The sequence below is a fragment of the Vulpes vulpes genome, chromosome 1 (genome assembly GCF_048418805.1).
Source record: "Vulpes vulpes isolate BD-2025 chromosome 1, VulVul3, whole genome shotgun sequence".
Classification (NCBI taxonomy): domain Eukaryota; kingdom Metazoa; phylum Chordata; class Mammalia; order Carnivora; family Canidae; genus Vulpes; species Vulpes vulpes.
The window spans coordinates 94,349,563-94,621,045 of record NC_132780.1 but is presented as its reverse complement, the minus strand read 5'-3'; the positions used below and the strand labels follow the sequence as shown (position 1 = coordinate 94,621,045).

Below are 271,483 nucleotides of genomic sequence, written 5' to 3'. Positions count from 1 at the left end.
GCTTCTCCCTCTGCCTGTGTCTTTGCCTCTCTCTCTCTCTCTCTGTCTCTCATGAATAAATAAATAAAATATTTTAAAAAAATAAAAATAAATTACACTGTCTTATTGATTAGTCTAGCCTACATCTGCTTTGGTCCTGCTTAGCTATATAAATAAGCACCCTTCTTCATTCAATCAACTATTTTTCCATATAAATTATTTCTAATTTTTAAATCTTCCTCAGTACTCTTACACGGTCTTTGGATGGAGGCATCCACAAACTTTATTCAATGACTAAGCCTTTCCTTTAGGTTATTCTTCCATTCATATCACGATGTCAGAAAAAGTTGCTCAATCCTGTGTGACAACCGCAGCCTTTATCGGGTTGAAAGTTCTGGTCTGCCTACATCACAGTTCTCCTCATTTGCTGGTCACTGAGGAGGGCATTGAAGAGAAAATCAACTGCCTCGCACATAGAAGCTAGGAAGGCCCCTTTTCACATAGGGTCCTTTACACAGAAGGCCAGGCTCTGCCGAGCCCATCACACACTTTGGATTTTCCTTCAGGAGCTGGTGGCAAGAAGTAATTAATAAGTGTCTCAGGCCCCATTCAGGCAATAATGGTGATGACAGCTGTGACTGCCAGGGCCAGTGTTTAGGGTTATTAGATACTAGGCTGGAGGTATGTGCCTAGGGTCAGCTGAATCAGCTCTGAGCAGGACTTTGGTACTTATTTTTGACTACAGAGTCTCAAGGTGGAATTGGTTCCTGAATTCCCTTAGTGGAGTCCATCTTCATGTGTGCAGAGGCAGACTGACAACAAAGCTAACAAAATTTAGGCTTCAGCGCCTCTCACTCCCATTGGCCCTTCCAGCAATGCATTCATATGATCAGACATTTTTTGTTTTTTTTAAGATTTTATTTATTTATTCATGAGAGACAGAAAGAGAGAGAGAGAGAGAGAGAGAGAGAGAGAGAGGCAGAGACACAGGCAGAGAGAGAAACAGGTTTCCTGCAGGGAGCCCAATGTCGGTCTAGATCCCAGGACTCCAGGATCATGACCTGGGTCAAAGGCAGACGCTCCACTGCTGAGCAATCCAGGTGTCCCTGATTATTTTTCACATTCTTGTAAAATTTGCAAAAGTAAAATATTTAATTTCAATGAATTGAGACGACTGACTCTTTGCACCATGACACTGGCCTCCCTCCTCTTTGTCACATTTTCTTTGTGTCAGGTGACATAGTGGCCCTGGAATATTTGGGATCCAGCTTAGGGGCAGTTACTCTGGAAAGATACTTGGTTTGGGTTTCATTTAGATGGTTCACACCCACTTTGGTGTAGAGTTACGCTCTTGCTAGCTCTCCTTGTCAAAGAAGGACTTCTAGGAATTCTCTTGCTACCCATTATGACAATTCATGTTGCACATATTCCACATTGTCACTCGTGTGGCACAATGATGAAAGGGACAGAACCTGAGGTTGTCTCTCAATGTGAACCTGTTCTATAGCTCCAGGCACCAGGAGTGTGTGGGCCGTGGAGGGCCGCCACTCTGGAGGACACACTAGATTCTTTCCATTCTCCCTCTAGAAAATAATGTCACCAAAAAAATGTGGATGAAGAGGAGATGGGGGAAAAGCATTGTGAGATGTATCAGGCAGTTCTTGGATTGTGTGATGTCTGTAACGCTTGGCAGCTTTTTAGTATTCATAACTTAGCTAAATAAATATCCACTTTCGTACTTCATTTTGTATTCTTATTTTTTTAACATAAGAGCCCCCCAATTTTTAAAAACTTCAGGCCCCACAAAACTTGCACCTGACCTCATGAATATATTTGGGAATAGAATTCCTTCCAGATGAACACACTTAATAGCCATCTCTCAGATCCCTTCCCTTCTCCCTTTCTCTGCTAAATCCAGGCCACTTGACTGCCTGTGCCATGCAGGGTGGGGGCCAGAATCTCCAGCGGGTTCCCCGAGACCATTTCTATATAGCTCCAAGATTTCTTTTATAACTTCTAGACCCTTAGGTGGATTCCAGTTATTTTATACCTTTCAGCAGCTTCAGTGTTCTTAGCATTGGTCTAAGTTTCTTTTTTTTTTTTTTAATATTTTATTTATTTATTCATGACAGACACAGTGAGAGAGGCAGAGACACAGACAGAGGGAGAAACAGGCTCCCTGTGGGGAGCCCGATGCAGGACTCTATCCTAAGACTCAGGAATCATGACCCGAGCCAAAAGCAGACACTCAACCGCTAAGTGCCCTTGGTCTAAGTTTCTTAAATGAGACTTGAGATACCCTGCACAGTCTGGCTCAAGCTGACATCTCCAGACCCATCTCCTCCCCATGCTGGACTTGAACTCTGTAATCTCCACCTATCTCAGACTCTACAGTGGGCCAGCCAGTCATGTCTCCTTGACTTGATCCCCTCTTGGATGGTCTTGTTGCACCCCCCTCTGTGGTTGTTCCAATCCTACCTCAGCACAAATAACTAAGCCAGGAACAGATTGGTCTTGCCCAGGGAGCCAACAGGATGGGCCAGGATCCTCTCTTTCTCATCTTCTTTCTCTGAATTAAGTTAGGGACTGGTCATATTAGTCAGAGTTCAGTGTAGGAACTTTTTCTTAAAAGATTTTTATTTATTTATTTATTCATAGAGACACAGAGAGAGAAAGAGAGAGAGAGAGAGAGAGAGAGAGAGGCAGAGACACAGGCAGAGGGAGAAGCAGGCTCCATGCAGAGAGCCTGACATGGGACTCGATCCAGGGTCTCCAGGATCACATCCTCAGCTGCAGGCGGCACTAATTGCTGCGCCACCGGGACTGCCCTCAGTGTAGGAATTTTAAGCAGGAACGAACTTAACACAGGGAAATGAAGCTTATAAAATCATAAGTAGGCCTGAGAAATCAGACTCTAAGCACGCAGAAGCTAACATAGCCATGAGTTCAAGAATGTGTTGCTTAAATCCATGGGTCAGATCCTAACCTTCCCCCTCACTGCATTCTTCAGGATATTATCAGTGCTGGAGTGCTGCCTCAGGGAAGTCTCATATATGCCTCATCCCATAGGCTAGCAGAAACTCCCCGAAGAGGCAGAAAAAATAGCCTCCCCATCATATCTGCCTTCATCCAGAGGCATATAACTGATATCTAGAGCTTGATTGCAAGGAAGACTGGGAACTGAGACTGTTTCCTCATCTCTAGAATGGGATAATAGCACCTATCTCCTAAGATTTCTGTAAAGGTGAAATGAATTAATATACAGAAAGTATTTAGAACCATATTTGAATGCAGTGGTCCTTAATGAGTCATAATAAATCATAATATTAAGTCCACTCAGTAGCAGTTGTCACTTTTTACTTCCAAGGGACCCCATAGAAATATAGGACAATAATAGAAAAAATACTAGAGTAAGATAATATACATTTTAATGTTGGATTTTTTGTTTATTATCCACATGACTGTGGGCAGTTCACATCATCCTTCTAGATTGTTTCCTTCTTCTTCTTCTTTTTTTTAAGATTTTATTTATTTATTTGACAGAGAAACAGTGAGAGCAGGAGCGGGAAAGGGAGAAGCAGACTCTCCCCTGAGCAGGGAGCCCAATGTGGGGCTTGATCCCAGGATCCTGTGATCATGACTTAAGAGGAAGGCAGATGCTTAATGACTGAGCCACCCAGGCACCCTCAGTTTCTTTATCTTGAAGACAGGGAGACATATACTTACTTTGCCAGAGTTGCTTCTGCCAGCAACCAAACTCCCTTCTTTTGGCAATATTTTTGTAATTTTCTTTTGTGAAAATTACACACTGCTTTGATGGACCTGCCAACTACTGCACACCACACTTCAGCCAAGGGGTAGGCTTGTAACTGTCTGCCATGGCAATGAGATATTCTGCCTTTGGAATGTGTGTCTCGAGAGGTGACACAAGGACTATACTCCTGGATGGAGTAGTCATCATTCCTGATGGCAGAACTTAGAAAAGGCCATTCACTAATTCATTTTACCCATTTCTCTAGAACTTTCCTGGTTCTTCTCAAGACTTTGTCCTCTCCATTGCCTCCCTTAGTTCTATAAACCACTCCAAAACTAAGCGACATTTTGGGCTAATGTTGGCCAGAGTCCAAGATTTCTAACAGAAACTCTCTAAAAGGATTTTAGTTCAGACAAAGTCAGATAAAGTATTTCAAAGTGCCTTTAAAACCATTAAGTGCTATATAAATATAATTTATCCACCAATGCAACAGTGATAGTAACTGTGGAAGAAAATCTATTTGTTTATCCAACACAATCATGCACTCCATTTCTAAATAAGGACAGAAACAGCATATGACAGTAGACTGGCAATGGATACAGTGGAAATAAACCAGAAACGTCTACGAATCTCCAGCCTTTACAATAGCATGACCTGACTCAACATTTCATAGAGCCACATACCCAACTGGAGGCCCCTGGTGAGATCTTTAACTTTCACATGAAAATCTGGGGGCTGGCCTAAATTCCCAGGAGAGAAGGTGAGAAGGGAAGGGGCTGAGTATAAAGGATTGAGGGTGTGTCTACATTTTTCAAGCTCCATCTTTAGATAGTTTACTCATCAAAATAGCAAAAGGGCAGCATTGTAGTCCTTCCTTTCTCTTCTGCCAAATAAAGATTTTTCTCACCGTTAAGGCTGAGAAAATCAACCTGGGCATCAAGACAACAGATTTGCCAGTACAGCACTTCTTAATTTGTTTTCTACAGAGTTTTGGTGTCCCTTGAGATGTTAATAAGTATTCTTAGGAATTAAAAAATGAGGGGGCTCTTTCATGATCCAGAAAGTTTGAGAAATTGTTCACAGGGTATGCTGTTCTTGGAACACCAAAACTCTTAAGAAAATTTTCCATATAGACATTAAATACTTTTAATGCAGATTTCTGCCAACTTCTTTAATTTCAGATCTGTAATTTCTCTGCAAAACAAAAGCATCACCTTTTAGAAGGACATAGCTTGGTAAATCTGCATTGAGACCCTTGAGGGAATGGGGTGAGCTTTGCTTAGAGGCCTCAGCCTGACTTTGCTCTTCTCTGCTGCCCCCTCCTGATAGATAGAGGGAAGAGCAGGTTTCCCTCTGCATGGGGCTGAGGAACCGGCAACAAGATGCCGCCAGGATCTACTGAGAAAAGAGAGAGCTCCTCACTAATTTTTTTTTAAAGTTTATTTATTTGTTCATGAGAGACAGAGATAGAGAGAGGCAGAGACACAGGCAGAGGGAGCAGCAGGCTCCTGCAGGGAGCCCGACGCGGGACTCGATCCCGGCACCCCGGGACCACGATCTGAGCCGAAGGCAGATGCTCAACCACTGAGCCACCCAGGTGCCCGAGCTCCTCACTAATTGTGGGACTGTTGGTGTCATCTGCTGTGTGTGGTTTTTGTGGCTCCGGGTAGCAGTTTGTTCGTGCTGCATCTATGCCTGCCCAGGTGTCTTTGGGCCCTGGAGTGACTGGAATATGGGCAGTCATTCAAAAGCTCATTCATCCATCCATACAAATATTTATTGTGTGCTTATTAATACAGCAGTGATAAGCCAGTACAAAGCGATGGGGCTAGAAACATGAATGAGGCAACTCTCCTTTTGTCTCACACCTAGCAAAGGACTGGCAAAGAGGGAGTCTTATCCAAGGTCAAGAGGCAGGTGAGGAACAGGACAAAGATTCACATCAAGCCCTAGTAAATATAACTTTCCCTGTCCTTATTCTCTCAGGTGTTTCTTTTCAATTTCCTTCTCTACATTTCAAAACATTTGAATACCACGGAAGGCAATTAGAAATCTAAAAAGGCACACTGGGTCGGCGTGGTTGGTTGAGCATCCAACTCCTGGTTTGGGTTCAGGTCATGATCTAAGGGCTCTGGGTCTGCTTGGCAGGGGGTCTGCTTGTGATTTTCTGCCTCTTCCTTGGCCCCTCCCCAAGCTTGTGCACTCGCATGCTCTCTCTCTTTCCCAAATAAATAAAATCTTTAAAAAAATCTAAAAATGGCCAAATTTGAAGTGGCTAGCCAATTAGATGAATGAAGTTTTTGATGAGCATTCTGAGAGACATTTCACTTGAATCATCATCCTGATATGCATTACATACTTCCCTGCTTTAGCTGACATAGGGTAGGAACCAGATGGAATGTTTCCTGGGTTATTCTGGGTAGTCACTGTATTCAGTTGTCATGCAATGATGTCCTGAAGAGTAACTGATGTGAGAAATATGAAGCTACCATTGCTCCTTCATGCAGTTGCTTCTAGCTGGTGACCCTCAAACATCTTTGTTCAAGTACATCATAAAAGAATTTGAAAAACTCTTGAGAAATTCTGTACCTCTTCATACATTTCTAAGCTGACATCGAAATATTTTACTATGAATTTATTTATTTATTTATTAATAAGAGACAGAGAGAGAGAGAGAGAGAGAGAGAGGCAGAGACACAGGCAGTGGCAGAAGCAGGCTCCCTGCAGGGAGCCCGATGTGGGACTCAATCTCAGGATCCTCAGATCACGCCCTAAGCCAAAGGCAGGTGCTCAACCACTGAGCTACGCAGGCGTCCCTATATGAATTTAAACAGTTGTAAAGTCTGTATTTTCCAGGACACTGCATAATATATATATACTCTTGGAATATATTCATTAAACGCAGGGAACCATGTGGATTCAATCAGTGGATAACACCTGTCACCTATCATGATAGGCCTCAGTGTCAAACAAAACAGTCAAATAATATTTATTTTTCACTATAAAACATTTAAACTCATTTTTGAGTTCAAATAACCACATTGGTGTGCATTTTTCTATGACGGTCTTCTCATTTCTGAATTCTTGTTCTAAAATAGATTGATGAAAGATGGAAAGAAAAAGAGATTTGCCGCAAGTTGAGACTTGAGACCTGAAGTTTGCATGAGGAGGAGGAAGGCCCAACATCCATCTCATAATAAAGAAATTGTTAAACAGCAACTAGAGCTGTCAAGTAATGACAAGACATGGAAGAACTCTAAATACTTGTCACTAAGTGAAAGAAGCCACATAAAATGGCTTCATTCTGTATGATTCCAACTATAGGACACTCTGGAAAAGGCAATATGGTGCAGATCAGTGGTTGCCAGGGGCTAGGGGGAGGGAGATATGAACAGGTAGAGCAAAGAGGAATTTTAAGGCAGTGAAACTGCTCTGTGTGATAATGTAATGTTAGATACATGTCTTTATACATTTGTCAAAATATATAGAATATATGACACCAAGAATGAAGGCTAATGTAAATTATGGACTTTGGGTGGTAATGATGGGTCACTGTAGGTTTATCAGTTATTCTGGTGGGGGATGGTGATTGTAGGGCCAAGGGGAATATAGGAAATCTTCGTATCTCTGCTCAATTTTGCTGTGAAAAGTAAAATCTTAAAAAATCCCCAACTGGACTAGATTTGACCAAGCTCAGTGTGAATTGATATGTGAGTGTCTGGCGGGTGCTGTGGTACCAGGCTAAATTACTCTGGCCTGGAGAACTGTGGCAACGTTGGTCGGCTGTGTCTGGATACTCTTACCTTGCCAGGCCCAAAGAGGAAGGTCAACCCCTCTGAACGGGGGATGCAATTCCAGGCAGCAAAAGTGGAAATTTCCACTCATTCTACAAGGGGCAGATCTAGAATCCAAAAGTGAAAACTTTGAGGTCTGGGGTGAGATTGGGTGGGTGGGAAGGGAAATATCTTTCTCTGGGGCTTTACAGATTAAGGATTCAGGAATTAAAGGCAAGGATGTATCCAGGAAAGCCCTGCTAGAGGTCCAGCAGGGGCAGAGTTGGCTTCTGAATCTGGAGGCAGGCAGGTGTACAACAGCAAAGTTAACAGCAAGCCAGCCCCGAGCCCTTAAGCTGTTGTTCTTTGTGTCTACACTGTTTACAGATATGGCAAACGGTGGTAACCAGTCTCAGCTACTTTGTGAGATCTCTTGAGTAGCTGAAGCCATTTTTTGGGTGCTTGTTTCTGAGTTTGAGCCCTTATAAGTGGGTGATGACACCAGATATGTGGGATTCATATATATCTGGAGATATAAAAATACACATCTAAAGATTCATCCAAGAGCATATTTTCCCCCACCAACTTTTGAATATTGTATGAATCCTAAGAACACCCCAGTGTATCCCAACCTGGCCATGCCACCTGAGTTACAGGCTAAACTGTTAGGATTTGGGTGGATTTGATGGAAACAATCAGAAGGAAGTGGCTGTAGCTACCAGTCTGACAGAAGTGAGGATATTAAATAAAGTGACAGGTGTCCAAGGCCAGAAAGGATATCACCCACGAATACCCCAGCTGTATTAGTTTGCTAGGATTGCCATAATAAAGTGCCATAAACTGAGGGGCTTAAATAATAAAGATTTATTTTCTCACAGTTCAAGAGGCTAAAAGGCTAAGAAGAAGGCATCAGTATGGCCACGTTCTCTTTGAGGTACCAAAGAAGGCTCTGTTTAGACCTTTCTGCCTACTTCTGAAAATTCCTTGGCTGTGGCTTCAGTAATTCAAATCTTCATCTGGTGTTGCCCGTGTGTGTGTCTGTCTCCTTATAAAAAGAGCACATCAGCCGTAATGGATTAGGAACCCACTCTACTCCAATATGACCTCTTCTTAACTAATTACATCCATGAGGACTCTGTTTCCAATAAAGTCACATTCTGGGATGCCTGCGTGGCTCAGTGGCTGAGCATCTGCCTTTGGCTCAGGTTGTGATCTCAGGATCCTGGGATTAAGTCCTGTATCAGGCTCCCCCCAGGGAGCCTGCTTCTCCTTCTGCCTGTGTCTCTGCCTCTCTCTCTCTCTCTCTCTCTCTCTCTCATGAGTAAATAAATATAATCTTTTTAAGTTATTTATTTATTTATTTATTTATTTATTTATTTATTTATTCACGAGAGACAGAGAGAGAGAGAGAGAGAGAGAGAGAGGCAGAGACACAGGCAGAGGGAGAAGCAGGCTCCATGCAGGGAGCCTGACACAGGACTCGATCCCAGGACTCCAGGATCACACCCTCCGCCAAAGGCAGGTGCCAAACCACTGAGCCACCCAGGGATTCCCGAGTAAATAAATATAATCTTAAAAAAAATAATGAATGTCACATTCTGAGGTCCTGGGGGTTAGGGTTTCAATATGTTAATTGGGGAAGAGGCACAACAAGAACTCTTCTCAGCAACCTTTCTTTTAGACACTGCATTAAAATGTCTATGAACTTTAGAAGAGGATTTAGAATTCACTGAAAACCGGAGGAGACTGCAGGTCAGTTTCCTGAACACCCATCTGAAGGCTGTCAAAAAGGCCGGGGTCTATATTTGTACTGAGATTAGAGTTTCTGGTGCAGAAAGTGGCCCAGGAGAGTTAGACACCTGTAGCTCAGAATTTGCTCATTTAAAACAGGGTATGTGCAAAACAGAGTGTCTTACCTTGCTCAGTCTCACCCTTACTAGACATTGTATACCCCATCTTGGCCCCAAGTGCTCTCCTACCACTGAAATGGGTGAAGGAAAGGGTGGAGGTAAGGAGTGAGGAAACTATTGCTACTCACCTGAAGGCAAGAGCAAGGCTTCAGTGGCCCATATCTTGCCTCCTGTGGTAGATGGAAAATTAGCACAGCAACGAAAAGCCCTGACTTCCCTGACAGACTTTGGGGAACTTGGTGTGGGCACCCTTTCAGGGAGCCCAGTGCTGAGGCACCCTATAGAGTATCCTCTGATCTGGTACCCCAACAAATGGCTCTGACTTGGTCCTTGATGGAGTGGCCCAGAACCCAAGCAGAGCCACAGAAACATGCAGTAGGCCCCCAGTGGCTCCAGCGGAGACAAGGAGCCCTGCTTGGTCCCATGGTAGGAAGATCCAAAGCAAGCCATTGAGGGTTTAGGGAAGCACAATGGGCTTGTATTTGCTTTTCTTATGGTGGACTGTACCCAGGAATGAATGTACAGCTAAATAGAGGAAATCAGGGTGTGTTGAAAGCAATTGTAGAGAATCAGGTAGGCAGCAAGGAGTGGAGACACTACAAACAACAAGAAATTAGGCTTAGCTGGCTTCTTCAGTTTTCCTTTTTACTCCACACTACAGAGGTCCTAAAAATGGGGGAAAGAATAGTGAGGAAGAAGAGAGCACAACCCCGTTAGGATATTTGATCTGGTTTTATCAAAAATTGACTCTCTTCCTCTCCAGCTATCTTTGAGCCAAATGTTGCTCCCCAAACTTGAGGTTTACTAGGGGCTTCAGAGCCTAAGAAAATTATGTGCATCGGGCACATAATGAGTTGGGGAATTGCCTTTTGATCCACTTGCTGGGGACCCAGATGCCCCTGCCTAGTAGTCCAGAGAACAGGAGGAAGATCCCTCACCAACTGATAAACTGCTTCAAGTTGGGGAGCCAATATCCTGGGGAGCCTAGATCTGGTCCTCTTGGAGGGACCACAGGATAGGGAAATGTTTTCTTTTCCGAGACTCCAAGGTTATGTGAGGAGATGGGAGGTAGAGAAGAATGTTATGAGATCATTCTTTGAAAAGGTCAGTTTGTGTTTTGGGCTTGCTGGTAGGTCGTGTTTATTCCCCCATCCCAGAGGATCGCCAGGCCTTTGTGTCCCAAACCAGACCAGAGCCTTTGTGCGGCGCTGCAGGAAGTAGCGGTTGCCAGGCGCCCAGAAGACATCCCCCTCCGGGCTTTTGTTCTGCCTGGTCCTCGGCCGCTGGAGGGGAATTAGGTTGTTTAAGAGGGAGATCAAGAGGAGTGAGTGCTCAGGGTTCAAAAGACCCAAGCACCTACAAGGGAGGGATGTTTCTCCAGAGCTCTCCTCCAGAACCGGGAAGGACATGGGGCTTTTGCGATTGCACGCACTGAAGCAACCCTTCTCGGTCCCAACATATCCACGCGCTCTTGAGCGCTTTGGAGCAGGGCTGTCCGGAGCTCAGGGCGGATTCCAGGTTCACCAGGAGGCTCCTCCTCTCCGCCCCAGTCCTTGTGGAAATTAGGCCCCAGCTGGCCCTCTCACACACAGGGGCTGATGGACAGAGCACAGAGTGGATTCTCAGACAACCTTGTCAATCTCAAACTGTGTTACCAGTTCATTAAGGTCGTTTTAATTCTTCAATTGGATTTTTCCACATGTGTCCAATTCTCACCATAGTAGCTTCCAACTTCTAAAACTAATTCTTACATTCTTAATATTTATAGCATTTATGTTTGCAGTGTCTTCAGCTCTAATTAATTTATTCATACTTTGCCTATAGATTGTTTTTAAAAACTGGTATTCGTCACACCACATTTACAATAGGATACTTATAAATGCATTATTCACTATCGAACTAATTGAAGTAATGTGGTGAGATACATACAGAAATATACTCGTGTCACTAAAAGCTGTAATAGAAAAAATATGTCCAGATTTTAAAATCAAATAATTTGTTTTCTTATACGCTACCAATTACTTAAAGTTATGTATGCCACAAAAGTGACATACACTTTTTATTGCTTCATATTTGAACTTTGATTTTCTTATGGATGTTTGTTTTACTTTTTGTTTCTAATTGCTCTCATATTTTCCTAAAAAAAGCAAATACATATTTTTCACTAAGATCATCTAACTTTTTTTTTTTTTTTTTAAGATTTATTTATCTATGATAGACTTAGAGAGAAAGAGAGGCAGAGACACAGGAGGAGGTAGAAGCAGGCTCCATGCCGGGAGCCGGACATGGGACTCAATCCCGGGACTCCAGGATCACACCCTGGGCCAAAGGCAGGCGAGAAACCGCTGAGCCACCCAGGGACCCCTTGGTCATCTGACTTCTTAAAGATACTTGTGGAGGCAAATTAACTGACCTGCTTGGATTTCTTGCTTTAATTTGAACAGGTTGCTTTTCAAATTATGAATTATGCTCTGCTGCATAATCTTCATCATGGGTTAGTCTCCTCTCTATTGACCTCATTTTTTTTTCTTGGATTCATTTTAAGTTTTTCTGAAGTAAATCCTCATCTTTCCTCAAAGAGTAAATAGTAGAAAACCTTTTGAGCTATGCATATTTTAGAACACCTTTGTTTTCCCTTCATGTTGGAGTAGAGGTGTAGATTGATATATGACTCTAGGTTATAATAATTCTTCCTCAGAACTCTGAAGACATCAAGCAATAGGCTGCGCACCTAATTTTCATTCCTCTTAAAGAAACTGGTATTCTTTTCCCTCTCTCAAAATCTCTTAAACTCTTTTATTTACTCCTGGAATTTTGGAATTTCATATCTTGGTATAAATCTTTTCCCCCTCGCATCTATAAATCTCTCTACAGTTTTGAATCAGAGTTGTTAATTTTTTTTAAAAAAATTTCATTTATTCATGAGAGACACCCAGAGAGAGAGAGAGAAAGAGAGAGAGAGAGAGAGGCAGAGACACAGAGGGAGGAGCAGGCTCCATGCAGAGAGCCCAACATGGGACTCCATCCCAGGTCTCCAGGATCACACCCTGGGCTGAAGGTGGCACTAAACTGCTGGGCCATGGGGGCTGCCCTGTTAATTTTTTTATATTTTAGAAATTCTTGGATTGCATAACTTGTTATTTCCTTACCTTTATTTTCTCTATTTTTTATTTCTAGAACTCCCCTTAACCACACTTTGGGTTCATTTCTCATGTATTGGTTATCTATTACTCTATAGCAAAGTGCCACAAGCTCAGCAGCTTAAAACAAAACACATTTACTATCTCATGGTTTCCATGGGTCAGGAGTTAAGGCACAGTCCAGCTGAGTCCTTTGCTGGGGGGTCTCAAAAGACTGCAATCAAGTTGTAAACTGGGTTTTAGTCTCATCTGCAGGCTTGACTGGGGGAGAATCTGCTTCCAAGCCTGGCACAATTCATTTCCTTATAGCTATAGGACTGAGGGCCCCAGCTTATTGGGGTTTTTGCCTCAAGACTCCCCTCCACTCCCCAAGGCCGCCCTCAGATACTTGCCACATAGGCATCCCAACATGGCTGGCTATTCTCTTCTTCAAAGTTAGCTGGGGAGAGAGAATCCCTAGCACCAGTCTTTGAGTAAGAAAAGATCTTGTATAAGGTAGTGTAGCCACAAAAGTGACATACATCACCTTTGCCATAGTCAAGTCACTAAGAGAAACTTATAGATCCACCCACACTCAAGGGGAGAGGACTATACCAGAGTGTAAATACCAGGAGGTGGGGATCATGGAAGAGCCACCTACCATTAGTCCACTGCATCCCATGTGCATCACCCTTCATCTGCCTTTTCTTCCCCCTGCAGTTTTTATTTTTAATACTTTTCATCTCTTAATTTATACTCTGGAAGATTTCATTTTTTTCTTTTTTATTTGCCTGTTCTTCCTGCAAATACTTCCCATGAAGTAGGGGGAAAAATTACAATAGCATGATGTCTTGGCTGTCTAGTAAAGGATATGATTCAAAGGAGGGAGTGATCAACAATGTTAAAACTATGTTTTATTTGCTAATGAGTCAAGAAAAATGATAACTTCCCTATTGAACTTAGCAACATGTCATCATTGTGAGCTTGGCAAGAACAATTTTGGTGTAATGATAAAGATAGGAGCCATTTGCAATGGGTTCAAAAGAGAATGGGAGGGAAAGAACTACAGTAGGATCTAGACCACTCTATAGAGTAGTTTTGTTTTTTTTGATTTTAAGTTTTTTCCCAATTTGATTGATAAATAATTGATATACTGGAGACAAACAATTGAAATTGTTTTTCTATTTTTTTTTTAAGATTTATTTATTTATTTTAGAGAGGAAAAGAGAGAGAGAGAGAGCAAACAAATGGAGGGAGGGGCAGAGGAAGAGAGAATTCTAAAGCAGACTCCCTGCTGAGCTCAAAGCCCTACTCCACTAGGGGCTCAATACAAGGACCCTGAGATCATCACCTAAGCTAAAATCAGGTCAACCAGCCAACTGACTAAGCCACCCAGAAGTCCTGAGAGGAGTTTTTCTATTAAGATAAACTGAGAAAATGAGGCAGGAGTTGGACAAGGATGCAAGATTGAGAGAGATTATTTAACATGTGAGAAGTTATTGCATGCTTACATGCTCATGGCAGTGATCTAGAAGAACAGAGAAAAAATATAAAGGGATACAGGAGAGGAAGGGAACAGCAGCAAGGCAATAGTTTTTAATAGATAAAGGACAGCAGGATCTGATGCACGAGTGGGAAGTTTGGTCCTAGTGTAGACAGTACAGTAAAAGGCAGTACAGTACAGTACAGTAAAAGGCAGGATGAGAATTGGGAAGGGAAATGTTACCGAGAATGTGACCTCCTCCTACTGAGGGAACATGGCAGGTGGATAGTTGATCTTGACCAGACCTCCTATAAATATGTTAATGAATTTTACTATTAGATGGAGACACACACACACACACACACATGCACACACACATACAGAAAGAGAGCTGCCAGATGTCAAGGTGGTCAATTAAGATAGCCTAGAATGATATAACAATGCACACTATTACTTCAACATCAAGGCAGAATAAAGGCATTGGTATCTCGGCATATTTTCTGCCATTTACCCTTCTGAGAAAAGAACATTGAAGCTATAATTCAGCAGAACTTATAATGAATCCAAGAAAGAAACAAGAATCAGGTCAAAATGGCTTATTGTAAAGAAGCCTGGGACTTAACAGAGTTATGCAGCAGCATGGCAGGCTGGGGAGCAGACTGTATTCTGTACCACAAACATTGTTCGGAAAACAATTGTTGATCTGAAAACAAAATGCATTCTAATGAAGGAGAAAGAGACATATTTTAAAAAGCTGAGTCTGACAGATTTGGGCTCCTCCTCCTGAAAGAAATGCCACATGTGTACCTAGTTCTTGCCCATAGTCTTCAAATTATCAGTGAAGTTTGATGCTGGGTGAGCTGTTATTCAAGTGAGTTTGCTCTGACAATTCAACCCTTCTACTCTGAAGGCAGGTAGGTGGGCAGATTATATTGTGGGAATGTGGTGGGTACAATATCTTCTTTATTTTTTTTCTTTTGGGTTTCTTGGGTAAACTTTGATTTCTCCAGTATTAGTCATTCTGTTTATTCCTCTTGGTCCTTCTCTTGATGACTAATTTTGGGAAATTGTTCTTGGTTACTTGGCAACAAGCTAGTAACCGATGGCTCATGCCTCTCAGGGGCAGAGTCTGAAATTTCCTATATAATCAAGGGCCTTCACAAGGAGGACTGGTACCCAAATTGAACTTTTCACAGTAATGGGCACCCTCAAAATCTCTAGATGTGAATAACTGGCATTTTCCAGGTTGTTCTTAAATAATTGACACCCAAGCTCAAACTTTATACCCCAAGCCAGAATGTTTATTTTTCTCATACAAGATGATTGTCATACTCACTTTATACAAAGCAAGAGGAATCAGGGTCTTCCTGCCACAAGCCCCACTATATGTTCAGCTGCTCCCAGATCAAGCATGCCTCCCAAGTGGGTGCCAGAGACCAGAATCCTCTGAACTTCCACCATGAATAGCCTTTGGTGTTTGCCTAGATCTCTGTGGCAATGGTCTGATGATCCTTGGCTGTCCTTTCCTATTTTTGCATGAAGGGCTAGACTGATTAATGGAAGAGATTGGCATGGTTTCCAGAGTAACTGCATAAGTCTGTTCTCCCAATGAGAATGTCCCCCAAACCAGCATATTGTCAGGGGGAGGTGTGTGTATGTGCGTGTGTGTCTGTGTCTTGCCCGCATACACATGCACTGAATGGCAGGGTTTACTTCTGGGTGGAAGCCCTACATGGAACACATGGGCTGATTTTGTCAACAAAAAGGCTAAGGCTTTATTTTGGTTTGCTTTGTCTACTCTTGGATCCTTAAACTCTGTGTAATAGATCACTCCCTTTCTTTACCTACCACATCTCTGTGGCATTTTCCCCCCTTGGGCTAAAGACAGCAGCCAATTACTTAAGTGTGGGGTGAGGGATGATAGATGGGAAGACAGCCACTAACATAACCATTCCAGAGAAGGCCTTCCAATAAATGAAGGCCTCCCACTCCTACTTGGAGACTGCCAATGCTAAGTGTAGGACCCCCTCCTGGAGCTTGCAAATGGGAACAGCTGCTATCTCTACTGCAGTCTTCTTTCCATTTTCCAGAAATCAGTAAAAAACACTATCCACTCATTGCCTGTTGTGGTTGTTTTTCCCTCTGTTTCTTATGTATAATACATATATTCACCGAAACTTTTGAACCAAAAACCCAGCCCTTTATTTTAAAGAATCTGGGTATGAAATAACAAGCTACTATGAACCCTGCCTTTCGTGTTTGTATAAGATGTTAAAATAGGACACTTTTGCCCTCAATTTCGCTACAGCTTCAAAGGGTTGAGTAGAGGGTAATAGGTGGCAAATGCTCCCACGTTCCCAAGTGAGGTATTGTACCTCCTATGCAGGGCTTGCAAAGCTGGTGAACGAAAGCTGTTTCCGTGAGCCTCCCATCCTAACATCCACCAAAGAGTATTAGAGGTGGAGATTGAAGAGGGAGTTTCTTTGAAAAAATGCTGGCAAAATAAGACTTTTTCCCTTCCCAACCCTACTTCTGGGTCATTGTACTGCTCTCCTCCCACCTATCTCTGACCAGCATTGGTCCTTTGTTAAATGGTCAGGTACAGATTCTCATTTGCTGGCTGGACAAAAAAGATGGAAATATATTTGTATACCGCTACTGATATGAAAACACAGCGTTCTGGATTTTTTTGAGCAATAAGTATTTTTTAGAGTTGTAGCTGTAAAGGATATCTGGGTGACATTTAAACTAATTACTTGTATTCATTCAGACACATCTTTTTATTCTGATGGTAGTGGCACCACTGATCTTGAATATTCATTTATACTTTGGGAGAAAAAATTTTAGGTTGATTTTTTTAATACATTTATTTTTTATTGGTGTTCAATTTACCAACATACAGAATAACACCCAGTGCTCATCCCGTCAAGTGCCCCTCCCAGTGCCCGTCACCCATTCACCCCCACCCCCCGCCCTCCTCCCCTTCCACCACCCCTAGTTCGTTTCCCAGAGTTAGGAGTCTTTATGTTCTGTCTCCCTTTCTGATATTTCCCCACACATTTCTTCTCCCTTCCCTTATATTCCCTTTCACTATTATTTATATTCCTCAAATGAATGATTTTTGTAATTCCTCATGTCTGCACAATTGCTTTTAAAGGTGTACATAAAGCTTCCAATGTTAATATTTATTTTGATACATTCAAAAAAAAGGGGGGGGAAGGGAGAGGGCAGCCTCTTTTTTACTGAAGCTGGTGACAATGGTTTCAGAGACACACTTGGAAAGCTTGATGGGTGTTTCTGAATTTAGGAATCAATTTGAGCCATTCTTATGAAACAAAGCTAAAAGGCTAAGCTGAAGCCACTTACGGAGATGGGAAAAGAAAGTGGGCTATGTTGGGCAGGTGGTACACTTAAGGATGCTTGGGTGTACTGTGGACCAAGTGGATAGTAGGGTCTGATCCTGGATGCATCTGGAAGGAGCCCTACACAGAACTACCGAGTGAGGTAATTCCATCAGTATCAGGTCAAGGGGATACACTGGCTCTGGTGGCAAGTGTAGGGGTTGTCACAACACATCAGTTAGAGATTGCATCACCCATGTCAGGGGACTGTGCAATATGTGGTCTCATAGGGGCCTCTGAAGACCCCACAGAAACACTAAGATGAAAAGGCCAACTTGGAAAATGGAACATCCATAACTCATCATCCTAAGTTAGAGTCCCAAATTGGTTGGTGGAAAGGAGAAAGAAGCTCAAGGAAATGAAAAGGAAATTGACCATGTCCCTCTTTCTCACTGCAGGTTTCCAGCCCAAAGACAACCTGGGCTGGCTAAGGAGGAAGCATTTACTCGATAAAGTTTGGAATTTTTATAGCACATGGAACTAGATATATTGATGATTGAAATAAAGCTGTTACTAATAGAAGTAATAGTCACTGGAAGATCTTTATTATTTTCTGAAAGTTATTATCAGATTCTTGAGGCCTGCCTCAGATTTTATCCAACAGGCAGAGAAGAAATCCCTTTATAGGGCAGGTTGGTAAGAGAAATGAGGAGAAAGAATAAAATAGTTTTTTCTGCTTGCACCCCACAGAAATAACATTTCCATTCTTCTCACTTAGATCCAACTTTCAAATGTACCTTTTGAGGAAAAATGAAACTGGAATCAGAGGGAGCAGTTTAGATGACATATGTCATCAAAATGTCTAAGTGTGAAAACATTCATTCATTATTAATTCATTAAAACTAAATGGATCACCTGCTGTCCGCCATGACCTGAGCTAGGCACGTAGGATACAGATGTGAATAAGAACGAGCCTGCACAGTTCTTACTCTAGTGAGAGTCAGACGTGTAAACAAATTATGGCACAATGTGACGTCATGCTGCAGACATAGACGTGTAATTGTATGGAAGCCTCTTCATATCTCATTCTGCTCATATGCCACGAATCCTAAATGTAGAATTTCTTAGCAGAGAAATCGGGAGGCCACAACGGAATCCCAGACCATAGAAAGGTTGAACTGGATGGGCCTAAAGAGGTTTTGCCCACTTCATGACTTTGCTGAAAGCCAGAGCTCCTTGCCAGGGAACAAGTTTTGTGACAGCTATTATGCAAATTAAACCCAGCTTTCCGTGATTAGAGTATTGTGGGAATTGGCACAGTGATGTATCTTTTTTCTTCCTCTTATTAAAAAAAAATCTTAAAAAAGCTAGAGCTATTTCTCACTTGCCACTTTTGGATTTGGCAAACATGGTGAACGAGGAGAAAATGGAAAAATTTTAAAAGCTTGTGGCATTTAGCCCGCATCAAAAACAAGAATTAAAAGTGAGAATAATAATAATTGTTAGCATTTCAGTCTTCAAATCTTTTTCCCTCGGGATTCTGAAATGAACAAGTTACAAGGATTACAATGTTTTTTTTTGAAGGTCATAAGGATAATTTTTTCCGTTATTATTCTGTCACATTAAATAATATTCACCCCTCAGAGATATATTTTGGCCATCCAGCTATTTACAGATTACATTAAATTGCAAAACCATTGGATTGACATATTTGGATTTCTCTGTACAATAATTTGAACAATTTTTTTCTTTGCATGGAGAGAACAGAAAACTACATTTAGCCTTTTATTTACTTATTATTATTTTTTAATTTTTAAATTTCTCTCTTTGAAACTAATTTACTTGAAGTTTAGGACTTTTTCCCCCCAAGCAATAGAGCAGCTTTGTGCAAAAGGATGATCAACTATTTTTTTAAAGATTTTATTTATTTATTCATGGAGACAGAGAGATAGAGAGGCAAAGACACAGGCAGAGGGAGAAGCAGACTCCTCGCAGGAGCCTGATGTGGGACTCGATCCCGGGATCCTGGGATCATTACCTGAGACATAGGCAGATGCTCAACCACTGAGCCACCCAAGCGTCCCAAGACAGTCAACTTTTACATTGTCCATATAGCTGCCATACAGCTTGAGGGAAGGCCCTATCTTTTCCCTTCCCATCCTACCCTCCGAATGTCTCAATAACTACCCTTTCAAAAATGAATTTAAATTATTAGTAGTGGTTATGAACGTGGTCTACAGTACCTATGTATGAGAAAGGTTGTATTATTTATTCTAAATTAAATATGCCAGTTATATTTTGGGGATGGCTTTAAGGATCTGAAGACTCACATGGGACCCTCAAACTAGAAAAGGTCTTCACAACATCATTGCCATGGCTGAGACACCCAGCTGCCATATTTCCCTCCATTAGAATGAGACCAGCATATCAAGGAAAGTTTGATCAGTAGGTGAATGAATGCTTGAAGGCTATTTAAAGTCAGCAGGAGACTCTATAACTTCAGCATCCAAGGCCCTGATTCTTAGTTGTTGGTATCTGAAGGGGGCAATACATAGGACCCCCTTTTCTCCCCACTTGAGTTCAAGACCAACTGAGAGATGCAGGAATTGTGCAAAAGGAGATCAAATACCACTTCAGATATGGATAAAGCTCCTCAGAGAGAGTGGCCAAATGGTTTGCTTATACTAAACTCCAGAGCTTGGCTAGTTCACCCACCCAACTAGACAGGCTCACTCACATAGCCAAGGCTGCTCTGGGCAGTTGTAGTCCTCTTCCATCAGAGGCAGGGTCTGGAAGCCAGACAGCAAGGCAGAGCAGAAAAAAAAATTGAGAAGAGTTGGGATGTGCAGGCTCATCTTTCTCCCATCTCATTCACCAAAACAGTTGTTTCTCCTCCCCTGGGAAGACTGGGAGGTATTGTGGGAGAGAGACCAGGTGCTTGACTTCCATGGAGGTCTCTCCACAGGGAGGAAACATTAAGAAAGGGAATAAGTGCACTTCCCTTGACATCAGTATTTCAGTTCCTCTATCAGTTATGAGCCACATCATAAGGGATGTCTAATGTCTCCTTGGGGCATAAGTGCCCACCCATTGCAAACCCCAACTACTTGTTCCTCCTCAGGCTCTGGAAGCAACACTTCTGCATCCTCCTCTGGCCAGCCCTGGCTCTCCACCCACAGTAGCTACCTCCCTCCGTGGACCATTTTCCCAGAACAAAAGGGTTGGTGGGGCAGAGAAAGGAGAACTCTAAGTGCCTCCTACCATCTGTTTGCCATATAAGTATCACTGAAGCTATGGGGCCCACAAGAGAATCTAGTTTCTTAGGATGAAGGAGGGGAAAAATAATTATCCTCCTTCACTTTTCCTGTGAATTAAGAATAAGATGCAAGAAATTGACCTAAAAATTTATTCTTGTCACCTTTTAAAAATTGCATTTGCTATATAAATAATAGGCATTTTGGGCAGTTTGGCTTAAAATCCAGCACTGATAAGAGGGATGAAAGATAGCAAAGTTTAACTCTTCCTCCCTCTCAGGCACCATTGAGGATTTAGCACCAGGACCCAGTAATTGTATGTTGACAGAAAGAAATCTTTTTTAGAAGTATGGAGCTCTGGCTGGTTTCAAAATAGTCAATTCTGAATGTTCCCCCTTCAAAGTGGGCCTTCTGGTGGTCAAGGCAGCTGCTTGCAGAAAGATATGCATGAGTCAATATGTCATTCAAAACGGATGGAAGGCCAGCATCAAAATAGAACTACAAATAAAGTATGGACAGGCTTTCTCCCTGGACAAGGATGAAGAAACTGGGTGACCTGTTTTTGCCACCATCTTGTCACCACAAAGCAGAGCCAGATGTATGTAGTTAAGATAATTAAAAGGAGAGATGCTGGCTTCTTTTTTATTAATTAATTAATTAATTAATTAATTAATTTATGATAGTCACAGAGAGAGAGAGAGAGGCAGAGACACAGGCAGAGGGAGAAGCAGGCTCCATGCAGGGAGCCTAATGTGGGATTTGATCCCGGGTCTCCAGGATGGCGCCCTGGGCCAAAAGCAGGCACCAAATCGCTGTGCCACCCAGGGATCCCGTGAGATGCTGGCTTCTTAATAGCATCTTTGAACATATAAATCAAACCAATCCTACCCTACCTTTGAAATTTTGAGCTACATGAAACCGTGAAATATATTATTTGAGCTAATAAGTAGAAAGAGAGAAAAAACTTTAAAGGAGTAGTAACATCTCTTTCCACTATGAATTTGGTTGTTTATATTAATTCCTGTCACTAGACCGACTTTCAAGAAATAGAGCACAAGGCAGTTATGTTTTGGTAAGAGGGAAGAGAAAGAAAAAAGTAGAGAGAGGAAAAGGAAGAGGGGAAGAACCATGGACTTTCTTCAGAGAGTTAGAACAAATTATTTTAAGATTTGTGTGGAATCAGAAAAGACCCCGAATAGCCAGGGTAATTTTAAAAAGGAAAACCAGAGCTGGGGGCATCACAATGCCAGATCTCAGGTTGTACTACAAAGCTGTGGTCATCAAGACAGTGTGGTACTGGCACAAAAACAGACACATAGATCAATGGAACAGAAGAGAGAACCCAGAAGTGGACCCTGAACTTTATGGTCAACTCATATTCGATAAAGGAGGAAAGACTATCCATTGGAAGGAAGACAGTCTCTTCAATAAATGGTGCTGGGAAAATTGGACATCCACATGCAGAAGAATGAAACTAGACCACTCTCTTTCACCATACACAAAGATAAACTCAAAATGGATGAAAGATCTAAATGTGAGACAAGATTCCATCAAAGTCCTAGAGGAGAACACAGGCGACACCCTTTTTGAACTCAGCCACAGTAACTTCTTGCAAGATACATCCACGAAGGCAAAAGAAACAAAAGCCAAAATGAACTATTGGGACGTCATCAAGATAAGAAGCTTTTGCACAGCAAAGGATACAGTCAACAAAACTAAAAGACAACCTACAGAATGGGAGAAGATATTTGCAAATGACGTGTCAGATAAAGGGCTAGTTTCCAAGATCTATAAAGAACTTATTAAACTCAACACCAAAGAAACAAACAATCCGATCATGAAATGGGCAAAAGACATGAAGAGAAATCTCACAGAGGAAGACATGGACATGGCCAACACGCACATGAGAAAATGCTCCGCATCACTTGCCATCAGGGAAATACAATCAAAACCACAATGAGATACCACCTGACACCAGTGAGAATGGGGAAAATTAACAAGGAAGAAACCACAAATGTTGGAGAGGATGTGGAGAAAAGGGAACCCTCTGACACTGTTGGTGGGAATGTGAACTGGTGCAGCCACTCTGGAAAACTATGTGGAGGTTCCTCAAAGAGTTAAAAATAGACCTGCCCTACGACCCAGCAATTGCACTGCTGGGGATTTACCCCAAAGATTCAGATGCAATGAAACGCCGGACACCTGCACCCCGATGTTTCTAGCAGCAATGGCCACAATAGCCAAACTGTGGAAGGAGCCTCGGTGTCCATCGAAAGATGATGGATAAAGAAGATGTGGTTTATGTATACAATGGAATATTAGTCAGTATAAATGACAAACACCCACCATTTGCTTCAACGTGGATGGAACTGGAGGGTATTATGCTGAGTGAAGTAAGTCAATCGGAGAAGGACAAACATTGTATGTTCTCATTCATTTGGGGAATATAAATAATAGTGAAAGGGAATATAAGGGAAGGGAGAAGAAATGTGTTAGAAATATCAGAGAGGGAGACAGAACATGAAGACTCCTAACTCTGGGAAACTAACTAGGGGTGGTGGAAGGGGAGGAGGGTGGGGGGTGGGGGTGAATGGGTGATGGGCACTGAGGGGGACACTTGACGGGATGAGCACTGGGTGTTATTCTGTATGTTGGCAAATTGAACACCAATAAAAAATAAATTTATTATTAAAAGAAAGGAGGAGGGGAAGAAAGAAAAGGAAGTAATTTTCATAGCAAGCCTTCTGAAATCCATATATTAGACATCAGTATTTAAATTTTTTGGAATTTAAATTAATTAGCCACCGAAGTATATTTGAGAAGATTAAAAAGCAGTTTGGCTTCTCTAAACTCACAGAACTTCCTTGGAGGGATGGGGGGCAGTGGGATTAACAGACAAGACATTATTTTACATTTTACTAAAGTCGTACTGGGTTCTTAATAAGCAATAATGGGAAAAGAATACAATATAAGTGAAAGCCTGGGAACTGATTTTTAGAGTTTCATGAAGTTCACTGAACGTGCACACACACACACAAGGAATATTAAGTACAACTCAACAAACAATGAAGTTTACTCCATAAACCTTGTCTTGGTTATGAACATTCTTTAATGCTATACTTGGCTATTATTCATAAAATGTTCCATGTTGATAAATCTCATGATAAAACTAGAGACTTTTGTCAGGAATTATATTTTTGTCCAATCTACAGCTGAAATGTGATGAGGCAGCTGGTTTAGCACTTAGTAATAAAATAAAACTCATTCTCCCAATTCTGATCCAGAAGAGATTTAGCTACTGATAAATCTGGAGCTTTTCACAGCTTCAATTTAAAAGTTTCTCAACAACGACCAAACCTAGCATCTCTCCCTTCACGCTTGCTGAAACACTAGAAAGAAACAATTCTCACTGTCACAGTAATTCAGAACTTCTTTAATGAAACAAAAATATATGGAGCTCTTGAAAGCTCCATATATCCAAGGGATGTAAGCACAGCTCTCTGCCCCTGACTGTCCCTGGAGTGGAATCTTTACATATAAAACACAGGGATTGACTACTTCATATATTCTGAAAGTACGTTTTCTAGTTTGTCTTTCTACTGCAATTTTTCACCTAGAGTAAAGTTGGCTTTTGGGAGAGGAATGAAAAAGGACTCCACACTGCTCAAAGGAGAGTTATATAAGAGCTGACTTTGAAGTCTTAAATAGTTCAATAGGAAATAGGCACTAGGTTCTCAGGAAAACCTCTAATCAGCAAAATTTTGGCCACAGTGAAGATTTGGAAAACATAAGTTTATGTCCTATGACCTCATTTCATCTACCCTTGATCAAAATAGTATTATGCTGAGTGAAATAAGTCAATCGGAGAAGGACAAGCAGTGTATGTTCTCATTCATTTGGGGAATATAAATAATAGTGAAAGGGAATATAAAGAAAGGGAGAAGAAATGTTGGGAAATATCAGGAAGGGAGACAGAACATAAAGACTCCTAACTCGGGGAAACAAACTAGGGGTGGTGGAAGGGGGGAGGAGGGCGGGTGTTGGAGGGGAATGGGTGACGGGCACTGAGGTGGACACTTGACGGGATGAGCACTGGGTGTTTTTCTGTATGTTGGTAAATTGAACACCAATAAAAATTAATTAAAAAAAATAAAAAAATAAAAATAAAATAAAATAAAATAAAAATTCAAGCATAAAAAAAAAAAAATAGTAGAGTGGAAATAAGGAAAACAGCCCCTGGTAGCAGGGAGCTGGCCTGGTGCTTACCAATGAGATAGATCTTGGTTTTGCTAGCCCTCCCAGCTGGGACTTCCAGCTGTTTTGTCCCTTTCCTTGAACAGTTTCACAGAACATCAACACCAGGCAAGGCCAACTGGGATGGTGATGGATCAGGAGAAAAACAAGTTTGCTCTGTACTCATGCCTAAGCACAGAGAAAAACTAACATTCTCCAAACCATAAAAATGACCAAACATCCCCCTAGCCTGACCAGTAAAAGTGGCTGCTGCTTCTTTACCAGGTACAGTCAGCCTCGTTCTGTTCTGTCTTTCAAGGGAAGAGTCACTAAGATACCACTTACGGATGCAGTTGTGCCACCACTTCCTATACTGAAGCTCAAGCCCCCAGCACCTCAGAATGTAACCTTGTTTGGAAATAAGGTTGCAGGGCAGCCCGGGTGGCTCAGTGGTTTATTGCTGCCTTCAGCCCAGGGCCTGATCCTGGAGACCTGGGATCGAGACCCATGTCGGGCTCCCTGCAGGGAGCCTGCTTCTCCCTTTGCCTGTTTCTCTGCCTCTCTCTCTCTCTGTCTCTCAAGAATAAATAAATAAAATCTTAAAAAAAAAAAAAGGAAATAAGGTTGCAGCATGTGGAAGTAAGTTGAAATGGGGTCACGCTGAGCCCCTAATCCAGTATGACTGGTATCCTTGTAGGAGGAGAAGTTTGGACACATGCACGTAAGGGAGAACATCACGTGAAGATCGGTATTATGTTGTCACAAGACAAGGAACTGTCTAGACTCCAGGAAAGAACTCTGAACAGAGTCTTCCCTAGAGCCCTTGGAGGGAGCCTAGCCCTACTGACACCTTAATCTTGGACTTTTTAGCTTCCTGGACTCTGAGACAATACATTTTTTTTGTTTGTTTGTTTAAGACACCCGGTCTGTAGGACTTTGTTATGGCAGCACTAAGAAACTAATGAATATATAATTATAGAATAACCTACCTTTTCCTCCCCCAGAATCAAATCCAGAGTGAAACTTCACTTCCTTGAATTAGCCTCAAAATCACCTAACACAAGTCTGGATCCTCTAAGTTTTTTGTTTTGTTTTGTGTTATTTACATCCTTTTACCACAGTTCCCCACCAAGTGTGCTCTCTCCTGCAACCAACAAATCACAGCTTGTTTAACTGCAAGTGAGTTCTGGTGGCCTTCGACTGAGGGGCATTGACACACCTCAGGAAACTTTTCAAAGTGTGGGTAATTACTGCTTGTTTCAATTGCTTGAGTTTCTTCTTCAGGGAATTCTAAAATTCATATTGCGAATGTCTATTTTCTACCACCTTCTCTGTATTATAAAAAGGCTCCTACACATTATTAGTTGGATTTTACCTGGTATCAAGTCTGCTCTGTAATGCTTTAAATGTGGACTTTAATAATTTCTTCATTTCTAAGCTCATTTAAAATGTTTCACTCTTTTTCTGCTTTCATTATCTTAGCATACTTCTTCTAAAAATTTCAGATTTTTCCCTCCTTATAACTTTCTGTCTGAAATTTTCAGTAAGATTCAAAATGACATGGCCTATATCAAATAGGACCAGATTATAAGTTTCTTGATGGTAGAGCTTTTTTTTTTTTTTTTTTTGATGGTAGAGCTTTAACAGTTTTCTTCAACCCCATAGTCTGAGCATCTAGGTGCTTGATATACATTTACTGAATGAATGAAAGAACGAACTAGTGAATGAACTAATTAAGTCACACCCACCCAGACTTAAGTTCCCTGCCATCCTCTTTGGAAGATTAATCACTGGTTACTATTATCTGTATTAGAAACTGATGAGTTACTCCACAAGTTTGCCATTTGGTAGCACCAACACAGGTAATGAAAACCACAGAATGATTAAGCTCAAAATAAGTACAATCCGCTAAAAAGAAATTTTTCCTAAATCAAAGCAAATATTCGCTGTGTAAACTTGTTCATGATTTAAAAAATCATGACAAGCATTAACAGCAGATAATTCCATTTAAATTAGTACTTGAGCCCTGAAACAAAGCCGCTTAGAGAGGTTTCCTTTAATTTTGGTGAAGTGACTCTGAAGAAGTCAGCATTTATGGAATTGTTGACCTGTGTTCATTACAAAGTATTTTTAACTACTGTTAGTGGAAAATATACGTTGGACAATAAAATCAAGTCCATTGGGACAATCAGCCAAGTAGCTATTTACAAACAATAATTACATAAGACCAATGATTTACGGGATTTTCTATTCTCGCTGATAAAGCAAATCCAACCAAAGTGTTACTTTAGAAATCTTGTGAATTTAAAGTTTATAGAATATTCCTTTGCTCCAAGTCTAAATTTAATGTTTGAAGTTTACAAAGAAATCATTAAGTAATAAAACAGCAGAGCCTCTATATAAACAAAAGCAAAAATCCTCTTTGAAAAAGTCGTGAAAAGCTCCTTTTTGCTTCAGCACCAGAATTTTCTGAGTCCTTTGTAGTGCACTGGTCAGGCTTTTCCGAGCCAATACTGCCACCTATTGGTGAGGGTACTGCGGTAGGTTACAAAATGTAATTTTGGTTGATAAATGGTGAAGGCTTTGTTTTTGCTTTTGGTTTGGTTTGGGTTTTTTTGAATTTAATTCAATCTCGTATAGAAAGGGAAGGGAACCTTTTCTTTCTCAAAGAATTTCACAATTTGGTTTAGTGACTAAGGACTCTGGATGTGTTATTTCCCACCTGCGTGAACAAGGCAAGTTACTTGAAGCTCCCTGGGTTTTTCTCATCCATAAAGTGGACATACTTAGCACAGTGCCTGGCACTTACTTGTGCTCAATGAACATTTGCTATTATCATTACTTATTTCTTAAGGCAAACCCGACTGAAAGCTTCTTGATTGCTTTCTAGGAATACTCCTGATTTCTAAGATATTTCTTATTTGTTTGTTCTTCTGTTTCAATAGCTCCACAACAGCAGAACATAATAGAAAGTCTCAAATGTTAGTGAAGTTTTTATTTTCATTTCTTAAAATTACTCAAGCCCTTAAAATATACCTAATTGAGAGACGTTATAGGTTACAGCCTCTTTTTTTGGGAAGCAGTAGTTTAATTTTGACTTTTCACTTTTTTCTATAAACTCAATTTATTATGGTGACAAAACTTGAAAAAGATAACTATAAACAAATAAAAAATGAGTCATGCTTTTGGAAATGCAGCATAGACTTACTAAAGACAACTAGAATATGGATATTATTACAGAAGGCAAGCAGTCAATCATTCACTACTGTCTCAGATGGGAAATTTACTGCAGGCCACTGTGACATTCCCACATTGCTTCTTTTCTGCCATCAGGTATCTTGTCCCCTTTTTTCTGCTTTAAGATTTGTTCTATAGGCTCATGCTCTTTCCAATGTAAATTTGCCTCTCTTTTCTCAGCTCCTGCCAAATCTCCTCTTCATTGATTACCCTGAGAAAAGGCCCAAAGAGCAGACCCCTGAAGAATTCTCCTCAGAAGGTCACAGGAGGAGTGTTGGGGATGCTTCCTTGCTAATTTCTGTGACCCAGTCATATACATACTTTTTAAATCACAGCTAACACATATTGCAGTTTAATAACTCATGTTTCTCGTCATCAGAGACTTGGAAAAACTGCTGCCAGATATTTGTGCCTTTGTCCTGTTAGGATCCAATGCTCTGGTCATTTGACTCTCCTATTGTCTCCTTTTCTGACTCTTTTTTTTTTTAAAGGTTTTATTTATTTATCCATGAGAGACACAGAGAGATGCAGAGAAAGAGGCAGAGACACAGGCAGAGGGAGAAGCAGGCTCCATGCAGGGAGCCCGACATGGGACTCGATTCCAGGTCTCCAGGATCACGACCTGGGCTGAAGGCAGGTGCTAAACCACTGAGCCACCCGGGCTGCCCAAGGAAGCATTTTTAAAAGTATGTTAAATTCAGGAGCACCTGGGTGGCTCAGTTGGTTAAGCATCTGCCTTCAGCTCGGGTCATGATCTCAGGGTACTGGGATGGAGCCCCACATTAGGCTCTCTGCTTAGCAGAGAGTCTACTTCTCCTTCTCGCTCTGCCCCTGCCTCTTACTTGTGCTTGCTTTTTCTCTCTCAAATAAATAAAATGTGTTAATTGTGTTATGTTTTTAAAATGTGTTAAATTCATGTAAGAATTATTGAGTAAATGAAATTTCAGGGTCTCTGTTCACTATTTCTCAGACATCACTTGATTATTACATAATGAAATAATGACCACTCAGAGAACCTACCAAGTGACAGGTGCTACACTAAGCCCTTAATGCATACTCTGATTTAATCCTCACAGTAATGTTACAAGAAATCGATGTGTTTTCCTCAATTGCCTGATAACCTTGTTTTTCTACTAATTTTCATAAATTAAGAAAACTATTGGTCATTTGATAGATGGAATAGATTTTCTCAGACATGGTGTAGATAATGGTCTAAAACAATCCTTTCCCCCTGATCTAAGCTTATCTGTCCGCTTGAGATGGGTTCTTTTGGGGATGTGTCAGTAATCTTTAGTGATGAGATAGAAGAGAGACGTAGGGGATCACTATACAACCTTGCCATCCGAATATGTTAGCATGAAAGCAAGATTCAGGTTGAATTATGCTATGCAAATAGCTTGTAGCAAGCTGGCACAATAATAGTCATGCAACCTGTTTTTAAGAGCTCTGTGACTACCTTGCATGATAGATTCACGGGAGGTGATGCTATTCTGGCAGCAGGATTTAGCTGATCTGGTCAGGTCGGATGATTTTGGGAATTGGTGTCACCAGGTCTTATTTGGAGCCCTAGAATAAGAGTTTTACAGGGTATACAGGCTGTTGTCGTGCTCCTCTGATTCTTGTATTCCAGTTTATGGGGGAGCAGAGCAAAGGTTCCTGTGCAAATAGGTCTAAGCAAATCACCTAACTTGAACACCATTCATCTCAACAATACAAAACTAATTCTAAGGACTCTTATGCTGATGAACAATCCTTACAGGGCAGATGGAAATAGTTGAAGCCCAGAGCAGTAGGCGCTGGAGTGAAGTCTGTTGATTAGAGTTTTTCAAATGCTAACTAAGTACTTCTGGAATGCTTATTCTTTTTATTTATTTATTTATTTATTTATTTATTTATTTATTTATTTATTTTATTATTTATTTTTTGGGGAGTACTTATTCTTGATTAGAGAAGATGCACTTCAAATGTCAAGTAACCCATCCTCAAGCATTCACACTTTGTTCCAATATCACACTTTCCAAGATGAAGTATTGAAAAGGAAATGACCAATGATGGAGCAGTCTTAGTGAGATGGCCAGCTCCAAGGCCACGCAGGTGCGTGGACAAGTTGAGCAGAGGGCTGGAAGCACTTTCACGATGCCTTCACGGACAGCGAGTTGGCAAGATGAAGCCCTCAGTGGCCAAAGGGAGACGTCTCTGAAGTGGAGGTTGTACTGCATCCAGTTTTGGGTGGAGCTGTCTTTACCTTTATTCCCACAGAACCCTTGGTAGAGTTGAAAGTTCACATAGGCTTTCATCCACATCTCTCAGCCCCCACGTGTGAGCTCTCTGAAACAGGTGCCCACTTTTCTTCAAAAGCTGTTTTGGGGTTGTGAAATTAAATGAAGACCAACCAAACTAGAAAAGCAAACGCTATTTATTCAGAGCTTCATGGGAGTCAGCTACCAGCACATGTGTTTTGGTGGAGACTCAAGGCAGAGGAGTGGGAAAACTTTGTGTTAAAAAGAGACAGAGGGAAATCTTAAAATGTGCCCTGAATGGTGTTGGTTGGACTGAGGAAACTGTAAGCAGGCTAACTAGAAGGGGAGCATCCTATATGATTGGTTGGGGGCACAAATTTGGCTCTCTCTGCTTGACCCTAAATTGGAAATGGAACAAAAATTAGTGAAGTGGTCAATTATTATTCAAGTCCCAGCCATTTTGAGCTAATTGGTTTAGAAATTATTATTCCACTTCCTGCATTGTTACTAAACATAGCAGTCTAACTTCCTCCAAGTCTGACTTCTAGTAGGCTGGCTACCTGGGCTGGTTACTGTAGATAAGGGGGTTGGTTTTCTGGGCAGATTGTTGCAAGTTGCTGATGAGAATTCTATATTTAAATATGATCTGGCCATTGTCTATTTGTATATTCAGTATGTACTGGTAGTGGGCAAGTGGATTAAGGAGACTACCCAGTGGAGGTTTCTTCAATGACCTTGGCTGTTCCTAAGCCTGTTTCTAGAGGCTAGAAGCTGTGGGTTTCCTCAGGGTACTGTTAGGAAAAACAGCCCCGGACTGTGAATGGCCCCTCTTACAGCTTACATCTATTTTGCTCCTGGCTTCTTTTGACTAAGTGCCTCAACAAATTAGCCCATCTGGGTTCTATCTTGCAGGGATTCTTCAAAATTTGTTTCATTGATGGTATCTTTCCTTTTTTTTTTTTTTTTTTAAGATTTTATTTATTTATTCGTGAGAGAGAGGGAGGGAGAGAGAGAGAGAATGACAGATACACAGGCAGAAGGAGAAGCAGGCTCCATGTAGGGAGCCCGATGCGGACTCGATCTAGGGTCTCCAGGATCCCACCCTGGGCCGAAGGCGGCACTAAACCACTGAGCCACCTGGGCTGCCCGATGGTATCTTTCCTTATTCACCACATTTTTATATTCTGTCTGCTGTTTTGATGGCATTTTGGTAGTGAGAGGAGCTAAATATTCTGGCCTTGGGAGGACCTATACCAGAATAAAAAGAAGAAACACTACTTTTCCACCCCCACTGCTACTTTTTTGGAAGAGAGTCAAGGCTCAGCTTTCTAGGGGATCTGATCTTCTGCACTGACCCCCAGGCAGTAACAAACACAAAACTACTCTTGAGCTTCTTTATTTTCTAAGAATTCTGCTGAAGAAAACCCTATCCTATTTTGTTTGGAAGATTAAATCTATTGAAGAATTAAGTTGAAATTGTCAAGGATATGGGCCTAGAGGGTGGGGCTGGCAGTGTGGAGGAAGAGATGATAATAATTAATGAAAAAATGAAGTTATTCTGTATATCTTAAGCAAATGAAATCAATGAACATAACCTCTGAGTTTTATTTACAGTAATGAGGGACTCAACATCATTAGAATATAATGATTTGTCATAAAAGTATTATACTTGTTCCTTTCATAGAAAGGGAAATTTTTTTTTATAGTTTCAACATTGATTTGCTCTAATATTTTTTTTCCTAAGGAAATAGTTACTAGATTGGACATTCATAGGACACTGGAGACATTATGTCATTTTTGATAAATTTTCATTTTGAGGAGCCACATTCTCCACTGCTGACCAATTTTGGCAAAATTACACATATTCTGTAATATTAAAAGGAGGTTTTCAGGAATATATCCAGGAAATTATCTCTCAAAATTTTTCTGTATTAGGCAATCAAATATATCAAATCAATACATTGTATGCCTTAAATTTACATAATGTTTTTTATAAATTCAGTTATCAAACATAACTGAATTAAATCAATTTTCCTGTATTTTACTAGGACTTAAAATAGATTTTGGGAAAAAATTTACATGTTGCTGTCCATCAAGATCACCTTCCTTACTATGATCAGTATTCTATTGATTGATTGATTGATTTTATTTATTTATTCGTGAGAGACACAGACACAGGCAGAGGGAGAAGCAGGCTCCATGCAGGGCACTCAATGTGGGACTCAATCCCAGGTCTCCAGGATCACGCTCTGGGCTGAAGGCGGCACTAAACCGCTGGGCCACCCGGGCTGCCCCAGTATTCTGTTTAAATTTGAAATGTTTACACAGTTACGTGATTCTGCAAATTACTTCAGTAATCTGGCACTGAAAAAACCATGATGTTCTTTTGACGTAGTGACGTTTTCTTTTAATACTAGTGCCTTTATAAATTCAAAATAGGAAAATAATTGATTTTGAAATTAAGTTTTGGGTCATAGCTGGGACAAACCTTGTGATTTAGAGTTGAGATAAATCTTAATATTTCTAGTGTTTTCTATGTTGAGAAGTTGGTGTTAATATCAATGTACTCTGTCCTTTATTTAATACCAATTATATGTTTTTCATAAACACATTTTTTTCTTCAAAGACTTTCCTAGTGTCTTTGATGATTTCGAAGGCTTTGTTAACCTAAATTCTGTTTCCTGCCCTTTTTCTTATAACATTAATTTCACTTAAAATATCATGTCAGATTAATATGGATAATTAATATGGATAACCAGTTCTGGTTCAAGTAAAGTTTTTAAATGTATGTTTGTTAGAAGTATTTTCATACACTATATTGTTTCATTGTGGTCTATTAATACTTTTTTAAGATCTATTGAAATCTGTTTTTTCCATTCACACTTTCCAGCGCTATATGACATATATATTATATGATGTATATATAACTATGTATAAGGAAAGAGTTAACAGAGATCTGGTTGCTTACTCTGCAGCCTTCAATCATGTTTTCTTTTTTAAGATTTTATTTATTTATTCATGAGAGACACAGAGAGAGGCAGAGACACAGGCAGAGGGAGAAGCAGGCTCCACACAGGGAGCCCGATGTGGGACTCGATCCTGGCACTCCAGGATTACGCCCTGGGCCAAAGGCAGGCGCCAAACCGCTGAGCCACCCAGGGATCCCCTAGAATCATGTTTGACCTTTGGCCAACACTGTTGTTTACATCTGGAGCAGTGGATCATACTGAATCAGCTTATCAGGCTGGTTTGCACTAACAGCAAGATTGATAAGCTTTGCCTATTTTTATTGTTGGAGTTTTGATTTTCAGTTACTATGGCTGGTTGAATAGCAAGATGTACCTATGTGTTCACCATCCCATGAAAGCCTCAGACCCTGGGGCTCGAATGCGCTTTCATGGGCAGAAATAATCCACTCATGACACTGTAGCTCTCCGCCAGGGAGATCGCACATCGGATGTGGCCTCAGATGAGGAAAGACTCAAGAGCCCTTCCTGGCCTACCTGCATTCCACCAGTGCATCTTTTCTCTGCTATTTTTGCTCTGTATTTATTGCTGTAATAAATCTTAGCCACAAGTACAACCCTTTATTGCATCTTGTGTTTCTAGTGAATCAACAAATTTGAGGCAATTATAGGAATACCAAAACATCATGTTATTAATCATATTATCTATGAGATGCAATTCCCTAAATATTCAAATATAGAAAATTTTATACTTTAGGAGTTCACAAATCCAAACATAATTATCTAGATTAACTCCTTCATACATTAGTGGTTTTATCTAAAACAATTAAGCAATATTGCAATATTGCTTAGCATGTATTGCCCATATTCAAAATTATTTTATTCATCACATCTACTATAATTCTACTTGCTTGGTTTTGCATTTCATCTTTTGAGCCATATGTAGCAATATTTGACCTTAATCTTTATTTTCTGTGTAAATGTTCCGCTGTACTGTTAGTAAATTTGTTATGGTTTCTTCCAAAGGAATAAAATTCCCAGTATCACACTCAAGAGATTTCTCGGATAATCCTCTGTGCTGGACTTTTTTTTTTTTTTTTTTTGCCAAAATCTGCATTATGTGTATGTACATGGCAATAGCCAAATATTGTACCTCATACTCTCTGCAGCCTTCATGTGTTTTCAAATCAAATTTTAATTTCAAATACATACCACTATTATTGAAGGCTTGTGAAAACTAATTGTTGAATGGATTTTCCACACTGCATAACAAATTACCACACACTGAGTGGCTTAAAACAATACTCATTTATTAGCTCAGTTCTGTAGGCAGGCATTCAATTATGGCACACCTGGCTTGTTTGCCTGGTTGTCCTTAAGGTGTTTATCTTGCCAAACTGAAACTTCATGCCCATTAAGTACTAACTCCCCATTTCCCCCTTCTAATAATTTATCAATTTTAAATAATGTTAAATAATTCTAATTAATTCTTATTTTTATGAAATTTCTATGGCAACAAAAACCAATGTCTATAATTAGCATATCATATTATAGTCTTTATGCCTATTTAATTCTCATTTATTATTATTAATAGTTATTACATCACAATTCACATCACTCACAATGGAAATACTTGTAGATTTAAGTTGGGAATTCAGCAATAGAAATCTGGCAAAGGGCAGCCCAGGTGGCTCAGTGGTTTAGTGCCGCCTTCGGCCCAGGGCATGATCCTGGAGACCCGAGATCGAGTCCTGCATCGGGCTCCCTGCATGGAGCTTGCTTCTCCCTCTGCCTGTGTCTCTGCCTCTTATTCTCTCTGTGCCTCTCATGAATAAATAAATAAAATCTTAAAAAAAAAAAAAGAAATCTGGCATAGTAAACAAGTAGCAGATCCCATGAATTAGGAAATCTCATGACATTAGGAAATGTCAAATTTTGCTTAGGCACTAATAGTAATAACAAATTTTCTTTAAAGATACATATCAGGGACACCTGGGTGGCTCAGTCAGTTAAGCGTCTGCCTTCAGTTCAGGTCGTGATCCTGGGTTCCTGGGATTGAGTCCCTGCATTGGGCTCTTTGCTCCGTGGGGAGCCTGCTTCTCCCTCTGCCTGCTGCTCCCCCTGCTCGTGCTCTCTCTGACAAATAAATAAATAAAATATTTAAAAAAATATATCAGTCTATCCGTTGGAAAAGCATCTTCTTATTTAGATGCACAGGTCATTGCAATATTTTTAGTCCAAAAAAGGTCTTTCAAGGATCAGACTGGCTCCTCTGAAACCAGTTTCAAAGTTCCACCAGTCATACATCAACATTGTCAGCTGCACTCTCTCCTCTTAGCCCTCATTATCTAACTTTGTTCTACTCCATTAGTCTCCTATCTGTCCTTTCCCAGAAACTTCTTTGGGCTTCAATCTACCCTATATATTGTTGCCAAATTAATTTCCCTAAAGGCAAGTTCGGATCTTATGAACCACAACTGAAAAATACTTAATGAATTTCTATGGCTTAAAATGGCGGTTCTCAAATGTTGCTGAACATTAGAAGCAATGGAGAGCTTTTAGATATTCTGATACCCAAGACATACTCCAATCTAATTAAATCAGAATCTTGCAGCAGTGGAGTGGGGTGAGAATGAGACCCAGGCATTAGTGGTTTTACAACACTCCAGGTGATTCCAATGCAGTCAAGGTTGAGACTGAGGCTTAGAAGAGTGGTTAATTAGGGGTAACATTAGCCCCATATGTGAAGCTTTAACTACTGATGTCTGCTTCCTCTCTTTCTTCTTGCCTAAGAGATAACAAATCGTAAGAATGAACTTGGGCATTTTGTCTTTTTTAAAAGTCCACATAGGACTCTGTCTCTTTGTTAAGAACCACTAGCCTAGACTAATTAAAGACAACCTAATCAGATAAAAAAATTTAAAAAGTATTGCTTGATTATAGTGGTATAACTAGGTGGGGACAAAGAATGCAAACTCCTTGCTCCATCTATAAATGAGAAATGGTGAACATTACAGTTAACATCGATGGCTTTACTTTTAGAAATCATGAGGCAAATACAAATGTGAATTAGGCTTCCTAGATTATTACAATGCTCTTGGCTCATCACCTACATGGAGCTGAAGGGACCATGTAACACATGGCCTACTTCACAACTTACTGGGGAAATGGAGTCTCATCTCTTAAGCATCGCCAGAACAGAAACCTCATTGATGCTATCCTGAGCCACATTCTCATAACCTAGAACAGTGTTTGGTTCATAGGAGATATTAAAAAAAATATTTTGATGGCCAACAAAAAAACTCGGACTCTTAAATACAGAAAACTAAGTGGTGGTTGCCAGAGGAGAGGTAGGTAGGGAGATGGGTGAAATGGATAAAGGGAATTAAAATATGTTAATTATGCTTCAATAATAAACAAACAAACAAACATGTTGATAAGGAAATGCAATTTTCCAAGTAATATAATCTTATATAGTCACCTCACCTCAATACCTTCTGCTTAATTGTAGAAGAAGTCATCCACCTTTCAAACACCAGATGTTCAGCCCACAGGTACCATAGATTCTCTTACTGTCACATGGTGTACCTGTTAAGCACTGATTGTACATAGATCAGAGGACTTTTATCCCCGATGCAGTGATGTAGTGATAGCCGCTGGTTCTAAATCTCAGTCTCTCACAGGTCACAGAAGGGCCTCAACTTTGGCCTCAGTATTAGTTTCCTAGAACTGCTAAAAGAAAGGACCATAGACTGGGTGCCTTAGGATAGCAGAAATGTATTGTTTCACAGTTCTGAGGTCAGAAGTCTGAATTCAAGGTGTTGGCAGGACCATGCTCCCTCTGCAGGTCCTCAGAGTCTGTTCCAGGCATGGTAGTTCTTTGGTTTGTGACTGCATAACTCCAGTCTTCACAATGGCGGTCTCCCTATGTGTGTATCCATTTCCAGATCTCTTAATTCTATGTGATACCAGAATGTGATACCAGACTGTGATACCAGTCATATTGGATTAGAGGCTCACCCTATTCCAGTATGACCTCATCTTAACTAATTATGTTTGTAATGACCCGTTTATAAGTAAAGTTGCATTCTGAGATATGGGGGGAGGTGTGTTAGGATTTGAACATATAAAATTTTGGGGGGAACACAATTCCACTCATTACAAGCTCTAAGGCCAATGATTAGCTCATAACCCCTGGCTCAGCCACTATTCCCAAAGCATTCTGAAAGTCCAGAGGAACTTCCAAAGCTTAGCCACCAACCTCCACATTCTACTGTTGAGCCCAAGTCAAACTTTCTCCTCAAGAATTGTTCCCAGGTGGGTCCCATGGTGGCCTTTCTGTACACAGGCCATCTGCCCACCTTGAGAGCAAACCTTCCCTGAGTATTTCAAAGAGAGATTACAGCATTCTTCCCCGCCCCCCACTTTCAGAAAGCACCTAGTTTCCTTTTTCCTATTGCTCCCCTTTAAATGTCCAGCAAACCAAGTAGCAAGGCACAGAGAAGTGCCAGCATAAGCCCATCAAATTATCCCAATCCTCAGGGACACCTAGGTGGCTCAGTGGTTGAGTGCCTTTGGCTCAGGGTGTCATCCCAGGGTCCTGGGATGAGTCCCACATCCGGCTCCCCACAGGGAGCCTGCTTCTCCCTCTGCCTATGTCTCTGCCTCTCTCTGTGTCTCTCATGAATAAATAAATAAAATCTTAAACAAGGGCACCCCCGGTGGTTCAGCGGTTTAGCGCCGCCTTCAGTCCGGGGTGTGATCCTGGAGACCTGGGATCGAGTCCTGCGTCGGGATCCCTGCATGGAGCCTGCTTCTCCCTCTGCCTGTGTCTCTGCCTCTCTCTCTCTCTCTCTCTCTCTCTCTCTCTCATGAATAAATAAATAAAATCTTAAAAAAAAATCTTAAACAAAAATATCCCAGTCCTCTGACTGCAGCAATTTGCTCACTAATACACAAGTAATACAAACCTATCAGGACAAGGCATTTGTTAGAATTTTGGAGAAGTTCTCTCCTTCTTTGGAATCTGGAGCACAAAGCATCTAACTCTAGATCTCCCTCACACAGGGAGATACTTTGCATAAGAGTAAAAGCCCTCACAGCCAGAAGCAGAGAACAGAGTTAGAGAGTTCTTAGGACATTCTTTAAGCTTCTGGTTCAAGCTCTATCTGATGACCTTTAATTGCATAAGTTATGAAACTCTTCGTTCTCCCCCCCCCCCAAGTCAGTTTGGGTTAGGTTTCTAAAGATGTTCAAAAGAATGATGACCAATGAATACTGGTCAATTGGGGAGCCCACTTCTTACCTTAAAACTTTCCTATATCCTACCTTAGCAACTCCTGAAAGGATGATAAAATGTGGTATCAGGATGACCTTTGCGGGGTAAAATGAGAGCTTCCTCTTATTACCTCTCGACCAGGCCTGGTCATGTAGTAATCCTACCAAAATTACAAGAACTTGAAAGGTATCCAGAAATTCCAAAGATTCTTACAGCCTTATAGATACTAAAGGTGAAGGGAAAACCATAGTTAGTAGAGTTTAGAGCTAGAGATGATTATGTACATGCCACCAGCAAAATTCAAACAATTTTTTCCTGGAAGCATTCACTCAGCTGTACCTAGAGGGTTAAGAGGAAGTAGGTTAAAAGCTGAGGTGGAGGAGGAGATAAGATAGATAATGAATTAATATTTTTGCACAAAATTTCAATTAAGAAATAAAACACCAAAAATATCTGTTAACTATTATTACAGTAAGTTGGGGTCTCAGAAACTCTCTATATAATTATAGCATTGCTATTCACGACTCTGAGATCATGTTCTGAGCTGGAATTAAGTGCCAGAGGCTCACTGACTGAGCCACCCAGGGCCTCTGTTTACTTTAAGACTCACTTTCTTTGCCTGAAAAATGAATTTTATCAACGTGTATTTAGGTTGTGATCATTAAATGAGAGCTAAATATATATATAAAATGTGTGGTATGGTAGGAACTGAATTATAACTATCTTTGTTCTTGTTTTATAAAGTGTTCATAAAGATGACACATTTGATTACTGCAGGTGTTGTGAATTATGTGGGGAGTATGTGATTACTAAGACCTAAAACTATCAAATCCGGAGACGTGTGGAATAAATGAGATAAAGTAATACAGCTGAGGTCTTAAAGGAATATGAATTAATACAACATGAAATGGCCTGGTTTAGGGACCCACGGAACAGGACCACCCTCAGGGCAGAGAGCTGGAAGTGGCTTCACACACAAGGCCAAGGCGGTCCCTGGGACAGTGTCAGCCTCGGACCCAAAGCCCCTGTCACCCAGCCCACGGCCTCGGAAGTGACTGGCCCCACAGCCGTGGCCGGCGGGAGTGGTCCAAGAGGTGGTGGCACGCTCGGCCCAGCAGGGCCCCTCCTCGGGGGCCACGGTACGAAGCACCCCAAGGGCCCCGGCGGCACGGGGCGGGGTAAGGTGGCCTGGTGGGCTGTGGCCCAGGACGCGTAACCCGGCGGGCAGGACAGCGCGGAGGACGAGCTGCGGGCACGCGGCGGGGCTGCCCGGCTTCTGGGCCCCTGCGGGGCTGGCTCTGAGGCCACCTGCTGTGCCCGAGAGCGCGGATCCGAGAGACCCCCGAGGAGCCGACCCCGATGCAGACACACGAGGGTTGATTACCAGCTCGAGCCTGGGTCCAAGCGCGCCCGACACAGCGGAGCAGGGACTCGGACCGAGACCTAGAGGCGCAGCTTTATGGGGCCGGTGGCCCGGGGGATACGCAGAAAGTCGCCCAGGCGTGTCGGTGCACTCGCAGGTGGCCGATGGAATCACACCTCGCCCTGCAGTACCCACCTGAGCTGGCCGGGTACTGTGTCAGAAGCGGTGCACAGTTTTGGGGGCACAGCGCAGGGTCACGTTGTTAGGAGCCCATTTCCGATTAGGGTGCGCCCCGCGGCCCGACTAGGGCGGGGCAGCGCCTTAAGCCATAAGCAGGTGATGTGGGGTCATAGGGGAGGTGGTGGGGGCAGCCCAAAATGGAATCGGTCCTGCTCTGCCTGTCCAGGGGTGGGGGGTTTTGTTGGATTTCCCGGGCCCACACCACCCTCCCCGGTGCTCGCGGCAGCCCCGCCAACCAGCCGCCGGAATGTGCTCACCGTGGAGGGGTGTGATTGGCACCGCGGAGGACCTCGGCCCGGAGCGCAGGGAGGCTCCCCCCGTCACCCCCAACTCGGGCTGGACCCGCCTCTCCCCAACGGCAGCTCCAAACCCAGACCTGCCGGGGCCAGCCGGACTCCGGCTGCCTCTGCTCTTCCTTCGCGGAGCCTCTGTATTCCTGCAATACTCTGTGGTTTTCAAACACTGATGCCCAGGATCTCATTTAATTCTGGTGAGATCTATATACACATACATGCATGTATACATTGCACTGCTGCCTCAAAAAATATACATATACATGTATATGTATTGTTTTTAACTTTGAATCAGTTCTGCTTTATTAAGTTAATTCTTAATCAGTATCAGTACTTTGTAACAGCAACTCATTTGATAAAGTTGAGAACCTCCAGGCGAAAATATACATGTATATTTTTTGAGGCAGCAGTGCAATTAGCAGACAGGCCTTCTACAGTTGACTTGGAGACGTCCCCAAGGTCAAATGGCTAGCTTGAGATTTTCTGAACTCAGGAAGCCGTTTGTGACAGCAGGCCTTCAAAGGTGGAGGAAAACAGAACACCAGGCTAAACTGTACAGAAGGAGAGACAAAGCAAGGGAGGATGGGATGTGCAAATGGCACTTTATGATGAATGGAGGAGTCTCTGGTGAACCCACTCATGATAACAGCATACCCACAGTTTTGATGGGCATACATCCCCACTGTCCACAGATCTGAGGACCCCGCAGTCCATCCAGTCTAGCTTGTCCCGTCTCTTTTTGCTCCCAAATTTGTCCCAATTTGAACAATGGGTTACATGGAACACTCTATTATGAACCTGAGGTGTTATTAGTTAATAAATTGAAAAGATAAGAAATTCTTCACTTTATGACCAGGACAGAAAAGCAGATTTAGAGAAAGTTTCCCTGGGAAAATTGTCAATGACATAAGCTTTAAAATTAGGAGGTTTGATCCCTTCTTAAGCAGACTATTGAATCAACAGAAACAACTATGCTCTTTGAGCATTTCCATCCATAGTTTCTGCAGACTTGAGTTAATGTGTTCATTGCATTTGTGGTATGAAGGTCAAAATTCTGTTCTAACCTTGTCTTCCACATGAGATCAGAAACTACACACTCACTAGTTGTGAAACATTTAATCGCAATATTTTGAACTCATTCCCAATTCAGAAGAACAATTTTTCAATAACTAGAGATAAATGTACTTAAAGATGTGATTTCACAATAGCCTCAGTTATACATAAAGGAGTGACTGAGATTGCCTGACTGTAGGGGCACATGCTGGTTATATGCACACATCCTCATTTGTCCAATTTTATAGAAACATATAATTTCTTTATGTATCACAAAGTAGAAGTCTGGTAGAATCACTTTTGTCAAGATGACTGTTGAGTAAACCTACTTTGGAATCAAGATCAGTTTAGATCGTTATCACCCTAGCTGTTAATTATTATAGCACCCCAATCATTCTCTGTCCTCCTCCAACCAGTCCATCCTACACGGCACCGGAACGCTACTTTTCCTAGAATACTACTTTATCATCACTTCTCTGCTCAAGAGATCCAGAGCTCCCCCTGCCCTGTGTCATTAAAAGAAAGCCCAGATTCTCCTCTTTGAATGACTTTCTAAGTGTCCATTACTTGGTCTCCTCCTCTTTTTCCCAATACCCCTATGGCTCTTATATCGATAGTTTTCATTTTAGCATTTCAAAACATACCAACCATGTATTTAATTTAATTTGTTTTTCTTGGTGATAGATCTCATTTTCTGCACAGAATTTAAAGGTCCATGGGGACTGTGTCCTTTATTGATTTATTTTTTGCCTTGTCAGACACAGGCAGTTTAGAGTTGAGCTGCTAGACTCTAAACTTTTTGAGAATGGGAATTATTTTCCTTGCACAGAATCTAGCAAAGCATCTAATGCTAAATTTATGCTTGGTAAATTATTGATTTGAATGCAGTAGGATGGGCGCTTAGTAATGGACTTGACTAATTCACCCTTTTCCCAGCAGATGTCGCTAAATTTAAGGTGTTTAAACCTTAGTTTGGCTGTTCAAAGGATACTTCTTTCACTGTAAATTTCTGGAATTCCTTTTTCACTATTTTTAGGGGTAGTTCTTTGGCTAGTCCCATATTTCCCATTTCCTCATTGTTTTCCACACATAGGTTTTTGTTCACTGTCCTTACAGACCATAAGCAGGGGCTGACATTTATAGAGGGGTTGCCCCATGCAACATGTAGGACTGAGCACCTCACATCCAGTATCTCATTTGAGATTCCTGACACCTCTATGAGGAAGGAGCTGTGAGCATCCCCAGTTTCCTATGGAGGAAACCAAGGGAGGTTAAGCACAAAAATCTCACAACATCAAAGTGACAGAACCAGAATCTAAACCCAAGCATGTAGACAATTTTAGTATGATGTCATTAAGGTTTTTTGTGTGTCAGGATATGGTTTTTGTAAATATAGTTTTACTAGACTTTTAACCTGAATGCCAATTTGCCAATTTGTTTGTTTACCACAAATAGTATATGTTTTGCAACAGAGTGGGTTCATGTTCTCTAACTTTTCTGATAAGCATTTTCTACACTTATTAGATTGCCACAGTTTTTAAAAAAGATTTTATTTATTTATTCATGAGAGACACAGAGAGAGAGAGGCAGAGACACAGGCAGAGGGAGAAGCAGTCTCCATGCAGGGAGCCCGATGTGGGACTCCATCCTGGGTCTCCAGGATCAGGCCCTGGGATAAAGGCGGCACTAAACCGCTGAGCCACTTGGGCTGCCCAACCACATTTTTCAAACTAGAAAAAAAAAAAAAAGATTGAACTGTAAGGCTTTATTTATTTATTTTTTCATCAGCGTTAACCAGACAGTATTTTAACAACTGATCTATAATCACAAATGCCCTGGCTGCACATTATAATCACCTGGAGAGTTTTACTTATTTATTTTTGGTTTTGTTTGTTTGTTTGTTTTATAACAATTGTAAATATTTTAAATTTTTTTTGAATTTTTTTTCAAATTTTTATTTGAATTATAGTTAGTTAACCTACATACAGGGAAATATTGGTTTCAGGAGTAGAATTCAGTGCTTCATCACTTACATTCAACACCCAGTGGTCATCATAACATGTGCCCTCCTTAATACTTATTATCCATCTATCTGACCCCCCCTCCCCCACCCTCCTCCCTCCATCAACCCTCAGTTTGTTCTCTATTGTTAAGAATCTCTTAACAAGAGGTTGTTTCCCTCTTCCTTCTTTTCCCCTGCCATATGTTTGTCTGTTTTGTGTCTTAAATTCCACATATGAATGAAATCATATGGTATTTGTCTTTTTCTGACTTACTTTGCTTGGCATAGTATACTCTAGATCCATCCATGTCATTGCAAAAGACAAGATTTCATTCTTTTTGGTGGCTGAGTAATATTATATATATATATATAATATATATTATATATATGTGTGTGTGTAATATTATATATATATAACATATATATAATATATATATACACACACACACACACACACATATATACACACATACCACATCTTCTTTATCTGTTCCTCAGTTGATAGACATTTTGGCTCTCTCCATAATTTGGCTATTGTAGATAATGATGCTATAGTGCTATAAACATCAGCATGCATTTACCCCTTTGAATCTGTGTTTTTGTATCCTTTGGGTAAATACCTAGTAGTGCAATTGCTAGGTTGCAAGGTAGTTCTATTTTTAACTTTTTGAGGAACCTCCATACTGTCTTTCAGAGTGGCCGCACCAGTTTGCATTCCCACCAATAGTGCAAGAGGGTTCCCCTTTCTCTGCATCCTCACCAACACGTTTTTTGTGTGTGTTTTTAATTTTAGCCATTCTGATAGGTGTGAAGTGGTATCTCATTGTGGTTTTGATTTGTATGTCCATGATGATGGGCAATGTTGAGCATCTTTTCATGTATCTGTTAGCCATATGGATGTCTTCTTTGGAAAAATGTCTATTCATGTCTTTTGCCCATTTCTTAATTGGATTATTTGTTTTTTGGGGCATTGCATTTGATAAGTTCTTTTTTTTTTTTTTAAAGATTTCATCTATTCATTTATGAGAGACACACAGAGAGAGAGGGAGAGGCAGAGACACAGGCAGAGGAAGAAGCAGGCTCCACACAGAAGCACGATGTGGACTCAATCCCCAGACTCCAGGATTATGCCCCGGGCCACAGGCAGGCACTAAACCGCTGAGCCACCCAGGGATCCCCTCTGTATATATTTTTATTAGAGTTCGATTTGCCAACATATAGCATAACACCCAGTGTTCATCCAGTCAAGTGCCCCCCTCAATGCCTGTCACCCAGTCACCCCATCCCCCGCCTGCTCCCCATCCACTACCCCTTGTTAGTTTCCCAGAGTTAGGAGTCTCTCATGGTTTGTTACCCTCCCTGATATTTCCCACTCATTTTCTCTCCTTTCCCCTTATTCCCTTTCACTATTTTTTATATTCCCCAAATGAATGAGACCATATAATGTTTGTCCTTCTCCAATTGACTTACTTCACTCAGCATCATACCCTCCAGTTCTATCCACATTGAAGGAAATGGTGGGTATTTGTCATTTCTAATGGCTGAGTAATATTCCATTGTATACATAAACCACATCTTCTTTATCCATTCATCTGTCGATGGACACCGAGGCTCCTTCCACAGTTTGGCTATTGTGGACATTGCTGCTAGAAACATCGGGGTGCAGGTGTTCTGGTGTTTCACTGCATCTGTATTTTTGGGGTAAATCCTCAACAGTGCAATTGCTGGGTTGTAGGGCAGGTCTATTTTTAACTCTTTGAGGAACCTCCACACAGTTTTCCGGAGTGGCTGCACCAGTTCACATTCCCACCAACAGTGCAAGAGTGTTCCCCTTTCTCCACATCCTCTCCAATATTTGTTGTTTCCTGTCTTGTTAATGTTCAGCATTCTCAGTGGTAGTACTACTGGTGAGGTGGTACCTCATTGTGGTTTTGATTTGTATTTTCCTGATTGCAAGTGATGCGGAGTATTTTCTCATGTGCTTGTTGGCCATGTGTAGGTCTTTTTTTGTGAAATTTCTATTCATGTCCTTTGCCCATTTCATGCTTGGATTGTTTGTTTCTTTGCTGTTGAGTTTAATAAGTTCTTTATAGATCTTGGATACTAGCTCTTTATCTGATACATCATTTGCAAATATCTTCTCCCATTCTGTAGGTTGTCTTTTAGTTTTGTTGACTGTTTCTTTTGCCATGCAGAAGCTTTTGATATTGATTAAGTCCCAATAATTCATTTTTCCTTTTGTTTCCATTGCCTTCCTAGATGTATCTTGCAAGAAGTTGCTGTGGCCAAGTTCAAAAAGGGTGTTGCCTGTGTTCTCTAGGATTTTGATGGATTCTTGTCTCACACTTAGATCTTTCATCCATTTTGAGTTTATCTTTGTGTATGGCGCAAGAGAGTGGTCTAGTTTCATTCTTCTGCACATGGCTGTCCAATTTTCTCAGCACCATTTATTGAAGAGTCTGTCCTTTTCCCAGTGGATAGTCTTCCTGCTTTGTCGAATATTAGTTGACCATAGAGTTGAGGGCTCATTTAATGCAATCCCTATCAAAATACCATGGACTTTCTTCAGAGAGTTGGATTTGTGTGTAATCAGAAAAGATCCCGAATAGCCAGGGGAATACTGAAAAAGAAAACCAGAGCCGGGGGCATCACAATGCTAGATTTCAAGTTGTACAACAAAGCTGTGATCAAGACAGTGTGGTACTGGCACGGAAACAGACACATAGATCAATAGAACAGAAGAGAACCCAGAAATAGTCCCTCAACTCTATATTCCATGGTATTTTGATTGGGATTGCATTAAATGTGTAAATTGCCCTGGGTACTATTGACATTTTCACTATATTAATTCTTCCAATCCATGAGCATGGAATACTTTTCCATCTCTTTGTCTTCCTCAATTTCTTTCAGAAGTGTTCTGTAGTTTTTAGGGTATAGATCCTTTACCTCTTTGGTTAGGTTTATTCCTAGGTATCTTATGCTTTTGGGTGCAATTGTAAATGAGACTGATTCCTTAATTTCTCTTTCTTCAGTCTCATTGTTACTGTATAGAAATGCCACTGATTTCTGGGCATTGATTTTGTATCCTGCCACACTGCCAAATTGCTGTATGAGTTCTAGCAATCTTGGGGTGGAGTATTTTGGTTTTTCTATGCACAGTATCATGTCATCTGCAAAGAGGGAGAGTTTGACTTCTTCTTTGCCAATTTGAATGCCTTTTATTTATTTTTGTTGCCTGATTGCTGAGGCTAGGACTTCCAGTACTATGTTGAATAGCAGTGGTGAGAGTGGACATCCCTGTCGTGTTCCTGATCTTAGGGGAAAGGCTCTCAGTGTTTCCCCATTGAGAATGATATTTGCTGTGGGCTTTTTGTAGATGGCTTTTAAGATGCTGAGGAATGTTCCCTCTATGCCTACACTCTGAAGAGTTTTGATCAGGAATGGATGCTGCATTTTGTCAAATGCTTTCTCTGCATCTATTGAGAGGATCATAAGGTTCTTGTTTTTTCTCTTGTTGATATGATCTATCACGTTGATTGCTTTATGAGTGTTGAACCAGCCTTGCATCCCAGGGATAAATCCCATCTGATCATGGTGAGTAATCTTCTTAATGTACTGTTGGATCCTATTGGCTAGTATCTGGTTGAGAATTTTTGCATCTGTGTTCATCAGGGATATTGGTCTATAATTCTCCTTTTTGGTGGGGTCTTTGTCTGATTTTGGAATTAAGATGATGCTGGCCTCATAAAGTGAGTTTGGAAGTACTCCATCCCTTTCTATGTTTCGGAACAGCTTAGTAGAAAAGGTATGGTTTCTTCTTTAAACGTTTGATAGAATTTCCTGGGAAGCCGTCTGGCTCTGCACTTTTGTGTCTTGGGAGGTTTGTGATGACTGCTTCAATTTCCTCCCTGGTTATCAGCCTGCTCAGGTTTTCTATTTCTTCTGTTCCAGTTTGGTAGTTTGTGGTTTCGCAGAAATGCGTCCATTTCTTCTAGATTGCCTAATTTATTGGCATAAAACTGCTCATAATAAGTTTTTAAGATCGTTTGTATTTCCTTGGTATTGGTGGTGATCTCTCCTTTTTCATTCATGATTTTACTGTTTGAGTCTTTTCTCTTTTGTTTTTAATAAGGCTGGCTAATGGTTTATCTAACTTATTAATTCTTTCAAAGAACCAACTCCTGGTTTTGTTGATCTGATCTACAGATCTTCTGGTCTCTATTTCATTGGGTTCTGCTTGAATCTTTATTAACTCTCCTCTGCTTTGTGTAGGTTTTATTTGCTGTTCTTTCTCTAGTTCCTTTAGGTGCAAGGTTAGCTTGAGTATTTGAGTTTTTTACAATTTTTTGAGGGATGCTTGTGTTGCAATGTATTTCCTTCTTAGGATTGCATTTGCTGTATCCCAAAGATTTTGAACAGTTGTATCTTCATTCTCATTAGTTTCCATGAATCTTTTTAACTCTTCTCTAATTTCCTGGTTGACCCTTTCATCTTTTAGCAGGATGGTCTTTAACCTCCATGTGTCTGAGTGTCTTCTAAATTTCTTGTGATTGAGTTCAAGTTTCAAAGCATTATGGTCTGAAAATATGCAGGGGACAATCCCAATCTTTTGGTATCAGTTAAGACCTGATTTGTGACCCAGTATGTGGTCTATTCAGGAGAAAGTTCCATGTGCACTTGAGAAGAATGTGTATCCTGTTGCATTTGGATGTAAAGTTCTGTAAATATCTGTGAAATCCATCTGGTCCAGTGTATCATTTAAAGCTCTTGTTTCTTTGGAGATATTGTGCTTAGAAGATTTGTCATTTGCAGAATGTGTCATGTTGAAGTCTCCCAGTATTAGTGTAGTATTATCTAAGCATATCTTTACTTTGGTTATTAATTGATTGATACACTTGGCAGTGCCCACATTAGGGGCATAAATATTCATGATTGTTAGGTCCTCTTGTTGGATAGATCCTTTAAGTATGATATAGTGTCCCTCTTCATCTCTTAGTATAGTCTTTGGGATAAAATTTAATTTATCTGATATGAGGATTGCTATCCCTACTTTCTTCTGAGGACCATTTGAATGGTAAATGGTTCTCCAACCTTTCATTTTCAGGCTGTAGGTGTCCTTAGGTCTAAAATGAGTCTCTTGTAGACAGCAAATAGATGGGTCTTGCTTTTTTATCCAGTCTGAAACCCTGCACCTTTTGATGGGATCATTAAACCCATTCATGTTCAGAGTTACTATTGAAAGATATGAATTTAGTGTCATCACAATAGCTATTCAGTAGCTGTTTTTGTGGATTATTTCTTTGGGCATCCTCCTTTTACAAAGTCCCCCTTAATATTTCTTGCAGAGCTGGTTTGGTGGTCACATATTCTTTCAGTTTCTGCCTATCTTGGAAGCTCTTTATCTCTCTGTCTATTCTGAATGAGAGCCTTGCTGGATAAAGTATTTTTGGCTGCATGTTCTTCTCATTTAAGACCCTGAATGTATCCTGCCAGCCCTTTCTGGCCTGTCACATCTCTGGGGAGAGGTCTGCTGTTAATCTAATATTTTCCCCATATAAGTTAGGGATCTCTTCTCTCTTGCTGCTTTAAGGATTTTCTCTTTATCTTTGGAATTTGCAAGTTTCACTATTAAATGTCAAGATGTTGAAAGGTTTATATTGATTTTAGGGGGGGGACCTCTCTTATCTCCTGGATCTGAATGCTTGTTTCCCTCCCCAAATTAAGGAAGTTCTCAGCTATGATTTGTTCAAATATGCTTTCTTGTCCTCTGTCCCTCTCAGTGCCCTCTGGAACCCCAATTAAACATAGATTTTTCCTTCTGAGGTTGTCATTTATTTCCATTAACCTTTTCTCATGGTCTTTTGTTTTTCTCTTTTTTCCTCAGCTTCTTTCCTTGTCATCAACTTGTCTTCTATGTCACTCACTCTTTCTTCTACCTCATTAACCTCATCATTAGGACCTCCAGTTTGGATTGTATCTCATTTAATTGATTTTTAATTTTGGCCTGATTAGATCTAAATTCTACAGTAATGAAGTCTCTTGAATCCTTTATGCTTTTTTCCAGAGCCACCAGTAGCGTTATAATTGTGCTTCTGAATTGGCTTTCTGACACTGAATTGTAATCCAAATTCTGTAACTCTGTGGGAGAGAGGACTGTTTCTGATTCTTTCTTTTGTGGTGAGTTCTTCTTTCCAGTCATTTTGCTCAGTGCAGAGTGGCCAAAAACAAGTTGTACTGGTTAGAAGCGCAAACTCTTCTCTCTGCAGCATTCCAGCTGTTCTCTCTTTAAATCTCAGGTTGAATTCGTAGGTTTTCAGGATGATTTGAAAGTTATCTAGGTAAGTTGGTGGGGACAGGTGACTTGGGGACCCTACTCCTCTGCCATCTTGCCTTGCCCTCCATTTGATAAGTTCTTTATATATTTTGAATACTAACTCTTTATCAGATATGTCATTTACAAATATCTTCTCCCATTCTGTAGGCTGCCTTTTAGTTTTGCTGATTGTTTCCTTTGCTGTGCAGAAGCTTTTTATGTTGATGAAGTCCCAACTGTTCACTTTTGCTTTTGTTTCCTGAACTTTAAAGCTAAAGCCCAGGCTTCTCTCTCAGCTCCAAACTACACAGAATCCTTGATGAAGTTTTCTTCAATCAAAGAGGTATCTTTAAAAGGAACTCTGGTGAAGCACATAGCACAGCCCTGCACAGAAAAGTGTTCCACATATTATTGTGATTATATTACCATCTTCTATACAGAAGCAGCCCAAAAGATCAGAAAGAAACACACCAAAAGGATAAAAGAGATTGTCTAGGTCTATGGTAGACATCTATCATTTTATCTGTCCAGCTTTTCTGCCTCTTCAACTCTGGAACTAGCATTCTTTCTTCTTTTGAGATCTTCTCCCAAACACTCAACCCATGTGACTGAGGACACTGTCAATCAGAGCATGTGTGGAACGTGGTGCCAGCCAGGTAGGGCCCACTGCTTCCCTGAGATGTATTTTTTTTTTAAGATTTTATTTATTTATTCCTAAGGAACACACACAGAGAGGCAGAGACACAGGCAGAAGGAGAAGCAGGCTCCATGCAGGGAGCCCGATGTGGGACTCCATCTGGGACTCCAGGATCACACCCTGGGCCGAAGGCAGTCGCTAAACTGCTGAGCCACCTAGGGATCCCCGAAGCAAAATGAAGTTAAATGAATTGTCTAAAATCACATTTGCCTCCATTTGAGTAAAAATTAAGTTATATCTCTATCTTATATCATACACAAAATCAAAGGCTTAAAGTTCTAAAAGTACTAAAAGAAAAAAAGGAGAATATAATTTTTAGGGAAGGCCTTCTTAAATATTATAAAAAATGGAAAATCTGTAAAGAAAAATGATAGGTACATTTAATTTTATCCAAAATTTAAACTTTTATGTACCAAACATAATTATAAATGAAGTTTAAGGCCAACCAGTAGATTGCAGGGAAATATTTGTAATGTATCTAATCAACAGCTCAATATCCAAAATTTTACAAAGCACTCATAATCCATAAGTAGAAGACAAACAATAAGAACAGACAATTCACAGAAGAGGTAATACAAATCATCCCAAGTTCTTCACTTTGACTCGTATTCTCCAGTCTTCTAAGCCTCATCAAAGCTTACTCATCTTTTGATCCATTTCTTTGGGTGGTTACCTAACTACTATGATAGATTAATTTCCTGTAGGGGAACTGTAGTTGGCAGTTTAGTGTATTATCTCTCATGGATAAACAGTGTACTGTAATAGGGTTGGGGGGGCATTATCTTAAAGAATAGATTAATGGTGATAATTTTAGGAAGTCTAAGTGAAAGATATTTGGGAGAAAAAAGAATCCCCTTCATTAAATTGTAGAGCCTGCCTTCCATTCTATTAAATGACTTTCATTTTATTGACTATCGATGTTGTTTCAGACTGATTCATATGGTAAATTATAAAATCTGCAAAGATATCCTTGCATTATTTATGATCAGTATAAATAAATAAAATTTATTTTGTAAAGTATATATATTAGTTTTTGCAGTCTTCAAAATATGGATGGTTTTTAATAAGCTATACAATTTATATTTAGCCATTCAGTGTGGATAAGTTTTCCCTGGAGATTAAAGCAGTTTCATTTTATAATAAATATAGCTGATATTTACTACATTTTTCAAATGCTTCCTATGTACCTTCTGACATGCTAACACATCAGTATGCCCTAGAAAAATTTGGAAAGGTTTGAAGTAAAGTTTATATTTTGAAGAAATGGTTTGCTGGACTAATATTTACTACAGTAATTGCCAATATACACATACTAGTATCACTTAATTTTCTAAAAAGCTATACTTACTCAGTGTAAATAATTCAAATGTACGGGAAAAACACAAAGAAAAAAAATAAATATCCTCAAAATCTTATAATCCAGAACCTATCGTATCTTTTTTTTTTCCTTAAAGATTTATTTATTTATTCAGAAAGAGAGAGAGAGAGAGAGAGAGAGAGGCAGAGGGAGAAGCAGGCTCCATGCAGGGAGCACCACGTGGGACTCGATCCCGGGCCTCCAGGATCACACCCCGGGCTGCAGGCAGCGCTAAACCGCTGCGCCACCGGGGCTGCCCCAGAACCTATCGTATCTTAAGGAAAAATAAATCAATCTTTTTTACCCTGAAGAGAAGCAGGATAAATCTTTTATCATAATATTAACTTAAATGATGTTACATGAATTTGGGGATTAACCCAGCCTAGGCGGCCTGCAACAGCTTCACAGAGGACACGGGCCGAGGTTCCTAAAGCAATGGGATGTGTGTGTCAGGCAAGAGCCTAGGGCTCAGATAACTTTGCAAGTGGAGGTTTGAATTATCCCCTAATCCTTAACAGCAACTTCCTGAGCTGTAATGTCGATATGGCAACCCCTCAAATCTGCAGTGTTAAGTGATGGCAGGAAGTTCAGTTTCTGAGTTTCCTTTCCGAGCAAGTTCTCTCTAAGAGTCTCGAGGGATGCATCCGTGTTTGTCCAGTAGACCTATGGCACTGGCACTCGCTATCTGCCTCCACCGCTGCTGTCCCTGCCCAACCTCTCAGGCACACCTCTCTCCCAGCTGCCCCCTTAGCAGGTGTGGATGCAGCCCTGGACTAAGTCCCCACAGGGCAGCCAGCACCACCCTCTGACATTTTACGAAACTTTGCTCAAGGTTGGGAACTCACGGCAGAAAGTGACAGATGAGAGAAAGGCCCCGGGAAGCTAGCTGAGCCTACTCAGAGTCTGAGGCCGGGCTCCCCTGTGCAGGGGCTAGGGGGGCTGGGGAGGTAACCTATGACTGGCTGCCCTGTGGTCGGGGGGGACTTTATCCCCTTCCTCCACCCTTTGGGAGAGTTAGAGAACAAGCTTTTTCCATGGAGGAAAAGTAAAAAGCATAAGGAAACAAGTTCTGTGAAGTAGCAGTACCCAAGGAACAGTTTCGATATTAATATATTGAACAGTTTCTCATCCTCTCAAGCTTCTGGTTTCAGAAGCAAATATTTTCTTTACATTTGCATAACCAACAACTCTCTTCGGTTGTTTCTTTTTCCTAAAAAATAAGTAAATAAATAAGATGAAAAAAGAAAAAAGCAAAAACAAAAATTGGAGCAGTAAATTCAAGCTTCTATGCATAGATAAACAGGAAAACTCTGAGCAGGTTTTAAATGTTTCTTTCTGGGATCCCTGGGTGGCGCAGCGGTTTGGCGCCTGCCTTTGGCCGAGGGCGTGATCCTGGAGACCCGGGATCGAGTCCCACGTCGGGCTCCCGGTGCATGGAGCCTGCTTCTCCCTCTGCCTATGTCTCTGCCTCTCTCTCTCTCTCTCTCTCTGTGACTATCATAAATAAATAAAAATTAAAAAAATAAATGTTTCTTTCTGCTTATAAGGTATCAAGAACTGTCAGTGTCTTGTCTCAGAAAGATGTTTTGGGGTCTTGGCTGTCATTGGCAAGTTGATGTGAGATTGTGTCACCTTCCAGCCATCTACCTTTGTCTACAACTTAATATAGGAATCTCGTCCTGAAAAAGAGATAGAAACTTAATGCTTTTTGAAGGTTAGGTTTAACCTACATGATTTATGGACCAGGAGCCCTTGATTACAGTAAAAGAACTACAGAGCTCTTAAAAGGGAACAAGGAACCTGATGCAATAAATCGGACCCAGAACCAAGGCTAGTTGTTGAAACCAGGATTGCAGGGCTAGCATGGAGGCTGAGATTAAAATCCAGCTTAGCTCTCTCACTCTAGAAGGAAATAGCTATGTTTGTGTGAATTAAAAGAACCCAAATATGAGGCACCTGGGTGGCTCATTAGGTTAAGAATCTGACTCTTGATTTTGGCTCAGGTCATGATCTCAGGGTTCGCACCCTGCATTGGGCTCGGTGCTTGGTAGGGAGTCTACTTGAGATTCTCTCTCTCTTTCTTCTGCCCTTCCCCTCTACTCTCTCTTTCTCTGAAAAATAAATAAATTAATAAATCTTAAAAAAAAGAACCCAAATATGCAGGATCAGGCAGTTTTGCCACAGGCCCCTTGCCTTATTATAATACAGAGGTATGGTATATTATTCTCTGTTCGCTTTGAAAGGGATAGTTTGAATGTCTAGCATCTGAAAAGTGGTGGTGGTATCAATCAGCTGTGCCACTAAGACCAGCTGAGGACTCTCATGCAAATTCATACAATCACTTTAGAGACTGGCAGTATCTACCAAAATGAAACAAATATAAACCTTATGTTCCAGCAATTAATTGATCAACCAATCAATATTTATATATAGTTATATGTAAATATGTAATACATTCCCAATATATGCAGCAATTTCACTGTTAAATATATAACTGAGAGAAATGAGTGTATAGGTACAAAAAGAACTTGCATAAGAATATGCAGAGAAGCTTAACTCTTGAGCTGGTATAGTAGAATGGAATGGAATACTGTTCAGCAATTTAAGAAAGAACAAAATCATATTAAGTACAATACTGGTGAATCTCACAGAGATAGTGTCGAGTGAAAGAAACCAGACAAGAGATGAGCTTCTGTGTGGTTCCCTATAAATGAAGACCAAATACAGAAAAAAAACCCCAAATCTCTAGGGATAGAAAGTCATTGTTGCAGTGATTATCTTTGAGAAATTGAATGAGGAAAGCTCAGAGAGGCTTCAGGGGCGATGAAAACATGGCATGTCTTGATCTTGGTTGTGGTTTTATACATATACATGTGTGCACGTGTGCATTTATTAATTGGTATGCTTACAAACTATGCAATTACTGCATGTATGTTTAAAATTATTTTAATGAACTGAAGACAATGAGAAATCCCCACAACTAGCATCTTGCCTTAAAGGAGTCTGACCTTAAGAGTAAATTGTGATTGTCCATTTCCCCAGTAGGAGGCAAAGGAAACTGATTCACAGACACACATAAGACCCAGGGACTCTTCAAATGTTTAGGGGGGCAAACCCTAAGAAAAGACTAGATTTCTAACTAATTAAGCAGCTGGGGACTTAGAGTATCAATATTTGCTCTAAATTTTCATATAAAGTAATCTCCTGGGCAGCCCGGGTGGCTCAGCAGTTTAGCCTGCCTTCGGCCCAGGGTGGGATCCTGGAGACCCAGGATCAAGTCCCACATCGGGCTCCCTGCGTGGAGCCTGCTTCTCCCTCTACCTGTGTCTCTACCTCTCTCTGTGTCTCTCATGAATAAATAAATAAAATCTTTAAAAAAAAAAAGTAATCTCATTGTAACAACTGGCCAAACAGAATCTCTCAGAGTCAGCTACACATGAGAGCCACGTTTGACCACATCTAGTTTGGCAATAAAGTTAGCACAGCACATTTCTGATTTGTAAAAGGCATTACTAAGGTGATTCATCAACCAAATTATTTCCCAAGAATGAACAACTGTTAAAAAGAAATAGCTTGGTTGCTTTGTGCTTCTTCATTTACAGGTTTTCAAAATAGCCCTTTCTGTCAAACATCTCTCTTTGATTTTTGTCTTTCACATGTACTTGATGTTGCTGTAGTGCCTAACAATTCATTAAAGAATATCAGATTTGAAGCCAATGAACCCAGTCAAAAATAAATGGCAAAGGCCTACATGGTAATCTTTGATATAAGGTTTCTGCATTTTCCAATAACTTATGCTGGTGTTTAGAAATGTCGGGGATTTTTTTAATGTGTAGAGAGGCAGAGCATCTGGCCTACACCAAGTTCCTCAGTGTAGATTATATACGTGGTAAGAACAATGACAACAACAACAACACAGCAGGAGCTTTAGCAGCCAATTCTGTCACAGTAGTGTCATAGTAGTGTCATTTAAGAAGAGAAGAGTTGCTTTGGAGTACCTTGTTTCTGCCTGGGAGGGGCACAATTTCTTCGATCTAAATATTTCTGAGTTCCAATCTTGGATCAACCACACATTTATTAGTTATATGAACCTTGGGCAAGTTAAACCTCACTGAACCTAAGTTTTTTCTGTCTAAAAAAAAATGGAGAAAACAGGGCATCTGGGTGGCTCAGTTGGTAAAGTATATGACTCTTGATCAGCTCAGGTCATGATCTCAGGTTGTGGGATTGAGCCCTAGGTCAGGCTCTGCCCTCAGTGGGAAGATTTTCTCTCTTCCTCTCTCTCTGCTCCTCTCCCCTCTTGTGTACCCTCTCTCTCTCAAATAAATAGATAAATCTTTTAAAAATGGGGAAAATAATATCCCTCCAGGTTTTATGAAGTCTTAACACTGTAGAAGTGTCTCTTGGGGGCAGTCATCAAGAAGAAATGACTGCCTGTTGACTGGTGAGATGTATCTGAGCAATTGGAAGCCCCTCACCCTCTCCCTTGTCCTTGGAATGGGTGTTCTGCTTGCCTTCCCTGTTCCCAGAAGCTGCCCCAAGAAGATAGCCTTGAGATAGAAAATATAGTGTTGAGAGCATCTGGATGGTAACCTAATTAAGGCCTTTCTGTATAAACTTTTAAGATTTGGTGGGTGACTGTGGAAAACTACTCATCTTATGCCCAAGACAAATCTTGTAAGGCAGTTCTGTGCTTATTAGTAAAACTTCCATCTACCCATCTAGAGTGATTTTTCTTTCTTTGGTCTCTTCTGGCCCTCTATGTTGTATAGGGGTGGATTTCAGATTATACCTGGGAATCTCCCAAGGAGGTTACAAACCAATAATGTCTAGTACATAAAAGGCAACAAATGTGCTTTCTTTCTCTTCTCCCAGCTGCATCCTGATACATTTTTCTATAAAGGCAACATCCAACTCTTCCTTAATCCGCACATGGTAGTGCTGCTTTTAGACTCATAGATTTAGTGGAGCAACAAATGTTTTGAGCTCTTGCATGGGTCACTATCTGACAGCCAATGGGTAGGTTTGAATTCCTTGCAAACTGTGTGTGCAGGAGGGTGGATGAAAATGTTCAAAAATATTTTATTGTATCAGAATTTATTGTTTTATAAATTAGTTATAAGATTAAAATATGAAAGTTGGGAAGCTGGTTGATAAACAAAAAAGGATAGATTTTATAAAAATACATTTGAAACAAAGGTGTAACCCATTTTCAAAGCTGGAAATCTCTAGTTTTGATCAGATATTAACTGGCCTATGGTAGTTTATTCAGGAATGAAAAGAAACTAAAGAACATTTATGATGTGCTGGAGCTACATCATTTTGTCCAAAGGCAAGGTATGAGTAAGATTTCTATACAATTGTTAGGTTTTGGGGGACAGCCTTGTATGTAAAGTTAAAGGGCCTACTATACTGATTTCATTCACCATATATTTAATTATGGGGTCAAAGTTTCCTCACTTTTACATTAGGTCCAATTTAAAGATTGGATTCCTCAGTAAATAAACTAAAAATTTTTACTGAGGACTTCCTATGTATAAAATACTCAGCAACATTTCTCAAAAGGAGGGAAACACCATTATCGGAGCCATCTTGGTAGCAGAATTTTCTACTTCAATCTCTTGCTACTCCTCTCCTGCAGACACAGGCTGCTTCCTTTCTTGCCAGGTATAACAGCAGGCATGGCCTAAAAGGGAAATATAAGAGGATTTGCATGAATCATGTGGACTTCTCAAAACACAAGCAGCTTAATTCTCTTAGAACACTTATCATCTTGAGCGATTGGTTTCCCATTTTGTTACTGCAGTAATACTAAAGACTTGTCAAAGAGAATGAAGGAAAGTTCTCAGAAGCTGCAAGCTGAGGAATAATCATGAAAATGCACTGGCCAATTACAGAAACGCAAGGAATCCATGGGGAACAGGTACTCAGGAAGCAATGGAAGGACTGCATTTAGCTGAATTCTCCTTGAGGTGAAGAGGCCAATTTAAGTTAGAGTAGTGATTTTAGCTCCAAGGCCCTGTGACTGTTCTCATGTGGTGGCACAAAATTACCCTCAGGACGTCCTGAGGGTGAGGCACTTTCTCACATTTCCTTTATCTTTTCCTGGCCTGATTTGGTCTCTCTTCTTTCAGTGTTCCTTCTTCTTGCTTCCCTCCAAACACAGAAATACATATTCAGTCCCATTCCCTTATAGAAAAACAATGGCTAATCTCAATAAATGTTTCCAAAGTGTATGTTCTACAGAAGGTCATCCTCCTCTTGGATGTCCTGAGTTTTCCAGAACAACCCAGCGCACCTTGTTACCATTTCCCAGTCTTATCTCCTGGCCCTCCAAAGCAAAGTCGTCACAGAACTGCACAGCTTCCTCATGTCTGGATGCAATGTGTTCACAGTTTTTATATGTTCCAGTTATTTTCCTTTGAATTATTCTCTTTCTGAGCACTTTGCATTTAAAAAAAGCGTAGTAAGTTATTTCAAAATATTTGTGATGCTGCCCTATTTAGTGTTCCCTGCAGAAAATAGTCTCTCCATTGTAGAAGAAAAAATGTTAATTCTATCTTTGCAGCAGAAACTGGCCATCAGAGTAATAATCTAAGAGTTCACAAGTGACTATCAGCATAACTCAAAATAACGTCAAATTCTTCCAAGCAGAACATTCAATTACTGAAGACTGGTGGTCGTAATTCTATCCTAATGGCTTTTCATAGATATGGCACCGATGCAAATTATTGGATATTCTTGATTGGAATTTCTTTTTTTTTTTTTTTTTTTGCCATTGGAAGACTATGAGGACATTATGTTGGGAATGGCGAGCTGTTGGGCCACACTGTCCTCTGAGATGCAATCACTACTCCAGGGAGGCCAGAGAATGTTGTTACAAACTGGTTTTAGTTAATAAAATGGCAAAAAAGCAAAAGCAAAAGGGCAACCAATATGTAATAGATTGTCTCTCTAGCTTATAAACAGTGAATACCTGACTTTCCCCAGGGAATCATGGAATGGATTGACCTACTTTTCTCAGACACGCCATAGACCATTGATGCTGTACTTTCTGAAATACATAGCTTTGCAAGAATATTTATACACTGGGATACAAAAGCAGAATTCTGGAAAAGAGCTGGGGAAGGTACCCAGAAATGCTTGGATAGGAATATAGTCTGGGAGATGTTAGGAACAGAGCAGTTACCTCCATGAGAAAACAAAAATGTTTGGGATATAGACACCAGGAAGCAAGATCCTAAAAACTCACACTGATACAAATAGACCGAATTCTGGATTGCCTGGACGGCCTGGAACTATTGTTCTTACTACTGTTTTAGAAAGTCCATGAGTCCAAAAAGGATGATAGAATTAATATAATTAAGTTAATGCAAAATGTCAGAAATCATTTGTAGCTATAGATAACTGGCACACAACTTTTCTCACACAACCAAAACAGAGAAAGAAAAAAGAAAAACATAAAATAGGCAAACCAAAAGTTATTCTTAGGGGTGCCTGGGTGGTGGCTTAGTTGGTTAAGCCTCAGACTCATTTAGAATGGGGAGCAAACTTGTGGTCATGCAGGATTAAAGCTCAGACCTTGTTGTGTTTGTAGGGTGCTCCTTTGGCAGGTTTTGCACCAGGAGCAAGAGAACATTTATAGCAAGGAAAGGGCAATGTCCTTGTTGGTAAAATGGAGATGGGGAGCCAATAGCAATGGCCTCAAATTCTGGCTTGGGAGATGACTTGTGCTTTTAGCTCTAGGATATTTAACCTCTCACTTTTCCCACTTGTAAAGTAGGAATGATAATAACACCAACAAATGTAATCTGATGCTGCATTTACACAGCACTTATAAGTCTTGGATAAAAAATAGCTTTAGAAAATGTCTTTGCATTACTCATTGGGATAATGGACCAGGGATATGCTTCCTTTGAAAAGTTAAACTAGTAACACTTTTACTGGTTATTTGATCTCAATATTTGTGCCAAATGCAATGGAGATAATACAATTTCTTATGCTGCTTACATTTTTATGACTAAGCCATAGAAAGTTCAAATCAAACATTTGCCTATTTTTGGAAATGGAGAAAAGCAAAATAAAGCAATTGCTCATATATCCATGGTAAAATTAAAAGTTTCAACTTCAAAGAAAATACAATACTTACATCCATCAAGGCAATCAAATGCCTTAAAATAAGTCTGATTGAAAGGACATGAAATTAAGGAGTTGGCAAAAATTAGAGACAACTGGGATGCCAGATTTCTTGATGCAGTCCAGGGAGAAAATGAGATAGAGAAGCCAGAGAAACCACAGGCTTCAGGGTCAAGCAGAAATAATCCATCCACACTAGATCTCAGAAAAGCTGAGCTTGAGGGACACTGGCTAGTCTCTTCAGTAGGTCTAGAACCTATGCTATTCTGGATTGCCTTGATGGCAGAACATCTGTTAGCTCTGCCCTTCCTCCACCCTAGGAATTATTCTAGATTCCTGGATGTTTTCTCATGGAAAATTAGGTCCAGGTTTGGATGTGGAAGTTGTTTCTCATCCATTGAGGATTACTAACAGTTTGTTTTATTTTTTATACCTAGAATTTGGATGCAACTCAGTGCAATTGGTCTGTAATTTTAGGCAAGCACAAGAGCTGGCATGATTACCTCCAGAAAAAATGTCATGAACTGACCATGTACTTATATGCTAGCACTTGGGGAGGATTTACTCCCCACCTGAGCCCAGTAACTATACCACATTGGCATCAACACAGAACTGCATCCACAGTGACTTATCCTCTCCTATCAGAATGATCCTGGTTTGGGTGACTCTTACCTAAGCAACCTCCAGGTAGGTACTTGTAGTGGGTGTGTCCTGGGGGCTTGGGGTGGCACAGAAGTTATCCTACCCTCAATGACTACTTTAAATCACCCCTGACAAAAGATAGTGTATCCTATTCATTTTAACTATCACTTCTAAGGAAGGATTTTATGTTTAGCCATTCCCCAGAATGCACTTCAGAGTTTATTAACTCACAACTCACACTGTTAGAAAATCTGTCTGTGTAAAGAGACTCATGCCCTCTCACATGTGAATTTGGATGGGTTTGGAGGAAGATGGGGTGAGGAAGGTCAGGGAAATGTCTATTTCTAGAATGTGCCCCAGGCCAATCTGACAGCTGTTACAATACTGGTTTAAAATAAATGTTCTGGGGCTTTTCCCAGAGAAGTCCTTAATCTCAATTTCCCTGAGGATTCTACTGTGAAACATTGGTGACTGACATCAACAGAGCTCTTACCAAGCCTCTAAAAGAATGGGGTTTGGTCTCCTTGTTTCCCCTGGAAGTAGCCTTTCCAAGCCAGTGAACTACAAACATGACACTTCTATATCACAATTATTGAAAACAGTCAACTGAATGATTTTTTCCATTTTCTTATTATAATCTCATTCTAGAACTCTTAGTTCTTTCTTTTTTTTCTAACATTTTATTTATTTATTCCTGAGAGACACAGAGAGAGAGGCAGAGACATAGGCAGAGAGAGAAGCAGGCTCCCTGCTGGGAGCCCCATGTGGGACTCAATTTCAGGACCCTGGGATCATGACCTGAGCCAAAGACAGATGCTCAACCACTGAGCCACCAGGCTTCCCTTTCTTAGTTATTTCAAGGAACTCCAATAAGCGTGGGTTTAAATAATAATATTTAGGCAGAAAATTTTAATGGTAGATAAAAATAATAGGCTATGACAATAGAGTACTTATATACACTTCTCAATGGTTTTGTTTTATTCCCTACATCTCAGAGAGACCATGAGAAGTATAAAATGTTTAGAGCTGAAAGAAAGTGTGGGGGTTACCTGTCCAGGTCCCTCTCTGACCCAGTACAACCTGCCCCCAAAGTAGTTATAGTTACAGAGTGTGATGGGTAATTTTCTGTGTCAACCTAACTGGGTGAAGGAATGCCCAGATAGCCGGTGAAACATTATTTGACTTGTTTTGTTTGTTTGTTTGTTTGTTTTGACTAATTGACCAATTGACATTGACCCAAGTACTATCACCTCTGCCTTTCTAGCAGAGATTTTTTTTAATGCTCTAAAATATCACACAGGTGAATTATTCATTGTTCATCCAACAAACATGTATTGAGTGAGCACTCACTATATGCTAGGCATATAGGTGCTAGAATTTTTTTTAAAGATTTTATTTACTTATTTATTCCTGAGAGACACAGACAGAGAGAGAGAGGCCGAGACAAAGGCAGAGTGAGAAGCAGGCGCCATGCAGGGAACCTGATGTGGGACTCGATTCTGAGACTCCAGGATCACACCCTGGGCTGAAGGCGGCTCTAAACTGCTGATCCACCTGGGCTGTCCAGGTGCTAGAATTTTAATAGATATCAGATAGATAAAGTCTCTGTCCTCTGGGAACTTATATTCTAAGAAGAGACACAAATGAATAATCACAGAGTGTGGTGTGCTAAAGGAAATAGACATGCTAGGGAGGCAGACTATAGAGGAGATGCTTTAGATAGGGTGGAGGAAGCACATCTTCACCAAAATGTAGAATAGGTGAGGTAGCCTTTCAGAAGGAAGGAAGGGTGGCTCAGCCGGTTAAGCATCTGTCTTCAGCTCAGGTCATGATACCAGAGTTCCAGGTCTAGCCTTACATGGAGCCCAGCATGGAACCCCACAGCTTTGGGCTCCCTGCACAGCAGGGAGTCTGCTTCACCCTCTCCCTCTGCCCCTCCCCCTGCTTGTGCTCTGTCTCTCTCTCAAATAAATAAATAAAAATTAAAAACAAAAAAGGAAGGAAAGAAAGAGGGAAGAAAGGAAGGAAGAGCAAACGGAATGCCCTGAGACAAGTAAGAGCCTGGGCACGGTGTCTGGGTCCCGAGATGCATGATCTAGTCTGGTTCTCACTCCAACCTTGGCTCCCAGGACAGGACTTCTTGGGTTTGCTTATGGCTTCATATACCAGTGCACAGTGAGATGTCTTTTTCCAGAGCACAGACCTGAGTGCGGCAGCCTGGCTGCTCAGCCCAGCCCTCGGCCCTCACCAACCCTCACCTGGCAAATGCTAGATTCCTCTCTTATGCCTGTTTCATGGGGGAATTTTCATCTGAAACAAAGAGCACATGAAATCAGGAATTCCCGTCTGAGCTGCCACAGAAATGACGTGAAGTAGTCCTTTTTGAAATGTCCCTGTTGCTTTTAGAAACCAGTATGTGTATGTGATGAGTGCAAACACTTGTGTGCTTTTCCTGCCTGATGGGATACAGTACGTGGTCGCAGGCATAGGCCTTCCATTAACCTTATTACCTACTTTCAATCTTCTAATGTCACAAAGTAATGCCAACTCAGCTGCAAAGCCATCTGGAAAATTAATATCAAGGTCTAGTGACACCAGTCTCTTTCCTAGATTAGTTCTGACTTCCAATTTTCATTCTTCCCATATCATATTAAATAATAAGCACACGAGCCAAGGAGGAGCCACCCAGTGGGCCCTTCTCAGAAGTCCATAATGCAGAGAGAAAAATTATAAAAATGTTGTCGGGAGCTCCAGGATAAAGAACTATTAATAAAAGCTTAGTAAACATGTATTTCCCCAAAGCAGAAAATGCAAAGTAATAGGCACTTATTTTGACAGATCTGTTTTGATTCTAGTAATGTCCAGGAAAGATCTGAGCCTCCATTTCTCTTTAAAAACGAAGAAGTTGACATTAGCAGTCTTCAATTTCCTGATGTCACATAATATGACTGCCAGTTGATTGGGCATCATACCCAGTGAAAGATCAGAGGGTCAGAGAGGAGCCTGTTTCCATAGGTCACTCTCCTGACTGGGAAGCGATCAAAATGTGAGGACCTTTGGGGTCAGCAAGACCTGACTTGAATTCTGTCTTTGCCACTCACTAGCTGCATGGAAAAATAATTTCTCGTTGCTATTTTCAGTATCTCTTCTATCACCCTGGGATGACAAACCTGATAAATAAGATAATGCATCTACAGTGTCTAACATACATGTAGGGTTCAACAAATGTTAGCTCTTTAATCTTTCTTCTTTTCTAAGATAGTCTGAGTTGTGTGTAGAAATGTGTATGTGTTCTGATAACTGAAACATTTGATACACTTCCTTTGCTCATACATATGATAAAGGGGTTACCTGAAAAACCTGCATGGTGGGGCTCCTGGGTGGCTCAGTGGTTGAACGCCTGCCTTCAGCTCAGGTGAGATCCCGGGGTCCTGGGATTGAGTCTTGCATCGGGCTCCCCATGGGGAGCCTGCTTCTCCCTCTGCCTGTGTCTCTGCTTCTCTCTCTGTATCTCTCACGAATAAGTAAATAAAATCTTAAAAAAAAAACTTGCATGTCAAGGCTTATAGCAATATTGAGAAGTCTTTTTTGTTAATATTGTCCAGCAATTCAGAAGTATCCAGTCTTTTCAATGGTATTTAAAGAGATACAACCCGGAGAGTTAGAGCCATAGATTTTAGTACCATTTCCCTTTTAACTAGTCGCGAGACCCACGCTAGCTAATTGAGCTCTTTTATCTGACCAGTTGGATTTAGAACACCTGCTTTACCCCAATTCTTGGGGCTAGTAAATGAGAATTTAGATATCATCACTGAATGTCTTTGAAAAATAAATAGCGTGTATTTGCATTTCCACATCACAATGCTATACACTAATATCTCAAAATTACTAATTTTCTCTTATTTTTAGAATGTAAAGATTTTTTCTCTTTGCTTTCAGTTTTATATACCATTTTAGGGGTCAGTGAATGAGTCGATGCATTAAAAATCATGTGACCTTTGATCACATGATGCTATAAGCAAAGTACTAATTAGCCACCTATTATATACCCTGTGCTATAATAGTCACAGCTTTCCCCTTTCAGGGTAGGTAGTACTATTATCTTAATTTTATCGGGGCGATAAAATCATTTGTTGAATGCCAAAGAATAGTAAGAGATCACAGGACTTAAACCCTTAAACTTAAACCCTTGTCACTCCAAATTCCACTATTTCACACGGTTATGCTATAACATGGAGAAAACTCTTTTCTTCTTCCTATGATTGTCAGACTTAAACAAAAGATCATGCTCGTCCACTGTAAGCCCGCTACACCTCAAACACCTGGATATTCATGAAAACAAATTAGACTTCTGCTGTTTTGGAAAAAAACAAAGCAAAACAAATATTCTCATATTTTTATTGAGATAAAACATTTTGTTTTCTCATTTTGTTTGCGGCTGTGTGGTTATTTAATTATTGTGTATTTCTCTCTCTAGATTTGCAAACTCCTTGAAGGCAGGGGCCACATTCCTTTTTGTTCATCATTGTATCCCCAGCAGTGGGCATGACGCCTAACATTAAAAATATGCAATGGATTTTTATTAAGGCAAAGACAGGTGTACACATGAGTGAACTATAGCAAGAAAAATTTCAGGTGTGGACTCAGCAACTTTAAGTACGACTTACATCAAGAGGGAAACAGACCTCTCCAACAACATTCCCAGGTTTTCCTCCTGTGTTAATTAATAGCTGGTTTATCCGACAACCACCTGGGTTGCAATTCTGACAAGAATAGCCGTATGGGGTAAAGCATTGCGAGTAAAATATAGGTTTTGCTCTGAACTTTGGCTTTTTTTTTTTATTGGTCATGACTCATGAAAATAAAATACAGGGACGCCTGGAGGGCTTAGCAGTTAAGCGGCTGCCTTGGGCTCAGTGCCTGATCCCAGGGATCCTTGATCCCTGCAGGGAGCCTGCCTTTCTCCCTCTGCCTGTGTCTCTGCCTTTCTTTCTGTGTCTCTCATGAATAAATAAATAAAATCTTAAAAAAAAAATCTTAAAAAAAAAATAGTGGCAAAACCTTCCATAAACAGTTTTTATAAATCAAATATATGAAAGCAATATACTGAATGTGAGCCAAGGCCTGAGTGACAGACCTGTGACACAGGCCGTTTACCACCTGAGAACAGGTAAAAATAGCGAGCATTGTTTTATCCACCAGGTGGCGCTGCAGACTGGTGTTGATATCTCACGCTCTCAGGACAATCAGGGGATTTAAAAAGGACAGTGATTCCTTATTCGTAAAAACTCTCATTTGGTTCTTACAACAGTTCTAGGAGGAATGTGGAGTATGTATTACTGTCTCTTAAACACAGACCTTAGACACCATTAAGCAGAAGAAACTGCCTCTTGGGAGATTTGTAACACATTTTAAAGGAGACACTTTTAAAAAAAATGGCCCATTTGAACTTGAACTGCATATTCCAAAGTTATTTACTGGCGACCTTTGGTTCCTTTCACCAGTTTCAAGTGTCTGTCTCAAAAGCTGGCGGTCTTTATGGAAGGGAGCCTGAAATGGGTGGCCTGTCCATTGCAGGTGGTAGCTCTCCCTCCTGCTGGGCTCGCTGCTGGGTGCATAGGCCCGCAGGCTCAGAACAGGCTTTGCAGAGAGAAAGGCTCAGCTGTCAGAGGCAGCGGGTTCCAGTGTGACTCTTCCATGGACTCCTTCCTTGGGTGTCGACTCATGTCAACTTTTCCGAACTTCAACTTCAGCATATGTAAAAAGGGGATAGAAATATTTTGCCTTGTTTGCCTCTCCTGTCTGGTGAGACAAAACTAGTCAGCCTGTGAGTGTAAAGTGCTCTGTGGATGTAGGTTGTTCTCACTTTTTCTGGAAGTTTACTTAGCATTCATTAAAATCCTTCCCATTCTCCTAATCCTGCTTAAATTGTGATCCCCAAGCTCCATACAGAAGACTGTCTCAGCTTCACAGACCAAAAGGTCTCTCTCAACTTGATGTACCTGTCGCTAATTAGCTAATCAATGACTTGATAGTCTTTGATTTTTTTCTATTAGATTTATGACTTTATCTTTCATATTTAGGTCTTCAATTCATTTGATGTTTAATATTAAATGTCATGGGAAGTAGAGATCCAACTTTTTTTCTTCATACAATAAGCTCAATTTCCCAACATTATTTGCTGAATAATCCATGGTTTCTTCATTGATTCGTGGTTGCGCTAATCTCATGTTTTTTATGCCATCTACTCTGGCCCATTTGTCCATATGCCAACTGCATGCTGTTTTAATACTGTGTTGATGGATTTGTAGTACGTTTTAAGACCTGTAGATCCCCTCTCCCCTCTTTACCCTCCATTTCCCTTTTAGTAGATTGCCCCTTCCATGTATATTTCATATGAAATATTAGTGGATGGTAAGCTGTAATCTTTCATATACATTTCACAACTGACTATTCAGTTCCCCTCCAAACAATCCTTTTGGAATTTTCATCAGAAATTTGCTGAAACCAATACATAGATTTGAGGACAATCGATACCTTTGCAAAATTATGACATCCTATCCATGAACATGATATTTCTTGTCATGTAGTCAGTCCTTTTAATAATTTTTCCTCTACACAATTTTTGCACATTCTGTTGGGTTACTTAATTCCTAAGTACTTTATAATTTTTGCTATAGATATAAACAAGATATTTATTTCTGTTATATTATTACCAAGCAGAGGAACATTATTGAATTGATTCTATATGAGATGACCTTGCTGACCTCCCCAAGGAGGTCTGTAGTTTGTTGATCTTTTTGATATTTCTGTAAAATCACATCATCTGCATCATTGGCAATTTTGCCTTTTCTTTCCTGATACTTATACCTCTTATTTCTTTTCCTGGTCTTTTTATGTTGCTGGATCCTGTAAAACTATGTTAGATATGTTGAATAGCAACAAGGATCGCTCTCTCTCTTTCTCTCCAATGTGTGACTTAAATAAAACTTTAAGTTTTAAGTGAAATAATGATTTGGGTGTTCTTTATTTAGTACTATCTTTTATAACTATTTATTTATTTATTTATTGAGGCAGAGAGAGCGTGAGAGGAGTGGCAGAGGGAGAGAGAGAATCTTAAGCAGGATTCACCATGCCCAGCCCAGAGCCAGACCCAGGCCTTCTTTCATGACCCTGAGATCATGACTGGAGCCAAAATCGAGTTGGATGCTTAACAGACTGAGCCAGCCAGTTGCCCTTATACCTTATATTTTAAATTGTTTGTTCACATATAAGATTTCATAATGTTAAGCGTTAGCAAAATGAAGAATAATTCTTTATCTCTGAATTTGGGGATTTAATTCCTTGAAAAATCTTCTTGTTTTTAATGGGGAAGAATTTTTTTCTTTTCTTTTTTTTAAGGATTTTATTTATGAGAAACACAGAGAGAGAGGCAGAGACACAGGCAAAGGGAGAAGCAGGCTCCTTGCGGGGAGCCGAATGAGGGACTGGATCCCAGGACCCTGGGATTATGCTCTGAGGTGAAGGCAGACGCTCAACCCCTGAGCTACCCAGGTGCCCCTGGGGAAGAATTTTTAAAGGCAATTCCAATAAACATATGTACTAGATGTGCTTAAAAACCAACTTCTAAGTAACAAAACTCTCAGTAGGACAATCTATTATGAAAGTCTTAATGGACTCCTCGAGGCCTCAAAGATTAAAATAAATAATCATGTAAATTGGTACCGTTCAAGGGAGGCTGCCTCCCGAAAAGCATCTGAAACTAACTGGTCACTTCCTGGTCGGTGAAGGCCATTCTCATACAGCGTCTCTCTTGGTGGATCTTTGCCCTGACCTCTGAGGAAAGCAGAACAGTTAGTTCCCAGTATATTCCATTTTGTGGAAAAGGAGATTTACCAAGAAAGACAGTGAAGGCAGAACCTGAACCCAAATCTCCTGGCTTATATCCCCAGATATGCCCCAGCAAGCCTGGGTTTCTTCCATAGATTTGACCCTACAAGTCAGCAATCATGAAAAATAAGAACAGAGCTTTTGCGAGTGTGTGACTCATCTCTTCAGTCTCTAAAGAAAAGGTTGACATGGTGTCATGTCAGCCAGTTGAGCACTGCGCCACTGTTTGTGTTGGTGACTAATGTGGCACAGTTCACACTGTGTGTATGCTTAAGAAACAAAAGAAATTCAGTTTGAAAACCTTTTTTTTAACATTTTTATTTATTTATGATGAGAGAGAGAGAGAGAGAGAGAGAGAGAGAGAGCAGAGACACAGGCAGAGGGAGAAGCAGGCTCCATGCACCGGGAGCCCGACGTGGGATTCCATCCCGGGTCTCCAGGATCGCGCCCTGGGCCAGAGGCAGGCGCTAAACCGCTGCGCCACCCAGGGATCCCAATTTGAAAAGCTTAATAATCTTCTGGGACTGTTAGAACTTTTTGAACTCCATATAACTGGGACATGGGATTATTTATTTACATATATATATGTATATATATATATATTCTTTTTACTTACATATTATATTGTCATCCTTCACGATCTGCCTGTTGCAGCTGAAATCAGATCTGGGGATCTGAGGGCATGTAATCATTCTCTTTTCTTTTAAAGATGCACAGTTGGAGGAGTTCACTGGAAACAACACTGTTACGAAGCATACAGAAGATCAGAGTGGTCCCAGCTCCTCAACTCCCCAATCAAGTGCCAAGAGCACTGGTACTTGCTTATTTGTTAAATTACATTTTTCTGTATCCTGACGCATGTTATCTTGGATCCTCTAATAGTAGTGCAAAAGAAGTCTTTTAGTCCCAATTTGGGAAAGAAGGAAACAAGACTCAGGGAGACCAAGAAGTGGAGGTAGGTTTTAAAAATCAGATATTTTTCCTAGTTTACTATGCTGCCTCCCTCGACATAGCTTTATTGGCATCCTGTCCATTAGAACTCAGGGTAGCTTAGCCAAGCTGGTTCCTTATCCTTTTATGGAAGACAGAAAACTCTTTAGATTGTTATAAAACTATATGTGATCCATTTTCCCTTGTAAGTGGTCTGTTAAAAAGGGGCTCTCTTAAAAGCTCCAAGATCATACACTAAAAAGCCTGCTAGCTTCCTTTCCAAAACTGGTTATGGAATTCTGACGAAAGTTGGGGCCCACAGATGCATGAATATGATTGGGAGCTGGGGACAGTCTCTATCAACTGGGAGGGATGGATTCTGTGTCATCTAATGCCAGATTCCTGTCCTTGTAGGCCCATTTTTTCCCTCACTGTTGTGTAGTGAAGAGAAGCAGAACTTTAACCTCCAGCGTTTGGCGTTTTGTTTTTTGTTATGTTGCTCATAGTTAAGGAATGACAAGAATGCAAAAGAGAGGGTGGCTCATTGAATTTTACATAATTGCATATGAGATTAGACTAGAAATTTGCAGATGTTTCTGACCAGAGACTCATTTCACTTGGCCAACACAATTATATTTTTCATCCTAATTATTATTTTAATTTCAAGGCTTTTAAGAGAACATGCATTGTTCGTGACACCTTTTGTCTTGTTCTAATGTGATTTACTAGTCTGGTTCCTAAACACACTTAGTTGATGACCCCAGGACCTAGTAATCTTTCCCTCTCTGACATTTTTATGATTCTGTGGAATTGGAAAGGACAGGATAGTTGTTAGGGTGAACGACTTAAAGAAATGTGGGAATGGTTGGAAGGGAAAGTATTATCCCCTAATCAGGTAACATGTGTGAAAATATTCAGGTATGCCTTAGACATGAAACAGCTCTTTCATGACTGGAAAACCAAGATGGTTTCCTGCTGTTTTAGAAGAGGGTAACTAGAGCCAAGTTGCTGAGCTGTTAGGTTCCAAAGACTGTGGGCAAGGCAAAAATTGCACATAGTTGCAAAGGGCAACCTTGAAAGCCAAGTCTTGTGTCTCAGTGAGTCTATCACTTTGTTTTCTCTGCAACATGAAACCAGATTGCTGTGTTTTCATTCAGCACGAAATGAAAAAGTCCACACGCAGTGTTAAGAGTTCTGTTGCACCAACATTTTTTAGACACTAGAATCCCACAAGTGAGATGTTGAACTTCTTAAAAAATACAATTAAGATAACTTAAAAAAGAAATCAACCAGCGATCAAGACACCTCCTCTGCTCCCTCTTTTAAAATTCTAATTCTGTGTTTTTGGAAGGAAGCCTTTATGCTTATACATGCATACCACGTTTCTGAAAAGATATACCAAAAGCTTACTATTGGTTATTTCCATTGAGGGAAAATTGGGGAAGGAATGCCTGGGAGAGGCAATTGGGAAATTATTACTCATTTCAACCCATCATGTTTTTATTTATTTGTTTTACCATGAGCATTTTATCTAATTTATAAATAAAAGAAAGTATCATTTCTCTCACATTCTTTCCTCATCCCTACTCATTTCATTTTTATTTTGCTCTGTTTTTACAGGAGTTGTCACATTTTTGTTTGATTTGAAAAATTAATTTTTCTCCCGGTTTATCCCACAGTGTCCTTTATTTTAGGTATTACACAACTTAATTCGAGGATCAGATCATCACAGTATGGTTCTTTTCCATGATCTTTCAGGGGAAAATGTAATCACTGTTTTTAATTTGGATTCCAAATCCTTTCCAGCCTAGCTTTAATTAATTTGATTAAATAAACTTTAATTAATTATTGCCCAAACAAAGAGATCTACACTGCACTTTGCTAGCAACATAGCAACACATTTAGAATCAAACAGTTTAGGTCTAGTGGGGGAGGGCAATGAAGTTGGCCTCTGGAATGCTATATTAAGAGTGGATGACTATCCAAAGTGGCAGTAAAATAAGACTCAGCAGAAGTGTGTTAGAATTACCTGTATATCATGAACAAATTGGCCACCACTCATCTGTTTTATATATGTGTTATGTAAAGTGACACTATGTCTTTATGCTTTTGACCCTTGGTCTACTGTTCAAAAGTAGTGATTGTCTGTATTTATACTCTATCTGAAACAGTCTGTACCTTGTATATTGTTGTTATAGTATCATCATCATGCTTAGTATGATATGCTAGGTGGAGCACAGAACAGACAACACAGAAAAGAGGAAACCAAGAACTCTGTCCTTTGGAGTCCATGGTTTCCAAGGTATCCAAATACACAAACTTATCTGTCTTGACATAATGTTATAGATAAACACTAAGTAAACATCAAGGATTACTCCTAGGCTTGCAGCTTTTTACAGAAACGATGTAGAAAGCAGAAAAAAAAATATAAATCAAACATGTTCTTATATAGTAATTATGTAGGCCAAAGGCCTACAAAGGCCAAAGTAGACCAGAAAAGATCACTCACATCTAAGCACAAGTGAGGTCTAAACAATAGTTATTAATTATTGGCTTTGGTGACTGGGTAACAATTTTCATGCAATAAGATGAAAACATTTAATTTCTCAAATTGGGCTTAATTCATTTAGATGAGTATATTTTTCTTAATAGAAGTGGTGTTCTGATGAACACCAGGTCAAGTTCAACATCGTTATGCTCTTAAGGCTTGAGGCATATGGAAACGGATTTTAGAGGCTTTTTGATGAATGAGGCAAGAAATTTCTTAACAGGATGGGGTAGAGATTGACTACAGTGTGTAACATCTTGCCTTGCTAATTATGCTGATTGATAATTGATCATCTCTGATTCCTTATGTCTTGGGGATGTTGAAGTAACTGGTGGGTGGCCTTTGTAGACGCTATTATTGCAGCTATGACAACCACTTCAATAAGTCAACTACATTAATGAAACTACATTAAATGTGCCTTGTTTTGATCAACCCTTCTTCGTCCATTCCCAGTGACTCACTAAACTCCATTGATTGTTGCTCTTTTTATTTATTTTATTTTATTTATTCATAGTAGACATAGAGAGAGAGAGAGAGGCGGAGACACAGGCAGAGGGAGAAGCAGTCTCCATACCGGGAGCCTGACACGGGACTGGATCCCGGGTGTCCAGGATGTCCCCCTGGGCCAAAGGCAGGTGCCAAACCGCTGAGCCACCCAGGGATCCCCTGATTGGGGTTTTCAAAACCTCTCTTTATCCTTTCCTCACCACCACCAATGGGATGACTGTCAGAAGTCTCCTAGGTGGCTTTCTTTTTTCTTCTTTTAATTGTGAAGCCCTCCCCACACCCACAGCTCTTGGCAGCGGTCACCAGAGAGCTCCTAATCACCCCACTTTCCTCATGGAGAGCCTCCAAATGCTTCTTGTTGCTACTTTAGGAATTCTAAATTTCTCCATGAGAATTTCAGGAACAGCAATGACAGGGTCCCTCTTTCTTTTTATTTTATTTTTTATCTATTCATGAGAGAGTGAGAGAGAGAGAGAGAGAGAGAAAGAGAGAGAGAGGCAGAGACATAGGCAGAGGGAGAAGCAGGCTCCACGTAGGGAGCCCGACATGGGACTCGATCCCAGGTCTCCAGGATCACGTCGGGGCTGAAGGCAGCGCCAAGCCGCTGAGCCACCCGGGCTGCCCGTCCCTCTTTCTATTCAAAATTATTTCTCACCGCTTTTTAATATACTCTTCTTCTATAATTTAGTAAAGATGAGGGGAAATTGAGAAATGCAATGAGTTGGGAAAGAAGAAGTTAATTTGCAGTCTTTGAAGTCCAATTCCTTCTGACCTCGTCTCACAGATAACTGTGAAGAGTTAGGTTAGGAGAGAGTTACTACTTGCCCAAAGCTAGAAAGCTGATCAGTGGAGCTGGGATTTTGACCTAGGTCTGTCTGACACCTTTCCTTTTCCCAATATTCCATCCACTGTGCTTATGCAAGCTGCCCCCTCACTCCCTGGCCTCTACCAGCTGCACCTGAAATGCCCCTCTTTCTGCCTCACTTCCAAGATTCAGTTCCCAACACAGCCTATCTGACCACTCCAGATCTCCCTAAGCATCTCTGGCTGAAACTACCTGAGAACTTAGCCCCTGACCCCCAAACTAGGTAAGGTGCCCCTCCTCTGTGTTTCCATGACATCCTGCTTTCATTATATTACATATATTTTAAAAATATGTTATTTATTTATTCATGAGAGACACAGAGAGAGGCAGAGACACAGGCAGAGGGAGAAGCAGGCTCCCTGCAGGGACCCTGATGCAGGACTTGATTCCAGGACCCAGGATCATGACCTGAGCCAAAGGCAGATGCTCAACCCCTGAGCCACCCAGGTGCCCTATACTACATATTTTTTAATAAATGTTTTTATTGATACATCACAGAAAAGTGTATATATCATAAGCATAAAACTTGATGAAATATCAAAAAGCAAAACCTCTCCCTGAAATCACCAATCAGATCAAGGAATCACCAGCAGGCAGAAGACCACCTCTTCCCTGTACCCTCTTGATCATTATCTCCACTCCCCTTCACTCCCCAAAATCATACCCTGACTTCTATAGAGATTCATCTTGTTTGCTTGCTTTCCAATTTTATATAAATTAAATCATACAGTCTGGTTTCTACATTTTTTTGAGATTTATTCCCTGTTGTTTTATGTAGAGATTATTCATTCATTTTCACTGTAGTATAGTATTCCATTATATGAAGGCACACTGCCTTATTTTACTATTGGTGGACATTTTCAATCTTTCCCATTTGGGGATAATATGAATAGTATTACTATGAACATTATTGCAAAATTTTTATTGAATATATGTTCCTTCTTTGGGGTATAAACCATGGAGTGGAACTGCTAGGTCATAAGCTATCCATATGATCATCTTTAGTAAATAGTGCCATAGAGTTTTCCAAAATGGTTGTGCTAATTTATGCTCCCAGTGCAAGATCCTGTATTTCCAGCTGCTCTTCATCTTCATCAACAACTGATAGTGTCTACCTTATAATTGCAAATCCCATCCCCTTTCTCCCTCTCTGCATAGCATGACACCTACAAGGTATCTTAGTAAAAGTCTGATGAAATAATAATAATAATAAGGTAACACACAATTGCCTGCTCCTATACCTGTTGTCATCTGTTAGAATAGCATAATGGTTACAAGCACAGGCTTTGGGGACAGGCCATCACGATTTGCCTTCTAACTTCACTACTTACTAATCAGCAAGTTACCTGTCTGTGCCAGTCTGTTCACTTTGACATCGTGGGGTTGTTCTGAAGACTTAAAGAGACTAGACTGCACACTTAGAATAATGTCTGGTATATAATAAGAGCTATTTGTGTTCTTATCTAATGCTAAAGGTCTGCACTCAGACTTCCTACAAATAGAATCAGTTGGTATAAGAATCTTTGGCATGCCCTCTGTGAAGCCTGCTCCAGGCAGCTGACCCCACAGAAGCCTCTGCACTTCTGAAGTTCTCTTTATCCCCATTCAGCACCTGCCATACACCAGGAGTAGGTACCATGTCTCCCCAAGTAGATGGCAAATTCCCTAAGTACAGTGACTGAGTCTTCATGGTAGCAGTGGTTTCAAAGTCCCATTTTAACTTGTGGGGATGATAGCTGAATACCTTCCCCCAAACCTATTGTTGAACAGATCCATAGGGAGAGAGCAATGGAGCAAGTGTACCGTCCCCTTTTGCCAACACCATGCTCAAATGTTCAAATGCGAGCAGGGATATACTTTACTCTCATAAAGATACCGCTGCATGTATGTGACTTGATATCACAGTACTTAGTAAATATTTGTTCTTTTTTTAAAACATTGATCCCTTGTTCTTTCTTGACTTCCTTGTCCTTGCCTTGTTCCCATCCCACCCACTTGTGTTTGATCTAATCTCCCATTTGTGTGACAACGTTTGGGATTCCTCTGCTCTTATCAATTCCTAAGGAACACAATGAGATCTTCTACAGTGATGGACCCAATAAACCAAATTTCTACCCTTAAAAAAGCAAAAAGCTCTGTAACCCATGACTAGCCCCTCTGACTCATCTATAATTAGATTGGAGACTCCCAGCCTGCAAGAACTGTCTTCAGATAAAAATGTGATTTAAGTTCTCTTTGTTCAAGAAGGAATTAGTAACTGTTATTGATAATGAGGATGAGGAGATTAGCAGAAAGCCTCCCCATTGGAGCTGGTATCAGTCTTTATTAGGAAAATGCAGGCTATAGATTCTCTTTGTCATTATAGCTGACTTTGGCATCTGGGTTTGGTAGAGGATTCAATGTGTAGCTAGTGCCCATAGGTCCAATAGCATCTCACATGCACAGCTGGAGCCCACCCTCAGCAAGAAGTCATTAACTCACTTTGATCCCCTTCCTTCAGTGGATGACAAGGAAAGAATGAAGTCATCTCCAAATACCTGTTCAGCCCTTCGAAGTCTTGGGAGGAAGGGGGCTGTGGTGGTGGTGGAGGTGAGGGAGTGAATGTGCAGAGTGAGATGTAAGAACCATGATAAAAGGGAAAAAGATCACAGCTTTCCTGGGGAAATCCCTGTGAAAATGGAGAGGCTGTGGAGAGTGCAGTGGGCTTAGAATTAAGGCAGCAGCCCATCAGCTGTTGGAGGACTCCCTATTTGCCGGGAATTTGTGTGAAAGGCCTAGCAAAGTGGAAAAGTACAATTTGGTTTCAAAATGATGATCTCTTAATATCCTAATATCCTCCCTTCTACGTTAGATATTCCAGTGGCCTCTGTACACCAGACCCAGGGTGGTCAGGGCTAGCCAGTGCTGGGTGCATGCCAGCTCAAGAGGCTTCTTCTAGTCTAAGCCGGGGACTGGCTCCTCGGGGGTCCTTCTGTGAGCTGGCACCAGCTTCCATTCAGCTCTGGGTACCCTCAGACACAAGTCCTGCCAGCTCAGCTTCTCAGGAACCTACTCATTTACGACAAACACCTCCACCCTCTTTAGTGGCATTCTACTCACAGGCAATTGTCTTGACTTCCATTTCAACATTTATGGAAAAAGTCTCCCTTTTCCATTAGGCTCTTTAAGGGCAGAGATAAGGGCAGAGATGTGTCAGCTTTGCCCACTGCTATATCCCCAGCATTCAGGGCAGAGCTCAGCCCAGAGTAGGCACTCAAATTAGTTGTTGAAGGAATTACCTGTTACTTTAGGCAAGCCAAATGTCAGGACACACAGCCAACTTCAGAGGGTAGGCAATAAATAGAAGGAACACTGCTCCATGGCCATCCTTGTGAAATGGATTTATTTGTACATTGAAAAGGGATTCTTTGGATGGATTTGTGAATGACTCACATAAAATACTAAGACCTCGAATATAAAGTGGCTTTAAGACCACTCTATACCCACCCACCCCAAATTCTGAAGCTGCTACTATTGGAGGCAAATCACTGACCTGCAAATTACAGCAGGATTTCCCAGGTTTTAAATTTTTAAATGGACCCATCATTACCTTTCCCCACCCCAACCGAGATATACAAAATTACACACATGACACAATTTATGTAAATATTTTTCAAGGTTTTATTGCAAACCAAAGTTGGTTTATCACACACAAGAAAAGTTGTGTGGTGGGGTGGAAGGGGCGGGAAGAATTGTACATATTATAACCATGTTAATTACAGTACATTAAAATGTTGGTTTACATTACAAATAAGCCTGTAAGTTTAAATATACTAGTGTTATAACCCAATGTACAGACTTTCTTTATACAATACATACACTTATCAGGAATGCAAAAAAAAAAAAAAAAAACATAAATAATGCCCATTTTACAGGTGACATTTTAAACAATGAAATACCAGGCTTTGACCGACAACTGGGGCATTGGTCCATAAAAACCCTTTCTAAAAATAGAAATATTTGTAGCAGCAATGCTTTCTTTAAGCATCTGGATACAAGTCATTGCAAGACCATTTTCAATAAATTTTAGTTATTAACTGTATCTTACAAAAAAAACGGTCTACACATAAATTTATCTTCCAAATATGGAAGAAACAAACAATGTCCCACATTGTAGTGTCCTGCAAGTGTCACATTGATGCTTATAACTAAATCCATCTGTGATCAAGCATACCACACTCATACTACTGTTCACACAGTAAATCCACAAGGAAAAATAAAGAACTGAAACGCTCTGCAATAGGAAAAGCTTTGGAGCTAACACGATCTCATCAGAAAAGGCACATTTCATAAGATTCGTTATCACGGCCCAGACAGACCTTCAGAAAATCCTTCAGAACTGCGTCATCCTACTACGACTACTGCATCTGTCTATGGCGGCACTCAAATGCTCATTTCAGAGATAGCACCATGTTGGAAGGAAGAATAGAAATGAAAACCTCATGAGCTCACTGAGAGGAGGATGTGCTCTTCGAAAAGCTTCCAGCAAACAGTGTGCAATAAGATTGCCAAGATGTGCAAGCTTCCAGAGATGTGCAAATTCTCTTTATGTCCTGTCAGCTGGCAGCTCCGCCAAAAGGCTAACTAAAACACTTAAAAACACACATAAAATCCTTCAAGACCAACCCTCGGACTATTCAGAGGAAAGAGTCCATAGGAGGTGCATAGGAAAAGCCTAGGAAGGCCTCGGCCGCTTCCTTGACGCTGGCTGTGAGGAGGATGCTGTCGGGGGACCTGCCAATGGAGTTGGGGACTGGCTCTTCAGTAAACTCAGGGTCAAAGTGCCGCAGGTCACTAGGTCCACTCTATTGGGGAAGGAAACAAAACAAAACCAGACCACTTAGTGTTAAGAATTCAGGCGGCAGACAGGACGGGGAAATCCTCTCTTGGGCTTTCAAAGCTGGAGCTCAGGTTTCGAGGGGATGCCAGGGAAACCCCCATTGGACCATCCACTTCAAGCATGGAACCCACAGGCCACAGCAAGTTTAAATAACGAGGATAGTGTTCACTTTCTCTCTTTCAGTACTTTTAATTGAGAAACGTGTAGAAAAGTCATGTTAGTCTCGTTGGGACAAAAATTTGACTTTTCATCTAGATAAAATAATGGTTTGTGAATAAAAGTTGTGCCAATTCAGTCCCTGAGGGTCCCCAACCTGCCCCCCCCCCCCCCCGACACCGCCAGCCCCAGCTCTGACCTAGGGGAGTGCCCTTCGCACCTTCCTATACTCAGAAGAAAGAGATACTCACCACATTTGGGTTGAAAGGGGGAGTAATCTTCTTATTAATGAGATCATCCCAGTTAATTAGGGAGAAGAAGACATGATTCTTAATCTCCATCTGTTGAGGAGAAACAGGAGATTGCTTCAGACACAAGAGATTCAGGGAGGGCAGTGGGGTCTAGCACATTTCCCGGAAGCCCAGGACAGGAGGGGAAGTCACTCACAAAGTCATCCTTGGCGCCCAGCCTCTTTGTCCGGTCTTTCTGCAGGAGGCCCTCCAGGAGGTGTCTGGCGGAATTGGTGATATTTGGCTTCAGCTGGAGCGGCTTGTTCAGAATGTTATCATACATCTCAGCTGTATTGCGGCTGTAAAAAGGAGGCTGAAAGGAGGAGGGACATTGCTGGTTAGCTTTAAGTTCCTACAGCACGCATTACCAACAAAGTCTTGCACCACGTTAAGCTAGCTGTGACAAAGTCTTTTCCTTAACAGGCTTTCTTTGCCCCAGATTTTTTAAGTGTCTATCTCACAACTCCTATCAGGAATGGATCCTAATAAGCCACATTTTTTCCTCACACAGGTGCAGGGGGTCCTATCTAGTAAAATGTGAATTTACAAGAAAGAAAAATTCACTAACAGCTTTCTCTAGAACACTTACAAAATAACCACTGGCCCTCTCTTACCAGCATTTGATCAGCTTATTTATAGAGCGCAAGACACAATGACCAGTAAGTCCGGATTTTAAGACAATGACATTCTAGGGAGCATTATTAAACTGGGCGTAAGATTCCATGACTCTCCATGTGCTACTCACCAGGCCATAGAGCATCTCATATAAGACGGCCCCCAGGCACCACCAGTCCACGGTCCTGTCATAAGGCTGCTTATGAAGCACCTCAGGTGCGAGATACTGAAACACAAAGCAGGAAAACAGAGCGTTTAGAAGACTGTGAAACCAGGCAATCCCAGGAGTGCACCACACCAGGAGTGCATTTTGAAAGCGTTGAGACCCCGGGGTCACCTGCAGGATGGGTTTCTTTACATTACTTGCTGATAAAAATTGCTGGACTTGGGGAGGCTGACTGGCCAGGTATCGTTCTGATATTTAGGAAGCTGCTGGGCACCCAGCACATAGCTTACTTGAGAATTTACAACCTTTTATGACATGGCTTTTGCAAACAGCTGGTCCTAATTAAAGCCACATGAGGCCTCAGGATTTCTCATGCTGCATCAAACAGCAAATATGTTTTCCTTGCTCTGAATTGGACTGAAAAATCTCCGAGAACAATTTACCCTTTTGGTAATTTCAGTAGAATTGTGCTTGGCTCTCCCGGGAAGGGGCAGACCAGGCAGCAAATGCAGAATGCTCCTACCTCGGGCGTGCCGCAGAAGGTGGACGTTGTGCCATTGTGTTCGATGTTCTCCTTGCAGAGGCCAAAGTCAGTAAGGACAATGTGTCCCTGTGAATCCAGCAAAATATTCTCTGGTTTTAAGTCTCTGCAGAAAAAAAAAAAAAAAAAAAAAAAAAAGTTGTGTAGGTGAATTTCACTTCATAAGAAAGCCTCTGTGAAAATAATAGCTTGGGGTATTAGAAGCATTTTCAATTCACTGCAGCTGTACAGTGAATAAAAAGGGAGTCCTTGTTCTGCTAATCTATTCTGGCTTTGGCACAATCCTAGCTGGCTAGTTCCCTGGAGGCATGGGGTCAAGACAGTTCACATGCTGGGGGGTCCAGCTATAGGTGACCAAGCTGTACCAAATACAAATGATTTTAAGGCTCTGTCAGAGGCGGGGCTCTGTCTCCTTCACACCTGGGAAGGTAACCTTGAGTGCTCTCCGGCGGCTCACCTATAAACGATGTTCAGAGAGTGCAGGTAACCCAAGGCACTGGCTATTTCAGCAGCATAGAAACGAGCCCGTGGTTCCAGGAAGCAACGCTCCCTCTGGAGATGGTAGAACAACTGCAGGAGACGGGACAAAGTTAGTCTGGGTTGCCAGGGCCTGATAACAATGCATTTAATTAGTCTTGACATATATAGCTAAAGAGGACAATTGCAGGAAGTGGCCTTAAATAGTCTATTAACTATTTGAAAACTTCAGGTTAAAGGAAAGGCTAATTCTGGTAACTCCCCCCTGCCCCCCAAACACCATTTAAAAACTTTCCTCTCAAACTAAACCAAAAATTCCATATGCAGACACCCAAAGGTCAGTTCATATTCCCACTGCTCACCTCTCCACCGTTGATGTAGTCGAGGACAAAGTACAATTTGTCAGCGGTCTGGAAAGAGAAGTGAAGGCCCACCAGGAAAGGGTGTTTCACATTCTTCAGTAGAACATTCCGTTCCGACATAATATGCTTTTCCTAGAAAAAGGACAATTAAGATTTAGTGGCAAATTTCAACTTGGTACCAAAATTCCAAGGTAAAACCACGCAATGAATGTCTATCCCCAGCTGCAATCCATCAAGCACACTTCGTACCTCCTTCTTTTTCAGGATCGCTTTCTTCTGTAAAACTTTGACTGCATAGAATGCCTCCTCTGCCTTGTGTCTTGCTAGAAGAACCTGTAATTCCAATAAAAAAAAAAATCATTTTGCTATCTACAGGGAGAATATAAAATGAACACATGAGAGACTATAAATAATGAGGCCTTTAAATCTGAAATTACCTTCCCAAAACTGCCTTTCCCAATCACTTTCAAGAAGTGAAAGTCAGATGGTTTAGCATGAGGATTGGATGATGGTCCCAAGTTGATTTGCTGAGAAGGACTTGGCTGGAAAAGAAGGTATTTTCTTTTAATATCCTTGCTTCAAAGGAAGACAACAATAAAGGACAGGCCATGTAAAAAGATGCTATATTTGCAAATGGCTGAGGCAAGTCAGCACACAGCACAGAATCCCAACCAAGACTATTTTTCATCCGAACACATTTCTATTTCATATGGGTGCATGGAAATCGTACACAACCGTGTTGTGTGTCTGGATAAAACTTTTAGGCAACAGGCCTTTTAAAATACCTCACTGACTCAATAGTTAAGTAAGTGCTTATGTCACTTGTTATGCCACATTAACTAGGCATTCCTGCCTTGACACTAATTTGTAGAAATGCTATTGTAATCCATCAACGTAGGAATACTGACTCATTTACGAGATTCCTCTACAGAAGCATCACAGAGGGAGAATACTTACCGGGGGGGAAGGGTTGGCATTCATAAGCTCAGGCTCCTGAGGTTGGGAGATTTTCAAAATGGACTGAACTTCAGGGCTGCAGAGGAAGAAATAACTTAGAATCTCCAGAACTCGTCACCAGGGGGCACACCAACACCGGTAGGAAGTTTCTGGCTCAACTACCCCTCCCCCCCCAGTACATACAGTTCGAGTGTTTAAAAACACCCAAAGAGATTACTGAGTTAAAGAAAATATTAGCCAAAGAAAAGAATAAATCCTGTTAAATACAGGGATGAGGGCTGTTCTTCATGAAAACAGGGGCGAATTAGGCAAACACGAAACTTTTATCTTACAGCTCTAGGACAGGTCCAATCAGCAAATTAGCTTTTATGTTTAAGAGGTTTCCAATTGGGACTTAAAAAAGGGCTCCCACCCTCCGGGAAGCCCCCGGCTTTCTCATCAGGGGCCCAGGAGAGAATGTGTCTTCACTTCTGGCAAACAAGCTCTGCAACTTCTGTTTATTTCTCCCAATCCTCCCCCCAAAACTTACTGTTTGCATGCATAGGAGTTATTGGCGATCTTCTGAATAAAGTCGTTCAGGCCCATCCTCCTCTGTTTCATGAAAGCTGTGAAATAAAGGAGAAATGAGCGTCTGGAGGGCCGCGTGACGTCGGGAACAAGGTCTGCACCCCGCAGAGCCTGGAGCTCGGTGCGCCCCGGCACTCACCGATGAGGACCGCCACCAGCCCCCTCATCCCGGAGTAGGTCAGGGCGCCCCGGGCAGCCTCGGCCTTCACCGTCATCCCCGCGGAGAGCGCGCAGCGAGGGCTCAGCGGCGGGACCGGCTCGGCCGACACTGACCGCGCGCAGCCGCCGCCCGCCTTATGAGCCCGCCCGGGACGCGGCCCCGCCCCGCCCCGCCCCTCGCCCCGCCCCGCCCCGCCCCTCCCGGCTGCACAGCGGAGGGCGGCGGCGGGCGGTTGGGCCCCGGCCCCGGCCCCGGGGCGAGCCCGAGGCGGGGGCGGGGGGCTCGGGACTGCCCGGGAGGCCCGGCGCGGGATCGGGATCTGCGTCTCTGCGCTCCCGGGCGGGCGGGGCGGGGAGGTACAGTCCGCGGTAATTTTCCACCTTCCTCAATTGTTCCGCCCGATTGAGGAAATCAGAGTCGCGGCACTGGGGCGCTTTCCGCCCGGCGGCTCTGCCCCTTCCCTCCCGGGCCCGGGCGGCCGGCACCCGGCACCCGACAGCCCGCACCCCGCACCCGGCACCCGGCACCCGACAGCCCGCACCCCGCACCCGGCACCCGGCACCCGACAGCCCGCACCCCGCAGCCCGCACCCGGCACCCCGCACCCCGCAGCCCCGCAGCCCGCACCCGGCACCCCGCAGCCCCGCAGCCCGCACCCGGCACCCCGCACCCCGCAGCCCCGCAGCCCCGCACCCCGCAGCCCGCACCCGGCACCCGGCACCCCGCACCCGGCACCCCGCAGCCCCGCAGCCCGCCCCCGGCACCCCGCAGCCCCGCACCCCGCAGCCCGCACCCGGCACCCCGCACCCGGCAGCCCCGCCCCCGGCACCCCGCAGCCCCCCAGCCCGCACCCCCGCCCCCGCCCCCCCGCGGTGCCCCCCTCTGCGGGCCTCCCCCCGCCCCCCCGCGGTCCCCGAGCCGGCGGCGGCCGCGGCGCTCACCCAGGCCGGCCAGTGGGACCGACTCGCTGCGCTCCTGCGCCTCCGCCCTCTTCTTGCGGCGGGGCCGGAGCAGGGACTCGAGCCGGGCTGGGGCCAGCGCGCCCTGCATCTCCCCGGGCCGCGGCCGGGCGACACTGGCGTTTCCTTGCAGGAGCCGCCGTGACTCAGGCCCGGCGAGATTTCCTGCCCCGAGACCCAACACCAACGAGCGGCCCCTGTGCCGGCCGAACCGCTTCCGAAAACGCCTTTTTTGTGCTTGCGGCCCCGGCCGGGAGGCCGCGGAACCCCAGGACTTGGAGCGGAGGGAGGAAGGAAAGAGGAGGGGGGAGGGGAGGGGGGAGGGGTGAGGGGAGGGGGGCAGGAGCGCGCGGGGAGGGGGCGGGAGGGGCTCGCGTCCGCGCCACGGGGCGGAGGACGGTCCGCACCCGCCGCCCCGCCCCGCCCCGCCCCGGGGCACCGGCCGCTCCGCGCGTCGTCTCCCCCTCGGGCACCTTTAATCTCCGCCACGCCGGGGACACGTGAGGAAGTCGCGGTCCGGGAGCGCTGGCTCCGCGCCCGGCGCAGCTCCCCGACCCCCCGGCGCCCTCACCTGAGAACCCCGCCAGGTCTCCGAGCCCCGCCGTGTCCTCGCCCGCCCCGCCCCGCCCCTCCTCCGGTCAACTCCGGGCGCTCCCCGGCCCCTGCTGAACTGGGACCCGAGGCCTCGGGAAGGAGCGGCCGAGCCTGCGCCCCAGCGCGCCGAGGACCGAGGGCAGCGCGGCCCGGACCCCGCCGGGGGTCAAGCCCGAGCGGAGCAGGCGCCGGGGCCGCAGAGGGAGCCGCCTGGCCGCGAGGCACCAAGGTTAGCGGGGCCAAGCGCCGGGCGCTTGCGGGCGCTGCCAGCGGAGCCTGCCCTGCCGTGACCCCTCTACGGGCAGCGGCCCTGCCGTTTCCGAGTTGCACACTGGGTCCGACACACTCCGAAACACCAGCTGTCAAGCCGAGAAGAGCATGCGACGCGGCTTTCCTTTCGTCCCGGGCAGGGACTTGTTTTGCAGGCACAAACCCCTCGTTTGCCCTAATAGGATCTGTAGCCTCAGCTGCTTCTTGGTTTGCTCAGTTGCAACAGCCCCAAACTCGGAGAGGGCAGCACACACACATCCTCTCCCCGGAGAGGGGCTGGAAAATTTTGCTCAGCTTCCACTCTCAAAAAAAAAAAAAAAAAAAAAAAAGCACTTTTCAAGGCCTGAAATTGACGTTCCAAACTCAAGCAAGGTCTAGAATACTCCAAATCACAGTAACTGGCCCATTACTGTTTCCTCTTCCATGGCACTGCCAATGCCCCCTGTACCCTATGTTCCATTCCATTCTAGCCCAGCCAGGCCCTGCTCTCCCACCATTCTGCCCCCTTATAAGACAGCAAATTTGGCAAAGGCCGCCCAGAAACACCAACCTGCACCGAGATTTCCGCTTGTTTGTTCTTAAAATATGAAACTGAGAAACCTTCATCAGACACCCTCCCCTGCATCCCCACCTCCTGTGCCTTCTCCAGGCCAAGGAGCCTCAGGTCCTCTAAAGCATCTTCGTTTTAGCCATCCTCTCCAAATTATAGTAATAAAAGTACACAAACCTTTCAAAGGGGATTTTATAGCTTCCTCTTTCATTCTTCAGGTTGCCTAAGACATGAAGGTTGGGGATTACTTTCTGGAGGCAGGAGGCAGAGCTCAGTTATGGCCGGAATAGCCTCTCTGCTAATGTGCCTGATAAGGCTGGAAGCTGAGATGTCAGGGAGCAGAGTCAGAGGCAACTGTCCTGCTCTGTTATGCACCCCACTTTATATAAAGGCAATTTACATACAGGAAGGGAGCAAGCTGCAAAGTTCAACACTGGGCCATTTATTCTCTCCATTGCAACATCACTCAGAAAATTACAGTCATCAGCGTCCTGAGTTTATTACACCCCCAGCAAGACACACACGAAATGTAACTTGACTGATTATCATCACAAACCAGTCCAGAAAAAATTCAAAACACATGCACAGTGTTCATTTTTTCAAAGAAGCTCTGCCACATGCATTCCAGGAGGAACGTGGAATTCAAGTTAGAGGGCTCTAAGTGGGATAGAGAAGAGGCACAACCGTATGATTTGTGGTTGGAACAGAAAAGGAACGTCTGATGTTCTTCTTCCTCCCCCTACCCTAATGTTCAGCAGTTGGAGACGGACGGTCTGTTAAACTTATCATTTAACGTGGAGAATCAAGTTGTTGAGACTGGCTTTTCTTCCAACCGGATACCTGAAGGGTGGAGCAGGCGCCCCCAGTTCTGTCCCAGCAACCTACTAAGACTTCCGAACAGGAAGGTGACACACAGCAGTGGCGGGTGGATGGGGTGGGTGGGTGGGTGGGGGGAGACGGGGCCGCGGGAGTGGGGGGGATGGTGTGTGACGCGCTCCAGTTCACTCTGCCCAGGCTTTGGGTTACCCTGTGGCCACTATTCAAACGCTTGATCTGTTCTTCCTTCCCGTCGCCAGCCTGCTTCTTTGGTCCAGAGTCTTCCTACCGGGAGGAATCCGGCCGGCCTCTTTCCTCTTACTCCCAAGTAGCAAAGTGGCCAGAGTTGCGTCACCAAATTCTGCTTGTAAATGCAGCCCAGAGGGCGATCGTGTTCTCTGGCAGAAGCACTCTGGAACGCACAATTGCCCCTACTTCTCCTGAGGTTTAATCAGTTCCAGGTAATTTCTCTACAGCACCTTGTGCAGTCACAGAAAATATAGACCGCTTGATAGGAGATAGGGTAATTACTTCCCCACTCCCCCAAGCCAGTAATCTCATTTATGCCTCAGAGTGGGGAAACTGCAATCAAAACACTCAAATGGCAGTGATTCACCAAGATGTAAAGTTTGCACTGAAACAAATCATTTTCCAATGTATGTGTATTTTAATGCTTCAGAAAATCATTTAGTTCTTCTACTCTAATTTTCCTTAATGGTGGACTGTAAATATGGAAACTTGAAAGCTTTATTAAGATATGACCTTTTTTCATTTAATACAAGGCCCAGTAAATAAATTCCTGGTATTTCTCAGCATATTAAAGGAGGTGCTTTGAAAAATATTTTTAAAAGAAGTATTTATTTATTTTAGAGAGAGAGGGAGAGAGAGAGAGAGAGCAGGGAGACGGGTGCAGAGAGAGAGAGGAAGAGAGTATCCTCAGGCCAACTCCCTGCTGAGCACGGAGCCCAAAGCTGGGCTCAATCCCATGACCCTGAGATCATGACCTGAGCAGAAACCAAGAGGCAGACGCATCACTAGTTGACTGAGCCACCCAGGCACCTCTAAAAATATTTTTATAAGGACTTAGCTCTTTGACTACTTAAGTGTGTCAGCTGCGTGTACCTTCTTTCCCTAGATACAATATCTTCCATTGATAACGGCAATTTACTTGTTCTGTATTGCCCAAAGTGCCAAAAATTATAGAACAATTATGTGCACAGTTCAGGTTCCCATGCTTATTGATTCATTCGTTGATGCTTATAGAATCCTTTTTCTGAAGCATCACCAAAAAAAGTACATAGAAACACCAAAAAACACCAAAAAACATAATTATTACTCTAGAGAGCATGGATCAGTTTTCGTTAAAGGTTGTCATTGAGTGCATGCCCCCCCGTTTTTTTTTACAGTATTCATCAACAAAAAATGATGACAGCAGATGAGTTTATTCATGAGAGCTGTTATAGATAAGTAAACGGCAATGGTGGTTAAATAACTGTCTGTAGATCACAGATTCTATAGTGATTATTACGTTCCGGACTCCTTAACTATCAAAAGTAACATGCGTAAAGAGGGAAAGAATGTGCTTGAATAGATAACTAAGAGAAGAACACATTACTTCGAATAACGGTGTTCAATGCTATTAAAATGCACAAAACTACACACTTTATTTATGCAGGGCTTATTTCTTTTCCAAGACAGTGGTTTTGAATAAGAACGAACCCTGGAATAGAGTTTTGTTAAATAATATACACATGGCTGTCTAGTGTGGAGGCCTTAGGTTGTTTTCTCCAACACACTTTTCAGCTATTGAGGATTAAGCAATTATTGTTATTTTTCTTCTGAGTTGCAGGTGATAGGCAAAACTTGCTTTTGAAACCAAATTTATCTCCTTCCTATAACCCTTCTCTGTCCCTGAAATTCATTGCCATACCTCTCCCCACATCCCTGCCCCCTAGCACTGGTTTGCTCTGTGGTCCTGCAAACTCTGAAATGTTGCCTTCCACCCTCCACCCCACTAATGCCAGCTGCCTCAAAGCCCTGCTCTCAGCTAATCTCCACAGGAGGTATTGACCTGATTCTCCTTCCCTTACTCCCTCCTTCCTTCCATGCCTCTCTTTCTCCCTCTCTTCCACCCTCCCTTGCCTTTGTTCATGGAAGCATTTTTTTTAAAAGATTTATTTATTCAGAGAGAGAGAGAGACAGAGACAGAGACACAGGCAGAGGGAGAAGCAAGCTCCACGTAGGAAGCCCAACGCAGGACCGGATCCCGGGTCTCCAGGACCACACCACGGGCTGCAGGCGGCGCTAAACCAATTTAACTAGCACTTATTAGGTATAAATATTAAGCTCAAGGGATACAAATATGAATAATCTCTTTATTTGAAGTTCACAGAAGCGGTCATTCTGAATGGGGGGCACATGCATAAATCATGATACGATAGGATGAATGTTCAAACAGAGGTCCCAGCAATCTGCCGTAGTAAACAGAGGAATATTCTACTGGGGAGAAGCAGCAGACATGTAGTTGTTGGGGAAAGTCTCCCACAAAGAAATGATATTTGGGCTGATCCTGGAAAGGTCAGCTAGGGACAAGAGAGGAAAGTCATTCTAGGCAGAAGAAAGCACGAGTACCAAACTCTGAGGTGCTATGTAGCACCTCTGGAGTGATTTGGAAATATGTCCCTTACTCAGACTTCACACACAAGCAAGACATACAGGACTGTGGCTGCTTCTGCTGCAGTGGCAAAACAGCACACTCAGGTGAAATTAAAAAAAAAAAAAAAGACCCTAGTGGCATAAATCTGCCTCTCCCTCTCACTGCCTCCCCTTCTCCAACCCCAATACCTATGGAATTAATAATGTCTTAAAAATGTATGTATTTAAAGAACTGCCAAGTATTTGACTGCACAGGACAGTCAGCTCTAGGCATGGCTGGAGTTCCTTCATCCATCAACAGATTGTTCTAGAATTATGCTTCAGACATTCTAGCTGCAGGAGGTACAGTGATGCACATGAGCTCACAGAGGGAGGGGTCGGGTGGGAAGTCACCTACAAAGTACACTGAGCCCTACTGAGAAGGGATTAAAAGACACAAGGAAAATTATTCCACCAAGGCTCTTATTTTTTAGTTTATTATTTTTTCCTCAAGGCTTTTAAAGTGACACGTTCCAATGTGTTTTGGAAAGCTCATTCAAACCAAAATGTGATTGATAACTATTACCCTTTCAAAGGATATTTGTTTTTTTAAAAATAGCCCTAAGTCATTAAAAATGAACAAATTTACACACAAAGAAATATAAGGGAACGTTGGAATTTGGAATGGGAAATTCACGTAGTTGGAAGAGTATGAACATTTAGGCAAGCATAGCTGTAATCCCGCATAGGGAGTGGCAGTCTCACAGCGGCAGTGAATGACCTCAGTGTTCCATACCTGTCTCTTCTGAAAGTCGGCGCACAGGAACGCTGGTGGGGGATAGGGACATGGTTTGGTAGTAAGTTTTTTAATTTCAATCAGGCAAAGCGGCCCGTGGTAGCTCTTGACATGGGAGGAATGGTAATCTAGCTAGCAACAAACCTACAGGTCTATAACAGGCTGAAAACTCATCTTATCCTATTTATTTATTTATTTATTTATTTATTTATTTATTTATTTATTTATTTATTTATTTATAAGATTTTTGTTTATTTGAGAGAGAGAGATAGTGAGAGAGAGAGAGAGCACAAGCATGGGGCAGGGAAAGGGAGAAGCAGAATCCCTGCTGAGCAGGGAGACGGATGCATGCGGGGCTCAATCCCAGGACAAGAGCCAAAGGGCCGACAGCAGACACTTGACCGACCGAGCCACCCAGGCACCCCACCTTATCCCCATCTTTGGGATGTTGTCAATGTCTGATGTAGCATGATCCAATGAGCAATAAATAAAAATAAAAACTAATTATCAACCAGAATACAGCATGCAGGGCGAGGAAGAGCACATATTTGACAGCTTAATATTTGGCTCTCAGGATTGACCTGAAAAATGACTTCCAGGGAATTTTCTAGATGAGTATGAAAAATAACACAAGAGTAAATTGGAAAAACTTTTAAAGTAAAAATTCAATATTATCTGCAATTTTCCAAACACAAGACAACTATGGCCTTACTGAAAGCCTTATGTTAAACATTTGTATTTCAAAAGGCCTCTGTCAACTCAAATATTGATTTGTAATGGTAAAATGGCAGGTATCGAGGCAAGGAAGTCCAGAGAGCTGTGGCCTGCACAGCCTCTCCCTTCACCCTTCCAGGACGATCGCACACCTGTGCTTACTTTCCCTGCAAGTCCGCAGCGCAGCCTAACATTCGGGCAGCACGGGGGTTGAACTTTCCTTACAAGACGCATCCTTCCCGGGACACACATATTAAAGTCGTAACCTACATGAAGATAGCAGAAAGGGTTCTCTTTCGCCCCTGCTCTATTTGCAGAGTGCCAAGAGTCAATGAGGAGCCTGGATTTCTGGCACACAGCTTTTGCCAAACTGCAGTGAGACCTGAAAGCTTTAATTTGCTCACTATAAATCTCTCCCCAAATCCTTCCCATTTCTGGCCCTGTAATTTATCTAGCAAGAAGCAACAGAAACTCCTCCCTCCAGAATTGTTTCCTATAAACCCTGCCTATAAATTGCAGCAACAAAATAAGATAAATGTAACAGTAACCAACAGGGGAAAACCAGGGGTAGGATGGCTGGCGGAAGGTTGATGGGGCATCATTTTAACATAAAGCAGTTTAGTGAACTTTCTTTTCATTTCAACCCTGAATGTAAGCTCCATAAACATTTTTGCCATTTTGCTCAGCAAGCTCTGGAGTGTCGGCAAGTTACTGAAGAGGGGGCTCCTCGTGGTCCACATCAGTCAGCTACACCTGAGGCTCATTATCTGTGAGCTTCTAGACAAGGTATTCTCTAAACCTTAATAATCTGTATAATGGGGATACTAACTTAATATAAATTGCAAAAGTAACTGAAATAGAGAATTTAATAAGTGCCTCACTTAACTTGGGACCCCACATAGAAAATATGACATGTCTAGGTGCTTTACCCCTACCCTACACATATCACAACTACAAACAGAACATATCAAGCAACACAAATCACACAAATGGCTCCTACAACTCAGGAAGGTAATGGGTATGTACTGTAAGTAGATGAACTGCACGGGCCACCTAATCTGCTAGGCCAAGGACAGGGGTGTGTGATGGGAATTCCATCAGAGGCCTGAAAAGATAATCCATTTTGTTCTTCAACTTATCCACTCCTTTGGTCTCCCCGTGGACAATGCTCCAGAAAGGGTTGTATCAAAGAACTAAATACCATGATAACAGAATAAATATTTATATATCAAGTAAGGCTAAAGTTTAAGTTGAAAAGAGCAGAGAATCAGCTAAAAGTTAACCCAAAGGAGGTTTTAATTGTTTGGGGTGGGATGGTAACAACAGAATGTACATTTGGGCCTATTGAGAGGGTGAGGTCATTTAAAGCAGGTCAGAGAAGGCTAGCTAGCACAGAAGATGCTTTTCTGTGGTTACTCAGCTTATCCTCAGGGAAAGAAGAACAAGCTCCAACTGATTGCATGGGGCCTGTTATTTGTACTCATTCAGACACTATGGAGCAGCACTTTTGTGCCAGGCAGTATGTGTCCTGGATGTGACAGTTATCCAAGATGCACAGCATTGCCACATTAGAGGAGGTCATGGTCCATATTTATTTGGCTAAATTGCCTAGTGCTTTCCCCAAAGCAAAGGCAAGCTGACAGATATTTCTACTTTCTCTAAGGCCTAGCTACACTTAAATGCCATTAAAATATAGCTTTGGGCAGGTTTAACCATTTGGAATACTTACTTTTTCAAATGAGGAATATGCTGGAAGTTCTCCTGTTGCTGTAATATTGTGCTGTGATATCTGGGAAAAGATAAATCTAAAAGGAACTTCCTGGATGCCCAGAACTACCTCATGTGGCTAATCCTTTGGAATCCTCCCCTTCTCCACACCTTCCTCCCTACCCCACCCCACACTGCCCCATCATAGTCTTTAGTCAGGCATTTTGTGGCTCATTTATTTACATCTTAAGTGCCTCTCTGGATTGTTGAGTTCCTTGAAGATTAGACCACAGGATCACAAAATGCCTGCCTACCATTCTTTAATCAGGCCCTAGTGTCGTTCCCTCTTTCCACTCTTCCCTTTGATTTCCAGGCTGGTGCCATCTTGGCTCTGTTCCTTTTGCGAGGCCAACCTTGAGTCTGCCTTCAGGACTTTGTCTATGCCATGCCCTCCAACTGGGATGATTTCCTCCTGGTGCTCACATGGCTGGATCCTTCTTGCTATTCAGATCTCAGGGTAAACGTCACTTACACAGTGAACCTAAACTAACCAGATGGCTATCCTTTGTCACTCACTCTATTTCAATTATCTGCATATTAGTTTTATTATCTGACATTTTTCTTGGGTTCATTGTTTGTCTCTTTGCACTAGAAAATAGTCTCTGTAAGATACGGATCTTTGTTTTATCCTCCGTAGTATTCCTGGTACTCAGAAGAGTGTGTGGCCCATAGGAAGTGCTTAATAAATGAAATAATTTAATAATATGCACCTTATATATTGCTAGGCACATAGTAGATTTTCAACCAAATTTTGTTTTCCTCCAAACAGCTAATAGTCAAGGGTACATTTTCTTAGCAATCTCTTTCCAACTGACTATGAAGACCAAAATCAAACCGAAGTTTAGATATTCTGTTACATATCACATATTATGCAGTTGCTTCAGAAAACTGAGGAACTAAATTTTATGAATGATGTACAGTGAAGATTTTGAAATCAAGGCTGTTCTTTTGGTCCAATGAGGTCATTAAGCAATCATATTGAATAACCATTTTCCAAGAAAACTGAAGTACTCTTTTTTTATAGACAATATCCAATGGATACTTTGTCAAGTTCAGAGAATCAAACCATTGGGAGGGTAGCCATCTAGGCTTTCGTCTGCCCAGATTGGTAAAAATGCCAATTTAGCCTCTTATCCCAAGGACCACAGATAATCTTCCAACAAGTCAGAAAACTGTATCCTCTTTTTTTTTTCTCCTTTTAAACTTGCTCCCTAAGTTCTCCATTGCTCTCACTCCCCAATTCTTTGCTATCTATTAAGATAGAATTTTAAGGTGAGAATCCATTAAATTCCATACTTCTGCTTTCAGCTGAAGGCCCTCTGGTTTGTTCCCTTCATGAACCTCCTCAATTTTACAGTGGAGTAGATCACATTCACAAGATGATGGTAGTTGACTAAGGAGAATTGCCCTTTTTTAAGTTTAAGAAAATAGCAAACTAACTTTCCCAGAGTGATGGACTTTAGACAGAGAGTCAGCCTGGTGCTCCAGTGGTCTCTTCTCAGCAGAATTTGATTGCTCTGCAGGATCTGTAAAAGCAGATGTGCCCTCCCTAGGTAATAGTAGCAAGATGTCACACTGTATTTCTACATGCATAGGAATAAAGGGAGGGAAATCCCTCTTCATTAATGGCTCCATATGAATTTGGTCTATAGGAAAGCATGCTGTCATAACCTTTTTGACTTCTGTCATTTAACCAACTTTGCCTCAAGAACTTCAGAACCTGCTTTTTCGCAACGGGTTTGCCGCCAGAACACAGGTGTCGTGAAAACCACCACTAAACCTAAACCAAAATGGGAAAGGAGAAGACTCACATCAACATCGTCGTCATTGGACACGTAGATTCGGGCAAGTCTACCACTACTGGCCATCTGATCTACAAATGTGGTGGGATCGACAAAAGAACTATCGAGAAATTTGAGAAGGAGGCTGCTGAGATGGGAAAAGGCTCCTTCAAGTATGCCTGGGTCTTGGATAAACTGAAAGCTGAACGTGAACGTGGTATCACCATTGATATCTCCCTGTGGAAATTCGAGACCAGCAAGTATTATGTGACCATCATTGATGCCCCAGGACACAGAGACTTTATTAAAAACATGATTACAGGCACATCTCAGGCTGACTGTGCTGTCCTGATTGTTGCTGCTGGTGTTGGTGAATTTGAAGCCGATATCTCCAAGAATGGGCAGACCCGCGAGCATGCCCTTCTGGCTTACACACTGGGTGTAAAACAACTAATTGTTGGTGTTAACAAAACGGATTCCACTGAACCACCCTACAGCCAGAAGAGATATGAGGAAATCGTTAAGGAAGTCAGCACCTACATTAAGAAAATTGGCTACAACCCCGACACAGTAGCATGTGTGCCAATTTCTGGTTGGAATGGTGACAACATGCTGGAGCCAAGTGCTAACATGCCTTGGTTCAAGGGCTGGAAAGTCACCCGTAAAGATGGGAATGCCAGCGGAACCACACTGCTTGAGGCTCTGGATTGCATTCTGCCACCAACTCGTCCAACTGATAAGCCCTTGCGTCTGCCTCTCCAAGACGTCTACCAAATTGGTGGTATTGGTACTGTCCCAGTGGGTCGAGTGGAGACTGGTGTTCTTAAGCCTGGCATGGTGGTCACTTTTGCTCCAGTCAATGTTACAACTGAAGTAAAGTCTGTTGAAATGCACCATGAAGCTTTGAGTGAGGCTCTTCCTGGGGACAATGTGGGCTTCAATGTCAAGAACGTATCTGTCAAAGATGTTCGTCGTGGCAACGTGGCTGGTGACAGCAAAAATGACCCACCAATGGAAGCAGCTGGCTTCACAGCTCAGGTGATTATCTTGAACCATCCAGGCCAAATCAGTGCTGGATACGCACCTGTGCTGGATTGTCACACAGCTCACATTGCTTGCAAGTTTGCTGAGCTGAAGGAAAAGATAGATCGTCGTTCTGGAAAGAAGCTGGAAGATGGTCCCAAGTTCTTGAAATCTGGGGATGCTGCCATTGTTGATATGGTTCCTGGCAAACCTATGTGTGTTGAGAGCTTCTCTGACTATCCTCCTCTGGGTCGTTTTGCTGTTCGTGACATGAGACAGACGGTTGCTGTGGGTGTCATCAAAGCAGTGGACAAGAAGGCAGCTGGAGCTGGCAAAGTCACCAAGTCTGCCCAGAAAGCTCAGAAGGCTAAATGAATATTATCCCCAATACCTGCCACCCCAGTCTTAATCAGTGGTGGAAGAACGGTCTCAGAACTGTTTGTGTCAATTGGCCATTTAAGTTTAATAGTAAAAGACTGGTTAATGATAACAATGCATCGTAAAACCTTCAGAAGGAAAGGAGAATGTTTTGTGGACCATTTGTTTTTTTTGTGTGTGTGTGCGTGTGTGGCAGTTTTAAGTTATTAGTTTTTAAAATCAGTAATGGAAACAACTTGACCAAAAATTTGTCACAGAATTTTGAGACCCATTAAAACAAAAGTTTAATGAGAAAAAAAAAAAAAAAAAAGAACTTCAGAACCTCTCATCCAGCCTGAGGACACACAGGATAACATGGCCATCTCACAGAGGATTTCCTCTCTTGCAATACTAAAGGCCTTCCATACTTTTCATATTGCCTGAAAACCTGAATGAAAATTTATTACAAAACACTCCTACTTTATTTTCTTTTAAATTATCCTTCTCTACACAATGGTAGGGCCTGGATAAAAGGATCCCTATTGTGCAGGGCCTAGTGTGTCGTTTTAAAGCCATTGCAGAACGACCATTAGGCAGAACCGGCAAGGCACATGCGCAAATACCAAGTTGATAAGTAACTGCATTTTCTTTTTTATCTTTTATTGGAGTTCAATTTGCCAACATATAGTATAACACCCAGTGCTCATCCCGTCAAGTGCCTCACCCTGAGGCACCTCAGTGCCTGTCACCCAGTCAACCCCATCGCTCCGTCCACCTCCTCTTCCACTACCTCTTGTTCGTTTCCCAGAGTTAAGAGTCCCTTATGTTCTGTCTCCCTCTCTGATATTTTCCACTCATTTTCTCTTCTTTCCCATTTAATCCTCTCCACTATTTTTTATATTCCCCGAATGAATGAAACCATATGATTGTCCTTCTCCAATTGACTTACTTCACTCAGCAAGTGTACTTTACTACCCTCCAGTTCTATCCACGAGTAACTATATTTTCATATCTCTGTGATGACATATACACACATGTATGTTAGCCAGGGTTCCCCAGAGAAGCAGAACTAATAGTGTATATACATATGTATATACATGTACAGACATACATATATGCATATTCACATGTATATGTTTGTGCACATGTACACACAGAGAGAGTTTTTATTTTTTAAAAATTGGCTCATATGACTTTGGAGTCCAAAGTCAAAAATCTATAGGGTGGGCTGGTAGGCTCCAGACCCAGAAAAAAACTAATGTTGTAGCTCAAGCCTGAAGTTCATCTGCTGATAGAATTCCTTCTTACTCAAAGGAGTTCAGTTTTTGTTCTTTTAAGGCCTTCAACTGTTTAGCTGTTGAGATAAAGCTTACCCACATCATGGAGAACATTCTGCTTTACTCAAAGTTCACTGATTTAAAATGCTGATCTCATACAAAAAATACTCTTGTAAAAACATCTAAGACAATGTTTCACCAAATATCTAAGCATTGTGGCCCAGCAAAGTTGATATGCAAAATTAACTAACACAAGCCCACTGCTTGTCAATTTGGCATTCATATGCATCTTCTTAAATGATATTTAATCTCCATATAAAGACATTAATAAGGTCAACACTTCCACCTAACATGATGTGACTGTCCTGAATATAACTGAAAATTTAATAACCTTTTCCCCAGAAGAGGATGTAAAGTCTTTGTGGTATGTTTATTCTTCTTGATTTCCTATAACTTAAATACTGTGAAATAGAGTTCATAATTCTTAAATGCTGTGGTATAAAGTCAATGCATCTTATGTGACATCACAAAGGGATAAGAGAGGGAAGAAAACAAAGAGATTTACATACACGCACACAAACATATTCATAACAAATAAAGAAGAAATACTCATGACAATCACAGTCTTTGTTTCTATAATTGGTCATGTGGTCATAGCTGGTATTTATAACTATTTTATTCCACTACCTATTTGTCTTCAACAAGCACCTCAGCTGGTTGTAGTTCTTTACCTAATAGGATGATGCAAACCTTCCTTCCCAACAGGGGCTGGGCCATTAGTAGTCCTGTCTGGATTGGGTTGTTGTAATTTTCTACTGGGTTTAATCACAGGGCATGGTACTCGTAAGAGACTCCCTGAGGGATCTCCTATATTCCAGACACACTCTTCTTTACCTCCATTGAGGACTAGCAGTCCAGCTTCTCCTTGGTCATCAGGACCAATCATCCCAGCCAGCATAGTACCTCCCTTTTTTGCCTGTTGATTGAGGGTTGCAAAGAGCCCAAAGGACACTGAGAGGCAGTCTTACTGAAATCATTGCTGTGTCTCCCAGTGGAAGCATGCCTCCCTTTGGAACCAAGACTTTAGGCCAGCAGAGCATAAAGTTGGGAAGACAGAAAGCAAAAATGTTGCCAGTAGGTCACTAGGGCTAATAGTGAGTGGTGCCATACCCATTTTTACTCTGTGATTTCTGGACCTGTGAATCCCAGCTATGGGAGAAGCAGCACATATATTGGATGCTGATTAAGAACATATATATAGCATCCTAGAAAACTTGGCTCCAGCCCTGCAAAGTATGGCTATCTGGCTGGCACTGTAACTGAGTCTTCCAGTATTCTATCAAAAGTTGCCTCAGAGTATTGAGGAATATGGTAAGACCAGTGAATTCCATGGACACGGGGCCCATTGCCATACTTTATGTGCTGTGAAGCTCGTTCCTTGATCAGAAGCAATGCTGCATAGAATACCAGGATAATGGATAAGGCATTCTGTAAGTCTAGGGATGATTGTTCTTGTAGAAGCATTGTGTTTAGGAAGGGCAAATCTGTATCTAGAGTAAGTGTATACTCAGGTAAGAACAAGAGGCTGTCCCTTCCATGATGGGAGGGTTGGATGCAATCTACCTGCCAGATAATTCGCTGATCACTCTGGGGGATGGTGTGACACCAGAGGCTCAGGATTGGTCTTGGCTGCTGGCAGATTCGGTACTCAGCCATGGCTGTAGTTAGGTTGGCCTTGGTGAAAGGAAGTCCATGTTGCTGAGCCCATGTACAACCTTCATTTTCATCACCATGGCCCATTCAGTGATGATATGGGTGGCTGGGAGATAAAGTAGGAACTTTATTTTCCACACAGCTTATTCTGAAGTTTTGAAGCTCGATTCCAGCCCTTAAGACCCCAATAACCTCATGGTCTCATCTCCACTAGTAGTGACCCCCTTGGCTAAGGAGGGATTATAGGAATCTGCGCACATCTTTACACTTTTCCAGTTATTAGAGACACAGAAAAAGCAGGATTATTTTGTGTACTTGTCTTTCCTCACTTCCTAACATATGTATTGTACATTATCAATGTTCTGTAAATATTGGATATGTTTAATGAGTAAGTCTTTCTGCTGGGGCCACCATAATGACCTTTGGAAGTCATTCACATGGAACACAAATATCTTCACATTTTTTTGCTTATTCAGAGAAGTTTACCTACATTTCCCTTCCCCAGACTTCACTGTCAACCATTTTGCAATCATTTTTTTTCACGCACAATTGCCTGACTGTCCAGCCAAATTATTAGCCACCTCCCATGAATGGGTATATGGTCACATGTCTGCCAGTTCTCCTTCCAAACAAAATGAGCAACCAGGTGAACTGCTCTTCAGTTCTACCCACTGAGAGGATCTCATTCACTACTGTCCTTGAGCAGTGTTCTAGAAAGGGGCTAGAGTATTGCAGCTGTCTGCTCCCACAGTTGTGTATATAGGTGTCAGTATCTCAGTGGTGTCATTCATACCCTGAGGGGGTTACATGCAAGCTTAATCTCACACAGAGATATGGAAATGCACTAATCCATTGACTTGATACTTAGCACTTGGATTTTTATTTCCTGAGGATTCTACATCATTTGCTGCTTTCTTAGTGCTTAGTAGATTTGAGTGTATTTCACTATTTTTAAAACATTCCTGGCTAGCTTTCATATTTGAGTTTTGTTGTTTTTCTTGTCCTTCTACTCTTCATTTAGCTAATAATTTACAATATTCTTTGTAACCCTGTGAAAATTGGGCACTGCATCAGTTTACCAAGCAAAAATTCAAAGAAATGTTGATGATGCCCTGACTATACTACGTGACCACCCACTTAATGTACTTGAAAAATAATGAATAAAAGTATAGGAGGCATTATCTTAGCACTGACAAATTTTTGTGGAAAATTCTGAGGATCCCCTAAAACGTACTTTATGTTTTACAGAACAGAACCACAACTTGGCGACTTAAAGTTGCTGAACACTCCATGTGCCAAGATATGGCACCTTAGTCCTTCTGATGTCTCAAAAAGCCCCAGGAAAATGTGACTTTTTGATATCTGTTACTTTGGGAAGTGTCCATCATGCCTCCATGATTGGTTATTCCTAGAATTTCAGGATATAAAGTAGGAACTTTATTTTCCACACAGCTTATTCTGAAGTTTTGAAGCTCGATTCCAGCCCTTAAGACCCCAATAACCTCATGGTCTCATCTCCACTAGTAGTGACCCCCTTGGCTAAGGAGGGATTATAGGAATCTGCGCACATCTTTACACTTTTCCAGTTATTAGAGACACAGAAAAAGCAGGATTATTTTGTGTACTTGTCTTTCCTCACTTCCTAACATATGTATTGCACATTATCAATGTTCTGTAAATATTGGATATGTTTAATGAGTAAGTCTTTCTGCTGGGGCCACCATAATTTCTCCTACTTACCATTCCTCAGCTTTAAAACCCTGAGATGAACATTAAAAGCCACGATGCTTTGGTCAGGTGACACATTGCAAGTAGGAGATGTTTAATCTGGACTAGTTACTCGGCATAAATTTGTTTTTGTTTTTTATTATTATATCCTGGATCAGAACTATGATTAGCTGTCATTGCCAAATTTTCTAAGAGCATATGGTCATACCATCAGACACATTTTTATAGTACTATTTGTTTTTGAATTGTGATTACAGAATCCTTTTAACAAAATTGGTTGTCTCAAAAGAACTGTAGTTTGACTAAGAGTTTCAGATGTATTAATTACTTCTGGCCTGAATAACACCAAACTTGTTTCATAATCATGACTACACAAAAGATATAAATAAAATCTAAAAAGAAGAAAAAGAAAGAAAATAAGCTTTGTATAAGACCACAGGAAAATCACAGAGAAAAAATTAAACAGATGTGAGCAAAAGATAGGAATCATGAAGAATGTCTCACTTTCTAGACTGAATCAATATGGTCACTTAAAGAAGTTGCTGTAATGTTATTTGTTTATAAAACTTTATGTTAAAAAAAAAACTTTATGTTTAAAATTCCACTCTACCCTCTTTTAGAGCAAATGATTATTCTAAAGATACAAGACTATTACTGTCTGTGTGTACAATGGTTCTATTTCACAATTCATAAAATATTGTTTAAAAACTAAAGCCTTAGAACACAGGCAGAGATCATCATGATAGACTTGTTTGGAATTCATTCTTCAAATCATATTGTTTATATACCTATTTATATACCAACACAAATCTAGTTTGGCAAGTTCTGTTTCATAAGCCTTAAATTTGCCTTTTAAGAGGAAAAACATGTGTTTTTTTTTTCCCCCCTCTTTGCCACATTGTAAATACCTTTATGTCCATAAACTGCTCTCGGAAGCATTACTGATGGCCCACTGCTTTCTGACTTTTCCTTTGATAACAAAAGGGCAGAGATGAACTGAACATGCATGTTGTCTCAGTCCCATTTGCCACCCTCCTCTGCCTCCTTCTTATTTCTTTCCACTTCCCATGTACTTTTCTTTGGATTTTAATTTTTCTTAGGATTATCGATTTCTGTAAGGTTAATGGGGATATTGTAAGGTCCATCAGGACTGCTACTTTTTTTTCCATATCTTTTCTTAAAACAGTTATAAAGGATTGGAATTAATATTACACACAATATATTATATGTATGTATATGGGATATATAGTATACATTATATATGACATTAATGTTATTAAACTATTAAACTTTTAATATTTCAAAAATGTTTGAAAACACATTTACATAAAGATATCAAAGAAGAACACACACACCTAGGTAGGTTACCTTTAGGAATAAAAGTATCTAACACTTTTATTGTTAGAACATGAACTGCTGGATCTAACATGTTATCTTTCCCAGCCAATTATTTTTGTTACAGAACCATCCTTTCTGATTTGACTGCTTTCTGGTAATTTGTCTCACAAAGAGATGGGGTGAAGGCATATGGCTGGATCACTGGAGACTCACTGGCATTTCTAAAAATAACCCAACCACTACTCACCTTAGCTCTATTGTACTCATGTGCTCATGTGTATGAAGGACAGTTCATAGCCCACACAATAAATTCTCTTTTTCTCTTTGTTTTAAAGTTTGAAACTATTGTATATATTCAAAGTTAGAGCTTTCATTTGACCAGCACCACTGTTCTCACTTCAAGGTACTTATAGAACTGTGAAAAGATTCTATCAGTGTTAAGAGGCCCTTAGGAGCTCTGAACCTCCCTACAATAATCCTACTAACCCATTTCTTGAGCTATTTCTTGTTTCTTTATTTTTTCCACTAGAATCACCACTACTTCCAATGCTATCTCTACCATGGTCAACTAGCATCAATTAATAAAGTTATTCTGTAGAACAGGTTCAAATACTCTCATGAAAGTTTTTTAATGACTGACTCTTCTGTGCATTCTAAAGCTGGTACATGTGGTGGTGCCAGGAGCGTACTGATAAGCTGAAACGAACATGTTCCTCTCTGTAACTTCTACAGTACATTTGTTACAATAGCACACATTGAATGATTAGACTAAGTGGCAGGTACTATGCATTAGTGTTTTTTATGCAATGTCTCATTTAATCCTCATAGTAACCATATGAAGAACTTATCATCCCCCATTCATTCTTAAGATCTGAAGCTTAAAGGGGTAAGCATTAGTTGTGTGATGCAACAAAGCTAGAAGTGGTAAAACCAGAATGCAAATCTAGGATTTTCTGACACCAAAAGCTCTGCTTTAAATTAGAGAAATAATGTGGGTCTCTATGTGTTCCAAATGACAGTCCTTCACATATCTGTAGGCAGCTGTAATTATTTTAACTTGGATTTACGTTATTCTGTTCATAGCCTACCTGTATCTGTCCAGTTTATCTACCTGAACTTTCAAGGGGAAAACTGTTGCCCCTCTCCCTACAGAACCCAGTAGAGCACTGGGCAGGTAATGATACATTCTATCTCCCTCCTGTAAAACAAACCCTGCATTTACCTTAATTTCCCCCTTTCCCCAGCTCGCCCTGCCCCATGGCCAGGCCACATCTCAGTTTGAATCTCATTCTTGACTTTCTGTCCTTTCCCTTTCCTTGACTTGAATGTGACTTGAATGTGTCCACATTCAAGTGACTCTCATTACAAAACATCCCTCTTACCTTTGTGAAGTTGTAGCCAAAGACCTGGTGGACTTTCCAGATCTGATTTCAATTCTGTATTTTAGTATTTATGACTCAATATTTAGCTCTGGGCAAAACACTTAACTTCTTCAAATATCCTCTGGGTTATCATCCAGTAGGTTAATTCCACAGGGCAATTGGAAAGATCAGATGAGGTGAGGTATGAGGTGAAGCACAATTTAAAAACTCAAGTGTTTTACATAATGTAATACCTACAAGAACAGTGCAGCTGAACTACTAATATAAAATTTTCCTCTAAGAGCCAAAATTTTAGTTAGTGGAAGAACTGATTGCAATGTATTTCTTTCCTTTTTTTTTTTTTTTATTTAAATTTTAGTCAGGTAACATAGAGTGCAATATTGGTTTCAGGAGCAGAATTCAGTGATTCATCACTTACATACAACACCCAGTGCCACATATTTCTGAGAGAAAGATGGGCCCCGGAGCTATGCTGCTCAATGAAATCTATGCCAAAGGCCCCAACCCACACAGAGCTAATATTTTTTTTCTATATCTGTTTGCATTTTCTTTTTTGCTATCAATTTGCATCTTTGTCGAAAAAGAGTTTATGAGTAAGAAAGACTCTTAGGGTTGATTTCCTTCTAGTTCCTCTCCATTTTACAAATGAGCTGTCTGGAGGCTCCTTGCCCTAAATTCCAATTCTGTGTTCATTTCGAGCATCCCAGATTATACTTCTCCATATCCCCATGGTCCTCCTCCCCCCAATGCATCTCACCCCTCCATTCCCAATATCTTCTTCTCTGTCCCACACCTGCCCATTTTTGTGGGCCATTTCATCTTTGTGAAAGCCTGTTTTCATTATCAGTCATTGACCTATTCTTTTTATGATGTAAAATTTTAAAATCGAAAAGTATCTTTCTTCAAATTTTCAAAACTATGTTTATATTTGACTAAATAAAATTCTTCTGTTATTAAGACAACACTCCCAAGCCCTTTTTTTATTGTTTTTTCCTATGATGACATATGACCTCCTGAAATATTATTATCTCATGCATTATGCATCATGTGTTATGGGGCACTCTTCTTGGGCAAAAAGAAAGCTGTCAGGGGCAGAATATTTCAGCATGTTTAAAATAATAAAATACATTAGGAAATTTTCAGATCAGCAGCAAACAAAATCCACTACATTTTAAAAATATGTCTGATTAGTCTGACACACCTGATTAGTCTGACGCAAACTAGTAAAACAAAATGCCCATTAAAATGTGAGAAAAAGGGCAGCCCAGGTGGCTCAGCGGTTTAGAGCAGCCTTCAGCCCAGGGCGTGATCCTGGAGACCTGGGATCGAGTCCCATGTCCGGCTCCTTGCATGGAGCCTGCTTCTCCCTCTGCCTGTGTCTCTGCCTCTCTCTCTGTGTCTCTCATGAATAAATAAATAAAATCTTTTAAAAAATGTGAGAAAAATATGTGGAATATAAAAAATAGTGAAAAGGACTTTAAAGGAAAGGAGGTGAACTAAGTGAGGGAAAATTAGAGAGGGAGACAAACCATGAGAGACTCCTAACTCTGGGAAACAAACAAAGGGTTGTGGAAGGGGAGGTGAGTGGGGGCTTGGGGTAACTGGGTGACAGGCACTGAGAAGGGCATTTGATGGGATGAGCATTGGGTGTTATACTAGATGTTGGCAAATGGAATTTAAATAAAATATTTTTTTAATTGTGAGAAAACGATCTTTTCCAAAACTGTGAAGTTGCATTTAATCTACTTTCCTTGCATTTGCTAAAGGAGAAAATTTTCTGGTACCATTTTAGCTATAATGAAATGCCCTTTAATACTATGAAAATCAAAGATCTTTGACATGAATGATCTGAATAAAATGGGCACCAAGAAATACTGTGTGAAAACATTTAGAAAAAAAAAAAAACATTTAGAAAGAGTTCTGGGGAATCAGAAAAATCAGCCATTGTGAAACTCAGTTCAGCCTTGTGTAAAACAGCAGCAATAGCAAGTAATTTTGGTCATCACACAGAGGAAGAAACAACTGTGAGTTCAACAAAGGTGGAAACAAATTTTGCTCCAACGTAAAGCTTTAGAAAGCTAAACTCTTAATTTCCATGATCTGAGGCAGAGGGAAGGGGGCTTCCCTGTGTTGAGCTGAACTGAGTCTGCAGTCACATATGCACACATTTGGCAGCAGGATAATCGGGGGGGATTGAATTTGACAAACTTTTGCCATCAAACATAACTTAAATGCTACTGTCTTTAAATGGAGGAGTTTTGAGATGATATTTTGCTACTCACTGGGATAAAGAATTCATCCTTGAACTTGGAACCCTCTATACCACTGTAAAAGGTTAAAGTCATGTAAAAATGACTTCAGTTGCTTTATAGATCTTTGCTGAAGAAGGTGATATTTTATCTAAATGACTAGGTCATGTCTAAGGCTCTTTCCAGCTTGAGGATTTTATGTCCAGCCATATGTCTATTTTCAGGAAACTTATCAGTCTTGTGTCTGGGGAACCAGATAACAGTTGACAGTGAATAATGAGCTTTGTGGTTCAGGCAGCTATAGGTCCAGTAAAGCAGGAGATAGTAACATCAATGACAAAAATAAAATACATTCTTTCAACCCATGGTTTGTAATCCCTAAATAGAGCAGGGGTATCTGTGTTCAGATTTGTATATGTGACATAATTCTATCTACAAGTAAGAAGAGCTAACATAAATTGAGCCCAAGCTATATACTGGATATACTTCCGAGTACCTTTACCTGCATTGTTTCCTTTGACTTTCACAAAACTCTATGACCTATTATAAATATTACATTTTTTGCAGGTGAAAAAAAAGGGAAGTGTAGAAGAGTGAAACCGTTTGTCCAAGTCCCACGGATAATAAGCAATGAGGTTGGTGGCCAACTCAGCTGGCCCTTCTCAGGAGTTCACAGCCTAACCACAGAGGAAGGTGAACTGCTGAGCCATTTTCTGTTGCTTCACACATGCTCACTGGTGAGCCTGGCCAAATGGCTTGCTGGTCAACTCTAACGTGAGTGAGTTGAGTCCAGCTGACTGAGAGATGTGGTTCAGGAAACCAAGGGTGATTATGGCTACTTGATCTATGATGGTGGAAACTAATACCAAGTTTGATTTTGAAAAGATTGAGTTGGAGAAATAGGGTCATTCAGAAATGCATCAAGTGCAGAGTCTTTATGATTGTATCCCTGTTCCTTGCAAAGCCTACCTCTACTGCTGCTGCCATTGGTGGCATTGGTGAACTCTGGGATTCCTCACTCTGGGTGAGATGACCTTACTAATGAGATGACTCCCTTTCTGTAGTTAGAACCTGAGTAAATGAGGTCAATCCACTTAAAAGATTTTTACATGTCCATAGATTTTTATTCAATGGTTTTATCTTTAATAGCAAGAGGCAAAGTCTACACTGGCCAGCATGTATCAGATGGAAAGTTTCTGTGTAAGCAGATCTTATTTAATTTGTTTCATGTTTTTCTTTTTTGTTAGATAATGCCATACTTTGAGGGAAGAAGCAACTGTTTTCTGGATATAAATATGAGAGTACTTGCTTTTTAAGAAAAAAAAATCTAGAAATCATGTTTCTTTGCTTTTTAAAACCTATATAATGAAGTCCTCCCTCTCCTTATATTAATTCAATGATCTAATTTTATATATTCTCTGAAATATTTCTGTAGTCCATATGTTTTTAAACTATGAATCATTTTGTTTCTACATTTGGCACATAAGCTATTACTACTCTTGAATAAATATGAATATACCACTTTATAGTGATTTCCACATCCCCAGAAATTTGGGTTGAATTTTAAAATGTGATGACTCATTAGAAAATATAAAGAAACAATGCATAATCCTGAAAAACATAAGAGAAAATTCATTTCTTTATCCCTCTGGAAAAAAAATTGCACAACAGTGATTCTTGCTCTTTAACTTTTGCTTGAAAGAAATATAGACATTCTGAAAATCCCAACGGTAGAATTACATTTCCTCGTTAAAAGGTGGCTTTAAATCAAAGCCCAAAGAGAACATCAGAGGGTAATATTCTCCTACCTGGCAAATCAAGCACGCAGTTAAAATCATACCATTTGCAAAAGAAACCTTATTGTTTAACCACTTCATTATCTGACTTCCTCTAAGCAAAGAGCATTATCTGTGTAGACAGTATGAGGAGTACTGGAAAAAATGCACATTTTGAAAGTGTGGAGAAACTCAAATCTACCTTGAAATTCAAATTTAAGAGACTGTTACAGGCCACTACAGGACCAGCAATTGAAAAGCAAAGGTGTGAAAAAACAAGCAACTCAGGTTTCAAAGCCTAAAAATAAAGAAAATAGGAAAGAGCCTAAACTTGTGTAGCCTGTTTGCTCAGTGTCAGAACAAATGCTGGGAATGTGCGAGAGTCTAGTCCAATGAAAACAAGTGTGGGTGGTAGGATTATGGGTGATTAATTTTCTTCCTTTCTGTATTTTCCATTTCTTCCCTATGATGAAATGCTACTTCTATATTATGTTTTTTTTTAAACTTTTAAAAATTACTTTTGTTTCTCTAACTACCATATCTACACATGGCAACTGAGCAAGCCAGTTCTCTCACTCCCTCAGACAGTGAGTATGAGTATCTAGACAATCTCACCAGATTCAGGGTGTGCTCATCCTCAGTTAGTCTTTATTTTGAAATAATATAATTTTAAAATTTAGCATCTCTTTCTATCAGCGTGGACTAATTACCCCTACTATTTAACTCTACTTAAAAACTATATATCAAGAGACTATATGTTAGGTTAAATAAGTAAAATACTCTTATGATGGTTGGCTTTGAATGGAAATGTGCCATTCACTGAAATATATCTGCTGTAGGAAATGATAGAATAATTATATCACAATTATTTCAGGAGTTGGTAAATGTTCACATAATCAAATTCATACTGTGACTAGAATATTGCCTTTGTAAAGAATCCACTTACAGGCTCAAGTGTTTGCATGTTGCAGAAGGATGGCTCTAAAGTTGCTTTAGCTTGTGTTTACATTTAACAGAATTGAAGACATTTAGGAAAAGTTGTAGTTGGAGTGCTAATATGCTGAAGAACAAAGGACACACAGCAGTGTAGAAACCACAGCAGAAATAATTTCATCCCTCAGATTCAAATTCTAAGAAAACTACTAATATACTAGAAAGACCTTTAAATTCCTAAGCCTGAGGGGTGTACATCTTAAAGAACACAGATTCTAGTTAAGACATATCATAGTCAAACTGACAAAAACCAAAGATTAAAAAAATTAAAGCAGCCAGTTAAAGATGACATATTGTATTCAGATATTTTGTGCTTATGGATTAGAAGAATTAATGTTGTCAAAATGTCCATACTACACCAAACAATCTATAGATTCAATGCAGTCCCTATCAAAATATAAACAATATTTTTCACAGAACTAGGACAAATAATCCTAAAATGTATATATGCAATCACAAATGACTTGAATAGCCAAAGCAACTTTGAGAATAAATATCAAAGGTAAAGATATCACTATGCACTGTGATGTTTATAGTAGCATTACCTATAATAGCCAAACTAAGGGAGCAGCCCATTTGACCATCAATAGATGGATAAAGAAAATAGGATAAATCTATATCTATATATATCTATATAAAATGGAATATTATTCAGCCATAAAAAATGAAATCTTATCATTTGCAGTAACACAGATGGAGGTAGAGAGTATAATGCTAAGAGAAATAAGTCAGTCAGAAGAAGACACAATAGCATATGATTTCATCATATGTGGAATTTAGCCAACAAAACAAATGAACAAAGGAAAAGAAAAGATAGAGACAAATCAAGAAATATACTCTTAATTATAGGAGAACAAAATAGTGGTTACCTGAGGAGGGAGTAATGGGAAAATGGGTTAAATAGGTGATGGGGATTAAGTGTCCTTGCTGTGCTGAGCACTAGGTGGTGTGTGGAAGTGTTGAATCACTACATTGTACACCTGAAACTAATATAACACACTGTATATTAACTAACTGGAAATAAAATAAAAACTTAATAATAAAGGAGATGGATGTATTACAATCCTAGATTTCAAGATATACTATAAAGCTATAGCAATCTAAATAGTGTGGTACTAGCACAAAAATAGACATATAGATCAAAAGAACAGAACAGACAACCCAGAAATAAAATCACATTTATATGGTCAATTAATCTACAGCAAAGGAGGCAGGAATAGACAATGGGGGAAGACAGTCTCTTCAACAAATGGTGTTGGGAAAAATGGACCACTACATGCAAAAGAATAAACCTAGACCACTATACACACTACATACAAAAAAATAAAAATAAAATGAATCAAAGATAAATGTGAGACCTGAAGCTATAAAACTCCATAAAGAAAACATAGGCAGGATTTCTTGGACATTAGTCTTAGCAACATTTTCTAGCTATGACTCCTGAGGCAAGGGGAACAAAAGAAAATAAACTACTAGGACTACACCAAAATAAAAAAGCTTTTGCCCAGCATAGGACACCATCAACAAAACAAAAAGGCGACTTAATAAATGGGAGAAGATATTTGCAAATGACATATCTGATAAAAGGTTAATATCCAAGATATATAGAAGACTTACCATGACTCAACACAAAAAAACCCCAAATAATCTGATTTAAAAATGGGTGGAGAACCTCAATAGACATTTTTCCAAAGAAGACATACAGATGGCCAACAGACACTTGAAAAGATGTTCAATGTCACTAATCATCATGTGAAAATGCAAATCAAAACCACAATCACCTTACACCTATCAGAGTGGCTAAAATATAAAACACAAGAAATAACAAGTGTTGGTGAGGATGTACAGAAAAAGGAACTCCTTTTCACTGTTAGTGGGAATGCAAACTGGTACAGCCACTGTGGAGAACAGTATGAAGATTCCTAAAAAATTAAAAATAGAAATACCATTTGATTCAGTAATTCTACTACTGGCTATTTAACCAAAGAAAACAAAAACACTAATTTGAAGAGATATATGCAGCCTTATTAGGGTAACCAAGATATGGAAGCAATCTAAGTGTCCATCCATAAATGGATGAATAGAAGAGATGCGGTGTGCACATTCTTTTTTATGACTGAATAATATTCCATTATATATACATAGATACCTATGTATAGATATAAACATTCCAAAAAAAAAAAAAAAAACAAAGATTTTCCAGTAGGATTTAAAAGGACAACCTAACTATAAGAGATCTGTATGAGAAGCATTTTAAGTGTAAGATAGATAAGTTGAAAGTAAACGGATAGAAAAGATATAGAACTTTGGGATGCAGCAAAAGCAGTCCTGAGGGGGGAATACATTGCAATACAAGCATCCATTCAAAAACTGGAAAGAACTCAAATACAAAAGCTAACCTTACACATAAGGGAGCTAGAGAAAAAACAGCAAATGGACCCTACGCCCAGCAGAAGAAGAGAGTTAATTAAAATTCGAGCAGAACTCAATGAAATCGAGACCAGAACTGTGGAACAGATCAACAGAACCAGGAGTTGGTTCTTTGAAAGAATTAATAAGATAGATAAACCATTAGCCAACCTTATTAAAAAGAAGAGAGAGAAGACTCAAATTAGTAAAATCATGAATGAGAAAGGAGAGATCACTACCAACACCTAGGAAATACAAACGATTTTAAAAACATATTATGAATATGTTTTTCATATTCTACGCCAATAAATTAGGCAATCTAGAAGAAATGGACGCATTCCTGGAAAGCCACAAAGTACCAAAACTGGAGCAGGAAGAAATAGAAAACCTGAACAGGCCAATAACCAGGGAGGAAATTGAAGCAGTCATCAAAAACCTCCCAAGACACAAGAGTCCAAGGCCAGATGGCTTCCCAGGGGAATGCTATCAAACCTTTAAAGAAGAAATCATACCTATTCTACTAAAGCTGTTTGGAAAGATAGAAAGAGATGGAGTACTTCCAAATTCGTTCTATGAGGCCAGCATCACCTTAATTCCGAAACCAGACAAAGACCCCACCCAAAAGGAGAATTACAGACCAATATCCCTGATGAACACAGATGCAAAAATTCTCAACAAGATACTAGCCAATAGGATCCAACAGTACATTAAGAAAATTATTCACCATGACCAAGTAGGATTTATCCCCGGGACACAAGGCTGGTTCAACACTCGTAAAACAATCAGTGTGATTCATCATATCAGCAAGAGAAAAACCAAGAACCATATGATCCTCTCATTAGATGCAGAGAAAGCATTTGACAAAATACAGCATCGATTCCTGATCAAAACTCTTCAGACTGTAGGCATAGAGGGAACTTTCCTCGACATCTTAAAAGCCATCTATGAAAAGCCCACAGCAAATATCATTCTCAATGTGGAAGCACTGGGAGCCTTTCCCCTAAGATCAGGAACAAGACAGGGATGTCCACTCTCACCACTGCTATTCAACATAGTACTGGAAGTCCTCGCCTCAGCAATCAGGCAACAAAAAGACCTTAAAGGCATTCAAATCGGCAAAGAAGAAGTCAAACTCTCCCTCTTCGCCGATGGCCTGATACTCTACATAGAAAACCCAAAAGCCTCCACCCCAAGATTGCTAGAACTCATACAGCAATTTGGCAGTGTGGCAGGATACAAAATCAATGCCCAAAAATCAGTGGCATTTCTATACACTAACAATGAGACTGAAGAAAGAGAAATTAAGGAGTCAATCCCAGTTACAATTTCACCCAAAAGCATAAGATACCTAGGAATAAACCTAACCAGAGAGGTAAAGGATCTATGCCCTAAAAACTATAGAACACTTCTGAAAGAAATTGAGGAAGACACAAAGAGATGGAAAAATATTCCATGCTCATGAATTGGCAGAATTAATATTGTGAAAATGTCAATGTTACCCAGGGCAATTTACACGTTTAATGCAATCCCTATCAAAATACCATGGACTTTCTTCAGAGAGTTAGGACAAATATTTTTAAGATTTGTGTGGAATCACAAAAGACCCCGAATAGCCAGGGGAATTTTAAAAAAGAAAACCATATCTGGGGGTATCACAATGCCAGATTTCAGGTTGTACTACAAAGCTGTGGTCATCAAGACAGTGTGGTGCTGGCACAAAAACAGACACATAGATCAATGGAACAGAAGAGAGAACCCAGAAGTGGACCCTGAACTTTATGGTCAACTAATATTTGATAAAGGAGGAAAGACTATCCGCTGGAAGAAAAACAGTCTCTTCAATAAATGGTGCTGGGAAAATTGGACATCCACATGCAGAAGAATGAAACTAGACCACTCTTTCACCATATACAAAGATAAACTCAAAATGGATGAAAGATCTAAATGTGAGATAAGATTCCATCAAAATCCTAGAGGAGAACACAGGCAACACCCTTTTTGAACTCAGCCACAGTCACTTCTTGCAAGATACATCTCGAAGGCAAAAGAAACAAAAGCAAAAATGAACTATTGGGACTTCATCAAGATAAGAAGCTTTTGCACAGCAAAGGATACAGTCAACAAAACTAAAAGACAACCTACAGAATGGGAGAGGATATTTGCAAATGACGTATCAGATAAAGGGCTAGTCTCCAAGATCTATAAAGAACTTATTAAACTCAACACCAAAGAAACAAACAATCCGATCATGAAATGGGCAAAAGACATGAAGAGAAATCTCACAGAGGAAGACACAGACATGGCCAACAGGCACATGAGAAAATGCTCTGCATCACTGGCCATCAGGGAAATACAAATCAAAACCACAATGAGATACCACCTGACACCAGTGAGAATGGGGAAAATTAACAAGGCAGGAAACCACAAATGTTGGAGAGGATGTGGAGAAAAGGGAACCCTCTTACACTGTTGGTGGGAATGTGAACTGGTGCAGCCACTCTGGAAAACTGTGTGCAGGTTCCTCAAAGAGTTAAAAATAGACCTGCCCTACGACCCAGCAATTGTACTGTTGGGGATTTACTCCAAAGATACAGATTCAATGAAACGCTGGGACACCTGCACTCCGATATTTCTAGCAGCAATGTCCACAATAGCCAAACTGTGGAAGGAGCCTCAGCATCCATCGAAAGATGATGGATAAAGAAGATGTGGTTTATGTATACAATGGAATATTACTCAGTCAGTATAAATGACAAACACCCACCATTTGCTTCCACGTGGATGGAACTGGAGGGTATTATGCTGAGTGAAGTAAGTCAATCGGAGAAGGACAAACATTGTATGTTCTCATTCATTTGGGGAATATAAATAATAGTGAAAGGGAATATAAGGGAAGGGAGAAGAAATGTGTGGGAAATATCAGAAAGGGAGACAGAACATAAAGACTCCTAACTCTGGGAAACGAACTAGGGGTGGTGGAGGGGGAGGAGGGCCGGGGGTGGGGGTGAATGGGTGACGGGCACTGAGGGGGACACTTGACGGGATGAGCACTGGGTGTTATTCTGTATGTTGGTAAATTAAACACCAATAAAAAATTAATTTATTAAAAAAAAAAGAAAAGATATAGAAGACTAGGCATGAGAAGGGTGGTGTGACTGTATTAATATCAGAAAAAAAAACAAACTTGAAGCAAAGCCTTCATGAGAGATAAAGTAAGACATGATCAATTCATTGGAAAATTATAACTTATAAAAATGTATGTGCTTAATATCAGACCTTTGAAATATAGGAAACAATTAAAAGAAGCCAAAGATAATTCCACCAGCATAGGTAGGGATTTTCCTGTGTCTCAGGAATTGACTGAACAACGAGCCTCTTTTTCCTTCCCTCCCAAAATCATTGACATAGACCCTAGTCTGAGACTTAGTTACTGGGGAAGCTCTTTGCTAGATGAGCCACTGCAGAGGGAACACTGTATCTTTGTAATCTCACCAATGACACAAAAGTAATTTTTAAAAAAGTTTTTTAAATGAGTAGACCTGAAGTATTTCTATTATTTGTCTACATGTTCTACATTAGTTTTTTTTTTTTTAGATTTTATTTATTTATTTGAGAGGAGAGAGAGAGGGAGAGCACAAGCATGGGGAGCAGCAGGCAGAGGGAGAAGCAGGCTCCTCACTGAGCCCACATGGGGTTTGATCCCAGGACCCCGAGATCATGACCTGAGCTGAAGGCAAACACTTAATTGAACCTCCCAGGTACCTCTGCTTTCATTTTTCTTGTAACATAATTTTTCTAGCTCTAGAAAGTGCCTGAACACTATTTTCTGGGCCTGTCCTGCATAGATTCCCTTCCCATTCCAGTCTCTCTACAGAATTTTAGGAACCATTTTTATTTTTCAATTGTGATGTTTTGTTCGACGCAGCTTCTTCACAACAAATGTGCTGTGAGTCTTTTTTTTTTTTTTTTTTTTTTTTTTAAATTTTTTTATTTATTTATGATAGGCACACAGTGAGAGAGAGAGAGGCAGAGACACAGGCAGAGGGAGAAGCAGGCTCCATGCACGGGGAGCCTGATGTGGGATTCGATCCCGGGTCTCCAGGATCGCGCCCTGGGCCAAAGGCAGGCGCTAAACCGCTGCGCCACCCAGGGATCCCCTGTGCTGTGAGTCTTAATAGTGCTATTAGCCAGTGGATGGCTTGTTTTAATTTTGGTTGTACTACTAATGGACCAAAAGGATAGCATAAATAGGCCAATTTACTTCCATGTTTTTCATCTCTGTTCAAAAAGCAGAAAACAAGACAGAATACTTTTTTTGACAGAGGAAATTGATAGAAAGTTTAGACTATCAGCCTGGCCTTTGAAAAAAAAAGGCATGAGAGGGTTTTGTACTCCTCTACTCAGCCCCCCTGCTTCTGCCAATGGGCATAGTCTCTGACTCTCTTTTATAGAAGAAAGATGAAAGCAGGGACTTAGCCCACATTGGTTCTTACAAGACAGCTTCTTCTAAGGAAGCATGTTCTAGAACTGGGCGAGCAGGCTCTCCGACCTACTCCCAGCTCTGGTATTTTCTGGTCATAAGCTTTGGGTCTGTCAGCTAACCTCTTTCAGGGTCTGATTTTATCTCTTAAACAGGGAAGGTGAGAATAGGTTGCCCCTCCTGTTTCACAGGGTTGCCACAAACACTAAATTAGATTCTGATGAACACACTCCATAAAGCTGTGAGGCCTCATCCAAATATGAGGTATCATCTCTACTACTCTACTACTGCTTTCTACTGAATTAGATCTGGGCAGCTCGGGTGGCTCAGTGGTTTAGTGCCGCCTTTGGCCCAGGGCCTGATCCTGGAGACCAGGGATTGAAGCCCACGTCGGGCTCCCTGCATGGAGCCTGCTTCTCCCTCTGCCTGTGTCTCTGCCCTTCTCCCTTTCTCTGTGTCTCTCATTAGCAAATAAATAATAAAAATCTTAAAAAAAAAAAGAATCTACTGAATTACATCCTACTTAATTAGAAAAGGTGAAAGCTCTAGTAACACTCTCTTAGGTATTTTAGCTACTTTGGCTTAACCTTCTCTTTTTATTTCTAGTGGGTCTTTACCTCATGTAATTAGGTTTCACGTTTCAACACTGAAAAAAAAAAAAAGGAAAAAAATCTTCCATGTCCACACCATACTCTTTGTCCGAGGGTAATTTTTAATTACACAACCTGAAGCATATTCTCTATGATCTCAGAAAGTGAGATTCCTCTGATTCTGACTAGATTCATACTCCTGGATAGAAATCATGCCTGCCCTCCACTATGCATTCTCAAGTATGACTCACCTTGGGTTTTTAAATCCACTTCCTCTGGAAGACAAACTGGGGCCAGTGTATTTGCCCACCTTATCCTCTGTCCTCCACCCCAGGAAATAGACTCATTCCTCTGTTGCCCCCAATGCTTGAAGATATTTCATACTCCATAAAGCTACACCTGATCATATATGAGGTTTAGATACTAAAAAATAAGATAAAATAAAAGGACTTGCATTATATATATATATATATAACATATAAATACATATATAAAATTGATTGTGAAGTATATAGTCAAGTGTTGGTTGGACTAGGCATAGGCAAACAAAGAAGCGAAACACAATTCCACCGCCCCCCCAACCTTGCCTTTGTGTGGAGCTTTACTACATAATGCTTCCTGGACATCACAGGGCCAGAGTGTATTTTTCCAATAATACCTGAATCATCATTAGTCCAGAAGGTTCTTGGGTCAGGCTTGGTCAGGATGCTGGCATGATTACATGGCTCTTTCGCCTTGAAAACATAAGGAGAAAACAAGTGATGTGAAAATAGATTCACTGTTTCAGCTGTTTCCAACCTACAGTCCTATAGGCAAAATTCCAAGGCTGAAGCTCTCACATGCAGCACATCCCTTCAGTCTTGGGCAAATTGGGATCATTGGTGACCCTTGATCTGATGCAGTTTCACTGCCAGAGCTTGTGGCTGGATAAGCACATGGCTGCTGGAGCTCAGCTTCCATTACCTCCCTTGCCCTGTGCTTTTTGCAGTGTGCAAACTTGTACAGCTCTGCACAGAGGCCTTGTAGCACCAGCAACATATTAATGTAATTAATTCTCCCTTATCACATGAAATGTGTTTTGGACTCATACATAACAGAAATGGTACCTTTAGTATATATACTTGGGAAAACACATGATAAGGGAGAGCAATTTTTAATTCAGTAGCACTAGGGATGCCTGGGTGGCTCAGTGGTTGAGTGTCTGCCTTTGGCTCAGGTCCTGATCCCAGGATCCTGGGATCGAGTCCCCCATCGGGCTCCCCACAGGGAGCCTGCTTCTCCCTCTGCCTGTGTCTCTGCCTCTCCCTCTCTGTGTCTTTCATGAATAGATAAATAAATAAATCTTTAAAAAAAATAATGCAGTAGCACTTTAAAATGAATTCTTCTGAAACTAATACCACACTAGATGTTAACTAATGAGAATTAAATAAAACCTTGAAACAAAAAAAACTAAATGAATTCTTATTTTATAATTAAAACAATCTATATTTTAAAAATAGTAGCATGTGCACATATGCAATATGTATATTATGCATCTAACCTAATGGCTCTGCCTAGCACGTATCCAAATAATAGATTCTTCACAATAATTTCCAGGGAACAGCAATAACCCTTTTTGGGGGTGTAACTTTATACTAATGTGATGTGTGGCTTTCAACTATATTTTAAATTGGGGAAATATAAATCTTAGTGTTAAGGACATTCCATTTATGGATGTTTTGTATCTATAATTTGATTACTGTGAAAGTCTCTATGACTATTTAATGGATAATTCCCTCCATTGCAGCAACAATCAAAATACTCAAGAATGTCATGTAATGCCTTGTTTAGTTCTGCTGACCTCTTCTTTCCATAGCAGGTCTTTACTGATGGAAGAAGCAGTGCATCAATTTACAATCTGGCACAAGCTCCTTCGCTTGTGAACTACTATCAAAGAACGTGTAGAAATCAGGGTCTCAGAGAGTTATTTCCTCCCTTATATTCATTGCAGCATCATTCACAACAGCCAAGACATAGAAACAATCTAAATGTCTCTAGACAGTTGAATGGATCAAGAAAATGTGATATATACAGACAATGAAGTACTATTTTGCCTTAAAGAGAGAAGGAAATCCTATCATCTGCAACAACATGGATAAACCTTGAGGACTTTAGGCTAAGGGAAATAAGCCAAACACAAAGGGACAAATATGCATGATACTACTTTTCTGAAGTAGTCGAACACATAAAATCAGAGAGTAGAATGGTGGTTACCAGGGGCTGGGGAAGTAGGAAGCAGAGGAAGTGGATATAAAGTTTCAGTTACGCAAAGTGATTAATTTCTAGAGATCTGCTGAACAATGTTGTGTCCAGAGTTAATATAACTGTAATGTACACTGAAAATATCTGTTAGTAGAGAAGATCTCATGGTCATCATTCTTACTACACACAAAAAAATCTAGGGATCAGTCACCTTCCTCCACCTGTTAATATAATAGATGGGCACATAAACTATTTGATAAATAAAAATGCAAATAGTCTACATTTTATTAATGGAATTTTCTGGTAATGTGAAGTGTTTTTAATTGATGGGAAACATGATTTTGGAAGTAAAATTGTGGTAAAAAAAATCATGAAAATATAAATATCAAGGGAAAAAAAAAAAAAGAATGTATGGACTAGCACCATTCCCTGGCTGACATTTTGAGCAGCAATTCAAAAATCTCTCAAACTTCACTAAGTGGCCTCAGTATGAATGCCTTCAAAGGAATAACATATTCCACTAAAATACTGCCCTAATTGTTAGTTGAATTACAGGCTGGATCCTTGAAACTTTGCTCACCAGTTCTAGTTCTCTCTTGAGTTGATAGAACAGATTTGCTCTCTTTGAAAAATAATTCCTCAAATATTTGAGAGGAGCCATCCTGTCTCACCTTAGCCTTCCATTTCTAGATTGGCAGGCCTCTCTCCTTCCTCTGTTCCTCATGAAATGGTTTTAAGTCTCTTTACTGAGGTAAAAATTTCAGGCACACACAAAAGTCAACCTTTTGTGTTTATGTACCTATCCTCAGCTTTTAACAGTTTTCAACACTTTACCATTTTGCCAATCTTAGTTCATCCATTCCCTTCTTTTTTAGGCTGGACTATTGTGAAGCAAATACCAGACATCATGACACTTCATCTATAATTTCTTTAGAATGTTTTTAACCAATGACTTTTTTTTTTCCATAACCACATGCCATTAGCACAACCAACAATTTCAACAATACTTAGATTTATTAAAGTTCAATGAAGGCTATTAAGGTTTATTTATTTAATAAATGACAGCATAAACATTCTGAAGAACAGAATGAGCCCTTGCACTATTTTGTGTACAGTGCGCTTTGGAACTGATGATTTAAAAAGAGATCCTTTAAAATTGTGAGTTCAACAAAGTCAACAGAATTTAGCCTTACTTATTTAAATCCTTACAGGATTTGGGGGGGGGGGTTACCTTAAAAAATATTTTTCTAATAGAAGTGGTACTTTCAATTTATTTCTAACATGTCCCTGAGGGAAAGGAGGGTAAATCTCCTTGCCTAATAGAATTGAAAGTTTTAGAGTGCAAGGGTGAAGGAAAGATTACTTCTAGAAGGTCATTGCTAAATGCTTATTCCTTAGAGTTTTGAGATCTAGAAGTACTTTCATAAGTTACTATAACATTAGAACATTAGAAAGATAAGGGCATTTGAACAAGGATAAAAGTAGTTTAATATAAGAAGGTAAGGTACATAAGAATATCACATTTAGAGAGATGTCAGATGTTCAGAAATTTTGGACAAGCTCTGGGAAATAAACCTGGGAATAAGTCGTTAGAGACTCCACCGACATGAAAAATGAGCCAGATCATAATTCTATAAAATGCCTTCAATTAATGACAAATTGTAATATTTGCAGGATTGCTGGAAAGGAAATAGTTATGGTCACCTTCTTTCACTTTATCTTATCTTGATTTCAAGAACATTGGCCCACAATAAATAAATATACATGCATATATTAATAATTTAAAATCACATGTGGTGATGATACAGGAAAAATAAACCAGAACATATGGGTTTGTCCCTGATTTACTTTTGACTTATTTATAATTTGCACATGACTTTTTATGACTTTGGTAGTATGCTACTAATAGAATACTGTTAAACTCATGTTATTCCTAAAATACAATAGGGACTCTCAAAATGCTGGTCTCTTCTTAACCAGGGAAGTTGATGCTCTCCCATCTCAGGTTACACAATATTCAAAAGTCAGCAAGAACATTTTATATCTAGGGAAGTAAGATTTTGCTTCTCAAACTGCTTTAGTGAGGCTTTTGAAAATGCCCTCTAGATGCTATCACAGGATATAAAGCCATCCTGCAAATATTAAGCTTAAATTCAGTTCTGTTTATCCAGGGGAAGAAAAGTCTTCCTTGATTTTTTTTTTCTCTTGTATGGCTTTATTATATCTGCAAGTATCTATTAAGCTTTTTTTGAAGGCCAAGATGCTCTTCTGGTTTTTATAAGGGTGCAACAGAAACACATTGATCACTAGGACCCTACTTTCTGATTTGAAAGTAGGATATAGTCATCCACAAAGATGTCTATGGAACCTCATATTAAGTACCTCTAAATCCAAGATGAGGAATGTTATATAACTATTACATCTTGTCCATGTTTTAAAAAGGAGCAGGGACTCCTGGGTGGCTCAGCGGTTGAGTATCTGCCTTTGGCTCAGGGTGTGATCCTCGGGTCTGGGATCAAGTCCACACTGGGCTCCCTGCGAGGAACCTACTTCTCCCTCTGCCTATGTCTCTGCCTCTCTCTCTGTGTGTCTCTTATGAATAAATAAATAACATTTTTTAAAAAAGGAAGCAATAGTGTGTGCAAAGTTATTGAGTAAGGCTTTAAGGAAAAGGGGGAAACTAGAGCAGGTTTGGAGAATATTGGCAATATTTGAATTGGTGGACAGGTGGTAGAAAAGCACCCAAAGTGGGAGGGCCAATACAAACAAAGGTGTAGGAGCAGAACTTTTTCTTTTTTAAAGATTTTATTTATTTATTCATGAGAGACACACAGAGAGAGGCAGAGACATAGGCAGAGGGAGAAGCAGGCTCCATGTAGGAAGCCTGATGCAGGATGCAATCTCAGGACCCTGGGATCACGCCCTGAGCCAAAGGCAGACACTCAACTGCTGGGCCACCCAGACAACCCAGGAGCAGAACTTAATAAGTCCTGGTCAGGCAATTGTTGGTGGAACAGTCTCATGGGAATAGAAGGCTCATGGGAGAAATGATTGGAGACTGGTAGAAGCCAGATGGTGAAAGGCTTTGAATGTCAATGAATCCTTCACTCTGAGGGAATTCAAGAGTGAATTGGCAGTTTGCATGAAAGACCAGAGTGACAAAGGATCAAAGCTAAGGAGATGAGGAGGCTGCTGTACCATCAGAGAAACATTGATGAGAGCATGATGAGCAAGGGCACTGTGAAAATAGAAAAAGAGGGATGGCTGTGAAGGGCAGCTGCAATGATTTCATACGATTTGATGGATGACTGAAAATGAGGGAAGATGGAGGAGTCCAAAACACTTCAGAGCTTTGGAACCTGGGGACCAGGAAGGATGGTCAAATGTGGTCAAGACTGTCCACCGTCCTTTGCAGCTAAAGGAACCACTCCACACTGGGCCTAATTTAATGTGGTGGGCTTATGGAGGACATATGGGCCCTGGTTCGTGTACTGCACCTGTAGTCCTTCTGGCAGCACCTGCTCCATCACTGACCTATCCCGACCATATCATCCTTGGGTGCTTAGTGGTGATGCTTGCACAGTTGTGGGTGGGTGGGTTTCTTCAGCCTCTACTCTAGGTTAATCCTCCATTTTTCTCATGGCAGGATGAGAATCCATCCACACTATTTCACTACAACAAACATCCCACAGTCTGTATATCTGGTATCACCAACCTCCTGACAGTGTACACAAGGATAATAGGAGTCTCGTCAAGAGATTCATCAAAGAATCTCCTCAGAGATCGTAAGTCTTATAGTTCTCAGTGAACTAATGATTTATCATCATTCAGTTGCTTAACGTTAATTACATCCATGTGACATGGAGCATAGAGAATATTCTTGGCCTCCGAAGAGATTGTAATTCCAAGTAAGTAGACGAATGTTCTTTTGGAGGCTTTCTTTCACTTGCATTCTTGTTGTTTTTTTATATTTTTTGGTTTGGTCTTTGTGACTATGAATTGCTTAAGACAATTTACCATCCAACCCACTTTGCTTATTTATGTTTCCTGCCAGCCCAGCAAACATTCCAGTTCCAACCTCTGGTCTACATAAAATTAAGATGTTCACGTTAAACCTCTATTAAATCAGATGTTAGCAGAGTTGAAAGGATCAGAGATTTGGGGAGCTGGAAGAGATCTTTTGTCACCTCCCTCTTTACTTCATAGATGAGGATCCTGAGGACTAACAGGTAACGTAGCTTCAGTGAGTGACTTATTGAGGAATAGAGTCCAAGTCTTGACATTTCAAGATGCCTGTTGAGAACTGACTTTGGTTTCTAGAATTTGGATTTATCCTCAATTTTGGAATTAATTCAATTATACATTTCATCAAATGAGTATTTGTGGATAACATATTGAAGAATAGGGACAATGCTAAGTAGAATAAATGGGAACCATGCTAGTGAAATAGACAGATGCATCCCTATTTTCTAGTGCCAGCAGTTGAGACAAGCACTTATGGGGGCAATAAATAGGATGACATGAGTAGGGAGTCAAGCAGTTGAGACAAGCACTTATGGGGGCAATAAATAGGATGACATGAGTAGGGAGTCATGAGTAGGCAATATGTGGTCATTTTATTTTTTACTTTTAGTTTTTAGTGATTTATATATTAGTTAGAGAGCGAGAGAGTGCAGGGAGGAGGGGTGAGGGAGAGGGAGAGAATCTCAAGCAGACTCCCCACTGAGCACAGAGCCTGAGGCCAGGCTGTATCCCATGACCCTGAGATCATGACCTGAGCTTAGATCAAGAGTCAGGTGCTCAACTGATTGAGCCACCCAAGCACCCCAATATGTGGTTATTTAGAAACTTTAAGGGAGCACATCTTCATACATATTTTTCAGTAATAGCATCAGAACCAGCAATCACACATTTTCATTTGTAAGTTAAAATACGAAACAAAGATGACACCGAGAGTTGGTTTGACTGGAATCCAGGTCAAACCTTTATATATTCTATACCAAAGCATATAATTAAATTCTTAAATGGAAATTACTTGGGGGCATGGTATTTGTAGATTGTGCCTGGCTGAGAAAACGCAATCACTGCATATTCACTGACTACGTCATTGGTTTGGTAGGATTTAAAAGATGGTAAAGGGGCCAGAGTTAGTTAATGTATCACAGAATAATAGTATTTTGTGGGTAGAATGGATTTAACACATGACTTAGTTTAGTCTCTTTATTTAATGGATAGGAAAACAAATTCTGAAAGAGGTAAAGTGACTTACAGAAGGTCACACCGATAGCCAGAAGTTATTTATGTTGTTTGCAATACCTCCACTGTGGTTAAGAGAAGCTTCCTTGCATTTATTTAAGATCAAAGTTGGTAGAAATAACTAGATATGGCTGTATAGAGCATGGGCTTTGGAGTCAGAATGATGTGTAATAAAATATGGCAGCCCCAGACTTGGCTATATGTATGACCCTGGAAAAGTTACATAATCTCTCTTAGCCTTGAAGAATAATCTTCAGAACTCTGCATAGATTCCGGCTCAATTCAATACATTATTTGGATTAGTCTCCTTATTAGAAAAGTTGGCAAAGTTAAAGTGAGGATTAGGTGTAGGCTTAGGCGTAGCTCCCTGTAGGGCTCAATAATTGACAGGGGTTATTAGCCATGGTCATAAAATCAAACATGGTAATAGGAGAATCATGACAGATTGCAGGCTAGAAGAGATAGAATCTTTTGATAGAAAAAGTTCGCTCTATTAACTGAATTATCTATATACAGATAGCAGTATCAAAAAAAAAAAAAAAAAAAAAAGACTTCTTTCCAGGCATTGTGCTTGCTGAGCACTCAGACTAGAACTTTCTTTGTTCAGATATTTGCATAATTCTCACCTCTTCCAGCTCTTTGCTCCAATGTCATCCTCACAGTGAAGCCCTTCCTGACACCTTATTTAAAATGGAAATGTCTTTCCCTTTCTGCTTTTATTTCCCTGGGGCACTTCTTCTATAATTGTCTCATTCATTTTTTTATGGTCTCTTATAAATTTCACGAGTCCAGAAGGTTTCTTGGCATGCAACAGACATTCAGTAAACCTGTGCTAAATGACTGAATTATTAATCTCTAAACAATTAAAAATGAAGTCTTTAAGTCCCCCTCAATTTAAGCTATTAGAAATTAAAGGTGATAATCATTATGCCAAAATGTCTTAACACATGTCTTCATTTCTTATAGGGTGTTAACCCTCCTGACTTTTTGATGTTGGAGTCCTGAAGTCATGAAGATTGAAAGTTGGGTTAACTCAGTCAGTATACACACTTCCAGAAATGCATAATGATGGAAGAAACTGCCGCCCTGCCTAACAGTAAGGCTGGGCCCTGGCCTGATGTTTAACTCCTGACATTCCATTCAAACCATTTATTTTTCTTTGCATAAAGATGTAGAAAATTGTTTAGGCTATCCTGTACTACCAAATACATTCATTGGAAAAGTTGTTAATGATTGGCTCTTTTCATCTTTCAGACTACTATCTATGACTATAACACAACAGGTGGCTGGGAAGAATAATCTCCAAAACTGTGCATAGATTCAAACTCAATTCAATATGTTATTTGGATTTGTCCATGACTAGTCCATGTCTAGCCCACAACTAGATTTTTCTTTCCTCCACTCAATGTGTTTTACATTGCTTTCTAGTGGTCTTCAATTAAGGCTACACATTGCAATGAGAAACTTAAGAAATCAATACCGATACCGGGACCCCATGTGAGGGGAGAGGGAACTGGAGTACCAGCATAATTTTAAACTCCTCAGGAATCTCTGCCATGCTTAAGCCAGCTAACTGCCAAACAGAGGTAACATGGGTTAAGCTGTATTTATCCACTGGTATAGGGGAGAAACTAAGTATGGCGATTTCAGGGTCATTGTACCATAAGGGTAACATACGGGCTGACTTCCACGCCCAAGATAAATGATGAACAAACACATATTCCTAGGCATGATGGGGAAAGGAGAAATGTTTTGAGTATCTTTCAGTGCAAATGACAACTTTCCTTAGTATTTTTCCTTTGAGCTTACCTCCAGAAAGGTATTTGACAAGGGAGAGAAAAAATAGGAATCTGGATCTGGATTTTATGTGGGGTTCTAGGAAAAAATGTTCCTAATGCTTTCCTATACAGAAGCTATGTCAGATTCAAGGCCACTATGATTAAAATGTGCTCTTTGCTATAATTCTTAATGTTTAATTTTCTTTTAATAAAAAAGTCTGATATTCAATCTTCTAATAACACTTTAGCCAGAGTCTAAACTGTCAAATGCAATTGCCAACAAATGCATGGTTTCTTTTTCCCTTGTGAATGGAACTAGACACCTCCATTTAACTACCTGCTGTTTTTCTCATGCAGTGGGCTAACTATACAGTATTTAATGGTCTACAGGTCTAAAAATATTTCTTATATGCCTTGGCTTTCACAGAGTGCTTCTGAAAAACCAGTTAATAATCTGGCCATCCCAAGAGTCCAGAATGTTGAGTTAATTTTTTACAGAGGTTCCCAGATGTGCTGGAAGACTCACTTATAGCAGATGCAGCCAACATTTTTTTTAAAAAAGATTTCATTTGACCTTTCTTGTATCTGATATGAAACACATGTTGAAAACAATACCTGACAATTATGAAATGCATTTTTTTTGCATAAGCAAAAGCACCATGAATACATCTTTTACAAAGTTTTGAACGGCAGAGATGGAAGGTTTTCATTGTAAAACTGTGTTAGTGTTTAAGCCAAGTTAATCATACATCTTGACAATGATTCTTTATCCAACATGTCTTTGGTATTCAGTGGGTAGGTCATTAGGCCCAGGGAAGATGTCCAGGGAATGAAAAACATCTATATAACATGTGGAGAAGTGGATAGCTTTACTAAGTACTGAATTTCAGCTCTAAGAGGTATAAGTTCTGATCCCAGACGGAACACTTGAGGGAAGTAACTTCTGGGAAATAAAGCAGAATAACAACGTGAGCCTGTGAGTGTTCCAAAGAGATCTTGCATTAGCTGTTTCCCCTGGCCGGTATTTTCCATATGCAGCTTACTTTTGTCTTTTCTTTCTGTCTCTCTATATTTTTTCTATATATTTTTCAGTAGGCTTCGAAAGTCCTTCAGTGACTTGAGTTTGTATTTTATCATTCCATATAGAGAGCATACAATATTCATGAAGCGTAATTGTGGATTCAGAGTTTGGTCAAGGATCAAACAGACATTCCAGATATTTAAAGGCATATAGGACTGTTACTGAGGACTGAATGATGGTACCTTTAGCTTTTTTTCTTAAAAGCAAGCAAATGCCACTGCAATCTGGCAGTGGACTTTTCCCTAGACCTAGAATATCAAGCATTTAAAGTTACACTACATTTCAGAAAGTAATTACTAATCATATTTTTATGAAGTGGTTACAATGGGCTGCAAATTTATTAGCTCATTACTCAGTGAACCCTCTGAACAAATGCTGGTCATTTTTTTTGTCCCTTCTTTGGAGGAGGGGAAGTATGGACAAGTTAACCTTTGAAATCTTATCCAGGGAGGTGACATCAGCAAAATGGCAGAGTAGGTACCTCCAACTCCGGTCTTTGGACAGAAACATCAAAAAGCAAGCAGGAATTGTCAGAACCAAATTTGTTAAAACTCTGGAAAACAAAGGTTTATAGTGACCGAATAAAGGCTGTATTAAAAAGGTGAGTGAGCAATGTAAAAACGGTAGGAAAGCTTTGCATTTACTTGCCCCCTCACCGCAGCATCTCCCCAGCTCAGTGGCAGTCTTGAAGAGTCATCACTCCCACCTGCTACTTGTTTTCAGTCCCCTGCTCTGAGCGCGGGTCTCTTTGAACCTGTCCAGTAACTACAAGGGGACTGCTGCAAGGGACCCAGCACTTGGCCAGGCCAGAAAAGCATGTGCTAGAAAACTTCACAGGGTTAAACACAAGTGTCAGTCTTCTAGGGCAAAAGACTACACCTCAAGTCTAGAGGGAAAAGCATACTGTTCTAGTGCTTTGCATTAACTAACTCACTTTGTGCTCACAACATCCCTATCAGAAAAGTATTATCATCATTATGCCCATTTTACAGATGCCAAAATAATGTAACTTTGAAAAAGGAAAATGGAGCTAGCAAGCCCAGGCTTAAAATCACTACACCAGAATGCCTCCAACTATATAGACACTTAAAGCCAAATGACTTAGATTGTAAATACTAGTCATGAGTATTCATTGTGGGAAAATAAAGATGATAAAAGGATACTTTTTCATGAAGCAATGACTAAAAATTAATTGGGCAAAAAGTCTTCATTTCAAGGAAATAGAAATTAAAAAGTGAAGAGGGAGCAGAAAATATACAAAAACATACACTTCCTGGAAAAACAAAGACTTTTTATTGCCCGTTATTTATAATTTAGATATTTCTAGACGTCAGCTCTGCAGCAAAAGGGACTGTGTCCTGACTTCTTTACCAAATTTCAGGGCCTTAGAATGCTAGCTCACTAGGACTAGCCTTAGTAGCTGTTACATAGCCAAGTGACAATAGATACTTATTAAAAGAATGAATGATAAACTATGGCTTTACGTTTTTTTTTTTTTTTTTTTTTTTGGCTTTACGTTTATGTGTATGTACCTTACTACTCAGTTCTGCTCAAAATCAGAAGAGTGTCCTTTAGGACACATACAGGTTACTGCTTGTGTCACCTCATTTTCAATGTATCCCAAAGTCCCTGATAGGGGTTCCAAATGATGTTTATAAAGGAAATGAAGATTTAGGTCTCATACCTGCTGTGCCTAGTTGCACCACTGGGGCTACAGAAGAGAGATACCGGCTGGGGATGTGGGAATGGTAAGATGGGTGGTAAGGCTTTGTCTCACGTAGGCTGTGCTGGTTAATGCCTCGACTTGGTCTCTAAACCTGAGTTTTTTTCACTGAGTATTTTAACCTAATGAGAGCAAGCCCTGAAGCACCCAAGTGCATAAAAGAAAATGAATTTGAGCCGTCCATTACTTACACATCTGCTAAAATTACTCCATCCTGTTACTATTTACTCTATAGCCATACAAAAGTGCCAGTTCCATTTATATTGGTCACATATGCTTCACTTCATAAAGAAAACAGAAGAATATCTTTTTAGAACATTCACAGGTGTGGTTGTTTTTTCACTAAATTGGTTTTTGAAGGGAAGAAAGAAGATCTGTCTCTAGCTCCACAACCACTACCAGGAGTCTCCAGGAACTACCACCAACAGTTTATTGTGGGTTCTTCCAGGAACCTCCCATGCATACATACTCCAACATATACCTGCCATAATTTCTCCATAATTTCTCTGTGCATGCTCATGTGTGCGTGTGTGTGCTGCTCACACGCACATCTCTGGGCTTTGTCTCTGTGGCGAATAATAGCAAGGATGAGGCCTCGAGGTCAGGAATGGGGAAGTCAATTAAAAAGGAAAGGAAAAGACTTGCTTAGAATCTTTGTAGTTTCTTTTCTGAACATAACACCACTTTTATCAACACCTTGTTCCCCAGTTAAAACCACTAAAAGGTCTGCACAGGAGGACTTAAAATTTGGCTGTGATAATTAACAGGACTTGACCTTGCAGTACAGCTGCTGAGTAAGGCTGGAGGGCGATGGCTCAGAACACAACAGTTTATATAACTCCTCCAAAGGAGTTAGACTTTAGCACTTGATGCTATGGAAAATCTGCCTCAAAGGTTACTGAGATGGGTTATAACCGAAGACAGTCTACTGGCTTATCACCACACTCCTTAAGTAATCCAAGCTACTAAATGAAAACCTCAGTGGAAAAAGCCTTACCACTGTTTTAAATAATACATATTTCTCTTTTCCCCACGTAAAGGGATAGGATTATTAATAATGATGCTTGATTAGAATATTTATGTTTTAAAAGAAAATGATATTCATAGTAATACACAGAACTAATTTTTAAATGACAACATTCAGTGCTGGCAAGGGTTTTGTAACATTAGTATTTTCATAACATTCTCATATTCTCTCCTTGTATTTTAATTTTAAATGTTTTCTGAAAGTTGTTATATTTTAAGTTTTAAGATGTTCAATACTTTGATCTTGTTTATCTCATCTTAGATCATTTATCCTAATAAATAATTCATAAATTTGTGTGCACAAAGCCGTCTTAATGTTATTCATAATTACAGCACACTGGAAGCAACCTAATTACAATGAGAGAATGATAAACTAAAGAACAGTGTAGCCACTGTGCATATGGTGCCTTTTAAATGTTTTCAATGGTATGGGGAAATGTTATCCATTGATATGTTAAATAAAATAAATCATTATATAAAACTGTATTTCAATTTCTGTGTACAGAAGGACAGTGAAATCCATGCATAAAGCAATGCTTATTGCTTTACTGTTAGTAGGATTAGGGATGCTTTCCTTTTGTCTCCCATTTCCTGAAATGTTAATATTTTTATATTATTTTCATAAGGTAAAAATTGTCTAGCATAGATATTTATAAATCTACCTATCTATCTATTATCTATCTATCTATCTATCTATCTATCTATCTATCTATCATCTATCTATCATTTCAATGGAAACAGAACAGTTTTTTCCATATCTAGGAAATGGAGTGGAGGGATGAATGTTCTAATGATTGGAAAAGGCCCAGATGTAAAGTGTTACTATAAGAATACACACACACACACACACACACACACACTATATAATATATATATGCATTTTGAGGCTATAGTCTCATGCATCTTTCAGGATAGGATTATTGATGATCTTGGTGCATGTATACCCCGCTGTAGTCTTAAATTCTAGTTTAGTGTTCTTGAGTTTCTCTGGACATGTGGGCAGATAATACTCTCTAATATTAATCCATGACATTTCCTTTTGTGTCACTGGGAAACAGGGAACAGGGAGTGTCAAAGCTCCCCATGAAGATTTCCTTTTAGTTCTATAGGCCTCAATCATTTTTGTCCATTGTCCATTTTTCCATGGACTTGGTTCTCTCCCAAAGTAAATAAAAATGCACATGCCAAGGAGGTACTTTGTTAAACTTCCCAAAGACCAATATTGAATAGGTCAGATGAGGTTACCATTTCAGGAGGCCTAAACCTTCAGAGGTATTAATCAGATTAATGAACTATAAATTGCATAATTGAGTATGTTGTAATCATTTTCAGGCTGCTTTAAAAAAATAGAAAAACAATAAACTTGAGATTCAAATATAATTCATGCAGAAATAGCCCATTTTTTTCTAAAGGCCCTAAATTTGTTCATAATCACACTGATGCCAAACTATATTGGCATAGTTGTTGTACTGGTCTTATGCAGCTAATTTTTTATCCTGTCTCTCTCTCTCTCTCTCTTTCTTTCTTTTTTGGTTAGAAACTTGCTGGAAAAACATAGAGTTGGAAAATTCATCCAAGATTAATTAGAGGAAAAATATTAGAAAAAGAATTAAATAGAAATACAATAGCTTTTTTTTTAGCTGTGGTTATAATTTCTATAAATGTTTCTTGGAGAAATTTTACTTATGTATCAGTGTTGCATGAAAATACCTACTCTATATAGACTCTCTATACAATGTCTCCTCTACAAAATCTCTACCAAATCAGCTGCATTAAAAATAAAGCTGGACCAAAGAATGTTTTTAATAATAAAATACTTAAAAAGACCAATATAAAAATAAATATACATAGAATGAGAGTATGATGTACAGGAGCTTTCAGATAACCCAACCGAGTATTGTTCTGAACTCTGGGAATCCATATTTAAAGATTGAAGAACTTGGAAATTATTTAGAAAACAACCACAAAGATGGCAAAATGATTCAAGTGTTGGAAAATAAGACCAATGAAGAGAGGTAAATGGGGCTGTTACTCATTTTCTTGAAGAAAAACCAGATGGCAACTAAATATATTCTTTGACTATAATTGAGAGTTTTTTTATAAGGAAATGGTTAGCTATCAGCATTGACTACAAAACAAGGAAAAACAGGCTGGATGTGAAGTGTGAAGGCTTTGTTTAGATAGGACAAAAAGTGTTTAAATGCCAAAATGACATACAGGTGGACTTTATGCAATCTTCTCTAGAGCTATTAGAAATAATCTTTGTGTAGCATCTTCTTTGGGTGGCCCTGCCTAAAGATGAAGGATATACTCATGCCCCTTCTAGATCTATGATTAAAGTCTCTGGAAAGAATTGTCTTAAAGTCAAGAAAGTATTGTAAACTCTGAAACAAAATGAGTTGAACATTGTAAACTAAAGGAGGAGAAGCAATTAAGATCAAGATGAAAATAGAGCTCCAAGCTCTTTAGAAAAAAGATGATAAAGGAGTTACTTAACAATGATAAAATTCATTATAAAAGACTTAGAGAAATCTTAGAAGTGGAAAAAAAAAAAGGATATTTTAAAATAGAGAACAAGAGCAAGCATCTCACCTGAACTATGATCTAGTTATTTCTAAGTTCATTTTTCCAGACACCACCTTAGGAAACATAGCTTCAAAACTAGAGAGTTCAGGTTGGCCTCAACTTGAAAGCCATATGCTTAGTGTTCAGCAGAGGGGTGCATGGGTGCAAGGTGCCTTGGTCAGTATTACCTGATTATTCCATTAGTCTCTGACTTTTCTGTATGAATTTTAATCTATCATGAAAGGGTTGTAGTACTGCCAGGTTTGTTTCAAAATAGACTGTGAGTCAATTATGAAGAAGGGATTCCAGGAACTAGAATTTAAGAGTAAAGACGTTAAAAAATTTTACAGATGACTCAGTTCTAGCACATTTTGCATAGTATTAGGTACTTTCTCTTCCTATAATTGCTTCTGTGCTTCATCCCCAGAATTTGTTATTTTCATCAATAGCCTAAGATAAGTGATTTTTAAGACATCATTAAGAGATGACTGTTTTGGGGTGGTTTGCCAGCAACTCAAATATCTGAAATAGACTTGTTCTGAGCAGTGAATGTTCAAGGTTTTTGAGATGATTCTACTAATTGCAGAATGGAATGGTTTACTACCTGTTAAGGTACAATTCTCCCCTTCTCAAAAATTGGAAGACTGTTAACTTCAAAGGCTATTAACTCCAAAGCATTGCTGCTATTTTCATTTCCTTACACATCCTACCAGCATTTTCATTTGTCTTATTTTAATAAAATCAGCTCAATTTCATTACATGTTTAGGAAGAAGTTTTTCTACTGTTTTGTTTTTTCTTAGCCTTTTGGTTTTTTCTATACTATTATATAGTCTGACTCCACTGAACTAGCTTGCCACCAAAATATGCTCTTCTCTCAAGCAAAGGTATACTGAAGAGAGTAAATAAGTTATGTCTGCAGACCCAGAGGATTTAAATTAGAATATACTTGCCATGGAGAAAAATATACTGTAAATAATTCACATAACACAAAATTTTACAGCACTAAAAGTGTGAATAGAAATCTTATTTCCCAGTATGATGGTTCCTTCAATTTATGTGACCTAATAATTCTTTTTTTTTTTAGAGTATAATTGTTCTGGTGTCTAGAAACTTTTCAAAGAGATTATCTGTATCTCTGGGAAAGGACTGCCTTCCATCTGGAAAGATAATCTTTCTTCCATTCTTCCACCTTCTTCATAGAAAAATAAATAACTAACTTCCTGCCTAAGCACACCTGGGTTATTTCTCATGAGAGTAAGAAATGGATTGATTTATGAATTAGGAAAGTGACCATAAGGTTTTAGAGAATCACTGACTTTGGATGCAGGGAGGGTCCTGGGAATCTGGTTTATTAATTCCTTCATAAATGACAAGAATTAGATATGAAAACTGCTTTTGAGAAGCTTATTAATACCAGGAGTGAGGTAAGTCCCCTTTAAGCTTTAATTACACTAACTGCTATATAAAGAAAGGGGACTCTGGCAACTATTTCCCATATGACAGAAATCCAGGACAGATCTGAAACTAAAGAAGTAGGAACTAAAGTCAAATGAATTGACATAAAAACTTTTTTTTTTTAAATTGAGACTAAAGATATTAAGTTTCTCACATGGTTCCCAAAATCAGTTTTTTAATTCCCTCAAACTTTTATGCATCAAAAGATGCTCTTGAGATACTGATACGGAAATAATTAGTGCTTTTAATTAGCACAGCTGGGAAATAAGGCAGACCAGCCTTAATAAGGGTCTCCAATCTGGAGCACATTAAAATAAAATCACTTTTCCCCCCAATATCCAAGTATATTCTACTGTCAAATACTCAAAATGAGTTATTTTGCAAAATGCAAAGAGTATAATTGGATTCAGAACAAGTTCAATGCATTAAGAAAAGAGACGCCTGGGAACCCTGGAGTCTGGAAATTAGATGGTCTCAGATGTTCACCAATATAGTTCTAGAATACAATATTCATATGGCAAGCTTTTAAACTACTTAAACCCTAAATATCTTTACTGGATAATGCCTATTTGGAGGATCAAAATTAAACATGAAAATTTTCAAACATATTAGAAGCATGTCGACCAACATTTCTGAATTCAGTCTAACAGCTGAATACATACTTGGCAGGAAGAGAAGTGCAGTCACATCACCTCAGATCAACAGTAGCAAGCACATCTGGAATCCTAATGATCCCAGGAGTTTTGGGGCCTTTGTGGGACAACCATCTGGTGCAAAGGAAATCAGAACCACCCAACAGAAAGAACCTCATTGTGCTGCTATGAAAAGCAGTCGGGCCTATTTTTCTCTGACAACGCATCAGCCTATCAATTAGTGAATGATCAAGAGAAATATATATGCACAGGGTGTTTACTAACAGACTTGGATCTATAACCATGACAACCTGGCAGATAAGAAATAGCCAAGGATATATTCAACAAAATAAATCCCTTTTTGAAAAGGAATAAGCACATTTGATTATCTTTATCTAATCTTTAGCCAATTTTTGATGGTAATGTCAGTTTATAGGCTTCTCCAGGCCTCAGTTCTTTATCAGTAAGATGCGGGGAGAGGCTGGGCCATGTGAATTTTATGGTCCCTTCTAATCTTAACATTGCATCAGCTTGTGATTTTATGGAATATATGCCCGGGCACAGAGAGAAAGGACGACTGAGAAAGGATGGCAGCCAACATTTGAAGCTGCCTCTAGGAGAGAGAGCATGTTGCTTGATAACATCAGATCATTGGGAAGAAGTGTGCATCCAAAGATGACCTCTCAAATGATTATATTTTATTTTATTTTAAATTTTTTAAAAATTTATATATGATAGTCACACAGAGAGAGAGAGAGAGAGGCAGAGACACAGGCAGAGGGAGAAGCAGGCTCCATGCACCAGGAGCCCAATGTGGGATTCGATCCCGGGTCTCCAGGATCGTGCCCTGGGCCAAAGGCAGGCGCCAAACCGCTGCGCCACTCAGGGATCCCTCAAATGATTATAAATGTGTCTTATAAACCTGCCAGCAAATTAAGCCAGTGTCACCCCTGCTCTGAGCTACACAAACTGTGCATAGCTTGGTGGGTCCATCCTGCAGTAAGCACACCATAGGAATGTCTGGTAGATGTGCAGCTTCAGCAAAGAATGATGATGTCTGCATGACGAGGAGCAGCCATGCAAGGCAATGCCTAGAAGGGCATGATAAAGGAGTATGGTATGGCAGTGTCAGCCAGAGGAGATGGCTGGAGAGATTAAATGAGATAATGTATGTCAAGTGTTAATATACTTTGCTTATAGTAGATATAAAAAAATGACATATTAGTTATCATTAGTGTCATTGTTGGCACCATCAGCTGAATCGTGAGTGTTAATATTGGATTTGCTCAGCATGATTGTTCATGAAAGGGTAGGAGCAAAATTGTTACATCAGGCACCAAAGTGATTAAAGAAGAGGAAGAAGCGTCTTGGAGGTTAGTAGATGATCAGCGTCATGGCTCAGTAGAGCTGGTGAAGTTCTTGAAGGCTAAGTTAGAGTCTTGGCCCCCAGACAGAGGAGCTGGAGAAAGAAGCTGTTTATGCTTGAGGGTGGTGGAGAAGATGTGCCACCTTTAGTACAAAGCCAAATTTCAACCAAGGTGACATTTTCCTGAAGATGTTTCTTTAAAAAAATGGTCTTGGTCCAATGTATTCGGGGAAGCTCAGGCTCTTTCCTCCTGGGGATTCAGAGCACGTCGCCCAAATGAAGTCTCAGAGGAATGCGAACCTGGCTTTTTCAAAACACACTTGTAATATGAGGTACTTGTAATATCCTGATCTTACAGAACAGGATGAGAGGACAGAGGGAGGCTTTTGAGGAAAAGTTTAATGATGTAATGGAGTTTACTGATAGCAGTCCCAGAGGACGCTGTAGAACAGAGAAGCCAAGGGGCTCCTGGTGTCATTGGTTGAGAAAAAGGATAAACCAGAGAAGGGCCTGAGCGAGTGGCAGTGATTTTCCAGTGCTGGTACTCAGGACTCCCAGAGTTTAAGCAGGAGGATGGTTTGAGGAATGTGGTGGCAAGCAGATGGACTGCTGATGTTGAAATGAGCTTTTGCAATAAGGAATGAGAGTGAGGGATATGTGGACTGGGCCAGTGGTGGAGCTGTTTTGAACACGTGAAATGTACCTAATGTTGCATTATGATCCTTCAAACATTTAGAATTTTTTTGTATGTTCAAAATAGTAATCTGTCGTCAGCTGTGAACGAGATTATACAGTGGCAGTCTGAGCAGATATTTCAACTAGGGAGGAAAAACCTCAAAAAGATTCTCAAGCCTTCTAAATAAAAAATGCTGAAAAGCATTGTCATCAATACATTTCCCTATTTAGCTTCTGCCTTCTGAAGTAGGAAACAGAGAATCAATTCTAATGAATTAATCGGAGAATACTCAAGAATATACGGCATCTTTAATACACTAATGATTAAGTCTTACTTCTAAATTGCCTGAATGGAGGCATATTAAAAGTAAATTAAGGAAGTATAACTGGGGCAATTCATTACATAGCAATTTTCAGCCTTGCTATTTTCATAGTAATTTACAGTTTTAAAGTACAGTTCTTGAAGAAACTCAATTGCTGGTGGTTTTTTAATCTATATTATTCACTAATCTGGCACAAAGGAATTGTACTCTGGTGTACTCTCAGAAAGCTCAAGATGTTGCTCATCGATGTATAGATAATTCTTACTTATGTTTTCCATACTATATTTCATTTTTTATCTTTATAAGTGAAAAAAATTGTCTTGATATCAATAAGTTTTCAAATAATAAAATCAAATTTGAGAAAATTCTAAACAACAATACAAAACCTTAGGAGATGTTCTTTTATTTATATTTAGGTTTTGTCTTCCAGGCAGCAATTAACTCCTACAATTAAAGTCACACCTGCTTGAAATGCCTTTCTACAGAGAATCTGATCTTCCAGGGAGGACTGAAGTTCCATGGGATAAAATGTCAATGGAATTATTTTTCTGTGAGAACCTTTCATGTCACAGTGTGGACTGGGCAAATAATCTGTGTGGTTTTGTCAATAATAGGTCTTTAGGGGAGATGTAACCTTCAGAATAGGGGGTGGGAATCCTAAAAATTTTGCCCTAGAGAAAAAGTGCCCTTGAAGATCTTTCCTCCAGTTTTCTCCCTAATGTAGCTCAAGAGAGCTTTCCAAAAAGCAGACATAACTGAAACTGGAAATAAGTTGACCTAACACCTTCACTAATAAAAAGCTCACTTGATCTTTAGAAGTTTCACTGACAGGAGCTCTTTCAGTCATGTTCTTGCTTTGTGATCTCTACTTCCTCTTTTAATTGTCTTTCTGCTGAACAAAAAGGTATAGGACATAAACTAAAGATTAATAAATATAGTATCCAATGGATACAAATGTTAAGGTGAAGAGAAGTAGTAGATTGGCACATTACATGTCATTTGGAATCATAATTTCATTGCATGGGCCTGTTTGATTTCTTTCAGGCTTGGGAAACTAAGATGGAGTTTGAGTGAGGATGGAGGTAGAGAGAAATGAAGTAAATGCCCATCTATTCTCTCACTGAAACCTCACAGCAACCCTGTTCGGTTTGCACTATTATCCATTTTACAGACAGGAAAACTTTAAGACACAGATGGTGTTAGAGCTGGAGTTTGAAGGGAGATCTAACTCCAAAATGATGCTTGATGCGTATGTGGGCCAGGGATCATTTCGTTTTAGTATTGGATAATATCAAGTAGCCAGCCCAGAGGCATGATGGGCTGACCAGAGTGTTTCATAGGTTTGTTCTTACTGTCCCTTTCAAACCTCAGAGCTTAAACTACTCCCCATTCTCTAGTCCCACCCATCCCATCCTCCAATGTGGTCGCCTATAACAGGGCAAATTGTTAGCTGGTTGGAGAATATTTTTGTACTGCAGAATTAAGGAAGAGGAGGGAAGCAATGTGTCCCAGAGCAGAGGGGGAAAATCCCTCTTTTGATGAAACATCCTGTGTGGCCACTTAGAAGCTTGGATTTCCCCAAAGTGAGGTTAGGCAGCATGCTGTTGCTTTCACATGGCTTCAGTTCAAAATCACACCTGCTGTGGCCTTTTGTAAAATTTACCTATATATGGCCCACACAAAGCCACAAACAGAACTCAAAATAGCATTGACCTCTGAGATGTTCAACAAAGAGACATAGCACTGTTTTTATGAATTAAGTGCATGGGATATGCCACAAGGAGGAAGTGAACCCTATTAGCTTAAACATGCATATCCTTTCCATACTGAAAGATTAATTTTGATGACTGACATTAATAATATGGTTATTTGTGTTCAGATATGAAATGTAACTTGACAAATTGGGAAAGCAGGTGCTTGATTGATGCACCATGCCTGAGATCCATGAGTCATGTCACTGATTTACAAGCTGTGCTTACCACGAAAATGAAAGCCAGAGCCAACTGTATGTCATACAATTTATGCCATTCACTGAAATTATAGATAATTTCAGTCTGTGCATTTGTGAAATGGTTTATGCCATTTTTGCTTTAAACATCTTTTGAACTTGGTATTTCTAACTTGTCTAAATAATATTATCATCCATAATAACCATTACCAATCCATTATGAGCCTTCATGAAAGTACATACGGCTTTTAGACTTAATCCATGAAACAAAGTCGTCTAACTTCTGCTTACATCTTTGATAAACAGTCGAGTTCTTACAGATATTAGTATTTCAGCTATGAAGGAAATAGGAACTTTTGCATTCTTCAAGGGCTAGAAATTACTCAAGAAAGCATTTCTTCAAATTCTGTTATTTCTTCCCCCATTGCTTCCATTCAACACCATGGGTCTGATTAATGTAGTCTGTGAGAGCATTGTGCTAAAGGCCCAGGGGACATCAGTCAGACTAATCCTTTCAGTGTATTGAGAATTTGTTCTATTAGACTGTGGTGAGATTAGGTGAGAGAATATAAACAGATCAGTACAAATTCAGTCTTTAATGCTAGGAAATGTAGCTCAGACCACACTCAACATTGATACAAGGTCAACAATGTCATCTCCCCATACAAAGACTGGTGATACCCATGCAAAAACACCTTAGGGATACCTGTTCTCTTCCATCATTTACAGCTTTTTGCTTACTCATGGACAAGTAATCCTACCAGACAGAACTCCCTGACTCTGGTTTCCATAGGCTCTGCCTCTCCAAGAGGCTGTGGGATTTCTCAAGTCAAATACCAAATGGAGTATAGCCTGTGATAGTTGGTAGCACACCCAAAATATTTCCTCTTGCTCTGTATTTCCCTCTCTCCCCCAAACTGCCATCCTCTTTGAAGCTTTTCAATTATACATCCTAATTTTACATTTTCTCTTTAGTCACTAAACAATGACAAATGTAGTGAACAACAAATTTTGTTCATGGGTTTAGACCCTCTTTTTAAATCATTTCCCCCCATTTCAGTAATGAGAGCCCCTTAGTTATTATCACTCACCTTTTGCCAATCTGAAATCCTTTTTTTTTGTTTGTTTGTTTTTTTGTTTGTTTGGTTTTTTTTTTTTTTTTTTTTTACAAAACAAGAACCAAACTTTTTGTATTAAATCTCAAGCTCATTTGTCCTTAACAGGGTCAGAGCCATAAACCTTAATCCTAGGCCATAAATCTCCAAAGGAAGAATTTCTGGAATCTGACTCTCTCCTATCCATTCTTTATGCCTAATGATAACACTGTTGTGATTGAAACATTTAAATGGATCTTTGTTTCCTGAGGATAGTATATACATTTTTTTTAAATGCCTTGTGAAAAGCCTTAATGACCTGGATTCTTGCTTTCCAGTTCAGCTTTATTTTCCCTGTTTTAATTTTACTTAAAAAAAAATTTACTTAAAAAAAATTTAATGTTACTTCAGTCCTCCAGATATTGGATTATTTGTCTCATTGGCCTAGGCTTCTTATCCCCATCTTTCCCTAACTCACTAATTTACTCATCCTTTACCTCTTATAATTGAGATTACTCTTCTACTGGGAAGCCTTCACCGATCCCCTGTAGTCAGCTATGGGACCCTCTTATGTGCAGTCTATACCTTCACCTATGTATAGACTGTATACATGTATACATGTATCCCAGTGATTAGGACTGCCTGGTGACTTGTCAATATTCCTTCCTCTCCTGAAAGCACTGCATCGGATACTGTCTGGTCTGTAATAGAAACTCTCAATGAACGCTAGTCAAGAGAACAAACCAAGGCTCTGTCGTGGACTGGGAGGGGATACGGGATTCTTCTTCTTCTTCTTCTTTTTTTTTTTTTTTAAAGATTTTATTTATTTATTCATAGAGATGCAGAGAGAGAGAGAGAGAGAGAGAGAGAGAGGCAGAGACACAGGCAGAGGGAGAAGCAAGCTCCATGCAGAGAGCCTGACGTGGGACTCGACCCAGAGTCTCTAGGATCACGCCCTGGGCTGCAGGCAGCGCTAAACCGCTGTGCCACTGGGGCTGCCTGGGATACGGGATTCTGATGTCCCTGTCACCATTTTGCATAGATGGTTGCTACCTGAAAGTTCTGTCTTCATGCTGGTATCAGATTGATTGTTTTAAAAATAATTCAGTGTTGCTGATACATGCAATTTTAAGCCAAAAACAGCACTTTAAGAGTCATTAATTTCTTTTTTTTTTTTTGGTACCACCAAGTTAATGCATTTAGCATTTTCTAATCTATAAAGACTTATAACCCCTGCTCCTTATTACTTAAATAGGGAGTCACCTGTCTGCTACTTGTCTAACCCAGACAGTTGTTGAATTCTTGCATTTTTCCCTCAAATAGAAACCTAGACGAATCTCCTTTATTTTACAATCAAGCTAAAGGGAAAACACCTACCAGAGTAAGAGAGAAGAGTGATTTGAGAATAGAATTATGTATTTACAGTTATCAAGGCTTATGGACGCTGGAAGAGTAAACTAAAATTATAGATAGCAAGCTCTGGAGTTTGGCCTGACTTCACAGGGAGTTTTAATATGTTCTTATGCCAATGTCTGCTACTCAAGGTCGATAAGAAAAGTTTAATCTTCTTACAGAATAGAGCTGAGTCACTTACAGAATATTGGTGTACTCGGCTGGGTGTGATGATTCTCTCAAGAGATGATGTTACCCAAATTGAGCTTTGCTAGAGTCTTGCCTAGAAATAGACTGATTTATTTACTGGCTCACAAAGACAAGGGGCTCTAACATCAGTGACATGTGAAAATAAAATGATTTATTTATCCTAATACCACTGGTGAATGTGTCTCAGCACATTTAAGTATTCATCTGAGGCTCTCTGTAAGCAGAATGAATGAGGAGCAATTTACTTTATGTGAAAAGGAAATATCAAGGTGATATTGATCGCTTTTTTACTTCCTTTTTTCTTTAGAAGGTTTATAAGAAGGATCTTTTCAGGTTCCCAAAGGTAATTTTTAGAATTGTTACACTTTTTAAAGAAATCTTTCCCCAAATTATTATTTCTTAATTTATTCTTTATGGAGTAGTTTACACTATAGGGATGCTACTTAATAGATAGAATTCTAACATTTCAATAAGTAATCCAGGAAAAATGTAGCATAAACTTTGAGAAAAAGAGAAATAATGGCAAAAAAATCATGTGGCATACAGTTAAACTTTGTTCCCTTAAATTTTGGTCTTGCTTGTAGACTTTTAGTAGTATATGAAACATCTTTTAAAATTTTCAGAATCTCAAAACTACTAAGAAGGGATATCATTTTAGTGGAAAAGAGCCATATGGTTCTGGGAAGGACTATACTGAAAGGAGTAAGTTTAATTAGAAGCAGGAAAGATTTGGTTACATACAGTGAGAGCCAACACAATATGCTCCAACCCAAGGGTTGGAGAGTTCCAGGAGAAGGCAAGGAGGAACTTTCCTGGAATATTTTATGTCCTAAATAGCCTGGATGGATTCCCTTGTCCCCTTCCAGACCTATCACCTGGGAAGGACGCATACGAGTAGGATGTAATTCATAGGAGAGCTTGGGTCATAAGAATGAAGTGAGCTATGAGTGCAGGCATAGACCTATTTTACCCCAGAGTTTCATCTCTAAAATTTAATTTTTTGTCCTTGAACCATGTCTTTACACACAGCAGAAGCGTGTGCCAAGTTGTGAATAAACAGTCCTTTGGTCAGGACCCAAAGGGGAGAGTGGGAGGCCTGGAGGCCCCACTGCCTCCTCCTCTGCCCTGGATGCTGGCAGAACTCTCCTCCAGGGCCCCAGGCCTCACTTCTGGGAGAGAAAGGCAGACCCGAAGTGGGTAGAGGTGGCCCCCTGGCTCTGAGAACCCTGGAAACATGCACTGGAAACACAGAAGTACTCTTGGAAGAGGAGGAGCCAGCTCCCTCCTTGGTTATCAAGCTGTCCGGCCAGATACGAACTGTGCACACGGCGCAGGCAGGAAGCCATACTCACCCAGGACCTGGCGTTTTTTCACATGCAACCCTTCCGTGGGCAACAGGGCCCTACTCAGTACTTTTTCTGAAGGAAGAAGGTGTGCCTATTTTAGCTTTAAGCTAACATAGGCATTTCCTCTCATATTACAAAAAGCAGACCTGGTTCATTTTTGAGAATGTAATAATCAAGACTCAGACTGGGGAAAAAAATCTGCCTCAGCTAGGATTAAAAGAGAATTTTAAATCTACATAGAAATAATTCATTTAGGGACACCTGAGTGCCTCAGTCAGTTAAGCATCTGTCTTTGGCTCAGGTCATAATCCTGGGGTCCTGGGATGGAGCTCTGCATTGGGGGAGGCCTGCTTCTCTCACCCACTCTCTCTCTCAAGTAAATAAATAAAATCTTTAAAAAAGAGAAAGAATTCATTTAAATTGATGAACATGAACACAAAATTGCAACAGATAAAGAGGCAAGGATAGAATGAAATAATTCCCATGACGAATTACAAGTCATAAATCTAAAAATGGAAAAGAATTCCTTAAATTTTTGGTAATCAAAGAAATGCATATCACATCACTGAAGTATCATTTAATTAAAGTAACAAAAATTAAAACATGCCACTACTTTCAAGAGATGATGTGCTAATGGAGGAACTTTGTTCATATAATGCTGGATTGACTCAACTCTTTTTAAATTGGTCTCAGAAGTATTTTGACAAGCACCATAATTATCTTCAAACTCTATTACTAGGGACTTAGACTAAAGTTTGATTTATCTCAAGGTTATTCAAATTGAGGGGAAAAATCACTTGCAGCCTTATCAAAAAGAGAAAAAAATAATAAAAATGAAAGTACTACAGTAGGTAGATGGTTACATAGAATGACATCAATTTGATATGATGTTAACCATAATGATAGTTATTAAACTTATGTTACAACATATACATATTTCCAATGAATGCTAAGTGAGAAAAAGGCAGCTTCACTGTCACAGATTCATTATAATACCAATCGGGTACAAGATAAGTGCACATGGGAAAAAACTGAGAGAGAACATGTACCAAAACATAGTTGGTATATAAAGAAAATGGAGTTATTTTTATTTACTTATTTTACAATTTCATTTATTTATTCATGAAAGACGGAGAGAGAGAGAGAGAGAGAGGCAGAGACAGGCAGAGAAAGAGGCAGGCTCCCTGTGGGGAGCCTGATGTGGGACTTGATCCCAGTACTCCTGGATCACACCCTGAGCCGAAGGCAAACGCTCAACCGCTGAGCCACCCAGGCATCCCTGGAATTATTATTATTTTTAAAGATCTTATTTATTTATTCATGAGAGATACACAGAGAGAGGCAGAGACACAGGCAGAGGGACAAGCAGGCTCCATGCAGGGAGCCTGATGTGGGAATCTATCCCAAGACTCTGGGATCACGCCCTGAGCTGAAGGCAGACGCTCAACCACTGAGCCACCCAGGTGCTCATGTAATTATTTTTAAACATCTCAGTAGTGCTGCTGCAATAATTCTTACCTGAATTTTGAAAATCATGAGGAAAAGTTAGAAAAGATGTGGACTGATATTAAAAGGCATAAAATCTAAAAATGGGTATTTTGGCCAGGCAATAGCTCTTAGTAGAAGTTATAGGATGACGAGGCAATCTTCCCTCTGGATCTTAGCCAAAGAGAATTACTTGAATTGGAAGTCACTTAGGACATTTCAAATTACTGTAGGACAAAAGGAAAAAAATACTGAAAGCTTCAAAGTGAAACCAATAGCATTTCCTCTCTTTTATATACCCCTGCCTGAAATAAACATTTTTAAGAATGCTGCCTTTTTAGTGAAAAGAATTCCAAGGTTTTTTTGGGAGGTAAAACTATCTTCTAATTCTGCCTCAGTATTAGAATAATAATTTCAGATATATAATGGAAATAGTATTTAGGGATTTTTCACTACCCTAAGAGGGCAACTTACTGAGTCATTTTTAATGTTTTCCAAGACATATTATTATTTATTATTATTATTTTAATGAGGAAAACTTGGAAGTGTGATGAATGTTTTGCTTAAAACTGATTAACTTGTTTAAAAGTCTTTTCAGCTTTTATTACAATTGCCAATTCATAATATTTCAAATGCTTTTTATGTTTTGTTTTCTAAAGATTTACTTTACTTTGAGAAAGAGGGAGAGAGTGCACAGTGGGAGGGACAGAGGGAGAAGGAGAGAGAATCTGAGGCAGACTCCCCTGGGAGAGCAGAGCCCCATGCGGGGCTCTATCTCAGGACTCTGAGATTGCAATGTGAGCTCAAACCAAGAGTCCAGCACTTAAACATGTGCTCCTGTTTGTGTATTTGTTTGTTTTTTAAGAGCTCCACGTGTTTTCTCATTTGCTCCCCATCCTCTCATCAGTCCTGTGAGTTGAGCAGCACTATTTCCTTCTTCGCGGCTTGCAGGTGAGCCTCAAATGGGGAAAAAAAAAAAAAAACAAAAAACAACCATGCAAGCATATCTAAGGTCATGTGACCTGCCAGAGGCAGAGATGGATGGAGAACCCAGGATTTCTGGATAGAAAGAATGTCATCTATTCCATCAGATTCTAAATATACAGACAAAAAAAAGGGGGTGGGGTGGGAGGCATTTTTTTGTCCCCTCTGCCCCGTAGTAGTCTCATCTTTTGTTTTATGGGATGAGTGCTTTCCCAAGGATTACATGGCTTAACATCTGGTGCAGAACAAGGACCGTTATGAGTGTTAAGCCTAGAAATCACCACACATCCTTCAGAGACCATGTCATGCCAAGAGCAGAAAACTGGGGGAAGAGGGCAATAGAAGCACTATTTTATTCTCTATAAGCCTTCATAAAAAATATTTTTACTATGTAAATTGAAAGAAACCAGAAATATATAAAGCCATCTGGATAATTTAAGTATATTTTCTATAGCCTCCTCTTAAGAGGGATCAGGAAAACTCAAGGAGATATGAAAGTAAGTCAGCATGGAAACTATTGCTCAGCTGACCACTTTATTATACCCAGCTTCCTGGGCTTCAAAGAAACTGCTCAACAATTTTGAGAGGAAATATCATGGTAACGGTGCACCTCCTTGGGCTGCGGTAGCCTACAGATGGAGGTAAGCTACCTCAACCACTGAACAAGCCTCCTGGGGCAGACTCTCTCCCCAGTAGAACTGTGTAAAGTCTACTTAATTAAAAGTGCTTTCTATTTCTGTCTTTGGTGAGTTTCTGAGGAAGAAGAAGAGGCAATGACATTCTATTTCCTCACAGCACAGACTCAGTGTTAATTCTTGTGTTTGTAGTAATTTGTTAATAACTTCTCCAAGTCTGATGGCTCCTTTTGGAGGATTGACTTCACTAGGGCCTTAAAAACAGGCCATGGTGCCCTGGCTTCAGCTTTTGATCGCTGACTGGGCACCTTATGAGCTGCCTTCAGTTGGAAGACAGAGGAGGCTGAGGAAATCCTCACTCCACCAAATGTATCCCATATGAGAGGGCAAGCTTAATGAGTCTCAGCTGTGAGCCCTGGCCATGTAGTACCTCTGGAATGCACGGGATTTCCAGCCAGCATGGGCTGCAGAGTTTTTTGTCCTTACTCTCTCTTTTTCATGTTTAAAAAACTTGCATGAACAAAATTTCAATTTTAGCTAATAAAGGCAAAGAGAAAAAAAGAACACATTAACTTTACAGCATGTACACAGGCCTGGAGGAGATAGGAAACTGAACATACGTTAGATCTGATGACTGTGGGGACCATAGAGAATAAGTGGACACACATAAAGACATCACACAGGGCAGGGCAACATAATGGACAGGAGTATAAGCAAGGGGCTGTGGAAGCAAAAAAATCATGCATTTTCCATTTTCCTCCAGGAGCCTTTCTTTGTGGTGATAGAATGGTCTTACGATGTGAAACCACCTTTGTGACAGTGCCTGACTTTCAACCCATAGGATTGAGTTGTAACTGTATACTTTCTACAAGTGTGTCTTCTGGTAGGCATGGTATTTTCCCTAAACCCATGGGTAATATATTAATATGGTCTTGAAAAACTCAACCAGTATAGACAAAGCTGAAGTCCTTTTTGACTACTTTTCTCCCACTGATTCTAATCCTCGGAAGGGGGTAATCACCATTTCAGTTCAGTGAATATACTTTCAGATCTTTTCACTTGCATTTATATACAAACATGTGTGCACACAAACATTCATGGATACATACACATACATTGAAAGAAAAATATGAAGTTAAAAAATAAATGTGACAATGCTAATGCTACATGCATATGTATATTCACCTTCAACTTGGTTTTCTAACTTAAAATAACTTCAGATAGATCAGTACCTATGGAGATCATTTTTAACTGCTGCATACTGTTCTACAACATGGAGGTACCATAATCAATAATGAGTTTACAGTTTTATTACTCATAGGTATTCCCTCCATCCCCTCCATTTTTTTTTTTACCATCTCCAATATCACAATGGATGTCATTGTACCCATCCTTAGTATAACATAAGCAAGTATGTAGTGAGCGAAGATGGGGATACATAGATTTGCTAAATTAAAAGGTATGAGATTTAAACATTTTTAATAGAGGTACATTGCCAAAAAACTTCTACTAGCAGCATTTTGGCCCATGTTTTTACCAATATCAATCTTTTAACCCTTTGACAATCTGATGGATTCAAAGCAAATACAATTTCATTGTTTCATTTTGCATTTTCTTGGTGGTGACATAAGCGCTTAAAAGTTTTTGATTTCCATCTTTCATTTTCTATGTAAACCCAGAGTTAATAGTAGGGTGTTTGTGGAGTCCAGGTGAAAGGATTGGCCAGGGATGGCAATTGGCTCTCATGTTGCTGTTAGTTTCTAATTTTACCAAATTGTAATCAGCTCATGTGGCCTGTGTGATTCCTGCTTTTTGGAATTTGATGAGATATGCTTCATGATCTAATTCTTGGTCCATTTATGTAATTGTTCCATGTATGTGTAAAATAATGTGTTTTCTTTGTTTATTAGATACAAATTTCTACATAAATCATATTTGGTTAATTGTTTTATTAAAATCCTCTACCCTTACATATTTTTAGTCTTCTCAAAAGATTTTAGAAGTATAATAAAAATTTTCCTCTATGACATGAATCAACTAATTTTCTTTGTATTCTATTAGTGGTAATTTTAAAGACCCCTACGTTGCGTTGTTAAGTACAAAAAGGTTTGTGATTATTTTTTTAAAGATTTATTTATTAATTGTTTGTGAGACAGCGAGAGAGAGCAAGTGGAGGTAGGGGCAGAGGGAGAGGGAGAATCTCAAGCAGACTCCCCACCAAGCACAGAGCCTGATGTGGGGCTTGATCTCACAACTCTGAGATCAGGACCCTGAGACCCTGAGATCATGACCTGAGTAGAAATCAAGAATCACATGCTTAACCACCTAAGCCACCTGGGTGCCCCTGAAATGTATTGTTTTTTAAAGTCAGAACTCACCCCCTCCTATATTCTTAAAGGACTAGCACTCTATTTGCTCTCTTATTTTATTTAAAACATTCTTACCTCATTTCTACGTTTTATCTTTTCAGGTCAGGTACAGAGTTTATTTTCATTTATAGGTGATCAAACTCCCACTGTAGGATTTCAGACTAAAAAGAGCTTTGGAGTTGATTGGCCTCATCATATGTTTGAGAGGTTCTGTGACTTGCTCAAGTTCATATGTTGACTTTGTGGCAGAGCTGGCATCAGAATGAGGTTGCCTGACTCCAGCACACTATTTATACATAAGTTTACATTTACAAAATGTTTTAAAATCCCATCTCATCCTCAAATTACTAAAAAACCTCAGGAAAGACTAGATGGCAAACATGAATAATCTCAATTTTCATAGGAGGGAACACTGAAAGAGAAGGATGAATTAACGATTTGCTTAAAATTATCCACATTAGGAGTTGTCAGAGGAAAAACTTTGAGTCTTTACTACTAGGCCTGTGTATCTAACAGCCTCTGCATCTTCTCATCACAAAAGGCTACTTCCTGAAAGGACAGAGGTGCCTTTGTCACAGAACTATCTCATGATTTAATCCCAGTAGGAATACAAAATATAGATTCATTGTTAAATGGCTAACATATTAAGTGTCTTCTTGATTTGTGGTGACCTTAAGAAAAAACTCAGCAAAGTCAGATCCAGTTATCCATTGTAAATTATAGAATGATTCACCTATTATTCCAGATAAAGTAAAAGGATGAATCACAGTGTTGCTTTAAATTCCTCCCAGCTCTTTGTTTATTGTTTCCTCTTATATAAAATTCCATTTATTCATTAATCTATCCCTAGCTCTTAACAAATGGGGCATATACCAGGCCCTCAAGTAAACATTTAGTACTAGGCCTTTGTGCTCTGTGTAGGATTTCTAGAGCCCTCTTTCTACCTCTAAGTTATGAATAGTCCTTTAGACGTTAAGGATTTGGCAAATTCGTTTACACTCTTAGAGTTTAAGAGTCTGCAAACTAAGGCTGGCAGACCAGCCACATGTTTTTGTAAATAAAAACTTTTATTTGAGCACAGTCGGGCCCATTCATTATATATTATCTATGGCTGCTTTCCCTACAGGGCAGAGCTGAACAGAAATGACAGAGACTTAATGGCCTACAAAGCCTAAGACATTTACTAACTGGCCCTTTGCAGAAAAAGTTTGCCAATCCTTGCATTTAGAATCTATTTACTGCCTTTTATGATCAGCCTGGAGTTGAGCCAGTGTCTAGCTAAACAGCAAATGGCACCATGACAAATGTTCATAGATCAGCCAAGTGCTAACCTAGTCAAGGAAGTCTAATTTAGTGTTACAGATCCACAGGCTTAGCTAATATGTAAATCAGCAAGCATAAGTAATAATGATGTCTATTTGCATGGCACTTTCTGGATTATGAAATAGTTTATATGTGTTATCTCATTTGACCTTTCTAGGAAACTTAGAAAGTAGGCAGGAAACAGATTCTAAGACATTGCATATCCTAGAGTTGAACTCAGATTCAAGCATTTTTAGCAGCTACAATGATTCCTTGATCTTTGGAAAACATTTCCTTCAGGAAAAAAAAAAAAAAAAGCAGGGAAGAGTTATTAACACTTATCATCTTATAAAGCACTGTTCTAAAATAATGTATTGGTAGATCATTTGCAATTAATTGTACTTTGTAATAACATGTTCTGTCTTCCTAATTTGTGGTTTTGTGTCAATAGAATGATAATAAAAGTAACATAAGCATTTAATTTAATGGTTTAAAAAGTCAAAATAAATATAAGCCTAATTGAGTTATAAGTGAAAAATACAATCTTAAATTTTTGAAATTTTAGAACCTGCAAGATAAATCATTTATCTGGCTTTCTCGATTAACAAAATTAAAAACAAAAACAAAACTCTTGGTAGAACAGAGAAAAATAAGTCTTAAAAAATATGAGTATATATAAAAATATGAGTATTACATATGAAAATTAGTGAAATATGGTTTGGCATAGTGCTCTGTTGTGGGTCAAATCATATTGAGATAAGTATTTCAGTGAAGGCTACAAATCCATCAATGGCGGTTATGATATCTTTTTTTTTGCATTATATAAGAACTGGTCACTGTGTGATCGAACACCTTATGAGGGATTCCTAGTTGATCAATATATGGCTGGATCCACATTGGAATAGCATTAAAATCAGTACAACATACTGTATGATTCCAACTATATTCCAACTCTAGAAAAGGCAAAGCTGTGAAGACTAAAAAGATCAATGGTTGCCAGGGTGTAGGAGGGGGGAGGGATGAATAGAAGGAGTACAGAGGATTTTCAGGGCAGTGAAAGTGTTCTATATGATACTCTATTAATGGATACATGTCATTATAAGTTTGTCCAAACTTAACACCAACAGCAAACCCTAATGTAAACTGTGGTCTTTGGGTGATGATGCGTCAACGTAGGTTCATCAGTTGTAACAAATGCACCACTTTGGTGAGAATCGGGGAGGCTCTACATGTGTGGGGGCAGGGAATACATGGGAAATCTCTATACCTTCCATTCAATTTTGCTATGAAGCAAAAACATTTCTAATAAATAAAGGCTATTAAAAAAATAGTGCTAGGGTGGCTGGGTGGCTCAATCAGTTGAGCAACTGACTCTTAATTTCAACTAAGATCATGATTTCAGAGTTGTGGGATTAAGCCCCGTGGTGGGCTCCATGCTGAGCATTGGAGCCTGCTTGAGGTTCTCCCTCTACCTCGGCTCCCCCTCCTCCTAAAAAATTTAGTACTGTGGGCTAGCAAAAGTCACATTCTATATCTTCCTCGGAAGCTTTATACATATGTATTAAATATGTTTGGGTTTTTTGGGGGGGAGGGGTTTGGCATACTGTGGCAGGAATATAAGAAAAACAAAGGCCAAGAATCCTTTTGGGGAAATGGATCCAGAGCAAAAGTGAACTTACTTCACACCCGGATTGAGTTTCCCATGAACACGATTCCTTCTCCTGAGGGAGAACACCTCTTTGGAAAGTGTGGTCTCCCAGGCACGTTGGACACAAGGAAGACTCAAAATCTGGCTCCCCTGGAGGGATGTGCATGACCGAGGGGCCTGTGTACTTCAGGCTGGGACTCTGATGCTTGTCCACACTGACCATTGGGCTCTTGATCCATCTTCGTACCTACAGCATGCAGAAGAAGAAAATGCATTTTACCTCCTGTGATGTTTAATGAAACTTCAATGGGAAATTTGGTGGATGGATACTCATGAAAGGAGAATTCAGTCTCGTGACTTCTTCATCTCAATACAATTCAAATGGGTCAATTCTGACCACTTTTTAGGCGTGTGTGCTTTTGGTTGGTCGTTTCATCTTGCTGAGTCTGTCTCCCCATTTGGGGATGATTGGGATAATATTATTTCCTCCCAGGTTGTCATGAAAATTTTACAATATTTTTAAATGTCCAATTGTTTTGCCTGGCACATAGTGTTCAGTAGATGGTGACTATTTTACTTTTACTCTTACTATTATGATTATGCTGACAGAATGATTCACAAATGTCTAAGATGAGTTATTCTTACTGGAAGAAATACTGATTTGAGATTGCTAGCTTAGGACCCAATTGCTGCTAAAAGAATTGATATGTATTTTGCTACTGCAAAAACTTGATAATAAAAGAAATTATTTCTGGTTAAGAAATAATTCACAGTTGTTCACAGAAATTCACAGAATTCACAGAAATTTCACAGTTGTTTTTAAAGTTTGAAAACTTACCACTTGTCTTGCTTGCAGGTAGAATTCCTGTAAGGCACAGAGAGTATATAAAGCTATTCTAATATTAAAAGGGATGCTCTTTCTGCAGCAACTTAAATAGAAATTTCAAGCATTGTTGTAAATGTTTGATATCCATTGTCTTGTTTAATTCTTTGAACAATTTTACTATTACTAATCCCATTTTACAGATGGGAAAACAAAGTCACAGATAAGCTGAGACAAATTTCCCCAAGACACCTGCTGGTATTGAGCAAAGACAGGACCCAGGCACCTTGAATCCAGAGTCTATTCCTTTATGAGAATGGAACTTTAATAAGTGTTGCAGTGTTTTAAGACTTGTGGTCACTGAATGCTTGAAATGTGTCTTGGTTTCATATGTGTCTTCCATGCTCTTTGAAACTCCTGAGGATTTAACCCAGTTAGTGAAATCAGCATATACCAAAAGAACAAAGAAATTAAATGACAGCATTGAATTATAGTTAGTAATGTTACAATTAAATATTTTAAGGATACACTGAGAAGAAACTAAAATTGCAATAGCAAAGGAATGATTGAGCAATTTGATGGAAAATTATGCTATCACTAAAAATAAATATTATGAAGACTCCGGCAATACGGAAAATGTTTAGAACATAATTACATGAGAAAAAGCCAAATACAGAATTGTTCAATCACTAGAATTACAAATGTGAAAATATATGCACTACCTAAAAACAGGGAAAATAAAAACTATTATATTCACTGTAATATTCATTGCCTAGGGGTATTTTAGTTTCCTTCTTTCTACAGTGTAATATTTCAAAGATCAATTTCTTTTAAAGTTTATAGGAATCTCAAGCAGCTAAAATCATTTCTTTCTTCTGTTTCATAAGTGTGTTTTAATTGCTTTATTTATACGTACTCTTTTCAGTAGCCATTTAAAATATCTTTTTGAGTTTACCATCCTGCTGTTAATATTTGGGAGGTTTCTTTCAGTATTTCTTGCACTCCAGGGTACTATTAGCATGTTAGAAGGTACATTCAAAGTGTTTATTTGATTCACTAATGAAAGTCTAAATGAAAATCTAAAAGTTTGAGACTACAATAGAATCTCTCTTCCTATGTTAGGACTAAATGTGTTTTTGATCAATCTAAAAAGTATTAAATTTTATTAGAGATGGAAAATGTTTTTTATTACTCTTATTCAGAGAGTTTTGAGCTTGAAGTCTGGTGGCCAATCTTGGTTAGTTGCCAACCTTGTATTTTAAATTCAATGTTTTATTCTGGCTTACTTTTAATGTCTCTTTTGCCAAGTTGATTTAACTCAACTATTGGAGTTCCTATAAATAGTATTTTAAAGAGATTTATCTGCAAATGAATTTACATGGCCTGATAAGAATCTTTGGTATATTGAAATGTAAATCTTATATTTATGGACCACTTTATTTAAAGTAAATCTTATGCAGTATTGTCTTAGAATTATTCAATTATTCAATTATTCAATTTTTAGTGGAAGAATGTCCATGTGACTGAATTTAAGCTTTCATTATATTATATTATTTATATATTATATTATTTATTATATATATATTATATTATATATTATATATATAATTATATATATTATATAATTATATAATAATATAATAATTATATTATATTATAATAATTATATTATATAATTATATAATATATATATTATATATATTATATATATTATTTATATATCATATTATATATTATATTATATTATTTTTTTAAGCTTTCATTACATTATAGAGAAAACAAACTGGTTTTATCAAAGGATGAGAATTTAGAGACATTATATCTCAATTCAAAGTTTACATTGATCTATAAACTTAAGTGATCTATTGCATATTAGAGATCATTGGGACTAAGGATCACATAAAGAAATGTCATTTCACTTGATATCCAGCTAAGAATTACCCAAAATAGTTCAGATGACCTTAGCATATACTGTCAAACAACCAATAGATATCTTTATAGAATTTCATGGTTAGAAGAGACTTTTAGTAATTTGCCCAAAGACACACTGTAAATTATTATGTGGTCAAAATTATACAATGGTTTAAGCAATTCAATGAACCAATTTCTATGAGGGTAGAAGCTAGCAAACTCACTATCTTTAGAGGCTGGAGGGAATAGGAAATGTGTAAAACCCTAGGACCAGGGAATGAACGTAGGGAGTGGTAGGGACTGGCAAATTGGAAGTGCATGCTTATTAAGGACATTTAAATTTAAATTTAAAAATAAAACAAACAAAAATCCCCAAGCAAACAAACAAGTCAAATCGACCTCACATCTTTAAGGGTCACTACTTGAACCTTGAAGTTATTCCTTCTTTTTTTTTTTTTTAGATTTTATTTATTTATTTTGAGAGGGAGAGAGAGAGAGTGCTCATGACCAGGAGTAGGGCAGGGGCGGGGGCACAGGGAGAGAGAATCTCAAGCAGACTCGGTGCTAAGCCTAGAGTCTGATGTTGGGCTCTGTCCCACAACTGGGAGACCAGGACTCAAGCCAAAATCAAGAGGTGGATGCTCAACCAACTGAGCCACCCTGGCGCCCCCTGTTGAGGTTAATTCTACCAGGTAGAATTAAGAATTGAATGAAGTAGAAATAAAATGATTTGATATCTTCTAACTTTTTCAAAAAACAATCTAATGATCTGAACATTTTAACTTTCATTCATTCATCATTTTTTTTTTCCGATTTCACTTATTTAAAGAGAGAGTGAACCCACACCAGTGTGGGGGAGGGTCCAGAGGGAGAGGAAGAGGGAGAGCATCTCCTGCAGAGTCCACGACCAGCACAGGGCCTGATGCGGGGCTTGATCTCATGACCCTGAGATCACGACCTGAGCTGACCTGAGAATTGGATGCTTAACTCTCTGAGCCACACGGGTGTGCCTCATTCATCATTCATTACTGAAGACCAACTGTATGTGAGGCAGAGCCTAGCCATTCTTGAAACCTTCCTTTATGGAGTTGGAGTTATGTATGGCTGAAGGAATAAATTTATTTATTAAGGGAATAAATTATTTATTTAATAAAATGAATAAATGAATTATACTATGTAAGCGGGTCAATAAATCAGAGAGGATTACTCAGGATTATTGAAGTGGAAGGGCTGTACTGTAATTGTCTGAGAAAGGAGGGCCTCCCTGAGAAGGCAGGTAGGTTTTCAGTAAGGACTCCAGAAGTAATCAGGCTCTAGGCCATCAAAGTGAGCTATCAAATAGGCAATACTGAGGAAGATGACGCCCCTGAGGGAGATCCAGCCACAACTGGCCTATTGTGTCCCTCGGGCTCTGCGGCTCTGCGAGAGGGAGTAGCTGCCTGTGAGTGGCTTTGGGAGGTCCTCAGAGGCCAGTCACAATGGCTCTGGGAATGCTATGGCAGCTGTGTGTGTAAGAAAAGTGAATGCCCGCATAGGAGCCGCGGCCCTGGCTCCTTGGCCACCTGGGCCCTGGTTTTCCTCAGAGCTATGCGGCACCCATTTGTGGAGAGTGTTGTAAACAAACGTAGACCAGGGTGAGACACCCTTCTTACCCTGAACAAATCAAGAATTCTCTCTCTTGGGCTTTACAGGAGCCTGTTCTCCAAACTGCCTCAGATATATATATATATATATATATATATATATATATATATATATTTATTTATTTATTTATTATTATTTTTTAGAAGCAATTGCTTCTCTAGACATCGGGATGAAAGCATAAGGCCCTTCATTGAACCATCCAGCTACTCTTACTGAACAGGGTTTACACAAAATCTTAATCCAATTTCTTTGTTAAATCCAGTCTGCCCTGGTTTTATTAATTTCTTTATTTGAAAAAAAACTGATATCCAAAAGCAATAATCCCTCAGACTAGAAAATTGCCAGATGCGGTTAAAGAGATTGGCCAGTTTCTAGGGATTTTCCACTTGTGGTTTTTTCCTATTATGTAATGGTAAACAGATATTAGTCTTAATTTAAAATGGTTTAGCTGATTATGATACCAAATGATGCAGAAAACTTATAGAGTGTTCAGGTACTTCTCTGTGAACTCCTAAAGAAGTGCCTACTTGTCTCATCATTCTTTTTGTTTTCTGGGAGTGAAGAGCTGTCTTTTCCTTCAAATCCAGTGAACCTGATATTGGACACAATACTGCAGTCTCTAGGGGGCATGTGTTTTTATTCCCAAAAACTGACTTTGTTTATATGATGCCACAATTACTGTCTTTTTTTTTTTTTAAAGATTTTATTTATTCATGAGAGACAGAGAGAGAGAAAGAGGCAGAGACACAGGCAGAGGGAGAAGCAGGCTCCACGCAAGGAGCCCAACGTGGGACTCGATCCCACGTCTCCAGGATCACGCCCTGGGCCGAAGGTGGTGCTATACTGCTGAGCCACCAAGGCTGCCCTACTTTCAATTGAGATACAGGCCATCGAGTTTTCTAGTGTGAATTATTCGGATAATTCAATTGGTTATGAAAAGGGACCTCCTTTTCTAGAAGGTGTCTGCCAGTGGGCTGGTTATGACATTAATGCAAGTCAGGAGAAGGTACCCGGAAGCAAATGCCTCTCACATTGGTTCCTGAGGGGGCTTCACAGCCTGGCTCTTAAATGTAGCAGTGATATAAAAAAAGATCAGTGGTAGCAATCTGGTTTATTCACCCTAGCTATATGGGTCATCACAGAGCTTTCTTTCCTCTGAGTATCTGTAGTGTTTATTATTTACTTATGTGAAACCTTGGAACTTTAAAAAAAAATTATTTATCTGAGAGAGAGAACAGGAGGGGGAAGGGGCAAAGGGAGAGGGAGAAGTAGATTCCCTGCAGAGCAGGGAGCCTGACAATGAGGGGAGGGCCTCGAGGGGTTATTCCCAGGACCCCAGGATCATAACCTGAGCCTAAGGCAGAGGCTCAACCTATGGAGCTGCCCAGGCGCCCCAAACCTTGGAACTTTTATGCTCACTGGTTGTTATTATGCCTATGTCATCTTTCCAACTGGACCATAAGGATGAGAACAGTTTCTTAGGCTTTTTAAAATTCTCCAGAGGCTGGCATATGGTCTTAAAAATAGTAGGCAATAAAAATAGGAATTGCTTGATTATTTTTGACAACCATATTCATTTATAGTTCTTAACGTGCTTTGCTACCATCCTCTATCAAGGTGATAAATATGGTCTGTGTAACTGTTTCCCTCACACAGCAGTACCTCCCCAGACCTGAGAGGACCCAGTGGCTTTTGGAATTCCCCTTCGTCCTATGCCATTTGCCCTTGGGATTTCCCAGTCCTCTCCTGTCAGCATTGACCAACGCTCTTACATCCTGTTCTAGGTTCTCGGTGTCTAACCTGGTGCTTCCCCAGGGCGAGTCTGGGGGATGGGTGGCCAGGAGGACTGGGAGAAGAGGAAGGAAAGAGAGGACACACAAAGCCCCATCCTTCTCTGTGACACTGCTCACAGTGGCCAGCACCCAGAGCTCCTTCTCTTCATACAGCTGCCTGTGGGTTCACCTCCCACCCAACAAGTTCTCGGAGAGTTCAACACCAAATACAGTCCTTGCCGTCTACTTCCAGTGCCATAAATATAAAATCCCCTGCCTCTTCTTCCTCATTGAGACCCTCACCAGACCCCACCCCATCAAGTTTTAAATAGAAAGAGCTCAGGCATTCAGTGACAGAAATCTTCCTTTGGAAATAGAAGAAACATTTTCTTCAGTCCCTTAATAGAGGGGACTGATCCTCTTGGTTTGATTGGCCTTCCCTGGATTTAGAAAGCTTAAAAAAAAAAAAAGGAGAGGAAAGAAGAAGGAGAAGGAGAAGAAGAAGAAGAAGAAGAAGAAGAAGAAGAAGAAGAAGAGGAGGAGGAGGAGGAGGAGGAAGAAGAAGAAGAAGAAAGATGAATCAGGAAAAAGTTTTTTCAGGTCATATATCTAAGGGATGGTATGTGTTACTTCCTTTGCAAATGAAAATGGAGGCTTGTTAAGGCAGCTTAACACACAGTGATGTTAAGCTGACCCCTGGAGAAGGACCTGCTACTGTCTGTTCACAGCTCATTCACCAGAGCTTTGGAAACTTGCCCTCTTGGTTCCTGCAAGAAATCCTCTTTTCTAATATTTTTTACCTCTCCCTCTCTTGGCTACTGTCTCTTAGTGTCATTCAACATGTTCTCACAACATCTCTAAAAAGCTAGCAAACCAAACATAGAACACTCTTTTTTTACCCACAAACTTTCTTGTTCCAGTAACTCTTTCACCACCACTACCTTTCCTTCTTAGCCACGTTTCATGAAGAAAGCCACCTCACATTACTCCTCAGTCCACTGCAATTTATTCCTTAAACAATATTTATGGATGACCTAATATTTGCAGGGACTAAAGTGAAGAGCATGATAAAGAGACTCATCCCATCAAAAGAAGTTTTCACCAAGACTCCAATAAACTTCATTGCCAGATCCAAACAGCTCTCCTGAGTACCTACCCAGGTTGCCTTCTATATAGTATTTAAAGGATTCAGCACAAGCTCAGCTATCTGCTGGGCATTCTGCTGGGTACTGGGGACACAAAGAAATGTGATTGCTTGAGTGATCTTTGAGCAAGGGGTTGTCATTTCAGAGACTTACCCAAGAGCCCATGGTTTTTCATAGTGTAGTCAGTGTATAATATAGAGAACAGTTGAAAGCATGAGCTCTAGAACAACACTGGTTGGCTGAAAACACTGCAACTATTGCTGCACCTTCCCAGGGCAATATACCTACCTCGTCAGGGTTTTGTGAAGACTAAATGAAATGATGCAAGTAAGCCCAGCGCCTGGCACTGGGTGAACATTTGGTTAATATTTGCTATCTAGTATGGCTCCATGTAATGAGAGAGCTTTATACAAAATGCCATGGGAGAGAAAGATGGGGGTGGGGGGTGGGGGTAATTTGGCCCAGCTGAGAGAAATCAAAGAAAGCTGTCTGGAAGAAGTAAGGTTAAACTGAATCTCGAAGGTCGAGTTCGAGGAAGCCAAGTGAGTTAAAATGGAAAAGACATTTCTAGCAGAGAGGATGACAGAAACCAATACATGAAGGCAAGGATCTGCATGGAACATGTAGAAAGTGAGCCCAAAGAGGAGAGGCAGGAACTGAAGCTGGACAGAAAGATTGGGGCCTCGAACAATAAGTGGTAGTGGTCTCTGAAGTCTTGTAAGCAGGAGAGGGAGATTTTCAGATGTGTCTTTCAATTTGGTGTGAAGGATGGATATAAGATGGTCAAGAACACAAGTAGCTAGATGAGTCAGGAACTGGTTACAAAGGAAATGATGAGGGCCAAGCCAAAATAGTAGCAATGAGAATGGGGAGAAGAGATGAATCGTCAAGTATATATATCTATCATTTAGTTCTCTAGTCTATATTCTTGTTCTGGATTCCTAAAGCCATCTCCTAAGTGGCCTTGCCCTTTAAGTCTGTTCTTACTGGAACCACAGCATCTTTCTAAATGCAAAAGTTGATCTTGTCTCTGCTTTAAATTCTTCAGTGATTCCCCATCACCAGCAGCAGTGACTTTCAAACTATTTGGTCAAGATTGATGTACTGTAAGAAATCCCTGAACTGATATGCATTTATAATAAATATTGAGAGATATGCAACTGAGACAACTGGTACCACCCCCCCCCAGATTTACAATTTTTTCAGGAAATGCACTCACATTTTCTATTCCAGTCTAGTACTTCAAAATGTTGATTACAACCTACTGAGCTGATTTCATGACCCACTAATAAGTGCCACACAAACTGAAAAACATCTAAATGGTAAAATCTGTATTCCTTGGCCTTTGATACCAAGTCACCTAGAGTCTGAATTCTCATCTCCCATGTGTCCTCCATGCATCCAGACCTTCCACCATATAATTTGATTTACAGATGTCTTAAAGACTGCTCTCCTAAATCTTTGATCATGTGCAGACTCTTCCCTCTGACCCACCTTGTCCATATGGGTAGTCCTGCTAAGAGTCACATACTTGGGACACTTTTCCATTGTCTGACTTCTCACTGCTTCTTGACCCATTTTGGTATTTATTTGTTTAAATGGGAACACACGCACATTTACTCTGCTTTACTTATCCATTTCCCCTTATTAGAATGTGAGTTTCACAATGACCAAAACACTATTTTCTCTCCTATATTCATGACTAGGACATTCACCAAATTTAATTTGTGTGTTCTCTCTTCCTAGTCTATCTCCTCTGCATTTCTCATCTGCCTTCACTTTGAGTTGAGACTTCCAAGAAAAGAGGCTCACTATTATACCCCTAGAGTTTAGCACAGTTCCCAGCATATAGTGAGTGATGAAGAAATATTTATTGATTGATTTCAAGCCAGGTACTATTCAAGGCACAGGGAATAAAAAATAAGAAGCAGTTGTATTTAGGAATCAATAGTTGTAAAACAGTGTTAAAGCTAGAGTGAGGGGGACAAGCAGGATAGGGCTGTGATGGGGATGGGTTTGAGATAAGAACAGCATGTTTAAAGGCAAGCTCATGAGAGGGCTTGATTGGAGCCAACCTTGTTGGTAAGTACATGTGTCAAGATAGAAAGCCAGGAGGTAAGGGGAGCAGCTATCAAAGGGACATAAATACTCGAATGTTGAAATGTTATCTTTAACTCACCATACGTAAAAACTTAAGAATTTTAAACTTTAGAGTGATCTGATCAGATTGCTGTACTCTGAATGAATTAGAGTAGGTCCAGAGGCAGGCAGGCTAGACTAGAAGAATGAGCACTGTGTACGGATGTGTCTCAGGAAGGCATTTGCAAACACAGGAGAGCTTTAAAAAATGGCTGAAAAGGGCTGTTAAATTTTTAAAATTTTATTTTCAAGCTCTATGTGACCTGGATAAGGGTCAGGGAAGGGTGAATGCAGCATGAAAAGCATAAGGGCTTGGAGGTCTGGGTTCAGGTAGGATGAATACCAGGAGGGTGCACTGGGAGGGGGTTATCCTTGTGTATAATACAGAATGGAAGGGCCATGCATCCCTCTTGGCGTTCTAGTGTTGTCCTTTAAAGACCATCTCTTTCCTTTCTTCCATTCTCCCCACTCCATCCCCCTCAATCTAATCTAGTGTCAGAGGTTTATTATTTCATACAACTGTTAGGTTCCTTAATACTCTGGCTTTATTATGAAGTTAATATATTTTTGCGGTTATGGGTAGGATCAGGTGTGGCACATGAAAGGTTCCTAAACAACAAGTATAATATTGTTTTCATGTTATTCTGAGGTTGAGTAGTCAGTTTACAAGTGATTTGGATTTCCCCACAATTTCCTGAACAAAGATAGATTTAAGATATAAAAATGACTTTCTACAGGAATGAACAATAAACTAGATTAAGAGAACTGGATTCTAGTTCTGGATTTGTGACTACTTTGAGCAAGTCACACAGACCATTAACCTCCCCTACCTTCAGCTGTAAAATGTGGGCTGGGAAGAGGAAAGCCTTGTCGTCTTTTCTAACCATGTCACAGGTTTAAGGCTATTTACTCACTGGAGTTCTGCTAATGTGATGTGGAGCCTTTGCTGCTAGAATGTGCAGTGTTCAGCTCAGGTTTGTTGAATGAACCAATGATCAAGTAATATTGCTTTACTCAGGACATTTTCTTCTTGCTTGGCATTCCTGTCGCTTTCTACTGCAACTTTGTGTTTCCTCCATTAGAGAAACCGAAAAAAAAAAAAAAAAACCCATAAGGCTTTTAAAATAATCTTAAGTCTTAAGGGCAGTTGCTAGAAAACCCATTTAAATTGCAATAATAAAGATTGAATAAAGCCTCATTATTTGAATTGTATACATTACTTAATTAAATTCGAAGTGCTAAATGAAAGAGGAGATGGTTCACAACATCCAAAATGGGAACTCATTACTACTCCCTGCTCTTTCTGTTCCTTTGTTGAGTCCTCTTTTAAGAGAAACACACGGCACACTCAGTTTCATTTTTATGCAAAAACGATTTTCCTCTAAGTGGTGCATGTGCTGAGTTGGTAATGGTTTCTATTTTGGTATTCTGCTTTTTTCTCACTTCATGTTTTATAAAGAAAATGGTAAGATTTCATTGTTCCCTAAAAACAAGAAGAAAGCCAGCTAATAAATAGGTATTTAGTAAGGACCTACTAGGTCCAAAAATTATGTGAGGTTCTGAAAAAGTGGAGAATGAATTGCAGATGTTTGACGATCTCATGGAAATTGCTAAAACTGGGAAACTCACTGTGACCTCAGGACAACTGAGACAGAAGAAAGGCATTGTGAATAGGAGTCCATGTAAGTGGAAAAGGAAAAAGATATTTTTCAGGACATGCATTTTTGTGATGTATAAATATTAGTAGTAATAATTATAAAAAGACTCATAATAGAGCTAAAGGGTTAGAATCAAAGAAAAATCTCAGCAGCATTAGCCCTGGTGATCCCACCCCCTTCCTGAAATGGTTTCATCTGTCGATGGATATCAATATTGAGTGGTGTGAGCTGACCTGTTAAAGGAAAAAAAAAATGGAAATGGAACGTATAATCCAAGAATATGCATTTAAGGCACTGCATTCATATGGTCCACATTAAACTTCAAAAGAAAAGAGCAAATCCTTGTCTTTATGGGGAGCTTTATATACAACATTTTACATGTTCATATACATTTACATGGTTGATAGAAACTTCTGATCATCATGTTGTGCCAGTCTTTTACTATAAAACCAACACTCAAACAAGTCAAATATTGAGGTTATATACTAATTTGGAATCAACAGATGTTCAGTAAGCAATATGCTGCCATCTTATAAGCAAAACTGCAAACACCCAACTTTGCTTAGAAAGACTAGTGTTGGGTACATTCATTGTATCATCCTGGTGACCTTTTTCCCTTTTTATGGTAAAAGCATCTCCACTCCCATCTCCACCTTTACTTTCTTATTTGGGAGCTACTCATCTCAAAGATTATGATTTTGGGGACCTGTCAAGGACAGTTTATGGATGCCTGAACAGGATAGATTTGTGATTCAGGCAGACGGCGATAAAATCCCATGCCTCTGGTCATGGTAATTGGTCCAAGGGTTGGCATGTGACTCAAACAGAGCCAATCAGAATCTTTCTCTACAGCCCCCCACCCCCCATACTGAACCTGGAAGGTAGAGTCTTTTCTTCTCTTTTGGATTTCAAGTTCTAGGGATGCTCCTTGAGGAAGTACCAGCAACACATCTCTTGTTATGTGGAGATAGAAGCCTGAGATAACAGTCCACCTGGTGAGAGGTGGAGACACATTGCACCCAGATTCCAGAAAATGTGCCTTTTTTAAATGGAGGCCACACTGTAGTTAGATGCAAGGAATGGAATTACACAGGAGAAAAAGTTGCTTTTAGGTAGATATATTCATTCAAAACATTTCACAAGCTGAATAGAGAACAAATGTTGGTTGTAGGACCTAGACAGCTCCTGTAGGGCTCCTACTGTCTCAAGCTTCACCTCTTTGCTGGCTGGATGGTAGGAGTGTTTGAAGAGTCCTGGGCCAGGAGAGAACAGCTGGATTGGTTGGAAGGAGGGGACACTCAGAGGGCACTGGACACTGGCTACTTACTAACCCTTATAGAAATAGTCCAATATTTCAAAATCAGTATGGCTTACTGTGCATTCCAGTTGAACATTAGCCCTGGTTTGGGGAAAGAAGAGATGGTATTGGGGCTGCTTCTTGTGGAAACGGAAGGGTAGACTATGTGAGATAGATTTCACATGGCTATAAAAACCATTAAGTTACTTGAACTCAAACTGTTCTTAGAGTTTGGGATCCTGTGGTCTCCATTTATATCCTAAATTGATGATGACCAAGATTTCATTTCTTTCCCCAATTCAACTGTCCCTGAGCACGCTACCAAGTGCCAGTAGGTATAAAAAAATCATTTGTCCATGTCCAGGGTGAAATAAAAGAAGCAGCTAATGTTTCATTTAAAAAAAGTGTGGGGAGGGGCAAATATTCTAAGCATAAGGGAAACTAATCCAAACTAATAAAAAAATAGGGAAGAATTTTCCTTAAACATGGAATAAAATTTCTTGAATGGGTTTTAGTGGGTACTTTGGTTGACAAATCCACTAAAACAAAACAAAAACAGAGTATTAATGAAAATGAGGGATTTGAACTCCAGGTCTGTCTTTCTCTAGTGAACCGAATATTAAGGAAATACTATTGTTTGAAAGAAGAACTGGTCAGCAGACAACTAGCTCACAGGTACATTTTTCTTGCCCCATAGGGAAAATTTTTTGGAGCCCAAGAGTCACAGTCAAGTGGTCATTAAACACTAGTAGAAAACCTACTCATTTCCATTCTTTGTTTTGTCTCTTTTTAATCCACCCTACACTTTGCTGCTCCATCCATTTCCCCCCGTGCCAGTTTTTGGTTATGTTACTTCTTTGCTTAGTACCCTCAAGGGCTCTTCATTGTCTACTGAATATGGTATAAGCCCCTTTGTGTAGCATTTTCCCTGGACTCACCACATGCTCTGGCCCTAGCACAATTTATAATCCTATTCCTCACAACTCATCTACTTTTGTGCCAGATGCTAGCCAAACAGATTATTTGGTCTTTTCCTAACAAATACTACATTTTTTTGTCTTTTGAGCTTCTGGCTGTTTGTGTGTTCTTGTCAACAGAGATGCCTTTTATTCTTTTGTTCATCTCAGTTTTGAGGCCAAATCTTACCCAAACTTGAAATCTTAGCTCTAAAAACATCTTCACAAATGCTCATTACAACTCCATGAAGTTATCTATCTCCATGAAATCTCATTCCAATTCAAACTTTCCATGTGAATCTATCATGTTATATGGCACCATGATTCACGCACTCTTTAATGACTCCAGCCAGTATTTATTTTCATGGATGATTACCATGAGGTATATTCTCCTCCTGGGGTCATGGGAAATACAGAATAATTTTTTTGTCATAATGTCATGCTAGAAGGGTTAGGAGGAAATAACTCATAATGCATACATGAAATAGGAAGTCTTCATTTATACCCTGAAAATTCCCTTGAGGGTTCAGTCATAAAATTAATTCCTTGCCACCATTGCTGCTATTCCTTTTTCTCAGGGAGGGTATGAGGCCTTAAGAGCTGCAGTAAAATTCCTAACATGTCCTTGGACCAACACTTTCCAGAGCACTCATTTGCTTTTGACATTTATTTGACTTGGGAAGTGGCCAATGATTCACTTACGATTTCATCTCCAGGTGCTTTTTGCCTTTCCATCCATTGGCATTAGTTTTGCCTCTCTGATTATCTCAAGCTTTAATATTTTTGCTTGTCACCTTCTTGAAAAATCGCTGGACTCCTTATCGTTGTTGCCTGCTTAGTCACTTTTCCCTGAAAACACACGAAGGCCAGTATAAGAATGTTTGGGGGTAGGAGTTGTGGGACCATTTTACTGGGAGCCCTCAACTTGACTTTTCATCACATTCCTCTTTTCAATAACCAGTTTCTTCTAATCTCAATCTTCCCAGTGGCCTTTCCTTGTAGAAAGATGTCTCTAACCTGTAAAGTATACTTCCTATTACCATTTCATTACCAACATCTTAATCATGACTGTCTTGAGGACACATAGAAATTCCTAAGTATTTGTTGAATTAATAGATATGTAAAGGAATGGAGAGATGCCTTGTAGTGATGATTCAGTTTCTTAAGTTGTGCCCCTTACTAGATTGTAAATGCTTTATAGATAAAGATTTCACTTTAGACATCTTTGTGTCACTTGTCACTCCAAGCAGTATCTTGCATGGATCGAGTTCAGCAAATAATTTATGGTATCAGTTGCTAAGTGTGCACTTCTCACCCCGAGGGGTCCATATGAACTAGCAGACCCGATTTTTGGAGATTTCATAGCTAATTTTCTGTTCCAGTTTCCTTCAATCTAGATCAGATACCACATTTTTAAGGCCCTGATCCAATGCTTTCATTTACCTACTTGTTCATAGTTTTAGCTTTTGTCCACTTTGGTGTTTATCTCAGTATCTTAGCACTGTTAAAAGATGTGATTTCAAGTGTTGTTTCTACGACTTATTAGATGAGTGACTTTGGGCAAGTAACTTAACCTCTGAGTGTTTTCTCATCCATTGAGAGGTAACGATCATACCTATCTAATAAGCGGTGAGGATTGGAAGATGATTCACTGGTAGTAACAGGAAGCACGTGAGTTCTAAATATGTAAAATGAATATATATGTACAGGTACACCTCAGAGATTTTGTGGCTTCATTCTACACCACAGCAATACAGGAAATGTCACAAAAAATGAGTCAAATGAATTTTTTTGTTTGACCAGTGCATATAAAAATTATGTTTACACTACCCCATAGCTTAAGTGTGAATGAAGTAGCATTGTCTAAGGAAATGTATATACCTTTTTTCAAGTATACTTTGTTTCTAAAACATACTAATCATTTATCTGAGCTTTTAGCCAGTTGTAATCATGGACTATAGATCACCATAACAAGTATAACAATAAAAAAGAAGTTTGAAATATTGAGAGAATTACCAAAATGTGACACAGAGACACCAAGTGAGCAAATGCTGTTGGAAAAATGGCACCCATAGGCTTGTTCAACACAGGGCTGCCACACCACAAACCTTCAATTTATAGAAAATGCTGTATCCGAGAAGTGCAATAACACAGCATATTAGAATGAGGAGTGTCTATCATAAGGGTAATTAATTTTGGGGCAGCCCCCGTGATGCAGCGGTTTAGCGCTGCCTGCAGCCCAGGGCGTGATCCTGGAGGCCCTGGATCGAGTCCCATGTCAGGCTCTCTGTATGATGCCTGCTTCTCCCTCTGCCTGTGTCTCTGCCTCTCTCTCTCTCTCTCTCTCTCTGTCTCTATAAATAAATAAATAAATAAATAAATAAATAAATAAATAATCTTAAAAAAATAAAGGTAATTAATTTTGTAATTATTCACAGTTTCCTTTTCATAAATGAAATTGGCTATCAGAAAAGACAAGAAGCTTTTAATCACTTACGTTAGAGAAAGTTGTAGGCTCTTGGCAAGTATGGGTAGAAGGAAATCAAGATCTTTATGATCTTGTTCAGTTCTGACATACTGTAATCCCACATATAACTTGTACACACACTAATAAGGTTTAACTATGTATTTGAGCTTCTTGCACTTGAGCTATGACAGGTCAACTCACTAATTACTTTCCTCCTGATTGAGGAATAAGAGACACTGGCTTGTAAGCAGTTCGAGTAGGAAAAGTCCCAGGGCTTTCAGTTTACTGTAAGCCTTATAGGAATAGTATAATTTGTTTATTTGTTTTTTTCTGTACTACTACAAGGAGGCTCTATCATTAGAAACATTGAGGCCAGAGCAAGACAGGTGATACGCTGTCCTTTGTCCTGTTAAATCAATCCTGATTCTAGACTTGTTCTTTTGATTTTAACAGGGGTATTGATAAATGAGGGAACACCCAAATAAGAGCAGATAGAATGGGGAAAGAGATAATGATGGTCACTTCTAGGTATCAATTTGACTACACTATTTTACCTGGTTATTAAACTGAACACTGGTTCATGTGCTGCTATGAAGGAATTTCATAGATGTGATCAAGATCTACAATCAGTTGGCTTTAACTGGAAGAGTTTATGTTTGATAATGTTTAATTGACCTCATCCTTTCAGTTGAAAGGCTTTAAGAACAGAACTGAGGTTTCCTCTAGAAAGAAGAAATTCTGCCTGTATTAGTCTCTTGGGCTGCCCTATACATTTCTGACTTGTCATTTCCACAATCACATGAGCCATAGCATTTAAGTAACTATATATATGTCTCCTACTGGTTCTGTTTCTCTGGAGAACCTTGACTGAAGTAGAGATCAAATAGGAAGGTGGAAATGAAAACTCAGAAAGGCCATGATAACAATTTTCTGGTATCTGGATATCTATTATGTGAAAGATGAACCAATGGATGAAGGTGACAACAGGGCACATTTGGACTTCCCATATACTAAAAGTTAAATGGGGCCTTCTTTTAAAGAAAGCAGCTGCCTTTCAGCAGACACATCAAAGAGAAATCTGACCAGTCTTTCACTTCCTAAAATGAAGTGCCAAAATAATGCATTTTTAAATATTAGGCATTAAATAAGTCCCTTCCTTATAGCTCTTTTATAGCTCTTTAAAATGTTATTTGCTCTTATAACATTTCTTCCCAGAACTTCACTCTGGCTCATATACACAATATTTCCACTTTGTGGATCATTGTACTAAGCCTGAAGCTCCCTAGATGCATATTCATTCACTGAGTGAAGCTGCTCACATGGTTCTCATCTTGTAGAAGATAAAACTGATGCTTTTTTGAAGTCATCCAAGCAGAGCAAGACTTGGATGAGGCTAGAGAGTTTATAAACTTTGAGCCAGTGTTTTCCTTACCAAACTAGGCACCATCTCTCAGCCAAATGGCTTTAGCATTGTCCAATTTTCACCAATTTTTCTGTATGATTTTAGCCAGCAAAACAAATTCTATGCTGGTATAGACTATGCTAAGCATAGACTCAAGAACTGAGTTCTTAAAAAAGGCAAACTTTTTTTTTTAATTTTTTTTAAAATTTATTTATGATAGTCACAGAGAGAGAGAGAGAGAGAGAGAGGCAGAGACACAGGCGGAGGAAGAAGCAGGCTCCATGCACCGGGAGCCTGATGTGGAATTCGATCCGGGGTCTCCAGGATCGCGCCCTGGGCCAAAGGCAGGCGCCAAACCGCTGCGCCACCCAGGGATCCCAAAAGGCAAACTTTGTAATGCACAAATGGCATTATCATTTTGTGATGCGAATGCTACTCTCTCCATCTCTCAAACCTAGTGAGTGAATCTTTTAAAAATAACATCGAAGCTGGGAGGTGACTTAAAAATCAGCCTTTGAAATATATACTTCAGGTGTGTCCTATGCACCCAACTCTGGATGCCATCATGCAAGTATATACTTATGGAGGGCTTCTCCCTTGAATTTTACTTTTCCCAATGTACACTTGATGTGATTGCATGCTGTAATTACTTTTTCCACTCTTCAGCAACTTTAGCTGAAATATAGAACCAATATAAGATATAATAACAATATAATAATCATCCCTTGCAACGAGAGATGAAAATAATGGATTTCCTCATTTAAAATGAGGCACCTTTTAACTCTAATCATTAGTTTAGATGGAGATTATGCCTGTTTTAAGTCCCTCTGTCTGGTTATCTTGAAGGATATTGAATGTTGTTCTGGTACCAGTTAACATAATCTTGTTTCTGCTTTCTTTTACCTAATAAATTGCATACAATTATATTAATACAATAGGACATACACTTTGAAATGTTTTTAAAATGTATTTCTAAAAAGGGAAAGGTATTGTTTCATATCAATCCGAACAGAACTAATAAACCCTAGAATGGAATAGATTTTTCCAGGTCCTAAAAGCTCCATGGTGCTCTTAATTATTTGCTCTTTCTCATTTTCCTAGAAATGGAGAAATTAAAAAAAAAAAAAAAACTTATTTATTTATTTATTTATTTATTTATTTATTTATTTATTTATTTTAAAGATTTATGTATTTATTCATGACAGACACAGAGAGAGAGGCAGAGGGAGAAGCAAGCTCCATGCAAGGAACCTGATGCGGTACTCGATCCCTGAACTCCAGGATCATGCCCTGAGCCGAAGGCAGACGCTTAACCCTTGAGCTACCCAGTGTCCCTGGAGAAATTTTTAACAAACATTTTTAAGAATTTCCACAGCTGGCATGTGGTAAAAAAATTTTTTTTAGTTCTTGATCAGAAGTAAAGTTAATTCATTTGGAATTTAAAGTTAGCTTAAAATTCAAGTTCAATTGATATGAATTTTCTAGTTAACCTAGCTTTTCAGAACTCATTTCAGAATTCTACATATAATAGCCTGGTTAAAAAAAAAAAAAAAAGGCCTATCTCAGCATGGTGATTAAATGATCAATTTAGGTTACAGAATATAAATAAGCAAGCAGAAAAATATTAACTGTTTTTTCAAAAGTACACCCAAGGCAATTTTCATAGAATTTCTTGATTTTGTCTCAACGACTATAAGATTTCTGAGGGGAAACAAAAAAGTAATGAATGGTCTTATTTCTTTTCACAGATCAGTAATGGGAACTGGGGTCAGTTGTATTGCCCCTAGATAAAACTGTGAATCAGCAATTTGTCTTGGACACATGTGTAGATATCTGGGCTATACATTTGTACAGGAAACCTCAGGTGAGACCTGGGAGCAGGGTCTGAAGGGGACATGATATAAAGGGGGGGAAGTACTCTGGTTGGCATGGGGCTGGGCTCCACACAGTTTTCTTCCAGCAAGGACAGAAGGCCGGTGGCAGAGGCAGAGGCATTTCATAAATGGGGCCCAGAGGGCTCCTCTTGCCCCTGTCCTAGGGTCAGTATCATTGCCAGGGCCCCCTCCCACCCCATAGGTGGCCTTCCACTAGGCAGTGGTTCTTATACTTAAGCTTGCATGTAAATCACATGGAGGGCTCTTTAAAACACAGATTTCTGGACCCCATCTCCTGAGTTCTAGGATGGGGACCAAGATTTGCTTTGATTTCAAGTATCCAGGTGAAGCTGATATCACTATTCTAGGGACCCCACTTGGAGAACCACTGCTCCAGGCCTTGTACATTCTTGCTTTTCCCTCCTTAGTGTCCTTTCCCTCCTCCTTCAAATCAAGGATAGGATTTTAAAACCCTGATGTCCTCACCAGGAAAACCACATTTGATGTCTTTCCCACAGGGCCAGGGTGTTAGCATTTTCTAAAGTGACCATTTACTCATGAAAAATGATTTGCTCATTTGAATGTGTTCCAGCCCTCAAGGAGCCTTTTGGTGCAATTGAGGTTAGGTGAGAGGTAAATAGCCAAATTATACCTCAGTGGCAGTCTCCCCTCAGACTGTCCCCAGAAAAAGATCCAGTTGTGTGTATGTGTTTGTGCGCACGCGTGCACGTGTGTGTGTGTGTGTGTGTGTGTGTGTGTGGTCTTTAACCTTATCTGGCCTCCAGCCTGGTTGTATTTTGCTGGCTCTGCCTAGCCACCTTTGCTGTTAGTCTGGCATCCTTGGGATGCATTAGCCACCATGTGTTGATGTTGACATGAGAGGATAATGAAGGGCGGATGGCTAGGGGCTGGAAAACACCCCTCCGCTCTGCTCTCTGTCCCATTCGGCAATCATCAGGGGCATGATTCCTGCTGAGTTTCAAAGCCACTGGAGAATACTGCCCTTCAGCATCTTGTCCTTACATTCCCTTCTCCACCACTGTGCAAATCCATCCAGGGAAACAAATACTGTGCAATCTTTCCAAACTTCACCTTCTGCACTCTCAAGGGACTATGGCCCCCAACCACTCTCTTGTCCTTGTATAGTGCCTTCTTCTCCCTTCATTCCACACCCAAAAGCACACATGCATTTCATTTAACGTAAAGGAATACTTGCTGGGCACTCCTCCTCCAGCTGTAGAGATGGATGGAGGTTTCCAGGTTGGGGTTCATCTGAACATGGGGCTATGCTGTCAATGCAAACCCATTCCTTTATAGGTCTGAACATTTGTGAAGGCTATTACTTGTTAGGTGCTTGTGGAGGCACAAAACAAGAATGTACAACTGAAATGGGAGACAATGAACTTTACTAAAGGCCAGTGATGTTTTAAAAGTGATATAAAGACAACATTTCCTGGGAAGCAAGTATCAGAAGCAATGGATTTAGGATCAGCTGAGAGAAAGGAGCTGCTAAAGCATTTGACTTCCAAGCAGACTGCCCATTTCACCAGCAATGTTTTACAATGAGGATGCCATCAACTTTACCTGATCCAGGATTGACTCTAACATATAAAATGGTATGGAAGGTGAAGCAAGACAAGAGGTTTTTTGGGAGTGTCTTCAGATCACAGAGGCTTAATACTAACTGCCAAGAGACAACATCTGACCCCTACTAGAAGGTCAGAGGTTAACAGGGCTCAAAGGATCATTTATACCCTTCTGACAGCTGGGGAAAATGAACACTGATTAAGTTAAATAGACTGCCCAAATTAAAACAGGTGCATCCTGGTTGTAGTGAAATGATGGTTGGCATTTGACAGGCTGGGATTTGGGTTCCAGCTGGAATACTCCTTGTGACCTTAGTCATGAGCTTCCTGGGCTTCAACATCCTCCTTTACCAACAGGGAATATCCTCTAATTGAGCAATTGCAAGGACCAAATAAAATGTATGACAGTTAATATGCACCTAATCTTAGTTTCTTACTTTCATTCTTTCATCCAGATGGCTTGTGTCTTCTTATATGTGATATTATTATGATCTTTTCCCTAACCATCATCATCATTATCACCACTATCAGATGCCTACTTGCAGGACAGAAAAGTTACTGTGAGGCTTAATAAAGATAATGTTTGTGAAAACACTCTATTTATACAAATGTATATTATTATTAAAGGCTACACTGATTTGTCACAAGACCGTCATATTGGCTATCAAATACACTAAAATCCAAATGATAGGTGGAGAGGTTGTTTTGTTTTGCTTGGATTTTCTGTTTGCTTTTGGATTTTGGTGCCACATATCATCAAAGACTATGTCAAAGGTGATAACTTATGAGTGATGTAATATCCAAGGTACATTATCTGAGTTTCATGTTTCTACACTATTCTAGATTCACAAATGTTTCACAAATGAGTACTCAATAAAGCAAGGACTCTTTTCAGTAAAAATGAAGTCAAGTTTCTGCCACTGATTCCAATAGCAATGTCCCAACACACTAGAAACAGCTTTCTGTAATTGAAGGCCTATTGTGTCCCAGGCACTGTGTAATTATCACCCTTTACACCTAATACTCCACAAGGTCAGTATTATCATATTACAGACGAAAAATATGGAGGCTCAAAAAAGTTGCTTGCCTTGTGTAAAGTCATACGGCAAGTAAGATGTGGAATCGAGGTTTGACTCCTATCACCTCTCCACAGAATGTGCTAGACCTCAACCACAAATATACAAACACATTTTTATCCTAGCATCCATAACTGCACTTGACATAATGAAATAAGTTATTTCTAACAAAAGATTTTTGAGCTTAGGAATAAGTAGAAACAACATTCACATAAATAAGTACAACACATGGCATATTAGAGAGGAGCTTATTAGTCCTAGGTATCTGCCATCCCTCTGCTCCTTCTGAGAAAAAAAAAAAGCAACAAAGTGACTTGGTCATATTGGCCACAATCCATTGAACAAGGCACCTGGCAGGGAGGTAGCCTGCCATAGGCTGCTGTTGTCATAAGAGAGGGGCTACAGGAGTCTATCCATACTTAATCTTCATTAGCAATCTGAAAACCTTTGGAGAAGAGTTACATGGTAAGATACGTGGAAAGACTCTGTGGTATCAGGGTGAACGTTGAGATGAATATGGATGAATGGCAGGCATTTCAAGAGACAAGGTGGAGATGAGTTTGGTTGAAGCCAAAGGTTCCTATGGCAGCAAGACAGAAAATTAGCTTCCAGAGAAGAAGTATAAAACTAAACATCTTTTCCAGGTGTAAAATATAATTTCCACGAAGTCAGTTTTTTCATTGGCAAAGAAGTATTTCCAACCATTTTATGATGAAAAATATGTTTGTTTATCCTCAAAAGTCCCTTAACCAAAAGGTAAATGTATATGTAAGGTTGCCTTGGGGAGCTTCTAGGAACCATAAGAAGAATTGCTCTAAACCAGAAGGAAGGCAAAACAAAGTAATTCATAAGATTATAGATGTGGCATTAGGAAGTCCTAAATACCTTCTCTCATACCAGAATTACTTGGTTTCCTAATAATTTTTTTCTCTGTGTTATGTTTTCTAGACTTTTAATAATTTTCCTCCATCTATGTCTCATAATTAAGAAAGACCAAGTTAACACTAGAAAGTGTTCATAAGCAGGAAACCACATTTTATTCCATCACTCAGAATAATCAGTGTCAGTTTAGTTATAGCAACAGATGTTAAAACACACATAGCAACTACAAAGGCTCTTTATAATGTCAGTTTAATTTAAACCCTAACCTCAGATTTTTTCCACAGATACAGTGAGAAACCACAAGGATCCTCTGTCTGAATGTTCCTTCCATACACTGCAATAAAAGTTCTTGTTTTGGAAATAGAGAAACCTTTTGAATCAGCAGTCATGGCCTACTGTGTCTGCCATGGTCCTGCCACATGTTTAGTACGTTAGCCTTCTTAGGGTCCAGGGGAAAATATGCCCCCCTCCCCCACCCATTATTTTCACTGTGGAGTTTTGGCTATACATTTCAGATGGAAAGTAGGTAGTGTACTAAAGTGGCAAACCACTTTTTAAAAAACTCTTGTTTTTTAAAGAGAATGGCAAAGAATTTAAACAATATTTACTGAGTCTTCACTGTGGACAAGCTAATGTGCTTCTTAGGGGAATAAGCAGATGTATAATTGAACAAACCATTCACTATGCAGGAAGTGTATAGTCTAAAAGAGTATCGTTCAATAGAAATAAAATGTGAACCACATATGTAATTTTAATGTTCCACTAACCTCATTAAATGAAATAAAAAGAAAGATAGAATTACTTACAAATATAACTTATTTAACCCAAAATATTCCAAATACTGTTCTTTCAAAATTTAATCAACACAAAATTATCAATGAGGTATTTCATATTTTTTTATACTATGCTGAGCCTTTAAATCTGGTATGTACTCTAGACTTAGAACACATCTCAACTTAGAATAGTCACATTTCAGATGCTCAACTGCCACATGTAGCTAGTGGCTACTGTGTTAGACTCCATAGGTCTAGTATTTGAAAGGCATAAAGGTATAAATGACTGCAGTACAAGCTCTAGTTGATTTAGGGAGAGAAGAAAATTTTCTATGGAAAAGATGGTATTTGAAATTGGTGTTCTAGATAAAAGTTATAAGTTGGAAAGATGAGTGTAGTTCATGCTGAAAGATCTGTAGAACAATAGTTTAGGGGAGGAACATGGCAGGGAATCACTACTTTGTTCAGCAGAGTTTCTCATTGTGCTTGGGATAAGGAAACAAATCCTTAAGGAGGTCCATGAGATCCTATAGAAGGTTGTGTGTGTGTGTGTGTGTGTGTGTCTGTGGTTTTTTTTTTCACTTTACTCTCCCTAGTTATGCCCTACACTCAGACTCTCTGCTCCAGTCTCAGTCTATATACTATGTCTCATAAAACCCCTACTTCTTCCCATCCCAGTCTTTATATAAGCAGAGCTTTGCCTGGAACTTCTCTGTTTTGGCTCATCATTACTTCTAGCACATAGCATAGTGCTCAACTGATAGTCCTCAGTAAGTACATTTGAATGAACAAATCAATGATTACAGAGAACATGCAGGGAAGAAGATGGGAAGGTCAGAAAGGTCAAACTGAGGTACTAGCTTAGAATTGTAATCAATTCTGTGAGCAAACCAGTTCCACCTGTCAAACTGCATATTAAATGTTTATCTGCAGCTCAAGCCATATGTGGGATGTTTTGGAGTGAGGAGAGACAGGCAGTGGAGAGCCCTGTTAGGAACCTTTTGAAGGAGTCCAGATAAGAATCCATCGGATCCTATACTGTAGGAGAGTGGTGGTGGATGTACGCATTAGTTATAAATCACACTGAGAGCAAATCATTTTGCAGAAATTGTACATTCTTAGAGGCAAAAAGAACTTTTGCCATTTTACAGATGGGACAAGTGAGACTCAGATAAGATAAATTACTTTCCTTTAATTAAACTTTAGAGCTCTTCACTCTGCACAAATGGATTTTGTTATGAAAAGTAAGGTCCCATAGAGATTGTATAAGAGAAAGGATCATTTTACAAACATTAAATTAAGCAGCTACAGAAAAGTGGGGTGGGAGGGAGATGAAAAGGATCCAGAATGCATTGAAATTATGAAAGAAATGGTTTTAAAAAGTTTCTAACACCAGATAAAACTGATCTGAAATGTGAAGCTGGTCGAATATTCATTCAGTGAAGGGTTCCGATTTAGCAAGTCACTTAAATATTTTCATTTTCTAAGAATGTTAGAAGTACTACCAATACATCCTCATAATGATCAAAATGTCAAAGGCTGCCCATCTGACAAAATACAAAAAGACCGAAAAAGGAAAATTAAATGGCAGTACCACGGCCAAAGCTTATTCTGTGACTCATATGCTGTCTTCCAAATTAGATAACTTGTGTTTTTCTAGGCTGTGTTTTCAGCTGAACTTCATGTTTTCTGTCTGAATGTCTCAGAAGAAGGTGAGAAGAAGGAGAGAATATTTTTAATTTTAGAAGAATTAAGCTCTGGCAATTTATACTTAGGATCCAGACAATTTAAAATGGCTTATAATTTGCCAGTTTCTAAAAAGCTGTAAAAGTCTATTTCATTGGGAAACATTTGTAAATTTTTAAAAATCTTAAATAGTTACAATGAACTAAGATAACATTATAAAGGGGAACTAAGTATATCATGAGGTTTTGCTGGTTATGTGTCCCTAAATGGTGGAATCTTTAGGTTAGAGGCAAACAAAAATATTCGAAGACGTATGTTTATTTAGTGGTCAAATTACAATTAAAGAAAAGAACAATCAGGTAGGCTGTACAGTAGACATCACAAAGTCAAAACAGCCTAGATTGGATAGAAATTTCACTTTAAACCAGTTAGTTTTTATAATATGGAGATCAAACTTTGATTTAATCCTCAAGATTTGATGACATGTACTTTAATAAAAACTTGCATTTTAATGTCAAAAAACCCAGAAGTCAGATCGCTTAGTACAAGATTATGATTAGACTTGGAATCCACATGGATTATTTTTGTGAGTTAAGAAAAGTAAATAATATAAAACCAAACTCAAGGAAGCATGGATATTAAGGTGATTTATTGAGACATTGGAGACATAAATCAGACGTAATTATCTGCTTTTCAAAATCTAGTCATCTTTACCTCCTCAAATGGTCTCATAATTCTTTGATGATGCACAGCAGAGAAGCGGTTATGTCAAACTGAAACATGGACAAGGAAAGATAAATGGTAGGTCTGACTAGCAGTTTGAGATGCTAATATTCCTTTTGAGGATTGCACTTATTGACTACACTTGGGAAATAAAGGGCATCCAATACTTGGGAATTTAGCAGCACACATTTCCAAAGCTTTGCTTTTGTACCCACCAGTAATCAGAAGGAATCTGCTTCAAAACTTGTGGTTGTGCATGGTAACTCAGGTCCTGAGCAAAAACAAGCAAGATATTCTGTAGCAGTGAAGCCTATCTTGCCTCCTACCTCACAGTCCTCCCTATGCCTCTTCTCATCTTTAATTTTCTTTAGCCATTCCCCACCTAATGAAGTGTGTTTTACTTTTTTTTATTGTGAGAAAACATGCATGATGTTGTACATACATAATGTACAATATAATATACATAATAATATACATTTACTATTGTAATCATTGTGTGTAATTCCGTACATTCACATGGCTGTACAACCATCATCATCATCTGTATCCAGAACCTTTGCATCTTTCCAGACACAAACTCTTACTCATTAAGCAGTAGCTCTTCGTTCCCCTCTCCCTTGGTCCCAGCTCCTGGAAACCACCATTCTACTATCTGTCTCTATGAATCTGATTAGTCAAGGTACAGTATGCAAGTGGAATTAGGACCTTCTTTGGAGAGCTATCATGAAGCATTGCAATACAGCAAGCACAGGCATATCATGCTCCAACTGATGTTTTAGAAAGCTCTTGTAGACTGAAGTTTAGAGGGTTCTGTGGGACAAGATTGGCAACAGAAAGCCAGTTAGGAGGTGGTGGCAGTTCTTCAGGGCAGAATGAAGACGACTTGGGCTAGGGAAATGGCAATGCAGACTGTCAGTAAGTAAATGGAAGTGGGAGCCAAAAGCTGTTTAGAAGGTCAGATTGACAAGAGTGGATTCCCTTCTACTCCTAGACCAAAGAACCTGAGAATGCTAGCATGAAAACAAAAACTCCAGTCTTAGTTTCTGCAGTTCCTATGGTAACAGACAGTGAGCATGGACTGTCCAGTGAAAAATCGTAACAGTTTCTAGAGAAGTGATGTGATGAAGTAAGGGAAAGAGAGTCTTAAATGTTGTCAACTGACATGGGCCTTCTTATCTGTGTGACCATGGGAAGTTACTTAACCTTTCTGATGCTCAGTATCCTTGTTGGTGAATCAAGGTTAAGGATACCGCATTCCTGAGTTGTGAGACACAAGGAAGAAAAAAACATCATTGAATGTGCTCCGAGTTAAGTGCTATGAAAACACTACCTGTGAGAGTATATTATAACCAATCAGTGAAGGGTAATTATTACTCTAAGTCAGTATTTACTGAGAGTTAAAGAGACATTTGAAGAAAGAAATCTGTGCAATTTATAGCAGCTAGATAAACTCCATGGATCCTTTGGAAACTACAGCTAGCTACAGAAAACTATGTAGAATTTAGTGAAGTGTGGGGTAAGGCTGAGGAGTGAACAAAGGAGGAATGAGCAGGTAGAGGAATAGTAAAAAGGATGCGATGGAGACCAAGTTCATTCCTGAGCTACACAGATGTGGAGGGTTATGCCAAGGAACATAGGGCATAAGGTAAAATATGCTGACTGTATCCAGAATAAGGAAAACTTTCAAAAGCCATCCAAAGAGGTCAGTGGACAAAGAGTAAAGTTCATAAAAAGTATCGTCCCTAACATTGTTATTATACTCTGTTTTAGCAAATCACTTTAAAAAAAGATTCCCAATCTGGAAATACTCAATGTTTGAATATGTCTGTTTATTCTAATTTCAAAGAAAGAATTAGGCCACTTCCTTCTAGACTGGGTTTTGGGGCCTCTGGTAAACTCTCCCAATCTCTGTGAGGTTTTTTTTTTTTTTCTTTTCCCCTGAGATAGGTGAGGATGAATAATGTAACTTAAACTAAAGCATTTGGCATCCGTTTTTTCAAGACAGCCCCAAATACCATTATTCTTCACAAAATAAAATGCTTCAATTAAGAAAAAAAGAAAGGAAATCAAGAAGAGGAGAAACACAAAACAGTAGATGTCTGAGAGTAAAAGAGTATATTGCCACAAAGAAGAAACTTGGCTTCTAATATCAAGTTTGCCACTTCTCTCTCTGACTCTGGGGAGGTTCTTTCTTCTTTTACTGCCTTGTTTCCTCGGGAATACTTACTACTATGGGAAAGCTGTTAATCTGCCTAAAAGTGCTGTGATTTCTTCATGGGAAAGTTAAGGAAGAGAAAGACAGGGAAAAGTAGATGTGGAGGAAAGAGTAAAAAAGCTTTATTAAAGAATCCAAAAAATGGTCATGGCTTGCACGAAAGGCCATGAAGATAAAAAAAAAAAAAAAAAAAAAAAAAGACGATTTAAAAAAAAATCTATTTTTGAAGTTAACTAAGTAAGAAGTGTCAACGAATTGCATTGATGTTGGAAGAAATGAGGGACGAATAATTGCCAGGTTTCTGGCTCTAACAGATTAGTGGATGGTAGTTTCATTTACTGAGATGGGGAAAATAAGGAAAGGAATCAAATTAGGTGGGAATTAGTTCAAACTTTAGATGGGATTAGTTTAAGGTGTCCATGATACATTTCAATGGGAACATCAAGTGGACAACTGGGAATAAAGATTTGACATTCAGCTAACTGATAAATTTAAGAAAGCTACAGATTGGATGTAAAGCCTGAATGAATGAACTTGTGTGTTGCTGGGGAGGGGAAAGGAAAGAATGCATGGGAAAGTGAGAAAGATGGAGAAGTGGAGTGAGAGGGAAAACAAAGAAAATGATGATAAGAGGAGAGAGGCCAGTGAGCCAAGGTTGGAGGTTGAGCCACTCCCATATTAGAAGTAGGATAGAATGGGAGGAGGCTGGAAGGAAATGAAGAAGTAGCTCAGAGGTAAGAGAAGAATCTGGACAGTGCTGAGCCACAAAAGCCACAGCTGAGTTTTCATGAAGGGAGTGGTCCCTGGGGAGGCCTGCTGAGACAGGGAAAGGTAAGGAAAGGATAGATAAGTGTCCATGGGACAAAGGAAACACAAATGAAACAACTTGATCTTAGAGTTAAAAAGAAGGATGGAATGCCCTGCAATATAAGTTTTGAGACTTTAATAGGAAATATTTTCATGAAAGTGGAGCAGCAAGAGGATTTTAAAGAGTATTTCAGAGTGTTGATAAGTTATAAGGCCATGCTTTTGAATATGCAAATGAATTCCAAGTCTTGACTTGATAGAGCATGGCAGATTAGAAAACAAGACTTGGCTTTAAATTCAGATAGAAAAAATAAATAATAAATTCAGATAGAATCTCAATAAGTGATCATATGTTGGACATAAGGGTTTGGGTATCTGTTTCTCCCTCTCCCTTCTTCTCCAAAAAAGTAGAGTAATTTGGCATCCTTTGATTTAATGAGATCCTGTACAAATGAAGTACTATTTCAGCAATGAAGCCAGACCACTGCAGTTGCTCTAGGGACAAGTATCTATAGAAGAGAAATTAATTATGGTCACTAGTTCCTAAGCCTCTGGGAACTGCTAAATGACTCAATAAAAGTGTAAACCTGCTGACCATGAAGAAGTCTTTTGAGAAATGACATTTAAACAATAAAATCCAAAAGCAAAGAGGTTCAACAGCACCATGTCTATAAGTAGCCTTATGAGTAAAATCACAACTTATACCATAACAAAAAGTGTAGAATGGTAAGCTAAAAGGACAAGCCATAATTTTAAGGTTGTCTTGATATATCTTACATTTTTGGGTCCTAAATATGTCCCAAACATGAGAGCTAAACACTTTACATGCTTTCTTTCATTTAAACCTCTCAATGGTTCTATGAGTTATGTGATGTTATTAAACCCATTTTATAGCCAATACATCTAAAGCATTTAATAGCTGGCCCAATGTTACAAAGCTTGTGAGTAATGTAGGTAAGAGTCCACCTGGGTTTGTCTGTTCCCATATTAGGAGTCCTTAGTATCTTTCTCCTATGGGGGTTTGTGTGTCTCTACTTAATGAATGTAACTGAAAATGCTTTGATTATAAAAGTTTATAGATTAATTCAGTATGGCTGGAAACAATTGGGAAAATTATGCTATATTTTAGTGAAACAATAGAAAAATCCAATAATTTCACTTTGTACTCTTCTCATTGAGAGGTGGAGTTTATTACTTCTCTTGGATGTGAGCTGGACCTGTGACTCTTTTGATGATTCAAATGCATTGAAAACAACACTAGAACCTCCAAGGCAGAGCCTTAAGAGATGGGCAGCTTGCACCATTCTCCTGAAACACATCGTCCAGAAGCCAGACGACTTCTACATCCAACCACCTTAAGGTGTGATGCTGTGAAGGAGCTCAAGCTACATAGAGAAAGAAAGAGGCCAGAAGAGGAGCAATGAGGCTCCAGATAGGAGAGTGAAGCTTTCGGGGACTAGACCCGTAAGGGTAGAGGAATGACACAGTAGAGGAATGACCCAGCCCATGACATGGAGCAGGACCATCCTAATGAGTCAACCTGAACTCCTAATTTATAGAATCGTGAGAAAAATAAATTGATTGTTTTTGATCACTAAGTTTGGGTTATTTTGTAATGTAATAATAGATAACAAATTTAGTACCATTCGACTGGATTTGGAGTATTATAATATATTTTAAGGAGACAAGCCAAAAATATTCTGATAGTTTTACTTTGAGAGCAAATGGCTTACATTTCACATCTGAGATAAAAAACCTACAGTTTAAAAATTAGCTCTGGTCCAGTGGTTAATTTCTTCTAGTCTGAGTCAAGTATTTTCAAGAAGAAAAGCTAGTAGAGAAGCACGTTACATTTTAGAACTAGATTTCTTCTGTGTTTGCTGTTTTATCACTATAGCAATGCATTAGTATAATATGCTATCTTACTTTTGAAAACATCTGAGGCAGTTTACAACAAGATACGTACAACAAGAGAGTTAAAATAAAAATACAAGTCTAAAACCAAATTTAGCAACTGAGAAGTTGTTTCTACAGATTTGTCTAAATTGTTCACTGAAATCTACCTTTATTTTTTATTTTTATTTTTTTTTTTGAAATCTACCTTTAAATTTTGCTTTGGGTTTCCTGGCAACTGAGGCAAACCTGTGGGATTATATCATGCTAAATGTGATTTCTTCCAGAAAAGAAAAATTTGGGGATGCCTAGGTGGCTCAGAGGTTCAGCATCTGCTTTCAGCTCAGGGCATGATCCTGGAGTCCCAAATCAGGCTCCCTGAACGGAGCCTGCCTCTCCTCCCTCTGCCTATGTCTCTGCCTCTGTGTGTGTGTATCTTGTGAATAAATGAATAAAATCTTAAAAAAAAAGAAAAATCTTTAACCTACTGCTAAATTATGAGAGCAATTTATTATGTGCATCTCCTCACAGGAAACAGTAAATGATAGAAGAGACAATGACTTCAAAAGCAATGCCATTTGGAATATAACGTGTCTCAGACTTGAAGTCTTAGCATCTGTCTCTGTTTAAGACAAAATAAAATTTAAAAAACAATAAAATTGAAAAAACTTCTTCTCTCCCCCTTAAATCACCATTTCATAATTTCTTATCTTTTTGTTTCCATAGATTTCCATAGGTTTTATTCATAATGCTTCAGGAGAGAAGCTCTCAGGATATCACTGTAAGCAAGAGAGTGCACAAGCCCCAGCCCTTCAAGAGATCAGAGTCTAGGAGGATATTAATTAATATTAAGGAAATTTATTAAATAGCTATACCAATATGTGATTAAATATTGGCAGATGCCATAAAAAAAGAAGTACAGGAAGCTACAAAGAGTATACAACAGGGAGATGTGATCAAAATTCCTGGGGTTAGGGTAGGATGGGAACAGTGAAGGAAAACATACTATCTTATATTCACATTTCTATCATAATGCCCGACACATGCAAGTGTTAAATTAATATTGGTTATTGATGATGAGAAACCTCCATGCACCCCTCTCCACCGAAAAGAGTTTCAACACTAAGGCTGAACCTGCTTTTTGGAAGATAATGACTTTAGGAAGGAAAGCATTGTTAGAAATGTTAATTGCTCTGATTTTTGGAAAAGAATAAAATGTATAATGCAAGAGCTAATTGTCAAGATATGGGATGGAAAAATAATTACATATTCTGGAATTCTGTCTGATTGAGATTAAGTCTGAAGAGTTACTCTCAAATGCCTGATTCATTTCATGCTAGAAGACTAATTATTAGCAATGGCTTCACCACCTCCTCACCAGCAATGTGAGAATGTGTGGGCCCTTTCATGGAAAAGTTGACTATAATATGACCAGAGCTGATAACGAAGGCCTTGTGCATAGGGCCGGGTCCTAGTTCTTATGCAACACTTAATCTTTAAGTTCAAGTGGCTGATAGAGGAACAAGTTATATTGATATTCTTTGGAGATATTCATTTACACATGGTTATTATTTACTTGTAAGTTCTTAAGTGGTAGACATTCCACCAGCCATCTAGCTCCTCAAGCTTTATTGCATAAAAACTTAACAGCAATATTTTTCCCGTTATTATTTCTCTCCCCGCTTCTACCACATTACCATCTTTAAGACAATTAAGATATTTTTGCCTTTTAAACCTCTGTCTCGCCTGATATTTTCCAGTATTAGAGATTTTCTGCAGTATTTTGTTTCCCAGAACTTAGTAATACTAATTTTGACAAAGCAAAACTTTCTACTTGAGAGCCCATTCTATTGGGGATGTTCCATTGCAGATATAAGTGAAACTATGATGGTAAGAGAAAACTTCTCTTATAAGTTGGATTATGTTCCCCCCTGCCAATTTGTATATTAAAGTCCTAACCCCAGAAACTCAGAATGTATTTGGAGATAGGATCTTTATGGAGGTAATCAAGTTAATAGAAGTTGGCTGCTAATGAGGTGTGCCTGGTGTTTTTATAAAGGTCCCTTACAAGTTGTCCATATAAGAAGGGGAAATTTGGACTGATACCTACAGAGGGTGGAGGATATGAAAATGCAGAAGGAAGGGATGCCTGAGTTGTGCAGTCTGCTAAGCATTGACTCCTGGTTTTGGCTCAGGTCATGATCTTGGGGTTCTGGGATCGAGCCCTCCACACTCAGAGGGGAGCCTGCTTGAGATTCTCTCTCCCTCTCCTTCTGCCCCTTCCCCCACTCACTCATGCTCTCTCTCTCTCTCTCTCTCTCTCTCTTTCTAACCTTTTTCTAACTCTCTCCCTCTCTTTTTCTAACATAAATAAGCCTTAAGCCTTAAGGAAAAAAAAAAAAAAAAAGATGCAGGGAGAAGATATCCATCCACAAATCCAGGAGAGATGGCTGGAAGGAAATCCTTCTCTCCTGGCCTCAGAAGGAATCAACACTGCTGACACTTTGATCTCAGACTTTTAGCCTCCAGAACTGTGAGACGATCAATTTCTGTGGTTCAAGCCCCTCAGTCTGTCATTTTGTTATGGCAGGCTTACCAAACTGGCACAGCTCTTATTTCCCAGTGAGAATCAAAGATAGTTTTTAGACACTTTCTTACTTCTCACCTGAAGATGGATTCGAGATTCTATAATTTCCCTCCATGAATGCAGTGCCATAGACCTCTTTGATATCTTTTAACTCCTTAAGCTTTATCATTCCATTAAATATATTACTGAGTAAGTCACTAATATTTCCACTCACCTGTTCTTGTTAATCAGTACAATTGAAGTAAAAGACCTGAGTATTCCTAAATCAAGCCCTTCAAGTTGTTACAAATTTTTTAGAAATTATTTACATCTAATATTATAAAAATGCCAAACTAATCATCAAAATAGAAGCCAGTTTAGAGGTTATTGCTCAAATCTAGTTTTTTGCAAAGTCTAACTAAACAAAAATGTCACTGCATTACCTGCTTTAAGAGTACATTCATTCATTAATGCATAATTCTTTCACACTTTTATTTATTGGAATGCAAATGGCACTACTTAGAAGCAGTGGAAATCATGACAAGATTTTCTTTAATTCTTACTTCCTCTCTTTATCAAAACCCTTTTTACTTAAAAAGGTAACTATATCATAATTACACATGACACCTCCTCCCCAAACCCCGTGATTAATTTCTCTTTATTGATTCATTAAACATATCTTGTTGAGTGGCTACTAAGTACCAGACAGAGCTGTGAACAAAACAGACATGATCTCTCCCCTCAGGGAGTTAATATTCCTAGTTTCAGAGAAACTCTATGAGACTAGAAAGTTCATTTTTTTAAAAAAAGATTTTATTTATTTATTCATGAGAGACACACAGAGAGAGGCAAAGACACAGGCAGGGGGAGAAGCAGGCTTCATGCCGGGAGCCCAACGTGGGACTCGATCCAGGGACTCCAGGACCAAGCCCTGGGCTGAAGGTGGTGCTTAAACCGCTAAGCCACCCGGGGCTGCCCCTAGAAAGTTCATTTTTAATGTGTTCACTTCTCGGCCACATCTCCACTGCTGTGCTACTTGGCCTTACCTCAATCTTTTTAATCACCCTAAAAGCTATATACTCATAGTTTTCTTTCTCATAATTTTTTTTTTCTGTGATATAACCCAAATTAATCCTGATCCAGAGAGATTCAGGATTCAAAGGAAATTTGGTCACTTTTCAGAAAGATCATTCTATGGAAAAGAGTATAGTTGTGACTAACAAACACTGAAAATATATATTCTTCTTTATTTTTAATTCTCAAACTATTAACTTTAATATTTTTCCTCAGTATATTTTAATGTTAGGCCTACATAGACTTGATATCAAAATTTTCTAACTATTTGGGGACCCATTTCACCTTGCTGTTTCCAAAAATCTTGATGTGTGGTGGTCTTTCATCCTGGCTGAGCTCACTGTAACAGAAATGGAAAGATTTTCTTATAGCCACTGGGTTAGAGGAACAAGAGTTCTTGGCTTTCTACAGGACACAAATCTAGGAATATTTCACTTCAGGCTTTTGCATCTTTTACCTTGGTGTGAACTTATCCTTTAGAGTTGAGAGAGAGAGAGGGAAAAAGAAGAGGAGGAAGAGGTGGAGGAGGAGGAGGAGAAGAAGAAAAAGAAGAAAGAAGTAGAAGAAAGAAGAAGAAAAGAAGAAGAAGAAGAAGAAGAAGAAGAAGAAGAAGAAGAAGAAGAGGAGGAGGAGGAGGAGGAGGAGGAGGAGGAGGTATGGGAGGGAAGGAAGAGGAGAGGAAGGGGAGAGGGGAGAGAAGAGGAGGAGAAGAACGAAATGGTCAGTCATTTCTCCAAGCAAATGGCATTTTGGGTGAATATCCTGACCTAGGAAGGGAAAATAGATCAAGGTGATCCCAATGCTATAAAAATAGCTAAGTGGATTCTTCCCAGAAAAATATCACAGCAGGCTCCGTAAAGCAATTAGAGTAATATTTTGGCATCTTGCACTACCAAGGGGAAGATTCTCCTACCGCCCTAGTCACAGCCTCGATTTTCATCTCCCTTTGTTGTAAATACTTATGAAATCATTTTAGAAGGCTGCAAAGCAATAGATGTGAGAGTAAAAAAAAAACTGTAATAGTAATCTTGTCTTCACATGCTGGAGCAGCTACACAAGGAAGCCAGAGCAGCAACTTGTCTGGTCTGATTTTCCTATTGTCTTCTTCCCACCTCATTCTCCACTTCCTCCCACATATAATCTTTTAAAATCTGCAGCCTAACTCTACAGTCTGCCAGGGAAATCTGGCCACTTGCCGGCGAGGCCGGCCCATAGACCAAGGACCGGGTTACATCACTGCAACTGCCTTTTCCTTGCTGGGCCAAGAGGATACCCTGGGAATGAGGGCCAGAGCAGATTTCCCAACAGGAGGAATGTGGACCTCCAGGGACATTGTGCATATTCCTTCAGTTAAAGCTCTTTGGGGAAACCGTGTGCCCTGTGAATTTAACTTTCTTAAACCCTATGGAAAGATTAAAGGTCCTTCTTGTCGTGTTGATGAGAAGCCAATGAGTCTACACTCAGACAAGCTAATAAGTTGGGATCTGAGGCTCTGGTTAGCCAGCAAGTGACTGGTAAGTCAGGAGTTTCCTCCTTATCTGCCAATGTCAAGAATGTTAGTATTTACTATTTAACTGTTTGGACTTACTGCTGAAACTTAAAACTGGTGCACTTAAAAAAAAAAAAAAAAAAAAAGACACTTTAAAAATCTGCCTCCACAGTATTTCTTCTAGTGAACTATCTTTAGCTTGACCTAAATTACTAATTAAATTTTTCTATAGATCCAATTCTCATACAGTTCTTCGCTTTATGTTTTTATAATCCAACATCTTCAGATGGGGACATGTGTTTCAATGGCTCCCCACCCCCATTTTGGTTTTGCTCTATCTGGTGAAGCATTTACAGATCATCAAATATGGGCAAGCTCAGAATATTTCTTACTCCAGTGTTATATATGGCACTAGCACGTTAGCACTAATTCTTCAAAAAACAAAACTTTCAAGGAACTCTGCTACACTTTCCACTCAAAATATTTCCCAAGCGCTGTTGCAGAGTGAGAGCCTAACTAGCACAGGGCTTTCTCGAGAATCGCTAGGGTGCCAAAACATGGACTACATGAGGATGGCACCTCTCCTGCATTCTGCAGTATTGGAGACCAATTCCCTGGCATAGCTATACCCAGCCAGCCAAACCTGTGCCTGCTCCAGGTCAAACCCCGAAGGACTTAGTGGTCAAAGTGGAAAAAAGCATCTTGGGTTCAAATTCACCTTCACCTTCCGTGGCTCCTAAACCACATTGGAAAATGAGAAACAATAATAATTGGAAGGATTTTTTAAAAATTCTGGGTGGGAAAAAAAAATAACACAAGTACTATATAATATTGAAGTCATAATTGTATTAGAGATTAGTCAGTCTTACTACATCTGTCTCGATTGACCCAACAGGAAAAGCATTACAGAAAAGAGGTTGTGGAGTAGACATTGCAGCAGCAAACAAGAAGAGATCAAGGTTCCCTAAGGACCTGTCAACTATTAAGCTAGTACCAACTTGTTCTTGAACCAGATTTAAGTTATTTTTCAAAGTCTTCATTTATTTATAATCTATATCCAAACAGAGAGGAAATTAGAATACATTAGACTTCTAAGTCATGAATCTGTTTCAAGGAAGAAGAATGCGGAGGAAGAGGACAAGATGATGACTTTGGTACAGGTTAACAGAAGGATTCATTCATTCATTTTGTATATACTTTCATTTAACAAATTTGCTTTGACAAGTTAGAAACATAGTGAACAAGGTAATGGGTTCTCTGTCCTTAAGGACCTTCCTGCCCTGTGGGGCTGCAGGTGAATAAACAGTCCTGATGTTATAGTGTAGGGTGAGTAGGACCATGTACTATGCTGTTGGAGCTCACACAAGAGGGACTCACCAAATCAGATTTTAGCAATCTCTGAAGAAAGCACAGTAGAAGCCAGTAGAGTCTCCATCATGGTTCCAGGAAGTATGATCAAATATATCTTGGAGACCAGATTTGTTGGAAAACATTCCTCCTACCCTCAGGAGTCACTTGGAAAATGTTAACTCTCCATAGCTATGGCCAAAAACTCCCCACAAAATCCTCTCTAGATCATCCTCACAGTAGTTTCCAATGGGGAGAGTCAACCCTGAAACAGCGTTAGCAATCATGGCAGTGTGTGCCAGAGATGTAGGTGTAAAGATTGGTGGGACTGCAGCTGACCTCCTGAGTTTGAATTCTGCTACCCCTCTTAATAGCACCATGACCTTGAACCAGTTACTCAACCTCTCTGAAGCTCAGTGTCCTTGGCTGTAAGACGGGCATTGGCTGTAAAATGGGCATAATCAAGTGATTCTGAGGATTACACTAATAAAGTGCTTTGAACAGTGCCTGATCCTTAGTAAAAGCTCAGTAAATGTTAGCCCTCTGGGAAGACATGAAGCATTTCACATAGGAAGAGGATATTTGCTATCATTCCAATTCAACTCTTTAGGCAGACATAATAGAACAGTAAAGAGAAATACACGTAAAGGAATGCTGTTAATGGAACTGTGGTGGAGAATAACCACTTCAGAGGAGCTAAATTTCACCCCTCAGCTCTGCCAGGGTAAACATCATAACCAGGCTGAAAACCTTTGCTTTGTTCCCTGACATTTTTACAGGGAGGAGGAGGCTAGGGCAGTCATACCTCTTCACTTCTCCTCTGACCACTCTGGATTGGTTAACACCAACAGACAGGGTGGGCAATGGTTAAGGCTATGGGCTCTGGAGCCAAGTGCTTTGATCCAAACTCTGATTCTGCCACTAACTGGCAGTGTGCCTTAGGACTACTTCCTCCATCCCCATGCCCCTTAGTTTCTTCATCTGTGAAATCGGGGTAACAATAGCAACTACCCTGGGATTTTTGTGAGAATTTACATATGTAATGTACTTAAGCCTCTTAGAACAGTGCCCAGCAAAGCTAGTGTTGTATAAGTGGTGGTGATTCTAAAATCTCTTATGATTAAAGAACAATACAACATATGGAATTGTTCAAATGCACAAAATCATGAAATACTGCATCAAAACAATAGTATCTTGTCAAAGTTGGTCACTAGGCAGTTAATTCTATGAAAACAAGAGCTAGATTTTGTTCCTACTTTATTTGTTTAGAAAACAAATGGACATGGGGATCCCTGGGTGGCTCAGCAGTTTGGCGCCTGCCTTTGGCCCAGGGCGCGATCCTGGAGTCCCGGGATCGAGTCCTGCGTCGGGCTCCTAGCATGGAGCCTGCTTCTCCCTCTGCCTGTGTCTCTGCCTCTCTCTCTCTCTATGTCTATCATGAATAAATAAATCAATCAATCAATCAATCAATCAATCAATCAATCTTTAAAAAAAAAGAAAACAAATGGAAAAGGCATGAAGCACTGAACCAGTTAGAGGTCATGATGAGGAGGAAAGTACACTAGATCTAAAAGTGAAAACCCTGCAAGTGAGCAGTGCTTAGCCCCATTCTAATCTGAGCAGGTGTCTTCACCTTCCTGATACTGTCTCCTCATCATTAAAACAGGGAGGTCAATGTGAGCCTTTCTCCAAAATTTTATATGGCTAGATATTCTTTGAAATTTTACAGAAGACAATATAATTATGGCTATAGAAGTCTTTTATACATACCTAATAATGTATTTCCAGAAAAGATTATCAAGTTGAAGACAATGCCATTTGTTTGTGTTTTCTGAGTCATAATGTAAGAATCTAAATTATGAACGGGTCTTTGAATCCATGAAAATGGATTATCGTTGGCACAACTGATAACTTTTAAAGCTCTTGGATTGTGCAAATAGAACTGATAAGGACATTTCCCCATTCATTTTAAGTGAATTTTTACAGACTCTGAGAATACAACATAATCCAGAGGCATCTAATGCGAACTTATCATTAACATGGAGACATTGAAAGTAGAACTCTTATGGAGTTTAGCTTAGCAAGTCTCAACTAAATGAAATTAAGCTGATTTAGTTGAGCTTTTAAGACATGAGAGTGGAAAGCATAAGTCCGAAGGATTTGGGGGAATAGCTCCAAGACTGCTTGTCTTCAGACTGTGCGCTGAAAAGGAACTTCCAGAAGCTTGTCTGCTGAGGATCGGCTGCCTCTATTGGTTTGATACCTTACACAGAGATATAAAATTTCACTTGGGAAAAAAAAAAAGATTTTATGGTGGAAAATTTAAAAAAAGGTAGGGAGGATGATTTGCAATCAGAAGTCTGGACTAAGAACACAGGTTTTTGGGTTAAACAAAGTTTAAATTTTAGCTCTGCTACTTTTTTAGCTACGTGACCTTGGGTTGGTTGTTTAATCTCCCTGAGCCACACTCTGCACATTTAATAATTTCTCTTACTTCATAGGGTTTCTGTGAGGATTCAATGAGATTGTATATGTAAAGTACTTGGCCCTCAACTTCCAGAATGTAGGAAGCAGTGGCAGCTACACTTACTCTTCTAAATGAATGATGGGGTAAGTCATTGGTATTTCCCTCTGGTGAGTTTCTTGGTGCTCCCTTTGGAATGTTTCACAGGTGGCAGGAGCACCCCCTCAAGCCTTCTGCAATCATAGTTTGGGTCCAAGCCTCAGTCTTTCTTGTGAGCCCTAAAATACCTGTGGGTAATTTTTTTTTTTCCAAGATCTATTCATGGTTTTATGTGGGCACTGAACAAAGCCTCACTTTGTAAGACTGTCCATCTAGGTTAAAAATAAATATGCAGCAATGTGTGGAACTTCAACAATAGAAGAAAGGGAAAATAGATTATTCTTAGCTAAAAACGAAGACATTCTAGGATATGAATGTGTATGTAGATGCATAGAAAAAAGCTAGAAGTTATGAACACCGACATGGTAGCAGCAGTTATGTCTGGGGGAGATTGGGGAGGAGGTGGGACTTACTTTGGCATTGTCCTGATGTTTTACACATTTATTTAATATTGATGGTATAATGAAACACCAAAAAACCTCCCTAAAACCGAACAAACAAAAGAGCAAAGCCTAAAGCAAAAGTCCTGGTACAAAATGAAATGAGCTTTTAAAACAGAATTTGTATACTAGTAGACAAGAATCAAGGAATTTATCTTTGGGGCTATCCATGACTTCTTACAAAGTCACATTCTGCTGATTCTGCCGTCCTTGAGGAGCAAGGAGACCAGACCAGTAGGGGGATTTCTGATTCTATCTCCAGCAACTGATAAACCCAGGCTCTAAAAGGTAGATGAAGCTGCTGGCCAGAAAATCTTGGTATAGACCTCCTACTCCCTGCCAAATACTCAGATAAAACCTCAGCTTTTTTCTTTGCAAAACTGAAGGTCAACAGAGGTGCCAGCTGAAGACGATGGGTAAATTATGCTTTTAAGCAAAAAGAAACCAGATGGTAAGTCATGTATCTATTAGTGCATTTTGATAGCAAAGAAAATAAGTAACACTTAAAAAAAAAATTCTACCTGACAGCTAATTGGTTGATTAAAAATAAATAAATAAATAACCTAACTGATGAGTTTTATTTATTTATTTTTTTAAAGATTTTATTTATTTATGAGAGAGAGAGAGATAGGCAGAGACACAAGCAGAGGGAGAAGCAGGCTCCATGCAGGGAGCCCGACGTGGGACTCATCCCGGGTCTCCAGGATCAGGCCCTGGGTGGAAGGCGGCGTCAAACCGCTGAGCCACCCAGGCTGCCCTGACGAGTTTTAAAATACCATCCTCATCCCACTCCCACCAATACCACTAAATAAATTAATTAATTAATTAAAACAGAGTTAAGGGTTTAAGCACTGAATTATGGGCTATGACATTTTAAGAAATTATTATTAGCAGCAAAACATTTGTTTGCTGTTGGAGATTAGTTTTCAGAGTGGGGCCCATTCCTTGGAAGAAGCATTTTGACTACAGGGAAAACCAAGAAATACTGCATAGCTCTCGGAAGTTGCACGGACTTGATTGCTTCAGCCTGCAATCTTCAGTAGTGAGGGATCTCCAGGAGCAGCAGGAAGGACAGGGTGGTCTTGCTTTGGTTTTAATGCATATGTTTTGGCCCATGGAGTTGGGGGAAGGCTGTGCCTTATCAATGAGACAGTCAAGGGGAGCCAGTGCTGGACCTGGAGCTGGGCCTGACTTACTGCTGCCAGCCCGGCTTTCCCAGCTTGCCCATTTGGTGCAGGAAGGTAGCCTGGCCCAGTATGGAATTCACTGTTCTGCTGATGGGTTAAACGGAGGACCCTGTGTCAGGCACAGCACAGAGAGGATCTGAATGAAGGATGGGAAGAATGAATGGAGAGAGCCATTTTGATGGAATTGCCCTAGAGGATTAAATAGGACAGGGCATTTGGGGGTGGAAGGAAGGTTCTGTTGCTCACGAAACTCTCCACAAGAGTGTCAGTCATCGGTCCCTTGACAATCATTCATTTCTTACCTCCCACTTGTGTATAAATCTGTCGGTTTATACAGACCAGAGCGTGACCATTACAATGTATCGGGTTTATCATGAAACACACAAAAAAGACCCCCCCCCCTTTTTTTTTTTTTTTTGCTCATTTGTAAGCAAAGTGATGTTAACACTACGAATGGAAGGAGGGGGAATCGGAGGGATGAACGCACACAGCAGCATAACCGCATCCTGTCACCTGGATTCGGACCATCCACTGTTCTCGCTAAAGGAAAGGCGGTCGCGGCGAGCAGCAGCGAGGCAACTCGAAATAGAGGATTTAAAACGCTGGATTCCATCATTTCTGCAAAAGGTCACTGTCGTCCTTTGCTATTTCTACCATCGACAGAGACCCTGCAAGTGAGCGGCTGAACGTTTTTGGAAAGCTGGACGCTGCCGCTTCCAGGGAAGACGGCAAAATACTGGTGGAAACGGGGTCCGTGAAAGGTGCGGGGAAAGTCGCAGCCTCCCACGGGAGGGCGGGGAGCCACGAAGCCGCCCGACGCGAGCCCGGCCGCAGCGGCACCGGGGCCGGTTCTCCGGGAAGCCGCCCGTCCCGCGCTTTGAGACTTGCCCCTCCGCGCTCGCCGCGTCCGCAGGTGTGCCCCGGGGCAGGTGCCTCTCCCGGCTGGGCCCGCACCCGCAGGTGTGCCTCGGGGCAGGTGCCTCTCCCGGCTGGGCCCGCACCCGCAGGTGTGCCCCGGGGCAGGTGCCTCTCCCGGCTGGGCCCGCACCCGCAGGTGTGCCTCGGGGCAGGTGCCTCTCCCGGCTGGGCCCGCAGCCGCAGGTGTGCCCCGGGGCAGGTGCCTCTCCCGGCTGGGCCCGCACCCGCAGGTGTGCCCCGGGGCAGGCGCCCGCAGCCGCAGGTGTGCCCCGGGGCAGGTGCCTCTCCCGGCTGGGCCCCGCACCCGCGGCCCGCCCTTCCCCCCGGCGCCGCACGGAACCCGCGGGCTCGCCCGGGCCAGCGGCCGCAGCGGTCGGAGAAGAGCAGAAAACAAAAGAGGCGAAACCCGACCTTACCCGCTTCTTGAAGAATTGGAAGGCTGAGCATTTCTTGCCCGGGAACCCATTCATGTCTTTGTTTACCATTTTCCACGGCAGGGCGCTCGCCGTGGCAGAGCCAGGGTGGGTGCCGCGGGCCCCGGCCGCCCGGGACCCTCGGCGAGGGCGCAGCGGGGCGCGGGCCCGGGTCTTCGCTCGCAGGCGCCGCCGCGCCCTACTGCGGCAACCTCTGCCCGCTCTCGGCGGCCGCGGCCGGCGGCTCGGCTCTTCCCATCGCGGCGGCGACCCGCGGGCGGCGGCGGCCGGCGGCCCCGGGGGATGCTCTGCGGCTGGCGGGCCCGGAGAGGGGCTCCCCGTGCGCGTCCCCGCTACCTGGCGGCCCGGAGCAGGGCTGCTGCGGCCGCGCCGGTTTTAGGGGGAGCGCAGCGAAGCAGCCGGGAGAGGAGTGAGGAGGAGCAGGAGCCTCAGGGAGGGAGGAGGGAGGGAGGGAGGGAGGGAGCGGGGGAGGGGGAGGGGGAGCCGGAGAGGCGGGTGGGGGGGCGCGCTGCGGAGCCGCCGCGGATCCCGAATGCCTGAGCCGCCCGGGGGGGGGGGTGGGGAGGCCTGGGCTGGGACGCACCGAGAGCCGTCGACACCCCTCGGGAGGGCTACTAACAGTGTATTTCTTTACTTTTGTTGTTGGGACCGTTTGGGTCAGGGTGGCCCACGGAACGCAGACCGTTTTCGTTGCATGCTCACTGGCGCTCTTCGGATACGTGTCCCTGAGCGCAGCGAGTCTCTCAATGGGAATGTGATCACAGTCGATCCCGATCTGTCCGAATGTGGAGGAAAATGAAATACGGTGCAAGCGTAGGTAGGACAATGGGGGATCTCACACCAGCTATACGTGTAGAACCCCCTCCAGTGTCCTCTCCCCACTCGTCATCATCTAGTGGGCAATAGTGAGAGTGACTGTCTTTTTCACTAAAGAAGGCCGTTTAAAAAGAACACAATGGACATATACAAAGTGTCTTATGGTTAAAACACAAACAAACAAAAACACAAAGAGCATCACCAAAAAGTATTACTGAATCCATGTGATGGAGAGGAAGTCCTGATGAATAAGAAAGCCGTTTCCTATCAAGTGGAAAGCTACCCCTCTCATTCTTTGCACACTACCCATGTCATTCTTTGCACATTAAATTCATTTTTAAGACACCACTTAATTTGTGTGTGGCCTGTTTTTCCATGTTTAGTCTTTAATGTTGATATTTTATGGAGACTTTAAAAAATGAGAGTTGATGGGCAAATGGAGACAGCAAAGAAAATAAGCTTGGCATCTAATCTGGCACTGCCAGCCTATCAATGTATGGCTTTTTGCCAGTCACCTGACCTCATGGTGTCTCTCAGACAGTGCCTCATCCATGAAATGGAGGCAACTGCTCATTCCTTACTTGTTTATTTACTCATTCACTTGTTTGCTGTGTCATTCCATTTATCCATCAAATCAAATCCAAATGTACCAAGTGTCCCCAGGATGCAGAGCCTTTTCATAGTCACAAAGGAGTGTAATTGATAAGTAAGGGGAAGGCACATGCCGACTTGATAAAAAAAAAAAAAAAAAAAAAAAAAAAAAAGCCAACTCATTAAAAACAATATACCTAGAAGAGAAACATACAGGTCAAATGGGAAGAGATGTGTTCATTTCATTGAATTGGAGTATAAACCTCTAGAGCTGGACCAAGTTTCTTTGGGAAATGACAGTCACTCTTATTTGCTAAATGCTTTGAGATTTCTAAACACAACTAAATGATGGCATTATGAGTGATGGAAAAAAAATCGACCATTCATTTTGGAGATGTACATTAAATTGTCCAAGATGCAAGGATACACTATTTAATCCATGACAGTATTCGGTTTTGTGGTTCTTCTGAAGAGTTCATTTAAAACTCTGGTAGCTCGGAGAGAATCTTTGAGGATTGTAGAAATGTTCCCACCATGATCATGATGGTGGTTTTATGACTATGCGTTTGTCAAAAGTCATCAAACTTTTATATGAAAAGAGGAAGAACATTTTGCTGTATGTGAGTTATAGTGCTGTAAACTTGATTTTTAAAAATCATGACCATTCAAATTCTTTCCTGTTCTTCAACTTTCTTCTCTCCGGAAGGCATTTGAACAGATATTTATTGAGTTTGAGGGATATGTAGAAGTTGCTCCCTGAGCATCCTGTAGGCAAGGGATGCTAGGGGCCTTGCCTTGGTTCTACACTGACCTAGCAGGCATACTGGTTTTAAGTATACTGTATGTTTATTTGGGGTAAAGAGGGTTGGCTAATAGAAATTATAGGGGAAGAGGTAGAGGTAAAAAAATCCTCTCCCTCTGTCCCAGTATATGTCATCCCTTGGAGATGTTGTCACTGTCTCTGAGTCTATGGTGATCCTAGGGAAGATTCTGTGAATACAAGTATCAATAGATTCTGTCTCTAAGGAAGTTACAGCCTAGTGGAGAAATATACACTGTGGCAAGACTGATATCTGCCCTGGCATTATCCCCACTGCAGTTGGAGGGCTGGCAAGGTGGTTTAGAGTAGGCAGAGGAGGCCTGGGAAGTGTTTTTGCAAGGGATAATGTTAGTGCAAAGCATTAAAGAAAGAGTAGAAGTTGGCCAGATGAAGGAGAAGTATAGGGCAGGGATTCTGGCCAGGTCAGGGTATTACTTTGGACTCTATTTTGGTCACTGCAATAATAGCGAAATGTGCTAGATCTGGTAAGCCAACACTGTGTTGGCTACTCAGAGAAAACAAGGCATCTCTCATATCACTCTTACCTCTATTTTTATAAAACTACCTGCAGGTAGGCCCAGAGTGACTACCAGGTACTCACTGTCTCCTTTGCCAGGGTTCTTGGTACTTATGAAGGAGCATAGACTGCTGCTTATGGCAAAAAGGAAAGTAGGGTTTCTTCAACCATCCTGCTTGTACATTAAACTTGCTTTATTAGTTGAATTAATTTCTTTACTTACCTGCTTTTCTCATTAAACATGTTTATTCTGGGATCCCTGGGTGGCTCAGTGGTTTGGCGCCTGCCTTCAGCCCAGGGCGTGATTCTGGAGTCTGGGGATGGAGTCCCACGTCAGGCTCCCTGTATGGAGCCTGCTTCTCCTTCTACCACTGTCTCTGCCTCTCTGTGTCTCTCATGAATAAATAAAATCTTTAAAAAAATGCTTATTCATTTTTGTGGCCCCTGCCTACTGTGGAGTGCCTGGACCATGCTTGGCATTCAATAAACGGTTTTCTAAGAAATCAAATAAAAAACTATGAAAAGCTAACATCAATGACTCTGGCATAGACCATTTGTGTGAATCATTAAATACCTTTGAGATTCTGAAACAATTCAGTGAATCCCATCATAACCAATGTACTGAGCTCTAGTAAGACCAAAGGATCCGCAGTTGTCACCATTTCTTCTTTAAGCCTCAGTGGCATTGCAACCCTGGGATGACACATCTCTTTTTTTTTTTTTTTTTTTTGACAAATCTTTTTATGGAAAACTCTAATGTTGAAAAGAATCCCTGGAAACTCTATTTGTTTCTGTGTAAAATATTCACTGTTTTTCTCTCAACAGTATCATTTGACCTATAACACAAAAAATAAAGTAGCTGGGTAGAACTGATGACTCATCTATACAGGAGGTGGAGAGAATACTTAGTTGATATGGAAGCTATGGTGACCTCCATGTGACCTTGAACAAGTCCCTTCAGGTCAGTGAGCCTCAGTATTCTCATCTGTAAAATGCTACACTCAAACTCATCCCATTTACCTCGTAGAGAAATTGTCAGTGCCAAATTATATGTGAAAAGGCATTGCAAAACAATAAACTTTACATTTTTTATTTGATTAAAACAAGAAACAAATACTACTGTAATACTTTTTTGGAAAGCTTATCTTTCCATAGATTAAAGTGTTTTTGTGTGATTCATTTAGTTGTCAAATGGAATATGGTTTTTGTTTTCTGCAGCAACCTGAAAAACACAAAAGATAATAAACAATAAAATATCTGTCTAGTGACAAATGTCTCTAAGGAGAAAGGAACATAAATAGACCATATCATGAGAAATGTTTTACATTCCTCTGTGGCCTGGATGACTTGATCATACGCTTAAAACTCCAGCCTAAAAGGTAGTGATGTATGTAATTAGGAATTAGGAAAGGCCATTGGGCCACTGGGGATTCTGGTTTCTGGTATTGTTTTTAAAAATATGAAAAGCTTTTAAAAAAATTAGAATACTTTGGTTTAATCAAACTAGATTTCATTTAATTCATGCATTAGATCAAAGGAAAAGTTAAAGAGAAAAACCAGACCTGAAATATCAGTTCGTTGCATTTTTTCTTTGTGAAGATTATGTACAAACAAAAAGAATCAACACCAGAGTGGATTCATGGCCTTTTGAGGGAAAGATGTGAGTAGAAAGGAGTTGTCCTTCCTTTTATACATAAAAGATGGAGTAAGGATAAAGTGCTTCATACTTACAGTTTGTTTTCATTCTCATTATGCTAAAAAAAAAATAGGCAATTTATAAATATAACAGCTTCCTGATAAAGTCAGTATTAATCAACTATGTTTTTCTAATTGGTAAAAAGTTAAAAAAAATATGTAGTGCTAACTGACTGGATACTCTTTATAGAATGTCAAGTATGTGCTAGTCACTATACTGATGAGAAAGAGATCAATAAAAAAGACCTGCATTTGTCCTGGCACATCACATCAAATAGTGGTATTTAATTCATCTTTAAAGCATTTGATGTTTTTCCAGGGATATATGGTTTTAGCTAGATCACCAAATAAACTGGCCTTTAAATAAAAGGCTCTGCTACCTAAAATATTTTTAGATAGAATTACAAAATTTAGTTTCTTAGTTTAAGAGAAGCAACTAATTAAAAATTCATATTGCCTCTCTCTCTGTCTCTCTGTCTGTCTCTTACTTGCTTTTTACCTGGGCTTGCTCTTCCATGCAGGCAGCTACACACAACCCTCTCTGTTTTTTTCTCTCACTGATCCTATATAATAAAATGGTACCAAACATATTTATGATATAGCCTCCATTGACACAAAGGCATAAAGAAATCTTCTTTCTGTGTCAATGTGACAACATGTAGCCCAAGGGGACAAATCAATTTGTTTCTAATTGCTCATTTGAATATTAGTGATAATTCATTGAATAGAAACAGTGAATTTTATAGCTCTCCCAGATTTCACATTTACGCATTTATTTCTATTCCTTTGTTAAAATCATACAAAGGATTTGGAGGTAATCATTCTATTTTAAAGAAAATATATTTCTTTGAGCTTTGAGCTCCCTTTTAAGGGCCTGACCAATCTTATTATAGTCATCTTCTGTCTCAGCAGTCAGGGTATTTTCAGTGTTGTAGCAAGACTTTGTCATTGTATATGTCTCATTGATAGATACCTGGCAAATATATAGATACACACTTTGTACAAAAACATACACATGTTCACGGTCAGTGAGAACGAATAGAGCAGGTCAGCAGAGCATTCTGCAAAGGTTATTAAAATCTGTGAATTGGATTGCTTGCTGAATGACCAAGAAATGAAGCAGAGACTCTAGATGATAATGAATTTTATAGCCTTTTTATAAGATGTAATTTTGTATATGTGTGTATTTTTAGTGATTATTCTCTGTTTTCTCTCAACGCTCAACCTCTGAGGTTGCGTTCAACATAATTCTTTAACGGAGGCCAGAAAATATTTGTTCATTAGCTACTTCTCTATGTACAGCACAAATGAACCGTGGCATGAGATGGTTGCTCCTGTTAATGTCTCACCATGCCATGTAGGTGATGAAATAGGCTATCATGGTTGGTATTGATTGAGAAGATGCTAGAGGGAAATTAGTAGCACATACCAGAGTCTTGTTTTCTCCACTGAATAAGCATGATCTTTGGCTCTATCTCTATGTGCACCATGAAATGAAAAGCTGAGTCAGTTCCTCTGATAATTCAAATCAGCTGAGGCTTGTGGGAAGGGAGAATGAGGGGGATAGATATGTCCAGCAGCGAGAGTAGCCTCAGCAAAAAAACAAAATAAACTACTCAGGAATATCACATGTTAGAATTCTAGGAAATCCTATGCCTTAGGGTAAGTTGATTCTTGAACATGATTGGGTTCAAGTTGAAAGTCTCTGAGAGTTTACCTGGGGTTTATCTGTTTTGTAAATTATGCTTGTTTAAATTGAACACAATCTTATTTCCTCTGGCTTCTTTTGTTTTCAGGGGAAATCCGCTACTTTGGATATAGTGTAAACTCAAAATTATTAGACTGGCAATTTTACACATTGAAACAAATGGAGTCTCTCCTGAGGCTGATATGGTTTAATAGAATTATCATGACATTACTGTATATGGATTGGAAGCCTGTCTCTACAACTTACTGGTTACGTGACCCTAGGCAAGCTAAAATAGACATAGTACAACCTAGCCAAGTAATTTGTTGTGAGAATTACAGGGAATTTAATATATACACATACATACTTACATACTTACACATGTGTGTAGATGTGTACATCTATATCTATATCTATATGTTTAGTTTAATCTGTAAGTGACAGTTTTAAAACATGGCTGTAAATTGTTCAGTTCTATTCCCATTGACAAGTTGGGTTTATGACTCTTCTCCTTGAATTCAAATGGGCTTGTGACTGCTTAATGCAGCACAGAAGTGATGCTTGTGATTTCTGAGGCTAGGTCATAAAAGGCCATTACGCTACCATTTTGTTTACTGAAATGGTCCCACATGGAACTCTGAGCCACCATATAAGACAGTCATGTACAAGAAAGTCCAAACTACGTTAAGATGACAGACAGGAGTAGACACAGTTTGGCAGTCTCAGCTGAGGCCAGCCTTCAAGTCATCCCAGCCCAGCCATCAGACATGTGAGGAGAAAAGCCTTTCAGGTGATTCCAGCCCCAAAGAGTTTGGGTCACTCAGCCGATGGAGGTGTTTGCCCGAGGTCTGTGACTCTGCAGCAGAGGTAGAGTCTGTGAGCATAACAAAATGGTGCTAAGTTTGAGGTAGTGTGTTTTACAGCCATAGCTATATATGTCCTGTACCTCTCCCATCACCTCTGAGAGCATGGTTCATGCCCAGTAAATGAGCACAAGGAGACCTTGAATGTCAAAAGCAATGTTCAGTTAACAATTAGAGGGGAAATGTTCTAATAGACATCAATAATTGCTTAGAACATTGAAGGATGCTGCTCTTTTTTAGGCAACATTATCTTTGGGTTTTGTATATTGTTATTGCCTTAGTCAGCTTGACCATAGGCTGGGTAGCTTCACAGTTCTAGAGGTTAGAAGTCCAAGATCAAATTGCCAGCATGATCAGTTACTAATGAGATCTCTTTCTTGGCTTGGAAGTGGCTGTCATTTTACTGTGTCCTTACAAGGCAGGAGGAAGGAAAGAGCAAGTTCTCTGATGTCTCTTCCTATAAGGGAGATAATCTCATTATGAGGGCCCCATGCTCACAATCTCATCTAATTTTACTTATCTCCCACAGGCACTATCTCCAAACACCATCCCACTGAAGGGTAGAGCTTCACATACTAATTTTGGGGATACAGGATTCAATGTACACTGATTCTGTAATGTGAAACTATTTTTGGTACTGATGCACCAATTTCCATATCAATTTTCCAAAATGAATATTATTATATTGCTTATTTGGTAAGTAATAGGTAGAAACCTTTTTCAAAATTGTTGTCAATCCATGTGACAGAAGGTTGATTTAACTTCTACATAAAAAGCTCCTACAAATTTCTAAGACAACCTAATAGAAAAGATTCCTAGGGTATAAAAAGCAAATTAGGTAAAGCATAAGGCAAAAGAACAAAGAAATATGCAAATATACATGTATAAAAATGCCAGAATTTCTGATAGTTAGAAAAATGTAATTTAAAATGGCAAGATACCTTTTTTCACTTATGCTAAAAAATATTTTTTAAAAAGTCATGTATTCAAAGCTGGCAAGACTCTAGGGAATAGGTACTCCCATATTGCTGAGGACAATGTGCATATTTTGGAAAATAATTTAGCAATATTTATACAAAATTAAAATGTGCCTATCCACTGACCTGAGAATCTTGCTTCTAAGAATAAACTCTTTGGAAATATGTATATCAGTATGCAAGACTCTCTATATAGGGGTGCTTAATAAGAGATGGGTTGTAATAGCAAAAATTTGGGGAAATAAAAAAATAAATGCATTATACAATCATGCTAAAGAAAATTATGTAGCTACTAAAAGTATGATTTTAAAACCTTATATGATATATTGTCAAGTTAAAAAATGTATAATGTTTTCTAATGAATTAAAATGACTTACTTTTATATAACCATAGAGAAAAGAATGCGTAGTTATACACCAAAGAGTTGAAATGGGTTACTTCAATTCAAGAGATGGATGGCTTTTTTTTCTTTATAAACTTCTGCAATGTTGTACTTATTACAACAAATACTTATTACAACAAAGTTGGGAAACATTTAAAATCCTATGCCTTACCAAATGCACCCAGATCATCTCATTTTTACCAGATACTATACTCCATTCCTTTGAAAGCTACCATTCATTCATCTCTGACTCCATATATGTACTTCACAGATTTTAGGTGCTGTGCTTGCTGCTAGGACATTTACAAAGAATAGTATTTGACCAGTTAGCACCAAGAATTACAAAATGTAACATAGCATTGCAAGATGTCTTAAAGATTTTTAAATCCAGGGGTGCTTGGATGGCTCAGTTGGTTAAATGTCTGACTCTTGATTTCTGCCCAGGTCATGATCCCAGAGTTGTGAGATCAAACTCCAGATGAAGCCCCACCAGGAGCCTTGCATTGAGACCTGAGCAGGATTCCTTTGTTGGCATGGAGCCTGCTTAAGATTTTTTTTCTCCTTCTGCCTACCCACCCTCTTAAAAAAATAAATAAATAAAAATATAATCTAAACCCTTCATTCTATAGATAATGAAATTGAGGCCCAGAGAAAGACTAATTTGCCCAAAGTTAATCATCATTAATGACATCACCGTTCTGAATTTAGCCAATCATAAGTATATATGAAATCTACTGAAAATTAGAATAGAAAACATAGTAGAATGTAACCATCAAGCAATAGGACAGCAAATATATGTTGACAATCCAATTATCCCTAATGCACTGAGTTCAGGCCTAAGTATCTATCATATTGCTTTAGGCTCTGACTCATTTTCTTTAGACTCAGCCATTAGCTACCAGTGTTTATTTTTGTAATGGCCTATGCAACAGAATTTGGGTGAAGAGCTGTATTTACTCCTTTGGGTGACCATTCTTTTCAGTTTTTTTTTTTTTTTTCTGATTACAAAATCAGCCTAACAGCCTCTCTCTATAAGTCACCTTCTTAATCAAGAGATAAAGTCATTCACCAGGAAGTGGTTAAGAATTTGATTGAATTTGAGTCATGAGACTTTCATGAACATTCCCATCAGTTCCTAAAGGATAGAGATCTGTAAGGAGTTGAATGAAACGTTGAGACTTTTCCAGGTGGAATGGGAATAATGAATTTTTAGTTAAAATTGTAATAACATTCTGAAAAAAAGCTGTCTACTTGGAAAAGTTAAATGCAACCAAAAATCATTTGGATTGTGAAAGGTCTGACAGTGTAAACGATTAAACACATTTTAGTGACTATGTTCCTCATCTGATTTGGCTTTTCCTTCCACACTATCTATCTTGTTGAAGTACAGGCTTCACATTTGAATGGAAGCTGTTGGACGGAGTGGGGGAAGGCCACTATGTTCTAAAATTCTTCTGTTTATTTACTTATATTTTTAAAATACTTACTCCTTATCTAGCCTATCATTTTATATTTCTATTTTTAGTTTTTAATATAGGGTTTTATGAGACTTCTGCCTATAATTCCTTCTCAGCTTTGGCTGAAAAGAGCACCGATATTTCAACTTTTCTGGAAGGGCTTAATACAATTTAAGTAGACTTATTTTTTATCCACTGCCTACTATTTTTATAATGAAATGGACCATTGAAAGACTTTCAAAATGTGATACAAATTTATGTTTCATTGCAAGGTGCTCTAGATTGTGCAGAAACATGAACTTTTAAGGAATAAGAAAGGACCTAAAATAAAGTTCCCCTTTATTTGTAAGGGTCTACATGCTATGTTACATATTTTTAGTCTACTAGATGTATATCACCATTGTGATTGTATGTTGTATATCACCATCTAAATAAAAGCTGCAAACCATATATTTATGTATAATTTTTCAAATTTTTAATTTAACTCTAAGACAAAACAATTTTCTGCAGACTGGATCTAGTCTTTTGGATCTCCTTCTAGGTTCTTTGTTGCCTCAGGGCATATGTAATAGTTTTTTCTTTCATGTTCTCTACCCCAAAGAAGGAGGAAGAAAGATGCTACTGGGCTCTGGTGAACCAATTTCAAACAGAAAACCAGTTGGTTTTCTCACCTGGGCTGCTGGGCAGTGCAGGCTAGAGAGGTTTGCCACATAGCATAGCCTGAGGTGGTGTGTCTTATAGACCTGGAACCTTCTGTGTGTGTGTGTGTGTGTGTGTGTCCAGGGAGCTAGTTATTGAACGTCCCACAGATGTTGACATTTATTGACCTAAGTAGAAAAACACATATAGTAACACATGTAAATTGCTAGTTTTATAACATTCAGACACTTATTGTTTCATCCTCAACTATATTCTATAATATGGAAGAATCAAATTTAGCTAATGAGGGATGACATTTATCGATAATTGCTGCCAAGTGACATGAGGCTGTAACTTCAAACAACGTTCATTCTACAACTATTTGTTGAGTGTCAATAACATGCTGCTTTCTTCACAGTCTTTCAGTGGGTCCTCCTTGTGACCAGTGGTGTGAATATACCAGGGGACAGGGAGTGGCAGTGAGAGCACAGGGGCTCATAGGAACTCTTTATTCTACTGAGTCCATGGCTTTATCAGATGATCCTATCAGCAAAATCTCATTCAGAAAACTAAACACCCAAACTGATCATACTTTTATTACTATATTTCAAGGAGAGAATAAACTGAATCACATAAAGGTTATCATATTTATCCTGGGTTTAAAGAGAAGTCAACAACCAAACCAGGCTGAGAACCAAAACTTTAGCTTTTCTTTATTCCACTGCATCCTACTAACCCGAATTCTGTAAATTCAAAATTCCTGGAAGAATTCAGATTAACAATTAATAAGCAATAACAACAGGATTTTACTGTGCAAATTTACATCTTTATTTTTTAAATTTTTTTTTTTTTTTTACAAATTTACGTCTTTAATGTGTTTTATGAGGATACACTGTGATTTACTCTTTCCTACCACAACAAATCCATCCTGCTGTCTCTCCAACAGCTTGTCCCAGTTCAGGGATTTAATTTACATTCTAAGTAAACAAAGTGCTGACATTAGACTGTGTGCAACTCAAAGACTGAGACCCTTTAGACTCAGCTAGCCACATCCAATTTGAGGATGCATGACTCATTTCTACTGGAAATGACTGGTACCTCTCAACAAAGCATTATGAAAGCACAAAGGAAGAGAAACACCTGACTGCTCTTGGTGGACACTGCCACGGTGCTAATGCATATCATAGCCCTTCTTGTCCTCCATTAATTTTTCCTATATACAATGTCTTCAAGTCTCTCATATGTTGGGATTCAAACCGCATAATCCTCTACTTTGTGATCTAATTGAGTGGAAATCCTTTCCCTTGCTAATGGAGAGCTTTAGAGCACTACAAAAAAAGCAAATGCCATTAATATTATGCAATATACTGTTTCCCTGGGGTGAGTATTAAGACTTTAATGGGAAAATAATACTAACTAGAAAACTTAATCTTTTACAATTTCTAATTTGTTCTTTCAAATTAAGTCCATTCTCTTAGGTCATACATGAATGCTTTGTCCATGAATGTAGATCACATGGGCTATTATTGTAAGGATTAAGTTAGTTCAAATGTGTAAAGGACCTAGAACAGTTATCTGAAACATAGTTAATAGTCAAATCTTTATCATCATCATCATTAATATAAACTTCCTCCTAGATTTTTGTCACTTATCTTGTTTAGGTTATGCCATCACTTCCTTGCATTTTGTGTCAAAACTTCTAGTGATAATACTTAGGATAGGAGGGTTTCCCCACCTCAAACTACAGGATACTACCTCATATCAACCAGTTTCATTCCCTTCTTAGTCAGTTGTACTTCACAGATGCTTCAGGTTGGAACTTGAGCAATGCATCAGCAGATTTTTGTTGAATACTTGGTGTATGTATTCTCCATAATAAGTGGGAATCTTTTAAGGTACATGGAGAAGAGTTGTACCCCATTCTTTAAATAAAACTGATTCAGAAGAAAGGAGAAGGGAGAACCGATGAATAGAGGGGAAGAGAAGAAGAAATACAATGAGTACCAAAAGAAGGACCTTCCATTCCAGGACCAGGGACAGAAGCAGATTTGGCACATGTTATTGTCAAGTGAGGAGCCCCAAGAGCCTTTGGACAATGGCCTACTCTTTCCTCTCCCGCTTATTGCCTGTGGATTACCCACCAACTTTATGTGCTAAACTCTTACATGTCTATTTCCTACCTCATCTCTAGCACAGATGATAGAGCATGGACATCTTATGGAATGGAGTGTCACACAGGACCCTTGGATCAAAGCAGGATCCACCAGAACCAATTAGGAATATCCCTTTGAGTGAAGACATTGTGGCCAGTCCCTGATACATACAGAAAAGAACGGGTATAAGAATTAGCATCTAATGCCTTTAGAATAGGGAAATTTAAATAGTTTGTAAGTGCACGAAAAATGCCTCTGACAATTGGACTCTTGACCTATATAAAGAATTTATCCCATGAGGCAGTTGCTATGTTTAACCACACAAAAAGACTTGAGACTTCCCCAGAGACACATCTTCAGTAACCACCTTAATCCCTTCTTTTAATAAAATCATAAAATACTATTCTTTTAGGATTGTCTAAAAAGATTATTACCACATAGCTGTCCTGGATAAGTGAAGAAATACCATGTAGTGATATAATTAACACAGGGTTTCAGGATTGAAATGGTAGAGCTGGCTTGTATGGCAGATGGTTTAACAACTGCCAACATGCAGAGAGAGAAAAGCTGAGAAATCAGCTTGTCCTTTATTTACTTTTGGACCTGTACTTTGTCAGATTCCAGCCAGCTGAAAGATGCAGCTATCAGCCACCCATCCATCTATCCGTCCATCTGTCTGTCCACCCATGCATCTATTCACCCATCCATCCATTCAACACAAATTTATTAAATGGCTACTATGTACTAGGAATTCATCTACAAGCAGGGATTTTAGTAAAGGGGAAAAAAATAGAAAAAGTCCCTAGCCTTACGATGCATATATTTTAGTAGGGGCAAATAGAGAAGAAAAAAAATAGGTATAAAATAAAACATTGTGGAGAAAAATAAAATGGGAAAGGAGCATGGAAAGTGCTTAGGTCAGTGAAGAGACAGCTTAAATTTTAAAAGAATAGTCAGGAATGACCTCTTTGGGAAGGTGATTTTTTTTTTAATTTTTTTTTAAATTTTTATTTATTTATGATAGTCACAGAGAGAGAGAGAGGCAGAGACACAGGCAGAGGGAGAAGCAGGCTCCATGCACCGGGAGCCCGACGTGGGATTCAATCCCGGGTCTCCAGGATCGCGCCCTGGGGCAAAGGCAGGCGCCAAACCGCTGCGCCACCCAGGGATCCCTGGGATGGTGATTTTGAGTGAAGCCCGGAAGGGGCCCATGGAGTGAGCCGTGAGGATAACTGGGGGAAGTGTTCTAATAGGTAAATCATCTAGGACAAAGTCCCTGACCTAGTTTGTGGTACATGAAGGCTACTATATGAGCAGAAAACTGAATTTTCCAGAATGTCCGATATATTTATAATAGCAAATGACACATGATGAACCTTTTGGTCAAGGTAAATTTATATCCACTCTATGTTTAAAACTATTGCCAGAAGATACTTAAGCTAAATATTGACCTAATTTTTCTATATATATTATGTTCTTGTTTGGAAATAGGGTACTAAGCCATTCCAGCAGGATTGGAAGTTTCTGTAATACTGGAAAAGGATATGCCACTTGGGACCTAGGAAGCTGGAGATGGCAGCCAGTAACTACAAAGCATGATTGCCTATTGACAAATTAAAACAGAAATTGTTATGACCTGACCTCATTTTAATGCAAATCCTTAACAACCAGAGTAGCAAGGAAACTCTTTTTAGTGTCATGCCCCCTTTCCAATGCCCCTTATTAGATTTACATAACTTTGCAATCTTCCATGGAGGTCAGCACTCAGCATGCTTTGGCTTTTGCGTGGCATTATTAATCAATGTGATGTTAATCCAGGAGAAACAGTTATCACACTAGGGCAAGTGGTAAGAACCAACCTTGTTGTTGCAACCTTGTTGGATGAAGGTGACACTTTCAATTTCAGGGTTTCTTCATCCCAATGCACTTCACACCCTCGGCAGTCTCATGAGACCAGTAGCTCATTTATTACAAAGCTATCTTCAAACTCTAATCTTTTCAGCCCATGCTCCTGCTGCCACAGTGCAATGATGAGTGGGCCTTCAGCTAAGTGGATGTTTGAGATATTCAGATGTCAGGAGGGCTCATGTCATACTCCACGGCAAGAGACAACCAGTGTTCATTTGAAGCCACATTCTTGCGGCCCGCAGGGAGTTCAGTCTGAATGCTTTTATTTGTGAAGTTAACATTGCAAACACATTTGTCTTTTCATAGTTGTAATTTATACTTTGGAGCAAAGTGGGATCGAAACTAGGGCAGAACTCAAGTCATCCTTACTATGAGCCAATTTTGGGGGCTACTAGACCTCCTAGCTTGTGGTTTAATTACTGGTGAGTGATCCTATAATTTATTTCTCATGTTGTCTGGCATGTTTATGAAGAACCTGTGTTATGTAAATTACACATCTGGCTCCTCACTAGTCCTTTTCCCACCTGTCTCATTTTTTTTTTTATCAGAAGTAAAGCATCTGTGTGTGTGTGTGTGTGTGTGTGTGTGTGTGTGTGAAGGGATAGACAGAGTTCTGAATCAGAAGATAGGAGATGGACTTTTTCCCCACCCCCCTGCACTACATGGTTAGTGGTAGTACATTTCTCCATACTTCCCTTCATCTCTACCTCAATACCCTCATCAGTAAGAAGAGGATACCTTTTTCCTAAAGAAATTTTTGTGGGAATATAATTAGCTGATACATGTAAATAACACCCAGGCTATAAGTTCTATCATGGTTTTGATGTATCGATCATCATGAGTGCAGATGGAACCCTCAGGTATTAACCTAGCACTACTACTCCCTGGCTTTGGGAAAGTTTTGGGCTTAGTGGGTCAGTTAAGCGACGGACTCTTGACTTCAGCTCAGGTCATGATCTCAGGGTTGTGGGATGGAGCCCTGAGACGTGCTCCACCTCAGCATGGAGTCTGCTTGAGATTCCTACTCTCCCTTTCTCTGGGCCCTCACCTGTGCACTCTCTGTTTCTTTCTTTCTTTCTTTCTTTCTTTCTTTCTTTCTTTCTTTCTTTCTTTCTTTCTTTCTTTCTTTCTTTCTTCTTCTTTCTTTCTTTCTTTCTTTCTTTTCTTTCTTTCTTTCTTTTTTTCTTTCTTTCTTTCTTTTTTTCTTTCTTTCTTCCTTTCTTCCTTTCTTTCTTTCTTTCTTAAAAAAGATTTTATTTATTTATTCATGAGAAACACAGAGAGAGAGAAAGGCAGAGACACAGGCAGAAGGAGAAGCAGGCTCCATGCAGGGAGCCCAACGTGGGACTCGATCCCCGGTCTCCAGGATCAGGCCTTGGGCTGAAGGCGGTGCTAAACCACTGAACCACCCAGGCTGCCCTCTCTCTTTCTTTAAAAAACAAAGATGTAGGTTTATGCAAATGGGCAGGACATCATCTGACAACAGCTCAGTAAACAGTAGCTATTATGCTTTGGTGGGGGGGGGATGTGAAAAGTGTGCCAAAGGTCTGAAGAAGCCAGAGCCCCAGAAATCCAAATTTGGGAGATCTCATCCTGTGCTGGGATCCTAGGACAAGTGTAATGGTGTGGCAGCCACCCATCCCCAAGGACTCTGCATCCTGTCATCCTGTCACAGGCTCCTGGCTTGGATGTGGACACTGGCCTCAGTCCTTCTGAGGGCAGGCACCAGAGTAGAGCAAAACTTCCTGGATAACCTCTCCTTCCAAAATAAATTCCAAAGCCTAAGTGCAGATTTCATTTATCTTAACAAAGGACTACTTTTATTCAATTTTACTAAAACAGAAAATGGATTTCTTAGGAATTATCAACATGCAGTCATATTTGCTACACATTTGAGGAGTTCAATGCCTGAAATGTTTTCCCTTCTCCCAGGTGCTTCACATCAGGACTCTCTGTGACCACAGCACTCAAAACAAAAGACTTGTGCACATTACATTGTGCACATTGCTTCCTTTTTCCAATCTGTGCCAATTTATTGACCAGCACTTAAACTGCACGTGCAAAAACTTTTAAATTATAATTTAGTAGTAAATCAGTCATCAGTAATTTGTTAAAGTGTGCCTACTACTGTAAGTCAGACAAGGGCTAGATCACACAAAAATGATCATGCTGCTTAGCATATTTGAGCAAACGTTTATTGAATATCTACTCAAAAGCAGACCATGTGCTTGGCCCTGAGGAGACAAAGATGAACAAGACATAGTTCTTGTCTTCAAAAAACCCATAAAGTGTGAGTAAGTGGGGCACAGCAGACCAATATTTTCAACAAACACATAAATGTGCTGGAAGAAGACTCAGGTGGTGGTGGAAACCAGAAGTGGAAAACTTCACTCTAGAAGGTCAGAGAAGGCTGCCCTGGGGCTTGAGTGGAGTCTTGGAGGAGGATGAAAGGAGTCACTGGGCAAAATTTTGATGGAAGGGTGGGAGAGGGAAGGAGGAGTCTGCATTTGGGTGAATAGCAGGGCAACAGCCCTGAGATATGAAATAGTCTGCAAAGAAATACACAAGGAAGGTGTGTGGCAGGATATGGAGGAAGATGAGCCTGGAGAGAAAGGGACGCAATGTCCGGCCTCCAGGGGGGCTTCTATGCATGCTGAGGAATTTATTCTAGGATAGGGGGTAGCTGGAAAAATTGAGAGTTGCTCCCTGCACTTGGCCCCATCCCTGGAAGATCCAGGGGTTTTTGAGATAAAGCCCATCAGGCCACCAAGTGTTAAGGAATGTCAGAAAGGCCCACACCTAGGAAGGCTGCATTGTCTTTAACAGCTGATAAATGTGGTAACTCCTGCTTCCAAGCATTGTTCACATTCAGTGTTTGCTACTAAACTTTCTTTACCAGATTTTAATTCCACATTTTTGTAAGTACTGAGCTAGATTATTTTAACGCAGTGCTTTCCAACTTTAATTTTTTTCATGTTAAAAATAATGATAGCCTACACCAGGATAAAAAGATAAGGCTGTTCTCAAATTAAAGGGAAACTCTATCCTTTACACTTTTCCCAAGGCTTCCAGTCCCGAGGCTGATGGAGAACAGCCATATCTTGGGTGCCAACCATTTGAGACAGAGCCCTGACTGTCTGATTCGAAAGCTTCGTTTTCACTTCTATTCCCAAGCCCTCTCATGTCTAGTCACCAAGTGTGCATTTTCTGCAACAATTGTTTACAGGTACCACTATGCACAAACATTGCTGCTGGGTGTCAGGGATGGAGTGGGGAGCAAGATACATTGAGTTTCTGTTTTCAAGGAATATAACAGCCAGTGATGATGGTGACTGGGGAGTGAAGTGGACTTGGGGAAGTAAATAGAAATTACTGTAAAGCATGCCAAATGTGATGATGGGAACACTATATTTGGTAGCACACAACAAAAGCACGGTCCTCGATTGGGTGTCAGAAAAGGCTTCCCTACAGGAATTGACATTTCAGCAGAGAGCTGGAGGATGTGTACGAGTGAGCCAAATAAACAGAAGGAAGAAGAGTGTTCCAGGCAGAGGGACAGCTTGAGTGAGAGTTCCAAAGGCAAGTGGGAATGAAGCACTTGCAAGAATTCAAAGGAACTCGCTGTGGTTAGAGAGGCGCTTCGGGAGGGGAGCACTTAGACCTGGAGGGTTGAGAGCCAGGTTGAGAGCTGGAAGGAGACTGGGACCTGGCAGGGAGGGCTCTGGCAGCCACAGATGCAGCTCTTTGCCTGCTCTGACCAAGTGAAGCTCTGAAATCTTTTCCTTATTTTACATTTGAGGACAGCAACTCTCAAAGTTAAACAGCTTTTCTTAAATCAAATGACTAGAAGTTGACAAGACCACTGTGTCTTCCTTGGGTTCTGCCAGAATCAGACATTGATGCAGGATTTCATTATGTGGGGAATCAGGTGAGGAAACACCAGCAAGGTGGCAGGGAAGGGTGAAAGAGGAGAAGGCAGCTAATAAAAGGTGTGGTGGCAAGTGGGTAACAACTGGGCAACTCGGCCAGAACCCCAGGAGAAACTCCACACATGCCTGAAATGACTGCACCCAAGGGAGATGGGAGCTGGAGACCCTGATTCCACTCAGTTTTGGGTTGAAGACCACCATGGAGATGGAGGAGCTATTCATTCTCAGACATTTGAATCTGTCAGAGGGGTATGTCCAGAGAACTCCCTCTGACAGAGGAATGCAGCGTGGAGATACAGGCATGTGGAAGGCTGGTCTGTGTGTACTGTAGGTCCAAGGGTGAGGACATGGGTACTACAGTATCTGCCACACAGTTCTATGGCCCTGACATCAGTGTCCCAATTCTGAGCCCTTAGACCACATCACACTAGCTAGCTTTTACCTGAATCCCACCTGACTGCCTGGAGAAAGATGTATTGCCACAGAATAGTCTTGAACTCTGTGCTGAAGCCTCACCAACTGTCAGGCTCAAGGCCTATGTCTCCTTAATCATAGCACAGACTTTCTATAGTTCTTCTCTTGACTCTGGAATCTTGATATCAAAGGAAAACATGCCATTGTGAGTGGCCTATTAATTGGAAAGTGTCAAGTTTAACTAGGGAAATAAAGGAGACTTTACAGAATGAGAATTTAGTGAGACATGGGCTATGGGACAAGGTCAAGCACTTACTTAGCTTTTAAAAAGTTGGATTAATTAGGGTAAAGTCATTTGGTTTGGGATTTGGGGGGCAATCTGACTCAGAGCATTTTTCCAGAAATGAATGAATCATAAGTTTTGGGGAATCTGATATTTAATGACTTAGTTTGGGGGCTAAAAAGTTCATAGTAGTTTATCTTAATAACAATTTTTCTTCTGAGAAGCTGTGGGACAGAGGGAAGACTAGGTCTGGCCCATCCTTTCCTTCCTGGCTTTCTTCCTTCATCAAACATTGTGGTAGACACTGTGGATTTAAATGTCATCATCATGGTTCAGATACTCAAAGAGTTCATAGTCTAGAAGAAGACAAACAGGGAAGGGCATACTGCCTAACAAGCTATGTGACCTTGAGACAGTCCATCAGCCCTCTGGGTCTGTTTTATTAGGAAGGGCCTGAATGAATGAGATAGTGCTTTTCAACCTTGGGCCTCCAGTAGAAGCTTTAAAGGACCACCAATGTCCTGGCTGGCTCCACTCCCAGAGACTCTAACTTGCTCCGGGGTAGGACCCCAAAACTGATATTTTTTAAAAAGCTCCCAAAGTGATTCTAATGTGTAGTTGAGGTTAAGAAGCACTAGATGATAATTTTCAAGTTTCTGGTAACTGAGAAACTCTTGCTTTTCCTGAATAGCCTGCTCTTTGTTTATCTCAGCAGAAGATAGAAGATAGTAGCTGGAAATCATGTTTGTTATTTTGGACTGGTAACAACATAGCATGAGAGCAATGGAGCTCTGGGTTAGGTGACCACATTGCCAGTACTCGGACTGTGAGTGGATAGCTTACCTCAATAGGATGCATAGAACACTCATTCCAGAAATAACAGGTGCCCAATTTTTTTTCCTCAGAAGACACATTCCTAATGCCAACAACTAATTATCATACCAAGAAAACAAAAACTGTGAGGAATAGCAGAGGCGGGTTGGCAGCACCATCGAGTTGTACAAACCATGACTCATTCTTGTTCTAGGCTGAAGTATCTTTGTAGCATCTCCCTGAGAAACACGCAGTTTGCTTTGCAAAGGAAGAAGGCAGTGTACTTTGCTGTGGGCCTGAAGGGAAGGGAAATTTTCTCCAATCTCCTGCATCCTCTGGCTGGCTTCGAACCACACCTCCCAGTGAACTTTCCATGATAGGAATAGAGAACAGTTGGCTTCCCCAGCCCTGTTCTGGCTTGTTCACTATACTAACAACCTCCTTTATTACGTATAAGGTAATTAAAGGATGAGCTTGGAAGCTGGCATCTCTCCTTTAAAGTAAAAGCCAGAAGCTTATGTTTTGTTAGTGACAGTCTCCTGTAAAATGTCTTATTAGTGATGACATAGGAACCGTTGGAACAATCTCAGCTCATAGTTAGCTTGGAGCCTGCCTCATGCTCCTCTCAAGTCTTCTCTTCAATGTATGGCTCACAAAGCCTCTCCCTAAGAGCACTAACACCAATATAAGTACCTTACCTTGTTCTTTTGTTTTTGTTTTTAAAATTTCTATTCAATTTTTTAAACTAAAACTAGAAAAAGAAAGAAAATAAACAATTTAACATTTCACCTCCCAACTTCTGCCTCTTGCAATCTCCAATCTTCTCTCTGTATCTCTGACCTTGTTTTTTTTTTTTTTTTTTTTAAGATTGTGTTTATTTATTCATGAGAGACACACAGAGAGAGAGGCAGAGACATAGGCAGAGAGAGAAGCAGGCTCCATGCAGGGAGCCTGATGTGGGACTCGATCCCAGGTCTCCAGGATCATGCCCTGGGCCAAAGGCAGGCGCTAAACCACTGAGCCACCCAGGCATCCCTCTGACCTTGTTTTTGTTTTTGTTTTTAGATTCTACATACCAGAGAGACCGTGTGATATTTGTCTTTCTCTGTTTGACTTATATCATTTAGGATGAACCTATAATTCTCTGAAGAGATCGATTCTTCAGAACAAGTTAGGAAATGACTTGGAGACATGTAGAAATTGCCTGTACTTTTCCTTGCTGGCTACGAAGCCAAGATTGGTCCATGTCCAGAATGTCCACTGGAATTGCAACTCTCTCTCCATTTATTTGCAGATACATTTCCTATTTCATCTTCTGCAGAGTTCCATGACCCCTTGGGATCATGGAATTGAATAAATCAATTGATTACAGAGGGGCCCTTCATTTCAAAGATGGAAGTCCATATCTTCCTGGTGAACACTTGGGTGGGTTAAAACTTATAGTGACATACACAATCCCTCAAAACTGATTTTGTAATATACAGTGTGGGCAGGTGACAAGGGCATTAAAAAATGGAATAGAATTTTCTAATTAGATACATATTTCCATTTAAATTTTATTATTGTTTTATTTGAAAAGCAATGTATGTTCTTAGAGAAAATACAGAAAATGCAGGAATAAGATTTTAGAAATCACTATATTCTTACTCCAAATAATGAGCATTATAGCTTGCTATATTTTCTTCTAGTCTGTTTCTCTTCATGTAGCTTTTTGGTAACATACATTTATGTATCTATGTATGTATATATGGTAAAATGTATATGTGTGAAGATTTAATATTTAGTAGGCAATTAAACCTTTTTGGGACTTCCATTTCTTTATCTTCACACTGGGGATGATAATAGTAACTACTCATAAAATTGTGAATATTAATGTAAAGAATGGTTAGAACATGCCTGTTACCAATTAGCATTCTCTAAAGGCTAGCTATTATTATTTTACTGCTGTTATGTAATTGTGCATCCTGCTTTTAAAATTTATAATGTGGACTTTCCCATGTTATTATACTTATCACAAAACATCCTTTGCAATGGCTATATAATGTCCTACTGACATCAAATTATTTTTAATTGAACAACATGATATTTCTGCATATTTCATTCTATGAAGCTGAGTGGAAGATTTTTTTTTCAGGCTAGATATCCTAACCAAAATATCGTGAAATAAAACTCAGATCTTTGTGAATGGGTTGCCAAATAAAATACAGGATCCCTAGTTAAATTTGAATTTCAGGTAAATAAAACAAGACATTTATTAATGTAAATATGTCCCAAAATTACACAGAACGTTCTTATCCTGAAATATTATTCATAGTTTATTTGAAATTCAAATTAAACTGTCTGTATTTCTGACAGCTCTATGAGTGAGATGAGAAAAAAAAGAAGAGGATCTGTTTATCCTGCCTAGTTTATGTTAATTTTTTAAGCAAGAAAGTAGCTTTAATTCTTATGAAACAATCCAACATTCCATGACAGTAAAGTAGAAAATAAACGTGAAAAAAGAAAAAAGGAAAGAAAAACACATGGTATTTATAGACTCAAGAAGGTAAATCAAAGTAATCATATTGTGTTTAATCAAAATTATTTAAATGTATAAAAAAAGGAAAGTATTTATGTGTAGCTGTTAATTTTATGTTTTGAAAGTACTTCAGGAAATTCACTCTGGTTTTACAGATGATCATTGATAGTGTCGGTGTTTTATGGGGCTGTTCTAGGCTCCTGGCTTCCCAGATAGAGTATGATTATGTGGCAGCTCATATCTGCTCATACTCTTGGGAAATTCAGCTGAAGATTTAGCCAGTGGCCAAACCATCTGTTGCCAGTTTCTGGAACAATGGTATTAATCGTTGAAGAATGGAAACTCTCTCCCTAGGCCCCACCTGCAGGAGCCTCTCCCAGCCAATTGTAGACCAGTGGGGTTCTCAGGGACATTTCTCAAAGGGCCTCACAGAATAAGGCATCACAAGACCTCTAAGGTCTGGAAGAATCAAAGGATCATCTGTGAGTCATTTGCTGATATTCAGTGATGCTCCAGTACTTGCATATTAGAGAGGCTTCTTAGAGCTTCAAGTGGTTGGAAAGGGGGGCTCAGAGCCCTGACTGAGGTTGCCCTTTCAGAGCAAAGCACAATGTCTTTACTTAGATGGAATGTCTCCCTGGGCTACTTGAAAGAACAGGTGAGAAAAGGGGTGGTGGTGGCAGTTTTAACCTCTCCCCCTCTGGCACACCCCACACACTACATATCACTGCGGCTGACATTATTAGCAATTGGCATGCGGTTTGAAGGGTCCAAAAAAAAAAAAAAAGGCCAGTGTTCTTAAATATGACTTCGAAGATTGAAATGATACTGGGAAGAAACATTTCTAACCAGACTGTGTGAACTACATACCATCACCGAAGCTTCTCTCGCTTTGTTTTCATCCAGAGTTTTCTATCCAAATGCAAGTCTGACCACATCTCATCTGAAAATCTCTCCTTGGCATCCCACTGCCAGGTAGATCAAGACTGGGAATGAGTGTGGGGGTGATACAGGTAGCTCTGTCAGCTGGAGACTTCCAGCAGTATCTGCTCCCATTGTACCTAACACCTGCTTGCCTCACCACCTAACTCACCAATAATACTCATTGGGTTTTGTAAGATGACACACTGTTTCATGCCTGCTTGGTGACCTCTTATCTCTCCCTTAACCAGGTCAGATATCAGTTTCTGCAGGATCCTTTCTTTAAAACCTCTGAAACTCCAGGTTTATTTTTTATTTTATTTTTTGAAGATTTTATTGATTTATTCATGAGAGACACACACACAGAGAGAGAGAGAGAGAGAGAGAGAGAGAGAGGCAGAGACACAGGCAGAGGGAGAAGCAGGCTCCATGCAGGGAACCCGACGGGGGACTAGTTCCTGGGTCTCCAGGATCAGGCCCTGGGCTGAAGGCAGACACTCAACCACTGAGCCTCCTGGGCTACCCGAAACTTCAGGTTTAAAAGCTCTCTCCTTTATGCTGTTTCTGCATCCTTCTCAAACCTTATCGTATCAGATTATTTATTCATTTTGTTTATACATTTTCCTTTCACTCATAGGCTTGTTGAGGGCAAGGGCCATCTTTCTATTTGTCTCTAATTCCCCAGGAACTAGGCAGAGTCTAATAAGTATTTGTTGGATGAAGGAATCCTATCCTAGATTTTAGTTTAGCAATTATTACATATTCAAAAATGTCTATTCATTAAATTAAAGTAAATTATTTAAATGGAATCATGAATGGATAAAGATGTATGTACACACACACACACACACACACCCTGGAATATTACTCAGATTTGCAATTTTGCCATTCGCAACAACATAGATGGACCTAGAGGATATAATGTTAAGTGAAATAAGTCAGTCAAAGAAAGACAAATACCATTTGATTTCACTCATATGTGGAATTTAAGGACAAATTTAACAAAACCAAAAAAGGAAAAGATAAAAAGCAAAACAGACTCTTTAATACAGAGAACAAACTGGTGGTTGCCAGAGAGAGGTATGTGAGGGATTGGTGAAATAGATAAAGGGGATTAAGAGTACACTTATCTTTAAATAAATAAATAAAGTAAATCATTTGATAAATTTTAAAAACCTGTACTCCTAGCTGTACCATAGGACAAACTTTGTACATAGTGATACTCTTTCCAGGTCCAGAGTTTGAGATCCAAAACATGACTGTGCACAATTGTTTTAGTTCCTGGCAAGGCCCTTGACCCTATAATTTATGGATGATTATATCTTTTGAATTTCTAATGTATCCTACACAAACTTCCCAGAAAGGTTAAAGAGAACAAACACATAAAATCTGATTTAAACCTTCTTGGTCTGTTGGGGTTGCTGGCCAGATTAGAAGAGAAGCCACAGGATAGGAGGATTTAGTAGGGTACAAGTTTTTCACAATGGTAAGATGACACAGTCAGTGGTAAAACAGAAATAAGAAAATCCTAGATAGAAAAATCATAGTGCTCATATTATAGAGAGTAACTGGTCTCATACTCTCTATCATCAACACAAGTCTTTGGATACCTGCTAATCCTCTGATTCAAGTCTCAGTTTGATGTGAAGTGTTAGTCATCTTCTGTCCTTCTTGAACTCACTAATAAATAAATCCTTCCTTGGAAACAGAGAAGTGGATTGCTTGTCAGTACTCCTCAGAGACTTCGCTGAACCCAGAGTGATTCATTCCATGTGGCATCAAGTCTCTTTGACTAATATCTCATTGAAGTCATGCAAATGACTAATGGAAAGTTCTCTGGAGAAACTTTTCTGGAGAAAGTCAGTTGATTACTTATAACTTTCTTAAGTCTATGTGAGGAATCTCTGAGATCTGCTCTTGAATGGTCATGCTTTTCATTTTGATCAGGCATTGTTAATCCAAAGTGGCTTAAAAATAGCCTAAAAAGTGTGTTTGCTTTTCTCCCAATTTTTAACAGGAGGACTTCTGCTTTTAAGCAAATTTTATAGATGAAAAGTGTATCCTAATATTAAACAACAGCATCTAAATTTGTGACTATTTTATTACAATTGAATGGAGTAAGTAGAGTTTGCTGTTATTGGTATTTTCTTACTCCCCTCCCCCATTGTGTAATTCTGCCCCAATTCTGTACCTTGCATTATTAATACCTTTGCTGGCACCATTTGGAAATAGCACTTCTTAGAGTGAGCTTGGTATTTCCTTAAGTGACTAACAAAATATATTTCCTTCTTTCTCTAAGGGCCCTATCTGAATCCATCAACAAACAAAACAAAACAAAACAAAACAAAAAGTTGTTTTAGGTCATCTAAAAGTAGCCTGTCTGTAAATGCACACATGTGTACATGCATACACACACACACACACACACACACACACTTAAATCCATGAATTTATGCTGATACCTTTGTTTCTGATCCAACACCATCCAATTCATTCAGCCTATCTCCCCTTTCCTAATTTGTAATTCCTTTGTCTGACAGAGGTAAACCTTGTTTTCACTGTCCATAATAGACTGACTTTCTGCTAAGTCCTACTACATACATAAAATAGTTTCAGAATTCCTAACTCATACCTACGAAAGACACAGTTTACTTGAGTATAATGTTTGTGTACATTCTTTTCATTCATATAGGCAAAATACCATTTCCCAAATTACTCAGGCTAATTCTTTTCTTTTCCATCCCCTTCAGTGGTTTTGATGTTCATTAGTAATGCAGTAAGAATCGTCCGGTACTGTTTGTGCTCCATTTTGCATCCCCAACCCCCCATCACCAGGTTTAAAGTGTTAGTTATAGAGGGATCCTGCTTATCCCTGGTTTCATTTTCTGTGGTTTCAGTTACCATGATCAGCCCTGGTTAGGAAGTGATGATCCTTCTTCTGACCTATTGGCAGGTCAAGGGTAGCCTAACGCTACATTACAGTGCCTGCATAATTCACCCCACTTCATCTCATTACGTGGGCATTTTGTCATCTTGCATTATCACAAGAAGAAGGATAAGTACAATCCAATAAGATATTTCGAGAAAGAGAGACCACATTCACAAAAGTTTAATTACAGTGTATTGCTATTATTGTTCTCTGTTATTAGTTGTTGTTGTTAATCTCTTACTGTGCTTACTTTATAAGTTAAACTTTATCATAGGTATCTATGTATAGGAAAAACACACAGTATATATAGAGTTCAGTATTATTCATGGTTTCAGGCATCTACTGGGGTCTCAGAATATATCCTCTGTGGATAAGGAGGAATGATTGTAGTAGGATTGACGGTGTACTCAAGATGAGCCTGATTGGTGGATAGAAATTCTAGGTTTATTGAAGAAGGTAATTGATTTGTACATACCTTTCCTCTCCTATTTTTAATTTACCTGAATTCTGGAGAGAAGTTGCACTATGATAAACTGAAATCCACAGCCATATCATGTTGCTTTTCAATCTTTTCTGTTTACCAATTTCCCCACCCTATTTCCTGGTCCCATTTTTATATGAGTTTCTAATTAAGAGAAAAACTGGTTCTAAGGGCTCCTCCCTAATAATTTTGATTTGGAAGGAGATTGGAATGAAGTCAAAAGGCTAAACAGGGGATCCCTGGGTGGCTCAGCAGTTTAGCGCCAGCCTTCAGCCCAGGGTGTGATCTTGGAGTCCTGAGATTGAGTCCCACATCAGGCTCCCTGCATGAAGCCTGCTTCTCCCTCTGTCTGTGTCTCTCTCCCTGTGTCTCTCATGAATAAATAAATAAAATCTTTAAAAAAAAAAAAGGCGAAACAGTAGGAAGCAGGTGGGTGGATAAACAGTAGCCAGGGGTGAGGATAATTTATAAGACAGGTAATAGAGATTTCAGTAGAATTGATGGTCAGCGATATTCATATATTATGTTAGCACTAACACAATGAAGAAGGGGCATGTCCTTCTTTACCTCTGACCTGGGTTGTTTGGTGGGGCCTGATTAGTGCCAGGAAACATTTTTAAAGCCAAAATACCAGTAGGATTACCAGACTCTTGTCCATGTGAGCCTCTGGGGTTAGCAGGGCCTTATTTCTCATAATGGTTAGCTATGTACTTTATTTCTGCTCATTCCTTAGTGTGCTTGTTCACTGATTTAATCATCCATTGACAGACACAGACCTGAGTTCTTACCCTGTGTGAAGGACTTTGTAGATGATGTGTAAGAGCTGGATCTCTTCCAGTGACCAAGTGTCCTTCTGCTGAGTCCCATCATCTCTGTTCTGCAACCCTCCTCAACAGTTGATGCATCAACACCAAAATATTTGGGAACTAAGCAAATAGAAACCATGGAATTGTGCTCAGAACCAGCTATACAAAGATAAATACTCAGGAGTCCTTCAGAAAGGGTGGTTTTGAAAATCTCACACCATACCCTCTCGTCCAATTTAGACTTCAGAAAGAGACCTACCTACAGGCCTTGTCTTAGTGCTTTTCCCCGAAGCAGTTCAAACAGCCCAGCCTGGACATGTATATGAATCAGTGTAAACAGGGTTCTCCAATTAATGGGGAAAAACAGCTTTGTGTCAGTGCTGGGAAACCACGGGTTGGAAGAGCAAGGGTGATTCATCAGGCAAGTCACAACAAGGCCAATGCAAATTCTAAAATGTTTGTTTCACTTGAACGCTAGTACTAGCATAGTAAACAGAACTACAAAATAATTATGCCAAATACTGTAAACAACAACATAAATTTCCAAATTGCCCCAGGTGGAAGTAAGAGAAAGATTATCATAAACTCCCAAGTCAAGGATTTAAGGTAATGTTGAAAAGGAGGATTAAGTTTCAAACTTTCCATCCCAGGTATTGAAAATGCCAATTTGTTAGTAAAGTATTTCACTGAAAGAAAGATGCATGACATCATTGGATGTTGTACATGCTTTATGTGTTTATGAACTGGGTTATGGTCTTTGTGGGAAGGTTAGGCAGTTTGCATGGGTAATCTCTTTCCTTCTCTCTCCTTTATTTCTTTTATTTTTTTTTAAGATTTTATTTATTTATTCATGAGAGACAGAGAGAGAGAGAGAGAGAGAGAGGCAGAGACAAAGGCAGAGGGAGAAGCAGGCTCCATGTAGGGAGTCTGATATGGGACTCAATCCTGGGTCTCCAGGATCAGGCCCTGGGCTGAAGGCCGTGCTAAACCACTGGGCCACCTATCCTTTATTTCTTCATTATAATGCACTGGGTAACATAACTTTATTTTAATTAATTAATGATAATTTATTTATTTATTCATGAGAGACACAGGGAGAGAGAGAGAGAGAGGCAGAGACAGGCAGAGGGAGAATCAGGCTCCATGCAGGGAGCCTGATGTGGGACTCAATCCCAGGACTCTAGGATCATGCCCTGGGCCAGAGGCAGGCATTAAATGCTAAGCCACCCAGGGATACCCTACTTTATTTTATTTTACCTTGGAGCCTGATTAAAGTGAACATAATTAATTGTACCAGGACCAGACAGCAAATCTTTTTTCTCAAAAAATATTCTCTGTTTTTGTTGGTAATATACTTCTTTCTATCTGTTCGACAATTAAAGGTAGTGTTTGGAACAATTTTCCCAATAGAAATGTTATTTGTTATTTCCCAGGGGCTTGTGTTAAAATAATGTTATTACAGTCCTTTATTTCAGCATTTTTATTGCGAAGAATCCATATATACCCAGTAGCCTCCAAGGATCAGGAGGAAAGGTGTTTTCAAATGTCCAGGTCTTATCTGTGCATTGTCTGAAATATGCAAGGGCCTCACATTTATGCATTCAGGTTGACTCTTCACTGGGGGAGAGCACACATAAGGTTGTTGGCATTTCCTGCCCCTGGTAGGCTAAAACTATTATAATACTGCCTTTCTGGCTGGATTCAGGCAACTTCGCTTCAAGCCCAGGCCAGCATCAGGAAATGAAGAGGCATGTAAGCAAAGGAAAACTACTGGTGTGGAAGTTTGGGGGTGGGGAGTAGGGAATCTCTCCATTTTTTCATGGCATCAAGATGTTCAGCATGGTTAAGTAATTACAGGGGGAAAAAAAAGGAAGAACTGCTCTTAGTGGAAATTACCACTGGTCAGATTCTGCACTGTAACTTCTGATTTTGATATGGTGTAAAAGTCCTGGTAGATGTGAGAGGATGCAAAGTTCCTCAAACTAGGAGTTCAAACACCTACTTTCTTTCAACATATATTGAGGGCTCATGCAATTTGGCAAAGCACTTCTCTAAGAGTAAGAACACAAATTAGAAATACAAAATTAGATATGAAAATCAATATCTATAATGGGAAAAGAAATGCTAAGGATTATAAATTTTATTTATTTTTTATAAAGATTTTATTTATTTATATATTTCAGAGAGAGAGAGAGAGAGAGAGCACATGCAAGTAACTAGGGGGAGGAGCAGAAGGAGAGGGACAAGCAGACTCTACCTGAGCACAAAGCCCTATGCTGGGCTTGATCTCATGACCCTGAGATAATGACCTGAGCAGAAATCAAGAATCAGATGCTCAACTGACTGAACCACCCAGGCGCCCAGGATTACAAATTTTCAAAAGCTGGCAAATGTTATCTGTATTACAAAATGTATATAGGCAGCACAATATTTTTATTAGCTGATACACTCCTATAATAGTTTTTCCAGCATTTTTTGGCTGCATATACTTCAGTTACTTCTTCAAAAGATAATAATTTTGTAATATTTTCTATGAGATGGAATGATAATTCAATCTTAATATGTGAAAGCTGGTTTCTCATACCCACATACTTCCAGTGCTAGATGCCATAGGACAACCATAACCATACAATCTTCATGTGGAAACCAGCAGACTTGACATGGTATGTGTGTATGTGTGTGTAGAGGGTTGGAGAGTACAGGCCTCCAAGCCAGTCCTACATCAGGAATTCCTGCAATAGTTACTACACGTGAGTGACTATGAGCCACATAATTGGACCCTATAAACTTAAACTATATTATTCCCAACTCAACTTTTCCTTAGTTGGATCCTGAAAATGCTCAAGGCCATCCAACATGAAGAGAAGTCTCATGGAGGGGAAATTGGAGTAGAAAGAGACAGTAATATTTATTAATTGTAATTTAATTGCCAATTGTGATTAAAATGTCTCACTTTTACAAATTTTATAGAAACTTGTAACCACATGAACAAACTGGTGGGCTTCTTTCCTGTCTGCGATCTTAGAAGGAGTGCGTGCAAGAGGAGAGTCCTGATGTTTATGTCCTATGTGAATGTGAGCACATGACTTAACTCCCTAACCTCAGTGTCTACATTTATCTATTTCTTTGGATTCTTATGAAGACCAAATCAGATAAGTGCATAGAATAGCCTGAAAAGAACAGATTCATCTTTTGTGTGGGTTACTCAGTATGAGACTCATGCTTGGGGAATATAGTTTACTGTCAAATGGATGAGTGGTTTGAAGATTTCAGTATCTGGAACAGTAACTCCTACTCTGAAGGTGCACTTCAGCCTTTTACAAGTCATTATGCACTTTCAGAAAGCTGGCAGCAGCAGCAGAAAACAAAAAGTTTTGTGATGCTGGTGAAGAGAGGATCTGAAGATTTTGGAATTTGTTTGCAGTCTTGAGAGGGAGCATGGTGCTTCTTTTAGATGCATCTTAGGTGTGGTTTTTTTGTTTTGTTTTGTTTCTGTTTTTATTTTTATGGATACAAGAAAGCTTCCAGAATGTGAGGGGTTTCCCAAAAAGGAGAGAGAATTTCATTCTAGCAGGACTGAGGGAATTCAAAACAGGGCCTTTGCTGCTGACAGATAAGGCTTGGAGGAAAGTGAATGATGAAAGGATGGTGATGAACAATGAAAGGGGATGTGTACCATCCTTAAGTTACCTGTAGGGCCAATCCTTCTGAAGAAGAATAAAGAGCAAAAGATGCATGTAAAAGAATATAACTATAGCAAATGAGATTTCCTTTAACTGAACCAACTTGGAACTGCCTGGTGAACACACACACACACACACACACACACACACACACTTTTCTTTTCCTGTTTGGTCCAACACAATGAAGTTGATCCAATCTCTTACCTTTTCTTGTCTCCAAACACTTCTACATGGTGCTTTATAAATCACTATCTGTCAGCAGCAAAACACCTTGTGTCTTTGAGCTCTTCTTAGGATATGCACTTCATCTTCTAGACCTAACTGAATCTTTGCTTTACCCTCAGGATACTGATTCTTGTGCATGTCTCTCAAGTGGAGCAGTTTCCCTCATACCCCATAGACCCCTGGGCCTGAAAATGCAGTAGCTGTTCTTGATCCTTATAGCCAATTCCAGGTCGTTTCTCACTCTTAATTTCAAAATTTCAAAACTTTGTTCCACTTTCCTCCAACCCTTCTTTTTTCCTATAAGCCTTCTACTTTGTCTATTTGGATGGAATGTAGGCTTCATATCAGTAGGTATTGTCCCCCATCCCTGGTACCGGAGGAGTGCCAGGTACCTAAGAGACTTTTAATCAGTATTTGCTGAAGGAAAGAAAAAAAACAAAGAAATAACAAAAGACAGAAAACACATCTGTCCATGATGTATCTCCACTCCAATTTGTAGCCTTCTTGGATCGGACACATCAACTATCCAACACAGATCATGCCCAGTCTTATCTCCATGACTTTGTTTCTGTTCCTACGTAATATAATATGTCAGACCCTGTCCCTCAGCCTTCTTGTTGTATTCTCTTTTAGGGTAACTCATATCCAACGTTGTTGATGGAGCTTGTACTCGCTGTTCAAGTCAAGGCAGCTCTTTATTTGGGCTCATATTATACTTGGAGCTATATACCTCTATACAGGACTTACTATAGGTTTTGGAAATAACTGTACTTTGAGTATGAAAGGAGAGGCAATTTTGTTTATTCAATTAACACAAATTTACCTTTAGGGCAGACACCATTCCTTGTTCTTCTTTCATATCCTTCACTGAACTTAGCTGTGCACTGGACCCATGGCTTAATAAAGATACATTAATCTATTGATGATAATCATCTGGCAATAGAAAGCAAAATGTTGAATTTATTTTTATTTTTAGATTGACTATGTACATATACATGTACACACAAATAGAATATACTTTTATATCCAATCAAAAAAGACGTAAAAGGAAAGAATTACTAGAATTATCTTTACTGTTGTATAAAAGTCACAGAAGCTCAGCGAATTTTGACCCAGTTTATGTAACATTTGTGGATAAAGGGCTCCCTATGTGTATGTGATGCAGTCCTAGCTCTGAGGACTGGAGGCTATGACCTCCCTTGAGCATGTCCTCATAGTCATGGCAGCTGGTAGTGACCTACTTTGTAATGGGTGGACCACAGTCAAACTCCTGACATCTTAGGGTGCCCCAAGAAGGGAGAGCCACTTTCTGTTTCATAAGCTGAATGACTGAATGAAGTTTCACTATTTGAGGGCTAGGCACATAGGAATTAGGAGGACAGAAACTGAATAACAATTACAGTTTTGGTTAAAGGAATGAAGAAAGAACCCAAAGTATCTGGGCCATCCTTAAAGGACTGTGATTTCTCTGAAATGATTGGCTGTAAGTAAAACCAATGAGGCCTTCCAACTATGAAGAATTGGCCATTGGTATGCTCTCTTCCACTTGATTTCTAGGCTTGAGGGTAGGGAAAAACTGGGAATTAAGTTCTACTTTCCTCCAACAGTTTTTGGTGAAGAATCATCTATTAAAAATATATATATAGCCTCTTACTTCCTACATAATTTTAAGTATTTGCTATAAGAAGAAAGAAATAGTGATGTTGCCAAGTTAAAATGGGAGAATGCAGAATTGCATAGTCAAAGCGATTTGCCCATTATACACCTGCATTCTGTCAGGCTTACTCTTTTAGCCTCATGAATAACATTGCACATTCTCATGTTCCAATAAAAATGAAATAAGCGACGTTCCAATGCCAAAGGAGTTACCAGTAGGTATGATCTCTAGAATATATTTTTTAACATTTTAAAGGAGATCTTTGGAATGGTGGTACATTAGTCAGAAGGAAATTTGTACAATTGATTTTTCTCAAATCGATTTTTTCCCTCATCACTGCTTTTAGCCTTATATAGGATATTTTCAAAGACAATGGTCTCAAAGGAAATTGGCCCTTGCCAATACCTCTGTATTAATCTGCTGTAACGAAGTACCACAGATTAGGTGGCTTAAACAAGAGAAATTTATTGTCTCACAATCTTGGAGGCTAGAATTCTGAGATCAAGGTGTTGGCAGTGTTGGTCCCTCTGAGGGCTATGAGGAAGAATCTGTTCTATCCTCTCTCTGAGCTTCTAGAGTTTTGCTGATACATCACCTCATGTCTGTCTTCTTCATGTGACATTTTCCCAAAGTTTATGTTTGTCTTTATGTCCAAATGTCTCTTTATTATAAGGACACAAGTTTTGTTGGATTAGGAACCACTCTAAGGATCTCATCACAACTTGTTTAAATCTACAAAGACTCTGTTTCTAAATAATGTTGCATTCTGAGGTACTGGGAATTAGGACCTCAATACATTTTTTGAGGGGAGATAATTCAACCCTTAAAAATCTTTATTTGTACCTAGCCAATAATTGCATTGAAAGTCAGGCAATGGCTCTCACAGCTGTGGATCACACTGAAATATTTTAGGAATTGAAGTGAGGTTGATGATGTCAATTTCCTAAAGAGAAAAAGGTTGAGATGCCTATAAATTGGAACTTGGCCTCCACATTCAAATGGCTACTGCAAGGGTGAGTATTGTTGGAGTAGAAGTTTAAGTGTGTCTGGGATTCTTTGCCCGGTACATGTGAGAGTAAATGTTCCTCGTGTACCATGTGTGTTTCCTCTCATTCCACTATCTAGTGTGGGTGAAAAGCAAAGGAAGAGTGAAATTAGGGGAAAAAAACAATTCTAAGAAATCTTAGCTGATGTACTTGATATCTTGATAGCTTTTCAAAACTTTTACTCAGGTGATTATTGATCATAAGTATGCACAGAGAGTTTACCAATAACAACATGCATAGCATACAAAGACCCTGTGTTTTGCTCCTTTGGAATCTGCCCTTGATTAGTTGCTCATCGCTTATCCCTGCCTCAGGTGATGACATAGTAGATGATCAGGATCCAGACAAATGTTTCCACTAATAACAAGCATCATGCTGGGCACTGAGAAATGACTCAGACATAAAGTTGAAGACCGGTCAAGAATGCTATTCCTAACATGTATGCTGGATAACCCAGCACTGGAAATCTAGGAGCCAAGTGTACCAGAGGCTCACTGGAAAGTTCTGTCAACTTTGCTGTACGTTTGAAAACTCCTAGGATAAAATGGTAAGGAAATAATCACATAAATCAGCTCTCCATGGGATCACTTATTTAGAATGAAAGAACAAGATCTGTTAGTATTGTTTGTGGTAGATATAAAGACACTCAGAAATAGAGGGATTGGGTCCTGTTTTAACTTTCTTGGTGATGCTGGGTAAACAGAGCACCATCCCTTTAGGTTTAGGTATCTATTTTTAAATTACTGGGATGTGGTAAGCAGCCCTTTTATCTTGTTTTTCTTTATTTTATTTAATTAATAAGTTAATAACTGCCAAATCCTACCAGTCTACATATTTTAAAAACTAGTCTATTGCTATTCTAAAATCTTCTCTAGGGGAGCCCTGGTGGCTCAGCGGTTTAGCGCCGCCTTCAGCCAGGGTGTGATCCTGGAGACCTGGGATTGAGTCCCACATCAGGCTCCCTGCATGGAGCCTGCTTCTCCCTATGCCTGTGTCTCTGCCTCTCTCTCCTTCTGTGTCTCTCATGAATAAATAAATAAAATCTTTAAAAAAATAAAAATAAAATCTTCTTTGTGTCCTAGATATGATTATAAATTTGATAGGAGGTGTCATTTAAGATCTACATAAGATAGGGCATTCTTACCTTGTGAGCTATCTTTTTTTTTTTTTCCTCCAGTTCTAAAGCAGAGGAGTTAATCATGCAGTTTCTGGAATCAGAATGCCTGGTTTATTAGAATTTTAGTTTTAGTAGGACTTTGGGTGACTTATTTAAACTTTATGTGCCTTATCTTAAAGCACAGATAGCACTAGTTCTGGCATCATATGACTGTTAGTGCTCGTGGTTAGAGCTCAATAAATAGATCTATCTCTCTTTAGAGGCCTTGTTTTTTTTTTTTTTTTTTTTTTTTTGGTTTGTTTTTGCTTTTGTTTATAAAGATTTATTTATTTATTTCAGGGAGAGAAGGAGAGAGCACATGAGCAGGGGGAGAGGCAAAGGGACAAGGAAAAAGAGATTCCTCAAGTAGAATCCCCTCTGAGCTCAGAGCCCAATGTGGGGCTCCATCTCACCACTCAGGGAGCTGAAACCAAGAGTTGACCATGCAACCATTTAAGCCACCCAGGCACCTCTGGGAGCCTTGTTTTATGAACCATCTTTACCTCTCTCTCTTTCTCAATTTCTCTCTTTTCTTTCATATCTCTGTCTCCACCTCTATCTCTGTCTCTGTCTCTATCTCTCCAAACCTACTTCCCTCAAAGGATGTACTGAAGGAGGTGGTCTTACTCCTATCTTGCCACTGACCCCCTGCGTGGCTTTCATGGACCCCTTTCTATTCTCTCCTCCAGTATGAAAAGCAGACTTCTTTATTTATGGAACACCCTTGCTGTTGAAATCTCTTTACTTCATAGATAACTGCTTCCTTTGTGAACACTTTCTTCACCACCACCATTTGTTTCTTCACCCCTCTGATCTTTCCCAGTTGAGCCCTAAATTTCCTCTATAGTCCCTGGTCTCTATCAAGGACCTTCACATGCCAGATGAAACATTTAGTCAAATCCTTATTTGACAAATTTGCCTCCTATGTGCCAGCCACCAAAAGCCGCATGCCTCTTTTCTCCATAAAACCAGCATTGAAGTCAACCATGACAACAGCAGCAATAATAATTTTCATAGCGTTAAACAGGTTTAGATGTAGACACAGGATTTAGAATGCAAATCACAAAATAGATCCAGGGATAAAGATCAAGACCCAAACATTAACAACACCAGATATTGCTGCACCTCTCTATCAGATAACCAAGGAGGCTGACAGAGGATACTTGATTGGGGGAAGATGGGGAGTTGGAGCAGAGATAGGAATTTTCAGTCATGAGGGCCTCATAGGTATCCTTCAGTTGAAGGTGATGGTTTTCTTACTGTTTCTTTAAGAGACTTAAGCTGGGCTATAAGGCCTCAGAATCTTATCCATATTGTAAACATTGTAAATATAAGGTCTTAGCTAAAAGAATCCTATTTATTTTCAGGAGACCATTGTCAGATGTAACTGATACTCTAGTCATTGTCCTTGTGCTAAAAACACAGGAACAGGGTTCCTGTAGTCATCTCTCACCTCTGGGGTCTGAGGATTATCTACTAATTCAGAGGCACCTGGGGTATGCCTTTAAAATGCAGATTCAAATTCAACAGGTGCTTTTGAAGTGCCCTAGTGTCTGAGAGCCACTACCTTCTGGACTTTGGGTCTCAAAAGGGCCCATTTCCCATCTGGCAGTACTACATAGTGAGGCTTGAGTTGTTCAAGAAAATACCAGAACAATGAAATGTTAGATACATATCACAAATGTTCGCTAACCTTCAGATATCCTATCATTTCTTAAAATCAATGTTTATAGTTGTGGTGATGAATAAAATCAACCTCAAAAAGAATTCCCTGGAAATATAAAATAATAGTAAATCCTCAGCTAAATCCTGTGGGTGTGATTCAATCCTTTCCTGGAAACAGATGAGGACATCGTTTAGGACCATAGCCCTGCTGGCCACAGTGGAGATCCCAAAAGTAGAGTCATCCTAGGTTAAAGGAAGGCCTCAGTCACTTCACTAGAGTGTTCCAATTCCTGCTGATTAATGGGAGATCTCTTGAACAATGGAAGGAGGACACTGGATAAAAAAATATTGTCTTCTAGGTATAGATGACTTTGCTTATCCCTTTAAAGTATTTACTCGTGGGGTATCTGGGTGGCTCGGTTGGTTGAACGTCTGACTCTTGATTTCAGCTCAGGTCTTGATCTCAGGGTCATGGGATGGTGCCCTGTATCAAGCTCTACACTCAGTGGGGAGTCTGTTTGAGACTTCTTTTTCTCCCTCTACCCCTCCCTCTGCTCATGCTCTCTCTCACTAAAATAAAATAATAAAGTATTTACTCCTGCAGGGCTAAGAGATGGCCTGTTTCCTCCCTGTGAATCAGTGAAGGACTTTACTGGGAATACAGACATAGGCACTCCCACTTTTCATGGGAGCAAAGCAGCCATGCTCCTGGGACCACCTTGAGTCAGGGATCCCCATTGCTATCCTATCATCAAGTCTTCAGAAAAGTGATCTTAAGAGGTCCCTTGGAACTAAGATCTACAGTTTTATATCATACAATCAGTCTAAATAAAACTCCATGGCTTTCTTTTTGTCCCCAAATAGCAACTGGGGAATGTGGACATCTAGAAGTTTATTTGAAGTGCCTAGAATATGGGTCAGTTTAATTAATTAAGAGATTAGGATTTTTTTTTTTCTGTTTTCTAACTCCTAAATTTGCATTTCAGGTTATAGCTTGGTGGTTTTCATCTCTTGTTGCTTCAGATTAGAGCCATCTAGGGAGCTGTGAGAAATTCTAACACCTAGGTGACATTACCAAAGACAGTTTGTTTCAATTGGTTTTGGGTAGGGCCTTAGCATCCCATTCAAAACCTTAGCATCACATGTTTCAAAGCTTCCAGCTGATTCTAAGTATAGACAAAGGTAAGAATCACAACTAGTTTTATGATATAACATTTACAAAAAGTCAATTGTATTAAAATCAACCACTATTAATGACAACAAAACTTCTGATTTGACAGATCCTAACAGTTCAGTAGTTTATGGAGGCATTAGTCTTGGTTTGAAGTTTTTCTGGGAATTTGACTATGTCTCACCACTATGTGAACAGAGTAAAATTCTGGGACTCAGTACTCTAAAAAGACAGACAGAAGATCTTCTATCACACAATGGTGAAGTAGTAACAGCAATCCTCAAATTCATATTTGTATACTGTTTGAAAGCAGGATTCAACAATATCTTCACAGTAAAATTGCTAGTGAAAGCTTATTTTTTTCAATTTGTCCATAAAATTCCTAACTTGGAGCTTTAAGGATTTAGTCTTATAAATTTCAACAAGAAGTGTAACAAAATCAGCTGTGATGTTTTTGTGGTTAGGTTGCACTTGATTGATTATGGGGACTTTAGTCTATAACAAATCTATGCCCACAGAGCCAGCTGAAGTACTTCCATCTAGTCACAGATGCTAATCTCTTTTGATAATAAGGTTACTAACATCCACAAGAGCACTAGCAGGCAAGGTTAAGGCTGGTTTGACTTCAGAGGACAGTGACCACCTGAGAGAATAATTTCACTAGGTTTCATTTGATGGGGAGGAGGTTGGACACCTGCCTGGACAGCTGAGAGGGAGCAGTAGTATGTCCTTTCTGCCTAATGTTGCATTGGTCAGTTTAATGGGATGAGTTTTAGGAGTTGAATTTCTGGCTTCTGATTTTGGTGAAAGATAAATGCAAGAAATTTATGAGAACTAAATTGCTAATCCCTTGCAAAGTCTGAGGAACACATATATGCAAAACTTTTTCTGGAGGGCAAGGGTGCAAGAGGAGCAAGAGAGCATAAAGAATGAAAGAAACCCAGGGTTTTCATTGTAGTCAAGGTGTCAAGGGCAGACAAACTTAGGGTCCCGGTACTCCTCTACTATCTTAACTCCTCCCTAAGAAACTCCCTATTTTAAAGTACATTCATGTAGATGGTGTCTTTAGCTAGGGTCTGCCCCTATGTTGAAGGGAGACACTTCCATTTGGTAGTTAAATCACTTATCAACTGCATCTTTACCTTGAACGCTGGGGGTGGGGTCAGGAGGCAGGGATTCATTGTAATCATTATTCACATTCATTTAAAGCCAGTCATAGAAGGAAGTAACTGGATTTAATGGAAATGGAGCTTCAGAATGAAATTGCATGGGATTTGATTAACTTAATTGAATTAAATTTATACTTTAGATTATCTCATTTAAATTGCCTGTGTTTCCATTTATGTTTTGAATTCCTGGCCTTTACTCAATAGGCAACATTTTCCTAATATGAAATAATGAAGATCTATTTGCCTCTCTAAGGCCCTACCCTCTCCTCATGTGAGTCAGGGTCAAGTGAGTGACCCAGACTGTTGCAAAGGTGATCTCTCATCCATTGCGGTGGTAGTTGGGTCATAGAATGTGAGCACTTGGAGGGACTTGGAAAGCTCAAGCACTGGCCTAGTGCTCCCTCTAGCATTAGTGTAAAGGCTCCACTTTCTGAGCCTCTGGTCCTTTCGGTAGCTAGCTATGGGAGCCTCTCCAGGGCAGCCAACACTCCTGAGGGCAAAAGCCATGGGGACTTTGCTAGCATATCAGGTCAGGACAATGTGTTCATTTCCAGAATGGAAATCAGTCTTGCACAGTCATAAAAGGTACTTTATACCAATCACAAAAGCCAGATTAATGAAACCAACCTGTTAGACTTCATGATTAGCTAGCCTGACAGGGTGAATTGCTCCTGACCTACATCTGAACATCCCTTTACTTTTCTCTCCATTGAGAGTAGAATTCATGGCAGAGCAGCCTGTGCTAGAAAGGAACCAAGAGAGGAAGGGAGGGAGTTGTGGCCCTTGATGGGGGTGAAGTAGGCAGCAGCATCTTATAACCTCTCTCTCCTTTGATCTCAGTGAATCAAGGATATCTAAATTCATGAAACAATGCATCCATGATACACTCATGTGGACGCTCCTCCACTACAGGAAGAAATCAGACTTTCTTATTTCTCTGCACAGTCACTCCCAGGGGAAGTCCAAAATTCCTGTCCTTAAGCCCTCTATTTACCTCATTCCTCTTATTCCTTTGAAATTTACAGAAAATATGTGCTACAGTTAATAATAAATAGATCTATTGTTACCTATAAGAGCAACATTATTTGGAAATATGTTTTTGCATCAGTTTAAAAACACACACAGGCGTCATGGTTTATGCTTTGTAGTGTAATGGTTTGCCTTCTCCACCCTTATTCTTCTTCAATAACTTGTGTACATATATGAGCCACTAAATTATGGTTACTTATTTACTCTCAGTAGAACAGGCAAGGCAGGAATATAGTCAGTGACCAACTTAATAGGCATTTATTGAGCAAACACTTTAAGGCACTGAGCCTGGATCCTGTGGTTAGTACAAAAATGCATAAGGACTTGACCACTCTCCCAGGGGCTTCTGGTCCAGTAAAGGAGAGTAAGCCACAGATACAAATAATTAATGCGAAATAAAAAGTGGCAAATGTAAAATATAAGGAAAGTGCAATGAGATTTCTGAGGACAGCAAGATTGTGTCTGAGAGTGTTGCATGGAGGCAATGCTTTCTGCACTGGGCTCTGAAGAGCTGAGGATTTGGATGGACAAGTAATGGTGGGTGGGGGGAGATGGGGTACCCCAGGCAGTGGGAATAGTGTGGGCAAGTAAATGCCCTGGGAAAGTGCTGAGTAATTTCTGGACCCATAAACTAGCTGTTTCATTGTGATGTTGATAGAGCACACATCTGAAGGTGGGAGGAGTAAGTTCGACTAGCACAAGATCCCCAGCGTACTTTGATGTCAAGCTAAGGAGTTGGAACTTTACCAGTTTACATACCTACGTTCAGAGAGGCACTAATCCAAGTCTTTTCAGGGCAGGGAATAACCTGGCCACCTCCACCCTCCCCAGGGAGAACCTGGTATGCCTGTTGTGAGCTCCTAAGACCTGGCTGCCCTGAGTCACACCATGTACTTGAATTTCTATCCCAACAATATTCTCCTCCCCCCTTCAGCGGCCATTTGAACACACACTGGTCTGGGTGTCCCCATGGGCCTGCAGCTCTGCTGTCAACCTCAGTCTAGTGGAATGGGACTCTAGCATCTGTCTAGATCTTGCTGGGGGAAAGGTTCTTGTCCCATTCACCTGTCACCCAACCATCAGCTGCTGACTAGGACTCACAAGTAGCAAGTAAGTGTGGGACTCAAGGCTAGTGCTTCTGATTCTTTCCACTCTACCATCTGCTTCCCATGGCTTGCTTTCCTTTTTTTTTTTTTTTTTCAAGATTTTATTTATTTATTCATAAGAGACCACAGAGAGAGAGAGAGAGAGAGAGAGGCAGAGACACAAGCAGAGGGAGAAGCAGGCTCCATGCAGGGAGCCCGATGTGGGACTCGATTCCAGGTGTCCAGGATCACACCCTGGGCCGGAGGCAGCACTAAACGTCTGAGTCTCTCGGGCTGCCCCCGTGGCTTGCTTTCCTAATGATGTGATTGCCATATTAAATGTACAGAGGCCTCTAAGAGTGGAAAGGAGAACTTTCATCTTAGTCAGTGCTTCTCAAAGTTTGCCTTTTGCTTAAGAGACATAGAATATAACCATGTCAGAACAAATATCAATTGAAAGATGCTCTTGAGTCATTTGTTCATGAATACTCTTGAATAAATAAATTCATTGAGCGATAAAGACAGATATTAGAGAAATATCCTGAAAACAAATCAATCAACATGATGATGCCAACCTTGCTTGATTGACTTTTGGACTGATCTGGTGTCTCATAGCTGTAGTTCACTCTTATTCATAGAACATAGATGCAAATGTCTGTGTTAAAGAAACTTCCATGCCCTCCGGTCACTATGCACTGTAAGTCTTCCTCTTCCCCAGAAATTGCAGCATAGAGCCCTTCCCTTGATCATGAGCAGAAATAAATGACCCCTGCATGTGTGATTTTCCAACACCAAAAGATTTTGCATAAGTTATCTAAGGACAAAATAGCTGTAGTCCAAAACCTTAGTACAAGCCTAGGGAGATTGAAGTCGAGATTTAGAGACATCATACAAGGAATGATTACAATATCAAGGGAGATCATTTTTACTGAGGGAATGATATTTAATCCTAATGTTTCATTTATAATTTTAATGTTATATAAACATGTTTTATACAAAGTCATAAGAAGAGAAAAAGAGGAAAGAAATTATTTCGAACCCAAATATGCCAATAAACACATAAGTTGGAAAAAAGTGAGTTAATTCTAACATCAGAATACTCACTCCATTTGTCTTGTACGACAACAACAAAAATATAAATACATCATGTTGGGCTGTGTATGAAAATTGTAAGAGTTTGTCATTTCCGTTTTTTAAAAGAAGAAGCCAATGTGTCTGGCTTACTCAATTTTCTCCAATCTTCAAGTTTTCACCTTGAAATAAACAACGTGGAGACTTGCTGACTCACAGCACTTCCCTTTTCCTTGGTCTCTGAGAACCAAGAATGGTGCTACCAAGAAGAGAGTGAGTGCACAAATCAATGTTGTGAGTTATTTATTTACACGAGTAATAGAGTTGTATTCATTCATGTCTATAAACTGACAAAAGTCTACATGAGAGAATCTCTAAATAAGAATTACCTTTTAAACACTAAACCAAATGATAAATCCAGCAATCTGTTTTAGATTGCAGGTGAAGCCCCACCTGATTTTCCACATCTGTCACATATTCTCCACGTTCCGATAATACTTGGGATTCACATTAGCATTGTTGGCACCACAACATTTAATATTTCTTGGCTTAAGGATCTCTCTCCTCAGTCATGTGAATTTCTGGAGGATAGAGGCTGTCTTACTCATAATGGCTTCAGTAAAGTGAACCAAAGGCCGTATCGGCCAGCAGATAGAAGATTCTATGCCTGGGCTGTCAGGTTTTCATTTCAGGCCTTTCCACTCCATGGCACAGACACCTGTAATTTCTTTGTCATAGTCATGACCGAGAAGGAAGTGTCCAGCTTGGTTATCTAGAGGGAGGAATACCACGGTAAGACTGCGTGAAAACGAACAGTTATTTAAACAATGTGGATTAAAACAACTGAAGGAAAGATGGGGAACCACCACAGCAGGTTGCTAACTGTCTGCTTTTAATTCTTTTCCTACACTGCTGCCCATGAGCCTTAAAAATGCAAGTCTAATTAATTCACTTTTCTGCTTAAAACCCTTCAATGCATCCCAGGATTCTTGGAATAAAGACCACATCAGCTCACCCGCTGATGAGCGGGAGTGTTGAGTGCTATGGCTCTCCTCCTCCCTCCTGCCCCTTGGAGCCTCTTTGTCCTTCGGCTGCTGCCCTCCACCACGACCACTGCTCTCTTTCAGCTCATTAAAACAGACGGCTCCCTCCTGCCTCAGGGCTATTGCACCTGCTGCTCCCCCTGCCTGAATTGTCCGAGCAGAAGTGTGCCAGCTCTTCTGCTGTCTTTGGCTGCAGACCTCTTTTGTTTGGCCAGCCCAAACGAAAAAGAGAAAAAGAGATTTTTAAAATTTGAATTTGAATGCCTTAAGGCCAGTAGACTTCCTCCATTCTACCTTGAGCCTTAATATTTCTTTCTGTCTTATCCCCTGCCAGATGCATGATTTGTGTTACCTGTCTGTCTCTTCCCCACAAAGAAATTTGAGTTTGCAATCCCTAAACTAATTAATTCCCATCAACCAACCAGTAATCTGCACCAATGTCACTTCCTCAAGGAAGCCATCTCAGGCCCTACACTCTCAAAACACCCTGTACTTTCCCTTCATGGCACCCATCACATTTTTTTAAAATCACATTCTGACTTTTACTCCTGAAAGCAAATTTGAGGTCTGGAGATATTTCATCTAATTTACACCCTTTCATTAAAAGCTAAAATTATTCCCAGAATAAGTAGGCCTGGATAATATCAAACTTTACACACACACACACACACACACACACACACACACACACAGACTTAGAGAAAGCATGTATTTCTGTTCTAAATTGATTCTGTTTAAACAAGAAACAAGGAAGAACTTTTGGTTTGGAACACATGATGTTAGTTTTTTAACCCACAGTTGGAATTAAATAACCAATTATGTAATTAAGTGTTTATAATCTATTTTCCTGGCAAGACTGGACGTCACAAAAGGTCAGGAACTCTTGTCTTTTCAACATGTATTCTCAGTGCTTTGCAAATAGAAGGCACTCATTTACTGAATGGATGAATGAATGAAAGCAAGAGTATTCCAAAACTTAATAATGTAAATAGTTCTCTAAAAGTTTGAAGTGAGAATTATGGGCAGACATCTTTCTGGGATTTACTTGAGCCTAATTCTTCCAGTAAATACTCTTATTCCCTAACTCTGAGATGCCAATACTCTGTGAAGCTTATAAAGACAGCAGCTTCATACTGATGTACTGGTGTCTAAACAAGATAAAGAATGGGGAAGCACAGAGGGCACTAAGCTCTCTGCATCTAGTTAAACTAGAGCACCTCTGCTCTTATCACCATTCATCTTCTGTGCAAGATTTGTCTGAACAAAGCTTTCATGAGGGCTGAGACAATGTTATCTTATAGATTGTGGCATCAACAGCCCCTAGAATGGTGCCTGGCACTGAATGTGTGATCAATAAATCCTGGTTGAAGGATATTGATGTATGGTAACATACTTGTAGATGAGGTACATTTTATATCTAGAATCAGATTCATATTGTGTTTCAGAATCAGGAAACAAACCGTTCCGTCGCGGGTAATTTCGTAAGCATGAACCGCTGCCTACCCAGTGTTTCTTCTATCCATCCAATCCCATTGCAAAAGCAAATCAAGTAATCACCCTTTCCCCAAATATTAATGCTGGCCCTTCAAATGCATTCCCAAAATTTCTTTTGTTCATGGCCATTCCTTACATTGCATTATCCTCTCTGCCTACAGTCATGTGCAAAATGCAATGAATTCATTCTCTTCATAAATATTTTTATTGTCAAATGGATCAGAATGGGCCCAAAAAATGCTTCCCTGAAGTGTTAGTTGAGAAGTTTTGATTTAATATTAATATTGTTATTATCATTTGGTCTCATTTTGAAACACACTAAAATGAACTATGTAATTTTTCATAATGATGAGATATCATCTTAATGTGGCCATTAGCAGTACAGAGTGGGATAAAAGCAATTGTGTGCCCTATTCACTGAGCCAGATGCCTTCCATTCCTACCCTGCAGCCGTTCTTCACTGTTCTGTGCCTGGTTCTCTGGCTCAGAGGCAGACCTGTGTAAATTGCTTTAACAGGTTCATTGAACCTCTGGTTCCCCCCTGGATTTATCCCAAGAGGTGTCCCTGGGGGGCTCAGAAGGAAAGAGTACAGTGCGGTCAGGTCCTATATTTCCTTGCTTTCTCTCTGTAGAGTAGCTTTGGAGCTGACTGCATAACTGCCACCAAAGGCCAAAGGTGACCTTTTCTATACTCTCAAGGTGACCTTTTCTATACTCTTTCACACTGGATTTAGCTTCCTCCTCTTGTTTCTTTACCTGTATATGTTGTAACATCTGCTCTTTCTAGCCCGGGGGCACCTCATTCTTCTTTATGTTTTCCCTATACCCGCCTATACCTCATAAATAATCCCTTCTCTAATCCTGGAGCCAGCCACTTGCCTCCTGTTGAAGCCTGATTGATATACCCACCAAGGGTTCCATTTTGATCTCTCTCATTTCAATCAAGAATCTGAGTTATGGTGGTAGGCTTGGAGTCCACATTTAACTGCTTGAAGGAGTAACATTTTTTTTTCTTTGAAATCATGCTCTACCATCTCTTTTTAAATTAAATCTAAAAACCTATATTAATCATTTTCCTTATGTACTAAATTGCCTTATTATTGTATTTTCTCAATATTTTTAAATGTGCCGTGTATAATTTTATATTTTGGAAATTATATAATTTGTTGGGCATTACTGTTTTTTTCATACACTACTTTTTTCCCCTTCAAGGTAATGAATTTGCATAATTTTTCATGTGCCATTTTTAATTAAAGCACACATTCTCTGTCATTGTGAAAATCTCTCAAGTTATTCAGACACACCAAATTGTCTATCAGTTTTCTTTTAATGGAAAAGTCTTTTCTGGGGTACTCTTAACTATTCCAATGTAGATTGATTGCCATCCCCACTTGCTGTTAGAGCTACCATCTTGGGATCTCCCTTCGCCACATCCTGGACATTCTTTTTTTTTTTTTTTTCACATCCTGGACATTCTTATCATTTTTTATTGGATCCCATTCCTTCCGTTGTTGATTTATTCCCCTAGTTTGGTGAAACACAACTTCTAGAAGCTTCCAGAAGAAGGGGCATGGGAAGTAAATTTTGAAATCTTATATGCCTGAAAATATCTTTGTTTTATCCTTGCACTTAACTGATTGTTTGGGTTGAAATAATTTTCCTTTACTATCTTGAAAGCACTTCTCTGGTTGCTTATAACTTTGAGTGTCACTAGTAGAATTGTCTTATCTGACCTTCTTATGTGACTTTTTCCTCTCCTGGAAGCTTCTGGGATCTTTTTGTTTCAGGTTTCTGCACTAATTGATGATGAACTTTAGTGTCGATCTATTTTCTTTTATTATTAAGGGCATTCAGTGGGCTATTTCAGTTAAGAAACTCACATTCTTTAGTTCTGAAAATTAAAAAAAATATTTTGTCAAGTTTTTTCCATTGTTTGCTTTTCTTTCTTTCTTTCTTTCTTTCTTTCTTTCTTTCTTTCTTTTTCTTTCTGGAATTTCATCAGTTGGATGATGGATTTTTGGACTAGTCCTTTAATTTTATTACCTTTTCTCTTCCATTTCGTATCTTTTAATTTTCTTGTTTTGCTTTTTGTGAGATTCCCATAGATTTATCTTCATCCTCTTTTATTGAATGAAAATATTTTTCTTCTATTTTATTTTTAATTTCCAAGATCTTTTTTCTGAGTATTCTTTGAATATCCCTTTGTTATAATATCCTGATCTCACTGCATGGTTCCATTTTTTTCTCTAGTGTATTAATTAGGATGTATATATCTTTTTTTCTTTTTGTTCACTTAACACTTGGGCTATTCAGTAAGTTATTGTGTTTTGGTTTATAATCTACTCACAGAACTTTTGCTTCGTATCCTTGTACTTACAAGATCTGCTGGTTTGAAGGTCTTGCTTCCCAAGAGAACAGTCTACTGGGAATACAACAACAGTTGTGCTAAATTGGAAGACGAGACTGCCACCTGGCCAATTTGGAATCCTCCTGCCATTTTGCCAAAAGAAAAAGAAGGGAATTAGTCCAAGAACTAGGGTGATTTATCCTAATTACCAAGAGGAAATTGGGTTACTGCTAAGCATTGAAGGCCTGCCTGTGTGTGGAAGCTAGGGGATTCTCTGGGCTGTCTTTGAGTACTCTCATGTCTCAAAGTAAAGTTGATGGAAAATTATAGCACTCACAGTAAGTCAGGATCACTGAGGATTCAAACCTTTCAGAAGTGAAGTTTGGGTCATTCCATCAGGAAAAGAAAACTAGATGAGATTCTGGATAAGGCAAAGAAACCATGGAATGGATAGTGGAAAAAAGAAAGTAAAAAATATTATTCCTGATCATTTATATTTTGTACATTATACTTTTTAGCTGGTCATGATTGGAAAATTGATAAGATTAATTTTAGAGGATTATGTATCTTGTAAACAGCTACTTTATCAACCTGTCCTATTAATTTTAGGAGTTTTCAATTAATTCTTTGGGTTTTTCTAGTTAAAATAATCTACAAAGGATATAAATGTATTCCTTTATTCCAAAAATTGTATTTTTAACTCTATTGTGTTTTGTGTGAGTGATTGTGGGCTTACATTACAAGAATAATACTTATTCATAGTAAAGATTTATATATAGGAACTTATAAAATAAAAATTGTTATTTTCTCCTAAGCTGACTCCAACTCCACTACGCAAATGTAAGTATAACTAATATTTTAGTATATATTCTTCCAAGTTTTTCTGCACACATGGACTTCTTTGTTTGCATGTTTATTTGTTAATAAAATAGTGCTGTGTTATGTATATTCTCTGCAATTTGTTTCCTTATTGACTATAACATATTTTAGTGTCAACAAACATATTTCTACTTTATTCTTTTAAACTGCATATTGTACCAACTATAAAAGTTTTCCCAATTTTTCTGTAATTTTTTTCTGCAGTGTATGTTGAACATCTTTATGTAGTCATATGATTTTTTTCTGCCAGACAAATTACTAAAAGAGAAATTGTTAGGAAAATATTTTTTTAAAGGATAAAACCATTATCCTGCACTGAAGAAATTAATTTTTTAAAGATGCTTGTCAATGAATTAAGACTTTGCGTTTTGCCTTTTCTTCCCTAGACTTGAATAAAATAGCAGTTTTATTTTTTTTTTTTATTTTTTTTATTTTTTTTTTTAAATAGCAGTTTTAAAAGCAGAAAATAAATGACCTTTAATTCTAGGGGATTTGCAGCTGGAAAAATACTGGCTTAAAAAAACATCTTATTTTTTGAAAAGTGCTTTCAATTGCTAGTTCACTGTAAAAGAAAACCCATCAACATATCTGGTAATATATACTTTTTAGATATAATTTTATGAACACACAAATATTAAGAGATTTATCTGGAATTTACAAATACCTGGAATTCATCCATGTAAATTCACAAGGAAAAATAATTATTTTTCTAACTGCCTCACATTTACTCAGTGTTTCACTTTTTCCTGCAGAGCTCTATTTTGTATTCCCTTCCTTTCCTCAGCGGGATGGTAAAGGACTGAGTTCCAGACTTCTAAACTACCATGCCTTGGTCACTGAGCTTTGAGGACACTGTGATGACGCAATGGATGATATGCTTAGTCAAGGACTTTCTTTCTTATCATTGTGTGTGTGTGTGTGTGTGTGTGTGTGTGTGTGTGTGTGTTTAGGGGTAAACAAAATGGTGGGAAAGTGTATCATCTCAAACACAAGAGACTCCTAGAATATAAAAATGCCAGCAACTGTTAAGGGGCAGCTTGTATACTAGGTGGCAAAGAATAAGTAAGGATTTACTTTTCTGGGAAATTTCTCCAAGGTCTCCTTTGTTTCCCAGTAGTTTTCTTCAGGATTTATTGAGGATTTAATATTATGTTTGGGATTAGGAATAAAGCACTGAACAAAATAAGACTGTTTAGGGCAGCAGTCTACATTTTTTTCTGGTGTATTCCCTGAAGTAATTTTGAAAAAACACACCCCCCCTTACAAATTTTTAAGTTGACATATTATTTTTATTTTATCTTATTTTGCTTTATTTTAAAAGATTTATTTATTTGAGAGAGAATGAGAGAGCTCACAAGGGGAAGAGGGAGAGAGCGGGAGAGACAGAATCTTTTTTTTTTTTTTTTTTTGAGAGCCAGAATCTTAAGCAGGCTCCACACCTAGATGGAGCTGGATTCAGGACTCTATCTCATGACCCTGAGATCATGACCTGAGCCAAAACCAACACCAAGAGTCCAACAATTAACTGACTCAGCTACCCAGGCCTCCCTAAATTGACATATTATTTTTAAATCAAATTGGTAAAGTATGTGATTTCTATCATTGGTGACTAGGTAACAAATCCACTGCTCTGGTGTTAAAATGGAAATCTATAATTTTCTTTAAAATATGGAAATTTTCTTCCTAACAACCTTGTTATGTTAGCGTTTATTAATATTCTCAATTCTTATCAAGTTTCAATTAAAGAAAAAATTGAGATATTTATCTAATAACACGGAACTGATAAAGGACTGCTGAAGTCTTATTCACCATCTGAACTGTCGACAGGCAATTGGGTCATTCGAAGTATCTGCTCTTCTGTTTTAATATTTAGGGGCAGAGTCACAGGATCCTTAAGCAGGAATTTTATAATTTTGGAAAGGAAGCTTAAGAAATATATACTGCAACTTTTTATTCTCTGAGGGAGACAACTGAGACCCAGAGAAGCAAAGTGACTTGCCAAAGCTACTCAGCTGGCTGGTGAACTTGAGATCCTTGGTATCATTTGGTGACCTTTTCTTTATTGTGTGATCAAAAATGCTACAACCTCTCCAGTGGGCTTAAGTAAAAATTAATGGGAACAAATAACAATAAAAACCACAATAAGCCTGCATTATGTAAGAATGAGACAAAATCTCAAATACAATAATTTATTTTTAATAGGAGCAAATAACAACAGCAACAATATAATACTCTATTATGTACAAATGAGAACAATTCTTGGTTATAATAATTTCTTTTTACTTTCTCTTACATATCTAGTATTTTATTTATTCCATAACTATCTATGAAATATTTTGCTTAAACTTTTGAATTAATTTCATATTTATACTTGGGACAAATTTACCATCTCTCTTTGATTTGTGCATCTTCAATATCACTGAGAAAAAAATGGAAATACATTCAATTCCATTTTAGAACGGTAAAATGTAGGAGATTAATTTTCATCACTGGCTGAGGTAATACAGAGAATTTGACAAATGATATAATCTTTAAAAATAATTTTAGGATGCACCTTTGAGCTAGTCAATACCAGTTTAATTAAGTGGTTATACTAGTGCAATGATTTATTCTGTGTGGCTCAATTATCTTTCTTTAAAAGATTTTATTTATTTATTCATGAGAGACACAGAGAGAGAGAGGCAGAAACACAGGCAGAGGGAAAAGTGGGCTCCACGCAGGGAGCCCGACGTGGGACTCAATCCCGGGTCTCCAGGATCACGCCCTGGGCAGAAGGAGGCACTAAACCACTGAGCCACCTGGGCTGCCCTGTGTAGCTCAGTTATTACCAATAATATAACAGATTTCTGGTATAGTCAAAACTCAATTTGGAAACTAAAAAAAGTTTATAAACAAAAATGAAGACCCTGTAGGAATACTTCTCTAATACCAAAGTACTAGAAGAAACTGCAAACATGTTTAATAACTGTTCCTATTTGCCATATAACTAACTTCCTAATATCAGGAATGAGAAAAAGGAACTAGACTATAGAACTTTCTAGATAGTTACCAGTATTGATATCCAAATTTGCAATTTTTTATGCAGAAGTCTTTGTCAGGTACATGTTCTGACAAAAAATGCAGACTACTGTTTTTAGTGCTATAGCTACCATCTACCTTTATGTTCTCCCTTGACTTCTGAAATTAACATTTAATGCAAATGCTAATTAAATTAAATGAAAATTAAATTAGATCATATATGAATGTATAAATAGGAAAAAGCATTTGTACTGAGGGTTCCTCACTTAAAGAAAACCTAAAAGGAAACCTAGTCTAATAGAAAATAATATAGATATGGGGCGATTGGTCATTCACACTGCAAGTTTTTACCATGAAATAGGAATGCCCCAAATGTCCAAAAAAATGAGTTGATTTTAAAAATGCCTTTGAGCATAATGTTTGACTCAGTGAAGGACATCTGTTTCATATATGTATATATCTATTTAATTTTTAAAAATTAGATAAACTGGTGCTCATTTTGGCAGGACATACACTAAAATTGGAATGATACAAAGATTAGCATGGCCTCTGTGCAAGGATGACAAGCAAATTTGCGAAGTGCTCCATATTTGTAACCCTCACGGAGTCTACTACCTGGAAAAGAAAGCTGCACTCAGTTGGCTCCCTGAGGCTGAGGAAGAACCCTACTAGTAGCACACAGGGCAAGAGGGGTGGGTGTGTTGTGAAGGTAAAGGAGGTGGCACAGAGACCCCAGAAGCCCACACTGGAACAGCCAGGTCCATCTCTGTGCCCCTGCATCAGGCGCCTATGATTATGTGGTCCTCTGCATAAAAAGAAAGAACAAACAAAACAAAACACAATTAGATAAACTGTTGTTTTGGCTTCCTCAGTGGCCTGGTCTCTAGAGCTCATCTGCATCATGTTTCTCCCCTAACTGCAAACCTACACACTCCCAACCCCATTTACTTACTGTGTTGTGGATTAGTGCTGACTTTTCACCTTTACCCCAAGCAAAATTCCAGGCTTATCTTTGCATTATCAACATCTGATCAAAGTGCTCAGCTAAACACAAACAGAAGGACCTTCTACTCTAGATCCCCACCCTTTAGCCCCATAGAAAAATAGTAGAAGCTTTGAAGTTAGAGCTTTTTCATTAAGATCACTCAATTCTAAAGAGGGCCAGCTGCCACACAAATCCCTAAATATGGAAAGAAAGAAGTTTAAAAATGTACTCTTCCTTGCTACAGAGAAATTTCCCAGGGGAGTGGGGCTTGGAGGGTGGGGTGGAGGTTGGGAGAGTTTGGTTGCAATGAAATTTACTTCCTATGAAATTTAATGAAGCCATGTCTATAAGTTATCTTAAAATTGTAGTAGTACTATGAGCTGAGATACACTTTAAACATTAAACTCTGTATCATCATGTTTTCAAAGTCTAATTCTGGTGAACTCTATTACAACTTTATGTAAAATATCAGAAGTGTACTAGAACTGACTTGCAAAGACCGATTGTTAAATTTTCAGGAATTCTGCATACTCAGAGTCATTATGGAAAAGCAGATTATATAAACTCAAAATTTAAATTATATTAAAAAAAAGATAATAAATACTCCAGACTCGTCATTACATTTTACTCTTATTTATCCACGTGAGGTTCTTTACTCCTGTGGTGTCTACATCAGGATTGTCAGATAAGATCTAGGATGCCCAGTTAAATGTGAATTTCAGATAAACAATGGAAAATCTGTTAGTATGGTTGTGCCCCAAATATTATATGGATATACTAATACTAAAACAATTATTTGTTGTTTACCTGAAATCCAGATTCAGCTGGGCATTCTGGCTTCTTATTTGCTCAATCTGGCAGATTCTGTATGAAGAAAATATCATACAGTGGTATATTAGAGCACATTTCTTCCTAACTCTGTGTTCACTGACTTTACATGAAAACTTGAAATCAGTCCCAGTGGTTGTACTTACAACAAATCAGGGCTCCCATCCCCCAAGCAGTTGTTAAAGATTTATCAATATACTTTGAGTAGAATCCATTTTAATAATTTTACAATATTGTATGATGCTGTCCAGATGGTTAGAATAAGTTAATCCTTTGATTACTTGTTTCCTACAGTGAAAATTAATTAGTTTATACACATGCTTTTATTATATTCTCTATGCTTATTATTGCATGTAGAAGACAGCAATATCATTTGTAGGAAACTTTTTTTTTTTCAAGAAACTTCTAATGGACAACTTTTGCCTTGAAGTTTTGAGAAAAATGATGTTATACTCAACATTAGAGTTCTCCAGTAATTATAAAACTAAACACATTAAAAATTCTTTAATTGGGCAGCCCTGGTGGCTTAGCGGTTTAGCGCCGCCTTCGGCCCAGGGTGTGATCCTGGAGACCCGGGATGGAGACCAGGGATCGAGTCCCACACTGGGCTCCCTGCACGGAGCCTGCTTCTCCCTCTGCTTGTGTTTCTGCCTCTGTGTGTGTGTGTGTGTGTGTGTGTGTCTCGTGAATAAATAAAATCTTTAAAAAAATTCTTTGATTATTTCTTTTGCAGAAATAAAATCAGAACTCCATATCTTCCCGTATATTCTTTCAATTCATACACCTACACACCTTTTGAAGTTAGAATGGTATAGAAACTTGAAGAGGTTTAAACTTGGGATCACAAGTTAATTAATATGAGGAAGATGTTTATGAAGAGCTATGGTTGCTTTGTTTATTCTTCTCTCTGCTGTAACCTATATTGATGCTTCTCATTACCATTAATAAATACTTCAGAGGGTGCAGCAAATGAAGTAAGATTGCTCACAAAAAATATTTTTGCTCTCTCCCTTACCCCTAAATTAAATGAGTGAAATGAGAGAATGGATCAATTAATCATTTTAGTAGCTAGGCTCTAGGTAATCAAGGTCAGTGACCTTGGTGAGCTGATAAATGAATGTGATCCCAAGGAGGCCAGGCAGGATCAGGTTTCTGGTTGCCTTATTTTAATCATTTATGTGTGTCCTATTATTCACAAAGAGAGGTACAGAGCTAGCAGCTTCAAACTCAAGTTCATTAATATTACACAACAGAGCAGGTGTTTCCAGGACAGCTAAGTCAGAATAGCACTCTTCACTAGAAAATGTGAAAACCAGGGTAATTGTTTCCTAACTATGCAACAGGCATGGACATGCATATTTATTTGGATGACTGTAGCTGGAATTTTCAACTGACGCTCACTTGAATCTGTCCATACTTTGCAACAAGATTCTTCTTCTCCTCCTCGTCTCTTCCTCTTCTTCCTTCTTTTTTGCATTTCAAAAATCATAAGGCCAATAATTAAAAAAGCATGGGTAGTCATTTTCCTCCTGCAGACTTAAGCTAAATACCTTCTTCATACACTCTAGCTTACTATTGACTGAACAAGTCTGGATTTGAGGAGTGCTAATATTTTAATCAGGCTTATTTTCTTCCACCAACTGAGATACTAAGTTTTGTTTCCACGTGCAAACTATTGTATGAATAGAAATTGAGTGAATTCTAACCCCCCCAAAAATGGTTGTTTTGAAAATAGGTCATTTGAATGAATAAGATAAAGTCTCCAATGGATTTTGTTTTTTTTATCTGAATTGAACCATCTCAAAAAATGGGTCAAAAGAATGCTTACCAGTCAATTTCCAATGGTTACTGAGGAAGAAGTACATTAGCACCCATAAAGAGTGATGGGCTCAAACCCAAAGAGAAGAATACGGAGTCTTCTTTTTGTAATTTCACATTTGGGTGCGTAATTACATCCTCTCTACCCAGATCACCCTTTAGGTTTCAAATTATTTTGATGCTGTGCTGTCTCAGTTTGAGGACAGGGAAAATCATTCTTCCTGTACTAAAGAATAGGACGAATAAGCAGACTGAGACAGAAAACCTTGGTGTCATTTTATCATTTTTTTCTACATAAACAGGACTAAAATAAATACCTTAGAAATTACTCTTTGAAAAGTGGTCTAAAAAGAAAGTGGAGAGAAGAGGGTCTGAAAAGAAGCCTATGTTCAGCTGGGCAGATCTATGACATCACAACCCGAGCAGAGCCATCTATGTGACCTTCCCGGACAGCACCAAATCTGAAATCTGACTGTTTTATCCAATCACCTGGATATGTAGCACCTTGGGATGATTCTGGTCCTGGGATTCTCCTTTTGACTGAGCTAAAGTTTATTTATTTTTTTAAAGATTTTATTTATCTATTTGACAGATAAAATCTATTTTATTTATCTATCTATTTATCTATCTGCCCTGGCAGGGCAGCAGGCAGAGGGAGAGGGAGAACAGGGCCCCTGCTGAGCGGAGAGCCCGATGCGGGACTTGATTCCAGGACCCCGATATCAGGCCCTGAGCCCGAGGCAAAGGCTGAGCCAACTGAGCCCCCAGGCAAGCCCCTGAGCTTAACTCTAATAGTTAATAGTATTTTATTCTTATCTAACATTTTACAGTTCATAGGACACTTTTGTAGGATAACCAAAATGTATTTAGTACTGAAGACATCATCTCATTTAATTTCCACAGCAATTGCCTGACAGGGATTCTATTATGCTGATTTTACGAGCAAAGACAGGGAAGCACGGAGAGAGGAAGTAACTTGCTTCTCGGCCGCTCTGCACCCATGCATCATCTTAGAGCTCTGACAAAGCTGTGAGACAGGTGCTGTCAAGCTTGCTGAAGAAAGAGCAACTGATGATCACGGAAATTGGGGAATTTGCTCAAGGTCACTCAGCTTGTACATAGTAACACCCGGGCCCTGCGCCAGGTTTCTAAATTCTTCCAAGTTGCTTCCAATGGCATCTTCATGACTAGAAAACGTGGGACAAGCTGGTGAAAATTTGGCTGGCAGCAATAATTTTGTGTGAATCTAAAGTCTTTGAATGTAACTTCAAGCTAGCTAGCTAGATGCAATAAATATAATTTAATTCTCACTCTGTGTTTGTACCATTGGGGAGCCATTTATAACATTCTTCCCCCTACTGTGCTTTTATTGTTCTCTCTGAAAGGTCCAGCACTGTATCTGGCACATAGCCTGTGCTCAGCATATCATACATGTTTCATAAATAAATGAATGTACACCCCTGGATAGGAATGCACAGTGGATGCAATGCAAGGGTGGCTTCTCCCTAAAATGCAAGAGTGGAGGCTCAGGGTGCCCTTGATGGAGAGTAGGAAGCAGATGTCTGGTGCACCTGCCTCGATGCCTTCAGTTTTGCTCGGGAAACAGAGTGTGCAAGATGACTGCTCCGTTTCCTCCCGGAATCAGCAGGCCTGGTGGAATGCAGAGTCCCAGGCTGCTCAGACTTCTGTCCTTCTATCCCTCAGAGACTTAGACTCACAGACCCTGCCAAACTCAGGGGCTCAACTTCTCACAATCATGGGTGTTTTCACAGAACAGCGGCAGCAGAGTGTACTCAGCTGATGCACAGAAACCTGGGTTGAATCCCAATAGGTCACATCACCACACATTTTTCTCATCAGTAAGATGACGAGTTCCAACTACATGACCTGTAAATCCCTTCCATCCCTAACACCCCCAGTGTATTGCCTATAGGTGTGACGTACCAGGAAAATACATACCAGGCTTCTCTCAGCCATCCTTTTGCAAACTGGATGCTATAAAAGTGCCACCCACACTTTTTCTGTCATGGGGGAATGATCATGAAACAATAGGGAGAAATGTCCTTTGATGACAGTTTGATTAATTACTTAGTATTTATTCTAATTCTTAAACAAAGAAAATCTTTGATAACTACTGTGACCTTTGTTGGTGAAGAGAAGTGGGCCCCAGGGAGGACCGGCATGATCAAGTGTATGGTTGCTTAGCTTTAATCATTTACGGGCTGTGTATGCAAGTGTATTTCAGAGTGACTTAGATATGGAGTGGATGAGGTGCAAGAACAAAATCATTTAGTAGAATAGGCATTTGTTTTGTTTCCCTGAAACCAAATTTGCTGTCATCAGGATATTATTGGAAGCCATTACTCAAGTATAGAAATGGCAGATTAAGCCTTTTAATTTCTGGCAGTGGTTTTGGTCACTGCGCATAGTAGAGGTAATAGAATTTGGTGATGGGTTCCTTTTATCCGCTGGTTTGTGTTAGATCTCCTTTTGAGTTTTTTGTTGTTTTGTTTTTTAGATTTTGGACTTATCTGTCATTAAATGTGGTTGATTATGAACTGAATATACTTTTTGAAAATCTTCTGAGTAAATACAATGTGAATGGCACTAAGTATTCATCTTCAAAAACATACTGATTCTTTTTTGAGATTTATTTATTTTCTTATTTTTGGAAGGGAGAGGTAGAGGGAGTAGGAAAAGCAGACTCCTGCTGAGTGGGGAGTTGGACTTGGGGCTTGATCTCAAGACCCTGAGATCATGACCTGAGCCAAAATCAAGAATCAGACACTCAGTTGGCTCAGACCAACTGAGCCACCCAGGTGTCCCCCAAAACATATTGATTCTAACAAACATAAAAATTGGAACCCATCAATTGAGATAATACATAAATTTATCTATTGATTAAAAAAAAAACTACCTGGGACCTCCACTTTAACACTAGCATTTAAAAAGAGGATTATCAATTTATTCTATGAGCCCATGTTTTTTTCAAACCTTTTGAACCATGGCTCACAATAAGAAATACATATTTCTCATTATGATCTGGTATATGGATGTATATTTGAAAAAAATTTCCACCAAGTATCTTTTCTTGTTATGTGTGATTTGCTACGATATTTAAAAAATATTTCTCCTGTTTTATGTTTAAGCACTGATATAAATCACTATAATTCACTAAGTTGATTCATGACCCACTAATGTGTGGTGACCTGCAGTTTGAAAAATACTGTTAGAAGTTAACAGCATACTGTCAAACCCATATACTATACAGTGTGTGTGTGTGTGTGTGTGTGTGTGTGTGTGTGTGTGTGTGTAGTTAGGCTTCAGAATAGGTCCATCTACGTATCAATGAGCCATTTTATAATGCCATCACAGTGCAAAAGCAGCCATAGACAGTGTATAAACAAATGGGTGTGGTGGCAACCCAATCAAACTTTATTTATAAAAACATGATGGGCTGGATTTGGGCCACAGGCCATAATTTGTTAACATAGGCCCAGAATGTTCTTTCTACCCTTCTTTCCTAATGAACAGCCCTATCCATCCTCTATCTCTTCCCCAAGGAAGCCTTCACTGATACCCTGACTAGATCAAATCCTCCTATTACATTTTCTCCTAATACCATGTATCAATACCTTTGCAGTAGTGGCCACCCTGGAAATTTTATATTGTCCATTGGTGATCAGAAGGAGCTTGTAAGCATCTTGCTTTGTTCATTGTTATTCATTTATTGTTATGTACAATAAATGGGCACCTCTGACTTGTTGTCTAGTACACAGGACAAAATAAAAAATGTCGTTGTTCTAATTCCTATCATCTTTTTTTTTTTAATTAATTTTTATTGGTGTTCAATTTACCAACATACAGAAAAACACCCAGTGCTCATCCCGTCAAGTGTCCACCTCAGTGCCCGTCACCCATTCCCCTCCAACACCCGCCCTCCTCCCCTTCCACCACCCCTAGTTCGTTTCCCAGAGTTAGGAGTCTTTATGTTCTGTCTCCCTTCCTGATATTTCCCAACATTTCTTTTCCCTTCCTTTATATTCCCTTTCACTATTATTCATATTCCCCAAATGAATGAGAACATACACTGTTTGTCCTTCTCCGATTGACTTATTTCACTCAGCATAATACCCTCCAGTTCCATCCACGTTGAAGCAAATGGTGGGTATTTGTCGTTTCTAATGGCTGAGGAATATTCCATTGTATACATAAACCACATCTTCTTTATCCATCATCTTTCGATGGACACCGAGGCTCCTTCCACAGTTTGGCTATTGTGGCCATTGCTGCTAGAAACATCGGGGTGCAGGTGTCCCAGCGTTTCATTGCATCTGAATCTTTGGGGTAAATCCCCAACAGTGCAATTGCTGGGTCGTAGGGCAGGTCTATTTTTAACTCTTTGAGGAACCTCCACACAGTTTTCCAGAGTGGCTGCACCAGTTCACATTCCCACCAACAGTGTAAGAGGGTTCCCTTTTCTCCGCATCCTCTCCAACATTTGTTGTTTCCTGCCTTGTTAATTTTCCCCATTCTCACTGGTGGGAGGTGGTATCTCATTGTGGTTTTGATTTGTATTTCCCTGATGGCCAGTGATGCAGAGCATTTTCTCATGTGCATGTTGGCCATGTCCATGTCTTCCTCTGTGAGATTTCTCTTCATGTCTTTTGCCCATTTCATGATTGGATTGTTTGTTTCTTTGGTGTTGAGTTTAATAATTCCTATCATCTATTTCACTCATTTCCCCCAACTTCCTCCCCTCTGGCAACCATCACATTGTTCTCTATAATTAAGAGTCTGTGTCTTGCTTTCTCTCTTTCGCTCTTATTTTTTTCTTTGCTTATTTGTTTTGTTTCTTTAATTCCACAAATGATATGGTGTTTGCCTTTCTCTTTCTGGAGCACCAGATGATGTATGGAAGTGCTGACTCACTATATTGTCCACCTGAAACTAATATAACACTGTATGTTAACTAACTGGAATTAAAATAAAAACTTAAAAAATTAATAAAAATAAAATTTAAAAATGTCATTGTTCAAACCTCTGTGATTTAAAATAATGTATTCATCTGTTCAACTGACAAATATTTATTGAAGTTCTATTGATTTGCAAGGAGGACTTCAAGGTATATAATGCATGAAGCCATTATTTCAGATATCTTGGTGGTGGTTTTCCTATCTGAAAAATAAAGACAAAAATGGAGGAAAAGCACAAAAATGAAAGCAAAAGAAGTAATGTCTTTAGCACCACAAATATATTCTTATAGGTGTAGTCATTTGCTTTGCAGGATAGAGATGGTTAAAGATGATGCAGAATATATTGCTGATGTACCCACTAATTTTCTCCTTCCCCCATGTCGATCAACCTGGGCAAGTTTCATAGATTTCTTTTTGCCATTCTAAACCTAAATATCTAAAGCCTTTTACCTTCTCTGCCTGACTGGAGAAGTTGTTGCACAATTAGAGAAGAGTTGAGATCAGATAGTGCACTGCCCATACAGATTTTGGTCAGAACTAGCTGTGCTGCCCCAGCCCTCTGAAATCCTCATGTTACATGACAGCTATGTTTTGAAAAACAGGCCAGGAAAAACAATACTCTAACAGTTGATGCAGACATAGGAACCAGACTTTCCAGATGCTTCTGGGTGTTTTTGGCTATGTATATAAGTTTTTACATATGGGGACTAAGAGTATCTTGAGCAAGACTTGACATTATTGCTCACTTCTCAGCTTGAGAGTGAAGCCATCACCAAGGACAGACTATGCCAGACACTGGTAGGCTTTACACTGGGCTCTGATTGGTTGCAACAGGCTAGAAGTGAAAATTATTTTAAAAGCAGAGTCACTTTAATGAAATGCAAAACATCATGTGTTCCTCCCTGTCTTCCCCCAACCAGCTGCATCTGGCCTATAGATTTGTTTGGTTTGGCTTTCACAGTGTTTAAACAACAACCAAAAATCAGATTTGTTGATGCAGGAGACTTCATATAAAAATCTGGATTTCTGGCACCTGGGAAATCTGGCAGCCCTGGGTACACTTCCCTGTGGGCAGGTGGCTGGATGCTGCTCTGCTCAGAGGAGCTGTGGACTCCCCAGGACACTGCCCCTAACTGACCACCCTTACTCACTTATGTTACCTTCTCAGCCAGGTTTGCTGTGTCTCTGTCAGATAGAAAGGAGGTTCGGTGGCACAGAAATATTTTTATGTTTTAAAGAAAAAAGCTCTTTTTTTTTTTAAAGAAAAAAGCTCTTAATACTGTTGTGTTATTTGGATCTTTGTGTATGACCTAGTATTTTTATAGGTGTCTTCCCCTCAAGGAACTCAAAAGACTATGCAAAAGCTCAGGAGAGAAAACACCACTTTTGGTCAGGTGAACTACAGTATCCTAAGAATTGCCAGGTCTGAAAAAATGTCTGGTTGGGAGGAATGTGGCTAGAAGGACATCCTGCCCCGCACAAGGGAGTCGAGACACAAGGGGGCCCTTTGATGGACACTGAGCAGGTGAATCAAGTGAGGATGGGCAGAGGAGCCAGTAGGATCATAGCCATCCCAGTCAGCCTATAGGGATTTGTTAGGGGCCTGGCTACCACCAGGCCCAGGGTGAGTCTTGTCCCAGAAGACAGCTTTGAGAAGAACCTAAAGGACAAGTAGCAATTTACCAGATGGAGGCAGACTTAAGAGAGCAAGTTAACAGAAACAAAATGAGCAGAAACTTAGAGACGTTAAAGGCAATATTGAGTTGGAGAGGGGGTTGAAATCACGAGATTTGCATTTTTCCTACTTACATTCCCTGTAATATAGGTACATTTAGACCAGATACACTGCTATGCCTAGAGCCCCTGTGGAGTCTACTACTCAAAAAATGGTCTGTAGACCAGTAGCATTTGCATCAGCTGGTGCTAGTTAGAAATGTAGAATCATAGGTGCTATTCCAGATCCATTGAATTAGATGCCCAGAAAATTCATATATGCATTAAAATTTGAAAAGCATAGAATTTGAAAGTAATGGGGTTTGGGGCCAGGTAATGATAGAGTGACTCCACTCCCATCTCTCCATTTATTTAGACAGCATTTGATCTTGAGACTAAATAGGCATGAAGCCCCAAAATAATGGAAACAATGCCTGATGTCAAGGTGGGTGATATGGAAGTCCATAGTAAATAATATAATTGCCATTATTTCATTTAAAAAAACCCAAATCATTCTTTTACTTTTTTTTTTTTTAAGATTTTATCTATCTATCCAGGAGAGACACACAGAGAGGGAGAGACATTGGTAGAGGGAGATTTCTCCCTCTGGGAGAAGGGAGGAAGCCTGATGCAGTACTTGATCTCAGGACTCCGGGATCATGACCTGAACTGAAAGCAGACACCCCACCACTGAGCGACCCAGACATCCCCAAATTATTCTTTTTCTAAATAAACTGACACTTGGTTTGCTTGTCTATCTATTCTTTTTTTTTTCTTTTCTTAATTACATATATAAATAAAGAATGGGTAGGAATAATCCTTTTTTTTTTTTTAAATGGAACCAGTCTTGAACTTTGGACTCAAACATTAATAAGGAATTAAGATTATTGAGTTATGTATTATCTTCATGAGCCTACCTTAGTTCCAGTTTATCGCAGGAAGCATAAAAAGGTTCTTTTTTTTTTCATTTTAATGAGTAATGAATATGTTGAATTGACAGCATCATGAGATAATGATATCATTATCAAATGTGTACTATGTGCCTCACTCTTTACGGACAGGATATATTCTCCACAACAGGCATCAACAGCCTTCAGGTGTAAATAGAGAACTGAAAGTCATAGATGCTAAGCTGCTTATGTACAGTCAGACAATCAGAGGTTTGCAATTAAGATGTAAACACACACTTGAATCTGTATCCCATATTGTTTTCCTTTCTCTGCAGGCACTCTGGACTGAGCCTTAGTTTTGTTTTGTTATGTTTTTTTTTTAACTCCTCTGTGACCCAGATAGTTTTTCTATGATCTTGACCATCAAAACAGAAAGGCCCTTTTCTCCCTGATTTTATCTTTCTTGCTTCGAGAAAACTATTATAAAAGATACTGGTTGTATTCACAGTGATTTTTTGTTTCCTGACTATAAAATCAGTCAGGTACATTCTGCCAAATTTGGAAACTGTGGAGGAACCCCATGAGTAAAGTAACTATTCCTCATAATTCTATCCCTCAAAGACAGCCTTACCCCTCAGAGAGGATGACTATTAATATTATATGTTTCCTTTGTTAATGAATACACAGATGTTCATCTTATCTTATAAAAATAAAATTCATCATATCTTATAAAAATAAAATTAGACTCATGTTCTACACACTATTTTATAACAAATGTTTCCACATGTCAATAAATATTGTGTCTACAACATAATTTTCATGGCCCCATAGTATTCTGCCCATAGATAGAATAGTATCTAAGTCCTGGGGCACCTGGTTGAGTGCCTGCCTTTGGCTGAAGGCGTGATCCTCGGACTGAGTCCCGCATCGGGCTCCCCGCAGGGAGCCTGCTTCTTCCTCTGCCTGTGTCTCTGCCTCTCTCTCTGTGTCTCTCATGAATAAATAAATAAAATCTTAAATATATATATATATATATATATATATATATATATATATATTTATATATACACTGGAACTCCTGTGGTCTAGATCTAGAGCAACATCTTTAACCGCCTCTGCTCAATAAGTCAAACTTAACCTTCAGAAGCCTTTTAAAAAATAGCAAATGCAGGCCTATTAAATTCTTCAATATAGCACAGCCAGAGTCCATTCTGTCAGAGCAATGCCATGCTTCCTTTTTTCTTTGCATCCTTCATTTCCTTCATGAACTTACACTTATTTTTAGCAGCAATTACCTTTGCCATCAATTGAGATGGTCTGTGCAGGCATGTACCCTACCCCGTGTCCTGACAGGCTCAATAAATGGCAGTGAAAAAGAATTCTTATATTATTTTTTCTTTTCTTTTTTCCTCCCTCCCTCCCTCTCTCTCTCTCTCTCTCTCTCTCTTTTTTTTGCTCAAGTTTAGCTATTTGATTTTACTCACCAGGACCAAGCTACACTAAAACACATGCAGTATTCTATGAGGAAAAAAAGAAACCTTGTTTCATAGTTCCAAATGAAGCCTTCAGTCTTTTCAAAATAATACATGCTACAGCTTTGAAGAATAAAGACACTGAATGGTGAAAATTTTTAAATATTAAAGGTGTCTACTTTACAATTTGAAACACACCCTTAGCTTTAAAAGCAACATCTTGCAATCTGAGTTGTCTCTTTAGTACATTCGTGAGAACCATGGAAATTTTGTGGGAAAAACAAATCTTTATTTCAAAAGAGAATGTGGAAATTTTTAAAACCCAAAATGCTGTTTCCCAGAGCTGATACTGAAACAAACAGTAAACAACAAATGAAATTGGGGAAGATCCTAAGAGTAGCAATAATGTTAATTTTCTGACATCAGCCTGCCGGAAATAGGAAGTACATACTTCTGCAATTGCTCGGAGAACTGAGACAACACAGCCATCCCAGCTTTGGTTGATCAGCAGTCTGGCTGCCAGCAGGCCTTCCCAACAACAGCAGGCCATGGCACAAGATGCTGCTAGCAAGAATGGCCACTGGACTCCTCCGAGCCCTTTCTGTGAGTGCTGGTGCTATTATTGAATTTGTATCCAGCAGTGCTGTGCCCTATGTGATGATTATCACATTTCTATCTCATTTTACCCCACTGGGATTATGTTACTAGGGAGTGATGGAAAAAAGGAAAGAAGAAAGGAAGAAAACAAGTGAAAGAAAGAGGAGGAAAGAAAGAGAGAGAGAAAGAAAAAGAAAGGAAGGAAGGAAGGAAGGAAGGAAGGAAGGAAAAAGAAAAAGAAAGAAGAGAAAAAAATGGTTAAAAGCAAAGGATTTGGAATGGTTTAAGGCTTGAATCCCAGCTTTGTCACATATTGTTGGGGACATCTCATGGTTTTGCAACCCAGTATCCTCCTCCATCTTTTGGAAACAGCACCTTCCTTTTCCATTAGAAAACTTCTCCTTCCCTGTTTTGTGCCAATACTCAAGATCCCTGTCTCCACCTGGAAAAATAGTAAGGCATGTGACCTAAACAAGGTCAACTGGATTCAGTCTCGCAGAAATACGAATTGTGAGCCATGCCAACAGGAAGTGGCCAGAGCTGATCATCTCTGTGGTGTTTTGCTGAAGAAACTGGTCCCTTAGTTCCTGCTGCCTCGAGGCTGGGAACTGACTGTTTCCTTGCTCTTCAAATGACCTAGCCATTCACCCTTGTGTGATCCCCATGCCCTTCAAATATGTTTCAGTTTTACTAAAGTTAACCAGGATCTGTTTCTCTTGTTTGTAACCAAAGAACTTGAATAGCCTAAACAAATTAAGTGAATCATAATTCTAATCTCCATTGACTGTAGCCAATGTAAAATATTTGGTTTAACCTAACAGCTCTATAATAATCACTTCAATATACCTGACAATTAAAAAATATAATTTTGGTAACTGTGGAATGTTCACATCATCTTCCTAAGAAGTTACCTCATAGGTAAAATTTTGAAGATAATGCTTACATCCCAGACTTGTGAGCATTCAATGAAAAATGTCTGGAAAATATCTTGCACAATGCCCAGTAAAGTAGATGACCTATATTTTTTGGCCATTATCACTATATAATGTCTGTAAGTGTGAACATGTAAGTCCAAGGCAAGTTCAAACATTAAATTAATTATGCTAATAGTTTGTCATATAGTAACATCTCTGAGTTTTTGACAATGCGGGAATGACTACTAGTTATATTTAGATTTAAAAACTTAGCTGCTAATTTGAATATTTTAGTAGAACAGTAATCAAGTTGGTGGTTTTAATAAAACAGATTTGATACAACAAAATAAAAAGATGGGGGGAGCTAATTTCTGTAAGAGCAGCTACACAGGATTTCCACTAATGCAAGTGAGCAGTTTTGAATTTCACTGGGAATTTATGGTATTTCATTCTAAATAATGAAGTGATCTATTCGGGACATATTTTCAGATATATGTCAAACAAAGGAATAACTAATTTAGTATTTGCTGTAAATGTATTTTAACATGGATGCATACATGGGTGCCTAATATAGCCACTTGGAATTGCTTTTAAGATTTTGTGGAATGTAGATGTACAGAGGACTAAAACAAAATCTGATGGGGCACCTGGGTGGCTTAGTGATTGAGCGTCTGCCTTTGGCTCAGGGCATGGTCCTGGGGTCCTGGGATGGAGTCCCACATCGGGCTTCCTGCTCAGCGGGGAACATTCTTCTCCCTCTGCCTGAGTCTCTGACTCTCTCTCTATGTCTCAGGAATAAGTAAAGTCTTAAAAAGCAAAAACAAAAACTGAGATGTCCTGGGGCACCTGGGTGGCTCAGTCAGTTAAGCGTCTGCCTTTGGCTCAGGCTGTGATCCCAGGGTCCTGGGATCTAGCCCTTGTCAGGCTCCCTGCTCAGCAGAGAGCTTGCTTCTACCCTCTCCCACTGCCACCCCCCTCCCCCCGCTCATGCTCTGTCTCTCAAAGAAATAAAATCTTTTAAAAACAGACAAACGCTGAGATGTCCTTGGCCATTTGTTCTAGTTGAGTCATGTACCTGAACATTTCAAGGTTTGTATACCTTCAGTCCCACTAACCATTAGTCTCACTACAGTAGGCATTTGGCATAAAAAAAATTTCAGGAAAGCTTCTTCTGATGAAGCTAAGATTTCAGAGTATCAGTTCATTTTCCCCTGCTTCCTCCGTTTTTAAAACTTCCCCACACAGAGGAAGCCCACCAGTGACCTCCTTTGGCAAGAGCCTGTGAGCTAGCATTACAAAGGTCACCCCGCTGCTCTGATGAGGCAGTCCAGGTTTGCTGGCAGAATGAGAAGAGGAAAGCATGCATCCAACAGCCAATCGCTCCTTGCAATCTAACGGATCCCTGATTCCATTCAGATCCCAGGTGGTGATCTCCAGGGAGTATCTCTCAGAGGTCTTAGCAGTCATGGCAATGTAGTTCCCCTTCACCAGTATTTGTTTGGCGTGTGGTCAGCTTCTGGCTGAAAAGATATAAGGGAAAAATCTGTTGGGAGAGGGGTTTCTAGAAAAGATTTTATTCCTGGTTAAAACTAAAGAGACTTGTAAAAAACCTTTTGTCCTTAAATTTTTCATTTTGTCTTGAAAGTAGCTGAGGAGCATAACTGGCTTGTAGTTTTATCAATCTTCCCGTAACCATGAAGTGACAAAGCAACTGGATAAAGTGCCAGAGTGAGAGTATAAAAAGACCTCTGAATCCTTAATGTCATTTTGAGTTAGTGCCTCCCAAAAGGAACAGGAACTGTCTGCCTCTGGACAATGTGTTAGCTGGGATCTTTAAATGCCTCTATTGCTTCTCTGTTACTTGCAGCTGAAAGTATTCCTAAGGCCATTAGCACATACAATTTCTGTAAGCCCCTTAAATTTAAATATCCCACTAGATAGAATCATTGCCAGACAATAAGGTGAAGGGAGACTGCATTATAATTTTTCAAAAATGAGCTCAAAATTCTGTTCAGTGTTTTATTAGCAGATATTAGGGGGCTGTTTATATTTGCTAGAACAGTCAAGGTGCCTACTAGTATTGCAAGCTTGGCCAGCAGGAGGAATTTTACAACAAAGCCCTGTGAATGGGCCCTGTGGTTAAAACACTCAGCAGTCCTCTTAGAGAGAATTTTGGAATCAGAAGGAAAGGAATCAGTTACTGTTAACTTGGAATACTTTAATACTTTAATATCTGCAGAAATTAGAAGTTGGTCATTTGTTTGCATAGAAAGTGGCGAAGTCTGAAAATACATGGTATATTACAAAATTTGAGAGAACTATTTTATTACTCTAAAGAGAACTATAGCCTCTAAACCATGTGGCCTATTTTTCACACTCAGAGAATTCTAGAAACTGTGGCCACAAAGACTCCTGAAGATGCCCTGAAGGCTTCTGATGCTAAGATTTCTTGAATGCATAGTATGCCTGAGAAGAAATTTCTGAGGGAAGAACATCCTTTGTTAGTTTGCAGAGAGATTTTCAAACTTTTTTTTTTTTTACCGCGACACATAGTAGGAACTAAATCGTACATGTCTAATCTAAGTTAGTTTGTGTATATGTACACATGTATGGTTAAAATTAACATTTCATGAAAAAATATTTTTATACTCTCATATACTCTATAATTTTTCTGTTCTTGTTTTTTCCATCTTGAAAAAGTGCTGGTTTTAACCTACTAAACTGATTCCACAACCTGCTAATGGATTATCCCTTGCAGTTGAAAAAGCATGGAGTCAAGATAGTTTGTGTGGCACTTCACAGCTCCTGTGACTTCAGCTGGCTTGAACAGTAAGTATGGAAACTTGTCTTATGGAGCAAAGAATCCAGACCCTAGGGTTGCATGTCACCAGTTGCCCAGGTACTTCGTCTTTGCTTTGACTTCTGCAGCAACAGCTTCAATCTTGGCTGCCTCCCTCTGCCATCACGAGAGACTGGTGTGTTGAATGTTATTCCTTCGGACCCGCACTCTGCCCTTCTCTCTGCTCTGTGTCCCATGACACCTATCTGGGTGAGTTACATGAATAGACTCTCCCTCACCTCCTACCTTCTGCCTAAGTTCAGCCAACAGGAAGCTCCTGTAGGAAACAGAGCAGAGAGAAGAGAATGCAGCTGGAATATTTATTTGTCTGGTCTCATCTCTGCAGGGTCAAGATGTTCCAACCACCTTTCTTACTTGAAGTTCAGAGCTCTTCTCAAGGGGGCCCTTTCTCTACCACTCTCTCCTGGGTTCTGGTAACACCTGTGTCTTATGCCTGGGGGCACAGATGTGATGTAGGCTCTGCTGCAGCTGGCATGAGGCTGCTTCTTTAGCCCTTGTGCTTTCACCTCACACTACCCATACCTTTGCAGAAAATCCCTTTGATTAAATCACTCTTGAGTGGTCCTAATTTGAATGTGGCGGCAATTTCTCAATGGGGCCTGGCTAATACCGGCTACCCAAACCAAAGTTGTTCACTATCATCAGGGGAAATAAGATGGGCTTCTTTTCCCAGAAGTCCTGAGTTAGGGTCTCTGTGTTCCCCACCAGTTCAAATGGGTGAAGCCTGCCCGTTTCTGACCTGTCAGTGGAAGGGGAAAAGAATTGCCATTAAACTAGATATCTGAGTGGAATGGATGTTAACCCATCACACAATGATGTTTAATCCCAGAGGGCCAACTAGAAAAGTAACTCTCTTTTGTACCTAGGGGACTATGATGTTGCAATATGAGACTCAGGCCAGCATCATGGCAACAAGTAAACCAAAGTAGTTACTTCAGTGGCAAAATGAATTCCTTAATCACACAATCACTAGCACATTGGGTGACTGACCCAAAGATCAAAATGTAATTGCCTAAAAATGAATCTTCCTTTCATACAATACATTTCTTTTTTGCCAGAGTGGAGTCAGGAAAAAAAAGACAAGGTCATATAAGACTATATTCACCATGTTAAAAAAAAAAAAAAAGTTTAAAAGCTGCTTCCTGTACTCATTGGTAGAAATATATTTTGTCTCTTATGTTAGATTTCATATGATTGCTCAACATATTATTGGCTCAAGAAGCTGACTCTAAATTGGTAGAAAACTAGTTTAATGTACGTTTCCTCTTTTTCTCCATGTGTTACCCCAGAAATGCTCTAGTGATCAGGGAAGGGCCATGTCAGGCCTGGAGAGTCTGTGTCTCACTCTCTTTTTGATCTTCTCTTCTCCAAGAGACAAGACACAGATGTAGAAGAACTGCATCAACATTGAACAGATTTATAAAACATTGAAATAAGAATAGAGAGTGGTTCTAACCCAGTTTGATTCCTCTTTATTTTTTATTTATTCTTTTTTTTTTTTTTTCATGTCCCAACTCACTCCAGCCCCTAGAAGTCTGTCCTGGAATGGGATATAAGTCTCAGCTCCATAATGTTGAAGTCCTCTGCCTCTCTAAGTGAGGCTCTGGGCCTGATTTTTTTCTGAGACCTTTGTCTATGTGCAATATCAACATCATCTTTCCCATGGGAAGAGGCGTGGGGAAGCAGAGGGGCACAATGGTGTCAGTGCCAAACTCAAAACAGAATTCTCATCTCAGGCATGTGGTTCCAGACCGTGCACCACAGTGCCCTGCAGCCCCACAACAAGTCCACAGGGACACGATGGAACCGTTGTGATTACTGTGAGGGAAATGACGATATTCAACATCTACTGAATAGCACGTGAAGCGTTAGCTCAAAGTAGCTCATGGTTTCAAAATGAGATCACATTATACTTCTTTTGATGACATCACACCTTTGCAAAGCTGGCTTTTTAGTTATTTCTGTGGTAAAAAATACCCCAGGAAGGCCAGAATAAGACAGGAAAGGAGGGTGGTGGTGCACAGCCTGATTTTAAGCTTTCAGAGGTTGTGTGGGACCCAACTGTGGCAAGCAGCTGTGCAAGTTTAAGATCGAAATGGCCATTATTTCTTCTTTCACATTATGCATATATTTTTCAAACAGCTATTAAATTGTTAGGGCATACCACTAACTAACATACTACTAACTAACATAGTTACCTCCTTACTTAGTAAGTAAGTTGTTTGGACCTAACTGCTCAGTGAACAGAATCATGATGTATGTCCCTGGGCTGAGGAGAATGAGGGAAACGTTACTGAGACACTTTGGGGGCCCAGAACAGAGCAAGCCTGGGATGCTCTGAGCTCGATCCTAGGCAATAAGCAACAGTACTTCAGGAAATTTTTTGTTGTTCTTTTTTAACTTAAAGATCAGCTTTATTATAGATAAACCTAGAAAATGTGATTTTCCCTCAGTGGCCAAGTGGATTTGCTAATTCTTCAGACCTGATTAAATAGATTTATCCACTTGATCACAGGATGGAGCTAGGCTGCTTCCAGTCTCTCCCCAGTGGCAGGACACTCACCACAAGATAGAGAGCAGGCGAGGACCTGTGTACCTTACAGACAAATTGGCTTATACAAACAGGCAAGAGAAGTCTGAAGTGGGCAAGCTCAATTTTGTCAGAAAAAGCACTCAATTCTCCCTGCTTAGGGAGGAGAGGAAGGCAGTGAGGAGATCAAGGATGTTCCTGATGGAGGTCTCTCCAAACCGAAACTCAGATCAACCTGAATCAAGGGAACTGGAAGTCCCTCCTGTATATGCATAGAGGAAGAGGATTCAGTTATAACATGGGTGATAGGGAGGTTGGACACATAAAAACAACACATCTCCTTTATAAGAAATAAATAAAGCTAGTTATATTTTAGCAAATAAGTTTGCATTTCTTTGGTGGTGAGGCAGAAGCATTTTCACATTTTTGTTATCAGGTCATGTTAGCTTTTATGTGCATTATCTTTTCATGGTAAGTACATTTTAAAAAAAGATTTTATTTGTCTATTCATGAGACACACACACACACACACACACACACACACACACACACACACACACAGAGGCAGAGACACATCAGAGGGAGAAGCAGGCTCCATGCAGGGAGCCCAATGCTGTACTTGATCCCGGGACTCCAGGATCATGCCCTGGGTCAAAGGCAGGTGCTAAACCACTGAACCACCCAGGATCCTGGTAAGTACATTTTTAAAAGGTCCTTAAAAATGTATTCTGTAGGAAAGGAGCATTTGTGACAGGCCTGGCAGGGGATGAGTAGAGGAAGAGCTCCAGGTGAGGATAGGGAAAATACTTAATCAGTTCCTATTGTTTTCACTCATGATGAAAATGTTTTATGTTAGTTCTCTGGATTCTTTAAGAGTCTGAATTTTTTCTCTTGCAAATGCCTTCAAGCCCTCACGCCCGCACTCCCTCTCTTCTTGGCACACCTGAACCACAGAGGAGCTTCCACACTTGCTTTGCCTTGGCTATGCCAAGGGGAAGGGGCTGCCCCGGCCACCCCAGCCTGTGCCTGCAGGGTCCCCTCAGCTGCAGGCTCCTGGAAGCCCTGCAGACCCACTGGGCTCCTCTAGAAAGTGAGCCCTCATCTTCTGCAACTTCATGCCTTTTCATTCTCCTGTAAGGAACTACACACTCCCACACAGCACCACCCACTCTCAGCGGTGAATCACATATCATGCTGCGGGGAGAAAGCTGAAGACAGGAGGGAGCACTTTCCCACCCGGCCACCAAATCCACAGCTGCCTGTCTCCCCCTTCCTCCCTCTTGATCAAAACAGCAGCTAGCTCTGCTTCTGTGTCAAAGTTGATCACGGATCCGCATCCGCTGAATGCCCTACCTATCTACCTACCATCTCCTCCCCCAAACTCCCTTCCTTCACCCTTTCTTCCTCTCCCCCCCTCCTCCCTCCTTCCCTCTTTCTCAGCATGCAGTCCAAGGGAAGCCTCCTCACTGCACAAATCTCTATTCTGTCCTCCAAAGACATACTGCCTTATACTCCAACCCCTCCCCTAACTGGACCCGGATCCCCCCTCCACCATGTTTTGCCATATCCATCAGGAGGATATTTCTCAAAAAGACCCTCTCTTCACATCTCTGGCACCCAATTATGTTGGAGTGTTTATTAGGGGTAGAGAGAGCTCCCCAGTGTGTTCAGATGTCTGGAGAAATGGCCTCTAGCCTGAGAGTCCAGGACTGATTGTATTGCATTTCTGTGGGCAAAGGCCCAGGAATCTCATTTTTTTTATCAAGTGCTCTGAGTCACTAACAGGGTTCCCATGGTAAAGAAATAGAAATGTTATTCTGTCATTGGCTTCAAGCACCTTTAAAGCAATCAAACCGGTTGACTACCAGGGTCTGGGAACCAAAGTGAGGGGAAGAGGTGGGTAGGAAGGAAATACTTAACATGTACAGGAGTCTTCTTTCAGGGTGATGAAAATATTTTGGAACTAGATACTGGTGGTAGTTGCCTAACATTGTGAATGTACCAAATGCCATTAAATCATATGCTTTACAGTAGTTATTTTATATAATGTGAACTTCACCTCAATTTTAATAATCTACTGAGGAAAAAACCCTCTTATTTATAAGTGTTCTCTGACAGAAAACGCTTAAAATATTTTTATGTGCTGCTCATTGGGTAATAAAATGATAATTAATTAGAGGGAGAGGTAGGTTCTTATGTAGATGAATAGTCTAGAAATTTTCTTGATAAACAAAATGTTGGACCATGAGGCTTCAGTAATATAAACTTTATTTGTATCTAACTTGGCCTGGTGTCTATTATTTATTTGTATTGGGTTCCCAGGGAGGAAAATAAAACAATTTTTTGAGATATATAAAAAAGTATTTTATTATATCTCGTTAATCAATTTAATAACTGTTTGCACATAACATACTAAATATTAAACAACCCATATAAGTAAATTATAGGAAACATAGAAAGAAAAGAGAACTATAATTATTCAGCAATTTCCTGGTTATTTCAGCTTCAATTTCATGTCACCTCATTTTAAGATAGAGTCAAATTGTGCTTTGGGGACTAATTTGCCCTGATAACATGCTGTGCTTTAATGGACCCTCTGCAAAAGCCAAGGCTGTGAGTGGGATCAATAGTGCATATTCTTTACTAAGGCATTTTAATGCATTTAACCACATTCGGGTATTAGTCTTAACAAGCTTTCCAAGACTTGACTATTATTGCTCCTTGGAGTTTTAATAAGAAATACAGAATTGCATGTTGTATTCCCATTAAATAAGCACATTCACATTAGAAATCATTATGGAAACTAATTATTTAGAAAAAGGAAAGCCACGCTACTGGTTGGAGAATCCTAACATATTCACTAGATGTGAAAATACCCTTTATTTCTGGAGCATCTTCCCCAAAGCCTTGTCTGAGTACATTTCCCCAATCCACATCACTTCCTCTGCTTCTCTGCATGAGGGTGAGAGAGAGCCTGCATGAACTTGATCTTCCCAGGCCTGGGAGGCTCCCCAAGGCTGGCAGGGAGACCTCCAAGGCTGGCCAGCGGGACGGATCGTTGGACTCTTTCACAGGGTTTTCACTGTGGCAGCAATCCTTGACCATCCCTCATGCACCGGGCACTTTCTGCCTCCTATCTTGTCCATTCCTCACAAAGAGCGATCCAACTTGACAAAAACAGTGCCCGGATCTCGAAAGTGGAAGCTAGATTTCACACCTGGGTGGGCAGAGCTATGAAATCCTTTATTCTCTGTGGCGAAAAACCGTCTCTGCTAGGAATTGGCCAAAGGAAAAGTTCCATTCTCCCTCCAGACAAACAGGAATAAGAGGATCATGGCGGCTTCCTGTCTGGGAAGGCCTGAGAAATGGGGGATCTGTGTGGGCCTTCTTCCTTGGAAGAGTGCTTTGCTGAACCTGAGAAGAGGAGGAGACTCATTAAATTGGCTCCCTGACCCCTGCTGGGAAAAGAGAACAACCATTAGAGTTTTCCATGTAGAGAAACACCAGAGCAGAAGTATTTCAATGTCTCCCATAGCCAGTGATGGGTGTGTGGGAAGGGAGCCCAATTTGAATTGACTTCTCAGATTTCTTACTCTAATTGCTGCGCTATATTTTCACTATATTGTTAAACATTAAAATGTCTCGTCAGCTTTTGGCAAGAGGTTTTAAAACATCAAAATTCAATTTTCTGCCAATTAACAGTCATTTAATTTAGGACTACCTAATTGAGTTTTCTGATTTTAAGGTACTTAAGGACTGGAAACTCAATTGCCATATTTTAGCCCAGAGCTAACTTTTTATAAGAAAGCTATAACCTTCCTAATAGACCTTGAACCACAATGACTTTTCTTTGCAGGTGTAACTATAATGAGCTTTGATCAAGTGTATTCCCCACCTGGTTTGGAATCTATAATGAATCGTCAGCTAGAGTCCAAGTCACCACCTCGGGAGGACAGCCAGGCAAAAAGGTCAGGGAAAATCTGTCTTTGTCTAAAGTGGCCTCAGAAAAAATACCTCATTTAAAATCTGCTGGAAGTTGGCATATTCTTTTCTTCTTAAATCAATGCCTGCACTCTGAGGAACAGAACAGAATGAAGCAAAATATTGTTACTAAACAGGCATCAGGAGGGAAGAACCCCAGAAAGCAAAAAAAAAACAATGTTACATTTTAAATACTGGATTTTATATCGGGTACTAAAGGCATATTTTTGAATGGTTGACTTGATATGTAACTGAGGGCCACTTACGTATCATTCGGCATGGTAATGAGTCAGATGCAAGTTCTAGGTGTATTTCTATGACTGAGATATGTCCAAATATTTCTACAAGAAACTGTTTCTTATGGTCCTCCAGCCAGGCTTCAAGTTTCCAAAGATGTAACCACCCAAGATGTTCACTGTAGAACAGTGTGTTTTGGTCAACTTTTCTAGTTTTATTGTAGTGACTGAACAGAGAAAAACTACTCCATTTAGATGGAGCTCCTGACATGGTGTCTTCCATGTGGTTGAGGCTATAACGATGTTTGTTGAAGGGATGAATGAATATATGAGTGCATAATAAAGTGTGACAGAATTGATGAAGTTTCTTCTGTGTCACGTGGGCTTTTAAAAGGTTGGTTTTTTTTAAGGATTTTTATCATTTATTCATGAGCGACACACAGGGAGAGGCAGAGACATAGGCAGAGGGAGAAGCAGGCTCCTAATAGGGAGCCCAATGTGGGACTCGATCCCAGGACCCCGGGATCACGCCCTGGGCCGAAGGCAGACTCTCAACCACTGAGGCACTCCAGCATCCTTTAAAAGGGGTTTGAAGTTGAGTCCAGAGTGCCCTCAAAGCAAATATGATGGTTCAGTTTGGCTGGCAGAGTCACCAAGACATTCTGAGAGTAAAATCAACCTGCCTCTTAGCTGGTAGTAGAAAATCTCCCCACTTCCAGGTATGACCCTCTGAGTGGAAAAGAAAAGCCCCCGACATGGAATATTTTCATACATAGATGCAGCCAAATGCCAGAAATCCTTTTTTTTTTTTTTTTTTTTTTTTAAGTAGGCTCTACATCTAACATGGAGTCCAGTGCCAGGCTTAAACTCATGACCCAAGATCAAGACCTGAGCTGAGATCGACAGTCGAACACTTAACCGACTGAGCAGCTCAGCCACCTCCAGAAATCCTTTTAAAAGGACTTCCCATGGACTGAAGAAGGTGTTAAAAAGCTCTGGCTTTCCTATGTGATTGAGTCATGGTGAGATTCGTAACCACCCGAGTAGGCCCCAAACCCTTAAAACTGAACATGCCTACATGTGATTGTAGTAGAAACCATATCATGGGTTTTGCAGTCAGTTTTGGGATTTGACTATAGCACAGTTGCTAGTTATGACTCTCTTTCTCTCTTTTTGCTATGATTCATATTTAACCTCTTTGAGAGTCAGTTTCTTTTGCGTAAAATGAAGGTAATAAAAATCTGTCCTATAGAGGGGTAAAATAATAGGTGTAAATGACTAGCATAATCTTAGCAATTGCTTGATAAACAGTAACTGGTGACATTATTGAACAGATACACATCCTACCTTGAAATGTTTCTTTTTTGCCTCTAGTCTTTAGACAGTCACACAATGTTTGTTGTGCATCTACTATATATGCTAGAAGGATGTTAGGTATCACACATAAATTGTTGACTAAACATATATGGCTCCTTGTTCTAATAAAGTTTATAGTCTAGGAAGGAAGATGGACATTAAGCCAGTAATCTTTAGGCAGAAGAAAATCAGAAAATATTATATGACCATCAGTGATCCAAGAATCTAAGCTTTATATTTTGTCCTCTGTCTTGGACCAACCAGCTAATCCTTTTTTTAACCCTTTCCTTTTCTTGTCCTCTGTCTTTTGCCATGGACTGTATAGAACTTCAGGTGAAATGCTCTAATGCTAATAATTTTGATAGTTACAGTCTTTAAGAAAGTTTAAAATGGTCAATTCAATGTATTCATCGATTTTCTTATTGCAGAGTATAGAATTTTCTCTGGCTAAGCAGAATGGTATGGACCATGGAGTATCAGTAATTCCCCAGCTATTGGGAGATGTGAGGAAATGGATCTAGGCTGAATTATCAGGCATGACACCCAGTCACAGTATAGAACCAGGCGATCAAGAGGGCAGTCACTTCTACACCGATCAAGAAACTACAAATCAAGAAGTTGCCACCTCAGCTGCCTCAGACCCAGAACTCTCCATTCCAGTCTCGCCAGCAAAGAGAGAGCCCTGGACCCTGTCTTTGTCCCTACCTGACTCAGTTTGGAATCAAAGCCTTACTTGAGTGTGTCTACTTGGAGATGCCCAAGTCACATACAGAATAGCATGACAAATCATACCTGAGAAATGTGGTTTTAGCTTTTTCAGCCTCAGCACTCTTAAGTGGGCCTGGAGTGGAGGTAGAGTGAGGTAACCCACAGGATCCATCATGAAGTGATCAGTGAGGGCAAAACTTTCAGTTGAACTAGGGCATCTCTTTTTAAGAAGAATAGATTCTCTTGCAACTCTAAACAGTTCATTGGCTCCATGGCAGCAGCACTACCCTTTTTACCTAATTCAACACCCAAATTCAACTCGATCCATAAAAAGTAGAATAGAATAGATGTTAAGTAATCCTACTGCTCTTGTAATCTTTTTAAAAAGACTTTTATTTATTTATTTTTAAATGCTTGACCTTGGATATGATGTTTTATTAAAAGAATGCTACCCATGGCTGGTGTCAGTTTCCTGATGTACCATGGAGTTTCACTATTGGTTTTGCCATTTGCTGGTCAATGTGGCTTGCAGGCATAGCCGATGAAATGGATTCAGAAATGGAATGTAACATCTGTGACCAATCCCAACCTTTCAACATGATGATCTGTTTATCAGAAACCAAAGCTGCTAAGAGGAAAGTACAAAAGGAAGGAAACAATCTAAAAAGCCAACTATTCATTATAAGTTTGAAAACAATCTATGGCGTGTGTGTGTGTGTGTGTGTGTGTGTGTGTGTGTAGACTACATGGTAAAAAACAAATTAGAGCATGGTGCACATTGATTGGGGATGACTAACCTTCCGGGTTTACCCAGGACAGAGGTAGTTTCCTGAAACATGAGACTTGCAGTGCTAAACAAGGATACTCTTAGACATGTCAGGCTGGTTGGTCACAGTAAGATGCCCTTAGACATAGAGATCTTGTCATCTGTGATCTGAAATTTATTGCTGCCAAACATTGCAGAAAGATGTAAACTATTGGACCATAGATTCAGCCAATATGGTGCCTAGTTTTTAAAATTTGTTGCCAGCATTTAAAACAGAGACATTTTTGGTGAGATGGACATAGCCCACTCTTCTTGATAATACTCCTGATGCTGCCACTGAATCCAGAAATGCTAGGCATTCTCAGATGGTTTCTGTGCTATAGGGTGGGAAATACAGTATTCTATTTGTCACCATCTCCGTCTTTCCCTGTTCTGTTACCAAGCCTCAAGTCAGCTGTCACTTATCATCTTGTGCCATTGCTTTTCTTATAACTGAGAAACACGAATCTTTCTATAGATCACCACAAAAAAATAAAGACGTTTCAAGAGAATGTAGAAGAGTACATTTTTCTTGGAGCTGACCTCTTCACCTTTACAGCATCTGTCTGACCTCTGTAGGCACTGGTTTGTGGTTCCTACTCCAAGGAAGAGAGTTCCAGTGGACAAAATAACTTTTCTGATTAGTCTTTACTGGATATTATATTTCTTAATAGAGAATCTATGCTCCTTTTCATATCATGGAGTCATTTAAACATGTTTTCAAAGGATTTTTATTGACATTGAAAGCCATTCATAATTACTAAATAAATAAATGAGGGATACACTGTTGTAAGTATTGAGTCTTCATATGCCTGCCTTTATGGTATAATACCTATTAAGTAAGAAACATGTATATGTAGGGAAAAAACTGGAAGGAAACACACCAAACATTAACACTTAAAAGGGGAGGATTCCCCCCTACCATACATACGTATTTACATATTGACCTCATATGTACAAACTGCCATGATTACTATAAGCAAATGCCAAACTTCTCAAAGCTTTTCATTAGAATGCCCATTATCATCTTGTTCTCATTCAGAAAATTCAAAACATGACAACTCCAAAGTTATAGGTCAGGAGTTGGTAAAATTTTCCTGTAAAGAGCTATAGAAAGTAAATAGTTTTGGCTTTTCAGGCCATCCAATCTCTGCCCAATAGCTTACTTCTGCAGTGGTAGTACAGAAGCAACCAACCACACACGATAAACACATAAATCAATAAAGGTGGGTAGGTGCCAATAACAATTTTTATGGACACTGACATTTTCATTTCATATAATTTCTATGTTCACAAAATATTTTTCTTTTTCTTTTTCTCCCCCAACAATTAAAAAAAATTACAAAATATTCTTAACTCATGGGCTGT

General features: G+C 39.8%; 1 protein-coding gene, 1 long non-coding RNA gene and 1 other non-coding gene across 7 annotated transcripts; 2 read left to right on the top strand and 1 right to left on the bottom strand.

The window, feature by feature from the left end:
• Positions 1-77,039: 77,039 nt before the first annotated feature.
• SGK1 (serum/glucocorticoid regulated kinase 1) lies at positions 77,040-192,495 on the bottom strand. Of its 5 annotated transcripts, XM_072720510.1 has the most exons (15): positions 192,092-192,487; positions 163,350-163,496; positions 149,334-149,549; positions 115,426-115,501; positions 82,376-82,451; positions 81,847-81,922; positions 81,327-81,431; positions 81,139-81,222; positions 80,890-81,021; positions 80,508-80,620; positions 80,033-80,156; positions 79,474-79,569; positions 78,886-79,041; positions 78,690-78,779; positions 77,040-78,247 (listed from the first exon to the last, which is right to left on the bottom strand). In XM_072720510.1, exons 2-15 carry the CDS (start codon positions 163,380-163,382, stop codon positions 78,080-78,082), a joined length of 1,545 nt encoding a protein of 514 aa, XP_072576611.1. In that variant the 5' UTR covers positions 163,383-163,496; positions 192,092-192,487; the 3' UTR covers positions 77,040-78,079. The 5 variants fall into 5 exon arrangements, with proteins under 5 accessions (XP_072576611.1, XP_025853646.1, XP_025853649.1 ...); XM_025997861.2 differs by lacking the exon at positions 163,350-163,496 and having other exon boundaries at positions 192,092-192,495; XM_025997864.2 differs by lacking the exons at positions 115,426-115,501; positions 149,334-149,549; positions 163,350-163,496; positions 192,092-192,487 and adding an exon at positions 85,123-85,707.
• Positions 84,218-87,420, top strand: LOC140593923 (uncharacterized). Its single transcript, XR_011994353.1, has 3 exons — positions 84,218-84,354; positions 85,701-85,850; positions 86,022-87,420. It is a non-coding gene; the product is annotated as an uncharacterized lncRNA (long non-coding RNA).
• A 51,441-nt stretch (positions 192,496-243,936) lies between the features above and the next one.
• On the top strand, positions 243,937-244,040 carry LOC112919540 (U6 spliceosomal RNA). Its single transcript, XR_003234921.1, has one exon. It is a non-coding gene; the product is annotated as a U6 spliceosomal RNA (small nuclear RNA).
• The last annotated feature ends 27,443 nt before the right edge of the window (positions 244,041-271,483 follow it).

Excerpts from the sequence above, each read along its gene's own strand:
- SGK1 (XM_025997861.2), bottom strand. The coding sequence starts at position 192,160 with ATGGTAAACAAAGACATGAATGGGTTCCCGGGCAAGAAATGCTCAGCC. Across the intron at positions 115,502-149,333 it reads AAACTCAATCCGGGTGTGAA|GCGAAAGAGCCATGTAATCA; the intron begins GTAAGTTCACTT and ends TATGTTTTCAAG. Across the intron at positions 81,223-81,326 it reads GGAAAGGCAGTTTTGGGAAG|GTTCTTCTAGCAAGACACAA; the intron begins GTAATTTCAGAT and ends TTGGAATTACAG.